The 243,793-nt window shown below is 34.9% G+C and overlaps 6 protein-coding genes and 2 long non-coding RNA genes across 30 annotated transcripts; 4 read left to right on the top strand and 4 right to left on the bottom strand.

Moving 5' to 3' along the window:
* The first annotated feature begins 54,904 nt into the window (after window positions 1–54,904).
* Window positions 54,905–65,710, top strand: Fs(2)Ket (Importin subunit beta Fs(2)Ket). Of its 3 annotated transcripts, none has more exons than XM_066285468.1 (16): window positions 54,905–55,192; window positions 57,147–57,580; window positions 57,637–57,861; window positions 57,915–58,046; window positions 58,105–58,196; window positions 58,251–58,441; window positions 58,504–58,655; window positions 58,955–59,111; window positions 59,322–59,433; window positions 59,487–59,640; window positions 59,692–59,829; window positions 59,888–60,061; window positions 60,115–60,357; window positions 60,482–60,701; window positions 60,764–60,956; window positions 61,757–61,812. In XM_066285468.1, the coding sequence occupies exons 1-16, from the start codon at window positions 55,138–55,140 to the stop codon at window positions 61,788–61,790; spliced, it is 2,706 nt and encodes a 901-aa protein (XP_066141565.1). In that variant the 5' UTR covers window positions 54,905–55,137; the 3' UTR covers window positions 61,791–61,812. The 3 variants fall into 3 exon arrangements, with proteins under 3 accessions (XP_066141565.1, XP_066141566.1, XP_066141567.1); XM_066285470.1 differs by lacking the exon at window positions 61,757–61,812 and adding an exon at window positions 61,989–65,710 and having other exon boundaries at window positions 54,913–55,192; XM_066285469.1 differs by lacking the exon at window positions 61,757–61,812 and having other exon boundaries at window positions 54,907–55,192; window positions 60,764–60,960.
* Window positions 65,711–70,308: 4,598 nt separating this feature from the next.
* Window positions 70,309–83,239, top strand: byn (brachyenteron). The gene is made up of 6 exons (XM_066286004.1): window positions 70,309–70,670; window positions 79,925–80,094; window positions 81,662–81,915; window positions 81,965–82,240; window positions 82,289–82,447; window positions 82,500–83,239. The coding sequence occupies exons 2-6, from the start codon at window positions 79,934–79,936 to the stop codon at window positions 83,042–83,044; spliced, it is 1,395 nt and encodes a 464-aa protein (XP_066142101.1). The 5' UTR covers window positions 70,309–70,670; window positions 79,925–79,933; the 3' UTR covers window positions 83,045–83,239.
* On the bottom strand, window positions 72,295–116,012 carry LOC136341243 (uncharacterized). 2 transcript variants are annotated; one of them, XR_010732470.1, is made up of 3 exons: window positions 115,866–116,012; window positions 79,585–79,632; window positions 72,295–72,545 (listed from the first exon to the last, which is right to left on the bottom strand). It is a non-coding gene; the product is annotated as an uncharacterized lncRNA (long non-coding RNA). The 2 variants fall into 2 exon arrangements; XR_010732469.1 differs by lacking the exon at window positions 72,295–72,545 and adding an exon at window positions 74,274–74,366.
* Nhe2 (Na[+]/H[+] hydrogen exchanger 2) lies at window positions 85,956–115,864 on the top strand. Of its 6 annotated transcripts, none has more exons than XM_066285998.1 (17): window positions 85,956–86,860; window positions 92,710–92,976; window positions 93,050–93,503; window positions 96,583–96,800; window positions 98,480–98,682; window positions 98,763–98,852; window positions 101,299–101,369; window positions 101,424–101,666; window positions 103,253–103,391; window positions 103,836–103,985; window positions 104,201–104,270; window positions 106,085–106,183; window positions 106,539–106,667; window positions 108,859–108,918; window positions 109,072–109,236; window positions 111,523–111,863; window positions 113,896–114,026. In XM_066285998.1, exons 1-16 carry the CDS (start codon window positions 86,353–86,355, stop codon window positions 111,855–111,857), a joined length of 3,201 nt encoding a protein of 1,066 aa, XP_066142095.1. In that variant the 5' UTR covers window positions 85,956–86,352; the 3' UTR covers window positions 111,858–111,863; window positions 113,896–114,026. The 6 variants fall into 6 exon arrangements, with proteins under 6 accessions (XP_066142095.1, XP_066142090.1, XP_066142092.1 ...); XM_066285993.1 differs by having other exon boundaries at window positions 85,957–86,860; window positions 111,523–111,826; window positions 113,896–115,864; XM_066285995.1 differs by having other exon boundaries at window positions 85,957–86,860; window positions 101,424–101,642; window positions 111,523–111,826; window positions 113,896–115,864.
* Window positions 116,013–116,363: 351 nt separating the features above from the next.
* Zip48C (Zinc/iron regulated transporter-related protein 48C) lies at window positions 116,364–206,193 on the top strand. Of its 2 annotated transcripts, none has more exons than XM_066286006.1 (7): window positions 116,364–116,752; window positions 117,324–117,558; window positions 117,809–117,929; window positions 118,333–118,500; window positions 173,899–173,997; window positions 179,776–179,934; window positions 204,470–206,193. In XM_066286006.1, the coding sequence occupies exons 1-7, from the start codon at window positions 116,645–116,647 to the stop codon at window positions 204,546–204,548; spliced, it is 969 nt and encodes a 322-aa protein (XP_066142103.1). In that variant the 5' UTR covers window positions 116,364–116,644; the 3' UTR covers window positions 204,549–206,193. The 2 variants fall into 2 exon arrangements, with proteins under 2 accessions (XP_066142103.1, XP_066142102.1); XM_066286005.1 differs by having other exon boundaries at window positions 116,365–116,752; window positions 117,809–117,931; window positions 118,275–118,500.
* On the bottom strand, window positions 137,143–151,885 carry LOC136341238 (excitatory amino acid transporter 3-like). 4 transcript variants are annotated; one of them, XM_066286002.1, is made up of 10 exons: window positions 148,944–149,172; window positions 144,812–144,888; window positions 140,225–140,534; window positions 139,902–140,118; window positions 139,802–139,844; window positions 139,301–139,340; window positions 138,999–139,241; window positions 138,556–138,727; window positions 137,498–137,827; window positions 137,143–137,439 (listed from the first exon to the last, which is right to left on the bottom strand). In XM_066286002.1, the coding sequence occupies exons 3-10, from the start codon at window positions 140,475–140,477 to the stop codon at window positions 137,244–137,246; spliced, it is 1,494 nt and encodes a 497-aa protein (XP_066142099.1). In that variant the 5' UTR covers window positions 140,478–140,534; window positions 144,812–144,888; window positions 148,944–149,172; the 3' UTR covers window positions 137,143–137,243. The 4 variants fall into 4 exon arrangements, with proteins under 4 accessions (XP_066142099.1, XP_066142100.1, XP_066142098.1 ...); XM_066286003.1 differs by lacking the exons at window positions 144,812–144,888; window positions 148,944–149,172 and adding an exon at window positions 151,865–151,885; XM_066286001.1 differs by lacking the exon at window positions 144,812–144,888.
* On the bottom strand, window positions 163,985–242,319 carry LOC136341242 (uncharacterized). 11 transcript variants are annotated; one of them, XM_066286011.1, is made up of 6 exons: window positions 242,149–242,319; window positions 228,445–228,510; window positions 165,041–165,109; window positions 164,787–164,941; window positions 164,319–164,455; window positions 163,985–164,166 (listed from the first exon to the last, which is right to left on the bottom strand). In XM_066286011.1, the coding sequence occupies exons 3-6, from the start codon at window positions 165,099–165,101 to the stop codon at window positions 164,103–164,105; spliced, it is 417 nt and encodes a 138-aa protein (XP_066142108.1). In that variant the 5' UTR covers window positions 165,102–165,109; window positions 228,445–228,510; window positions 242,149–242,319; the 3' UTR covers window positions 163,985–164,102. The 11 variants fall into 11 exon arrangements, 6 of the variants coding, with proteins under 6 accessions (XP_066142108.1, XP_066142107.1, XP_066142110.1 ...); XM_066286010.1 differs by lacking the exons at window positions 228,445–228,510; window positions 242,149–242,319 and adding exons at window positions 187,320–187,507; window positions 194,474–194,662; XR_010732467.1 differs by adding an exon at window positions 164,532–164,683 and having other exon boundaries at window positions 163,985–164,462; window positions 164,787–165,109.
* LOC136341244 (uncharacterized) lies at window positions 178,070–183,216 on the bottom strand. Its single transcript, XR_010732471.1, has 2 exons — window positions 182,959–183,216; window positions 178,070–179,987 (listed from the first exon to the last, which is right to left on the bottom strand). It is a non-coding gene; the product is annotated as an uncharacterized lncRNA (long non-coding RNA).
* Window positions 242,320–243,793: the final 1,474 nt, after the last annotated feature.

Genomic DNA, 243,793 nt, shown 5'->3' on the forward strand with positions numbered 1-243,793 from the left:
CTGCTGACTCAGGAATATCAGACAAGCGTCCAAAGAATTTTGAAGGTGAATAAATACCATTTTTACCACATTTCTTTACAGTAGGAACGCCATGGAACTGATTTTAAAAACTGAGCAAATTTTCGTAATTAGTCAAGGCAGCAATTAAATCAAAATGTAAATTTCTTTTCCGATGTTTTATTTCCAGACGAATCCACATTCACAAATCATGGTGCAGTAAATAGCCATAATCTGCATTTTTGGAGTGCTGTAAAACAATATTGGCTTAGAGAAGTTGAACATTAAAGACCATGGTCAATGAATGTATGGTGCGGTATTATTGGGGAACACTTAATTGGACCTTTCTTCATTGAAGGGAACTTGAATGAACAAATGTACCGCAATTTCTTACGTAACAATTTTCCAGAATTGTTAAAAAACGTTCCACTTGCGATTAGACGTGTGATGTGTAGTATCAGCATGACGACTGTCCAGTCCATTTTTCTAGAATGTCTCGTGAGGTTCTGGATGAAATGTATTCACATCGATGGACTGGACGAAGCGGTCTACTGAATTGGCCTCCTAAGTCGGCTGATCAGACCTCGCCAGATTTTTCATTTGTCCCTCTGGAATTTTTTTTAAGGACAACGTTTATGTAGAAGTACCGATAACTGCAAACGACATGAAAAGGAGAATTGAAAATGCGTGTCAATTGATCAATGGGGAAATGTTGCACAGAGTAAACAATTCTTTTCGAATAAGAGTTGAGACGTGTTTGAAGCAGGTTTTTTTATAGAAACAATTTTTTTTTAATTAGATAGATAACTTGTTATGAGTTTTAAACAGAATATGCATTTCAAAACGTTTCTATTTAAAAAAAATACAACAATTTCAACTATCACAAAAATTGGATAAAAATCAAGGATAACTCTGCGCCAAAACGACTAACAAATAAAAATCTTCAAATAAAAGATATTCATTTTTTGAAGATCTACAAGGATCTGTAAAAAGAAATACGGGGTTGCCATTAAAAAAAAAATTAACCTTGAAATTACCTTAAAATGGCGTTTTCGATTAAAGTCACTATCTTCATGACATGTCCCCCTTTTTAGCGGACAACTTTTATTTGAAACGTTTTTTCATACAACGTACCGTTTTTGAGTAATCTTCAATCACAGCTTTAAATATTGTAGTACACCCTGCATAACTGCTTATACCAAAAAAAAATTAAAACTGCTTCTAAAAGACACTTTAAAAAGGGATATTCAATAATCTTTCTATGGGAGGTTTCAGACCATTACTGTCCAGCAATAGCTTCAACCAACCGAATTTCACATTAACGTTCTTTATTGGCCCATTCTTCCCGTAATTACCAAAGGAAAAGTGAAGAAAAACGTCAAAGCCATTTCACTGCTGCCGTACCCCCCGAACCAAATGTAACCCAGCGTTGTTTTCAATAGCCGCCTTTGTTGGATCTGTCATCAATATCTCTTACCTTAAACAGTCAATAGAATCGAAGATCTTTCGGAAGAGATATTCGTTTATGGTAACAACGTCGAACCGATTAAAGAAGAAAAGACATGCAACCTCGCATTGGCATTTGAGATAAAATCGACTAAAACTGCTGATAGATCTTGTTGATTTGCGACCGTACGTGGGGGTTAAATACCCGGCTACATGATCTTGGAACTAATAGAGATATTGCACAGGAAGATGGCGCATGTTGATTGGTATCTTTACTGCCCATTCATGATCGCTTCCTATTGGTTTTTAATATAAATTCTTCACCACGTAGAATGATGATTCTATTAAGGTGCTCGATATCCGAGGAATGCGTCCAGAATTCAGCTTCATTCGCTGGACAACAAGCGGTTTTCAATGAGTGGTTGTTGCTGAATCATCACTACTATCGCAAGTTCACGAACGTTTACCTGTCAATCATTGTTTAAGTTAACGTTACCACGACGCCGTTTGATTGCCCTCAATAGAGTGATTAATAATTTAGTTTCTTGAGTCATTAATTTGATGATGATTGAATGAAAACCACGAAGACAATTAGAATCTGACGTCGGACTAAAGGGTGCATTCATAATTATTCTGTCTCATTGACTGCTATTGCAGGTAAAAAATATTTACCTTCGGACAAGGCAAATCACCATTCATGTATAATAGCGTAAACTAGTACACATTTTGTGGAATTATGTAAATTATATTTTAATGTGGGCTTTTTTATTCATAAACTGCGATACCTTCAAAAGGAAATTTCCATTGATGACCAAAAACGGTAACGGTTCATTAAGATTTAGTCGCCATCGAATTAAGCCAAAAGGCTCTTAAAGGAACAAGAAAGTCCACTTATTGATTCCAGTTTCACCTATGACAAGCGCATTATTTATTATCTGTTGTGGTCACCTATCGATACACTTATGGGTATAAAAGGATTTATAGATTTTGCACAATCGTGCTGTATTAGTTTAATAATATTATGTAAGTTTACAATAAGAATGAGTTTACATTGGGAATTAATTTGGTCGATTTCGTATCATTGAAATTTCACTCAACTAGTCGTATTGCGAAAACCACAAACAAGTTATAAGCAAATTAAGTTGAAGTGAAAAAGGGTCACAGTTCAAAGGATCAAACAGCGCCGATCTACATAGATCTAGATAGATCTTATCGGTTATCAAAGTACGATGTATCGAACTCTCAATTTTGATTTGTGTGAGCTCAAAACAATAGAATTATCGGTTGTTTACAAGGAAATACTGTAGAGCCGTGATTGTCTGACCTCATGGTATTGTTTCCATCCGGAAAAATGTTTCTAATGAAAAATGGTAGAAGTCGGTCCCTTGTTGCTGTCTTTTAAGTTATAAATTTTACCGTCTTTCTTGAACTTGTTTGGTGACAAATTGAGAATGCAACAGTATTGAAGAGAAATTTCATATTTTCCCACGAGATTAATAAAGGTTGATCATTAAAAAAAATCTCAGGTAGGCGTTCAATCATCAGACGCATGTCTGAGATCAATTCTTCTATTAATCAGATGTTTGATGGTAAATAATTAATTGCCTAATCAACGCCCTACGTTTACGATTGTGGCCTACTGCCATGGTGTTTTAGTGCTCACCCGTTATAAATCCGCTTGTGCAATAATTACGATATTTTTGCAAGTGTAATAAATAATAATTGCTTCTGGCATGTCGATGGTTTTTTTCCCGTAATTATTCGAGTAATTAGATAATAACGTGCTAGAGCTATTAACTCTTTAGTAAATTGATTTTCTTTACCTTAACAGACACTCTTTCGTAAGAAAAAAATGCAGTATGTTTTGTTTGAAGATTAAAGTAGAACACCACATAACTTTTTCCCACATAAATTATTCATCAAAATCTTTACGGAATCGCCTTATTAGCAATTAGGCGCCCAAATTAAAACATTGCTAATCCCCTAACCATGATATACATAACGTTTTAGATTATCTGATAAGGAACATTCGTTAATCTCAAGGCAGCAATAAAACACTCACCTAATTTGTGATATCTGAAAAAGTAGATCACATTGGAATTTCGTCTTTTTCGTCGCGTCTAGACTAGAAATATCTCACATCTACAATTTTTTAACAATAGTACATTTAAACTAGAACGAAACATTGTTGCTTATGTCGTCAGTATGTATTGTCTCCTGAAACTGATTTCTATTAATAGCATATGAAGTTTGTAAGATAGGATCGAGTAAGGCTGCTTTTTAATTTGCTACACCCAATCACAATCAGTTGTTAGTTTGTATAATTTTTTATCTGTCTGGTAGATACAGGATATTTAAATAATAAATGTTGTGAAGCTTTGAATGTCACCGTAAGTGACTATAAATATCTGTAAATATCTGTAATCAAATAAAAATCAACGAGGCTATTTATGTCGCAGACGATGGTGGAGTAGATGGTAATCACAACCGAGGAGGTTGAACACTTATGTTTCAAATGTGGACGTTAAAAACCGCTATTTCACCAGGAAAAGTTCCAGTGAACATTTTTTTTTTCATTATACAACTCTGAATGTTAAGCACTTTATAGTCAGTAAAGTGCACTTATAAGAGACCTTTCCCGTAAGTGCACGATGAAACGGTGTAAACGGTCGGGAAAACGCTGTACGCAATTTTAATTACGAACTAATTTCCATGGAAACGTTAAATACATCGATAGTATCTGTCAGATTGTGTGTGCTCATGAAAACTAGCTTAAGGTAATTGTTAATAATGCGTTAAACAATGTAACCCTAAAATGGACTCGAATCACAATTAGACAATTAATGGTCGAGAAAAACTTGATATATTAGTGTCCCTATGTCATTCCTTATGTCGAATATGGTAATTTATTAACAACTAATTGATGGATTGCTCCGTAGGTTTATTTTGCGTGTTTCAATAAAAAAATTTACTAGACACAGGAATTCTTCTCAAAATCTGATATGATATAGTTTGTAGTTTAGATCTTTGCATGCACAATTTAAGGTGAACATAACATTTGCCCATTGGCGACTCAAAAATTTTATATTTTTCGAATGAAATAAACTAAAGCTGATATAACAAAGGCAGATAAAGAATGAGGAAATGAAGAATTACAACTTTACGAAATATACACCAGAAAAATAAAATTAATATCACGAAAACTGTTTATAGTTATACGCAACACAATAAAATCATTAACATATATTATCACACCTCCGATCGTGATAAATAACCAACTTAAAGACGTAAGTTCATACCACCATGTTTATTCAACCCCCATACACCCATTATCAATTTGCACCCGTTAGTCTAATTTATGGAAGCCACGTATATTATATCTTTGTCTTGGTTATTTGAATATTACGTTCCCCCCACACACCCTAGACACGTTCATGCTACCTAATTCGATACACACGCAAAGATACAAACTACAAACTATACTTTAGTCGCTCACTCTATTTAAGGCTCGAGAAAAAACGATAGCAATTTTGTTGAAAAATTTTATTAACCTTTAAGATATGGTAATAATAAAAACGAAAAAATTCTTTTAGTATCCTGTGTATGCTCCTTTCTCTTCCAATGCAGCCATCATCCGATCTGGTAGGGAGCCGCAAAGCCAACGAACATATTCTTGTGATGATTTATCTCACTCTTCTTGGAAAACTTTCATTTTTCTGTATTTTAAAACTGTCGACAATCTTTATAAACCGCCCTGGCAAGTTGCCCCTAGCCGTTTCCGATAATGTTGAAATCCAGCGACCTCGCCGGCCATTGCGGAACTTTATAATTTTTGTCTTTGAAAATTTTTTTTACCACTTTCGCGGTATGTATAGGGGAATGTCCTGCTGGAAAACAAAGTTTTTATGTGTTAGTGGTTCGGAATACTTTTTTAGCTGAGTATTTATTAATTCTTAATAATGTCTGCCCTTGATTTTGCCAGAAACAAAAATATATCCGTTTTCTTGATATATCCAACGCCTTCCTATACCACGACCCTTCCTTCACGAACCTGCCTTTTCAAAAACACATTTCCTTCTTTTCGTTGGTCGTGATAATAGAATGCCCAACGATCAGGACCATCGGGGTTGAATTTTATTTCATTTAAAAATAATATTTTTCTCCATTCCGCTTTCTAGTGAATATGGTCACGAGCTAACTGTTATCTATGTTCCTTATGACTATCACTAAACAGTGGAATCCATTTCATTTTCTTTCTCTTAACATGTGTGGCACCATTAATAACTCTCCTTACACTTTTTATATTGGTTTGGATCCCAACTTTTTGTGCAATTTCACGAGCTGTTAGATTTAAATTTGAAGCAACTCTCAAAATTATACGTTTTTACCTGCAGGTCAAGACCGACGGCCTACTTGGTATTTCTTTGTTTCTATAGTCTTCCAGATTTTTAAGAAAGTTAAAAATAACTTTTCAACTCCTTCCTGTATTTTTGGAAATTTCAGAAATGGATAACTGGCGATGTTTCATTCTTAAAATTACAGCACCTTCGAAAAGTGTTAAATAACTTGCACGACCCATTGGAGATTTTCAGTTTTACAACAGTAACAAAACTGAATACACTTATTTATTTACGTCACTGAATTTTGGTAATAGTTATTTATAATATATACAATAAACGTGCTGTTTTTTGTCCCAAAATACAAATCCAATTTTAAACATCAGTTCTTCAACAAAAATAATGCTTAAATCAACACATCAACAATTGACAAAATAAAATAAAATAAAACGATAAAATCAACAAAATACCTTGGCATTTCAGTAAAGGAAAGGGTACATGTAAATATATAAATACAAGCAATTAAAAACAGTACCATGGGCTACCTTTTTTCTCCGACCTTATCGTGATGTGTAATTATACTAGGTATAATAACTTTGGGGATGTTTTTTCAGAACTAAAAAATATTGGCCAAACATCAAAAGCAAACTATCGCAAGGAAAAAATATCTGACAATGCATCGTACCACCTCCTAAAGTACCGTTTTTCTTGTCTATTTGGTTATTGAGATCTGGTAGATATCAACAGGCGAGTAGACAAGAAACTTTAATACTTCGGAAATATTATTGAAGGTGCACGCGAAATAGCAACTGACCTGAAATTTGCTATTGTTGCGCCATTCGGTTTGGAACCGGATGGATTTCTCATAGCAAACCATTTAATGGATCTGAGCAAAATTATTCCTTTGCTTTTGCACTTACTTGTCTACTTCTTCTACTTCATTGATTGAGAGAAATAGTTCGTTGAAAAACTCCTCAGATATGATCGCCCCACGGGTTTGACATTTTAATCCCGCAAGCCGATTGCTTGCTTTAATTAATTGGATTCAGGATCGCAAGCTCTATAAATTACAAAAAGCATTTTGGTGTTGAGTTCTCGGATTTTACAACAATATAATTATATTACATGTAATAAGTTTTTCTTTCTAATCAGATTTTATATTATCTCGGGGCACTTCTCTTCTCAATGCACGACTGTTATTACGATTTGTCACGAAATTATTGTTTCCGTAACAGATTTAGTTTGAAGCTGCAAAAAGATTTAAATCGAGATTTGGCAATGACTTCGAACGAATTCGAAGGTATTTTAATTCCGACTTAAACGAAATATGTTTTATTAGCAAATAACATAAAATCAGATATAAAACGGTGTATGTAATGCATACGTAATGCGATTTTATTTGACTCATCCAATTACCTACTCTCTCGGCCATAAACTAAATCGTATCAGAAATTCTTACATTACGTACCTATTACATAAATAACTATCATATCATGTCAAAAATATCCTTTTCTCTGCCTTACTTTGACCCGCACTGACCTGAAAGCATTTTTTCGCACTAGCAGCGATTCGGTGGAGAATTTTTCGCATGGAAAAGTAAAATGAAGTAACAATCAGTCCAGCTTTTTGAAAAATGGTATGAATAACCGGTTCATTCGTTTAGTAACCAGAGTAAACGATTTATTTATTCTTGACAGAAATTAGTCTTTTCCTGCTTGTACTTTTTACAAGACGTGAGCAGCTACAACTTCTTATTTTACGATGCCCACTACCCAATTTAAATTATTGGACCGCCTTAACGGATCTCTCTGACCCGACATCGAATATAATCATACGATTTTTTTTAACTTGACTTAATTTTTTTTCCAAATACCGATTGAAAAAAAAAATCAATACATATGTCATTCAAAATTAAATACTTTTGGCCGAGGAAAACATTTTCACTAAAGTCATCGAGAAGCTTAACGTGTTAATTACACATATGGGTTTCAATTATGTTCTTACTCCACGTTTAATACTTACCAAAATTGACTTCCCCACTGATTTATTTCTGCTGGAGTTACCGCCTTAACTGCAAAAGAGTGAAAATTAATTAATAGTATCAGTTACCAAACTTGTATTTATCACTAAAGCCATGAACGATCTTCGTCAAGGTGCAGTTAGGGTTAATGTAGCATATATCCACGGAATACCTCTTGAGAAATTTATCGATGTCTGGTAGCAATTAAGAAAATGAATTGGGCATTATAATTAACAGCAGGATATAATAAAATGCGATCCAATACGGATATTAATTTCTTGAGTAATAATTAGACTACAATAAATCGCCTGCACGATACTCTCGAAATACGGATTACGGCTCTGCCAGTTTCCTTGAGGTTTGAGTTATTGCCTGCCAAATTTATTGAATATAATCATGAATATAATAGGCATAAAGATGCAAAATAGTGCATCGAATTACGAGAAACTTGATAACCTTATCCGACATTTTAAAGGAAATTGTTGTAGTATAAAGAATAGAGGCAAACAGGTGATTTGGTTGTGAAATGTAATAAATTCGCAGATATGCCGCATATAAATCGATAGACCTATGAAATAACTATGATTAATAGTCAAATTTGTGGGTTCTATGACATAGCGAGACCAATCTAAAGAATTTTTAATCCTATTTTTGCATTATAGAAAAATTAATCAGAATATGAAGGTGACAGTTGAAATGTTATAAAGTTTGTCAACAGTAGGTTTGTGCGACATGCAGTCTTTGTTGTTGTTCCATAAATCTTGAAATAAGGAAATAATTAAATAATTTTTAAGGCAATAAAACAGAAGTGCGAAAAATAAAGATGGTAGAAATATATTTTGACGATTTATGGGGTGTTATTTAAGAAATAGTAAAAAATGCTAAAGAGTAAAGTGTGAAGTACATTTGTTTCCCGCAAGTTCATTCAATTGTTAAATCTTAAAATCTCATTTTGATTCTTCCTATCTACACACAGTATAGACCGATTAAATTCTACTGTCAATTGCTTGCATTAGATACTTTTTTCAGATTGTTCTATTCGCACTTTCCAATAATAACAATAATTAAGTCTAGTATTTTTGGTAAAATAATGCTTCATAATAGAATATCAAATCACCAGAGTTTCAGATTTTTTTTCTATCAACAGACTACCAAATAGCATTTTTCAACAGGGTGATGCAAGGTCGTATACTGCGGACATTACTCGAAGGTACCTGGAACCAGCACAATTGGAAATGCCGCTTGGCCGGCACGGTCACCGGACCTATCACTTTTCGAACATTTTTGGGACATGACGGCCATCTACGAAGTTTACAGAGGTCTCCAAACAATTTGGTTGACCTACGAAATCACCTTGTGATAGCAATTGTACAAGGCGATGTCACTCATTATTAACTTTTTAATTTCAAATGATGTTTTTCTTTACTGAAATTGATCATTTGATCTTCTATTATGAAGTATTATTTGGTTGAAATTGCAAGACTTAAGATCGTTACTTGTTATTATTGTGCATTTCATATGAAAGTGATTGTACATTTATTCGAATTCGAAGAAAATCACCATGTATCACATCAAGGCAAACAACCCAAGAGCATGCGGCTCTTATGAAATAGATCTACTGCAGTCATGATTGAAATGGAAAAAGTAATGACATCCAGATCACTCAAACAATTCATTTTCCCTCTTCTACCTATTTAAAAAAATATATTATCTTCATCTGACTCCAGACAGAATCCTGATATCCTCAGAAAATCACCGGTGGTCTTTTGTGATTGCTATAAGATACCAATTGAGTCTAAGAAATATCTCAAATTAATTGGTATTGTCAAACACGGTTTATAACAATTCATATCGCCTGACCGACGATATACCGAGAGTTAATTAAATAAAGGCATACGTTTCTATTCAAACACCGCAGGTGAATTTAAATCAAAGCTCGGACTTAATAATTATAAATATTCATGGGTGGCCTTGCTGACCCCCTGTATAACTATTTTAATAAAAACCATAAAAAAGACATCCAGAAAACATTCACTTCTACGAGTATTTGTTTTGAGTTATGGTTATTACTCTGATAGGAATCCGTGATTCGTATTTTGCCTTTTATTGAAAAATATGGTTGATGATTGTAAATTATTATTAACATTACGCTCAAGTATTTATATGTTGTAAAACGCATCCGCGACTTTAATATCAAACAGTTAAAGAGCAGCATTTTTATCACTGAGCTAAAGAGATGTTTTCTACATTTTCTGCTGAGAAGAAAGTTAAGTCGAGCTAAATGAAGGCGAAGAGATCATCAACACCCACTGGATTAAAAGCAGTTCCTTAGATAAATAGGTAAGATATACCTTCACCATTCCAAACTGAATTTAGAGATGAAATCTGGTTATTGTATAAAATTGTTTACACGGTTTCCAGTAGTTATCTCCTCATACTAATCAGTTTTAGTTATACATAGAAATATGGTCAACTTTTGCTTCTGGTCACTTCGGCGTGAGGACATATTAGTACATTATATATTTCAGCAACTACCATTTCATGATATGATTCAGAACAAATGCAGGATATAAATCTTCTATTCTACTGAGATTATTTTTGGCATAGTCAAAAGAATTAACATTGTGCTTTAAGTTTTTGATCCGTAATATGATCAAGAATCCAGGAATGCATTATCGCCCAAAGGTTAGCATACCATATTTATATCGTAGCTCGTCTGATATGGTAATTTTCAAGCTTCGAGAGCTTTCTTTGGCTTATCAGAAATCTGTTCATTTTTAATTTTACCATAAATCCTTAAGAATCCCTAGCTATGTCCTCACGTGCATATTTACCTTCGCTATGAGTTTTCTGGTGAAGGTTACATTATGTGCCAGTAAAGAACTGTTTCTTGATAAAATAATAAATGGAGAAATTATTTCATTTGGATGATAAATAGCATGAAATTTTTGAGAATGATCAGTTTGCTGATCCTCCTCGCTACGCCTCTCCTTGAATATTGAGAATATAAGTAATTTCTCACATTTCTACCAAAATTATCTTCAGCTAAATCCGTGGTGTTAGATAGACATTAAATTACCAGAACTGAAGAACTTTACTTTGGATAAATAATTTAGCACATGTGGTACGGTATGTCTTCTAATTTTGAAGAAATCTGATGCTTCAAACAATGCTTTTATATACTTAGAAATTTTTTAACCTTTTCTTCATGAACTTTCAATGGAGTTTTATTTGTGTGACTTATTTTCTTAACCGGCTAATTTATTGAATTTGATAAATATTCTCGTTATTAGTGAACCAATAGTTGAAATCATTCCACGATAATTCACATTTAATTCACATTAGCATAATCGCAAACCTCACACTGTAGCCTCGAAATTATCTTTAGGAAGTAATAACTAGAACCATATAAATACGAGATTCTAGTTATCTTTTAAATTAATATTAAGATTACCCTGTGGTGTTTTTTAGTATGATGCTGTCCTCTAATATACCTCATTAACAGCCTACCTACCGAGTTAAATATCTGCGCAATTAACGTGTTTCCTGATATACAGGGTGTTTCCTAAACATGCCACGCAACTTTAAAAGGGTATTCCTTTGTTCAATAGGAGAAAAAAATTCTTATTTGCATAAAACGGGAATTTATAACTATTGCGAATAGGGTAATTCTAAAAATGCCGCTTTTGTGTGCTTTGATTTTTTTCGATTTGTCTTCGTTTTGGGGATTGAAGTTAAATTATAAATTGTCGCACAATGACTAATTAAAATGAAATAAGTGAGTTGGCAGTTGCCATGTTTTTTAGGACACCCGGTATATTTGCGGATGCTTAGACCTCAGAGTTTATAAGATATAATGTTATTCGCTATTTTCGTAATAACCGACAATTTCATACACATCTTCGACCCTGTATAATATAAGATTTTAATGCATTCAAACGGGTACTTGCTAAAACTACATCGGTGCTATTGCTCAAAATTCGTGCTATAGTAACGGAAATTCTTCAATGCAAATCTTCCAGGAAAGTACTGGACCCATCCTTTAATCAAATGATGCCACGAGCATTTAAACAATGCAATTTTTTTTTATTTAAAGAGCTAATGCAAGCATCTTATTGTGTTGAATAATAATTGTTACAAAACTTGACCAAGGGCAACCTGAAATTTTAACAGTGAATTATCGTTTTCTTTTTTCATCTATATTATCGTATTTTGCCCGCAATGAGTATTGTTTGGATTTCATTGTGGGGTAGCTCTTAGATAACTGCCAAAATATTAGATCAGTAAACCACAAGATATTTTATAATAACGTTTAACGCTGGTGCAACTAAAAATTTTGATCAAGAATTGCCTCAAATGCAAAGTTTCTTTATACATTTAATGTTTATACAGAGTTTGAGGAAAGTTTGGACTAACTGGGGAAAGACTAGCTCCCTATACCATATTAGACTAAAATCTAAATCACATAACATACTTTCATTGTTAAATTTCGCTCGTCTTCTTCACCTATAAAGGACAAATAGTTGCGAAATCTTGTTTCTTGCTTGTTAGGCTTTGTAACACAATTAGCAATGGATTTGACAGGACAGGCGAGGTTCCATAGATCACGGCTGGTACCTATATGTTTGAGAGCACCAAACTGCATTTCAAGCACTTTTAAGGCCCTGAGGGACAAAGTTTAATGAGACCACGTGTTAGGTAACTAAATATCGTCCTACTATTGTATGTCGAAAGGCAGGTATCTGATTTCCTCCTTTATACTGTCTTCCTTGACTTATCGTGCCACGGAATCTAATTAAGTGCCTTTCAGGCTGATTTAAACAGTGGGCCAAATAACCGGAATTTCTGTGTTTAAAAAAATACAAGTCGCTTTGCCTAAGCCCTATTAGCACATAGTTCAAATATACAACTGACCCCAATGCCAGTCAACTTATATTAATTTAATACACTTCCGCCGATTTAATGTTCATAAGCGTCCTAGCGGCAAGTTATGTACCCCTGCATAATTGCGGTACTACCTGCTACCGTGCGATGCCTATCCAGTACACCTGTGGGTACTTAATTCCGCGTTTTTCCTGATTTATGCTTATTCCACAGCTCACGGATGGGACTCGAGCAAAAAGGGGCTTAATTGATGGTTCTGTCAGCAGCTGGATGATATGGTGATACGTTAGAGAAGATGTGATTGCGTAAGAGATGACTGCTTTTAGCGAGAGGTCGTACCGGGCAAAAGGGGCTGATTTATTTAGTCAAGAGAGAAGAGAGGCGGAGGAATGTGAGTTTTTGTGATAGTTGCATAGAGTAGTTTATTGTGTGGAAATGGGAATTGTAAGTGGTTTCCTGCTATTTACTATTCAGACTTATAATTCCATTCTCTGAAAGCATACCTGCAAGGTGCTAACGGTTACTTTTAAACTATTACTGAGAACCATATCACCAAAACTCGGAAAAACATGTTGACCCGTCTTAAAACTTTCTAATTCAATTTGCTATGCCTGTGCAATCCATATTTTTTTCTTAAAGTGTGAGGCGAAGCCAGTCTCTTATCAAAAAATTCTAGACCCAGTTCTATGAAGATTGATACAACTGAACCAGAATTGTTATTTGAACCATCCAAGTAGACTAGAATTGCTATTAAATTAATTTCCTTTGTGACACTTAGCGAGAGCCATGCTATTCTTATTTAACGATTCAAGAATCAGTTCTAATTCAGCTGTACAGACCTTTCAGAGAACTGGGCCTTAATCTTCCCTTCTAGGAGAGGAAACATAAAATTAAATATACATTGTATACAGGGCGTCCTGTAAATCAACGATATCTCTTGAAGGTTGGATAGGCCAACGCCAAAATAAGTCGATTTAACTGGACCTGTCTTAGTTCAAAAGTTGATAATAACCGAGAAACAAGGTGTGAAAGGTGAAAAAATAAATCACATTTTCTCTAAGATGTCTCCATCACTTCCAACTAATTTCACAAAATATGATATTCGAGAATTTCTTGAGATTATAAATTCAAGTTTATTGACGATTTCACTGTATTTTCTAGAGGGCGCTACAGGCGGCCATTAAAACTCATTTAAACTTCCCAATTTTTTTGTACCACGGTGTATGTCATTTTGAACATGATTGATAAATCTTTTCTTTCACCTTTCTTGCTTAAAAAAGGTACATCTTATTTAAGTCGCTAAAAGAAACGGTTTCCGAGAAAAAAAAATTAACGCTGATGATGCATGCAAATTTATTGTTTATTAATTTTTAAATAATTACTGTTATTTCACTTTTGAGTAAATGTATTGCCAATTTACTGCAGAAGACCCTGTATCTCGGCTATTATCAACTTTTGGACCAAGGTACGTTTAGTTAAATCGAGTTATTTTGAGTTAGCCTATCCACCCTTCAAGGGATATTGTTGATTTACGGGATATCTTGTATAATAAAATAAAACAAAAAGATTTAACAAAATATCCTAATCTAGAGCTAGATTTAAAAACTCAAAATTCTAGATGGATTTGTCATGGTTCTGATACCAACGGTCTTTAAAATTCCTACTTCCTATGCTAGTTCGCGTCTCAAGAATCAAATCATTTTTTTTAATGTGCATAAAAATCTGCATTTAAGATACAGAAGTAAAGTACAAAAATTATGTTTTTAAATATCCTCAACATTAAAACTTATTATACCTTATAAATATGGGGCTATCAGAAACTATAGGAGATACAAAATCAGCTAAATTAGGGCAAGGTTATGTCTTTATGAGAGGAGTATTTTGACTTTTTAAATTATTAAAAAAATACCCATTGCTTGCGGAAATATCCAGAAAGAATTGAAAAAACTGAAAATTTCTATTTTCTTTTTTTTCTGCCTAATTTTTTGGTCTGTAAAAAATATCATAAGTTATCAAGTTTTGGTTAAATAATCTGAAATAGGTTCTGTGTGGTTGCAAATGTTCTGAGTAGTCTTAAAAATATTGCCGAAACTATTTCTATTTGAAGTGTTAAGGGGTTCCTTCGATAAATGAAACCACGAAAACGCCAATTTGGTTTACATAAAATTGACTGTATTTAACTTGCCCTTATATCAAATTATGAAAGAGTTTTGGTCTAAGTAGGAAGAGGGAGAATGCTCAATTGGGCTGGTGACACACTATAATTTCGATCACATCCCGACACAACGCAGCTTCCACACAAAGAGAAGATAAAAGAAAAGAGAAAAAATCACTTCGATTATCCCTTAAGTACTAAACCCGAAGAATTCCAACCAAGGGCGCACCACCACCAAGAACTCTTACGGGCAATGACTATGCCGGATCCCATAAATCGCGGCAATCTGGGGAATATCTATACTAATCGCTTTTCTGGGAATATTGCAGTCCCAACAAATTGCTCATCATGGCAAAGTCCCGACCGGGAAAGCTTCCTTTGACTAGAAGCATATTTCCCAGCCAAAACGTACCCTTAATTTTGGCCTGATGGGCCATGTGGTCTGGCACCCAGATGGTATTCTCAGAATAAGTATCGCCGTACAAAGGCATAACTTAAGGGATAAAATACAAATACATAACCAAAACCAAAATTGACAAGAACAAACAAAAAACCAATAACTTAAAGTCCCTAACATGAAGGGTAATAGATTTTAACCATATCACGTTTTGCTTTGACAAAATATTTTATTTACCGACAACACGTATTAACACATTAACTATTGGTGCATGATTTTTCATTAATAAAAGATTTTACAAATAGACAAGTCGGCCGCGTCTGCGACACCAATCGTAACGCATCTATGCCTGTCATGTGATCAATATCTGACATTTATTGAGCTATTTATTTTGACCTAGGGGTTTTCAATTTCTACTATGAAAGTGGAGTACTTAGGATGCACTAACGTAGAATGTGTAAATCTTGAGGTATCGTTTGATGTAACAATAAAGGTTTTTGATTTAAACGTCGTAAATCGGCAAGTGTGGCACTTGGTTGTTTTTTTCAATTATCAATGACTAGAAGAATTCGTAAAAAAACGGTCAGATTCGTCTTTGAAAGAAAAAGTAGATCACAGTATTGAAAAACCGCAATGGGGTATCTTAGAAAAACTACATTTATGTTGTAGCGGGAGAAAAAATCGTTTTAAAAAATTTTCTCCATTTTCATGATTCTTTGTGATTTAAGGCAGAAAAAAATAAAAATAAAATAGCAATTTTCGGTTCTTTCCACATATTTCTGGATGATTCATTTTTTTTTATTGGAGAGGCAAAGTACCACTCCCATGAAACACAATTTTGCCTTCATTTAACCGGCTCTGTATCTCGTACGCATTTCGAGGTCCCCATGTTGAGAGTCGAATATGAAACACCCTGTACATACACCTGAAAGACACATAGGACTTAATCTCGTGGAAAATTGAATTCATTAAATGTCATATTATTAATACAATGTTACATAACGCTGAAACATAATCTAATGGAGTAAAACACAGAGCAATTCCCATAGCATCAATGCCTCCAATTTTATTACCGTAATTTAACTATGCTGTATCTATACGTATTCGTGATAAGTTATTTGAAATATTATCCGAGTATTTCCAATATTTTGTCGCTTTCTAGACTTAATTTATCGTTATACTTCAACCCGCACGACTTCAATATTATTCGAGATTACATTCTTCGTGCCACTACATCCTATTATTTACCAGTTTCTGACTACGTTATTTATTTACTTCTTTTCCAGCAACAAAGCTCTCACATATTTCTCCTTCGTAACCGACGAAATAGCCAAAAATATACACTTCCTACTTAGCTTAATTAGCGCTAATTGAAGGCGTCGAATTCGTGGGAAATCAAATAACTCCATTTGAGCTACGGCCAACAAGCAGCAAATCCCTCCTATCTGAATAATTACCACTGAATATCTAAATACCTTTAATTACTTCCCGTATTTATCGGTTCGAGCAAACGCAGTATGGCTAATAATCTCGTACCAAAAGATCTTAGAATGTGGTACTACGTCGACGCATCTGTAATTCCTGTCACGGGTTGTGTTGCCTTCTTGGGCCCTAACAGCAGTACCTGCCATTGTCTAATTGGTAAACCGAACTCCGTTCCTGGAAATGTTGTGTGCTCAATTACGGGATCGGCAAATTAATTAATTTGCGTTAATTAATGAGCCCAGTTGAAGTATGCGACGTCCAGGACAATTGTCGCAAGCCGGCCGAGCCCGCATCGGAGCTCCTAAAACGGCCATAGAAGATGCGTAGAAGATGTGTCTTTAATTGCCTTGTTGCGTATTAATTGCTTGTAGTATAAGGCCTTGCCCTGGGAATGCGAGATTGCAGGAAGAAGGAAAAAACGCTTTTGAAGAAAATTGGTTTTCTCTTTGTGCTGTAATTGTGGTTCTAAACGCGCAGAAGCTTTAAAGACTGAGAAACCAATGAATTGTTGATTTGTTTCTCACGAATTACTGTATTCGCATTTAACAGGAAAAGTACTTTTAGTCTAGGAGGATCGATGCAACACGTGATAAAACTATTATCAATGACGCGTCTAGTTTTTCTAAAACCAAGGATGCAAACTAAGTTTTTTTGAACACAGCAAAATTTATGGATGGGATGAAAATTCAGAAGCGTGACATAAAATCAAAAGGATAAAACTCAGATAAAAACCTATCCGTTCAAGGCAATAATTGATATAAAAAAATTGAATCTCCTATAAAAATACAAAAAATTTAGAAAATATTTAATGGAAATTTTGAGTTGCAACACAAGCAAATTTAAAGGAATTGCAAAAACGTTGGAGACAATTGAATATCTTTTTGATACACAAGCTCTTGCAATTCAACTACGTAAGTATTCTTAAATATATATATAGGGTGTTGCATCGATGGACCGACCATAGGAAAACTCATGTAAATTGCAATACCATCTAATATTACCTTTCCTCTTCGTTTAAGGGCAAAATTATATAAGATTTTTTTGAAGGTCGTTTTATGAGAGAATTGCATCTAAAATATGAAAAATACCTTTCTCTCCATTTGAAAGATACTTTGGAAAAAGCTTTTCTAAAATCTGTAAATTTATAATTCTGTCCTAATATTTTCCTCAATTCAACCACCAGCAACCGTCACCTTATTATCTATTGCGATATTATATAAATGAGTTTTGTCAAAACGATTCTATCTTTTTTTAAGTTTCTTACAAAATGTCCCGCACAGTAGTAGAAAAAGTAAACGTGATTAAATGGTACTGTACTGAGAACAGTTGGGATTATTCGAACATTTACGAACTTAGATATTGAATTAGGAATATTTGTATATTGTTTACTAATACTATTAAACAATACATTATTTTTTTTCTGATGGTTTAATTGAAGAAAATACCAGAGCAGCATTATAAATTGGCAGATTTTAGAAAAGTTTTTTTCAAAATATGTCGTAAATGGTGCGAAGAACATCTCTGATATTTTACATGCGATCCCCTTATAAAAGGATATTCAAAATAGACTAATGCAGTTTCGTCTTTAAACGAACAAGGAAGATAGTATTAGATGGCATTGAACTTTACATGGGTTTTAGTAAGGTCGGTCTGACACCCTATATATATATGTATAAACAATCATTATTTCCTCGAGAAAAGGCTATGGACCAAACTAGTGTTCCTGCCTATGGTACATATTCTTAACTTAGAAGAAATATTATTACAAACCAAATTTATGATCTAGCTCTGGAAATGTATCAACAAGGTGGTCGACGGAAAGAGGAAGCAGATTGCCTTGTCTATCTTGTTGAGCAGAGGGGTTTTAGAATAGTCGAGTTGTGCGGATTGTTGTTCTAACTCTTCCGCAGTTCTGGTAGTCTTTCGGTACTTGAAAATATATCTGTTAAAAAATTCTTTTTGCAACAAATTGTATTCGTTATCTTCTTCTGCGCATCACCTTGAGGTAAAACTACATTTGCGATTTTCTTCCGCTTAGATCCCACAATCGTTGCAAGTCTACGCACAAAACAATGCGAGTCCAAACCAACAATGAGAGTCCAAACCAACAATGAGAGTCCAAACCAACAATGAGAGACATTCAGGAACCGTTTACCGCATTATTCAATCTGTCAATAATTACTCAAGTACAAGTAGATAATGCATATTAAAACGACAGGTGTTTACGGTTGCGGAAAATACGCCTTCGATGAAAAACCTTTTATTGAGATCTACAGAAAAATCATTAATGGCCGCTACCGCGCTACGTAACGTGGGATAATGTGTTGATCCCATTATAAAAGTCTACACCTTTAATACCTATGTCGGACAAATGCCAGAAGCATTAAATCGGAGGCATCTAGAAAATTTTCCAAGCGAGAACGAGACAGTAGATGGGACGTTGATTAAATTAATGCTAATGAATTGATTAATAATTATGTGCATAAATGCGAGGCTTGCGACATGAAAGAAATGACGTTCTAATGGCAATTATATAATTGCAAATTTCTTCGGGCGTGAACCGATAAATCAATCCATTCAGGTTTCATCGCCCGCGAGGGTGTCACGTTGATTTTATGAAACACCGATAAATCTTTCCATTTTTCTATTGGCCAATAATGCTAATTCCTTACTACATTGTTTGAATTAAAATTAGATAAAACTCAGCACTGACAAACAGATTATTTCAAAACTAGTGGCTGACTGTAATTATCATTAAAAATGATTTTCTCTCAGTTTTTTCCTTGGAACCTAAGAAAGAATTTAAATGGACAATATAAATAAGACTCATTTGGAAGCGGGCCTGACAGAAATAAAAAAAGGTAACAAGCCCGACACGTTGGACAATGTGTTGAATTGAATTTTATCTGTTTTTCGGCAATGAATTAAAGTAAATTATTGTTGAAACCGTTTTTTGATTATCGCGGGATATTATTTGTCTTTTCTTGGGCAGTTGCCTTGAAACACATAAGTATGTGGAGAATGAACGAACAAGGAAATAAACTTGATGGTATTTTTGCATCTCAAAGTTAAGCAAGTTATGAAGTAATGTCAAAGTAATTAAATATTATACTCATTAAGAATTATTAAGGAGACTTTGAGAAATGCGTGACGAAGGAATTTTCTCCAGAGTGAACTCAAAAATGGCTTTTTGAGCCAAATTAACTGATAACTTTCCCAGAACCAAAATTCACATCGGAAATTCGGGCAATGCGCAGCTTTTGTTTCCACATTTCTGCGTAAATTACATTCACGATAAAGATACCAGAACACCAAAAATTTAAGCTCAAAAGGTGTCTCGAGGTGCGTTAATTTTTCAAACTGACAGGCCATAAGTAATTGCCCATTCTTTTGCCAATGTTATTTGCCCACTGGCTGTAATTCCCAGTTATTTGCACTTTTCAAAAACAGTTTTTTCGCACATACACACATACAATCAATAGGTTAAATCAATCAATCAACTTGCAGTAAGATAACGATCAATCAGGAACCATTGTTCTAATCCCATTTGCACTATTTTTAAGACTTACATAATTGCTTTACCTAAACCCTGCAGCGCGAAGAAACTTATTTAATTTCAGAGTTTCACAGTGGGCGTAAAAAAGTTTAATTGTTATCGGTGCTAATAATCGAAAGTGCAATCAATATGGACAAATTTATTATGTATATGGTGTTGTTAGTGCACGCCTCGCAAGTGTATATCCTTCGATAATAATGGGCTTCTTGTGGCTGCCAACAATATTGGCCGATTCGCTACTTGCTGCAAACTGTGTATTAATTATTACGAAACAGCTTTTGTGTTTGCTTAAAAGTTGTTAACCGATAATATCTCGCTTACGAAAGATCCGAAAATTAGCTATTCGAATCTAATTGAAGCTGGTGAATCTAAAGAATGAGTGAAAAGTGAGGCTCGAAATTTAACGGAGCTTGTGTGAAAATCATAAGTTAGCAATCACAGATCGTGGTCGAAACGTAATAGTACTGAACAGTACCGACACTATATCAGGTCTCGACCGTTCGAAATCGGGCACAATTCGTGTTTAAAGGGTCGACCAGGAAACAGCCGGGGTCGTGACATGATCTGCTTGTCTGATATGGTACTGTCTAATCGGCACTCCTTGAATTCACTTTTTTCGATCCATAAGCTTCCAATAACATATTTACCTGTCCCATAAATATGATTAATCCTCTAAGTTCAATTAGTATCAAAATAAGTACATTTTTTACGGAACATTTTATCATGTTTTTGAAGCAGACTAATCCCAGTGTTAATTGATTGTCGTATGTTCTACGTATAAGTGCGATGCGTATTTTTTTTTAAAGGCTTAATAGTCTTGAAAATTTAATTTTGGAAATAATTGACATTTAATTTATAACCTACGAATCGTAGATATCTTTACGATCGCTAAGAGAAATGTCATACCTTCATTCACTTAGATAAAAAAAATACCGTGGAGACTGTTAATTCCAAGAAAATTCAGTAGACAAAAATTAGGTTTTTCTATCATCTTTTGTTTCCAAATAAGATAATTAGTTACCTGTAGAGGGTTGTTAGTAGAAGATTACGCTTGCAGCCGAAGGTTGATCAAGGGCAAGGACGTAATCTTTCTTTCAACAGATACGTATAACGTTTAATGCACAAATGACATTTGTTTAATCTTCTACATATAATTGAAACAATAGTATAACTAGTTTTTGGCTAAAAATCATTAAATAATTAACAGGCGTATTTTTTTCTTTTAAGTCCCCTTCGCTTATTGATTGGCCTAAATGTAGCATAAGTAATATTTCTTTTATCTTTTGCGTGCAAATAGAATTATAGTAAACCTAGTTATTTGATTAAAATCAGTTTTAAAAAATAATTGGCGTTATTTTTGCTTTACGGTCTGTTGTGTGATGAGGCTGAAAAACATAATAATCGCCCGGTAGTCGAAAACTTATCGTTTCTGTCCTGGAAACTAAAACGTAAACAAACAGTTTTTCCAAACTTATCGCAAAACTGCCAAATGACGGTTTAAATCCGATTACTCTATGTTTTTCAGGTCAAAATTCTTCAATCTTCATATGTAAATACTGAAATATATTATTTCTCTATAGCAAATAATTACACAATTGTGGCATTTAAATTAAATTGAAGAAATTCGTTTGTTTCCCAATAGTCCACCATTGTCTTAAAAAACTTAACATTTCTTAAACTCGGCTCTTAAAATTACAGTTATTTGTTCATTTAAATAACATTACAACTTTGAACATTTTCGTGATTCATTCCATTATAAATATGATTTATATAAAAAAATCTTGATAGTGGGTTTTTAAGTAAAGTTATAACTTCAATATGTAAGGTGTCGTGTTAGTAGGCTAATGCGCTAATCGAAGATTCCTTATGCGAAAATAATTAGTCTTTCCTTATGGCAGTTTTTCCTTTGACGCTTTATACTGATTACACAAGCTGTGGAAATTAGTAAAAATAATAACTTTTGTTAATACCTTGGCTGTTTCAAAATTTCGTTAAAATATGTCCAGAAACACCCAAGTTATAAAAAAAAAATTACCAGCTTCACCACCCTGCGTAATCAGTATAAAGTGCCAAAGAAAAAAAGGCTATAAGGAGAGTCTAACGATTTTCGCATTAGGAATCTCCTGTTAGTATATTGGCCTACCAATAGGAAACCCTGTATAATGTTGTATGGCGTATGCAAGCTTCGCATCTGCTTTGGGAGAGATGAAAATTAATCTGATTAAAAAAAAACTCATTTGCATGCGATCCCATAAATCTGATTTTTACAAATTAACGTCATGTCCTCAATAATTGTCTCAATCAAACTCGTTTAAAATTCTAATTGATAGCCATCGGACGTTTTATAATGTGGTAATTTTTCCATCCTGGCAGTGTAAACGAATAATTAATTTTTTTTCAAACTTATCTTGCATCCATCTAATAAGGCCCGAACCACAACAACAAGAATGTGAAGTTGGGAAACTTGACATTCTTTTGTAGGCCGAAATCGGGCCATAAAATCAAAAGATTTATTACGCATTTTGTCATCCGGCCTATTCAAAAATAATATTATTCAATGCTGATAGGATAGATAATGTACGCATAGAACAGTGACGTCTCGTCGTTATTTTACCGGAAGCGATAGGAGTACACCCACATAGTATTCCAGATTTTGAGTCGGGGATTTCTGAGTTTTTCACAGGAACTAATGCTGCACTATAACTGAGCAAACATTAATTTAATTAGCATATTTTAGTATTTATTTTTACATGCGCCACTGACTTACTGATATAAACGCACATACAGTAAATTGAAGCCATTCATTTTTATGTCAGATTCATCAATCATACTTTCCCAGAGTTATCTACTGCTAATGCGACTTATTAGAGACCGAAGTAGTCAAAACATTTGTAATGCCATTGTTACGCATGTCTTTGTCTGCCTACCTACAAAAACTGCCAAATATATAATTGATTAAAGGATATTGATGGTTTTTTCTTAAGAGACATTATACCAAGTACCTCAATCTTGGCCTGACTGGGATCTGAATTGTGACGATTGTTGTAATGGTGGTGCTAAGTGCACGGTCATGACTTGGATGAAAAAAATTTGCTTGTCTTAAAAAGGAAGTCACGATACCAAGATTTAAACACTAGAGAATTTACTTTTTAGGTAGTCAAAGGAAAAACTGGTTTAGAACTTAGAAAGGTATAATTGTTTCGAGCCTTTAAGAGGGATAAAAAGCAAAAGCTGTATTAATTTGATTTAAATTGACATTCATAATTTAAAGGATTTCTCCCCGCAAATTCAGGAGAATTAAACCGTAAACTGTATTGGGCAAGTATATAAAATATCATAAAGAAGTAGTCGGCCTTAATTGTGCACTAAGCGGCAAGATCAGACAAAGTTACAGCAGCATATTGAAGAACCGTCTTCGTGCATTCACAGCTGTAGACCATTTTTCAAACCCATATCTGAACAAAATACTGCATTACATAATATTCATATAGTGCAGTTATCTGCAGCTTTAACGTGTTAAAAAATATAAATACATTATTAATTTTTAGTGTCGCAAATTGTGTACATATCACTGCGATGTTTGGCTTCTATGGTCTTTCATGGCTTAAGACACTCTTCCTCCTCATTCTTCCAAGGCATATAAGTAGGTACACGGTATATTATTATTGACTCCTGAAAAAAGGCCGCAATATAGTTTTATAGGTGCTAAATTGATCCAAATTAGTTTACCTAGATAGTAACTGGAATCATTAGCGGTAATTCTATTAAGGAACTCTCCATTAAAGAAAGATTCACCGTAATATGCTAATGGATAAGTCGATATCGGCTCATTCCATAATGTTACTACAGAGTTTGCAAATTCTTGCAGGATCTTCATTGTTATTCAACAATACGATTATGTGTATATTTTAAGTATAACCTGAAAAATGACGAGGGGGGTACAATGGGATGCCCCGTAGATAGGTAAAGTCAGTACGCTTCAGCTATATTATTGAAGCATTTTCGAATAACTTTCAATAAAAACTTTCTAGATAACAAATAAGGGAAATTACAATATTAAAAGTTATTAAGAATGTAGAAAATCGACGATTTGTCGAAAAATTTATATTAACCATAATTTGCGTATTGCATACATAGATCTTCACAAATTATATGTTCCTATATCATGCCTTTATCACGTCAAAGAATAATATTTCTCAACCATTAAAATCCTGTTTTGACATCCTAATAATAAGATTTTATATGCGGGCTCTCCTCTACGCAAAAAAGTTTGCGAACAGTGGGTTAACCAAAAGGCGCAAGGCAGTCAAAGATCGAATATGATGATGTAAATTGAGAGATTCTGCTAGTGATATTTCAGAAATTGTGATTTCTAAACTGATTGAGACACGCAACTGCACTGAGCAGCATTCAATAGAAGGATTTTCTCTGTTTGAAAAGCGAATTCTGTAGGCAATGGGTTGACTCAGAATTACCGGAGCTCAAAAAATTAGGATAGCGATAAAGTTACATAAACTCAATAAGTAAGAAGATAGAAAAAATTCTGTAACTTCTAAAGTAATTCAATTGATTTGCAGGTGTGAGATTTTGCAAATTGAATATGGAGATTTTTCGCTGTTGGTAATAAAATATTGGAGACAATGGGTTGACTCATATAATGAGGAAAATATAAAGAAGTGACGACTTGCAAAAATTAAACGAAAAAGTATTATATGGGAAATTGTAACTACCAAACTGCTTGAAATACAAAACTAAGAATGTACGTAAGTACATATCGATGATTTCTAGAAACTACCTTTAAACCTTATCTAATTATTCACGAATTTAAACGCTAATTAACTGCATATGGGCTAACTCTAAAGGGATAACCTGTTTGACCCAACTTCCGTTATATTTCCCATAATTAAAACCGCTATCTGATTGACATTCACTCCCGAACAGGCCTTCCTGAACTCTAAAGTGCATATACGTATAACGAACATTTTTTGAATGAGCATTGGAAAGGAAACAAACCCCTTGTAGATGTAGCTAAAGCATTACACATCACAATCACGTAATTAATTGAAGTTACCCAATCAAGGCTTTTTCCACAGGCGCAACGGTTTGCTCAAAGATCGTAAAGAAAAGGCCAAAAAAATTGCAAAAATAGTATCTGAAATCTCTTCAAGCATAATTGGTTGTAATTTGCAGATGCGTGCTGTAAATTGACAGGATTTAATCAGTTTAACACTGGCATGCAGCTAATTATTTCGTTAAACTTTATTATGAAATCGCATGTGGTGAAATTAGCGACGGGCGGGTTGCTAACGTTTCTTCCCTTTAATCCAAGATCCGACAGTTAAACTACCAAGAAGACTTCTTCGACTGACTACAAAGAGGAGCGGCCGATTCGAAATAAATTTCTTACAGTTTTCTTCAAAGCAAAATCCTTCATGTTTTTTACTCTTTTCCTATTTATATTAGGCTTAGCGCAATCGATTGGCCATAATACATCCTGATTAATTTCTGCCCATTTGAACATGTCATGTGTACCATTTAAGTTTAAATACTCGTAACATGAGGTGTAATTTCTCATTTGCAACCTGCACAATAAACACTTGATACGGGTAGGTGCGACTCGTATTATTAACAAGTCCTTCTTGTTTGATAAGCCCCACTTGGAAATAACTCTCGGTATTTATTATGGTAGCGCACTTTCGCCTGTGTAGTGGGTTCGCACTATATTATGAGTGGGAATAGTTCTTTCGTTATGAGTTTCAGATGACGTGTTTCTCCTGGGTATTTTAACAAACACAGAGATCAACTGGAAGGGAAAACGCAAGATTTTCATAAACTTGCAGCAGTGAAATTTGGGATTTACTTGTCAAGTAAGAGATGATATTGTTGACACGTCAAAAACATCAATTCAAACTTAATAAAAAAGTAGCCGGGATTATCTGGAATATTTTGTCTAATAGTCGTCGAACAAATTTAGCTCCATGAATACCACAGATTCTTCAAATTATTAAATATTTCTAAAAAATGCTTGAATATCTCTTAATCCCCGCTGTGAAAAATATTATCATTTTCTTGGAACTAACGAAAAATTATATACATACAAATCCCAAATTGATGCGGCCCTAAAATAAAGAAAATGTACCCCCTATTCTAAATGAAAATTTTCCGAGATATGTAGAAAATTGCGCCAAAGTGAAAAATTAACGTAGGTTCATGAGATCCCATTTTGTGGCAACCAAAATTTAGGACAATTTTGGAAATATTGTTGACGAGTATCTAGAAATGTCAGTTTGGCCACCACCTTGAAAAATTAACCCACTTTCACATTTTGATAGCACAAATTAAACGAAATTTTGCCCTCTTACCCGTAAGAGCATTTATAAATATCTATCTAGGAAATTCTCTACCATCTCAAAGGAATATAGAGACACAAGAAAACGAAAAACAGAAGAACGTGTAAGCTTGAAACCTTCGTTGATTCACGTGAAATTTTTGTTAACTTAAAAATAAACAAAAACTTAAAGATAATGACATATTTTCTCAGGCAACCTTTTCTCAAACACTGTATACTTTAAATCATCCGTGAATTCTCTGAATGCCTTTATAGGTCGATGTGTTAGTTTTTCTTGTAAACGCTTGGTATGCATGAGAAAATATTTGCATTTCTTGCTCCCGCTCTATGACAAATTGTCCCTTGTCATGAACGGACAGAAAAAGCTGTTTTTTAGCATATTAGAAGAAAAAGGTTGCGCATATTTACAGCCAATAAAATAGCAAGATTTATTATGTTAATCATGATTTAACATGCCGTTCGCGATTGGCATTAATCAAATTTATTACTGGGGAGAAAATTTTTTAATGTCTAATTGCGTAATCACATCTTTGGCAACAACTTGTGGTAATTAAATCATTCGAGAATTATCCAAGAGAAGATTGAAAAGTTATTTGCTCTTTATAGCAAACTCATAAAGCTATTGAACTCTATCGTGTAAAAATTTTTCAATTATATTAAGCAACGTGAAGAAGGATTGGCGAAGATTTTGTTAACATTACTGTAATCTATAATGAATTCTTCCCGGCCTATTGTTCTGTGGCATCTCACTAAACCACAAGACAGTTTGTATCAATTAAGATTGGAAATTGTTTCGTAATATTTGCTTTTACAGCTCTATATAATACCCGAGCACTCTAAATCTTCCGCCTATCTTCACAATTATTTCAATTTAGCCGTCTACGAAGTTGTTTTAAATATAATACTAAATTCCTGGTCGCCATAGTCAAAAGTGCTCTTTAATTAAAATGTTGTGTAAAAAACATTCTTGTCTTATAGATTAAAAACCAAACTTCTGGTTGAAATGTTGATTGGTTTACGCCTAATTAAACGCGAGATTATTTCAACCCAATAATTTTGGTATTAAACTGTTTTCTCTTCATTCGGTTAATTGATAAATTTGCATTTTTTCCTCCTGAATATTATGATTAGTTAGTTAACCAACCAAAAGTGGGAAACTAATTATTTTGTCGCTTTTGACACTCCAATTTGTGATGAATTTTAATTGATTTTAATTGTATCTTTAATCCAAAATTTCATAAGTGCGAAATATACAGTACTTGTAAAGAGTATCGCAACACGTTTGCGCCTGTCATAAACCTTATATTAAAAAAAAACGCTTAAAGATTTATCAATTCATTTGCAAAAAGGCATTTGATGCTTTAATTTGAATATTCAAATTTTTCACCCCTAACCAGCTACCTCTACCAACTTTTTATTTTCAAATGAAAAGCTATCTATTGCAATATAACAAGTGAAGGGTAAAACAGTATACTTAAAATTAAAATTGAATCTACAATTATCTTTAAAAATAAAATAAAGTAACTCACTATTACGTCAAACAAAATTGAGATTCCTACAATAAACGCTCAAATCGGGCTCTAATAACAATTTGGTAGTGACTCAGTTGTAGCTGGACAGCAGTGAAAAATTTAAACATCGATAATAATATATTAAATTCCTTTTTTTCAATAAAATTATACGTGTTTAAACATTTGTAAAATTATATCTGGTTCATCAAAGTTATGAACATGTCGGAATACTTTTTATAAGCGCTGTTGGAAATTAAAAATCGAGTTTGACAAGCTCTAGAATTTGTCACTTCTAAAAACTAATTGGGTCATTATTAGAGTCAAAAAAAGAAATTATTCTAAAATCTCATTGGCTAGGGGGTTTTTGCCAGTAAAACAGAACCTGGCTCCATTATTAACACCATCAGAAGATTCTATTAGAGCAAAAATAATCTTCCAGTTGCTTGTCAACATTTAACCAGTTTAACCAGTTTTAAAAGCATTGGAAACAGCTTAGGTATTTCGCATTGGATTTATTTGATTTCATGTATTTCTGTTTGAGTTCAGATTCAGTTCATTATTTACCATTGGGTGTGTGTGTCTCAAAAGTTTTCACCTAGTTTCTTGCATAACTTTACATAGTTCACATTCTTGATTCATTTAATCTCATTTTTAGAATAATTTTGGCTTTGTTTACTTCATGTCTCCCACTAATATGATGTTATTTTCCTCCTTTTTAACAGTTGCTCCAGGTTTCTCAAGAGTAATGAAAGACTGTGTTTAAAGTCATTTTCTTTCCAATTTGACCAGAAATAGCACTAACACATGAAACTTTCTTCTCTAAGGTAATTTATCAAATCACCAGATATGCTGTTATTTACATAAACAAACTTATCACAGTTATCATTACAAAACGTATTATTTAATAAAGGATTTGTTAGATTCTTTGCTAATTATTACTAATCTGCTCCCTTCTTCATTATTTTTTTTTAGAGAGAAAGTCGTCATTAGTCAACTGAACTTATAAAATAGCTGTTAGATTGTCTATTAATGTTAACAGCCTTAAACTAAAACTATCTACAATAATTTTAGATTAACTAGATAGATTAAATTGATAGATTGAATCTACACTTGTAAATTTAACATACAATTGTACATTAACTCTAGGATATCTGAAATATATCGAAATATCTAAAATTCCAACAATCAAAACGAAAAATTGTGAGAATTATTGTTGCCTTTCCATGTGTTTGTAATGCTTAAAATAACATTATTTTTATAAGAGAAAGAGTTCTACATTCTAATTTGTTGGATGTGATGGGATTGTGAAAGATGGATTTTATGAATACAAATGAGATGAGAAAATTTAACAAATGATAATCTTAAAAAAGCCGAAAACCCAGGATTCAAGCATAATAACATGGTTCTTATTTATTCCATGCCTCTTTACTAATTTATAACTCATTAGACTAATGCGGAATAGCAGTCTGCGACCATATTTCTACTAATACAATAAAATTCTTTGTTATTGGTAAATTACATCCACAAACGCAATCGTGAATAATTGAAATATCTCAATAAAGGGTTCGGTTTAAATCGAATTTAATACATGCACAAGCTGTGTCTTTTGCCATTGTTGCTCTGTCGTTACGAAACTAGAAGATTAACGTATTTTTACGTCCACGACTTTAAAGGAATATTTTGCGTGCCAGGGTTTCAATTTCATTGTGTTCGATAATGTAATTTTGCCATGTTGTGCGTTTGTTACGAAATTGAGATTTGTATAATAATCGTATTACCTAAGCATCAAATGTAACTTAAAGAAGCTGCTGGGCGGATTGGTGGTCAACAGCTAATGAAACATTGTGATAGTTCGATATTTCAGATTGTTATTGACGACAGACACGCACGCAGCGTACTTAATTTTATAATAATAATGCAGCCGTTCGATAATTAAAATTTATAAATTCAGCTTCACAAAAACTGGATAAGCATCTTAATTACAGGTTTTGAGACTCTCAAATCCGTGTCGTAAATTTAGCATGCGTAACGATTCGGTAAAACGATATCACGTCTCAAAGGCAGTTTAAATTAATAATGGCCGATATTAACTAAGTACAGTTTATTTTTTCCGCAAAATCTCGTCATAACCGGGTATCATAAATTGCTTACTTAAAAGAAGCAAAATAAAAAAATCCCGAGGCATACAATCGCAGTTTTTGACGCGCTTTCCCTTATTGAACATGACAGTTTTAATCGTGGCGAATGAGTTTACCTTGCGCCTTGTAATTACCAACATGCATGGTCAAAACGAGCAGGTAAAGATGGTTACAATTCAGTGATTTTGCTATCTGACAAACAGTTAGAGATGCCATCAGGACTTCCACTTCTTGGTTCGGCAGCTGAGACTTTTGCAGTGGCAAATCAGTTCGATAAAATACTTATGCTGTGTATGTATGTAGCAATTTCTACGTAATCTGTTTCAAGGAATCTGAAATATTTCTTAAGCCTCATCTTAAGGACGGATTTAATGCTGAGTGGATAATGGCAACACTAACAATGTATTATAAATGGTTTACGCTTTTCGGATACAATTTCATAATTTTCTCAAGGTTTCTTTTATTTCTAAAGGACTGTCATGAAATAATTGGATTTCTGGAAGATGAATAGCCCTAGTTAAACTTTATAATCATTATCAAATGAGCACTGCACATGAGTTATAAACCATCATCGAGAAATTTATATCTAAGCACAGAGCTATCAAAGAGTACTAAATATTGATGCTAAGTTATCATCGAAAGTATAAATATTTGACTGAAAATTGAAGTTTACATTTTGTAGCCAAAAGAGTAGCTCAGTTCTATACTTATGAAGAGGTTCAAATCTAACTATGGTTCAAATCATGTAACTTTTTATGCAAATCACAGGCTTCATATCGGCAGTGACGCCACATGTTTCCAAAATTAATATGTAGCAGGAATTTGTCAGGTATTGATGCAAAACTATCAGTATTTAGCAGTATTTTTAACTAAAAGCGTACAAAGAGTTTCTTAAAAAGTCCCTAAAACTAGATTCAATTAATCATTTTTTGTACAATTAGTTTAAATTAAAAGGGTAAACGAGATGAGAAACAAAAACGAAACTCTTTTTTTTTGCTTAAAGTTTAGAAAATGTATGGATGTGAGTGGCCAACATTTTGAAAATTTACTTTAATGTGATTGTACTTTTCTTCTTATTATTTAAATATTGAGGTTGAGTTCGGTAAGTTTCCAAATAATTTAAATTAATTGAAACAAAAAAATGTAAAAATAAATGAACAAATAATACTTTTATGATGAGTATTTCGCATATCATAAAAATATATTTTTTATAGCTCTTTAAGAATGGTGCCGCTTTAATATTTTGCTGTCAGCGCACTCATGGCATGTGCGTCATCAGAAAGAATACTTGTACGTACATATCTCGAGAGAACCGTAAGAGATATGCACTTTTCTTAACTATAACTTTTCTTTGTAAAAGGTTATAGTCTTTCCATGTTTACACAAAAAATTAAACTATGAGGTTTACTCAAAAAGTAATGGCTTTTCTCAATACGTCTACGCGTAGGTCGCGCCACCTATATGTTAGTTAAAAATATATTTTAGATAGATTTGTAGAACCCAAAAACCATCTTGTGGAAAATTTCATCTCAAAACCTTACAAATGGAAAATTTATAGTTCTTACAATTTTTGTTTTCTTTTAATACACTGTATATCGCAAAGAAACACCTTTTATGTAAGACATGTTCAGCTTAGTAGCATTATTTTTCAATGCCGTTTCACGCCGTGCCACATTGTACTAACGTTTCTGGGACACCCCATATAAAGTAGGATTCTGTGAGGCAAAATATCATCATTGCCATGGACGAAAGATGATTATACTAATTCTCATTTAGAGACTCATTCACCAAATCATGAGACTTAACGGTAGACAGTGCTATTTTTGTTTTAAATTTTTGCCTCCGAGTTATAAAAATTTTCTCAAGAAAACCTAATGGTATTTAACAGCATAATTTTTCATGCAATGAAGTATCAAATCGTGATTGGGTCAGCTAAGCGTGTATGAAATAATAGCAATTACTGACCTGCAAATAAGTTGATGCTCAGGTTATGCTTTATAGTAATTACACGGAAAACTGAACTGTTAAATTTAGACCGTGCAAGAAAAGTCCTTGAAAAGACTTGAAAGACCTATCGGGGATTTACTTGAAAGTATAATAGTAGTAATAAACAATTTTTTTTAAATACTTTGAAGGGTTCAATAATCGCCATAACGAATTTTTGCATATTACTAAAGACAAAGGTTTCGAACAACTAATGAGTCATGTCAAAGTCTTATAACAAAACCCGAAGACTAATCCCCGTTTTTGTAACGTCATTCCCATATGACTGTCGCGACTTGGTGGCAATTAAGAGCAGGATTATTGCCAGTTGTCCACACTGGTTACTTTCAGTGCGGGTTCCTCTCGAACGATAAAAGGTACTTTTTAGAACGTTTCAATGTTTAATTCGTGAACATCAAAGCTCCATTTCTAGAAGAGTTCGGATACGGTCGAACCTCTAGCGACAATGCTGCAATGCCGGCAGTGCCGTAGAGTCTTAATTAAATTGCCACCCATTAAGAAACAATTAAAGAAACCATGATCTGATAATCTCGTTTAATTCCACTTAGCATCGGGCTAGATAAGGATCGCGAATCTCGCCGGAATCGTGTCGTAGGCCGTTCATCAAACCTCCCAACTTTCCGCCCGTTTGTTCCAGTTATGCGCCATCTATTGTTGTAATTTTTTTAATCGACTACAATCGAATCTATAGAGAGATAAATAATGCATAGCGGCCGGCGCTATTTATAGGTTAGTCACAATAGCTGGCGTGGTGCATACTTCATTGTATCGGTACCGTCTAGAAAAAGTACCTCGACATGATCAGAGTGGTGCGGCGTCGTTTATTGCATCGCCAATTACTAAATTGCGAGTCGTTGTTATGAAATTTCTCCCTTTTGGGTGTTACAATTTAAGGTTGGTTCCATTTTTCAGCCCCCTTTACCATTCGAATGCATTTGCCTGTTGTTGCGCCGGAGAGTTAAGCATTGGAAAAATTCACTTTTCAATATGTTTTGTCCCGTACAAGGTGTGCGGGTTTGGAGGGTTTTAACAGGAAAATCCCACTTTCCGCGTAGATAGGGAAAAAGTAATGTACAGGTCAAAAGCTCGATTTATGAGAGAATGTCAATGGCGAAAACTGTTTTTTGATATTACAGACTACGACGCTAGAGGGCGCTATTCAAATTTCGGCAATTTCCAAAATTCCCCATAACTTTTTTGTTTAGGGCAATATTGAAGTAAAACAAAAACATTCTTAAGACACTTTTTCGATGTGATTGCAGTGGCGCGCTTAGTTTTTTGCTACAGCATAACGTTTTGTCAAAAACCGACATAACTTTTTTATTTTAAATGAAAATCACAGTCCGCTATGACTTCAAGAAAATGTCCCTTTTAAACCAGTTTTAACTATGTAAGTATGTCTATAGTTATCTTCAAAAATAACTAAAATATTAAACTTTTTGTCTTTATATTCAAGTTGATTTTGGTATCAGCTGTCCAAGTAACATTATTTATTTTCTTTGTTTTAATTTTTCCTTCAAAATTTTTAACGTTTAGCATTAATTTGGTGCCGATTTTTCAAGTAAAAATGATAGATAACTATAAAAAATATGACATGACAAAGTGTTTTATATTGTCAAACGAAAACTCACGAGCAGCCTGTGGGTTATACTTCCGTACCTATCCCGAGCGACATCAGCCAGACAGAAAACTGTTTAAGCAATTGAAAAATAATTTACAGAATTATGGAAGCATCAAAAAGTGTGAACCACAACATTACAATTGAAATGAATATAACGAAATTGAAGACCTAAGTGTAATTGGAAAAGTTTTAGAATATCCAAACATTTCGCCAATTTTTGAAAATAACTTTAGATATACTTATGTAGTTGAAAATGATATACAATGGACATTATTTTGAAGTCACAATCGACTGTGATTTTCATTTAAAATAAAAATATTTTTCTGGTTTTTGACAATACGGTATGCTGCAGCAAAAAATTAAACACGCCACAGGAATCACATCCAAAAAGTGCCTTAAGAATGTTTTTGTTTTACTTCAATATTATCCTAAACAAAATAGTTATAAAAATTTTTTAAAATGGCCGAAATTCGAAAAACGCCCTCCAGTGCCGTGGACTGCACAGATATCGAAATACGATTTTTGATTATTAATATTTTCTCAAAAATCGAGCTCTTGACATGTATGTTAATTTTTCCGTATATAGTCGGGAAATAGGATTTTCCTATCAAAAAACTTCAAATCCGAACACCCTGTAAGTCACCTGTTTTCTCTGTGTCGTATGTGAGATATTTCCTCGTCTTTTTAGTTTTGTTTCAACTTTGATCCTGGTCCACTCTACGTGCACTTGAGAGGCGCTAAATCTCCCTGTTGATACGTCTTTGGTTTTCCACTTGAATGGGAAAATTAGACAAGCCAGGCCGCGATTTTGTGACTAAAATGAGAACCCGGGGCTATTATTCATTTGCTTTGCCGACTACAAGATCTTTCCCTTCGCGAAATCGAGGATAATCGCTCCAAAAGAGGTATCTTAAGAATTCTCATGATACCTCGTTCACCGTGTTTAACAATATGTTTCCAGTCCTTCACTTCACTTTTATCGTCACTCACTTCATCCTGACTATTGCCCACTAACCGATCCAAATCCTTCGAACCAACCTAATCGACTCATCATCATAAGTTATCAGTAGAACTTTTGCGAAAGACGTCTTATCACTACACTTCTGCGGCATAGGGTCTATTTTATCTTTATAGTTCCTAAAATTACACCCTAAACTAATCAAAGATCAACAGAAATAACGTCTTATTCACATTAGGTTCTTTGATAATAACGCAATGATATTTCTTTTATAAAAAAGGATTTTTGTTTTATGTAATCTTGAACTAACCAGTTGATTTTGTAGCCGAAGAGAAGATCATGTAGGCTTCACACAAAAATACGAATTTCTCTCTTAAAAAAACATTCATAAGTCTCAATTAAATGGACTATCATAGCGATAGGATACAAAGCCGTACTTATTCTAATGGAGGCACATTATAATAATTTAGCATTATTTCGCACAGCTTGATGCTCAGCCCTCGCAGGTGCGGTCGTGTTTTCAATTTCTCATTTCTGATGTCTTTCGCAACTGCCGCCTAGAAATAGCCGTTCTCATGACTGCATTTTACGCCACCCTTGAAGATTTTCTTCTTGCAAACTGGATTAAAACATGAACAAACTCAGGCGATTATTAAAGGTTGTGCAACGTACCTTTTTCCTGAGGAATTTGAAGTGTCGTAGATTACTTTTCGGGTTTACCCTTGATGTACCTATATCCGTAATTGAATGCACGACTCATATTATCATTAATCATTCCAATTACTCCGGACTATCCTCAGACATGTTGGCCTTGCTTCACCCTAAATTCACCAGAAATGAAGCCATCCGAAACCGCAAGTCAAAAGTATAATTTAATTATTTATAACCCAAATACTATTGACGTTCCTGCACTATTTTAAGTCAATGTAATTTCTTGCAACATCTCTGCACCCAACCTTCCTATTAACAATAACTATGACAAAACCCAGATAAATTGTTAATGTTTATTGTTACTTTTGAATAATACGGTTGAAAATTTATCGAAATCACATTTCATGTTATCGAAATTGCTAAAGCTGAAGTTATTAATTGTTAATGTCGTGCTAAAAAATAAACACGGAAAGATTTAGAAGAAACTGATGGTAATAATTCATAAAGATTACTGGCATGATTAACCAAGATGTTAATCAATTAGTCCCTTAACATTGACGGTCAATTTTTCACTAAAGGCGGCGCTGACCATTACGGGCAGCTGATTTTAACCGAGAAAGATCAATTACAAACAGAACAGAGTATCGAAGAAAGTTGAATTTTGATGCAGATGTTCAGATGAATTGAATTTCTAGTAAAAGTTTTGCATTTAACTGAGACAAATGTCAAATTTAATAGCTGCTAAAGAACCTCTTATTTGCATAATGTTGAAGCATCGTTCAGAGGCTTGAACGGCCAACTTAAGCAGGCCTTCAAACCGGACTTCGTGTATGTCAATTATCACCAAAAAGCATGAAAGGGGAGCCGGTAATCTGAGGAAATTTGTACAAGTTAATCATGTCTCATGGCTGTATAAACTGAGTATATTATGTGTCCCAAATTTGAATATTTTACTTGCTGACACATTGGCCAACCGTCTACAAATATTTCTGTACTTTATTGATGATGTCCAACAATAAATTGGTTGCATATTTTTCTGTTACTACTCGCACTGATTATAAAACGGCTGACACGAATTGAATTTTAGTACCGATATTTGAACAAATTTTGTTTTTTTTCCTTTTTTGTTTCAGAAGAAGAGCGTTTTCTTTTAATTTCAATTTTCATTAGTTCCTTTATACTCTTTAATGGCCTAAAGTCCGAAAAAAAGAAATAAATATTTATGTTAAATTGTTTTTCGACGTTTTTAATACATTTTACCTTCACATGGCCTTTCTTAATTCCCTTACCATCGATTACAGCTGTTTGTGATTTATTTTGACCAAAAATATTTAATGTACGCAAAAAATTAACAAACATAATTTTTTAAAAATTATATAAATATCTCCCTGCTGCTCAATTAATTCTATTGCTTTTTTACTACAAATTACCTATCAACTACCTATTTGTTTTACCCATATGTAGAGCAAGACACATTTAAAAAGTCGACTTTATTTCATTCCTTTTTAAATATGTTAGATCAGCTTATTCCGAGAACATTAATAGACTTATTGCCTTTTAAACTCAAAAAAGAACATACATTTTTGCTTAAATTTTCAACTGCATATTGGCTTTTTACAACCTCAATTGACACTCGAAATGTTGGATTTTTGTTAAACATTTCGAATTTTTAATTTTGCGTGCTCTGAATTAGAATCAGAGGACAAATATACAATTTTTCTACTATAAACATTCTGTATCACGAACTAAAAACGAATAGATGTTGTGATGTTACATATTATCATTAATTCACGCATCATCGTTAATAAAACCTTTCAAGCAATAATTCAAAAATCAACAAGTTGAATCTATCATTAATCAATTCGTAACATCATGTATAATTCTTGATAAATTCACAAGTTTAAAAAAAAATGAATAACTAATAACTTTTAAAAAAACATTAACCTTTCGAACATGAAGTGAGTGTTATTACATAATTAAAATATTATTATTCACTTAACTTATTCTGCTAATAGAACAAGATTTTTCTAAACTCCCTGCCGAAACATAGCTTCAAGGATACTCCATTCTCATCTCAAAGCCTCCAATACTGCCCGTGAAATAACCTTTTTACCATGTTAAAGAAAGCTATTACAAAACACAACATGTAACTTGTCCCCAAGAGCAATATCACTTACCAAGCCGTTATTAGTAGACACTTATCTACGATTGGTTCTAGGCTACCTGTATTATGGCTTTCTTGAAACACATGGGGGGACAAATGGGCGTACTTTAATTATGTATGCCACTGTTGTTTAACACTTCTTATTATGTAGATTTAAGTGTGTCACAATGCTACCTTGATATTAATTTACATGTAACTTAAGGTTTTTCTATAATAATATTTCAAGTAATGAAAAAATATTTCACTACAAGATTAAAATTCCAATGATACCAGAAATGGTGAGAATATCGAGTTTGATGAGTGTAGCTTCTATATAAAGTGGTTGATTTGAGCAAATCCCCTCACATCCAACGTTCATATTACGACAGTGGTTTATTTACTTGAGTGAGAAACAGCAAATTGCAGGACAGGAGTGAGCAAAAACAGCCCAATTACCTTATACTACAACACTTTGTAGTAATGAGCTCCAAAGCCACTCTTAAATTATTGCACATATTTTGCAAACGGCTTTTTTACTGAATTTATCGGTCTTGTTTGGTAACATGGTTGGATGACTGAAGATGTATATTTAGTCTGAGAATGCAGTAAAACCTTTTTGCTGTAGATACATGTTTAATGGTGTTAATCTCGATATTTAGATAAGGCGCAACCAAAGTAGGGAAGTTTCGTTTATGGTTATTTTAAAAATCGGTTGTTAGACAATAATTGTTAATTAACAAACTGCATATAAAAAGAATATTATTAAATTTGACTAAATTAAAACCCAATTTATCTTTATTACGCCTACTTGCATTCGAACGCCTCCAGAATTTTTACGCACGAGTTTCCACCAACCAAGGCGAAAGCGGTACCGTAAACGCGGTACTATTTTTCCTCTGTATCTAGCTAGAGAGAAATAAAGAGGTTCTATGCAGTCGTAAATGCCCCTGGGTCTTGGACCACCATGGTAGAAATCTATTGAGGAAATCGATAGGAATTTAAGCAATGTTACTAGAATTATCTCGTAATATGTGCAGTTTAGCGTATATGACAAGTTTAGGAGGAATTTTTATTTTTCATTGTTCCCATTTCAGCTTGCTAGAAGGTTTCTAAATAAAAACAAAGTACTTGCTTTTAATGTCTTTCCTTCCATTTTCGGAAAATTTACTTAGAAATAACTCACAGTAAAAACACTTTTAAAATGAGAAATATAGCAATAAAAGGTAAAATATCTTTCTTACGTGTCTCAGATGAAATAAAATATAGTTCTATCGTGAACATTTATTATCGTAATTTGCATTTACCACAAATTAATTGAAAATAGTAATAAGAATCAATGTTTTAGTACTCGTATCTTAGCGTGCCATCATTCGGCTTCTTAAATTAGCATAAACAATTCACTCTGCGGAAATTTATTGCCAATATTATAAACGTTTGTTGTATATTAAAATCTTTTATATTATTAAGATAAGTAGCGGTTTCGATGTAAAACATAAGTGCAAGTCAATTCTGGTCACTTCGAAATTCTGACAGAAAAAATCGGAGAGTTTCTGTTCAAAGTCAGATTAGTGTGTTCGATTAAGTGTTTATGTTACTATCAAAACTTAAACAAAAATTAAATAATTATAATAAAAGATTACTCATTTCAAAATTTGTCTTAAAAACCTCGAAAGATTTAGAAAAAATTACATGAATATAGGTTACAAAAAATCGGAATAACTTAGGTTGTTTGCTTGAAAGGTTTTTGAAAAAATCAGGTATGCTGAGGTTATTTGAGAATTTGAGGAGAAATCAGAGAAGATCAGAGTGCAAGAAACCCCTATAGCTATTAAGGTTACTTACTTACTTTAGTAGACAGAAAAATAAATCAGTTGAAGTTGAAGAAATTATCAAACAATTTAACAAACCGGGTGTCCATTTTTTAATTGAACTTGTCTGCTTTTTTCCAAGCAATCAGCATTTTTGGTGTGACATACCGAATACGTCCATAAATTCATCGTCTGCTGGATCTGATCATCTATCAACAATTTGAATATGGAAACGTAACAAAAGTATTAATTTATTGTGAGCCTGTTTTGATCGGATGTTACGTGAAACTGATATTTTTTTTGCGTTTACCATTAGGGTAGGTCAATGAAAATCCTTAATAAAAATTGAATACGTTTTGAAATTTTATTATTGTATCCTCAGTGCGGTTGTTTCACCAGATTTTCAGGATAAACTTTACTTTTTAGCATAATAGTAGAAATAGAATACTCAGTTATTTCAATTTTTATTAAAAGGAGTAGAGGGTCATTTACGATGATAAATATTGTATATACATACATACATTAAAAATTATATTACATTTAGATACCGTTTTTTTTTATGACTGTCATTCAGTTTCGAAAAATTTAAACAACTAGATACGTAGCAAAATTGTAAGGTCGTAAACCCATAATCCCTTTACGGTATGACACCCACTTGCGATTTCTTGTAGTGAGCGTTTTAAGTCGCAATAAAATTGTCTTAAAATAACCTGACCTACATAAATATAACTGACATAATAACCTGACATCTCCAAAGCATTCTTAACCCAACCTTAAGCACGAGAAAGGAGTACGCAATTGAGGCCTCTTAATGAGTAAACCAATTTGTGAATATAAGTACATAAAACATGAAAACCGAAAATAAAAGACTATCAACATCGATGCATTAAGACCGGAATTACGCCACGAAGTCGGAATCCTGCATAACTTAACGTCTTGAATTATTGCAAATATGTTGTATTGATCGAGAGATCCTGAAACACATTACAAAGTGTGTAATCCAGCATTGAAAGAAGACCAGAATTTCCTTAATCTTATCTAGATCTCACGGTGGCTAGAAAGCAAGCAAGATCATAGATTTATCAGGACGGTGGCTTGGGGACCGGAGAGACATTTACGAAATGAATTGCCATTGAAATCAATAGAAATAAACACATTTAATACTACTAAACATTAATCTTGATTCAATTTATTACCGTCAAAACAGGTACTGCCGAGTATGTATATTAAATGAAGACGTTTATCAGAGAAAAGAAGGACGGATTCAGGAAATTTTAAGGAGGAACACCTCTAGTTATGAACAAAAATTAGAGTAAAACAACATATTCTGAAGGGTTGTGCTTGCCAAATAAACCATTTGAAGATGCGTTATGAAGTAAGATATCTTTTTAGCCCTCATTTCATTACTCAAAATGAAGTTTAAATGGTTTACCTACGTCTCTATTATGGCAAAAGCTATGGCACTACAACAACTAAAGAAATACATTTAAATTGACTGAACCTACTTTTTAGATGGAGAGTCGTGTTATGTGGATATCTTCATGCACCCACCACAGCGGGAAGTCCATTCGTGGAATTCATTTGGCCGATCGTGAGCGCATCCTTGTGTCTGTCTCATTTCCTACATGTTTATTTCTAAGGAGTCGGTAATTGGACAAGGAACTCGAAAATAATGGAAAAACAAGACTGGGACAAGGTGCATCTAGCTGGTAATAAGGGTGGAAGTGTATCCCACAGGGCGTGAATAACAAAAATTTTCCAGTTCTAGCTAGTTCAAAACTTAAAAATATATCATTTAACGCATTGGCATCAAGACTAAAATTGACGTTAATTTAGCCTCGTTGCAAAAATCATTTTACAACAATGCCATATATGGACTCAAAAAAATTGAAGTGTAACGGTGTGGATGAATGAAATGCACGAAAACAATCAATTCCCAAGAAATTGTCAAGTGATGCGTTTAAGATTGTTACATCAAGATGAGTTAATTAGGCCTTATACAAGAGCATTTGTGCTTTTGCGCGTGTGGAGGTCTTCTAAGATGCGATCTCTGCTATTGAACATTTCCCCTTTTAAAGTGGAACACAATGAAAAGAACGCGCACCAATCAACATTTTTTTTATTGGTGTAGTTGTACCTGTGAACGAAAGATTTCAAGTGTTAACACACTTGTGGAGTAATTCAGAAGTCGACTGTAGCAAAAGAGAAAGCAAAAATTAATAGCGAAACGTGGGGTTGGACTATACACAGCACCGCCTCAGCACCGTGTATGGCGCAACTCATTCCTCCGTAAGTGACATAAATTTACGGTAATTTTGCATTTCACTTTTGTTAGACGACAATCGGAATGTAAATTTGTTCGTTTCAGGAAACCGCGAACAAGAAACTCGAATCACCATTAACAAAGGAACGTAGGGTTGGTATCCGTGTGATAAATTCCATGCCACATTCATCTTTGTTATATATGCTTTTCAAACGTGAAGGCTTTCAACAATTCAACCCGTATTTAATTGTTGTTACAATGGTTTTTAATCTGATTTCCTGCCACATGAGCTTGTAATAAAAGATTTAGCGGCTAAGATATGTTACACTATCGAAGTGGACATCTTTGCGAATAAAGTGGATCAGCCACTGAAGAGGTAATCCCTGAGAGTTTTACACTAATTAGTGTATTTACCTATCAGCTTAATTGGATATCTAGTATCTATCTTGAGTCAAGAGAGCAAATTGCGTAACGAAAGTAACCCTGAGCGCAGGACTCAGTGAACGGAATAAATGCGATTAGACAAGGAATAATTGTGGAAGAGAAGAGGGAAAAGTGCAGATATGCGTAGGTAGCAAGGTAGCAACTCAAGAATATTAATTAATGTGATAAAGTTTAGCGAACGGATTACGTTTAAAAAAAAAAATGCTGAGTTTTCTTGTTGAGCAATCGGGGACGTGTTCAAAAGAAAAAAAAATCTATAAAACAATTTAAAAAAATACTTTTAATAAACGGGTCGGTATCGTGTTTCCCACCGAAAATGTATAATAAAACTTCTAAGTTACGATCACAAGTTCTTATTTAATTGCTGCAATAAAATGTGACTAACAATATTTTTTTAATCAATGCTAAACGTGTTGTTAGAGGCATTGATATTTTTCAATGTTTTACAGTATAATTTCATAAACAAAAAGATTGGAAAAACTAGTTAACTTAGATGGAAAAACAGTTTTGCCAATCCTTTACCTCAACTTCAGAGCCTTATACTCTTTTAGTCTTGGTCGACAAGATTATTTTTAGGTAGAAAAATTGAAAAAAAAAGACTTTCTGACCGGTCACATGAAAAGCTTTTCCACACTGCTCTCGAACATTACTTGAGTTATCCGATAACACTACTGGTGGCTAATCGTTCGAAAAGGTGAAAAACAGCTCAAGAAAAAAGAATTTTTTTTCTAAAAAATCTCCAATGCTAAATTGATTTTAAAATGGTTGTCATGACTCCAAACACTCCATTCCTTTTATTCGTGCCTTCTTGCAATTCTTGATGGCTTTTTAGATAATTTAACCATTGCAATCAATTGCGTGTTGGAGTAACGTGAACAACAGTCTTTTGCTGGCACATTCCTGTAAGACTTCATACCCAATAAATTACACACATCCTTACGTAAATCTTCAATATACTTGCTGGTGACAGGTTCCTCCAAACTTACTGGAAAGCTCTATTGTTTAAAACAATAATTTATTAATATAAACTTTATATAATTGCAATATTTGCAAATAGTTATGGAAAGACCGAAAACGTGCACTTGTTAGCACTGGTTTATCATATAATCAACTAATTACCATCCTGTTGTTTGGTCCTTGAAGTATGTAACGAAATTGTTTGTAATAAATTAGTATGATAGATATCGGTTTATGTGGTATTTGAGTTATCTGTTAAATTAAATGAAGTTGTATTGTACAAATAAATTTAGGGCCAGGTATTACGACCCTAAAGAAGCTGACAAGGGGATTCTGCGCTTAAATTACCAGGATGTTGTTAATTTGCCCCTTAAAGCGTTTTTTATATAGTTGCATAATAGTTGCAGCTATTGGTGTCTAAAGTGAAAAATCCATAAAATAGCAATATCACAGTTATACGAGCTGGTATATGAAGATGTAAGTACGTATTTTATTAAACGTACGCATATAAAATAATATCTAATAATACACTGCCAGGCAATAAGTTTTTCACAATTTTTGTTTATAGTTCTCACGTTCCACATAAATAATTGTACATTAGTTCCTTCTTTATCGATTATTTAGCATCGCACAAGATGTTCTTGCCTTCGAGCTTCAAATTATAGTTTGCATCTCGCACTTGTAACGATTTCGTACTGCCTGATGGGATGTTAGAAATTTGTCACGATCTTGCAAGTTACCTGTAGAATCTTATATCGGTTTCACGATTATATAGGAGAAGTTACAACTATCTCCCTCCACTTAAAATCGGATTGTTAACCAAACAAACAAAATATTTTCCAAATGGGACGGTAGCACTGATACGCGAACCATCATTATCATAGACAAAAACAAACACAAAAAAGCTTCTTTTTATAATCCAAATCTCATGTTCACGATTTGACTAAAACCCTAAAACACTTTCTCGTCTCACGACTTTAATTATGGTGATCGGCGGTGGTTCTTTATCGGAATCCGCTGGGCGATCCAAAAAAAACTCTCACGCCCCTGCTGAGCGTACCTGTCAACGGTACGTACCAATTGAACAGATTAAGAAAGAGGCTTTAAAAATCGTGAAATTGAACGCCGATGTTACGACGATTCGTTGAAATATTGTGACACCTTAATTAATCGCAAAATAAGCAAATATAGACTAGTTTTCGGGGATTAGAAGGTGAATAGTAATATTCTATTATATTGACATCAAACGTTATGGCACAATATTTCGTCATCAGAATTATATTTCAAAGGTATAATGAAGACCTAATTTAAAAGATAGCTCCAAGGGAAATTATTTCGTTCACTGATCGATCATATAGGCGTTTACTATATACATACATATATAGACGGTAGCCGCGGAATTTAAAGGAAGTTGTAAATCTTGACCGGTTTGTTAGCGATTGAAATGCTAGAGATAAAAATATACCAATTTATTTATCGATATAATCTTATTTAAATTAGCTTATACAATGAAGCAATTAAGGAAAATGAATTGCGTCCTTCCTTCATATCAGAGTACAAAAATGCAAACCAGTGTTATAAATACAAGCTTGAACTCAAATTTTAATATAGACACAGCTTTTGTATGTAATTTCTTGTTAACAGTGTGAAAAATACTAATTGAAAGATATCAAGAATGTGTAAAATTCCTGTTCGAAAAGATAAATAATTTCTGTCATTAGTTTTTGATAGCAATCCATCAACCTATTTGGAATATACCTACTATCCTTTAATTTCAAAGATAAAGATATTAAGAAAGTCCTATTTAATACTTCATTTTTTTACTATACCAATTAACTTTTCATGAATTTTCTTATAATTATTTTAAATTATGTCTTAATTCCTGATTTAAAAATAAACACCTGGACAAAATTTGTATAAAAGTAATAGCACGTTAAGAGAGTCTTCAAGCTTGACAACAAATATTTTTTAAGTTTTACATTTAACCTAAAAGGAAATATATATGTTACACAATTCATTTTTGTTTAATTTTGGTTAGAACCTTCTGATATGCTAAGGCAATTCCTACCTTCTGTGCAAGTGGAATTGTTTACATCTGATTATTCTTTGAAAGCCTTTCTGTGCAACGATATATGTAGCTACTTTAGCGGATCTATTCGAAAATTGATGTCATATTTTGTGATTTATAAACAAATTTTACAAAGGTTTTACAGCGAATGGCTTCAAAAACTATAATTTAAAAACGCTTTAGTCCAAAACTGTAAATTTTCCAATTTCGACCATATACATTAATAAATTTTCAAAGTTTTATGCAGTATTATTATTATTTTATTCAATTTCACAACGTTCCAGTACCATCTTCGGTAAAAATGTCAAAATAATTCAATGTGTTGAGCTGTACATAAAACTGCATTTGAGAGTGAAATATGACGATTTAAGTATAAGAACATGATCTATCGTGTTAAAGAAAACTTATTCGATTTTTTGTGGATTTTGCTAATGTATAGAATCTTCGTTTAAAAGACTTACTCTAAACAGATTTAGTGTTTAACTATAAAAGGATTTGTCGATTTCTTTGTATTCAATTCAGTCAAGTTCTGTTTGCGTTTTTATATACATTCATATAAACGATGCGCGAAACGAAATAATATAGTGTATCCAATATAACAATATGCCAGATATCGAAGGTTTCTCAAGAATGATGAAAATAATGTAAAATTCTTCTAAATAGACCAAATCTATTCAACTGGGCTTATATACAGTACGCGTAAGGCTAAGTGGTGCAATTTCATGAAAAGGACGCACATAGAAACCTCTCTCCCCCCCCCCTCTCTCTCTCTCTCTCTCTCGCTCTCTCTCTCACACACACACACACACACACACACACACACACACATCTTGTGAAGCGAAATGCGGAGATGCTTTAACTGGCGAGATAAGTCCTACTTAGTACTTAGATATCAATCTGTAGGGGAAGTTTTACAGATTCACTGAATAATTCGCATATAATCTCGTAAAATTAATACAAACTGTTTTTTTTTGTTAGAGCAATTTGGTTTTCGAAGTAAAAATAAATTATTACTATTTGTCATTTCGCATCATATGATGTGAGAGAGATATCTCTCTGCGCGTCCTTTTTGTCGAAATTGGCGCAGTCAGCCTTACACGCACTGTATATATGTATAAGTTGAAACGTGAAAAATTACATTTAAAAATATCTATCAAATAGAATACTTTATGACAGTATTAAAGCCGTTATAAGTGTGCTTGGAAATGGCTAAAAATAATTGAAACCTTGTAAAATACTTCATTGCCCATTTTTACAACCTTCTTCCACAGTAGAAAAAATTAAGAGAAAAATATCTTGCTACGGGGGAATAAACTATGTAATAGAAATTTGAAATAGAGGAGGTCAGTCTAGATTAGTAAGACATTTAGCTTTAATAGGTTCTAACTTGAGAAATTTCATTTGAAACTTTCAAATTAAACCAGTTTTTTTAACTATTGTTCTTTCTACTGCGAAACTATTTTAATGACAAAAAACAAAGTGGACACTGAATATTAAAAAAACTTAGAACCCGATTTTCAACGGTTTACGAAATATTAAGTTTACATGTCTAATGTAAACCTAAAAAAAAAGAAATCAAATCAGGTAAACAATAATAACTTACGAGGTATGCTGCCCGGCGATCGTACGGCTTCGGAGACCCGACTGCAAACGACCCAATATTCCCGATATTGTCAATAAAATTGAATTTAGAGAATGCGATTTTCACCCGTTTTCAAGCGGACACAAACCCGTCCGAACACTTATTACATTTCTATTTAAGTAACCATCAATGTCGCATAAACTTTTCTTTTTTTTTCCACATTTTCAGTTGAAATTGAATAATTTTCACGAACGAAACAGGAGAAAACGCGAAGACGCCACTAACACTGACAACCGAAACGTTATTGTTTTGTTTCCAAAGCCTTCTTAACCAAAAGCATCGCTCCCGGGTGACGTATTATTGTAAAACCACGTGTCGATTTGTTTGTACTCAATTGGGAGTTATTATTATAAATGTGCTCAAAATTGAACCGATTTATGATAAAGAAAAATGAAAATTAACTTATTACAGAACGGTTTACACCACACGTAGCAGATATGTATGTATAGCAAACGAAATGAATATCAAGAGATTATTTCGAACCTTAATTAATATTTAGGACTAAGGACGTTGATTGGTATTTCGAAAATCGTTAATGATAGGTATAGGAATTATTAAGTATGATCAAGAGGAAATAGAGAGCCTTAAAGTTAAATCCATTTAATATTTATATCAGAGTAACTACTACTTTTTTATACAGCCTATTCCTGAAACAATAGTATACAGAAGTATTGGTTGCTAGAGAATTTGTTTCCTTATTAGATTATTCAGATGTGTCTTATTTCATTGTTTTAGTGCAAAATTCTCTAAAAAAATATTATATTTTGTCCAACAAACAGCCTTGCCAAAGGCGCATAGTTAACAACATTTAAAGCCCTCAAGTAAAACCCTGATAACTATTCTCCGCAAGACAACAAGCATGAATTACGGTATGCCCTAATCGAGTAACAAATAGGCAAATGACGGATCTGCAAGAATTTTAATTCAAAAGAGGAATTCGCAATTCAGGTAATTGACAGTTCAAATCGGTTTTACCACAAATGGGAGGTTTTTGATTTTATCGGACGCAAAGCACTGCGTATGGTTACCATTATGTGTAATTAGTAAATACGTGGTACGCCTAAAAGCTCGGGGCACTAATAACTTTCGTTCCTGGAAAATGGGTTTTGATTATCAAGCCTCTAAGGCGCAGCTGTTATTGATAATTTTATGGTACAAATTCGAAAACTGACTCGCAGTATTGTCGAAAAATTATCTACATTCAAATGAGACCTTAATAACCATTCCCTTGTTTTATGTTATCAGCACTAAAAATCTATTTTTCCCTAATGAAGATGTAAGCTCGTAGAATTATACTATGATGAGGCATCAAAGTAGTTAATGGTTAGACTGATCACGATTTTTTCTAGCCGACAAAGTAATTTATTACTTCTCATATTTTGATTCATGATCTACATTGTTTTCAGGCTGTGAAAAATGCGCTAGCAGTTAAAATTCTGTCTGCCGAATTGCGTAATATTGTCTTCTCTGACAATCATTAGTCGCAGCCATCTGGCATCCCATTTAAGCCGTGGATGTGATACAATGTTACAGCGTCATTTCTACAGTGCGGACTCGCATAATGCCTTAATGGTGACGCTATTCTGATAGCGATTAGCAACTGTCGCAACCCTATAAAAGTGCAATTGGTGAATAAAAATGAGGAAAGCAGTTTCAAATTTATTCACGTTCCACCAATTACCAAGCCAAGAATCTCTTTGATGAATCGGCGGTATTTCAAACAAAAACTCACCTTATTTGCGCGTTCTGGCTGCCTTTTTAGTCACCTGATCGGAACATCTTCAAACAGTTCAAACGAGGTGTGGAATTACATTATTACGGCCATTTTGTCCTTAGAATTAGCTGCTAATTGCAGGAGGTTGTAAACGTCCTAGCTAAAAATCTATTATAAAGGATCACTGAAGCCGAGCAATCAGGAATCATAAATAACTGTTACTGTCTTGAACCTGAAGACCAGGATAGAACTTAGCATATTCATGGCTGTTGCATGTAGAGCGACACCCTTCAATTAGCAAACATTTCTATAAATTAGTTTATCCTTGACGAGTAAACGAGGGTAATCGGCAAGTATAATTCATAGTCAGATAATCGACGTTGCTGTCAAAGAACACACATTTAACGCCTTAATCTGATGGTTCGTGCTGACATGGTTGCCCACCAGCTGGCTGAACTTTTACCATGTAGATTCAGGATCTAGTCCGCTATCGCAAACGTTGTTGGATTGGACCTTAGGTAACAACTTATTGACATGCGAATTATTGCTGAAATCGTCGACACGCAATGGTAATCTCTTTATTACCGCACTTTATTTTTATTTGTATGCTACGGATTGCGAGTTACATGGGGAAGGGTCAATTATTCCTGGTGCAAGCGAGAATGCCGTCCTACGCCAGTTGCACACATTGTAATCCTCTTGAGATCACAATGGTTTCGTCCTATTCTTCTAAAAGTTCGAATATTGAGAAAAATTTCTTTTCAGGAAATAATTGTATCTCTTTCAAATGTATTATGTACGTCCTTCACCATTCTCGTGCACGCACCCATCGTAATCCTCCTAGCATTACCATGACTTCTGTTTGAAATTTACTAATAAGGAAAAGTGTTTTTTCAAGGGAAATTCATATTTATTTCAAATTTGTTTTATACGTCCTATGCCATTCTCGTTTACACACGTCATCATCTTCCTAAGATTACGGTAATTCCTGTTTGAAATGTGCTAATAAGGAAAAATGCCTTTTCAAGGGAAAATCATATTTATTTCAACCATCGTATACCATTTTCACTTATGCACATCGTAATGCTCCTAAGATTGCCACGATCTCCTTTTAATATTTGCGGGTAAGGAATTTTTTTTACGAGAAAATGATATGGCGTTCACGTCTATTATACAGGGTTATTCACGCTATACGGCTCGGAATATTGTGGCCAAAATACGAGGTTTTCTAAAAATTTTTCTTTTGGGTTATATGGGGATCTATTATGGCTACTTTTTAAAATTATTTTCATATTATACAGGGTGTCCCAAAAGTGCTAAAAGTATCAAAGTTGTGTTTTTTTTAATGGAACCCCTTGTATATTGTTGCATTTTTGGATTCTACGATCAAAATAAATGTGTGTTTTAATAAGGTTTACAATACCTAGCACTTACGGTTTTTGAAATAATTTAAATTTTGTAAAAATTTGGCCTAATTTTCATGTTTTAACCACTTAAGCAGTATTTAAGTTATGTAAGCGTAATTTACAGTGTAGTGTAATAATGGATCATACTTTATATCCCAATCATGAAAAACTTGCCAGCTTATACAGGGTGTGCAAAAATTAAAACTATTCAAATGAGGACTTTAAGTGGCTATAACTGGATTAATTTAAATGCAATGCCATATTTTTTAACTTACCAGGATATGTAGTTTTTAAATACCCATCGAATGGTACTAGGATGTTCATAGCTAAGTCTTCGCGTTTTTGCAGAATGCACTAAATAATGGCTCCTTGCGCCATTTGGCGTCTTTTAGTTCAAAGTTCCAATGTATCTAGTTGCCTATGATATTTCAAAATATCAGATAGTTAATTTAGTTTATTTTTTAGTTTAGTCTGCAAAGGTACTTTTTTTCTAGAGTGTGTAATGTACCCTCAGGCTACGCCTATGCCTATGCAATCCGTCCGATCATGTCCGTGATGACCATATGTTGGGAACCCATTTTCTTCCTGTAAGGGTTGCCCTGCATAAAGGAACTTTCACTCTTTTATCCTTATCAAGACAAAGGTCTAAATTCATCCATATTTGGTCAAAATCTTTACAGCTGCAATTCCCCGTAAATTCTCAATTTTTGCCTTTGTCTCAAAATACGGTTTAAGGATTTAAAAAGTTACCAACTGTGGATTGACCCTGTTAATGGGTACCGATCCCCTGATTGGGTATTTAAGCTACCCCGAATCCCATAAACTCTCTATTACTCTAAAAATCCTCTCTAATGTCAAGATCATTTTAGTTTTTACCGATTAATACATAAAAGGAATTGTCTACAATACGCCTCCAACAACTCCACAGGATATGAAAACACGTATAAGAGACGCGTTTGAAACTGTTACTCCGCAAATGTTGTCCAGAATTAGCGGTGGTTTTGAAAAAAGAATTTGTAAGTGTTTGGAAATGGACGGTCGACATTTCGAACATCTGTAATAAATATTTTGTTTCCGTTTTATGTTATACTTGATATGTGATTTAGAACATTGAACTAAAAGACGCCAAATGGCGCAAGGAGCCATTATTTAGTGCATTCTGCAAAAACGCGAAGACTTAGCTATGAACATCCTAGTACCATTCGATGGGTATTTAAAAACTACATATCCTGGTAAGTTAAAAAATATGGCATTGCATTTAAATTAATCCAGTTATAGCCACTTAAAGTCCTCATTTGAATAGTTTTAATTTTTGCACACCCTGTATAAGCTGGCAAGTTTTTCATGATTGGGATATAAAGTATGATCCATTATTACACTACACTGTAAATTACGCTTACATAACTTAAATACTGCTTAAGTGGTTAAAACATGAAAATTAGGCCAAATTTTTACAAAATTTAAATTATTTCAAAAACCGTAAGTGCTAGGTATTGTAAACCTTATTAAAACACACATTTATTTTGATCGTAGAATCCAAAAATGCAACAATATACAAGGGGTTCCATTAAAAAAAACACAACTTTGATACTTTTAGCACTTTTGGGACACCCTGTATAATATGAAAATAATTTTAAAAAGTAGCCATAATAGATCCCCATATAACCCAAAAGAAAAATTTTTAGAAAACCTCGTATTTTGGCCACAATATTCCGAGCCGTATAGCGTGAATAACCCTGTATACAAAATTTTCAATTTTTTTCAGTTAAAAAATATTTTAATATTAACTTATGATACATCATTAAATTCATAAAAATATTTTTTATAAAAAAATGTAAAAAAATATGGAGTTCAATTTGTAATTCTGAAATTGATATCTAAAGCAGAAGTTAATTTTTAAAAAAATCAACTTTGACGTTACATAGTAGTCTGAAAAATATAATTTTATTTAGTATTTAGTTCATCAAAATCAGTTCTTAAATAACTCAATTATAGTTTCGCCCGTTTTTTAAGACACACTGTATTTATGAACTACTACTTTCGTATCCATTTCAGAAGTGAGTTCAAATGTTTTGGTTCTCAAATACTTATTTCTGGTCGGCAGATATCAAAGAGAAATACAGTACCTATCTTACAGAAACGGTAGCGGAATAAGACAAGAAATCCAATTACTATCGTATCCCATAAAGAACACAATCTCATATCGATAAATTCCAGTACCGTATCGATTCTTATCTCATTCTAACAACTGCGCCTGTTAAAGCTGAATAGCTACTCAATTTTTTTTCTATGCAGGACAATAGAAGTTTCTAATTTTCTATCGGATTTCTACATGTAAGCACCAACCGAAATACGCACAAGTTTTGGTTTATTTTGAATATTGTACTGACTTGCCAGAATAATACGGATTCTTCGTAATAAACGAGTGACATCTGTTTACTTCGTGTATTACACGCGTTTCTTCCTGAGTTTTTCGTAGACTAATCGCATTCCTGTTTCACACGTCTGCGAAATAGAAAAGCTCTTTTCTTAACAAACTAAAGGACCGAAACATCTGTGTCCAGGCTATTTCGGGCGATAAGCTAATTAATTCCGTAATTTCGGACAGAAATAACGCCACTAACCTAGGACAAACCAGACACAATTACGACTTTTGTCCCGAAACCTGGAAATAAGAGAGACAAATGTATTGCTGGATTCTGGATCTTTACAGCGAATGTATCGTGTCTTTTTAGTTTTGCTTGAAAAGTTAGCTACTTTTAGGACCGGCCAGGGATGGTTTGAGAAATTTTTCTCGTTAGGTAATAGAAGAAACCTTGAATTTGAGGAAAAAAGTGTGCAATTTTCCATACTTAAAGCTATCCTGAATCTAAGCATTATCATAAATCAATAATAAGAGAGTCCAAATCACGAATAAATTTTTTTTCAAAGCGGACCTAGAAATAGAGCCCATAAATTATCTTATTAATGTTCACCTTGCGAATTTCTTTATTAGAAAAAACTTCCTTCTTTTTTCAAAAATTCTACAACGTCGATATATCATAATTAGCGTCATCTAAAACATCTCGACTCGTAATTTCATATTTTTGTTCAAATTTGCATCTAAAAAAATTAAGACAATTTCGAAGGGTAGGAAGAATTTGCTAAGGGACAACTTATAATGATCTACATTTCTACTGCCCATTTTTTCTTTACTAAAAAAAAAGAGAAGAGCTAAAGGTAGTAGTTTAGTAGTTAAAAATTTAAACAGAAAATTTATAATTCCACCTTTGTAAACTCGTGTAAAACCCGTATTAAAAAAAAATGAAAAAACCCTTATTGCATTTTTGAGAAAGGATGTAGCTAACGCCATATACTTAACAAAACATAATCACGTCTTTATAGCCAATTATCTTATTTTCACCTCCTCGTTATTTATGTCAATGCGAGGTGTTAACTTGCCCATCCGTTTCAAAATTAGTGCTTTGTAATTAGCAATCAGGCATTGTTAAAAGTTAACACACACCCAGATGCATCTGGATGTTGTACAGCCAATCAGCAGACAACCATGGAAAATAAACTAGTGGTATTTACAAGAACGTATAAGAAAATAATACGTCTGAGCCATCACTCTGGAGGTTGGTACTGGGTAATTACAGAAATGCGTGTAAAAATTTCTAATAAAGAGGTGTAAAATTTTTTTGGTTGTGAATGTGTGCCATATTGTATTAAGAAGTTGGTTAAATGTCATATTTACGTAGATGCATCATGTAAAACCATGCTGTAAAGAAATAAAAATAGTAAGTACAGCAGCCATATTATACTCGAACAAATTTTTGAAATTGGCGAATTTGTAAAAAATTTGCAATTTGTTTTGATCTGTTGCTCTTACATTTTTGAGATCTTAAAGTGAGATGTTAAAACTCAAATTCTTAATCATCCATGTTTTAAATACATTTATTATTTATTTTCATTGTTTCCCTACTACATTTTTTCTAGTTTTTAATCTTTTTTGCCTGAAGGATTAATATAATGATAACACTTTTTCATTAGATCAACCTTAAATCTGAACAAAATCGTATATAATACTCGTATATCGTTTATGAGCTCTTCGTCTTAAACCACCACTTTTAATTTAATTTCTTATTGCTTCACTATCGTTTTATAGCTTCCGTCTTTGGTCGAAAATAGCTTTCATGTCTATTAAGAGACAAAATCAAATAATAGACCAGGCATCAAGTCTTGAGAACAACAAGAAGAAAAGCCATTAAAATAACTGGCTGGTTTGATGACTGCTTAGTTAGCCAGGAATAGAGTTAGAATTTGAAAAATCGGGAAAAATTAAGATTTTCAAGATTCTACAACGTCTACGTATATTTGACTGCTCTTATTTGTTTGTATATGAGTGGTTACAGACGATTGCCTTAATACAAATTTTTATAATTCATTAATTTGCAATAACAAGTTTATAACAATAAATGCATTTCTTATAACTTGTAAAATAACAAAGTGATTTATTTATTAGATGCAATAAATAGCTTCTCTTTATAGAGACAATTTTTTTTTATTTAAATTTTTCATGTATGAATTACATTAGGGGAATTTTTTTAATAAATTAATCAATAACTTGTCTTTCTTAGTAATAATTATTATTTCATACATTATATACATACAATATAATTTATTATTTAAAGAAATGAACAATTATTGACATTGTCTACACACCGTAACTCCAACTGGCGTCCTCTAGTGGTAAAGTTGCTACAATTGCTTCTAAAGTCGGTAAAACAGGCAGTTTAATTGATTAATTATGAGATATACGACATATATGACATTAGCGGTAAAGTTTACTGCGCAGTAAAAAATAGTGCTACTGATTTATTAAAATTAATTTCGTTTTACTCCTGTCATTTAGATAATTCAACAACCTAAAAAAAAACTCAAACAAATTATCAGACTGTGCTTTGTGCTCCTCATCAACGAGAAAATGCTCTGATTTAAAACTGCAAATATTCAAATTCAACACGTAACGATTGCAACGACATCATCGGTCAAGTTTTGCGTAGGAATATCTTGCTAATTCCTTCCCGCACAAGAACTGCCAGTTGAATCGTTTTACATGTGGTGTTCACCGGTATTTTAATAAAAAATTCGTAGTTAAAAGCACATAAAACGCAAAACAAGACGAGCCATTCAGTAAAGCAATGCATCAAGAAACGATAAACCTCATACAAGTCCTAGAGAAAACAGTCTCTTCCGGTGAGTACATCCATCAAAAGTGTGGTCGTCCTTCTAGTTCTAATCATTCGTATTAATCATTATGGTCCATTATTATTTTACCCTTGTTTATCAGTAATTTATTTTATGGTATTTAACTGAAAGAGAGCATTGACTATGCACAGGTTTTGTTTCGAATGTGATAACCTTCAAAGCAATTAAGGTCACTGTCCTATTTATTCCAATATGTCTATATCCTCTCACAGGACATAATAACGTATTACAAAAGTAACATCGATATTTTTATAGTTTAAACGTTATGTAGTAGCTGTGGGGTATGAGAGAAAGTTGTTTACAAGATTATGTTAAAAGTTATTAAAAGTCTGCAGGGAATTGTTGTATTTTATTCGTTAACCCAACCACTAAGTAGAGATCAAAAACCTGCAATATCTGTTACATGTTGGGGAAAAGAACAATTAATTATCATTATGCTTAAAAAGACACCAAGAAGCACATCCCAGAAAGAAAATGCAGATTTTCAAGGAGATATTTTTTTATCATTCTCAAGTCTGTATGATAAGAAAGCATTTGTCAGCCTTTGCACACACAATAAGCATGAATGGGTTTTCACATGATGACAGTTTAGAATGTATACCTCCTGCTTTCTGAATTCTGATTCATTCTTCTTTCATCCCCAAAAACTAAACAAAAATCTTTATATGCCACTGCGGAGTTTCCTCAGTAGGATTAAGAAAACCTTCAGGAGCAACAGGCTCTCTATTTATCTATGTTTATCTTATTAATTGACTTTATTAGTCATCTTAGTTTGCCTTATCAATTAAACAGTTTCTAATTTTAAATTATAAAGAAGTGGTTATATGTAAAATGATAATGAGAAACGAGGAAGAAAAACCAATTTGTTTTTGTTTTTTTTGTTAACCAACTCCTAAAGTTCCACCTAATAAATACATATCTTTGCAAATTTCATACTTTATTTCCAATTTGTAAGCCCTAATACAAAAAATACATATGAATTCAGTTGAAATAAAGTTTCTTCCATTTTTTTTGTAAACAAGGAATTGAATTAGTATTTCTAGAGCAATATAACATTATCATTACAGACTTTATTCTTTGAAGTATCTCATGCTTCTGAAAGTTTTATGAAACTGCTTCTCGTTAGTGTTGGGGAAAATATATAACCCTATTTAGAGGCCGATTTCTAATAAAATTTACATTTTGAAAATAACAATGACTGTTATAGTAAGATTTTAGCAAAATACATTGTATTTTGACAATTTGATGTTTTGATTGACTTTTTTGTTATCTTGTATAGTGAATTCCTTACAAGGCAAATATCTTATATATATATGCAGGAAATCATTATAATAATTAGAAAATTTAGTAAATGTTTGAGTAACATTTTTATTTTCAGACAAACAAAACACTCAAGAATTCAATTGTAAAAAAAGACAAATTAAAAATGATTATATTGCATAAATGTTATATATAAATGATAGAAATTAAAGACAAAAAAGGAATGTTAAAAGCATGGAATTAAAACCTTGTACACCTCTGTACATATGGAATATTTCCTATAAGCATGTTAAAGACATGTAAAATTGTGCTTTAATATAAGAGCATTATAGTGTAAGAATCTGCATTAGTTCAATAAGCATTACACCAAGCAAAATTTTACTTTAATGTTTTCCTCCAATGAAATTGCTGAAACATTATAAAATTATATTTTAAATGGTCATAAAATATTAAATATGATTATTACTACAAGTGATCATTGTAAAATAAACAAAAGCTAACTTTTTTATGTACAAAAAGGTTTGTCTATAAAGCAGACACAAAAATCATAATCTTTTTGTTAACCTATTTAATGCACACTTTAATGGCATAAAAGCACCCCTAATTAAAACTTCCCAAGGACATCTTATCAAGTTAGTAGCACTGCAATAATTTGGAGCTCACATACAATTTTCTATTCTAGACAAAAATGACCAAGATCAGGCCTCATCTTTTCTTGAGCAGGCCGCGACCACAAACCTCTTGGGCTTTATCAAAACTTTGTCGGATATCTTAAGACATGGGGGAAACAGTCATGTGGCTCGAATGGCCGCTGGTCTGCAGCTGAAAAATCAGTTAACATCCAAAGATCAAGCTGTTCAGGCGCAGTATCAGCAGCGCTGGTTAGAATTTCCCGAAGACATTAGAAGCTACATTAAAAAGAATGTTGTTGGAGCGCTTGGGACCGAAACGAGTCGACCTTCTTCTGCGGCTCAATGTGTGGCATATATTGCCGTGACTGAATTGCCAAAAAACCAATGGCCTGATCTTATTGCCACTTTGGTTAATAACGTGGTCAATGCCACTTCGGAAATGCAGAAGGAGGCAACCTTAGAAACGATAGGATATATTTGTTCTGTTAGTATTTTTTATTGTATGTTTTTTTTTACAATATATTTTTTTCTCTTTCTTAGGAAATTGATTCAGATGTTCTTAATAATCAGTCTAATGATATTTTAACTGCCATTGTTCACGGCATGAGGGTAACAGAGCAGAATAATCATGTAAGACTAGCAGCTACTCGAGCATTACTCAACTCTTTGGAGTTTACAAAAGCAAATTTTGGCCAACCTTCAGAAAGAAACTACATCATGGAAGTTGTATGTGAGGCAACACAATCTCCAGATCCTCAAATTAAGGTTTTGACAGTTATATAATATTTTAAATTGGAAGTAATTTGTTTCGTATATAGGTTACAGCATTGGAATGTTTGGTGAAAATTATGTCCCTTTACTATCAGCATATGGAACCATATATGGGCCCTGCCCTCTTTCCTATCACTTTAGAGGCTATGAAATCTGATAATGATGCAGTTGCCTTACAGGTATGATTTTGTGTTTGTCCTAAGATGGACCTGTAGAACTAGTTCTTGGTGTCTTTAGGGCATAGAATTTTGGTCTAATGTAAGTGATGAGGAAGTGGATTTGGCCATTGAGGACACAGAAGCTCAAGAAGCTGGCAGGCCGCCTTCAAGGTAAAATTTTGTTATATTTTTCAGAAAGTTTCAAGGTTAATTAAGTCCTTGCAGAGTTTCCCGTCATTATGCCAAAGGAGCCCTGCAGTTCATTGTTCCAATTCTTCTGCAGAAACTCACAAAACAGGAAGAAGTGGACGACGAAGATGATTGGAATCCCAGCAAAGCCGCCGGCGTGTGTTTGATGCTCTTATCTACTTGTTGTGAAGATGAGATTGTGTCCCATGTGTTACCTTTCATTAAAGGTTTGCTACTTTTATATTATTATATATGTCATTAATAATCATGACTTTTTGTCTTATTTCAGATAACATCAAATCTGATAACTGGCGGTTTAGGGATGCGTCTCTCATGGCTTTCGGCTCGATTCTAGGAGGGTTAGAAAATGCTACATTGAAACCTTTAGTAGAACAGGCTATGCCGACGCTTATAGAACTCATGTATGACAGTAGTGTAATGGTGAGTGTTTCGTTAATAAATGCTGAAAAATAGTTATCTGCCGAAACATTCGGTAAATTTTTGTTAGGCGAATATTTTTCGTATGATTTGCAGATTATGAAGGATTGTGTGTCGTCTATAGAAAGTAGTTATAAGAGAATTAAGATTAATAGTTTAATACTGTATACACAATAGATTGATTTGCAAAATATATTTTTACATTTTATATTCTTTGGATAGTACAGATATTTTTTGCGTCATTTCGCGAAAATAAATTGATGTTGTATTTTGAAAAAAATTAATATATTGGCTTGTCCCAGGTGAGAGACACAGCAGCCTGGACGTTCGGAAGAATTTGTGAAATTATTCCCGAAGCAGCCATAAATGAGAACTTCTTGAAGCCGTTACTGGAAAGTTTGATAACAGGATTGAAGGCGGAACCTCGGGTGGCGGCTAATGTGTGTTGGGCATTTTCAGGTAACAATTTCTTCAACGTAAACAAATTCTCTAATTATTGGCCATTATGCATAATTGTAATAATATAACTATAAACATGCATATAAATTTGCTATCAGTTTATATTAAAGTGGTTACAACTGTTACTTAACGAAGAAAAGGTGATAAAAAGTTAATTATGAGAATAAAATTTTCATAATCAAAATTTTTATCTCAATTTTTAAATTTTAGGGTTGGCTGAAGCATCGTTCGAAGCAGCTGCCATTGAAATCGCCGGTGGTGACGACGATAATACCCCGGAAACCTATTGTTTGTCACAGTATTTCGAATTTATAGTACAAAGGTAAAAGCTTATTCGGCAACCAAATCCACTAGTACCAAAATATATTTCTTCAGGTTATTGGAAACCACTGACAGACCCGACGGTGCACAAGCAAATCTCCGACCAGCTGCCTATGAAGCTCTCATGGAAATGGTTAAAAACTCTCCTAGAGACTGTTATGTTACTGTACAAAAGACTACAATGGTCATTTTGGAGCGATTACAACAAGTAATAATTTCACGAATATTTGTGACTTTACATTTTTTCTTGTCAATTTAGGTTCTTCAAATGGAATCTCACATCAACAGCCACAATGATCGATCTCAGTTTAATGATTTGCAATCTCTTCTTTGTGGAACCCTACAGTCTGTTTTACGAAAAGTTACCCCAGATGATGCTCCGCAAATATCAGATGCCGTGAGTAATCTACATTTATTTTCAAATCAATTACAAAGATTAATTAAATATTGCTTAGGTGATGACAGCTCTGCTGACTATGTTTAACTCCAACAAAACTGGTGGAGTACAAGAGGATGCCCTTATGGCCGTGTCTACTCTCGTAGAGGTTTTAGGCGAAGGTTTCTTGAAGTACATGGATGCGTTCAAGCCGTTCTTGTATTTGGGATTAAAGAATCATCAAGAATATCAAGTTAGTGTAATCCCAGTGACAATTGCTAATAATAAGTTTATAATTTGTCTTAGGTTTGCGGTACTGCAGTAGGTCTCACAGGAGACATCTTCAGAGCGCTGAAATTGAAGATGCTGCCATACTGTGATGAAATTATGACCCTTTTACTTGAGAATTTAGGGGAACATTCGGTGCACCGCAGCGTGAAACCACAGATTTTGTCGGTGTTTGGAGATATCGTTCTGAGCATTGGACCAGAATTCAAGAAATATTTGGAGGTCGTTTTGGCTACGTTGGCTCAAGCATCACAAGCACAGGTAAGACATCTACTTAAGATTATTTTTACTCTGTATTCTCTTGGACTTTAAGATTTTTACGTTCTTGTTATCTTAAGGTATATTGAAGTATAAATTGTACGCATATTTTGTATTTGATTCTCAGGTTGATCGTTCAGATTTTGACATGGTCGATTACTTGAATGAATTGCGCGAAGGGGTGCTGGACGCTTACACAGGAATAATTCAAGGACTGAAGGGAGACGGGCCATCACCTTCTCCCGATGTAGCCCTTTTGGAATCCCATATTCCGTTTATAGTTCAATTTATCACCATTGTAGCCCAGGATACGGAACATTCTGATGGAACGGTAGCCGTTGCAGCTGGTAAGTTACGACATTAGATATGTGATTTTTTAATTCATATTTGGTTTTTTATTTATTTTCAGGGATCGTGGGTGACTTGTGCACGGCTTTCGGACCTCCAATGGTTCAGCTATTGGACATGGGCCCTATCAACGATATGCTGGCGCAAGGAAGGAGATCGAGAGTGTCTCGTACCAAAACTTTAGCTACGTGGGCGAGCAAGGAACTCAGGAAGTTGAAACAAACGCAGCAGGCTACAGCACCTGCAGCCAGTTGGTAAGCTAATTAAATCTCTGAGCCACAAACATTTCCATTATTTTGATTATTTTTTTTTCGATAATTTTGTTGTCTCCTTTTTCGGTAGGAAAGATTCACGACTGATTTTAAGTGAATGTGTGAATATGTTAGGATCATCGTAAAAATAACTTCGTAGTCTTCCCCTTTGATTACACTGGTCAACATGAATTTTGTGTCTAGATTTTGGTAATGTAATTCTCATTTTTTTCCACCTAACTGATTAAAGGACAAAATTATTGTAACTCAAAAAGATTGGTTTTGTGTGTAGCTAGTATTCAATTAAATACTCATTTTACAAATGTCTTTTTTTTCTTTTCACTATTATTATATTCAAAAATTGAAGAAATTTATTAAATATACAGGCTAAATTAATATTTACTAAAATAAACTAAACGTTTTAAGAAGTCAAATTGTGAGAAAAGTTATATTAGAAACGATAATTTTTTTAAATCATTTGATAAAATATTTTTCCAACCATATTGCATTGCAAGAACTTGCGCGAAATAATAATGTAGGTATCAAAAAACGGTAAGGATAGTTATTTTTCTGTCGGTCGTTGTAAATGAAACGAGAGCAAACTCTTTTTATTACAAACAAGGACATAAAGACACAAAAACTAAAGTTTCTTTTGTTGGCCTGTGATCCTGGATTGACGAATAATTTTCAGTTATTTTGGATCTCATGATTTCAAAATATGTAGCTCTTGGTAAACTAAGAATGTATTAAGGAAATCTCTTATGTTAAAAATTGAATTAAAATTATAAGACTCCATTTTACAGGAAGCTTGTTGAAGTTCAACAAAAATTCTACTGACAGCTACACGCAGTAAGTCTTTTGTGTGGTAAACTCGATCAGTAAAATAATTGTGTTGCTTATATGAATTAACAAAGACAGATTTTCTTAATTCTTTCTATTATACAGTTGTTAGTATAAGTGTGACTGTCCTTTGCTTGATTTTCGTTTTTCCGTGGCAAATTTATAAAAATCTTAGCAGCTAATAATTTTTTCCAGATTTCATAGGAGACGAGCCCAATATCCACAGACCAACGCTGGCACTTCAGAAACAGCTGTCGAAGCAGAATTGTATTCCAGCTTGGTACTCCATCTCAGTTTAGTGTGCCGCGAGTTATTACAAAATTATAAAAATACAAAAAAAGAACTTTTTTCAAGTCATTTATCACTTCGGTTACGTGCTGTTTAATTAGTAAGTTTTTTAATTTCTGGGAAACGTCGCACGTTTCCGTAACTCTTCGGCTCCAATGGCCAGGACGTGTCTCGGTGGTTACGGAAACGTACGAGTTTTATGTTATGGTTTTATCGTTTTGAATTGAACAAAATTGTAAGTTGCCATTCCTCCGCGATAATATTTGGCTATTTTTACAGATTGATCTATTTATACTTTTAAAATTTTTATCGAAAAAGCTGAATAGTGAAACGTCTCATTTGTAAGGATAGTCGAAGATTTAGCCAGATTACTTGTTCAGTTACCTTATACTTTACGCTATATTATTAAAACAATAATATTAGCGAATCTTTTTTTTTTACTTTTCAACGTAACTGTACGGGATTTCGAGTTGTTCAAGCCATAACGAATGCTGAAGTTATGTTCCACTTTCTAGTCCTCACAGATCAAAATCTGTAGTAAAGTTATTTTGTTTAAGTCCTGAAGTAACAACTATGGCGTCTATGGGGACTGACTTTATATGGGCACTAAACCATGCAATAATTTCACAATAGCAAACAAAAAATAAATCAAAATACTTTGTGGTTCAGTGTCCCAAGACGTTTAAAGGTTTCTTTGCCGGTACGATTTGAATCGAATTCCATATTCGTTGAATAAAAGCTCAGGTACATGTGGGAAGTGAGAGGAGGTGAGGAGTTTGTGCTCGGGGTGTGATGACTTATTGGTAAGTCGACGGTAAGTTTTGATGAAAGGTTTTGTTTCAAGGCTCGATTGTGCCTTTTTGGGTGGGTGGGTGTTTGCTTGTCTGATTATGAAGAATTGCACAGAATGGTTGTATTTGTCATTAAGTTAATTCGATAATTAAAAGACAAGTTCTGTATTCTTCATAATTTCGACAAGGTGTATGAAACAATAAAAAAACTGTCGCTTTCGTCGGGTAAAGGGGCAGTTTGGGGAGGGTTAGTCCTTAAGAATTAAAGAATCTGTGATTTGGAAGGGTTTCTAAACGTTGCCAAAAATACCTGAATTCCATTAGTTTTGTAAATTAATTGTTACGTAAATAATGTTATTGTAAGTAGAAAGAAACCTTTCCAATGTAAACGTAATTATAATTGAAGCGAATTATAATTATCGATTCCTCGTATGTATGTGATATTTTGCTGTGGGTCGCCGATTGACGGAACCTCACGTGAAGATTTAGAGACATTCCATACGCGATTACGAATACATATCGGGCTTAATAATTTTCTTTTGAGTGAATCACCCGGTAATAACAAAGGTTCTCGGTCAAACCCACAGTGTATTAAAGGCTGTATGAACCATAGTATGTAAGTCGTATGCTCGTTATTTTGTATGTAAGCTCGTAAGTAAGTATATTTTTTAACATTTTTAAGTCAACTATGATAGGAATTTTTCAATTGAACGTTATTGAAATACGATCACTTAGGCCTATAACATTATGTATTTTTTCAAAAAAAAGCGGCTCATTTTTTTTTTAAATGCTTTAAAGATAATTTATCGGCAGTGTAAATTTGTATTATACAGGGTTGGAAATGTGCATGGAAACTGACAATTATCACAAAAGCTATATACAGTCGAGCAAAATATTGTCATCTTTTCCAAGAACTTGCTTTCTAAAAAATGTCCTAATTCTCTTCGATTCTAACCTCCTCAAAGCACATTTGGGCAATATTATTTTATTTACGTTTCGCTTACATCGCACCACTTTTTATTAGTAGGAAATTCTCATTAATCAGGTTATTAAGACAGTTTACACTTGATCTTTGCAAAAGAACGGTAGTCGCCGACAAACTCAACTTTCCGAAGCTGGTCCCAGTATGAGACACTTTACAATTTACGCTCACAACCCTTGACAATTAATCTTGAAAACACTGGTTTAAGAACCTATTTCTGGCCCTATAATGATCTATGAAAGAAAAAAATATTTGACTCGTGCTTCTGTCTGCAAATTTAAAATATTTCAGAGCTTTGAATATTATGGATAAAAAAAAACGTTTCCTACACCAATCGGTCAATAATTTTCGTCAACATGAGGAGCGTGGAGATAATTCTCCAAGTAATTTTACCCTCTTTTTACAGGGGTATCATTAATGCTGTTTTAAGAAATGCTGAGAAACCACCGACCTGTAAATAATGATTAAACGCCTTTGCCAATGTCGTCATTGCCACATCTGGCGGTCTGCCAAACATCCATACAGGTCTACATCTTTCCTATTAGATTTATCCCTTATTATTCTATAATTTCCGTGATGTCTGTTGCACAGAGAAAAAACTGTTACTCCGCATTCGTTTCCCACACAAAGTCGCCAGTATCGATCTATTTCTCGTGTTGTCTGGTACCAAGCGAGCAATAATATTCATTTAACTTTCCCGGCGACCGATTTCTTCGTTATGCAATGCTTTTTTTATTTCGAAAGTTTTTGTTAACATTTTGCTCCGCTTCGTATGGTTATTGTCATGGGCATTACATTTCCAAACTTGCATAAATTTTAATCAAAAGCGTTGAAAATATCTTTATATTTGGAATCAATTGAGTATAGTAACTTTGTTGATTAAACATTCTACGGCACATTGGATAAATTCTCTATTAGTTAGAAATGCAAACGACGTCATTTGGCATTTCTTGAACAACTTTTTGCTCAATTAATGCCGAATGTCGTCAACCAAATTTTTATTAACAAAAATTAACACCTCTTGTTTCTTTTTCAGATATAATTTCCTTCCAAAAAAAAATAAATAAATAAAACTGTGCGTATAGGAAAATGACCTGAGAACGAATCCAGAGATAGTGATTGTGGAAGGTTGCATTTTTTTGGTTGCGTGTTTAGTTTTGATTGTGCCATGATTGCTACCGCGCATTTGTGGGTTAACGGACTTCTCATGCCATGCAGAGTTTCTCCCGAAACTCTGGATGAATGGAAGAAACGTTCTCCCACGTGATTTCGAGCCGATGTTTGACAATAGTCGTTTTAGTGTGAAAATGAAGACTGATCCTTTATGATAGTGTATAAGTTAGCTCAAATGCCGTTTGCGAGTTGCTGCATCAGTGCTGCTGTCCGCGGCTGTATTCCAGACGTTCGTCCTTTATTTGTAGTTTTTTTTTTATGTAGACGATGTTCTGTTTTAGGCACATTCTTTGCTTTAACTATTGTACTAAGCTGGAGCTATTTTCTAGGCCTTATAACATGTCCAATACTTCATTTGTCACATTACTCCCAATAATTTAACGGAACATCTTGTGCATTTTCAATTAGGATAATTAAGTTATTGTCGAATGTCGGTAGTTTTTTTCGTGAACTTTCAAATTTAATTCTGTTGAATAAAATTAACTTTTTTTTAAACCGACAGATAAGTTACATGCATACGCACTTTACATTAACTCGCCACGAATGTTTTCTTTCTCTGAATTTATCTAGTATTTTATTTTTCCTCACTCGGTTTAGTTTGTTTCCCCTCCTCCTAAGAAGGAAGCATTAATTGATTTTTGTAGCCTGTCATATCAAAAACATTAATAAAGTATTTCATTTCATATGTTGTGTTTCTTTCCCGGTATTAAACATTAACAAAGAAGGGATGATACAGCGAGAAGCAAATGTATGAAACGTGGGCAATATCGTGCGAACTCTTTTCGAGTTTTATAAGATTTTGTACAATTCGATGAGAACTTATGTTGCAACGAGTTCCGCATTGTTGAAAAAATTCCGATATGCGACAATTAAAAACGTCAAAAGGGACAAAATATCAACTTTTCGTCCCTGTTTAAATTTCGCTCCTGCTTTAGCCACCTAATAGAGAAATGTCCTGAGTTGAGCAACAAATTAAAGCCGGCATTTCCTGTGTATCGCAAGTTACACTTATGTCGTGAAGTGTACATTTCGACTATTCAATGAATAATGTAGAATTATCAGCCTGCATGGCATCAATGTCGTCATAAATTTCGGGTAATGTCGACTAATTGGTGAGGGTTATAGGAAAATGAAGTTGAAACTTCGGCACATTTCCGGAAAAATCTTGATTGTGCCGGCGATTGAGAAGCAAGAAGAGCGTTTTTTCATGGCCTAAAAAGTTTGAAAGAAAATTCCCTATCAAAGTGGTTGAGATTAAATGAACAAATCTCTACCGCTGGGGTAGCGTAAATGAATGGGAAGTATACTCCACGAAATCATCGATGCGAGGTACGCTTTATGATGCAGTAAAGTATCAAGAAAATATAAAAAACGTATTTTCTGCACGTATACTTCAAATATTACACGTAGTACCTCCCAACACAACAATAATCAAAACCAGCAACACGCAGTCTGCTCTGATTCGGATGAGACATGCCTTATTTCACCCACCATTAAAATGATTCATATACCATTATGTTGCTATGAGATAAGAAGATAACCACAATTTCCTATTCTGGGAGGTCTAATCCCTTCCCTCACAAAAAATATCTTTGTTGTATTTGCCTGATTAAAAAATTGTTTTATTGAGTAGCTTTCCTCCTGTTAGACAGGAAATAAACAAAAAAGGGCCGTAAACCCTTGTAAATATATTTAAATAGAGCCCTTTAAGATTGCACAATTTGATGTCGGGCCGCCGGTTTGAGGTACCATAATCTGGGCAAGGCTATTGTGCAACGTTGGCGGCAAAGTTCCAATAAGAACCCATTGCGGAGTTGAACCCGGTGAAATCTAGTGCCGCTTTAAACTCACATAGACGGGTCGTTTAAGAAAGCATTGATTGATGATAACGGATTATTGGCAATAATTATGGTAACTTTATAACTCGTACACCAATGGTTTGTACAGCACACTGTGTGCATTGCTGCATGTGCTATTAGGACTTCGTGCTCCGGTATCTTTTCTAACCAAACATGATCAGAGCTGTGTCAGAAAAATTACAAAACAAATATCGGGCAACCGGTTTCCAGTTCACCAAAATTGTTATTTAATGTGAAAAGCATACATTCCTTGAGAATATCTTGGAGGTATAAAATATGCAGAGGCGTCGCATCTGGGTATGTTCCACTTATTCCCAACAAGCTTATGACGCTTCTTTCACAAAGTCTTGCTCGTTAAAAATAAAATTGAGTATCCAAACATTAAAGGATAGACTTGTTGAATATCTAGTTAAAGTTGAAAACTTATTCAGTGATCTACGCCTATGGAATATGGTGTTCTCTCTGCATAAGACTGTTTAGTGTGGAGCGCTAATTGGTAAAATAAACGATTTCAAATGTATTTCTCTGAGAGCTGCTGTACCTTAGGATAAAGGAGCAATAGAACAAATAATCTTCCAACAGTACTTGGAAGAATTTAGACCCGTTAAGACGTTTTGAAAATATTATAATGAACCTAAATATGGTCATTTCTGGTTCATGCAGGTACAGAATTGAAGTGGGTGAACTCGCTCTCTCTATATCATATTTTGTGATTTATGGAACATAGGTGCTAAACCACGAAATCATATTTTTAGGCTACCTAAAAAACTACTAAAAAATATTAAAACAACGCCGGTAAACTTTACTGCCTGAGGAGGAATCAAGATAAAGTTTGCGGCATCTCGACTTTATTACACCTTCAGTAAAATTTTGAAAAAAAACTATGGGCAGAAGCACTTTTGTATTTATGTCTTTATAACCCTTTAGAACGAGTAAAATAACAACGTGCCGGTTTCTTTGAAGTCTCTGAGCCTTTTATGGTCAGGCGTCTAAAGGCTTGGGCTTCATCTGAACATGTCCTTTTTTAATTCATCCGAGATCAAAAGGAGACAATAAATATGTTCAGGTTTTCTGTATGATGGTGTAGAACGACATAAAATTACCTAGATTTAATGGTAGCTTCTTGATTTCTTTACGGCGAGAATAAACTTGCATAAAACGACAGTTACTGGATTCCGAAAATCCTGGAAGCTGGACTTTTTTGTGGGAAAATTCAAGTATGATGTGCCTAAATTGGTCTCGTAGATTTAAAGTGAAATGCGGAATCACGAATTCTCAAGTTGCAGCAGCAAAAGGCATGAAAATGTGTGTTTCGTTCGTTTCCATATTAAATTTTACATTTATCTAAGTTCTTATAGGGGAATATTTCCAAACAAACCTACTTGAAGACAGTCATCATTTAGTGTTTGGTTCTTCGCCATTATTTAGGCCTCATCCATCACTTTAATTTGATTTTTCTAGCCATAACTCTTCACAATTGAATCAATTCTTCTATGTCCTCTTTGATTTTTTCAGCTTTACAAATTCTAAAGGAACTTTGAAATTTTAAATTTACTATGAATCACTAAAAATTGAATTATTCGTCAAATTAATTTTAGAGCGAAAATGATATTTTAAACCCAAGCTTGGTGCGTTACTGTTTATTAACAGCACTCCTTCGCCAATTTGACAAAAACGCTTAAGGAACTTTCCATTACTTATGATCAGGGAATTTTTCTAATTTGGATTACCTTTGACATGATTTTTTCAACAAATGCAAAAAATTAAAAAAATTGCTTAAATTAATCGTTTTGAACCGCTCTTAAAGTTAAATAAATAGTGTAATGCTGGCAGCTCTGAGGTCATTTTGATGCCCATAACTTGCGATTTTAAAAGAGTGGTTTAAAGTGAGTATGTCAAAAAATCTACCCAAAAACTACAAATGGGTTGTCCAGCGTCATTCTGGGTTTTCAAATCAGTAATTTATGAAATTTCTTCTCGAACACTAATCGAGGTCTAGTGTCCGAAATGCGGGAGTTTCAACAAAAATGTCACTTTGAACGTGGAGAAGTACGGTAAGAAGTACTAATTGAGCATTGCGTGAAAAAGGCACCTGCATTTCTGATAACTTCGGAGATAAACCAAAACTGTGCATGAAAATTGCAAAGAATCAACCAGAGGTGTAGAGCCAAAAATGGAATATAATAGTCTTGAGCGTAAAATTAGGGTCACCTCGTAATTTGCATTTAATTTAATGGTTTATAATTCACATTTTTTTCACCAACAACATAATATACTAACTTTATGTGATCATTTTGTCGTGATTGCTCGAAAGAACAGGAATGTTTGTTCTTGCTACAAAATGTATTAAAAATAATAAAATTAAAGAATATGCTTTTATACCGAACATGAAAAATTTCACGGCCCTTCAATACCGAGTATGTCCATAAACTTCGAGGAGTTTTTCAAGCGACCATAATTTTATGCTCGGAAGTGTATTTATTTTTATTTCCATATATAGGGTGTTTCAGGGATGTGGGATCAAATTTCTAGGGACTACTAGTAGAAAACATTTGAGCATAAGGACCCGTATTAGGAAACGTCCCTCCAAAGTGCTGCGGCCTTATGATGCTTCAAAACAGTTAAAGTGCAAAATAGCGTTTTATCGAGTTATTTTATTTATTTCCACGTGGAAACTTCCTGAAAATATCAAATTAAACGTTCGACAGCAGATATGACTGCAACATGATGGTCCGTCTGCACACTTTGCTGTTCAAGTCTGTCGGTATTTGGATCGTCAATGCGGACAACGTTGGATTCGACAAAGCTGGTGCGGTTCCGTGGTTCCCTAAATCATCCGATCTAATACTTTTAGATTTCTTCCCGTAGCGACATGTAAAGTTTCCAGTTTATGAAATGCCAGCGACAATAGAGCGAGATCTAATTGCACGCATCATTGCGACATTTCAAGTCGTTCAAAACGATTATCAAATTTCTAGCCAAGTCCATGTGCATCGATTAAACGGGTACTAAAGTTGCGCTTTTCTTGCACCGAACGATGCAGCACAACTTTAGACAATCGAATAAATGGAGTCCCTTCCTTCTTCAAATTAATTTCCAGTAGTTCTCCCCGAAGTGGACTCTAAAACTCCCATAAACGTACTCAAAAATCCCAACGTGATTAATGTTTTCACATGCACCCAAGAATTTTACACTTAATTTTCCCATGAAATGCTTTAGATTGCTATTGCAGTAAACTCTTCTGACCCATAATGAACAATATTTTGCATCCCCCATTAAAACTATTACCAGGAAATAAATTCCTTCCCAGCAGCTTGTTCTCCGAACTGGAAACTAAAATTCCCATAAACGCACTCAAAAATCTAAACACGTCTAATATTATGTTTGCCTCCATCATAAAATGGTCAATGTAGTCAGAACCATCGAGGTACCCAAACAAGAACCGCGGTACCTGTTCGCTACGTCCAATGAAAGCGTTAGATGGTCCCAATGGGAGGAGACTCATGGTAAAGAGTTAAGGAAATAAGTTATTTGTGTGATAATATGGCATCAGATATTTGAAATGCTGGCAGCATTTAACAAATCGGTGTGAAAAATTGACAAATAAGATACAATACGGTGTTTAATTGTGGATAATTTACACCGCGGTGCGTGGTACGTATTAGTGCCCTAGTGATTTTGATTCTTGTTCAAACAGTGATTTTATTACTGGTTAATTGAAGTGTATCGGGTTGACTAAAGCGTTTGTGAGGAATTAATAGTGCTGGTACCAAAATTTTATGAGGTAAGTCAAGACGAGAAGATATGCCAGAAAAGACCGACGATAAGAATTTCAATTTAGGGTAACAATTTTCTCCTCTCCATCGCAAAGAAACCCGCAAAAATTATGGATCTTCTCACATATCAACTTAAAATATAGCTCTAACTTCCTACTAAATCGATGTTTTTGTATTCGAAATAGGGCACACATTTTACGTTTTCTGCAACTAGATAAACTTTTTAGATCCTCAAGTACTCTCGATGTTGCTTTTAAAGTTTAAACTTCACATTCATTCAGGTTCCAGATGTAGGACTGAACGTAAACAGTTCAAGCAGCCATTTGATACTAGAATTAGATTAGGGCTATTAAAAATCAAAATTTTCTGTCCTTTATTCCGATAAATTCGCATTAACCCGCAGAAAATGACCATTTTATTATGCTCGAACCGAAGACTAACGCGAAACAGCTGGTAGGTGTTCAGCACTCATAAGCCGACGGCAAAGAATTATGATACTACACAACATACCAAAATTATCAAAAATTATCAATTATATAATATTTTCACCCAAATCCTATGATAATCGAAAACCACATCGTAACTACTATAGTATGGCATATTCTTAAAATACGCATTTGAAACAGACTATACAAGATGTTATTAAATGAGTGTCCGATATTTCTCAGGGTGATTTTTCAAGTAATTTTAAGCCGAAAAAGATTTATAAACATATGTCCCAACTCACTTAGTTTTCAAAGAACATTGTTGAAAAAACTAATGGCATACTGTTTGATACTTTTCGATTTCTTCCAGGAAATTTCATGTAATTTACTATCCGGGGGTTTTTGGACGAAACATTGAAATTAATCAACGATTTAGATGTATTTTCTAAAAGGCGTCACAAATGACCATCGCGACACTTTTAATCTCAGAAATAAATCAATAGAATCATGTCATACAATTTGAAATGCTCCTGGAATTTTTCAGAGAGTTCACAATTCCATGAGAACGAAATTGAATGCATTCCAAGTGCAAACAAAGGGCCATTTCTAACATTTATTGCAGTTATTATTATTTATCCGGACTTATTTTATATAATAATATTCTGAAAAGGAATAATTATTATCGTTGCACAAAATTTTATACTATCTTAACAAGAAACTAATAGTATTTAATTTTTGAAATTTATTACCTTGTTTCCGTGAATAAAAAATGAGTTGGTATGTCATTTTAGCACATTTGGATAATTAGCATGCATGATCAGCATTATATGCGTTTTTCTCAGAAACCGTTGCTTCTATCGATGGCAATAAGGTTTACTTTTTTTAACCAGACAAAGTAGAGAAGAAGATTTTTTTACTCGAAAGTGATTTAAAGTGTGGTATAATAGAGTTTCAGCGGTTAAAAAGTGTCTTAATGGTCGCTTGTGCGCCCTCTAGAAGATACAACTAAATCGTTGGTAAATTTGAATTTCTCATCCCAAAAACCATCTGATACAAAACTTCGTAAAATTTACTGGAAGGAATCGAAATATATGATTTATTTTTTCAACTTTGACATTGTATGTTGAAAACTACACGAAGTAGGATATATGTTTATAAGAACTTTCCATCTGAAACAACTTGAAAAATCACCCTGTGAAATATCGGACACTTATCCAGTAACATCCTGTATATGTGGGTAGTTGCTTACCTACCAGGGCCAGCCTTAGCAACTTTGGAACACTGCCGAAGTTTTTAACCACCTACTCTCCAGGAAAACCGCCGTCCTGGGCCGTCGCCCAACCTCTCCCCCGTAAGGACAAGACTGGTACCTGCATCCATACGTTTAACAGATCTTCAAATGTTGAAGCTTGCAATAGTTTGATCATCTTGCTTCACGTTGGACGAAGTGAAATCGCCCTAAAAAATTTAAGTAATCCCATAAACTAAATAAATAAATATGTTTATTACACCACAAATTAGAATACATTCAATATACAAGGTGTCCCATTGGGAAACGGTATTAGACATGTTGGAGAAACTATGAATGGCAAAATTACCAATACTTAATGGTTTGGTAACTGCCTTAGGATGACTGCATCTAAATATCTTCAATGGCGTCAAATTTCCGGTTGTATCGGAAGTTGATACTTACTTGCTTATTTGAAATGAAACGCTCTATATATCATTGAATTTTTGGATTCTATATTAAATTTTGACACTTGTGATGAAACCCTGTGTTATGGACAGGTTATGGAAAAAATTAAAATTAATTTTAAATAAATTTTTTCGGATATTTCAAATCTTTAAAAATGCATTTTGTCGAGTGTGTAATTGTGTAAATTTTCCCTGAAGCGATCCGGTCACTTACCAATTCGAACATTTCAATGACGAGCCTCGAATTTGGACCATCTTGTAAATCATGTTTAACCGAACGCACTATACATTGCCTACATAATATATCTAAAACACTGCTCAAGTTCTTAATAAGCAAATAGTAAATACTAAATATCGAGCGTAGTACTGAAACTCTCGTTCAGCTCAAACTCAAGACACCAAATTTGTTTCTTCATCTCTACCCCTCTCCTCAATTTTAACAAGATCTCAAAAGTGAATTTGCTTTGATTTCCTAAGCAGTGCATCTTCCTTGAAGACTCAAAATCGGTTCATTTGTTCCAAATCCAGGGTCCGGCTCAAAATCGTTAGCAAATTGCGAGAGGATCAGGAAAATTTGCTGGGAATTAATCTATGAATATGAAAATTATAACCCCCACAGGCCCACACAGAACTGTTCTCTGACGTACGCCTCTGTTGACTGAAAGGGCTCGTCAGTTCTTTACCTGATAAATCTTCCTTTGAAATCTGTACAAAAACTCTAAACAATATTAATTCCACTGAGCATTTTTTAACAACTTACATGTAATGTTTCATGTAACATGTAGTGTAAATAATTTATAATTGTGTAAGTTCCAAGTACCTCCTCCAATGTCGAATCAATAATGAATCGTTTTAAAAATCAAATCAAGGTTAATGGAAAATGCAAACATGTGCCCATTTGGGATGTGTTAATATTATAGAACAGCATCATTTTAAATTAGTTATTATTACATATACCGGGTGCTTCATTTTTGATGGTTTACGCAGGTATCATGGAAACTACTGTAGGTGGCGTAAAACGGCTTGCCCAATAGACTTTTTGGAAAACAAATGATGACGCTAGCAAAACTTTTATATCTAGCTGTGTTTTTAACCTACAGAGTGATTTGGGAAAAATGCCACTTTGAGATCCCCCTCGTATTTTCTTTACCTTCTGGCTTATTGAAATAGAGAAAATGGACCCCTAGGTAGAATTTTCCGTAGAATCTAGAGGCGTACTAAGTTTTTTTCTATATGTTATTGTTTTTTAGTTATTGAATAAAGTTTTTTTGGGTAAGGAAAATCCTGTATATTCTTTCATAATCAAATACTATTTGTAATTCTCCTATGGAAAATATATAATATCATAGTGCTGTATCTATATTCGGTTGGCGAAAATGATATTTGAAGTGTGTGGGAAAAAGACAAGGTATTTCCTCCATACAAGTTTTTGAGCTAGATAAAACACAAGCTAGGACAATTCTTGTTCTTTTTCCATCTTGCAATTTGAATTTGTAGTAGTAACTCAGCATATTCTTCCCCTTTTCCGTCGATAATTTTCACGCACATCAATTCGCTTGTTATCTACGAGATGGCGCTAATAGCCTGAAAATTAACAAAATGTGACAGTTCTTGTTTTTCCCCATGCCATTCATTTCTTAACTTCTAAATTATTTTTAGCAAGTGGGCAAAAATAAAAGATTTCTTACTTTGGTAGCGCATTACAAGTAGAAGTGAAAGTGGAGTTATGTTGTATGAAGTTTCTTACCATTTGATATGTTTTTTTTAAGTTCTGAACAATACGATGCTTTAATTTGTTGTATACAGTGCAATAATAACATTGAACAAACTTAAGAAGTGTATTTCTACTAGTAAGCGCATCTAGATCTATAGTATAAATTACGTTAGTTTTTATTTACGTTACAGACTTCGTATCAGCACTGATGCCACATCCTTTCAAAATTCTCAATTCCAAAATATTAAAATTAAATTTACCGCTCTAATAGAATTTAATGAAAACATTACTTCATTATTTTCCTATCCTCTTTAAAAATAGTTGATAAGGAACGCTACAGGCTTCTTGCACCGACTGTTTAAGAACTTGGGCGCTACTCCAACAATGACAATAACAGCGATAATAAATAATCAGGAACACTACTTTAGTCCTCAAAAAACAAATTTTAACTGCAAAAGTTAAAGAACAAAGAAAGAAAAGTTTGGAAACACCAAAAACAATAGAAGTTAAGGAAAATTTACGGTATAAGAATATCAGCTGTCAGGTCAACAAGGAAACGTCAACAAAAATAGTGTTGTGCTTAGACATTCAAATGTGTCTTTATCTTTTTTCAGCATATTAAATTTATATGGCTGGGCATTTTACTTAAGGCGGCTCTCAATTGTTACGTTTTGTGAAGAGAATAAAGTCATGTGATTTGCGTTACTCTTAATTTTATTCGTTACTGGTTGCCTAAACTGTGCTGAGTAATTTTGGATTCCCTGTACGAAGATAACCCGAAATAGGATTTTACTCTCGATTTAAGGGAAATTTAATAAATTTTGACTCGTTTTAATTTATAATAAAAAGAATAGGAAAATTCTAAAAATTAACACTCTAGCTAGTATGGCAAATAATCCGTCCAAGTAGAAAGATTGAAAGATATATGTGCATTGCAAGATCAAAAGTTTTATGAATATTACATAAGCATAAATCCCAACGATATAAATATAAAATTGTTCATATTTTTCCCGAAGGTGTAGTATGATGGTTAGAATTTTGCCATCGGTATCTGAAAAAAGTAAACATCGATAGGATTTTTTTTTAGGAAAATAATTTTATCCGTTAAAGTTTATATAGGTAGTCCAGATATATTAAATAGGCATAACAATCGATGTAGTTTGCAACTCAATCCAGATAAAATCTTTCCTCAACGACACGAGCGATTTAGTCCAAAAATTTCCCGCTGTATAATTGGTAGTGAAATATTTCGATTAAATGCTAAAAGGTATTTTGAAATTTTACAATTTCAGAAACTATGGATGAGGTTCAGTTAACACACAGAAACAAGATTTTTTCAATATGAAGCACCGATTCTCAACGCTCTTGTAACTGCTAAATTTTTAAATGCAACTTTTAGCAATAGACGGCACTCATGGTCCAATGAAATAGCCTGCACGATCCCCAGATCTTTTAACATTAGACTTTTTATTTTGGGGTTATCTTGAAAGTATATAATACCGCGCTCAATCCAGTAATGTTGATGAGTTAAAAGAGGCGATTCATAAAACTTTTGCTCAAATTTAAGGGCGACGAATTGCCGCATTAAATGCTTCAAAAAGAACAAACAAATTATGTCAAATTTGCACAACAGTCAATAATTTACAGTTTGAACAAATTGAATGACGGGGTGTATAACTTGATGGATTAAGTAAATTATCTATTAAGTTCTCATAATAATTAATTGCTCGTGTTTCCTTTTTATTGTAAGCATTATTACTTTTATGGTGCAACATATTATTGTTTGTTAATATAACGGTTTGTAAAAGTATTCAAAGGAACAGATGTTACAATGACGTTATAAATCACTATAATTTATAATAATTAACATTTTTTTGCTAAATACTTTCATTACCTACTTACTAAAAATAGTTTAAAAAATAATAATTATTCATTTCCCCAACCAAATATAGAAACAACCTTTCAATATTATATATTTTCTAGAAGAAAATTATAAGCAGGATTTTATTATGAAAAACATACAGAGCGTTTCATAATAAGAACCCAACTTTAGTCAATAAATCAAAAACATATAGAAAAAATTGAGTACGCCTCACGATTCTACAGAAAATTCTACCTAGGAATCCATTTCCTCCGGTTTAATAAGAAGGTAAAGAAAATACGAAGGAAGCCCCAAAATGGCTTTTTTTTAATCACCCTGTAGTTGAAAGACGCAGCTAGCTATGAAAGTTTTGTTAGCTTCATCCTTTGTTTCACAGAAAAGTAGCATTTTATGATGTAAACTGTTTCGCGCTATTTACAGCAGTTTCTAGAATACAAACCGTTAACTATGAACCACCCTGTTCGAGCAGAAAGCTATAGAAAGCTTATAAGTTTTGTGTCGAGAAATTGTAAGTTTGCGCTTATCCCTTGTGCTTCTGGTGAAGCTTCAATGGGCGATTTCCCATATGAAATTCTTTACGGTGTGTTCAGAAATACCCAGTATATTCCGGATTCCCAATCTCAAAGGAAAGTTTTTAGAGCCCTGAATCATTAGACAAAATTACCAAAATGTATCAAAATCTCATCATTTATCAACATCTTGGTAAGTAACCAAAGTAGTAGAACCGTGCGTGCCATCCACCATTTTCTTCAACTTATTTACCGTGTAACGTCCCATCTTTACATGATCGTTTAGCAAGATTAGAAAAACCGTTTTTATGCCAATAATTGAAAATATAATTAAATGTATTTTAATTCTGTGTACTCAAGCATTTAGACATTGTAATATTGGCAAGAAAAATATGTTTGAATATGTTTCGTCACAATATCAGTCGTGCAGGCGTTAAGTGGACGTCGCTATGACGTAGTCGTCTGACCAGCAGACTGAGTTAAAATATCGTATTTTCATGATTCAGAATATTATATTTAGCGTTTTTGAGTAGATAAGGAGATCTTTGTGCCGGGTACTCGTTATAAATTGAGTGCGTCATTTTTGGAAATGAATTTTCTAGCACGAAACTTGACTGTTAAGTTTAGAAGGTTGCGCAAAAATGGCCAAAAATCGGTAGGAACTACCTGGAACGAAATATCAAGCAGAAATTACAATTAATAAATTAAAAAAGTTCCTGCTCTAGATAATTTCCCGAGAATTACTTATTATTGCTAAGTTATTAAGTGGCACCTCAACCCTCCGATGGTGGCGCCACAGTGTGGCACCCCGGATCATGTGCTTTTGGCTAATAAAAACTGAGAGTGGGCAGACACATTAATGAGGGTCCAAAAAGACCGATTCGTATTTTGTGAGTCATGAAATTCTTCTCACGGGAGCAGTGGTAGATTCAGATTTTGTCAGAAGGGCGTGACCCACACTGCAATGCCCATCGTCAAATAAACGTATGGGCAGGTCGAGAATGTCAGTCAATGAAAGATTACAGGAGATAATAGGGTCATTTCTGTCTACTGCTAGTAGATGTCTCGTACTTGATGGTTAGAAATTTTCTGCAGCGCATGCGCAAGCCAGTGTGAAGTACTGTCGTAACAGAATCAATCCTTTCCAATAGGGGCCTCCGAACTTTTTAAAGATAGGGCTGCATGTAAATGTACAGGTTACCTCATTGATCCATCAAAGTGCAATATTTTCGTAAATATCAGTTTTAGAAGGAAACGTTTCATATCTAAATTTTTGATTATTAACAGGTGTGCATATTGAAATTATTCTCAAACATACAGGGTGCGTCATAAACATGTGACAGCACATTGTTACGTTTTATTTATTTTTTTTTTAATGGAAATTTCCAATTTTTTTGTCATTTTCAGACTTACCATCAAGTTTTAAAACCAGTTTATACAAAAAAGTCTTAAGCCAAATATTTACTATTTCCGAGTTATTCAAGAAAAATTCAATATTTCTATAGTGGCACTAATCGCTACGAATTTTGGAATCGGCCTTATGGAGCTCCAAGAGGACTTAATAAACAACCTTTTGAAGTATTTTAAGACAAAAAATGTTTTCCATAACTCCTGAAATAGGCCTCCAAAATTGCATGACAAAACTATGGGCGGGCTAAATATAAGGTTTTACATGAAAATAATATTGATAAAATTATTTATTGATTATTTTATTATTTATGTAGGTATACAAAATTATTAAACAGAAAATATAAATAGATACAAGTAAACACAAATATTTAATGTGATTGATAACTTTGTTTTGTAGGTCTTTCAATTATGTTACTTATATTGGGTGTCGATTTAGAAGCACTAATAGTAAAAAAATGTTTCAGATTACTATCCATCAATTTTTAACGGTTTTTTAATTCCATACCGTGCGGCTCCAAATTGTACACTCCCATTAACGTTTTAACAAATTACTATTTTTTTAGTTGAAAAGCAGCATTAAATAGAACAAAAGATTGTACCTTCGTTTATTTTTTAAATGCTGCTTACGTTACCGGTAATACAAAATGGCCGATTTAAAAAAAATTAAATATGGGTCAAGTAACACCTCAAATTAAAGGTCTTTTAAAACTACATTCATATTCTGTGTTCAATGGAGTGTTGCAATTCAAAATCTATCTGTTAGTTTTCGAGAAAAACAGATATACATTTGGTAAAAAAGTGCAATATAAACACAGTTAAATAGTACTTAAACAATGAAAAAACTAGTTTGTTGATAGGCAATTGGTTTGTTTTGTATTTCGTGCGCACAAACAGTTTTTCGTTAAAAAAAAGATAATAAAAAGATAAATAAAAATAACCATAGACACAATAACGACAATCATAGACAAAATAACAATAAACTTCATGTGCAGTAAATTAAGCATTTTTCACATAAAATCTGTTGATTGAAAATTTTTGATGCGCTTTTATATGGCCTTAATATATAATGTAGGAAATAAGTATGTTTTTTTATTCATGCCGCCCCTGGCAGCCAGAGCCCTCATAGACAAGTGCCAAAAGCCGAATTTAGCCTGCGGGCTATAGTTTAATGACCCTTGCTCTACAGGATGGAAAAAAATGTTTGACAGTTTGACACTGTAGAATTATTACGTAGGCGCACATATCCTGCACGCATCATTTGATCCGTTCCCTATAAATATGACTTACCTTAACCAGGGGTGAACTCAAACCAGTTCCGCTGTCTTCAGCCAGTTTCTGCAACCAAAGAACTGAGTTTAATTAAGTTTGAACGCAGACTTTCACTCGATTCAGATCTTTAAAATGATTTTGAACTCCTTAAAAAAAATCGCATGCTTAATCAGAAGATCTAAATTCGCAACAATGTGGTGTTCCAGTGAATTGTTAGGAGCTTTGGAGTTCCAACGTTGCCTTGTGTATATTTGCGTTAGAACCCACTTGAAAGCACATATGTACAAAGAACATGGTCGAACAACTACCTCAAGGACCATGACGTTAATGTTGATAAAACAAAAATAAATTTTTCTAGGTTTAACAAATGGCCCAACACATATTAGCAGCAGTAGAGTCCGACATAAATGCTATAAAAGACAGAGGAGATCCTCAAGAACGCGACATATCCGTGTCTTTAGATGATAGAGACCTTTGGGTCAGATTTCAATGTTTCACGAATGAAATGATCGTGACGAAGAGTGGCAGGTAAGTTAGTCATTTATTAAGACACATCACGTGAAATCGACACACCAAATTTTGTGAGCGACCCGTGACAAAATATATTTTTATTACTGTTTGCGCAAATAATAATGAATTTTATGTTCCTTTGGGTGCCCAAATTGAGTTTCGGTTGAAAATTTTTCCATTGACCTGCCTGTCCTCTACCAATATTTGCTTGAGAGGAGTCTTTAAACACTTTTTATTCTTTCTGAGAATACAAAAGCACTGTTGTTCAAAAATTAGTAGGAGGTATTTCTGCATCGAACATTCGCTATGGTTAACAGATATAAGCTATAGGGTGTCCTATTAAGACAGAAGGCATTTTTATGTTGACAGTGCAGACAGCTGTCAACATAAAAATTTAGGTTTAGCTATGGGAAATTACACACACGTGAGTCATGAAGAATTGCAACGCACAGAAATGATAAAAATCCACTACCAAAATTGTGAGGGTTTTTTCTAAAAAATGTCGTGAGTATTTCGGTCAGCATAAAACACTTTCACCCAATACAATGGTCTGATCAATTGAAAAAATTAAAGCAACTGGATTAATCCAAGTCCGGAAGAGAACTGTCCGCGATCGTACAGTGTGGTCTAATGTAAAGATTGGAGTAGTTTGCAAGAGTGTTGTCCACACTCCTTCCACCTCGATTCGCCACCGTTCTCAGCAATTGAGAATTTCCCGAAGCAGTTTCCAGCTTATTTTAACTAAAGATTTACATTTGCAAACTTACAAGATTCAGTTGAATTAACATTTAAACTCAGCAACCTACCCCACAATGTAAACGAAATTATGGAATTGTTGAAAAAGACATTTCAGGGAAAAGTTATTTCACGCCGCGGCGATGTGATGTGGCCACCACGATAATCTGATTTGACGTCGTTGGATTTTTTATTTGGGGTTTTTCCAAAGGGAAGGTGTCTACCAACAACCTAACAACAAATCGTGAATATAAAGACGAGATTTGCGGCGTTGTTGATGGAAATGAGCCGTCAAAATATCATTGAAATTAAAAAAAAAAATCAACGAGTGCCGTCAAGCCATTTATCGGATATTTTGTTCAATCTATAATTTCCATATCTTTTTCTTCGTTACAATAAACTCTTCTGAATTTTTTCAAATTAACACTGTGTTTTTTTTTCAATTTTTAAAATAATCGTTTTTAATGGAGCACCTTATACAATCGATATTGCTTTATTTAATTCCAAATGTTGAAGACCAATGGTAATGTGACTCATTTGGCATGAAAGTTATTTGCATTGAAATTGCCATCAATTAATATTTTGGTTGTAATTTAATAATCTTAAAATAATCCTTTGCTATTATGATTTTATTAGCGAGTAAGTAACAACGAACGTAGTAACTATGTGTTAATTCTGGTGTTAATTCCCAACATCCACCATAAAAGTTTAGCAAGCTGTAAGAAAAGATCATTTTTCACTTGTTTAATGAACGTTGATAATGAATTTAATAAAATATGTCGCTTCAGGATGAGTTACTGAGTTACCAGAAAATAACTAGAAAATTAATTAAAGCAAAATATATTTTCAGGAGAATGTTTCCAGTAGTAAAAGTAACAGCTAATGGCCTTGACCCAAAAGCCATGTATACAGTCCTATTGGAGTTTGTCCAGATCGATCCACATAGATGGAAATACGTAAACGGCGAATGGGTGCCTGGAGGCAAAGCCGAGGTTCCGCCACCAAATCCTGTCTACATGCACCCAGAAAGTCCAAATTTTGGCGCCCATTGGATGAAAGAGTCGATTTCGTTTGCCAAAGTTAAACTTACAAATAAAACAAACGGTAAATAACTTTAATTTTTACTGGTAAACGAACTGTACATCTTTTCCAGGAAACGGCCAGATAATGTTAAATTCCCTCCACAAATACGAACCTCGTGTCCATCTATTCAGAGTGGGAACCGAATCTGGAAGAGCAATCACTTTCCCGTTTCCAGAGACACAATTTATTGCAGTGACTGCGTATCAGAACGAGGAAGTTACTTCACTGAAAATAAAATACAACCCCTTTGCCAAAGCATTCTTAGACACCAAGGAAAGATCTGATGGAATGTACCAAAGAGAAGACTATTCTCCTACCTGCAGCCAGCAGCAGGGCCAATATCAATGTAAGCCCTGCAAGGTTTTAAATATTTAGTTTGACTCTAAATTTCCAGATGGCTCATGGTTTATTCCACATCAGTCTATCTATTCAGCCCCGATTCAAATGCCTCAACGTAAATGCCGACCAAGTCCAAATTTAATAAGACAAAAATCAGCTCCTTATTTACTTAACCGGCAAAAATCAGCCTCTCCCTCTTCACCTCCACCAAATGGTAGTAGTGTTTAGTTATTAATACTAAATCATACTAAACCAACTTTCTTTAGTATATAACCCTCCAGACCACATCCAGCAGCAGGCAATCTACAACTCTCCAGGAGCCACTTATTCCAGCTGGTCATCAATGCCCACAATGCCCACGATGCAGACTCCAACTACCATAATATCGCCCATCAACTGCTGGTCCGCTACGTCCAGTCCACCACCTCTGCATCAAATATCAGCCCAAACTTCCCCCAATCAGTCTCCTACTCATCAAATGTATTCCCAACATTCACCTCCGGCAGTGAGCAGCATTACCAACTTGTCATACCCTAGTTACTATCCCCAGGATATACCCACCTATCAAAGTCCCGAATATCTGGTGAACCCCGTTGTGAACCAGGAAGTTACATACACTCAGTTGGGGGCTGATAGGCACAACCCTGTAACTTATAAAGATCATTTACATAGCATGGAAAATGTCTCTGGTGTTGAATATGGTGGGGTCAAATCAGAAGGTTCGAGATTGGAACAGGAGAGTTCGGCGTCAACCCCAGGCACTCCCAGGAGCGATTGGGGGGTGCCTCAGCAGAATCATTTACAGAATTAATTTTGGTTGGTTTTTTTAATTGAGATTTTTAAAGGAAGTTAAGATTACGTTGGAGCGGCAAAACCAACAGAGTTTTATATTCATTGCATTGATAATTTTGTTATGCGAAATACGAGTAAGTTTAATAGGCAAAAAAGTGGAATGAAAACGTTTTATATATGTGCGCAAATAATATATTGATACAATTAAAATTTATTCCAATTTGCCTTGTTCCTTCCATTTCATTCGTCGAAACGCTTATACCGCGGATATATAGAATGTTCGTTTCCATAGCTCAACCAAGATGATCGTCACAACCATAAAATATACTAGGTCGGTGGCAAAGATAAACAATTTTCTAAATTTTATAAATTCGAAGGTCGAAATGTAAACGTTGTCTTTCAGCAGCAGTTAAGTTAATTTTTTTTTAATCGATGCTTAAGAATACGATATATTTGAAACAACGATGTGTCGCTCGCCTCCTTTCCAAACTATGACTACAAAAGTAGAAAATAACCACCTCTGAGAGGCCACGCGAGGAACCCTAATTTAAATCGTGATTTGCCTGTAACTTAACGTGGTGCTATCTACACGGCATTACACTAAGTATGCCTTTATAGTTTCCTGTGACACCATGTAGGGGCGAGTAGTCAAACTGAATATTGTGGAATAGAAGGAATCTGCATCCGTCGCCACCCAGTAGTAACTCAGCATGATGCTTATGGCTATTGTTCATAAAAGAAAGACATTTATTTTTAATCATTTTTGTGTCTCAGACTGAAGCAACTAATGGTACTTGGGGAGTCGAAGAATCAATAATAATGTACTCTAAAGAAACTTTTAGACGTTATTTTCCAAAAAATAATCGAGAACTAATGAATTAAATACATCTAAATCAATGTTCTTATATTTGCAAATGATTATTTTAATTCAGAAAATTTTATTTCTTCTCTTTCTGCATACAATATTTTATGATTCAATGAGGTTATAGAAATTTCCAGGTTTTATTGATTTATCTGCTATATTATTGTGGCTCCATCTATAAGTAGTTCAACATGCAGCATGTTAATGTTGCATGCGCACGCAAGTCGCTTACCCCCCTAAATTCTTACTTTTAACTACTCACGTCCAAATGACGCAATACAAAATGCATGGATATCTCTAATTGCCTTGGAACTTGAATTAAATTGAAGTGCTGGAGCGTTAGGAAGCATTTTTCGCAACCGCCAATTTCACCACCTTGAAAATCGCAAAAAACATGTATCAAAGTCAAGTATCTCAAAAACCAAAAGAAATTTTGCCAAGAGATTTGCGTACGGTCATAAAACGCATCGAGGCGATTAATGTGTCCGAGATAATGAATTTTGAATAGTGTCAAAAAAATAGGTATTCGCCCCGTTCGGAAATTTTCAGAAAAATCTCGAAATTCTCAATGTGTCGTATTACGCACTGTGAGGTATGCCACGAAAAGAATAAAATATCACACGGACGATATTTTTTCTGACTTTTACAACATCGATAATTAGTCAAATCTACACTAATGAATACCAAAAGCAACGAACTCTTGTGTGTGCGAAGTTGAGCTGGATTATATAAATATTCATAAAAAAAAGTTACCGTGTTTTTTTTTGAAAAAAATTAAAATAGTTTTAATGTCGTCTACAAATATATAGTGTTTCATTTAAAAAAGTACTTTTTTAATTACCTTAACAACATTTTTCTAGTGCCACCATAGCAATCGGCCCAGGAAAATACAAATCCTTGCAATTAAGGTTAGAATTTAAAAATTGTGCGCATTTAATTTGGGACACCCAGTGTATAACCACTACACCGATTTTGAAATAACATTGAAATATTCTGAGAGGTGATTCTAAAGATTAAAATAATAAAAAAAGCTTTTATAAACATACCTTAGTAATTGTTTCTTAAAGCGACTAGAACCGCTTAAAGGTGGAACTCTGAGGATGATTGTTCGCAATATCTTCGAAACAGTTTGCGCTAAAATGATGAAATTCGGTATACCGTCATAAGTTGGAATTGAAAAACGTTTTTGTGTTAAAAAATTCAGATTTTATAGGCGCGTCCCATAGAGAGGGTCTGCTACGTAAATGTTATGCTAACTTTTTTGTTTGTTATATATCTTAATTTTTAAAATGAAATTACAGAACGCAAATATTTTTAAATAAAAAGGTTCCTTTTATTTGATCTCATTCGGATAGACTAATTTCAAGAAAATGGGTTTTTATGAAACGACGCACGATTACATGGACACCAGAATCTATGCAGGAAAGAATTCGCGCAAGCGAGTGCAAAGGCGGACAAGTTGTACAAATTGCATTTTAACTTAAAATCATAACTTAGTCTTAGGTTTATATATTATAACTTAACTTAGGCTTAACTTAGTTGTTGAAGTTAATTTTTGAAATCCCAGAAAAGACATAATTTTCAACAATTCTCATGCGGTTTATGAACCAAAAATACCCATTTTGCGGCTTGAGCCCGTCAGGGGATGCATTGAAATGAATAGAGCCCATTTTCAACATTTGTATTAAGTCAGTGGTGAATCCCCAATAATATTAGTCTTGTTGCTGGTTAATAAAAAAAACGGGTTTATTGCAGGCATGTCTGCTAGATTGATTAAAATGCATGTGGAAAAAGGGGATTCACCAAATTTTAATGAGAATTTATGTGTTTAGCTCGTTTTATTACTAGGAAATTCTGCTTTTGATGTAAATACAGCTTTCCAACTGTTTTTCCGCGTGTTAGCCCCTCATTTAATCACCAACAACGTAGACGGACGTCACGTGTTCGTCGAAACACGTGCTGCGGCTATTTCCATTAAATTCTACTGTCCTGGGACCTACACCTAAACGAAAGGTATTAATTTTCAGTCACGTGTTCTTTTCGGTATATTGATATATGAATTTAAAGCTGTATTGTCGCATTTGACTAATTAACTTCAAGGAGACTGCTTCGAACAGGGCTCATTTGTTATAGGAAACATTAATATTTTTTCTCACAAAGCCCATTGTTGCTCCGTCTACTAGGATTGTAATTTGTATTAATTAGTTGCTGTGGCAACAATTCCTTAACAGTACATTTCCAGTCAAAATAATGTTTTAATGATTTGTTTGTAAAATTATGAAAGTTTACGAACTCAGGGTCATCTTCCGAAATCCAGTCAAAACCTCCCACCTGTGCCGAGAAAGAGAAGTTGTCGAAAATGCTGGAAAGGCTGAACCCTACGTGTTCTAAACATCACCCTTTACCTATCCAGGGCACCCCCTATCGTCGACGCTTGCGCGTCCAGCGTTGCGACGCCGCGTCAGATGGTTAGCCGCCCAGTATGCCAGGCGTCGCGACGCCGATTCAGACGCCTCGAGACGCTGCTTGACTGCCATGGCGGTCACTGTGCGTTCAATGTGATGTATTCGTTGCAGCACTGCGTGAACCTCTCCAGACGGGCCTGCAGGTTTTACGTTATCGCTTTCTTCGTGGTGCTGGTCAGTGGTCATGCGGTACCACCAGACCATGCCTCCGAGGATTCCGATGTACGACCCCCACTCGGGGGGTACGACGCCCGCGCCTACGACCGGGCCTTTGATATAAGTTCGTTGGCGAAAGGTAATTTAATACCTACGTCTTCGGTAAAGCATGCTGAAGGACGGGAAGAGCCCACGGAGGTGTCGGTGGAGTTGGGGCAGGTGGGTGCAACTGAGGCGCCTCCGAAAAAGAAGCCGGTGGAGAGGTACAAGGTGATAACCGTTTCGTTTCCCAGGGTTGAAACACCGTTTATCATAGCGTTATGGATTTTCTGTGCCAGTTTAGCCAAAATTGGTAAGTAACACTTCAGCACAGTTTACCTATTAAAGGAAAACCAATATTTGCACCAGACATATGTTTGCTGGGAGCTCAAATCAGCGCCGCAATTAGCCACAGTTTTTCCCTTTCTGTTCTCATTTATTTGTCTGAACTAAATATTCTGGACCACATCAAATTCATATGTTTCTCTTCGGAAAAACATTTCTGAGTAACAGATTGCCAGTATGTTCCAAGTAGCCAATATACAGCGTGATTCACGGAAGTATTTTTTCAATTGATCTTTCAGTCTTGGATTTAGTCTAACCGCTAGTTTCACAAATAAATTGGGAACGCTAATAGTTCTTAAAACTTTTCCAAAGCTAATTTTGCAGGTAATTAGCCTTTTTTAAGCACATATTTCTCCGCTTTCTTAAGAACAGAAGTGTAAACTAGAACAACAGACATTTAATATTGATACGATGCTCTATCAACATCAAAAATGATTATTTGTATGATTAAAATGACAAAAAAAAAACTGGAATCTATATGCATCATTTAAAAGCAAGAAAGTTAACTGTTACCTCAGTTTCGATCAGCATTATTAAATAATTTAAATATCCATTCTTGGTAAAGAGTAACTGCCGGAATCATAAATCTTTGGGAGACTTCGAAAATTATTAGCCCTTCAAATTAATGTAAGGGAGGCCGAGTTGAACCTCTTCACAAAATCGGAGGAATCTTAAGAAATGGAGGATGTTTAAAAATCCTTCGGGAGCAAGCCATTTTTTGGTTTAACCTTACAAAATCACCGTTTGTTTTCCAGCAAGACAACGATCCTAAACACCCTTCATAACTCTGCACGTGTTATTTAGAAAAACTTAAAAAGGCAAAAACCATCTAAATCATCAAATCGCCATCCCAGTCTCCAGATCTGTCACCAATCGAGGAGACATTGGATGAGTTGGACTGAAGAGTTAAAAATCGTTCTCCATCTCGTTTTAATCAACTTTGGGCCTTTCTAGAAGATGAATGGGCACAGTTGCCAAATTAATATTTCACAAAATGATTAAAAAGGATGCTCAAAATTTGCGAAGCAGTAATGAAAATCAAAGGTCATTTTGATGAATCTAAGGCATAACTTTAATTTTGTAAGTTTGTCTTGTTTTTTTTTTGAAAATTCATATTAAAATTCCATTCAATTTCTGTTAAACAGTTTATTGTATTATTATTCTGTGCAATGTTTAACTAAAAATAATATGTTATTTCAAAATCGTCAAATGCAAATTTTTGAACGGTAGCGTATAATGACTTATATATTTTTTTCAACATTCCAAGATGGCGATTGGTCGCTATTTTCGAATGAGAGAGGGAGAGAAACAGAGAGAGAAAATAGAGAGCAAGGAGAGAGAGAGAGAGAGAGAGAGAAAGAGAGGGAGAGAGATACCAGTTTAATGTTAAAAGTAGCATTTTATGCCCTGTGATACAGCCCTAAATTTCAAACCGATGTCAATTCATTTCGAAGGAAGAAAAGGGGAAAGGGATTTTAGACGCGCACGGTAAAATCTATATTATATAACTGCGATGGCATAGCTGACCATGGAAATGTGGCATATTACCACAAGTATGAGATGAGATAAAAAAATAGTCGTTTTAGATTTACCTTGTGGCGGTTATAATTTTTGTTCTACCATTTAATCCATCACATTAGTCAAAAAATGATACTCTGAATATATGTAAGATTGAGAGGTACGAATAGAGCTAACTCCGCCGAAAACTTACATCGTTGACATAAATTTTTCATAAAAAGTCCGGTCGTGACTTAGAAAAACGTCGAAAGATGCAATCGGGAGATATAACTGAATTGAGGACGATCCTGAATCCCCGACAAAGCAAAACAAAAATCGGATACATTTTTAAAATCATGAAGTTAGGGGCGATATATTAGAAACTAAACAGTAAAAAGAAAATGTATTAAGATGAGAGGTCTCAAAACACAAAAAAAAATTTTTTTTTCAAAAATTATTTTTGAAGGATTGTTTTTTCAATATTTACCCACGCGAAGTTTCGCGAACCTTCGCTGTGAGATACGCTTACTAAATAAATGCGGACAAATGGACTTTGTCTACTGAGTCACATTAAGGTGCGAGGATTTTTCCCAAAAGACAAAAATGCCGAGCACGTGGAGCCAAAAGACCCTACAGCTGCCGTTACATAACTGTTACAACGGCGAGACACAGTTTCGTGCCGCAGAGTTTGAGGTCAGGGAAAATCGATTTTCCGAAGCAAAGCTCCGCATTTTCCTTCTGCATGTCAGTCCTCATACTAAAACTTTTCAACTGCTTTTAAGCAGTTTCAGTAGGATGTTCAATTAAATGCTCCAAAAAATGAGCTCTCTATCTATCTATTTCCTAGCTAAACTATTTCCTCAAGCTATTAAAGCTCGACGTGATTATCAATATCCTAGATGTAATCATAAGACTATTAGAGTAATTTCCTGGCCCATTAAATCAACGGTGTGATAGGTCAGATACTAATACCGTAATGTTAATAACATCTATTAAGCACTTGAAATATCCCTACTTTCTGGCATAGTTAATATTACCTATTGTATAGTGGCTGTCCTAACAGATTAAAATGTATTTTTCTATTCATGAGTAAAACGATATACAGAGTGTTCCAAAAATATAGCGCCAAGTCGGTTTATTTATTTAACTTTCTAGGTTTTTTTAACGTGCGGTGGGGAACATAGGTACAAACTTTTTTCTTTAATAAATAGATGAGTGCAAAAAAATACGTTCATTTGTCATTTGAAGAATTTACCGATACGCACCAGTGAAGTAAAAGAGGAAGTCCTGTAGCCTGGCCCGTGCGTTCTCCTGATCTCAACATCCTAGATTTTTCCTTTGGAGTTGTCTTAAATCTCTGGTCAACGAAATGCCTATTCGCAATGAAGAAGAACTGTTAGCATGAATAATGGCCAGTTCACACATTTAGAAGCTATTCCCGGAATATTCCATAGGGTCCGCGAATCAACGAACTGGTAGGACAACCTTTGTATTGAAGCAAATGGTCTACATTTTGAACAATTACTGAAAGTCGTCGTTTATTTATCAATAAAAAAATTTCTAAAACAAACAAAAAATGATTATAATGGTCGAGACCATATTGTCTTTTTTCCGCTCAAACTGCTCATGTGCGGACATATGTTTCTAAATTTCAGCAAAAATTTAATTAAATGGAACTCACAACACTATAAGGCTTTGCTTTGAAGTTGCGACACTTTGAAAATAACTTAAAAAATACATTGTCTCATTTGGGATTACGAGCAGTTTATAAACCGCTCCCTTTAAAATTACCTTTATTTTGTATTTTTAATTGAGGCAACTTTCTGTTTTGGAAATTTAGTCAACACAAAGTCGACACGTTGTTTTACATTAACACGTCAAACGGGATTATTTCTCAGTAAAGTGAACAAATCAACTAAAAGTACCACGTGAGGCAGAGCAACTTGCTTATTTAGAAATTTAATTTGGAAAAAGTAATGCAAATATACAGGGTGTTTCAGAAACATGTTGCCAAATTTTGTCAGGTTATAAATGGCGATAACTTAAGTCATGTTAGCTCCGGAAATATCTGGAAATGAGTCGCTAAGGCACTAGACGAAAAAATTGTTAAAAACGTTAAAGAATGCACATATTTTCTTATTTGTGACTTTTTGTATTGTTATCTTCTAAGGTATTTATTTGAAAAGAAAAACAATAAACGATTACAACAGTTGTTCAAAATTGCGGTCATCGACTTGCTGATATGCGGTCGTACGCAGAACCTTTGATTGACTAACTCGACAAAGAACATGTAGATCTTTCTGAACAAATTGACTAACAGCCGTCACTCTTCCAAGTAATTCTTCTTGTGTAATTACAGGTATTTCATAAACTAGTGATTTGAGGTAACCCCAAAAAAAGAAATCGAGAGGTGTTAGATCTGGACTACGAGCTGGCCAGTTAACAAGCCCACCCCGTCCAATCCACCTTTCAGGAAATTGTAAGTTTAAGTGGTCCAACACGTCGTGAGTGAAAAGTGCCGGAACCTCGTCATGTTGATACTACATCTTTTGGCGGATATTCAACGGAAGCAATTTAGGAAGAACTTCTTGTAAGAATGTTAAATAGATGTGACCATTTAAGCATGGGGGTAGAAGGTATGGTCCAATAACTTGATCTCCTATTATGCCAGCTCAAACGTTAATAGAGAACTGATATTGGTTAAACTTCTTAAACGTTCTCTGAAGATTTTAGTCGCTTCAAATGTGACTATTAAGGTCATTGAAGTAACCTTCTCGAGTATAGCAAGTTTCATTGGTAAAATTAATAACTGAACTAAAGTCGAACTGTTGATCACATCTTCCCAAAACCCAGCGGCAAAAGTTTATTCGCGGACCGTAATCCTGCTGTATCAAATTGTAAACTTTTTGTAAGTGATAAAGTTGTAGTAATTGTTCATGAAGTACACCCCGTACTGATGTCACTGCATTTTCCCATTCGATTTTTTATTGCTCGCACGCTATTGGAGAGTGTTTCTTCCACTTGATTCAATATTTCTTCCATCTCTACTGAAGGAAGCATCCTAGGTTGGCTCGTACTGCCATTTCGTTTAAAATTAAAAAATTTTTTTCTCTCTTGAACGAAGCTGTATGGAAGCAAATAATCTAAGGGATGCATGATGACGATTAGGAAAGCGTTAAACATGGAGCCGGACAGCTTCCCTACTATTGTATCCTGCTTCTCCATAAATCAGATGCATATCTCCTCAAAATTAAAATATAGCAAAACAACTCTTATCTTTAAGTATAAATTATTGACACTTCCACAAGAATGTGTCAAATTATATTATAAATAAACAAATAAATTAATTACAAAAATATGTGCACTTTTTAATAATTTTTTGTGTAGTACCTTAACGACTCATTTCTGGATATATGTTCGTAAGGCAAAATGACTTAACTTATCGCTCTTTATAACCGCCTGAAGTTTGGAAACACCCTGTATATTTCAATCTTTGGGCAGCATCAAGTACAATATTAAAATATTATGTTCACACGGTTTTATGAATGATATTAGGCATGGGTCGTCCATGATTCTCAACATACTGCCTTAATCGAACTAGGAAATTTCGTTCAACTCTCTCTAACATACTGACGGGTATATGGGCGACAATCTGACCAATGTTGTTCTTCAGTTCCACCAGGGTCCTAGGACGACAGTTGTAAACAAGTGATTTTTGATAGTCCCATAAAAAATAGTCACAAGGGGCTAGATCCGGCGACCGTGCTGGCCAGTGCAGATCGCCCTTCCAAGTGTTGCCTAAAAACAGTTTGGCACACGTGTTGCGTGAATCATGGCACCGTCATGCCGGAACCATACATATCCCACATTCATTTCACTGAATGTTGGCAGAAAAAACTCCTGAGTTACTTGGATATAACGTTCTCAATGTTTGATGTAACTGATGTCTTTCAAGAGCCTTCATTTACGTGAAAACAAATCCACGCCTCTGCATCCATTCAGCGCCTTACAGGATGCAAAATTTATTCGAATGATGATTAACACTACATAACGCAAATCGCAGCTATTAGCTCGTTCGTCTGGACAAACTTTCTCAGTGCAGGAAAGTTTTCGTCTAGACTAAACGAGTGCGAGACCATGATAGTAACCTTCAGGTTATTGCCATGATACATCAACAACTACAGCGACGTGGATTCAGAGTTTCTGAATTCTAATAAGAAGGCAGTTCATATATTTGGTGGAAAGTTTCCGTTTCTGTTAAAGTTTCGTGGCAAAACTTGCCAATACCACATTGGATACGAAGTTTTGATTTCGTTTCAGGTTTCCATATGGCTCCTAAGTTGAGTGCCGTATTCCCAGAGTCATGTCTGCTGATATTCGTGGGCGTGGTCATCGGGGTAGTACTAGTGCACTTGACCGATTCCATGCACATGTCCCCGTTAACTCCCGATGCGTTCTTCTTGTACATGTTGCCACCCATTATATTGGATGCTGGCTACTTCATGCCCAACAGGCTGTTTTTTGATAATTTGGGCACGATTTTACTGTTTGCTGTCATAGGGACTATTTCAAATACATTACTTATTGGTAAGTTATTTTTGTCCTCTCCATGCTAGCGTGAGTATAGACTTCTAACTATAAATATCGAAATTAATTTTAGGTGCTTCCCTATGGGCAGTAGGACTGACAGGTCTGTACTCCCATGAAACTCCGCTGCTCGACATGTTCCTGTTCGGGTCCTTAATCTCTGCAGTGGACCCGGTGGCAGTCTTAGCTGTATTCGAAGAAATTCAGGTCAATGAAATCCTGTACATAGTGGTGTTCGGAGAATCCCTCCTCAACGACGCCGTCACTGTTGTTCTCTATCATCTCTTCGAGGCATACACGGAGATGGGCCTCACGAACGTCGTAGCTACAGACATTTTATCGGGGTTTTTGAACTTTTTAGTCGTAGCCTTCGGAGGTACAGTGATCGGTGTGATCTGGGGCTTCGCTACTGCCTTAGTGATTAGGTATACGAATGAAGTGCGCGTAATCGAACCCATTTTTATATTTGTGATGTCTTATTTGGCCTATCTCAGTGCAGAGCTGTTTCATATGTCTGGCATTCTAGCGTAAGTATCTTTAGCACTGCTTCCATACTGCGTGGATGAAGGTTTTGTGACTGTTGCATTTTATTGATAAAATATCTGGTCGTACCAACGAGCAATGACTCTGCAAAGGCCACGTTTCACGAACAAAATTTTTAGCAATGGTAGTAAAAAATTACTTTAATTTCCGGAAACCAAACGCGAATACATACACAGGTACTAGAATACATATAAAGGGTGTCCCAAATCCTACGAGCTATCATTGCTATATCTTAAACGGTAAGAGATACAGGGTTGGTTAAGATAGGAAAAATGTGCCAAATTTAATACTCTTTCAAGAATTGAAAACAATGTTGATAATTGACTTTTAGTTTCCAAGTTATTACGGAAAAACAAAAATTTGGCCAAATATAATTTCCTAAATAAATCTAAAACTAAAGGTGTTTCAGTAAAATGTTTGATATAAACATTTTATGGTTCTTTTAGGTCTACAAACCAATAAATTTCTAAATTTTAAATATTACTTAATTTTTGAAATTATAACAACTATAACAATATTTTTTAAGAAATTTTTAAAGTCCTAAGTAACCCTTTTAAAATAAAGTATCACATGATAGAATTTATTGACGATTTAGTTTAAAAAAAAAGTATCTCCCTAAGCTAGGCCGGTCCTGAACATCTAAAGAAAAATATAACTATTATGTTTCCCGAAAATGTTATGTTGGCAAATAAATTATCAATCAAGCCACAAGTTAATTAAATTTTCCACGGTAACAAAAGTAATATTTCGACTCTTAGTTTTAAATGAAACTGAACATCCTTTAATGAACAAACGCAGAACTACGTAACGATAATAGAATCAACAATTATTATTATTATTATTATTATTATTATTATTAATATTATTATTATTATTAATATTATTATTATTATTAATATTATTATTATTATTATTATTATTATTATTATTATTATTATTATTATTATTATTTCGCCTAATTATAAGCTTTCAGCGACTTCCGTTATTGTAAATAAAGAATGTAGAGGTCCGTATCTAAAAAAATCAAGTTATTGTCATTATCTCAAAATCTAAACAATATTTAAAATTTAAAAATTAACTTATTTGTAGACGTAAGAAAACAATAAAATATTTATATGAAACACTTTATTGAAAAACTTCTAATTTTGAATTTATTTAGAAAATTATATTCGGCCAAATTTTAGTTTTTTCATACCTTGGAAACTCAAAATTATTTAGCAACATTTTATTTAATTCTCCAAAAAGTATTCATTTCAAAACATTTTTTTCTAATTTAACTGATCCCGTAACTCTTATCGTTTAGGGACAGCAATGATATCAATAACTTTTATTGCTTTTGTGCCTTTTAGTCCTTTTGTAATTCTATGAGTTTGCTTACACTCTTGCTCAATGCAGGTTAAAAGAAAAGCTCGAATAAATTTATCTTAAACTTGCTTTCTCCTGAAATAAAAGAAAAGCCCATAAATTTTCCTGAAAAGATTTAGCAATTTATATCGATACATGCTATCCGTTATTTTCAAGATTGCTTTGTGGTTAGAAACGAATGATTAAAACTAAATTATTAGCTAATTTCGAAATCCTTTAAAATAAGCTTTCATTGACCGGAAAGGTAAATCAATTTTATTAAATTTTATTACTTACGTAAATTATTGGAACTCCTGACCATAATCACTCTAAATTATTATACGAGAAAATGAATTGTTTAAATAGATTATTTTGAATAATTGGAAAACTATAACTATCATTAGAGCACTCGATAGTTATAAATTGTATATCTTGGGAAATCTTAGGATAACGAATTATACAATTTTGAAACGTTGTTTAGTAATGGCGATTCCTCTGCATGAAGTCATTGTTATTTAACTTTTAATTCCAAATCTCGGAGCGTAAACATGACTCAATTAAACAAAATTTTCTTACTTTTCCAAGGGATATCTTATCTCTTGGATTAATTGTATTAGTTACATATAAGTAATTTTTAGTGAAATTTTGAACCAATTAGAATTTAAATCACTAAATGATTAGCAACAAAAGCTGTAATATTTGACGTTTCAAAATTGCTGCCGCATCATCCCATTGTCGCATGCAAAATTCAAATTAAAGGCCTACTAAAATTTGGCATTTATGGCCTATTAAATACTATGGCGGCCATTATGCATATGGATATTTTATTAAGCCTATTCGGGAGAGAGACAAGGATTTGGGATATTTCGTGTTATCATATTTGTGACTAACAGGGTGTGTTCAAAGAAAAGAGTCCTACTGAATGTGAATGATGAACTCATCATTCACACTTGATAGCACTGCTTGCAGTATAGGGATTAATAGATGTTGTCATGATAGTAAATATAAAATTGCCTAATTTTTATAGAGAATGGTTCTGGACTTGATTCTACGACTAACAATTATATAAAAGTATTCAAGGCTCGACAAATGCTTCGTTAACTAAATACGGTGTGTTAAAATTTAGGTCTTTATTGGTTATTTTCTCATATTTTCTAGTTTTAGACAAATTTAATCGAAATATTGAGTATATATTGAGATTTGTGTCATTAATAATTGCACTTCTCAAATTATTGTTAAAGAATACAGAACATTTGATTTTCTCCGATTAAGCTGTCTTTTCCCATTCTTAAATGATATGGAATACGCTACTAACCGTTTTTTTTCCTTATTTTTAACTTCCCTGAAAACTGTCATTCTATTTGCTAAAATTAAAAAAAAAAGTTACAAATTTGAGATATATATTTTTTTCTCTTTAAGGTCGTATAGGTACGTAATCTATATACATATCCTAAACGAATAACATCAATCTTAAAATAGATCCTTCAGGCACTCTATTATTAAAGAGGAGGAGACTCTTTACCAATATGGAAATAGATACTTTATTGATATATCCTTTAGGCTTAATAAAAGCTTGAGATGCATGACAATATGTTTCTTTAATTATTGTATAATTTTTTATTTGACTTTTAATACTTAAAAACAAAACGCAATTTCAGAAATATTTGTTATCTCTTTGCTCATATTGAATAAAAAATTTGGATGTTTTTTTTGTTTTAGGATAACCTTTTGTGGTATAACAATGAAGAACTACGTGGAGGCAAACATCTCCCACAAATCCCATACAACCACTAAATATACCATGAAAATGTTAAGCAGCTCCTCGGAGACCATCATATTCATGTTATTAGGAGTGGCTACTGTTCACGAGGGCCATGATTGGAATACGTGGTTTGTGATACTGACCATTCTCTTCTGCTCTGTGTACCGAGTGATAGGTACGTAGAAAAGTCTTTTAACAAGTTTTTCAAAAGAAGATCTAATTCGATTTTATTAATGGGCAAAATCAGATCTCATAAAATTCTCCGTATTCCGAGATCAAGACAACTAAAACCGTGTTGCCCGAGTGAAGCATTAAATTCTTACGCGCGCATCTGAATATAATATATCATGGGGCGAATTTGATACACCCTACTGGAAAACCCATAGCGGATATCGTGCCAAACTTTTAAATTCTTGACCTTTGTTAGATCAATACTCAGCCTTCACGCTTAACTGGCAAGTCAAACGTTACGTAATATAATACACTATGTCCGAGATTAGGAGGGTCACTATGAGGATTTTGGAAACGGTAAAAGATACAGATTTGTTTAAATAGAAAAAAAGTTGCGTAATCAAAAGCCTAAGAAAATGACGTTTAGAGATCATCCCAAAATTTTTTGGTTTGTAAATTATTTTGAAAAAATGGAATGATTTCAATTTTTTTTTCTGGCGTTAATATTGGATCTAGATTTAAAACGATGACACTCTTTAATGTGGTATGATCAGTTTTCTGATCCGACGTTTGATCTCTACGGAACCGTTATCGACTTCAGTTTCTGAAATACGGACGGATGTTTTAATATCAAATTCTGAAAGCTCTTTTTATCGTGAATATAACGATTTATAACAGTTTATGATTTAATTGCGATTTAATCTTTTTTAGCCTCGATCAAGAAAATTCCTATTACGAACCTGTACAAAGTTTCTAATTAATTAAGAATAAACAATTAGCTATCACAATTAACAATTTATGTCATTTAGCCGTTTAATAATAAATTTATATATAAATTAATGCACTGATTTAATAGAATATATAACAAACAAATAAATTAAATTAATAGACCTAAAAGTTAAAAAAATAACAACACAGGCATACACCTAAACGAAATAAATTGGTCATTTGATTTTATTGCTATAGCTAACTGCTTTTTCTAAATTAAAAAACTACTTTCAGAGCCGTAAGAATTTTATTATTTAAGGCCGAAAAAATGCCTAAAATGCAATTAAACCATAAAATGTTGTACACCGTTGATTTCGGAATAAAAAGAGCTTTCAGAATCTGATACCAGAATATCCGGATTGTTTTTAAAAAAATGAGGTTGGTGACGATTCCTCAAAGACGAAACGTTGGATGACTGGCAATGTCACGTTACAGAGCATTAAATGTTGCTGTGCCATAGTGCCGTCGGTTTTGATATAGTTACAATATTAGTACCAGAAAAAAATTATATGTAAAATAGAATAATCCAATTTTTTCAAAATATCTTAAAATCTAAAATTTTTGCGGCGATTTTCAAACGCCATTTTCTTAGGTCTTAGATTACGCAACTTTTCTTCCATGTAACCAAATCTGTATCCCTTACCGTCTCTAAGATCCCCATAATGGCCCTCCTTATCTCGGACTCGATCTATTCGAATGCTATTAGGGCAAATATTGTTCTTAGTTCCTTACAACAATTAAAAGTTGTACGTACAGTTGAAGTCATGAATAATACATACAGAGCCAATTTTTAACAGAAATACTCACTAATTTTTAACACACCCTTTACATGTTTTACTCCTGCTCATTGTTCTTTTAGTATTCTTTAAATAACTTAAATGAGTACGACATTATTAAAAACATTTTTTTTTCTAGGAGTCATAGTTCTGACAGCAATAGCCAACCGTTTCCGGATTCACCAGTTAAGCAAAGTAGAGAAGTTCGTAATGTCTTATGGAGGCCTAAGAGGAGCAGTTGCTTTCGCCTTGGTATTATTGATAAATCCTAAAATTGTACCTCTACAACCCATGTTCATGACCACAACTATCGCCGTTGTGTATTTTACTGTGTTCTTTCAGGTTAGCACCAAAATTTACAGATTTACATCAAGCCCCGACTGATGGAAAGTCTCGAAGAGTAATGTGTCTGTGTGTTACAGGGCATTACAATAAAACCCCTCGTTAAAATCCTGAATGTCAAGACATCAGAAAAAAGAAAACCGACAATGAACGAAAGGATACATGAAAGAGTAAGTAAACTAAAGATGGGTATTCACCAAAAAAGCGAGCAAAAGCGAACAACCAAAAAACATCGAAAGGAAAGCGGTACCTCGAAGAAAATACTTATTTTTGCTCCTTCGATGTGAACGAGATTCCAACAGTTTTTATTATTTTCTGGCCCTTTCTTTTATCGCTAAGCGCGGGCTGCAACGGGAATAAAGATTATTTTTGCACTTGTAAATTAATTAGTATTATCTCACCGATGTAAGATCGGCAAACATGGACATTAACAAAGCGTTTAACAGCGTCTGACATAGAAGACTTCTTCATAAACTACACGAACTTCAAATGCCCAAATACCTGCTCTACAAAATCAAAAATCTACTTGAAAATGGACAACTACTCAACAAGGACTGCCCCAGGGGTCGTCACTATCACCGTTGTTACACAATTTGTCTTGTTACAGCATATACAGCTTACAGGAGGACCAACAAATAGACAAGACAGCATACATATTATAATACGCCTACGGCACAGCACTCGTAGTGCATGGCACATATACAGACAAGACTGTGACAAGACTTCAGGAACTAATGGACAAAACAATGACATGGTTGTACAAATGGGGATTAACGACTAATACTAATGAAAACCAATTTTCATTTTCAAACCACAAATTTAAAGCGAATTCTCCTATAGCAAGAGCTAAGGGCCACGTTACCAAACCAAAGAACCAACATCAAATATTTAGAAATAACCACCGATTCTGAACTAAATTTTAAGACATTTAAGAATTACCAGAACAGAAATCGCTATAAGAGTAAAACATTTTCGAACAATGACATATAAAGACAAGGATATTAACACAAAAACGACAACTAAAATATGCAGAGCAATCTACACACCCCTGTTGGACTGCGGATATATACTGAGAACAAACGCAAAAGAAAAGACAAAATACTATGAACAAACTACAGAGCAAATCGCATTAAGACTAAGTACAGAGGTTAGACATCCAACAAACCCGTTCCGCAATCCCTTCCAATCCAATGTTTTACGAACCTTCAAGCATGACAAAGATAATAGAAAGACTGATACAAAAATAGAAAAAATGAAAAAAAAATCTCACAAAACATTCGCGCTCCCAATACCCCAATACAACCCTATTCACACATTTTCATCAATAAACTATATAATCCAATTTATTGTATATAAATTTACTTATAAATACCTTCAAGGGCAGAAACACGTGAAGGTCGATTGCACGCTTCTATTGGTAGAAGCAAGGATTTAAATAAATAAATAATGATATTGTTATCGGTTTCAAGGCCCGTTTCCAAAATTGAATGGGCTAATAATAGTGAAATAATGGGAAATTCTAAATAGTAGATCAACTACGAGCCTGCATGTAACCGCTGTGGTATAAACGAAATGTCGGTATTGCGAGCAAACGCGAGCAAACATTCGCGAACAAAAACAAACGTTCGCTTTTGCTCGCTTTTTGGATATACGCCCACCTTACTGCAACTAAAAAGCGCCTTTTCATTGTTGCATTTTTGCCATTTTTGCCTGACTTTTTAGTGTATAATTAAAAGATGTACATCTTTGCTTCTGCCGTTTTCTTATAGAAACCTTTAACGGTAAGTAATGGTCGAAATTAATAGATCATAGACGTCGTGCAATAAACTTGGGCATCCCACAACATAACCCCATAGAACCATTAGTCGATTGGTTTCTGCATCGTAAAACTAGTCGCGATTGAAAATGTAAGTTTATGAGCCAAATTCTCGTCATTTGCAGAAGGTTTTAATTTTCTGCTTCAATATGAAAAAATTTGCAGCTGAGACTCATCGAACGCTCTCAAATACTTCTGATGAGGCCACTATTACTGAAAGAAAATGTCGTGAGTGGTTTCGACGTTTCAAGAACGGCGATTTTCACATCAAAGACGGGCATAGCGGTGGTTGGTTCGAAGATGCAGAATACGGGGAATTACTTCATAAAAATTCGTGTCAAAATCAAGAGCAACACGATCATTTGAGTTTCATCCGAGCACTGAAAGACCAACGGCCGCAATATATAGCGAGACACATTAAAGTGATTTTTCAACGTGATGATCATCGATCCCACGTTGCGAAAGTGGTTAACCTGGAAACGTTAAAATGTAAAGTCCTACTCCGGCCGCCGTATTTTCCAGAGTTTGCCCCCTTGGATTATCGCTTGCTTCGATCAACGGCACATGGCGTGACTGACCAGCATTTCTGATTTTATGATGAAGTAAAAAACTGGATCGATTCGTAGATTGCTTCAAACGATGGGAGAAAGCAGCGGCCAGCGATGGACAATATTTGAATCATAAATGTACATATAACTCGTTTTTTACGATAAAGTCTCGAATTTCGGGAAAAAACGTCGGAAGCAAAGTTGTACGTCATTTAGTTTCGCGGCTAATTTCTAAAAGTTCAACCTTTCCAGCTGATGGACCATGCCATGGCTGCCATAGAAGATATACTGGGTCAGCATGGTAACTACCATATCCGTGATAGGTATTCTCTTCTTCTACCCTTTCCATTCTGATTAGTAAAACTGTAACTTCTCAGATTTAAGCGCTTTGACAACAAATTCATCCGACCGTATCTGCTGCGAAATCACCAAGGCGCCGAACCAAAAATCCTGGAAACTTACTCTAAATTGGCGATGAGGGATGCAATGGAGTACATGCGTCGCAATGCTTCCACTATAGGCAACATCTCTAACACCGAAAGTATGTCGGCCATCTTTAAAAACTGCACCTCCTCAACTGGTAACCTCAACGGAAGGTGCGCTCCTAAATTATCAACCTGGTAAACAAGAAGCAACCCTTTAGCAAAACTTTCAATTTTGGTGAAGGGCTGCTTCATTGGAATGTTAGAGGGTGGCTTTAAAGATAGATTAAATAATAAATATAAATTTTAATGAAAAAAAGGTATAGCATTTCCTTTCAAAATCATCTATCTCAAAATAGGTATATACGGGGTGAACCTTAAATAAGGGCTTTCCTTTTAACATGACATAAACCTCAAAAAAACGAAGTAAAAACAATATTTAACATTTTTTCGAAATCTAAAAAACAAACGAAATGTGCGCATGTGAGAGTTTGAATATTTAACAAAATCTTTAGTTATTATTCACTCTAAGATTAACTACGGAAGATGTTTGAAATTCTCGCCATTGGTTTCATTTACACAAATTGTCGCTCGCCTTATGCACATATTCACTTATGGCATTTTCCACCTATTCACGCAGGTCTGCCAGCATCTAAAATTTAATTGTGACCACCAAACTTTTGATTTAAACTCACAGATAAAAATCACATGGACTTAGGTCTGGCGATCTCGCCGTCTTATTGATCCATTGCAACATATCAACTTGCTAAAAAATTTATTATTTAAAACATTTTGTATTTTCTCTTTAGTTTTCTTCATACTTGGATAATTCGATTGTTTTTGAGATTTGGAAAAAATGATACCAAGTAGTGGTTAAACGTTCCGGTGACGTTGATTCAATGTAGGATATTGCTTTATACCAAGGATTGCAACTTGCTCATTTATTATGATCTCTGTTTCTCATTTATTAATATTTACGTCTACAATAGACCAAGAAGTAACGAGCTTCATTGGAGTACGGCAATGCATAGAAAAAAGACTAAGACGCGTTTAGATGTTTAACATATCAATCACCAAGTAAAAAGGCACCAATTAGGCATAAACGCTCAATGAACGAATTTTATATTCTATTTAATGTTCAATAACATAGATTCAACGATATTGATTAATGAAATTGACTAATTTTAACTCGCCTTTGCCAATTTTGACGTAGAAAATTACACTGCATATTTGACAGACTTCAACGAATTGAAATTTAATGTCAATAATGACACACGCGAACGTAAAATAATTGAAAGGCCTTAAATATCATAAGAGTTCGACGTTAGCGCGACCAAAAAATGGATTCCCCATTTAGGTGCAGAAGAAAATCGGTATATCATCGCGCCAACGTTATTTTCCGACGTTGAGTTGGTTAAAGCGACATCGATTCAACGTCGAAGAGTTATTTGAATTAGAATTTTCCTCTCCTATTTTCACGATGCTGCTTTGTAATTGGTCAACAATTATAGCATTGAGGCAATAATAATAGTAACTCCTGTTCTAAATTTACAACGTTCAACAGGTGGGTCTGACTTTCGTCGAGAACAGAGCATTAATGTTACCAATAAATAATTTCTTTATCAAATGCTCAAAAGGATTATCGCCTAATTTAATGAAAATTGGTACGCTACTTACTAGTGAAAAAGGACTTCGTTTTTTGATTAAATTAAATTATAATTTGTATAACTACACTTAAACTCCTTTCCAACATTCCAATCTCCATTGTGACTTTTAATTTTCAGCTCCAGCTTAAGCCAAATCGACACTAGTTCGTGGAACATCGACATGCAAGAGTTGGAATATAATCCGTCCAAGAAGGATCTCACTGATGCCAAAATTCATCATTTGCTTGCTGAAGAATTAGTTAAACCCTGTCGCCGAGTAGGTGTCTCAGTGTGGTTCTTATGAATAAACATCATAATTTTTTTTTTCAAAGTCAATTCTCGTTTCAACCTTGGCATTGAAACGGACATCCTTAAATCAACATTTTTTCAGCCACATGTAATACCCGTATTACGAAGGCTTCCACCTTACCTCGATTAACAAGTTTAGAAGTATTCTGATCATTACTAATTATTTATCAGGCGGATTTTAAATGTACAAGAAAGATCATAGTTCACGAAAACTATTCAATAATGAATAGTTGGTCTGCAAATATAGAAATTAGTTAATTTTTGGAGTTTACGTGGAAGTAAGAAGTTAAAAAGAAATTAGACTTGGCTTCGGAGTGTGGGTTATCGACTCAACGCTTCTTTTTTCGTTTACTCACTATTAACGAAGTTCTTACTTTATGTGTGTATTTTTAATTAATAACTTCTCCTTTAGCATCGTCGTTTAAGCTATAGTAGACACGCTGTAAACGATCGAGATTTATCGACACAAGTAAACTATAGGATGCACGTTAACATGAGGAGACTAGTAGCCGATAAAAAGCACCACCATAGTCATAAGAGGCATAGCAAGAAGATGAATAAGGTGAGTGTGCGCTTTAACAAAACGCATAGGATTTCACGTCTTCCCAACTTTTCACTTCCATGTTAAGGCCCCTTCAGGGAAAGGGGTCCAAAATAGTAGCGATATATCGGAAACTTGATGCTTATAAAGCTAACATTTTGTTAAATCGTATTATAATAATAATAGTGAAATTAAGTTACTCTATAACATAATGCTTAAGTCCAATGACTTTGTAGGGAGGGAAAGAAAATCACGTAAGCTTTCCAGAATTCCAGCAAAACGGGACGGCTAAGCAGTTTTCTCACGGTAAGTAACGTCCTAATATAAAATATACCGAGCGTCACCAAAATCCCTTTCAGGCTGCCATTATTTTATTTTTTTTATCGTTTTTAATCAAATTTGGTATATTCAGTATTCCAAATTCCAATTTTATCGAAGTTAATGGTGGATACTTATGATATTTAAACAGAATGCTAACGAGATTTCCTAGATAAAGTGGAAAAACCTAATAAAATCCTGTAACGCAAAAATTTCACCTTTAAATTCCCTCTGCGTGACAATTGCGGCATCCAAATTTTTAAATTGAAAATTGAGGTTTGTGATACCTCCTTTTAAAAATCTTATTATTGACTATTTGAAATGGCTATAGTAGTAAACTTTATTTTAAACAACAATAGAAAGAAAAATTATATAATTGATGGAATTTTCGGCAACAAACTTAAAACTTATTAACTAATATCACGTCGTTATTAATAATGTAATAAAATAACAAAACAAATCATTCTCATCGTACAGAGCGACTATGCGAAAAGTGCTACCCCGCCCTTCTAACTTTTTTCATATATTGATGTAAGAAAAAAAATGTAATAAAAAGTACTTACTAGTACTTGAAAGGTCAAGTAGTTTTTCAAGATAGTCAGCAGTTTTATACAGGATGTTTAATAAAGACTTGCCAACCCAACATTGCATTATTTGAATAATTAAGCATTACTTTTCACATATTTAAATTCTGCATTTTATTACGAATTAAACGATATATATATATGCTTTTTTTTCTATTTCAATATATTAAAAAGTTAGAGGGGGGTGGAACTTTTCGCGTGGACACTCTATAGCTCGACTTACCGTTTCCAAAACGGTAAATAAGGAAGCGAGGATCGCTGGAATAGCCAGTACAATCACGTGATCTTACTCTATTAAAGTTCTTCTCATGGAAATATGTGAAAAGTTTGGTGTACATTACTAAACCATGCGAAATAACCGACATCAAATCGCTTGCGATTAGATCGGTCACGCCTCAGGTGTTGATGAATGTCAGAAGGCATTTTTATTTACGGATAGAATAGTGCCAAAAGGTTCAGGACATGCATTTTGACGATCTCGTAGAAGATTGAGATTGATTTGTTTTACTATTTGAGAGAATGTAGTGAATAACGTAGATCAATTTTGGTTCATTATTCTTTGTAAAAAAGTTTAAAATCGTAGCAGTTTTGAATAAAGAATGAAAACACCATTCAATTGAGATATCACAAAACCACGCATTCGTATAATTTCCATATAAAAATTTTGGGAGTTGCACCTGTCGCGCAAGAAAAATGAAATTTTTACATTACAGGATGTAATTTTAAAATCCAAAATTAACATATTTCGGTATGTTTTTCACATATGTCGAAATATTCAGAAACTGAATTTACTCCATTTGGCTGTTCCACTCTATACGCTCTGGTTTCACATTTGCATAAAATTATACCTTACGAAACAAATCAAACGAAGTATTACATGCTATAGGTTTTGATAAGAACTTATCATGTAAATCAGAGAAAATGCAAAAATATTCATATTGGATTGTGCGGAAATTCCCCCAGTAGAGATTAAATTCTTACATGTCATTTAAGGAGTTTTTATATTATTGGTATGTTCACGATTAAGTTAAATATGGTAACATTCATTTTTTATTGTTAACTCACATTACTAAAGAAATATTTAATATGACTGCGTTCAAAACGTGATATGACATGATATGAATGTTCGCTCAGTCCACACAGGACACAAATCAAACTTCATTAAAAAATTTGAAAATATCATCCTGAAAGTGATACCGTTTATACGCTCTGTGTCAGATTACATAAGCGAAGTATTGATGGAGGACGGCGATCCAGAAGCAAAACTGAATAAGGACGAACGGGACAGTCCTATTACCTTTACGGCTAAATCGTCTCGTAAGTTAAATATCGAAAAGCATGTATTTGGTAGTTCTCGAATTATCAGATCTTTTTTAAGTTCTTTTAACAGCTACTGTGACTTAATGCGGTTTCATTTAAGTAAATTCTGTTGGTAAATTTAGTGTGAGCAAACATCTTATCTACCTGTTTAATTGACCACATTAAGTTGACTAATGCTGTTGAAGCAATATGGCTGTTTGTTGCATTATTTGTTTCCCCTCGTTAACTAAGTTTTGGTTATGTGAGATGTTGAATGTATTAATTTATATTTCGGTATTTGATTCTCCCAAATAATCCACTATTTATACAGCACTTTAGTTATTCTTTATATTTGATATCCTTGGATCTACAGCGAGCACCGGAACTGATGAAAACAGCTGCAGTATCTCTAGCCAAACTGTTCCTCTAATGACTCCCACGGTCAGACATAAAAAGCCCTCAATTTTGGAGAGAAGTCTCCCTTGGAGAGCCGACAGGAATGGTATAGTCGTTAGTGCCTTTTCCTCCACTATAGGCATACCTGTATCTAAAGAGCAACTATTATTTCCCCTAAATTTTTCACCTTTATTTACTTATAGCGAACACTAGATTGTAACCGTCCAAAAATCACGCTTTGTGGAATTTTAGTTTCAATAACATTTTTCAAATTTGGCAGAAAGAATATCACTTAAATTAGGTTTAATCATGTAGATACTGATTCAACATTATTATTCTTTAAGTTTGGTGCAATAAAATACGTAGTCGAACAAGAATACATTTACGCGTAAATGTTTGCAATTATTTTTGCAGTTAAAGCTCACATTAATATTATGTATTTTATTTATCTACGTATTGCGTAGAAAATGGCTTATGCTTTATAAAAGTATATAATATGAGATATTTTCATGTTATTTACTGCTAATACTCTTTTAAATGCATTTTTTTAATTTCCCCTTTACAGTGTGGCACACATTATGAAACAAATAGAACATAATACAAGATGTCCGGAAATAAAATTAAAATATTTTGGAAAGTGATTCTAGAAATTAAAACAATAAAAAAAAGTTCTTATAAACATATCCCAAAAATAGTTTTTTAAAGGAGCCAGAATCCCTTAAATGGGAACTGTGAAAATAGTCTTTTCGCAATAGTTGCGAAACGGTTTGCGCTAAAAGTATGAAATTCGGCATACTGTAATAATTTAGATTAAATGTTAAAAACGACCTCTATTCATCTCAACGCACTCTTTAATTTTTTGCTTCATAGATTTCTATGTCCACGTAATTATGCTTTGGTCTAATATATAATAACAATTTTTTTTGAGAAAACAGTATATCATAACCTCATGAAATAAGAGATAATTTTTTACTTTAAAATATTTGAGGTTTCATAATTTTATCTCAAAAATTAAGAAATGCCAGAAACAAAAAAGTCACGGCAACATTTATGTACGAGACATCCTGTATGTGACGCCCCTGACTAAAATCTACAATTATTAACAAAAAAAAGTTTTCGCTTTCTAACTTAATACAGTATATCGAATTTAATAATTTTAGTACAAACTGTTTCGAAAACATTGCGAAAAAATCATCTTCAATGTTCCCCCTTCATAGGGTATAGCCCCTTTAAGAAACAATTTTTGGATTATGTTTATAAAAATTTTATTTATTATTTCCATCTCTAAAATCACCTTTCAAAATATTTCAACATTATTTTCAGGACGCCCTGTATATTAATTTAGTTAATTAGTAGTAGAAAGCTAATTTGCACAAGTTTTCACCATTTAATGAAAAAGTTATTTTTCCTAAAACTATTCCATCCGCAGTTGAAAGATGATCAAAAATCACATGAAAATTAAAAAAAAAGGTTTTGCGCCAAAATTTAAAAAATATAGTGAAATTTTTGGTGCTTTTAACGCCTTAGCGCGTTAAGGTCTCATTTTATCCCTGCAAATGGCGGCGTTTGTTAGGGTTATTGTACACCAAAATTGTAATATAGATTATTATAACTCGAACGTCCAATTTAAATCTAAGACGTGAGGATCATAAATATGTACTTCACAACCACAATATTTGATTGATATGAGATTCTTTCCACTACTAGATTTATTTAGATTGCAAAAAATAGAAATGAACTGATCTAAATTAAGCATACAGTAAGCCCGAGACACATAAAACACTTGAATCATAACATCAACGGTAACGTTTCACATGAAATTAATTTACAGAAAGCATAAATAAAACAAAAAATGAGATTGTGACGACATTATGACTTACGAGTGTCCTAGGTAAATAATTAACCGAATACATGTTGGTATTATGATATCAATAATGATGCCTTTTAAAGCTAGTAGTAGACAATACAGTATGTCCCAATTAAAATTTACACCTCACAAAATCTCCCATTTCATCCAAATGCGGGAAAAATGCTAAAATATGTCAATTTTAATTTGAAGGGAGACCAAATTTTATCTTGTTTTCGAAGTAATTTTTGCAACCCACTAGCGCCCAGAGTTGCTCTTCAAAAATTTTAAGCGGCAAGTTAAAATTGACATATTTTATCATTTTCCCAGATTTCATGGATGTAAATTTTAGTTGAGATACCCTATATATACTTTTGATCGAAAATTAACTTTCAAAGCGAGCATCCAACTCTTTTTCTATTCTCCTTTCTGCATCGTGTTTTTACTTCAGTTTCAGATGACAGTAGTTACACTGATACTGGAAAACGCATGTCCAGAGGCTCCATTGACGGTAAGTTAATGCTGTTTTGATTTAGTGTTGCATCTACTTTATTACCTACACATCTAATATCGTTTAAATCATTTATCATCTCCTCGAAATTTATAACTAGGATTTTTAATAAATCAAAAAATATCGTATTATTTGGATTCAATGCGTTTTTAGGTGGTGATCTGATGAGGGTGACAACTCCAACAGCAACAGAAACCATGTTGCCTTGGAAACGAGAAGAAGATGATGGATGCGGGCCACTGCCCCAAGCAGAATTTCCTTCTTGGGCTTCAAATAAAGAATATTTGGCCTATAATTCTCCCTCAGCTACCTTTTTAGGTTAGTTAAAGGTATTTGATCATTGTATATTAGGTCCAGGGGAGAAAGGAGAAAATTTCTTATTTTTAATTATCGGAAAAAAATGTATTCTTCAAGAAGATTTTTGCTTGTTCCAAAACAGTTGAATTAGTTCTCACCGTTTCAAGTTTCCTTTTCGCTACAGAGAAACATAAAAAAATAGGTCCAAAAACTAATTCGCGTATTCATAACAACCGTAAATAAGAGTTAAATTAAATGACAGTCTTGTCGGGAAAACAACGAAATTGAGTAATACTTTGGTATGACAAAGGTGATAAAGCACTTCGTAGAGTTATCGAGATATTTAATCAAAAGTTTTCGCATGTTTAATATATATATATCTCAAATTGTAGTGCACAAAAATTTATCTAGAAATTCTTACCTACTGGTTCCATATTAAGTGTAAAGAAAATGAATATAGCTCCAGATGAAGATGGTTCTGCGACTTGAATTGCAACGGATTCGATTCAACAATTGATCTAACAAATTTATCGCTTTAAACCGACTTTTAATCACGCTTTAGAGCCAAGAGATCAAATAAACGATTGAATTTCTGTTTGTGGATGGGCACTTAATTCATAACTAACATTTTTATCGAGACGTTGGGTTTTCTGAAAAAGCCACTTTTCCACCAATGGTACCGTTTCACCTCAACATGTAAAGTACTGGAGCAATCACAATGCCTATTTCTGAATCGCTCGTAATCGGCAATATTCAGGTAAAGTAAACGTATGGTGTACAATTCCTTACCATGGTATAATACGACCATATATATATATATATATATATATACATACATATATATATATATATATATATATACATACATATATATATATATATATATATATATATATATATATATATATATATATATATATATACATACATATATATATATATATATATTTTTTTTTTAATTCAGTTAATTAGCACACATATTTAAATTTGTTACAAAACTTCCTAAACGAAAGGTTAGACGATTTACCAATTAATTATTGCACGAGCTGATACTTTCAACAAAATAATTGTCCTGTCGATTATGCTTAAATAGTTGTGGAATTGTTAAATAAGCAATTAAGAAAGAGTTTGATCCGTCGAAATGGTCCTGTTTTATGACCATCGAGTAGCTCTGATTTGACTATCGCAAATTTTTACCTTTGAGGCTGTTTAAATCGAATAGTTCATACGAATGATATTCATTCCAAAACAGAACATTTAAAGGGGAAGCGTGGAGATGCTATGGTATCTTTACCCTTTGTACAGGTTCTAAGAAGTTGTAGTGAGCTATGTCGCAGACTTAACCTATCCGTTGAAGACGGTGATCAATGGATCCAGTGAAATTTATATTTTTTTGTGTTGAATTATTGAAATAAACACTTATGAAACAAGAACCTTGATTACGATTGCTAGGAAAACGAGAATACATTTTTGGTGCTTAAAAAATTTTCCGACTAAATGGACCTATTTTTCAATATTTCTCTGTAATGAAAGGGAAAATTCGAAACGGTAAGAACTGGTTGAACCATTTTGAAATAAACAAGAACTTTCATAAACAATATATTTTCTCGTAAAATAAAAAAATAGTAAATTTTCTCCTCCGGACAACCCCATCTGGGGACATACTGTATATTTGCACTTCAACTTATTCCCACATTTCTCCGTAAAAAATGAATTTAGGTTTGTTATATTAGTTTTTCCATTATCTAGGCTGCGCACAATTCAGTCTATGAAATATCCTGCACTATGCAGTTTTGTGTCTTTCATAATCTTCACCTCGTCAACGATTTGTAATGTAGCAATTCGATTTTTTATGCCTTACAGCGTTTTTTTGTTGTAATACTAGTGCTGTACTTATACAAAATTAGTGTTCTACTGGGAGTTCTTAAGAAGTTTGTTGTGTTCTCTTGGTATGAGGTTGAAACACTGGAGCGTCATTGTTAAGGTTCCACATTAAATATCATTACACCTAAAATGGTCCGTTTAACAGAGACGAATATTTGAAAAAACTCTCAATTTCATAAACTAAAAATTATTTTATGCCTCAAACGCTATTTTTCAACTTAGAATATCAATGAAAATAATAAGGCATAATTACTGAAATGAAAGATTTCGAATTTAATGGCCTAACTATGAAAAATTAAATGTTGGAGAGTTCTCGATCAGTGACATACTCCTGGGTGGTGTTCCAGACGTATATCTAAGTGTACAAAACATGGGACAAACTGCTTCAATCATTTTTATTTAGGAACTTTCTCAATTTTTTAGGTGGGCTTGAAAATCCAAACAAAAACACCATTTTCGGCCTATTCCGTCGCGAAAGCCTTGGATCAGACCCCACTAACAGTAGCGAGTCAACGCCACTCAAAGAGCGCAGAGGATCGACTAGTAGAGCTTCTGTTGTCATAGTCGAAGAAGGAGAATCCGATCCATTAGGGGCTATCTCAAGGGAACCGGCCACCCTCACCAAGCAACTTTCTCTAGGGGCAGGGACTCCCCAAATCCCTCCCCCTCCTCAGACTCCCGGACAGAGGCGACAAGCTCGACGAGGCTCCATGCTCGAGCTAAGCGGGTGTGTTTCTGACTACACTAATCATATTTAGGGCCATGTAAGCGAAAAGCATCATGTATGTTTGTTGGATGGGTGTTGTAACATGCAAGAAATATCCTGCACGAGCGATGTCTTCTACTTTTTCAGGAGATTGAAGAAAATAGTCTTAGAAACATATCGGACCATTATACTGATAAATATCTCTACTATCAAATTTATTCTGTGAACGATTATGTTTCGTTTGTGTCTTTGAAATTTTTGATGACATGATAATAAATATATTTGATAAATAATGTTAAAAATTTTGATTCATAAATTAGGTAATATAGAGGATGGCAGTGTTGAACGAAGGACCTTCCATCGAGACCAATAAAAAAAGACGGTCTTTTGGGCTATTTTCCTTAGTCTTTATTATCAATTCTTCACTTTCGCACCCTCTATGTGTAACTAACTGTTTGAATGTGGTGAACTGTTCATTCTTCATTTTCGAACTCAATTTTTGTATTATGGCATATTATGTGCACAGAATGCATTTAGTCCTCTATTTGACCGACTCTGTATCTATCTGTAACTTGCTGAAACCACAGCATGCTATCTCTCAGTGTTTTATTGACGTCTTAACACTTATGTTATGTATATTGTAATGAAATAGTACGTTTACTGTCGTTCGAACCTTACTCTCCATTCAAAGTTGATACCTACCGCCGAAAATATTAAACTCTAATTGAAAAACTATTCAAACCTCGTTTTTGTAAAACAAATTAGTCAACGGATAATATTCGTGAAATTTAACTGCTGGGTATTTCATACCTCATTAATAATATCAGCTTTCAAGGATATTCACGTTCAAATATTTTATTGTCACATTTTCGTTCCAATAATTAATAGCGTTATTATTAACAGCAATTAATGTCGATAAATATCTTACCTTATCTAGATACTGAAAAATGATGCATGAAAGAGAAACAAAAGTAACGCGAAGACAGTTATGCGGGAGTGTCCGGTCGCCTAAGTGTCTCTGTCCTATGTGCGCAGCCATTTAAAACAAGTTAACTTATTTTAATAATAAACTAATCGCTCTAAATTTTAATTTTGCAATGAAAATCTAAATTTACAAACCTACAGACACTTGCCATCATCTCGAAAACGTTAGCAATTGTAAATTCACGGAACTTTTCAAAAAATCAGTCGGATATATAGATATTCATTTAGTGTTTTTTGCATTTAACTTCAAGCATTGAAAATATTTACTAAATTCATTTCAATTATTAATAACGACTATCTCAACTTATTAAAAAAAATCTTCAGCAATTTAAGATCACGGACGTGAAATTTTATGTTACACTTCGGTGGTTCCCTACACTTCCTTCCGAATTTACATAAAAAGAAATGAACTTGAGAAACTTGTAAATAAAACAATTCCCTGAAAATACCCACGGGCAGTTTAAGGTTTTTTCTTTATCGTCAGACTAAATTACAATAAAGATGCTAGTAGAACCGTAATTGATAAGTCATACACTTGCAAGTTTTATTGTTGTCCATTAAGCAACAACTAGCAGAGTTGCTCACATACCCAGATAAGGCAAACCGCTGTGATTCCTTTCAAACAAACAAAATGATCATTTTTGGTTAATCCTTGGAATAGTAAATACTACACTTTGTGTATGGGGTAATAAACTTGCACACGTTAGAATAAACCCAAGATTTCATAAACGGTGTTTAGTTTTTTTGCACACCGTGCAATAAAATAAATCCATTGAATCCCTATATTTTAAAACCTGTTTACAGTAGCGGAATTCGGTAGGATTTTCAAGAATTGTTTCTATGAATTTCAAGGGTTCCTTTAAGCTCCAAATCCAGCACTTTTAACTACCCGCTATAAATTAAAACCGCACTACAGGAGCATAGTGCGTCAGTGGAACTGAGACGTGATCTGGAAGGCGTATGGTGATAATGGCTGTCAGCAATGGAAAGTTAAGATCAAGTTTTACTTGATATCTACTTAGAATATTGTGAACGAATATCATCCTTCTAATTTTAGAACGGTGTTTTAATAAAAAAACATTATATTTATAAACTCTTTTCTGCAGACTGACAAGAAACTCGATCCCCGAAGAACAAAACCCTAACCCTCCACATCAGACATCATCCCTCAAGCGCCCGACCTGGCTTGTTCAGCAACAAGGAAGCCTTACCAGAAAAGCCAGCACCTCTAGACCAAATACACTTGGGGCTGCTTTGATGGGCACCGTTTCCAGTCCTTCCACAACAGAATCGTCCTCAGACGAGGATGGAGATCTACTCAAGAAGGCCGGTTTCTGATCTACAAGTTCTCCCCTGCAGAAGGGGCCAATTTCCAAATCGCTTAGTCCAATATTGACTCATATTCACAAGAAGTACCAGGTTTTCACGCGAAAATTTAGTCGTGACATAGTTTAGATTTCTATTAGGAAGAGTTTAGTTTAGTTAGGAAATTAAAGGGTTTTAACGGCTAAGATAAGAAATTTTTGAGGTGTAAAAGTGAGTATTTCTCAACAGTACTGAGGAGTGTGATTGAATATAGCTGCGGAGTTTTGATAATGCAAGGTGACAGAAAAAGAAAAATGTTATGAAACCTTAAAGATATGAGAAATGGAAACTTAAAACTAAAACATTTCTAATTAGACGTTAATTATCTACTGTCTTCACATAAACCCATTAAATTACCATATCTTATAAGTCAACCCAGATATGTTAACAAAACATATACTTATTTAAGATAATATTTAAATGTAGATAGCATTTAATCTAATATTTTTTATTAGAATAAAAGGGCTGTACCCTGCAAACATCCCCTGACGTTAGTAACTACTTGAACAACTTTATAATTATAAATCTAATTTACGGCGTTCTTTTTTGTTACCATGATTAGTATCAAATAATATTACATATAACAATGCAGCAACTACCATGAAAACGTATGTAGCAATCATCACAATGTAAATAAAAACTGTAAGATTGTGCCTCATACTAGTTTGTAGCATTTTATAGTTGTAAGTCAGAATTGTTCATTATCATTTATTATGTACAAAGATTTAGCGTTGTGCAATTATTGTTGTTGTTGTTCATCGTTTCTTACCATTTACCAAATAGCATTAGAATAGGCAATATTATAATTTATTGGTAAGTACTAAGGTAGTTCAATATACATGTATCTCACATTATTACCAATAATCTGCATTTACATAGACTTGCTTCTTGTTTTCACCACGCGGTATAATCAGTATTTATAAAGTACCTAAATATTGTCTAGGTAGATATTTCATTAGTACATAGATAAGTAAAAGTAATCATAAGTGTGTTCAAGTAAACATATTAATTATAGTGATCACTACTTCTCCACTAGCAGTAACCAGCTATCTAAAGATAAATTGTGGATTGGGTTGCTAATTTTAGTTACAATTATATGCACTTGATAGGGAGTAGCTCAATTTTTAACTACATGTTAACTTTTTACTTCTTTGCTAAACTCGCGATAAGGTGAACTGGGCGATTTGAGATTAAGGCAGCAAAGAATTGGAGACTTGGGTCAATTGAAACGACCTTTTTTTCTGAAAAATTAAGTGTATCGTTGACTGAATGTCTGGATTGGTGCAATTCCTTGTGTGTGTGCGTGTATCTACGGAGATGTTATTAGAGCCTGATGTGACTTGAGTTATTTCTCAATGTTTATCAGTATAAGAAATATAATAAGTACTATATCTCTTAAGTAGGTATAGTTAACGAATATCAATTTAGATTTACTTACTAAAAAATCTCTGTTGACTAAGTTAGAAATGTTAAGCAAAAAACACTTTGAATAATAGGGATTTGACCTTTTAGTGAATATGGTATCAGTTGGAAGATGGATTTATGATTATGCAATTATTTGAAAGAAGGTTCAATTCGATGATCTGTAAATATAATTGTACCATTCGTAGAAAGATATTTTTACATTCGGACAATACCAACTTGTGCAAAGGGCGATTATCAATTTGCAATTGTTAACGATGAATTCTTAATAAATTACTCTTGAACTTACCAGCGACAGTTTAATTTCGCAGTTTTGCGGATCCCCTTACCAAAACTCTTACGACGTTACTGATGGCTCCAGGATTGAGACGAAACTTGAAAAATGTTGCGAAACCGAGAAAAATACTTAAGTACAAAAAGCGAATTTAATTTCTGGTTAGACGTCACGATTACTTTTTGAAATTGACAGGTATTAAATGTCAATAAACTGACATTTTAATCAACTAAAAATAATTGATAAGTTATTCTTTTTTTGCTGTGTGAATTCACCTTTGGTAGACATGGACCATCTAAATCTAATCAGTTTCTTATAAATTAACTATTATTGTTCAATTTTCAATTAAGATATGATCTCCGGGCGACTTGATAGCGATGCCCTCGTATACGCACTCACTTGTAACGCAACAACGCAACGCGCAAGTTCAAGAACGGCTTCATACTATATGGCCGTAAATTCCCATCAATCCGTACAGATGCACCTATGCATCGTAGGCAAATCCCCAAATATGTTATTTAATAAACAACTGTAATTATCAAATCTGATTGAAGAAACTATAAAAACATAGTAGATACTAACCAAACAGCAGCCAGATTACCAAAAATGTGATTTGCCAGTATTTAAAAATAGTTTATCGTAAAAGAGCGATTTCCGCGATTTCGTTGCGCAAGTCGTCTGCGTACCCCGACACGTTTCATAAATTGAAGTGGGAGCGCTGGGATGGCAGTTTGTGCGGGTACGCGGTTTTAAGTCGATTTCTTCCACGCAGAAAGTGTTGAATCAAATTCAACATGTTGCAAGGATATTCGCCGGTTATGCAGGCCTTCTTGGGCACCCTTTTCACTTGGGGATTAACTGCCTGTGGTGCTTCTTTGGTCATCGTAATTCGGGGCTCTCAGGTTAGTGTTGCAACAACATAACCTCATTTGTCAAACGGCTTGCTGTATGTAAACAAAACAAAATACAAGAAATGGATTGCAATAACAACAAAAAGACTATCTGTTTTTTTAGGTGCCCCTAAAATACAACTTTGACCTATCAAGTCTAACACAACATTGTCTGATTTTTTTCAAAGTTGGCAGTCATTTTCACAGTTCTTATATACCTTTTTTTTTAATCAAAATTTCTCAAAAAAAAAATTAAAATATCCAAAAATATATATATTATACCTATTTACTAAACCTCTGCATTTGCCATGGAATTTAAAGCTGGCTCTCATGTAAAACTCAAAGACAATGAGTGGTGCTGAATTTCACAAATGTAAGCCTAAAAATTCCAACAATAACAAATCTTCAGTCTTACTCAATCATTAAAAAGATTAATTAAAATTGACTAGCCAGAACATAAAGTCATCTAAAAAAAATTACAATCTTAATTGCTAATATTATTTAAATCAATGTTTAACAATTGACAATTGTTTTTTTTTTTTTAATTTATTTAACAATATTCTTACATTGTTATTTATTACAGAGGAAAGTTCTGGATGCAAGTTTAGGCTTTGCAGCCGGCGTAATGGTTGCAGCTTCATTTTGGTCGCTGTTATCCCCAGCAATAGAACTAGCTGCAACTTCCAAATACTATGGAGAAAATGGGGAATATGCATGGGCCCCCGTTGCTTTGGGTTTTCTCTTAGGATCACTATTTGTTTACGGTGCTGATGTTCTTATAACTACGCTGGGGTTACATTCACCAAATATGATGCTAGGTATGTGTGATATTGATATTACTCACATGTTTAAGAAAGGAAATATATTTTCTCTACTACTATGATTAATGGCACTTTACTACATGTATTTGTATGCAAAAACCAATACATAATTTAGATTTCTTTCCCACAATTCTGCTGTATTTCTTGTAAGTGTATGTAAGTAAATGTTTCAATTTATTCATAGTAGTAGAAAAAATATTGTAACATTTTTTGTAACAACTGAATGCATAAATGTTCTACTTTACAGCGCTCCATGCCTCCAACAAAGGCAAAAGTAGAGATGGTTCCCGAAGGGATTCCACACATGTACCGCTACCTGACACGGCTGTCATAGACGACATTGGTGGAACTCACGTTCATCGCAGAAGGGGTAAGATAAAGATCGTTATTATTTTTTAATTGTGTTAGAAAGTAAATAAACATGACAGGAAAAGAGTAATTTAAAAATATCAAGGTTTTTATCCAAGTTTTCTTACCAAAATCAACAGATTTATTCCTAGATTAACTTATTAATGTATGCATCAATGTTTAATATGTATATAGACATTTGTTGATAAACATTTTTTGGTGAAATTGCATAAAACTTCATGAAGAATTTGTCAGTGTAATATGCCTTGTACCTGCGACATATCTAAATGAATTATAAAATTGATTTTAATACTTAAGTTAAAATTTCCGTTCACCACACTAAAACCTTTCATTTTGATCAACAGTAGGTAAACTATATGAAACGAGCAAAGGCCAAGTAGCTGACCCGAATGTTATGCCGCAGAGCTTCGATGACGAATGTGACATCGAAGAGATTGAACGAGGGCACTGGAAGAGGATCATGCTCTTGGTGGTAGCTATTACTGTCCATAACATTCCAGAAGGTCTGGCTGTAGGTGTAGGATTCGCCGCAACCGGAAGTTCCAGTGGAGCCAACTTTGAAACCGCAAGGTAAGACATCCTTGATGGCGTTAACAGAAATGTTTTTTTGCACGGTTTTTAACATCAATTCCGTTATATTTTCTCAACTCGTGTTTTGTTTAAAGGAACAGTAATCGGGCAAAAATAAGTTAAATAACCCGGCAAGGCTATCGAACTGATTTGTTTTTTTTTAAATTTTAATCTTGACACGGATTCAATGCTGAAATGCATCAATAAGTTTCAATTAGCATTGATGTGGTGGCAAATTATTATTGGGCCAACAAGGAGCTATTATTAATTTACACGAAACAATAAGTAGTTGAGTAAGCATTTATATAGATGTGTGCGAACATCAACTTGTTCAATAAGTTATCTTTAACTGGAACAGGAAGTTAACCTATTTCTACTGGGTAATGCTTATTTTGCTATTGTGTGGTGCTTCTCTTTACTAGCATCCAGTATAATCCATTAAGGGTTTTATTTGAATTGGAACTTTCCTATTATTTGCTACTTAAGAAGACGATTACTAAAGGAAAATGTTATCATATGTTAATAAATATGAAAAAACGTAAATGCGCGTAGTGAACGAATGTTTTGCTTTTGATTCAGATTGCGTGAAAGCATTTTGGCCCAAGAGCCGAAGGTGGCATATTCGATGTCATCTTGGATTGTTATATTGGATGGAAACATGTAAATTCATTTTTAATTACACCTCTAACTACAGGTGTTAGAACCACTTAAAAATATTAAAATGTACATATTTTTTTAAATAGGTGATACGTTTCTTAAAATTAAATCTTATAAAGAACCTTTGATGCAAAAAATTAAAATTATACAGCGTGTTCCTGTCTTAATGAGTTAAAATGCATCCACAGAATCTTTCTGCAAATATTATGATTTAACTAAATTGGTCGTATACGAAAATCCACAGTTTGCGTTACCTAGGAGATCAGAATTAAATTCATTTAGATTTATTTGAAATATATCTATGTAAACAAAAATTATGAATATTGAAACACTTAAATAGATACCCATCGGCTTTAATGCTAAATCGATTCTTGAGTGTTCATGATAGTAAATATTGGCTTTACCTATCAATAATGCAGCGGTGAACGGCAAACATAACATTGGACTTGAGCAGCTTGTTTACATTTCTTCTGGTCATTAAGAAGTTCACATCCTCGACCTAGACCAATAAAATTACGATGTGGTTGGCATTGAGCCGATTGAAAGTCAAGAACCGCATTGTAATGCTTGTGTAGAATTCGAATAAAAGTCTCTAATTGATTGCAAAAACTCCAAATTTGGCAACCAAAACAAGCTTAGTAAGGTGTGGATGGTTACCATGATTAGACACGAAGTACTTTCACTCACGTTTTCGCGTTGCAAGGACGAACGAAAGTTAATATATTTCAATAGTTGAAAGCCCGAACAAGATGAGGTGATGAAAAGGAGAACGCTAGTTTCTACGTCTGTTGCAAAACACTGATACAAAGGTGGTATACTTGATGCTTTTAAAGGTAATTTTCACGAATTCAACTTAGTTTCATTTTTATAAATTTACAATTTTAATTCTATTCAAACAGAACGCAGAGTGGTTCTTTACTATAAAAATTGAGCTTTGCTTGAGCCTTTCGCGTTGTACCATGTGTTAAGTTCTCGAAGCTAAAAAGTAGAATTGATAGTAGGACACAAGTAGTCACATTAACTGTTAATTGGTTCTAATTCCAATGAAATGCATTCAACAAAATTAGAAAAAAGAATATTATCCTGGACACATCGTATAAATATTTTCTGTTTCACAATGATGCAAACGATGTATATTTCTTAATACCATCTGCTATATTCGGATTAATATTCACCTTGATCAACAATGTTATCTGAAGGTTTTTCGATTTTCCTGTTTTTTTTTTATACCATATTGTTACACGAGATGGAAAATACTAAGACAGGAATTATTTTTATACTAAACATAAATACAAATTTTACATAAAGTTTAAACCTTGAAATTAATTACAATCGAAACGCTGTTTGAGATTATTTTTGTTCATTTTGTTTCAAACAACTTGACTTTGATATGAGTAAAGCTTATATTAATTACTAATTTTTCCATAGCTATTTTGTTAAAATCAGTTGAATTTGAGCTCGAAGTATAACTTTTCTCAAACAATATTGTTTAAGTTAACATAAATTTCTAGATTTTATAATTTCTTCGACCATAGTTACAATAGAAGATCATATAACAATATATCGTATCTACAGTCTAAAACCGTAATAAGCATACATATCCCTACAAGTGCGACCAAAATCTTCAAATCGATTTACAACCTCTAGAAAATTTACGGTTATCTTGGCAATGTTTCACTAAAAATCGTTGGTCATTTTAGGTTGTGGTTTTCATTGCTTTTGCAATTATTTTTTTATCAAGATTTATATCCGGTTTCTGGCTAGCCATCACACTATTTCTTACTCCTTGTTCTCAACACGAGATACTTTAAGGGCAGATCTGAAGGTAAAAAGCGCAATTGGCAACGTTGTAGTAATATTACAGATTTCTGCACATTTACAAGCACTCTCTATTCTAGGCACCAGCAAACGGTTTGTTTGAGCTTCTTTCATTAGGTGTCGCTCGAGTTGTTTGAAAAGAAACTATGACCTAGCCAATAAAATCTTTGTAGATTTCTATAATCTGTGTTTGGAAGATTGCCAATAGGTGCCGCAAGATGGCCAATGAGTGGATTTTAAGCGTGATGTACATTTCGGGAAATAACACTTTGATTTTTCGACATAGTTCTCATCGGCTCAATATTGACGTCGAATTACTAAATAATTTTTTTTCCGCGAGGTGTGATTGATATTTTAATGCCGGCATATGTTTCAGCACAAGGGCACACCATTAAGATGAAATGATATGGTCGTGACTCACCGAAATAAGTTTAATTATATTATTTGGTTTAAGAATAATGAATCTTTTGTGTACATTTCTTGATCCCCTCGTAGAACTGAGAGCCACCGATAATTAAATGGCACCAAAGGAATTTCGATCTGGCTGGTGGAGCAGAGGTCGCCGACCGTTCTCGTTCAGTACCACGACCTTTCCGAAATTCCTTATAACTTTAAATTTTGACTTCATACCTGTGAATATTGGGCCATGAGGATTCAGCGGAATCACCTGCAAACAACATATAAGTTTCCATTCATTGTTAATTTAAGCCATCATATTCGTTATTCCACATTGTTTTTGACGTTAGTGGCAGATTGCGGCAGCTTGTAATTTTACCTAGACCCGATATTTCTTGTCAATTTGGCAACGTGGCCGATGTACTAGATCGAAGACTTCTTCACAGCTGAGCAAACGGTGCGCAAGGAAGGGGGTGGCCAGGCAGACGTCTTATGCGCAGGAATGTGCGGCGCCTCAGGCGTTCTGTCGAATTCCTCAAGTTCCCCCTTGCCGTGCCGTCCCCCGCGCCACTGCCTTTGCCTTGCCGCCGTTCATTCATTCACAACGTACGACCTCCTACCATGATACCTACATGATAGTGCGTCGAGGTTGCCGCTTGTTGTCTTCGGTCCGAGTGAAGGAAACATTCGAATGCAAAATAGAGTATTCCAGTTTTTATTCTTATTAGAATTTAAATATTCTCCATCGTAAATGAATGGATACGATTTAGCAAGGAAATAAATCTAAACGAAAGATAGAAAAGTGAACAAAAAATTCAACGCAAAAATCTTAGGCGCTAAAATTCCCTATATACTGTAGTACGTACATCTTACGTCTACTTAGACCCAGTGTAATGAATTCTCATTGTTGGCTGGTCTCTCACAACACAATTCTCTATTCATAACCCGCGAATCTATTGCTGGTATTCGGATATAAACGTTTGAATGCCAATTCGAATTCATAACATACATATCGAAAACATACTTATGTAGTGAATAAGTAGGTAGGCTTTCCAATGCAAATTTGTATTTAGAACCGTTTTCAACATCATACATATGTCACGTGCATGCCTACCGTATTCCCGTATGAAATTTTGACACCGTGTCAAGAAAAATTGACGTTTCTTGTTATTCAATGAAGGTAACGGAAAAAAAAATCTCCGACAACAACGAAGATAAAATTATATGACATTTACATTAAAAAAAAATTGTGGGTTACTAATAAGCTGTAGTGGGGTGATAATAAAAATGAAAACCTTATTTATACATTGAAGTGCCGAATTGCTATTCGCCTGTCAAAAATTGCTCACGTGAATTGCTCCTCAAGTCATTTTCATTTACTATAACTAAAATTAGTAGAATACTTTCAAGACTTCAGATCAACTTCAATGCGGAAATGAATCTGTTCCGGACACTCAGGAAAATCCAAGAGTCCTGATCGGTATATTGAGCATATTTTTCATTATTTCAAGAGGTTTGGAGTTAGCTTACTTTTCTGTTAACCTGTGTTAACCTAACACCTTTCAATGGAGGGTATTTCATAGTTCTCACAGTGATGTTTCCTACACGTACAAAATTTAATTTGATTCATGAAAAGATGGTACTGAATCGATTTCGATCTTTTTTTTTTAGTCTTCCGTCAATTTTTAAACTTTTCCCATTAACTGCATAAATAATAGGTAATCCGACTTCCATTAATATGAAGCGAATAATTTTCTACTTTCCCATTTATCTTAGGCAATTATGTTTTTATCTGTACCCCCGGTACCACTCATCATTGCCCATGTCACGATCCCCTCATTATAGCGGCATGTTTTCAGAACAAACACCTTTCTTTCAGACACCGATTTCCGTTAGTACTTAGTTAAATCAGTGATACAATAACCTGATAATAAAAACATAAGGAGGAAATCTTACACTCGACATCTTCTAATACTTCCGTATGGCCAGCTCACAATTAAGCGGGCATTCAGATGGTATTCAGGTCATCCATTTCTTCGGCACATCCTGCTAGACAGCCTGGCTTCGTTTAGCAAATTATCGAAATTATCGTTAAGAAGAATTTGAAAGTATAAACATAGCAATGACATTATTCTCGGGTATTGATTTTACCAATGGTTCGGTTCTAAGAAAAGAGTGATTGGAGAAGGGGAGAATGTTTCAATGGAGAGAAGAGACTGTTAAAAAGGAATTTACGGCCGTATCGAATTAAAATTGCCTAATTAATTAGAATATCAATAGCCAACTGTCTTAGATGAGGACATAGAAATTCAAATTTGAATGAATATTGATTTAATTGAAAAATGCAGGAACACATTGTAACAAGAAATTTATGTTGTTGCGGCACTTTTGAAAAATATTATTTATTTACCTTTCAGAAAGGCCGAGCCTAAAATTGCCTCGTAAAAGAACACCTATGAACATGTTCAATGACAAAGACATAACTTTCCCATGAAAAAAGCCGAGAATGTAAATGAGAATTTTTTAAATTAGCCGTAAAGTAATGCACTGCTGCCTGAAGTATGTCGTCTGTTAATGAAAAAATAAGGTTGTTTAATGTCTTAGTAACTAGCGAAATTCCTGTAAGCGAGTTCCCACATCGATTTAGAAGAAAAAATGTAGCCGTTACGTAATGGTCACTAACCGAAATTGAAATAGTTTAAGATTTAAAAAACTCTTAGGTGTATTACAATAGGTGTAATGGAGTCCTGAATTCATTGGCGTAGCCCTGTCTGACCAACATTTGTTCCTAAACGAAGATCTATTTCAGAGCTTCTAGACAACAAATCAACTTTTAGCAGCACTTATTGTTCAAGCGCAAACGTCTTCTTTAGGCCGGAAGAAATCCGGGTAAGACTTAGCATTAGTTACGCCACTGATTTTGAAAGATGATTGTTAATGGATGCACATTCTGTTCTCTAATAAAGTGAGAGTACCTACCAAACGTGAAGTCTGGCATTAAATAAATTTTCGGCAAGTACGGGTTTTGAATGGAATTTGAAAGCTTTGCAGTACCTGCCGTCATTGGTGCAAAAACTGCGAAGGAATGAAATCCTGGGAAGTCGTATTTCATGGTGTAAATTGGTTTTTAATATGGTAACAAAGGGTGTAATCGGACATAATTTGAATGGCCCCAATAATTTTTCGGATTATCTCTTAATATGCTTCAAGTAGTTCTTAAAGTGTAGACAGGAAATCAAATTTACTGAAGATTTATGCATTTTTTTCACTACTAACTTTAAGAAGTACAATTATTAAGTGTGTCGAATTAACGTTTTCTCACGTTTTTCTTTTTAGCAGTTAAACAACACGCTAATAATGACAGATATACATGTATAACTCATTATTGGCTTGGAGAGTTAACGGTCATCATCTCAATTGTTAATGTAGTTTTGACTGCCATGGAAATGAATGTCAAATGGACCGTCATCGGTCATGTCATGATTCAAAATGCGTTGTATTTCTGTGGTATAGATCTAATTTTTGCTTAATTTAGGCAAGTAGTGGAAGAGCCTTATACTGTGCTCTTTTTTACCGTGAAACATAGAAGTTCACATGTTAAATATTTAACCACACGTTAAACTTTGATCTACCAACATTAAAACTAGACAAAATCTTAAATGTTATTTGGGCACTATCAAACTCACGATAATAAATGAAATCAGTCAAAACAATTTGCAAAAAGTTGTAATAAATGCAGTTATGCACAGGGCGTTTCATAACAGTGTGTAAAAAATTCAGGGAGTGAATCGGTCGATGATTTTAAGAAAAAAAGTTCACATGAAAATAGGATCGTTTTCATTTCTTGTTTCAAATATAGAGTGAAATATAAGTTATTATTTAGTTTTTTCCCATTAAGTCCGTCCCTGCATTAAATATTTTTATGAAGATTAGGGGAGTGTTAAATAGGCGTAGAGACATATGTAATATGTTCTTATGCTATGCCTATGAGTAAGACACTTGACATGGCTAAATTCTGATGGCCGTTATTCTCAGATAGGGTTTGTTTTGTAAAATGGAAAATCGACCACCTTTCTTCACTGGCATTAGAATTTGGGTATGACTACGTTTTGTTAAATTAGCATAATTAGAATACTCCGCTAATAAATCAATATTTGTATTTATGTAATCGCTAAGTTTTTACAACGTGGGCAGTAATTTAGCCCATAATACCTTTTTAGCTGTAGTGCCCCTACGGTCGTTAAGCTTTAGTTTTAATATTCAACAACTCTGCAACTTGTAATGACTCTCTTAGGTCTAAGATCTCTCTTAGCTTCTTCTTCACACACTTCTGCTCGAATTGTCACGTTGACTTCGTCAACCCAGTTCCTCTCTTTTGTAAACCTGATTAAGGTGGCACTATTTAACGGTGCAATAAATTACTTCGTGAGTTTGCTGTTCTGAGATCCGTTACACATATCTCTTAAGGGAGAAACAACGTTTTTAATTTCACCAATACCCATTAATGCGACCCCGTACATTTTGAACGAAAAATATGATACGCCACTGGTTTTTTTTTGTAAATTAAAATAATTTTCTGAATGCTCCATACTTCTACGAAAAAAATTCTGTTGAAGATTATTCATAACGTTAATCGTTTTTTTGAAAACATCTATAACGGGAAACATTACTATCTGACAAATGTTAGAACTACAATAATAAACAATTTGTTGACAACATTCTCCACCTGCCAGAATGGATGCTTCGGCTCTTTTTGCCTTTATAATTACGCAACCTTCGACAACTGCCTTGTTTATTTTTTATTGCTTTAAACAAATAAGTTATGCGATTTCTTAGTACTTCCGCAATAACAACGGGAGTACTGTAAACCAGGGTTTTAATATGGCCCCATAAAATGGTCGCACATGAACCATATTTAATTTCTACTTAAAACCGGTACTTCTTGCAATAAAGGCAACTCCCCTTCGAGAAATTGCCTATAAATGTTGCCATTTAATCTGGCTGGCAGAAGACATGGCCCAATTAAATAATCTTCAATAATTCCAACCGAGGCATTTAGAGAATATTGCTCTTGATATTGATATTGATACCCTTCAGTGCGTGTGGGATTTTCTCCGGCCTAATAGTGATCACTACGAAAATATATTATCGAGTTTTGAGTCCATGAGAAATATTTAGCAATCAAAGGTGGGATTTAGACCAGCCTTCTGTAACAACTATCGGCAAATATTATTTTGCACAAGAAAATCTTTGGGTAATAGAGCTTAGACAGGTTGAATTTGATAGGGGTAGTCGTGGAGAATCCACCAAACAACAATGTGGAATATATTCAAATGGCCCCCAATATTCCTGATGCTCAGTTCAGGATCCCCATCAATTGGATTTGCAACGTGGTCTTCCATTTTTGGAGTTCTCGTAGTTCTAGTAGCACTTCTTGATTAATTCCTATGGTTGAATGTACCACCTCTCCTCAGTTTTCTGTTGACTCTTTAAAATGTTGTGTACCAGGATTCTTCAGTTCATGTGAAACACAACGCAAGATTTTGCATCTTATCTATGAAATCGCAGAGAACCATCGCCAACAAGGTCGGTACTCAGTCCGCTAATTGTGCAGATCCTGCTAGACTGCTGGGCACCTGAGCAAGAAACTCACAGCTGCAGAACACATATTAAAAAGAGACAGCAGCAATTAAAGGTTCTTCGTGGGGCAAGGCGAAAGGCAACGGCATTGTTGCCGTACAGCCAAGGTGATTGTTATCTAATGCTGTACAGTAATAACTCTTCATCTAATAATTAGCCGTTTAAAACTGAGTTTATTTCGTAATTCAGTATATAGAAACAGGAGGAAAGGTGGAGGGGGGCTGCTGACGTCCAACTGAAACTGTAAATTTTTAGAAAAAGAACGATACGCACGTGGCAACACCGTAAATATTTGTGATATCATCTGAATGCGGGGTGGCCTCGGTATTTTAAAACAGTCAATATTGAAGCCCCCCTATCACCCATCATTAATTAAAATTGAAAAGCTTGTTTTGGAGCGGCTTAGGTGGCCCCCAAATTTCACATTTTTAGGTTATGGGCAGCGTATTCGCAGCTCGATTAAAACGTTGGTTTGATTGCTTAATCAAACTGTTGGCATTTCCGATGATTAATCACATAACATATGGACCTGATTTGCGTTTATTAGTACTGTTAGAGTCGGCGTTGTTGCGACTCGGCGGGCTTTTTGATAAAGCCAGACCTAAAAATACCTCGACAAAACATACAATTAAACAGTTAAGGTATAAAAATATGTTAACGAGCTCTAAATTATACCGTAAAAACTTTAAAATAGAATAATTTACCCAGATTAACAGGCTCCATTTTATTTCATTCGGCACGTCTTCGTCATTATATCAGAATTTTAAGTAATTCGTGCTACCTTGCTCAAGTCACATTCTGCACGTAATGTCCTTTGAGATTTTCAAACCAACTGAAAAAAGTCCAGTACCAAAATTTTAGCGTTTTCTAAAAGTTCTCTCTAATTTGGACAAATGAAATGACGTTTTTTAAAATCAAAACTGATTACTGCACGGGTTTCATTTCGCAATTAGCTACGTAATGAAACACGGTACCTTTATCTCATGACTCAGTTAACAAACGGGGTCAACAACGGCCATGGTTGCTGGTCTAGAGATAGAGAGCTTGGCATAGATTTGAATATGTCTAAGCCTGTGGGACTTTCTTAGTATTTCACTATTGTGTAACAATATTTAAAAAATCCTCTGTGAAAACTATTAGGAAATGCTATTTAATGTAACTCTTGTCAGATTATTACGTGGTTTCCTTACATCATAAAATTCCACCTCCTGACAAAAAAATTGTCACTTCCTTTCTGGTTGCATAAACAGCTATTAAAACAAAATTCGTGGTAAAAAACAAAATATAAAAATGATATGTGTAAGTGTATCTGTCCATTACGGAAGTGTTCCATGTATCAGTCCTTACTTCAATCACTTGGTTAAGCCAACTTTAATTTGAAAAACATTTTATCTGCCAATTAGTTGTTAACTAACATATGCCGCTCCTTAACTGGACATTAAAGAATCAGTCGTTAGTAAATAAACACGCATTATAAAATGTAAAGATAATAAATCCTCACCACTTAGAAAGTTCTTTTATCATAATTTTTGGGTCAACAGCATTTGGACATTCATTAATCACTGGTTACTGAACAGATATCGGACAAATAGGAGTTTTGCCCTTAAAACAGGCGATACAATGATTATTAAACAACATGATTAAGGACCGGTTCTTCAATGTCCGGATGGGGCGCGACAGCTGTCAGTTAATGCCTAGCTCTCAGATAAAGTGATTCTCAAATTGAAGTTAACCTTAATTAACAGTTAAAGTAAGGCTGAAATACATCCGCAATGAAAAGAGACAAATTGAGCACTTACTTTCCACCCGCGTGGAAAGTGATTGCCAGAAATCGAACAGTTTCCATAAGAACAAAACGTAAGGAACAATATAATTTCATGCATGTTTGTAAATAAAATAGTGTACATACCACCTGGGAAGATATTCTTTGCCAATTTCTTGCAATAGCTATGCCCTCGACAGAAAAGAGACACTTTCCACCTGAAAGTGCTACCTACAATTTCCAAGATATTACGATTAGGTTCTCTTATGCCATTATGAACTTATTAGAAAAAAAAACTAAGAACGCTAAAAACGATGTATGGACCGCTTTAGACGTCCTTCTCTCGGACGCCTTGTATATAAAAACAGAAGTATCTTGTCGGTCGGTAACCACCAAATTACTCGCTGGTTGGAGGCGCCCATGGACCGTTGCGATGGGTCGTGGCCGAGCGGGGGGCTCGTGTAGAGCCGCTTTAGGCGGCGCTTTTAACGCCTTCCGAGAATCGGCCGCCGATCGGGAGCGGGCTTGACCGCATTCTTTCCCGAAATTCTCACATTTATGGACCCGTCGTGAACCACACCACCCGAATAAATAAACTGGGCCCAATGGCCAGGAACGGACTAAGATTGATAGGTGCCTTTGTTTTTCACAAAATAAGTTATTGAGTGAAAAAGTGACTAATGATAAAACAGGCCGTAAAATTTCACTTCACAGCCTGTTCAGCTTTATCGACGATTACTTTTTTACAGTGTCACTTTTTTCAATCGGAAAAAAAGGATTGGAGATTTATATTAAATGTATTTTTTGTTAAATTTGTAATATTTTTTTGCGTTTTCCAGTGTTTAGTTAGTCTTGTATCGTGTGGTATGTGTCGCGTTGATTACTGAGAAATTAAATAAAGACTTTCCATGGGATTTACTCGCATAAGTTATCTATGGTGCGAGATTAGTGCTAGAACAAATTAATTGTTCGTGCTCTCCATTACATTTACTGGATTTCCAATTTTGTGTGCACCATCTGGGCTGGTCCATTTCGTTTTAATGGACGTGTGAACCTTGCAATCTTCAGAAGTTTTTGTTTGCTGGAAGAAAGAAAGGAGACATAAGAGACACCGGGCATGACTGAGAGCCTTCAAGCATCAGCAGAAATAAAAACTAAGTACTAATTCCATTTTGCGTTTTGCTCTGAGGGGTCGTGCTAGAGAGTTAAAATACAGGGTGTTTCCTAAGTGCATGCACTTACTTCAGGAGATGATTTTAAAGCAAAAAACAAAACTTCCCTATACATGTATGGTCCAATTGCACCCGCACCCCGCCTTCAAGGCCACCGGAGTTAAACCCAATAGATCTCTTCGTTTGGGGATGTCTAAAATCTTCGTACAACCTTAGGAACTGAAGATGAACTTGTAAATCGTATAGTGCATAAATGCGAAACAATTAAGAATAAACCGGGTACTTTTGCAAAAATTAGCAGATCGTTACTCAGGCGAAGCCACGCCTGTATTGGTGCACTTCCTGCACATTTTCAACATTTAGTTTAGGCGCGAAAATTTATTTATTTTTTCGAAAACTATCAGTCAGAGTAAAAAAAACAAGAGGTAAGAAAGTTTAAAAAAAAAACAGGCTTTTCATTGAATATTTTTTTATAATAAGAAAATAAAAAAATGTTATTATTTGGACGAAAAATGTCTTCGTGGCCATTTATTTAATTGCTTCTAGGCTAAAATGGAAATCTAATAAAATGTGGAAAAGAGTCGTCCCTGAGTGACAATAAATCGTAGCAAGTTTAGCTTTCGTGGTACTTTTCCATTTTGAGAAAAAATGAAACTAAATTTTTCCCCTTACGTTTGAGTGAACATTGCGGAGTGGGGAGAGAATTTAGACCATACATGTATAGGAAAGTCTTGTTTTTTGCCTTAAAATCACTCGCTGAACTAAGTGCATGCACTTAGAAAACACCGCGATTTAATTAAACTTGGTTAATACAAAAATCATTTGTGTTCATTCTACAAGATGCCAAAATAATTTTTTTTTATGTTCTCTAAATTGGGAATAAAACTTGAAAATTCTGCTAGTCGGGTTCCGTGGGTACGATAAATGAATTTAAAATGTCTGTTTCAAACTGACTTATCGGTAACGTCATCTGCGTCTTGTCGAAGTATAAAAAGTACTTGAAAGGATTTTGTCTGTCACACATATTACCAACTTAGAGGCTGAACTAGGGACTAACTCAATTCTCCCTGATATTAAATGAATAGAACGGAGAAAATTAGCAGATGCCGTAGGCATTCGCAAACGGAACGATTCTCAGCCGTTTGTGCTGCGAATTTATTTAAATTTCCAGTATTAAGTTTACCAGAAAATTTACAAGTAAATTAGGGGAAAATAAATCTAGAAACCGAAGTCGACCAAGATTGGAGTAGCTATATATATGTATATATATATATATATATATATATATATATATATATATCGGGTGGCCCTGGAAAAGTTGTGCTGGAAGAAAGAAAATAGAATCGAAACTAAACTAAACTTTCCAAATATTGGCAGTCTACATCAATAGAGTCATCGGAGCCTTGAACCAAAAAATTTTGTCTGTTGTTATTGTTATTATATTATTATTTAATATTTGTCCGAGCGTTTAGTACAACATTAACTTCAACCGAGGACAGTGTGCAATTCCAGCCCTACTGGTGTGTGAGGCCTTGTTCTCAAATAAATCGACGGTAAAAAAGCAGATTGTTACATGACGATGTTAAATATCGCATTTCTTTTACAACGTTACAAAATCTAATTTGTTACGTGCGGCACTGCACTGAACTTAAGCCACTGTCCATTTAATGTTCAAACCGGAAATTGCTGGATTGGACCTTCGGCAAAAATGCCAAAATAATCTTCAAAATTTTAAGACGGTTTTCAAAACAAAAGTTATTTTGTTAAATACGACGGTTTAAGTATGGGAACAAATTGAATTGCCTTTAAGCGCATTTGCTAATGTACAGGGTGATCTTTTGCGTTTTTTGCAATATAAATAAATTTTGCTTTTAATTTTTGCGTGAAAAAATCAAATCTAGTGGCACCAATTCGACAAGTTAATTTAATTCTTTTTTCAACGTTTGTCTGAAGTGATGCACTTAATATGTTCAATAGCAATCGATGATAATTAATTAGCATATGGCATATCAAACTAAATATCTTTGCAAATACGCGGGTTTTGCGAAAAAACCTTTAAATACGTAATGATCCGCATGCATTTCCAACTTGTGCATCGACCGGATCCTCCCACAACATTATGCAAGAAAGACACGCATTGAAATCGTAGCGGAAAATGTTTTTACAACTATCACTGGGTTAATTATAGATTTATCATGCTAATGATGTTTGCTTTTGCGACTTTTTAAGGAGGTTTAAGTTTCGCGCATGCGTCACTAATTATTCGTAGCGGAACAAGATATTTTACGCTCACTTTGCTGAACCAAATTTGGGATAGGTCTATACAGAGTGTCATTATTGACATTTTTTATGACGTTGATAGTATCGCTAATTAGCCATCACCATTCATTAGTGTGAAAACTGAATTGTATAATTCGCGAATGTCTGGACATAATGAATTCATTAATATTGGGATGAGGAACATGGTTTGTGTTTATGCGCAACCAAACTTTGGAAGTCTGAAACTTTTTACTGGTATTTCAGCCTCTTAGGAAACGGCTTATACTTTCAGTTTGGAAAGAGATTTCTCTAGTCTTGAGCCAATATTTTTAGTTATTCAAGATCGTACTGCCTTTCATTACCTTATACGTGTAAGAGAGTTTGTGAATGTCAGTTTTCCACATGGATGGATTGGTTGGGGTAGTGAATCTCTGTGGCCTTCTGCAAGTCCCGCCTTAAACCCATTAGATTTGTTAATTTCTATCAGTCCGAGTGTCGGAACTCCTAGAAGCATTTAAGTCATTGGTACTGAAAATAACAGTCATGTCGATTTTTTAATACTTCGGTACACCTCTCAGCTCGCTTGCAACATATAGGGTATTTGGTAGGCATTGCAGGATACTGTATGGGATATTAGAGGAGGACATTCTGAATTGATTCAATCAAAGATACCTATTTTTAAAATTAGACCAATGAATCTGAAAAATTTTAATTATCCGTCAAGCGCATTTGCCAAAATTTAAGCTAAATATTCAAGGTTTTTGTGCTTTTATAATTTTTAATACGGTCTGCATGTTCGCATTAAATAACACTTATTACTATAAAATAATATTTAATTTTCGAATGTAAATAAAAAAAAGGATTCGGATGTTTCTTAGTTAATTTTGAAAAAACAAAAAAAATCACAGATAATGGTAATTAAACAATTAATAATTTATATATTATGTTCAAAACGAGAACCATCACTGAATACAACTACATAATTTATTTCTCATTGGTGATGTCCTACCGAGTTGCATTTCTCGTTGAAGTTGTTGGTTAGCTTGATTAATTCTAGCGATGAAAAGGTCTCTATTTTGCATCTTTTGTTCATACATCAGCAATTTCACGCGAATATTCCGACTGTATTAAAAATGATAAAAACCAAAAACTGCGAATATCTGGAAATCCATCTTAAGATAATAAACGGCTATCTTAAGTTTTGGAGCATGCGCTTGTTGCATACTTAAAATTTTTAAGATTAATTGGTTTACTTTTTAAAATATTTCTTAAAAAACTTTCCACAAGAACTGAGTGGCCATTTTTTACGGTTATTTTTAAGAAATTTGAATAAGTTCACATCGAAGCGTGCAAATAAAATCCAGTTTTTGAATTTTTTGAATTTGAATATAACTTTTTGCTCTACTACAAACTAGGAAAATCGTGTTTATACAGTGCTAGGAAAGTAACAAAGCCATTTTAGATTTTATGGCTTAAATAATTTAAACAATCTATTTATGCATAATAAAGAAGTTTAGTGCGTTTTTATGATAAAAGTGCTTATCGTACTTCTGCCCTTCAATAATTGTAGAAAAGGACGGTCAAATAAAATATTAAAACCTTAATTATCAGGAGAACTGTAACATTTAGTATATAGTGTGATTAAATTGATTCAGAACGACCTCTACTAGTACCTTATTCAGTATCCTGCACTACCAACCAAGTATCCTGTATAGATTGAAGGAGTTTATCATATTAAAGCATTGTAATCTGTGTATTCTGTAAATGCATAGGCATATACGTAATTGAAGGAATTACGTTGACACCCTGTAGAATGAAGGCAAGCAACTTTTCTTTAATGCAAGTTTATCTGAATTGTTCTAAGTTTTATCCCTCTACCACCAAATAGTAATTTGCGACATTGTTTATGAGACTCTCCGTATAAGTAATTCGTTATCGTTTATTTATATGTATGAGCATTTAAAGTTCTAATGATGTCTTGCCTTCTGTTTCAGTTAAATTGTCATTGTCATTTGAAACGAATAGGGAACTGCCTGCCACTAAATTTTGGATGTCAGAGTTGTGACTACTCGAAGATTAATGCACCTCGAGTATTTGCATTACCGACACAAAGTAACACACCTACCTTGAAGTCCTTCGTAACTGTTACAGTGACTGCTTTCTCGTGGCAATTCCTTCTGAACATCAAAGATAATGTTTCAATAAAAACTACACTCAATGCTCCAATCTCACGAAATCCTGCGCTGCCCATAAAAAGCAGATGACGAGGATTGTGAGACACGCTCTGCAAATACCTTTTAGGATTTCCGATTTTAGTTCTTCCAAGGGCCCAATTTTAACACCTCTTAATCACTGTAGGCCCGAAAAGGCCTCAGGCCGGTTCTCAGTATGCATACGCGCACGGAGTGCTACGTATGTAGAGGGCAGATTTATTATGGTACACATTATCCCATTGGTGAGGCGTATAATTTATCCTTTCAAAATTAATACTGGTGGTTTATGAAAGATGGTATCAGGGATCACCAATTTAAAAGCGGCATACAAAGAATGCCGGTTATAAGGTGATAGGCGATCTGATAAGGTTAATTGACAAGCGCGGCACTCATGGCGCCAATTGCCAAAGCGGCCAGCAGGCAGCAAAGCAGAAGAAAAAAGAGGGACCGGGTTTCGGGCAAGGCCCGTCTGGGGACTTCTTTGAATTTTTAATCGAAATCCGATACCGAACGCGTTGAATGTTTTGTGTATTTTAGATTATTGCCTAATTAGCCAAACGATGATTGAGTCGCGTTGAGAGTTTTGATAAGGCAACCGTCAATGGCCCACACTTTGTCGTTCCCGCAACTGTTAAATAAGATATTTTTTTTATTACGCATGCATCGCAATCGACGTTTTACGCACGTCGCAACGTGCCGCTCCCACCCTATTACTCACAGCAAATTATTTCATCAATTATCTCACGTCGACCCCGGAAACCGGAGTTTCTCTACAATTTCTCCAGCGGAATCCGGCTTCTCTCCTGTTCTCCTAATAGAGTTTCCGCCAAACCGGAAGTTTCTTCGTTATTTCACGCCCCTTGATAATTTTCAACGCATTTCCATTCGACTGTTTTATAACTTTTTCCGGGAATTTTTCGGGAGTTTCCTGTCATCAAAAACACAATTTTCTTCTCTAAGTCATTACCGACGTCACAGCTCACGTACGTACGATCTTTTCTACAAAGCGGTAACGCCTGAAACGTGCAACGTCGGTGCAATGCAACGGGAACGGGTTTAATTGGCGCAATGCTGAAAACTCTGATGTATTTCCACCCCTGTCTATGTTCTCTTGATACCGCTCTCCCAAAAACTGGAACTTTTCTTCCATTTTCCAGGTTTCTCCACTGATTTCCCAGGAAACAGAAACTTTCGCCTTTCCTTGGCAAATGTTATTCCCAAATTTCCCCAAATTGACTTTTCGTAGGTGAAAAACTTCCGTGGAAACACCTTTATGTTCCCTTGTTTTCAATTCTGTGCCACATTTTAGGTGCATATCCCGCCGCCCTCTGATCCGTTCTAGTTTATGTCCAAACACGTGGATGTCGAGCGGAAAACTTCAGGTATTATCAAAAGAATTTCCTTTGGGGAGCACGTTACCTTGGCCGATACAGGAAGTGGTGTACCAGGAGAACAGAAACCCCAACGGACGTCGATTCACCTTGCTAGATTTTCCGCTTTCCCGGAAGTTCGAAACGGTCGATAACAGGGGGTCGGCGCAAAGATGGAAATGTCAGCAGGTGCAAAACGATGTAAATTTTTGAACAGGGGTCAATAGCTCACAATGTTTATTAGTCTCAAAGTTTTTCCATTTTTCACTTCTCAAATAAATTAATTATAAACAAACTACCTAATTAAAAAACAAATTTTGGGTTAGGCTTTATTGGGGCACATCTTCGAGACGTTACCGATTTAGACCTCAGGAATGCTGGATTGACGTTTTAATTAGGTAAAATAAATACATTTTAACGTTTTTACTTTACGGGACTGCTAAATATGTTGAAGGTGGCTGCTTATGATTTTTGCTGCTTGTTCATAACTTTGAGTATCGACAAATGAAGGCACTATCTGTCTTATCCCGATTTTTTCCTATTTCCCTGTTACAAAAATTTCTCCCGAGTTTCCGCGGAGTTATACAAATGTCGCAATTCGATCGGGGAAATTGCACAGTTTTCGCGTTACAGAAGGGCGAGGTTAAAGGAACTCTCTGTAGGTCCAGACACGTCGCAATCGTTGCAGTTCTTATGAGTCATTTATTATTATTTATCGGGGAGCTGACTGGTTACTTCTGGGAGGTTACCGGTTGGTTGCTTCACTATCCTGTTTCTAATTCCGAACAACAATCCTTTTCGACAGAAAAAGTACTTTTGCTAAACCACAAGGAGAGGAAAACAAACCAACGGCGCCACTGGATTCTACGGCAAATTTTTATCAGAATTCTTTTCTACTTTCTCGACAACTTGTTGGATAAACGAAGAATGAAGTGTATTATAGTTTTTTCAACACACCCTGTATCTTTCAAACCAAGGTGCCGCCGTCTTTTTGCCACTGCGAACGTGTCTTTCGTAAGAGTCGAGCACAGAATTGGAAAACCATATATCTCTGGCTTCAATAACAACTGAAATACCCAGCAAAAATTGTCAGAGTTGAGACATCCTGTACGCTAATATTTATGTGTCTAAAATCACGAATAACGTAAACGACCCGCAAGATTGAACAAATCTAAACAAGACCATACTCGTCATACGTAATCGGTTGTGCAATGCAGATAATAAAACAATCAATATTCAAGTTGTACTCTGTACAGGATAATCGGGCTGGCACGGTTTTTAATAGCGTTTTTTCAGTCAGTATGACATCAACTTTCACAGTTGCTACTAAATTACCATACAAAGAAATGAAACAGTTTGCTGAAGCGGATTTGGAATTTTTATTAACATAATAAAAAATGAACGTTCGTGTAAATACTTTTTAGCTAAGTAATTAATATTGATGTGATAAATGTTATCAAACGTTTTGTTCGGACTGGATGTTGTTTTCGTTGGAACTATTCAAGTTGTCTTTGTCTTTATCACCAGCTACACTTTGGCGCGGAGTCATTGGTGAAGACTTTATTTGCAGCAGTTCCTTTTGACTTCTATAATGTACAACACCGGATCCGAAAGCGTCGCCCATGACGTTTATGGCAGTCCTAAATCTGTCTCTGGAACACCAATACTCAAATAAATATCTGGTGATATTAATTTAGAGAGCGACCTTACAAGAGCCAGTCCACAGCCAAAATAAGAGTGACATCCTCAGCAGGTAGGCCAACAGTGTCCAGGACCATCACCATAGTGACGAGACCAGCCTGGGGTATTCCCGCGGCTCCAATACTGGCAGCTGTGGCGGTGATGCTGATAGCGATGATTCTACCAATATCCAGAGAAACACCTCGTACCTGTGCAATAAAAATAGCTGCCACCGCTTCGTAGAGGGCAGTACCGTCCATGTTGATCGTAGCACCGATCGGCAGTGTGAACCTAGCTATCCTCGGATCGATCCCGAGCTTTTCTTCCAGACATTTTATCGTTATCGGCAATGTGGCTGTGCTGCAAACCATCGTGGAAATGTAGTTGTTATTGACACGGTTAATTGGAACGGAAATGGCTCCGGCACGAGAACCTGAAGTCCAAGCATTTATACGAATTAATCCGACGATACTAATGGCTTTGATGAATCGTGAAGACCAGAGAGTATCTACAAATGTGACAATGGTTCCTCGTTTGAAGATACTTTCGTCGTAATAAATCATTTCCATCATTGTCATTATCCTAGGAAATGTGTTAAGGAGCGAAAAAATGTGACAAGATGACATGGTCATTAAAATTGTTGGACATTTATGAAAATTTTTCATAATATGAGCGAAGGTTTCATGATCTGTAGGACGAAGCTTTTTTAACGCTTTCAAAAATGATTCGCCTCGACTGAATTGTCTCATTAGACCAAGAGGACTTCAATGGAACCTGCAGGAACTCTTGAGACAGAACGTGCGAACATGAAGACAGTTAGCTGCCTGAGCTAAGACCGACGCACTTGCAATAATTTTAAAGTTGCTATAGTAAAAAAGAGGCCCACGGATGTAAATTAGCCACCTCCTGTCTCATCTGGAGCGATAACATGAAATAATCAAGAATATTTAACATAAACAAGAGCAGCCGCCTTAAACATCACTTTCGTCCGATCCTGACGACGGAAACATCGTTTTCATTCAACTAGAGGTCGACAATGTGACATTTTTCACCCTGTAAACAGACTAAATGTTGATCCGTGTTCTTACCTGGACGCTGTTCCAAAAGCCGTGGCTATGGCTGATGCAAGATTTTTTATGAACCGGAACGGGTTTTGCCTGGTCAAACCAAAGTAGAGAAGAGGTAGAATTATGAACCCTTGGATGAAAAGCCCTACCATTACCGTCAGGAAATACATTCCTAACCCGCTCATCACCGAAGCTGGAACAATGAGTGCAATTTAGTCCCTTATCTGACTAATGTCCTTTGATTAGAACCATTGAGTGTCTTCATCTTTATTCTTTACAAACTGGTTGCAGTTCAAGTAATATTAAAATGTTATAAGCTCGACAATGAATAAATAATGATGGAAATTTTTAATCGACCCAAGTATAGTGTGATTTAAAATATTGAATGGTTTGTTGGCAATTTTTCAAGGTAAAATGCCATCCAGGACTATTCAGTATCTACAAAAAAAACAATACCCACTTACACATATCGCTCATCTTCAAGATTTCTGAGCAAACCAAAAACAGAATACCGACAGGAGAGAGAGTAATCACCCATGAGGTGATTTTCATCATCATCGTTAGGAGGTTGTGGAAGAAATTTGCCATTGTCCTGGTTTCCTCGCCTAGCTGAGCTAGAGCTATCCCCATCGCTGCGGCGGCTACCACCAAGCCAAGAATGTTGGTGCTCTGGGTACTTTCATATTTAATATTGAAGCTGTACGGATCTGGATGTAGAAAAATTTTTATGACTCTTGCAGCATAAGCACATCAAATTACGATTTACCATTATCCTTGTCATTGTTTGGAACCAGAGAGGTGTGATACTGGAAGAGGAAATTATGGTTTTTAGTATCTAAGCAATACGAAGAGGACAAGAATTTGATCGAAAATTCTAATGAGAAAATACATTAAGATGTCTATGTTCTGTAATTTACAATTGAAGGTCAAGTAGTAGAAAATGCGCACTTGACAGGTTTAAGTGGTTTTTTAATTTTCGAACATAATAAATGTGCAAGCTTTATGAAGGGAATTGGATGAAGTAAAAGAGAAGTCAAACTTAAAAAATTTCCAAAGCCTCAGTAACTGATTTTAGCCCTTTATATACATTTTTACATACATACCGTATGGTTTAGAAACGTGTCTACACATTTAACAGTCTACTAACGAAAACTGAAAGAAGTTGGATCGGCTCAGGGAAATGTAACAGAGATATGGAGGCACCATAGATCTGGAGATCACAGTGCAAGAACTAACAAAAGGACTCGAACCAAGTCAAAAAACATACCTGAAATATGGTAGCTTCAACTAAGTTGGACGGAAACATGCTCCTGTAAATCGTCCATCGGCGTCAGTACCAATAATGCCGAACAACAACATGATCTTACCGAACAAGATCCAATAAGGTGTCTGTGGTGGTGGTATTCCTTTCGGGCAAAGCTTCGGATCCAGTACCGCTCACATTCCTACCCACCCCCGGCTGAATCGAAACCACCACAATAATGCCCAATACCACCGAGGCAAAGGTCGTTGTCAGATAATAGGCTATTGCTCTAACTGCTACTTTTTTAGATAGAGTCAAGTCCAAGCTAGCTATAGCTGACACTGTAATGCAAAAAGGCCTTTTGTGCCTAAAGTTAGAGATTCACGAGGAATGTGGAGGGTGATGTGTGGAGTAGAAACGATATTGCCGAATCTAACAAGTGCTCACCTAAACAAGAAATAATCAAAGGAATGATCAACGACTTGAGCATCCTCAAAAAGATCTGTCCGATAAATCCCACATACATAATTTCGCGTTCACTCCAGTCATCCTTGGCGACCTTCAGTATAAACCCTAAAGCACCACCCACCAGCACACCCCCTATGGTCAGGAATGTTAGGGCGTTATTTCTTAAGAATCTGATGAATTTGTTGCCCCTTGGAGGCGATTTGTCCTCCTCTACCTCGAATGTGTGGTGCATTGCTGCCACCGGAGATCTACCGGAGTCTGGGTGGGTGTGTAGTGGTTCAAGTTCTGTCTGTAAGTTATTAAAAATGGGTTTAGCTGGAGTCGTGCGTCCTTGTGTAAGTAACTAAGACTGCTAATGAGCGAGTGAATGAGCCTGTTAAAGTATGTGTTAATTGGATCATTTTACATAAATTTTTCATTTTTGCGACTGCATGAATGAAGCAATCAAAATATCTGAAGGAACATCTAAATTTAAATTCTCAAGGACTTCTGTGAAGCGATTTTGGCAGATTCGGAACAGGTTTGCGTTTCCCCTTAACACGAAGTTTAATTCGCATGGTCGCTCGAGATCGACATTATTTATCTAAGGACCCATGAAATTATTTGCATAATTTATAACTATTTACTCCTAACGAGCTGCAAACTTCATTCAGCATTTTTCAAACCTGTTTTAGTGTGCAGATTTTATTCATTACAAGACGGCGATTAGTCACCGCTGGAGCCCTGACATAACGAAATCACCTTAAGCGAGTATATGCTTACCTGTTTATCCAACATCTTATTCACACTTAATTGTTAAACCACTACAGCTGCAAGACTACACCGAACTGAAGCTGGTACTCTAGCAGTTTAGTTGTTTCATTCTAAATTTTGTTTAATTAATACAGCGTTGTTCAAATAAATTCATATTTATTCGGAATGCGTTATTACATCCTAATTAATTCACAACAATAATTAATATGTGGGACACAGTAAACGCGTAAATGGTTTTGTGTTGAGATGGGTTTTGTTTCAATGTCACCATATCCTCGGCGGGAGTTAATTTAAATTTAAGTGATGGGTATCTAGCGGGTTGCTAACAACCAATTAGTGGTATAGCGATAGATGATATAATAATGTGAGCATTATCGGGAGTATCAAAATCCATTGGAAACTGGAAATCAAGCGAAGAGAAAAATTTAGAGGCTTAATCCCATTATTGACGATTCGGATTGTCAGCCCTGTACAATATTTATTAACCATTATACGACTGAGCAGTTTGTTTACTTACAAGGTGTATATCTGCAAAAACCCGACAGTCGTCCAAACATTGTGATGTATTTTGGGAAACTTTCGAAATAAATCATTTGCGCTGTTAAGATTCAAACATTTACCTAACTTGCGTTTTTCTTTGTTTCAGGTAAGCTATTAAATATATCCAGCATAATGATGCGGTAAGTAACCAGCTTAGGTTGTAAATTTCCTCTCGACTAATAGTAAGTAATTAAGGTTATCAAATACCGAGTCAAATACTTGACTAAAAATATCCTTCATCATCAGAAAACATGCGAAGGTTTAATTTAATCCAAAAGAACAATTCTGGCTGGATCAGAGGTATGACTTTTATTTTTAATGATTTTCTGAGGTGCAAATTTTCCCTTCACGTATCCAGGAATGGCAAACTATTTCTGGGTTAAACGCATTATGACAAATTCGAGGGAAATACCTGTTTGAGGCACATCCTAAAACTTCTTAAGAAATCCTGCAAAATTAAAAAAGTGCAAGGGGATGTGTGGTTCATTCAAGCTTTAGTCCCGCCCCCAAAATTTTATATAATTTTTAGAAGGGTTGTAAAGGGAATCACGTGAAATGGTGCTTTGAGCAGTGATATCGTAAAATTATTATTTTTTGTTATTCAAAAGCAGCATTAAATGGGACAAAAAAAACTTTCTTTTGATGTTTGTTCACTTTTCCAAATGCTACTTACAACATTAGTGAGGTGAAATAGCCGACATTTAAAATTCAAACATGGGTCAAGTGGCACCTCACATTAAAGATATTTCAAAACTACATTTAATGGCGTAAAGCAATTTAAAATCGGTCGACGACTTTTTGAAAAGAGGAGCTATAAATAGAAGAGAATAAATGTCGCAAAAATGTAATACAAATCAGTTTTTGAGTTATTTTTATAAAATGTCAGAATTTATATACCCATCTTTATCGCCGTGGGGCCATCTGCGTTATTCTATGATCATCTGCATTTCATCTCATCTTATCCCATTTTATTATCCCATACAATGACGCCTCGTGCCATGAATAAGTGGAGTCCGTCAGAACCACAAGATAAAACTACCCGCATCCATGGAAACCACGTCATCCTTCCTCGTAATTTTCTGTGATAAGTCGCAATTCTGATGAATGCAAATTAGTTTTTTGAATGCAATAAAAATAGCTTTTTAAACCTATTTCATAAAATAAAGAAACTTATCTCAAGTCGTGTTCAAAAGTGCAAATAACTTGTTAGTTTTACGTGCGTCGCAAGATCAGATTTGACACCCTTGGACCTTTTTTTATCGAAAGTAGATAAAATAAAAGTTTTTTGTCGCACTGTTAGAGAATTTGGTAGAATTGTGATGAACAATTACAGAAGTTTGCAGATGTATTAGCTAAGAAATCTCCGTTAATGTAAGGCAGGGATTTGTTGACAGGTTATGTTTTTGTCAGGAGCACAACGGCGCCTCTTTCGAACATTTAATTTAATTAATTTCCTATCAAAAAATAAATTCTTTCAATTGTTTATATCCTATGAAAATGAGTTTGTATTGCATTTCTTACGTTTTTGTTTTTCTATTTATAGCTTTTCTCTAAACATTAATCGATCAATTTTAAATCGCATTGAACAATTAAATGTAGTTTTAAAACACCTATAATTTGAGGTGTCACTTGACCTGTGTTTGAATTTTAAAAATCGGCCATTTTACCCTACTGAGAACGTAAGCAACATTTGGAAAAATAAAGAAACTTCCAAATCAAGTATTTTTTGTGCCATTTAATGCTATTTTTGAATGTACAAAAATTGTCAATTAGTTGGGGGATTAATTTTAAAAGTGAATATTGCATTAAGACGAGAAGTTTTCATTAATTTTTACAAAAATGCTGTATATATTAAAAGCTTTTGTTACATGATCGTTTTCTGCTAAATAGATTTTCAAAATGAGCACCTATAATACGGTTATTTAGTCCTGTACGGATAGGTCTATTTATTCGGTACTGCACTGTGCTGATTTGTGGCCGGTAAATTGAAAATTATATACCGGGTACAGTAATGTTGTTAAGCGACCTTACCGTATTCTTATTAGTGGTCTATCGTACGAAACAGTCTACTCGTTTCTAGAATTAGTCTATAATTTAATTTACATATTTTTCTCTAACTGCGAACATAGCCGACACTAGTTTTAACTCAAAAAATGATTTTATCACGAACTGCAGAAAAAATAGTATGAGCATTTCGTTGTAAAATCATATCCTCGGTTTCTAATGCTTGTTAGTTCTCGCACATCAGGTATCAATTTACATACGGAATCAAGAATATATTGCTTTTACTACTAGATACTCAAAATAAACCTTTGCAAATTAGGCGATAGTTTGAAATAAAATAACTTAACATAAATGTCTATTAGGTGTTATTCGTTACAGTACTCGTTAACACTTTCTAGACTTGCCTCCTAACGTAGCCTAGTCCGTAAAAAACTCCTACTGTAACCAGTCTTGCCTAACCATTTGCTAATAAGCGAGTATTAACTCGTTTTCTGAGACTTTTCCACACTATTTCGTGCATAATTCATTACTTGAAAATATTTTTTCTCATATTCGTTTTCATTTTTTTTCCTTTGAGTTCTGTGTTCGAGTCAATATAGGCTTCGAAAAAATAAATATGAGTGAGTGTTCTATGAATATTTTGCAGTTAATAAATAACGATCGTTATCAGTAGCTATTTGGGAAAAAGAAAATAAGACAAACAGAGAATCTCTAGTTAAGTGGGGGCATTTCCCTCTTAAGCACAGCATACTCAGTAACACGAACATAATGTGTTAAAATACTTGTTGCTTTAAATGGTTGTGTTCTACTGTAAGATCCGTGTAATATTAAAGTCATGCATTCTTGTGGTCTGAGTAACTTGGTAATGATCATGATTTAAGAAATGTGATGATCATTACTGATCTTTGAGTATGCCGCTTTAAAAAATGAATATTAGCGTAGAAACATTTAGTACAATTGGCTTGAAGCCATAATTTCGAAAATATTAGTTGTAAAAATTTAATACAAACAATGCAATCTATACTTTATTACGACTAATTATTAAACGACAACGTACTGCTCGTGTTGTCCTTTAAAATTGGTTTATGGCCTTCCCATGATTACTATATTGTGAAATCACTGAATTGAAAAAAAATATTTCTGAGGTTTTCCTGGAAGAAGAAATATTGCATCAATTCGTCGTAAATTTTGGCTTTATTGTTTTATAGTACATGTTTAATAAACAACAATGTTATTCGATAAATGGTAATAAATTACAGATGTCCTCACCTCACTCCTAACGCGAAACGACTTATTTCCAGTCACCTATAGCTATGGTGACTAATGACTCGAACGATTTACGCAGCCTGAAAACAATTCTTATTTATTAAAATTAAATCAACATTAATTGCTCAACATACAAATGATGATTCGAAATATACAATTTATTCTTCGAATCTAATAAATATATGTAAGATTCGCGGTTCAAGGGTGGAGAGAAACGACACAATTCTCAGAGCACTGGAGCAATGGAATATCCCGATGCAACCCGGTATCCACACACAGAACACATCCCCTCTTCGTGAGAGAACCGATAAGACGGAAGGGCTGTCCACCCTTTTTCCCACGGGTACCGAACCCCTAAACGTCATTCTCACCTACTCTAAAGAAATTTATAAACAACCCTCTCTTCTCACGCTAATCTGGGGAAGAGCTTGGTACCAAAAGCCCGTACCACTTTCAGATAATGCCAATTAATGATCTTAACATAAACAAGAAATGCGAGAGGATTCATGACAGCCCTTTCACCATTTTCTCGCACTTATCTTGGGAGGAATTTAGACCCAGAACCCCGTGATATTTTCAGATAATTGATTAATAGTTTCAACATGGACAAAGAATGCTCACATACAGTGGGCAGCAAAAGTATTCATACACCTGTAACGCTGTTAAACAAAATGAAATAACAATATGACTAGTACATTGTAACATTATTTAATTAATTTTGTATTAAACGGCAACATGTAAACAACTAATCTATAATAATTTTTTTACTAAATCATATTATTCATAAGTACTATAACAAAATGTTTACAAACATGTCATAAAATTAGACCGCAAAAGTATTCATACATAATGTAATTAATTAGAAATAATATTATGATATTTAATATTAATATTTTGTGACATGGCCTTTAGATTCAATAATAGCTGCTAAGCGTCGAGGAATCGATTCGACCAAGTTTCGTGTTACAGAAGGATCAATCTTTAACCATTCTTCTTGCAAAATTCTTTCTAAGTCACTTTTGTTACTTATTTCACGTTTTCTGATTCGTTTCTCTAATTCATACCATAAATTTTCTATGGGATTGATGTCTGGCGATTGGGGTGGAGGCTTAACAATTTTTGGTATGTTGTATACTAACCATTCCTGAACAATTTTCGCCGAGTGTTTAGGATCATTGTCTTGGTAGAATGAATAAATTCGAGGCATATTTAGTTTTTCAGCACTTTGTTTCAGATTGTTTTTTAAAACATTCAAATAAATCATTTTATCCATGATCCCTGGAATGATCACTAAGTTTCCCACTCCATTGGTTGACATACAGCCCCATACCATGCAGGAACCACCTCCATGCTTTACTGATGCTCGCAGATTCTTGGGGTTTAAAGCTTCTCCTCTTTTTCGCCATACCAACTGTCGACCATCTGAACCAAATATATTGAATTTGCTTTCATCACAAAATAAGACACTATTCCAAAAATCTAGTGGGCTATTTATATATTGTTTTGCGAACTGTAAACGTTTCTGTTTATTTTTTTCATTAATAAAAGGTTTCTTTCTAGCTACTCTTGAACAGTATCCACCTTTTTTTATTATCCTTCGTACAGTATCGGGGCTTACTTTTTTTGTAAACATTTCTTCAACCCTTGCAGCTAAATGTGTAGCACTTATTCTTGGATTCTTTTGGACCTCTCGTACAATTTTCCTCTCTTCTCTAACAGTCATCTTTCTTGGTCGTCCGGTTCGTTTGCGATTAACAACGAAGTTTTCATTTTAAAACTTTTTGACAATGCTTTGAATAGTTGCAAAACTTCTATTAACTGTTTTTCCTATTTCTCGATATGATTTATTTTGTTTATGTAACCTGATTATTATTTCTCTCTCAGCAATTGTCGTTTCTCCCAATTTTCGACCCATTACGTCTTGAAACAATTATTTTTTAGTTTAATTTCTGATTTACTACTCACATTCACTTGTTATTACTAGCTGATATAATTTAAAAATGAATATCCGTAGATACGACCGACTTCCTTGCAGGTTTAGACCTGTATTTGTGTGCCGACACAAATGTATGAATACTTTTGCGGTCTAATTTTATGACATGTTTGTAAACATTTTGTTATAGTACTTATGAATAATATGATTTAGTAAAAAAATTATTATAGATTAGTTGTTTACATGTTGCCGTTTAATACAAAATTAATTAAATAATGTTACAATGTACTAGTCATATTGTTATTTCATTTTGTTTAACAGCGTTACAGGTGTATGAATACTTTTGCTGGCCACTGTATACATAAATTATTAAAGACAATATTTTTTCCAGTAAGCATAAACTTAAATTATAGTTTATCTACTGTGATTATTGGGAGGATATTAATAGATGGGATGGCAAGAAAGAGATCATAAATAAAATTTCTAAGTCAAAACAATTATTGCATTGTGAAATGTTCGAATATTTAGAGAATAGATTAACTGTCTAACACAAGCTTCAGCTTTTGCACGTTTGCACTTGTCTTAAAGTAGGCCTGTAGATGCATATTCAAAACCTAATTTTTCTAATTCAGTATTTGCCATAGGTGGGTCGGATGTTAAACCCGATTTTGTAATGTACAAGTTTATCTGCTTAGAAATTACATCAAGTCAGCGAAAAAATTATCCTCGGTATGTTTAGTTTTATTGTCTTAAAATTTTCAAATCATATTATCAAGACATGGATTTATTGTGCTTTTAATCACGAGATTAGTTTCCAAGCTATAAAACGATTTATTTTGTGTAAATTAACGTAAGTAATCTACTCTCGTATAACCGTTTCACAAATGTGAAGTGACTGTGAAGTATTGATGAAAATATTGGTTATTAATTCAGGGTAGTCTAAATGGGCGTTATTGGGATTGGTATGTGTACATCATTGGTTGTCCTCATGGTTTAGGCGTTCCGCCACGTATCATGCTCTACGAGGGATAGGAAAAATACACCCCATTAACATACTTAATCTCGGGTCATTTAGCCTACAAATTTTAACAAACTTGTTACTAATTTACCAAAAAAAAAAGTTGTTTACTTGCCTTTAGAGAACCACCTTACGATATATGCTATATACATAAATTTAAACTTTGCAAGCCAACCAAACAATAAAATGATAATAATATGCGCAAGTAGACTCACCAGCCGATCAGCTATCGGTATGGAGATTCTACTTGAAACTATTAGTTTGCAATGCAAATTATTTTCAACTTCAAATCAAGGTGTTGTAACAACATTGTGTCACGTTTATAACAACATTGAAATGCTTTTTTTTTTTGTTTTCGACGTTTAAGGTTTATCACAATTATTCGAACGTGGAAGGTTATTCATCTGTGCATTTACGTTTAATTATGGTCAAGAAAATCTCATTAAAAATGGTGTTTATTGCAGTTTGGCGTGTGAGTCCGAACAAAAGGGATGGAATTCACGTGAAAACCGAAACACCCTTAATGCTGTAAGGGGGGATGTCTTTCATCTTTGGCCGGAACGCAAGTCGGCTATTACAAAATTGCAAAATTTTCAAAAGTCTGAAATTTTCTGTCTTTATTCATAATAAAATTTCCTAATCGTGCTGTAAAATGTCAGCAGCCAGCGCGTAATTACAGAACACCTTGCATAGACCGTCAGAAAAACGCATAAGGCCGCAGTAGTCAATGCTGCTTAACCTAAAGTGATTCACTTGCCCAAGTTTTAGACGGCACTTCCAATCACATCCTCGCACTATGCCAGAAATCGTAAAGATGACACGCATGGACTAATTTTTACTTTTTATTAATAAATTTAATATGTGTGACGTCTGAATGACGAAAATTTGAATTAGAAGCTAAAATGACTTTCCTATCACCGCAATCGAATAGCAAATCTGCTCCGCGGTTTGAATCGGAAATTTTAGTTTAAATCTCTTGAAGATGTATAAATGCAATTTGTGGTTTGCCTGGCTATAAGTTATTTCTCTCTTTTTGTCAATATTACGTTTTTCTTCTCATTAGCGCATGAACGGCCTTAACCTTCCGTCTAATAACTAGCGAGCGTATCTACCAATCAGGTGAAACCGGTAGTGATAGGTGGGGACTTGCGGAAAGGTACTTAAATATCACTACATCTACTTACGCTTTAGCACTGATCGTGACACTAAACAACACTTCTTAGATCTTCCCAAGATTTTGCACCAATCTGTGTGGCTTTAATTTTTCAAATGGTAGATTGCTATACTAATCTCGCTTTTATCGCAAATAGTACCATAAAAGAGATTTTATAGTACAAATCGAGGAATTCCGCGCAAGATACCGCTCGTTTGGATGTACTTTCCCGGGTGGGTTATGAGACAAGAGTGTGTTTTCTGCAGCCGCTCAAGTACCACATGCCATATAATACCAGTTCAAACGAGATCGTTTATTGCAAAACTTTATTTTGGTACCACACGATATGGCGAGTAATTAAAAGGACGGGTTTTGGTTCGGTAATTTCGGTATTTTGCTACAAAGAGTCTATGATTATCTGTTTTCGAGATATTCTGAGTTTACCCTACTGAATTCTAACCGAGAATTAGGTTCATTTTCAGCGATTTGCCTTTTCCATAATGTGGCGCACTTAATTTGTTCAACATTTTCCTCTACGTTGATAACATTCTTCATGCTACCTGCCAAAGACAACGAATAATAATAACTAGACTTCGGGTGGCGAACGATTGTTATTCAACTTTAAAAGGGTAACTCATAATGGTTGAATTTCGGACTATTTGAAAAACTAAGTCGTCATAACCTGTGAGAAACAGTTTTGGCAGGTATTCTCACAATACTTTGATTTATTGTTTCTATTCTAAAATTAATTTTAAAAAATGCACCGACAGCAATACCTATGGTATTCCTGCCTGACATTGACATTTTGTAAATTTTTTATTAAACATACTGACACGAAGCCCTCGTAATTAAATTAGAGAAAAATCAAGTATTGGCGGAAAAATTGATATTTCCGAAAGAATAAGCACCATCAATCAATGCCCCAAACCTGTTAATTGACCTACCTACACAACTAACTAATAACTATTTTTTAATAACAACTACTAAATTTTTATTGCCTATTGAATTCACTTTTTGCATTGAATTTGCATGGGAAGCATAGAAACTGAGATTGATGCGAGTCGAGTTTCACGATCGTTACGGATTCTTTGGTCATTCAATTGGAATTTAAATTAAGTAGGCTCAATTTCACATCTCATGAAAACATAAAACTATACCGGACTCTTAATGACTTCAATATTCCATTGAAATCGAGTAATTATGTTTGTTGATACTCATATGCCGATATAGTGCTTGGTTGCGTCATCTTTAAAAATGAACTGGAGGCTCGAGAGATAACCTCAAGACCACATTGATCTCTTGTTTTTCGATCTATTTAGCTGTAGTCTTCGGCTGTCGTCTTCGATGATTTCGACTATGTTTTGTGTCGATATCTTCCATTAGCTTCGTTCCGTTCGATGAGGTCTTATTTTCATTTTGTTCTTCATGACAAATCGAAGTTAGAGCTAATGTTTTTTTACTATAAAAAAAAGGGTCCAACAATAGCCCAAATCCCGCAGTGACAAATGGGAAAAATTGATTTACTACTGACGCCGGGTCCGTACGGCCCGGAAATCTCGGGATGGACATCCGAAACTTTAGATTCAAGCCACGCTGAGCGAATACAATTTTAAGGAATATTTCTTAAACACATTCGGATAGTTATCATGCCTCAAGAAAGTAAATAACTTTATTCACAATTACGGTGATTATACAGATGCCCTTTGGCAGTAGATGCGTGAGATTAGTTTTTTTCCGATGTTTGGTAAGGAGAAGTCGGATATTGTAGAATTTCAAAGTCGGGTAAATGAAGAAAGAATCACAGCTTTATCTAACACACGCTTGAGATAGATACAACAATGTTGTTAGATAATTTTCAGAACAGCCTGAATAGTATCAAAAATGAATAGTACCATGAGGATCTCGATTTAAATAAAAGATTTTTCGTATCCCGAATCCCTGAACTGAAAAATAAAATAAAAATAATTGCAACTTGCTTCAACAATTTTCATCATTAATATATCCTCCACCAAAGTGTCAACAATAAAAATGTTCACACACAAAACGTATCTCGAAATTAGGTCATAGTTAAATAGTGAAATATTTATTAAAAACAAATACTGCTTTGCAATATAAACTGCGTTCCAAAATTCTTTGTTACCTAAATAGAGAGTGTCAAAATTTAAGGTGTTTTTAAATTTTAATTCACACAACTTAGGCAGAGATCGGGCTCGGAAAAAAGCACTAATCCACAATGTGCAGTCGGGCAATTTCATCTCAAATTCCATTGCAATGTTTCTAATAGGACGTTCCTGAAGTTTTATTGCTATTCAAAACTGGTAATTAAATAATAGTTACTTATGTGCACTGTATTATTATTGGCCCAAATGCAGCTAGTTCTGACAGTTTTAGACTAATTTATGGTTTTTTACAGTTGGACAAATACCAAAATATCTGGTTAATCTTAATATCACTAATTTATCGTGTCACGTGAATGGCGAATTGTTCTATCCGTATATCAATATTAATGACTCTGGCAATTATCGTGGGAATTACATGTGGATCAGCTTACAGTGATGCTGAAAGCGTATCTCCCCACCCCAGTCCCACCCCCCAACAAGCAAAACCATATAGTAAAAAAATTATTACTATGCTAATTTGTATTTACCCGAACATTCTCTAAGATTGATTAACATAACCATGATTAACCGACCGAAAAAACTTCCTTCTGGGTAGTAATTTCAGTTCACTGTTTTCCTATTGCATCGTAAATGTCAAAAATGACCGAAAATATTGCTCAGAAGTTTTTTTTAATGTTTAACTGCAAACACAAAGAGTACTTTATGCAGCAGTCTATAAATTACGACTTTCTTCATTATGGCTGGTGATAGTTATAAACATTTCTGGGTGCCTTCAGGAAGGACATAAATACATGATAAATAAGATATGAAACAAACGTTTTCTATTACTTACAGTTGCTGAATTTCTGCCGTTGTTTGAAGAATAGTTATGCTTATCAATGGCTGTCAGCAAAACATTTATAGTAACTCCACACCCATCCTAAGCGAGAAAGACTCACTTTTGCGTGTTATGTTAAAACAGAATTGTAATTAAATTGGACGAGAACTAGAATTCAGGACTACAGAGTGATAATACAATAATTTAACAGCAAGAGCAAAGAACTTTTAGGAGGTTGAATAGATATTTTTATGATATTCTGTAGCTATGCTTACATACTCAATTATAGTTATAAAAGTCGTTTTTTGAATTTGAGGCTAATTGGCCGTTTCCTTTTGCTCAATAAAGTGGCTTCCACTCTATAATACAGTGGTGTCACGTCGCAGAGCCGTAAAGCTTGAATCCAAAGTTGACAGAAAATTTTGGGTGGGGCAATGGACCCCAAGAGGCTTTAGATGCGATAATCTAATGACAAAAATTTATGTATCGGTAAAATGTATAATACAAGATACAATTTTTTTAAATATTGGTCCATCACGACTCTCATACGGGGTGATTTACGTAGCCTCTTCGTTGAGAAACTTCACTTATGAAAATACGAGAAGTCAACGTGATCTTTCTTTTTTTTTATCTATTAAGTTATCAATCCAGGATGTCCAATGATCAGTAAATATTCATTATGGTTCCTGACATACAGAGCATGTGTTTTTAATGAGTAGTATAGGACTCTCATGTGGTAATGCTTGAATAATTTCCTACTTAATTGACAAATTATACTGCGTAACAGAGAAAAGATAACACCCCGTAAAATGGTTTTATTTAAATAAGTTTTGGTATGTATGTTTCTTACTCTAACACAAATACTTCACAAATGTCATGTCTCTGTTAGCGGTATTTGATTCCACCCTTATGCAATATCCATTTTAATTGATCTCTGTTATTTATGTCGTGTGATCTTATTCTACGCTCCGATTCCTGCCGTAGACGCTCTGTGGGGTTTAAATCCGGTGATTGGGACGGGTGCGGTAATGTACTTTTAATATTATTGAACAGTCACAGCCTTGTCAAAAGACCAGTGTGTTTTGGATCGCTGTCGTGCATTGAAGTAAACGATCTGTTGGGGTCGATTTTTCGGAAATGTTCAGGAGATTGGACTTTAAAATCTTCAAATATACCTTATTGTCCATTATTCTATCGACAAATGCCAAATTTATAAATCCCGAGGCCGACATACATCGCCACACCGTAACGCTTTCGCCTTCGTGTTTAACAGTTGCAGATAAATTTTCAGTTTTCAGCTCTGAATTTGGTTTTCTGTCTGTCATCTGACCCATGTAGATTGAACTTACTTACGTCACTAAATATGATGTGATCCCAAAAATTCTGATCTTTGATTTAATATTCCTGAGCATACTTCAACCTCTTGGCTTTATTAACTTTTGATGTAAACGGCTTTTTGTGGATAATTCGAGCATTATAATTGTGTTTTTTTGTTGAAACAGTTCGAATGCATTCAACGCTGCATTTCAGATGCAAATATTTGTCTAGATCTTTAGCGATTTGCTTTGCAGTAATTTTTGAATTTTTTCTTATTTTTTGGGAGTGAAAACCGTTCAAGATGCTTTTTGATAATCTTTGGACGACCAGTTCGTGCTGTTGCATGAATGCTGCCACATTTTTCGTAATGTTCATGGTATATTGCACCGTTGTCTTCGATCTTGTAAAATTATGCCAACTTTATTCATTGAGCGACCTTCCTAAAAACAATTTAATTATTAATTATCGAAGATCACTTGACGATCGATCATTCACAATTCCTTGTAAACATATCAAATTATTTTACTAGTAACACGCCAAAACTAAACTAAAATCGACGAATTTCGCCATGAATTTTGTAAATAATCTTTACCGCACGAAAAACAAAATTAAAACAGTTTTTGCTAGCATTTTCAAAATTATACGAGGGCTTTTTTACGATAAAATTCCTCGTGATTTGATATATTTTGATACCTGCAAATAAACTAAATTTGGTGTGTAGTATTTAGAACAATGCTGATTTACCTATGCTGTAAAAAATAACTAAAAACACTCGTCGTTATTTGCAATTTCAAATGTAACGTTTTGATTTTATACCGTTGCACGGACACTTTTTTCTACCACTGTATATCAGAAAAAAAAAGAACACTCATAACAATATGTTGCGTTAAAAATTTCAAAACGTGCAATTTGTAAGATGGCAACTGCCCGCATGTTCGATGCCAGGAATGAATGTAAAATCGAATTCCAGGTTCACCTTTGGGCTTTGTCAGATTTACACTGTGATCCCTGTGTCGTACCGAGGGTGTTGGGCGCCCATTCCGAACACGCCCTGTATCATATGCTAATTGGGGTGAGTTAGGCTTCGATCGAAATTGTATTGAAAATTGAGTTCCAGTGCATTGTCGATAATACCGTTCGATGCAATAATGCATGTCGACATGTCGTTAGAGCGAATACTCCCACAACGTAATGTTACCGGTAATAGGTGTGTGAATATCTGCAAGACAAACTTCTCAGTGACGGAATCCTAGTTTTAGGTCGTTAGATTGTAGCAATTAAAATTAAAGCGGGGTCAGGAACTTTATGGTCAGTAAGGCCGAGGTTCTAGAGTCAATCCTAACCGTGGGCTAGCTTAGTTTCCTTTTAATGTAATAATCTTACAGTTTTTTACCTTACTAAGGAGAGGAAAAATTACTTTCCTCCACGTATCTGTTTATTTTCTACGACTTTAAAAAATAGAATTTTCGAATTGGCTTTCAATAATATACAGCTGTCACTCAGGGTTCATTCATGTCAAAGTTGTTAGCGGGAATGTTTTGTTCTTTCCATTTCTCGACGTGTTGGTAAATGCGGTGAAAAACGATTAAATTTCCTTTAAGGCAGTGCATCATCTGTCCATACCTAAATTGTCATATTTCGCAAGTAAACGCAATTCCATTTATCGATTTGACACATTGGATCATTTTGACATGTTTGACGAAGATGGGTCTGGACCGCCGGCATGGTTGTAAACAATTCGATCGTTCCAGCAATAGTTAATGTTCGTTTTTCGTCGTTATGAAGGTCCTGCGCTATACTGAAAATGATCGAGACGAGATTTCCAAATTGAGGTTGAACTTACTTATTTCGAAGTTAACATAAAGCTTGCTCACAAAATTGAAGAGCTGATTTTTTTCGATATGATTTTATTCTTAACTGCTCTTTTTCTAAAATTATAAATAAACTGTTGCTCTCAGGCTACGATTTAGAACTATAGTGACCCCTGGACAAAAAATTATGGCGGCCTCTGTACCCTACGCTAACATTTGTTACGTATCATGATGTAAGATTTTTTTTGCCTTTATGATAAGTGTTCTTTTAGAACATTAGAAATTTTCATTCGGGCATATTTGGATAATTTGACAAATTTGTAACACTTCTTAACGCTTAAAGGCGTCAATTAGTTGTAATGTTCGTGTATAAAACACTTCGTTACCAGTCGTATTCTGTAATATACAGGGTGTTATTCAAGTACGTGACCAAGTTTCAACGGTAGATTTTTATGGATTCGGCTCAACATTAAATCTTTCATTTCTTACAAGTAGAAATTTATGAGCCTTCTTAGAACACCGGTGTCAAAACCGCCAATAATCGATTTAGGTTTCTTTCATTCTCGCTTTTTGGGACTCAAAAATATGGAAGATTTTTCATTTTCCATGCATCGCATTTCTCGGGAAATCATCTGAACTGTTCTAACACTCGCACCGGTGGCTATAGCACCTCGTTGTCGAACTTTATGAAATGATTTCAGTGGTCTATTCTGCTCAGCTTCGCGTCTCATAAAATGCTACAAATTTGCAAGAATATTGCGAACTTGTCCATGCAATAATTTATATTGAACTTTGGATTTAAAAATCTCAATATTACTCATTTTTCTGCTAGTTGAGAGCTCTATAAATCGTCACACACACACGCACTAAATTAAGGAAAAATGTGTTAAAACAATTTCGGAATGCACCTCACCCTTTGAGCCGCCCCTACCTAGTTACTGAACATCCAATGTTTTATTGCTTCCACCGCAAAGCTAACTTGGGCGAATTGTACGCCAATCTGTTCCTAGAGCCAAATAAGTCATTGAACATCTACTATTGTAAACTACAGAGCTACTGCTAACTGACACCATCTGGAAATTATGAGTCGCAAATCAAACTTATCAAGAAAGGCGAAAGGAGAAATGCAGTCAAATGATATAGTGTAGATAGAGTCGTTCTTCTCTTCACTCTTTAATAGGGAAAGAACTAGTTCTTTCTGCCGTAGGGACTAATATATGGTATTATTTGGGTATGTGACGAAACTTCAAATGGTGATTCTCTGAGTGATTCTAAGACGAAAAAATTGATATAAACGTAGGTTCAGTAATGCTTCATTTTCAAGATACAGGGTGTTAAATATTTTTTTAATCGTTACCTATTTTAAAATCCTAAATAATATGAAGACGCAAACTAATGTGATGTTGACCTTTGGCAACAATTTTTAATGTAATACAAAGGAATATTTTAAGCTGGAAATTGTCCCCTTTTGCTAGTGGCAACGCACAGGGGGAACGCCGGAAATTGAAAAAAAGCCAACAAGAAAAACGTTTTATTAAAACTGCATTTAAACAAATGGTACGCATTTTTTTAATAAAAAAAACATTTAACAATATGTAACATGAAACTTGCAATAGTGGCTGAAAATTACCTCTTTCAACTTGCAAGCATTAGCTCATCTTAATATTGGTTGTCGGACGCGTTGAAATATTGCCGGTGTATGTCTTATCTGATTCCATGAATCCCGGATCCGTTGGACTAGTTCTTCAGAGTTGACCGGGGTTCTATAACCGAAAGGACTCCACATGTCCCCTAAAAAAAAATCTAACGGATTTAATTCCGGTGATCTGGGTGGTCATGCTGTGCTTAATACGCGTAATTAACAATAATAACCATACATAACTGCTAAGTTTAAATAATATCAGCTAAAGGACTAATAAGGTTTTTACGAAAAGACTATAAAAAAAAAGTTTAACACTCTGTATCGGGAAAACGAAGCATTACCGGATCTACGTTTATATAAACTTTTCGTCTTAGAGTCACCCAAAGAGTCCACCCTTGAAGTTGGGCCGCGTACTTACAGTGTTGGACAAAAGTATGAAATATTTTAAATCCATCGTGGTTTTATATCAAAATAGTTGATTATCAAAAAATAAAAATATTATACAAAAAGCCAAGTATATATTTAACAATATTATAAACAAAAATAAATAAGTTTATTTATACAAATATAAAAAAAAATAAAAACAATAAATCATGCTTAACAAAAAAAATGGAATACTTCGTGAAAGCCATTTTTATCAATACAAAACTTTAAATAAACTATTACTTTGTTGCACATCCTTTCGAGTCGACAACAGTCTTACATCAACGTGCACAGAATCGATTAAATATTCACAAATGGAAATAGGAATCTTCACTCATTCTTCCTGCAGGACTTTCCACAACTCATCCCGATTGGACACGTTCCTGTGTCGAATTTTTCGTTTTAAGTGCTCCCAGAGATGCTCAATCGGATAGAGATTCGGCGATCGAGATGGCCTCTCTAACAGGGGGATGTTATTATCATTCAGCCGATTTTTTACTAATCCGGATGAACGTTTAGGGCCGTTGTCCTTCCTGCTGGAAACGCCAAAGTAAAGGCTTATCTTCATAAGCATATGGCGGCATACGGATCTCAAGGATGGCTTTATTTTTTGAAACCGATCCATAATTTCCTCAATTTTGATCAATGGTCAAACGCCGGATCGAGAAAAACATCCCCATACCGTTATGCTGCCATCCCCAATATTTCACTGTTGATTTTTGATAGTCGGAATCAAACCTGGTCCCCACAGGTTGATGAACATAACTATGTTCGTCAGAATTAAAAATATTAACTTTAGTTTCATCACGGAAAAGAACACTACTTCACTTTGAAGATGGCCAAATCAAATGTTCCTGAATAAATCTAGTTCTGACTCTTCCATTCTTAGAAATTAAGGACTTCTTCTCTGCAATCCCTCTTACTAATTCCATTTCGCACAACCGACGACGTACAGGATGATCGCTTATATTGATGTCACTATTGTATGTAATTTCTTACTTTACAATGCTGAAAGACTTGCGAGGATCTGCAGATGATATTTTCTTAATCCATCGTTCGTTAGTGGCATTCGCCTTTCTTCCACGTCCAGGTTTTACAGCATCTTTTACATCCCCATAAGTGCCAAATTTTCTTAAAATTTTGGAGACGGCTCCTTGGCTGATTCATAACGTCTTTGCAGGTCTTTTTGGTTGCAGCTATTACGTGACATTTGAATTCTTGATTTTCGAAATTCTTCCGCAAAATGCCTTTTCTTTGGCATATTTAGGATAAAATGCACCATGCAATCGGACTGAATAACCGATAATGCCCCCATAAACAACAACTTATTTTAAAACAACATTCCTAAGTCAAATATTGTACGGTGAATTTAGGAACATACAATCAGTGAAAGTGAAACTCGTATACATGAATTAGTTTCATTCGTTTTCTTTTATGTTAAAGAAATAAAACAAAATAATTGGCTATTTAATCTTCATATTGAATGGACCTGGTAGATAAACAAGAATTAAAAAATGGTACATTTTTAAAAATATTTTGAAAAAATCAATTCTTGATACCAACATTAAACTCGTACACCCAAGATATTTAGTAGTAAATTCATATTAAAAACAGTTTAGAGTTAAATTTTTGCATTTTTTATATACTATTGTCGTCGTTTATTTATATTTATATTTCAATTTAATTGTTGTTTGCAATGAGCCGGTAAAGGGGCCAAACCATCGTCACTGAAAGAAACCTAATCATCCACCATTATGAAAACTTAAAAATTTACCGTCAAATAGATAAAAAGATCAATAGGAGTCGTACAACCGTACAGAATATTATAAATCGTTATATTAACAAAAAAAGGATCAAAAACAACGTGCGAATTGGCGCTAGAAAAATTCTTATCAAATATGATGAAAAATGGATTTTAAGAAAGGTTGCAGAATATCAAAAAATGTCTGCTCCTAAATTGGCAAACATTCTAGAAACATTTCTAATTAAGGTCGTTAATCCGCAAACCATTCCAAACTTATTACGTAAGCATAATCTAAATGATATAGTAGCCTTAATGCAACCATAAATCAGTAAGACTAATAAAGTCAAATGCTGCTTAAGATTTGCGAAAGAATGTCAAGAAAGGATTTTAACTTCTGGAAAGATGTAATTTTTGCAGATGGGAGCAAATGCCACATTTTCGACTCGGATGGATAACTAGTTTGGAGAAAATCCAATGAGTCATTAAAAGAAAAAAAAATTACGGCTGCAATGAAGGACGGTGGAGGTTCCGCCGCGATTTGGGGTGCATGTCGGCAAAAGGTTCTGGGAATCTTCATTTCGTTGAAAGTACCATGGACGAAAATATGTATTCGGATACTTTAAAGCTAAATTTAAAGCAGAGAGCGCAGAAATTGGAAATTGAACGATCATTTAAATATTACCAGGAGAATGACTCAAACCACAAGGCATTAAAAGTTAGACAATGGCTACTTTATAATTATTGTAAAGTAATAGAAACATCTACTCGGGGTCTAGACCTAAACGTAATTGAAAATTTATGTGAGCAGTTAAAAATTGCAACACGAAAACATGAAATTTCTAATAGAGGACAAGTAAAAACTGTTTTAAGGAAAGAATGGACAAAGATACCAATAGAATATAGTGAGAAATTGGTCAAATTTATACGCGACCGTCCAAAAGACGGAATTAGCAATAAAGGACCTTCAACTAAGTATTAAATTAAAATTGATTATGGTTTAGAGCTGAAATTTGAATTGTGTACCAGTTCCATTTTGAGATGGAAAATTGATTTTCATTTTGTGTTAGGCGCGTGCGCGGAACTTTTATTTTTTATTTTATTCAATATACAATTTCATTTTGACCATATGTTCGTTGTCAGTTTCTGGCTACTTTGTTACTTACACCAAACAAACTTACTGTACGAGTTTCACTTCGACTGACTGTATCTTCACCTTATCAAAAAACTTTGAAGATGAAAACGACAATAATATCACCAAGAAAAAGTTGTTTCAAAAAACATTCCCTGCTTTTGTCCACAACTGTAAATGATACGCCGTATTACGCATGCGTCGAACGTGTTCTTACTTAGTTATGTTATAAAACACTATTATAATTTGATACAATGTATTCATGGCAGGTCAAGTTAGTGCCATCAGTTCTGTCTCACTCGACTCGAGCCCAGTTAAGGCAGTCCAGCACTCGCGAGCTTGCAAGAGTTTCCCCTTAAACGCTGAACCCTGCAATTAATTATTAATTTTAGAAGGGGAATCCAACCCTGTGGTCAATGAGGGGTGTTAGAATTATATGTGTGAGGCGAATATCCGATTTGCGATGAGATGCGGGGGTCGGTCGACGACCGTGGCGCGAATGTCATTCTATTATAACTGTCCGCGATCTGGCTGCTTCTGGGAAGCCGCGACCGCATTCTTAGCATACCGAAGCGATGGAGTCGCTGGCTTAGTTGCCTACCGACTTAGGGATGGGCTATCGGACTAATCGTCGCAACACATTTTACGACCCATCAACGACCACCATCGATTAGATCCCCCTTGAGTCGGCGATGCGCAGAACTTCCCGCGCACCATCGACTCGGCCCTTGGTGGTGGTGGTTTTTATTGTCGAAAAATAAATGCCCGAAAAGAGTGAAGGCTTTCTTCGGTTTTTTGGGACCACCAAACACGGCCAGGCAGCATCAGACAAGAAAGAACGCGAGAAAAACGCGCCTCGAGCCCAAAGAAAACCGACATCCAATTACAATTCAAAAATTATAACGGAAGTGATCGTCTTTAAGCTGAAACGTGCAAGAATGCTGCGAGCAAACACTGAGAACGACGTGGAGGTTTACGGGTGCCAGTGGCGGTACCTGATCTCGAAGGAACGCTGGGTTTGCTGGATTGCGACGGTGCAGACCAGTTGTTATCAAAATTGGGCCTTCTGTTGTGGTATGCGAGGGAAACCCTCATTGCCTGAATGGGTTTTGCCTCAGAGCCTGAATGGGTTTTGCCTTAACGGCGAGTCTTAAGACGATACTCACGAGTTTAAACCGAGAAAAAATCTTAAAAGTGCTCTTAGGGTTGTGTTGTGGTCTACATTTGCACTTCTCGTATTATAGAGGATATATACATATTTTCCAACACGACTGAAAGATTTTTCCCGGGATTTCTATCCATTTGCGACACGACATTTTCCATTTCCAAACCTCTACCTATGTCAGGTATTCTGGTTTTGTATATTCAAAACATTTCCACTGACTATTTATTATTACATTGAAAATGCAATAAATCTGGTATAGAGTAAAGGTTAATTTATGCTTCCCACTAAGTTAATCATTGAATTGCCATCAAGACAAGAGTTATTTACGTAATTAAGTACGTAATGTAAGGCTTTATGAGACGAATCAGTTTATGGCCGAGCAAACTTGCAAGTAACTCCATAAATGGATGAGTTGAATGAAATCTTACTTGTAGGTAATGCATATAACGTTTTATATTCGATTTCCTATTAATTTTCAGATAATTTAAGTTTTAAGTGAAAATACCTCCGAAATTCCTTGATTATCTGATAAGAGAAATTTATTGACTGATCATTGTCAGTTCCAAAGTACGCATATTTATTGCCTGCTTTATTCTACTAAAACATAGCTTTATTGCACCAGAACCATAATGAATCGCTTTATAGTCGCAAAGCGGTACCATAAAGAGGCCATTATAATCAAATCAGACATTAATGAAATTAAAGGACTAACTTTCATACGTATTCTTCTAGGGCTTCTTTAGTTTTATTGATGGCAGATTTCAATTTATGCCGTGAGGTAATGCATGTGTTTACTAGGTCAACTTACCCGAAGGATCAGTATTTTAATACAATTGGGGAAATACATTGAGATAAGCGTGGTTTATTTAATATTATCAGTAAAACCTCTAAATACCTAAACAACCTTAGAACTATTAACGATCATAATAGCTGTAAGAAGGTTTTTCGAGTTTTATTTTAAAAAATAGTTAAAACAATTATCAGTTGCCGACGAAGATTGATTGGAGGAACTTGAGTTAAATTAAAATTAATTTTTAAGTGTTCAGGATGTGATCGACAACATATAAAATGCAATTAAAATTGCGTAAATAAGTGTTTTTCACCCTTTTTGTCTTTCCTAAAAATGTAAATATTACTCTGAATAAAATAAATAAGTTTCTGATAAAAACTTAAACCATAGAACCTTTATTGCTATAAATATTTCGAAAAGTACTCCATCTCTATCCATAACCAAATCGTTATCTATCGATTAATATTTGGTTTTCAACACTGAAGATTTCTGGAAATTCCTGGGAACTTAAGGAACCATGGAGTCTAGCGAATCTTTTTCGCAATTAACAATAAAATGCACTTGAAGCGACATTTTTATTTGAAAAACAAATCTTGCGACACTAAGTGCAAAAGTGATTTCCTGATAATACCCAGCCCTCCGAACACCACAGGAAACTGCAAACCCTCACTTCTGCCCTTAAGGAGGAAGGAGTCACGTGGCCGTTCGCGTTATCTTGTGGTCATCTGCATTTCATCCCATTTTTCTCTTATCCCAGATATTTTTTTATACAGGGTGTTTCCTAACTACGTGTAAAAAATTTAAAGGCGTAATCCTCGACTGATTTGGAGTCAAAAATGTCTAGTAAACATATGTCCGCAAATGCCTTGTTTCCAAGATACAGGGTGTTGACTGAAAGACGTTGAAAAAGGTTTTAAAGGTTTCTAAAGGTTTGGTGGTATTATTATAATTAATAAAAAGCAATTCTTATAATTAATCATTAAAGTATTCCCCCAAAAAATTGTCTTTTCTAAAATTCAAACACCCAAATTGAGTCATTTTGGAAATAAAATCTCTTTTTCTTGTCACATTTCAACACCCTGTATCTTGGAAACAAGGCATTTGCGGACATATGTTTATTAGACATTTTTGACTCAAAATCAGTCAAGGATTACGCGTTTAAATTTTTTACACGTAGTTAGGAAACGCTCTGTATATGAACACCTGACGTCATGGACAAGTGGAGATGATATAAGTTTGTTATGTCCCAGTGAGAAGGGACGACATAAAACCTTCCTTGACCAGTTAAAACGCATAATTTTTCTCCATAATTTTCTACGTGCCCGTGTTCAAGTTTGACCGTTGCATATTAACTCTTTAGTGCAATAAATTATTTTCTTTAAGCAAATACAAAAACCTAATTCGTGTTGTGAAACTGGCAACTTTAAATTTACGTTTCAGTGTAAAATTAAGTTAGTTTTTCGATGGAAGGAGGAAAGAGTGATGGTGAAAAAACTCAATATCATAGACATGTCTTGACTGAGTTTATTTGTTGTCGATTAGATGTTTAATTATGAATAGTAAATGACTTAGTCAACGCGCTACGTTCACGATTTACCGATTATTGCGATATATTTTTTAAGATCGATTTAATAATACAATGTGAATAACTTGCTTCATTTCAGTATATTTGTTTTACTAATTTTAAATCACGTAATGGTTTTATGTGTGTATTAAAAATTAAACACTGTCTTTATGTTAACTCGTAATTGAAGTATTAGCCGTAGTGAAAGTTTTACTTTTGGCTGTATGCCATAATTCCTCGGTGTACTCAAACGAAAGAAAAAAGTGTACCCACGGGCTTTTCAATATGGTGTTTAGATTGACGAACTGTTTTGACTTTAAAAAATTATATATTTAAAGTTTAAAAGTCAATCAACTACGTTTTTTTATCATTTTTAACGAGTTTGTCAATGTTTACTTAAACCCTCAAAACCTAGGTCAAATGCACGCAAGACATTAATTGGATATTTTTTCAATTTTTAACGTAAACGTATTCGAACTCTTCGAATAAAAACACCCCAATAATTAATAGTGTTTCGACTTCGTGGTTCGAATGATTCCAGCATACTAGCTTCCAACGTAAACACTATTTATTAATCCAACAAATAAACACAACTAACTACTATTCGCCAACTAATAGATCATTAATAAATCACTATTTCATGACAAAACACACAACTGCTTCGTTCCTTATTCTGTATCAGTCTTGGACTCACTCTTTCTTAGTAAAGGCCTCCACATGTAGCTAAACATTCTATAGTTAGAATATACCACAATTTTCTTATAAGTCTGTAAATATTCACATAAATGAACATATCAGGACATGCGACTTACCTAAAAAGATACAATAAATTACTGGATCGAGCGCGCCACCACAACAAATCCTTTTTTGCCCCTGTCTCTTACCTGCGGGGATTCCCACGCCAGTCGTAACACTGCGCTCCTCTCAGGGCTGTTCGCTCCAAACTGATAGATCTCCGTGATATCTCGTTGACCGATCCAGATGAACGACTTTCAAGTTTGCTCTGCGAGTTAGCTGGATCCTGTAGACTATGTCATATATGTATTTTTGAACGATTTTGAAATGTACACTTATGTTACGCCCATGTATGTACGTACATCATCATTTTTTGCCAACATACTCGACAAGACTAAATTTTTGGAACTATTATTCTCAACCACGTGTTGCCCTGTATAATAAATCTCTTTTACTCCGTTCTTCACAGGAACTAGAGATCAAGAACAGGATGCGGCATGGGAATCGAGTGTTTCTGAAACAATCATCGAATCGTTAGTTTTCGCTATATGATTTTTTATTCATTACAACAGCATGGTTGAAAGCATAGCAATTTATAATCGTGAAGAGAAAATTACATTTGGCAAGTGTCCGAAGTTGATGCAATGCTGAAGACGTTCGAAAAAATTGGCTTCCACCCCTTCGGGCAGGTCTCCATCGATTTCGGTGATTTGATGTGGCATTGCTTCTTTCTGTTCCTCTAACGTACGAGGTTTAGCCTCATGGACACGTGCTTTCATATAACCCCATAAAAAGAAATCACGTGAGTAGAGGTCTGGCACCGAGGAGGCCATAAAATGACACTAAATCTGAACTGCATTCGCAGACTTACCACTCCTAACAAAACAATCATCAAGGAATATTCGATATTCTAACGTCCAGGACGACTCCATGGTGGCAACTGAAAGATAATAATTAAATGTTATGAGCCAAAGAATGAAATGCCTGTTGAAGCACAACCCTCCCATTGTAAACGGTCGAGTACTACTCGTTCTAAAAACGCTTGGTACCCGCGCCGCACCCCAAAACCACGTTTCGTTAACTCGGTATAAATGCAACACCCCAATGAAAGATCAATCTCGCTATTCAGCTAAGTGTCACGCCTTAAACAGATAAATAATAAATTAGCCGACAACTGCCTCTTAGCGGTAGTGCGCCCATGTGTTTTAGCCGTCAGTTTTAGTACCTAAAAACTTTGTAAAACTTGCAAACTTCTCTTTGTGACACATGATAATATGAATCATGATAACTCTGCGGCGTCGCTTGTTTTACGCAGGCTTGCGGAAACTCCAAAGTTCGAACTGTAATAATAACCGAGATATCCTGCAAAAGTGTCGAAAACTGGACACCCTGTACATATTCTGCAACCATCGAACCATTTGAGGAACACACCAAAACCCAAATCCAAAATCCAATATCTGAGGAAATCGATTTTTAAATAATCACATTCATTCGGGTCTAAAGTTCCTAAACGAGAGGAAGTCTCGTTAAAGTCGACATACGAAAAATGTAGTAAAAACTCTTGTCATTATACCACACTAGTGACATTAGAACTTCTTCAGTAGCAAGTAATTTGCCTTTAATGTTCTATGCTTTCTAGTTATAATCATATACGTGCGATAACATGCCATTAGGTACCTACATTAAAAATGTATTTCAATTCCCATGAACCCCTTACAGTGTCAGCGGTGCAAATATCTCTTAAACTATTGTTCTTAATAAAAAACCTGAAGAGGCAAAAAAGTTAATAAAAGACATAGGGGATTAAACAAAAGTAATTAATAAAATCTAAAAAGTGTTTTAGGGGGAAAAAATATTTAAAACTTTGAAAGCGACCACGAAAAAAGTAACCCCCTGTACAGTATTTTAAGTAGTTGTTATTCCAGTTTGCTCGTAATGCTAAAATGATTGTTACTACCGATTTTAAGTTCATTATCTTTACAAATAACAGAGAAATTAATGAAAAATAAAAAAAAAGAAACTTTCACGATCTGTATATCAAAATGCAAGCAATTTGGGCCATGACTCAATATGAAGTTTTTATCTTAAAATAAGCTCGTGATTCGCTCATTTCATTCTTTACCATCCATTAAGAGACACCCTGCATGCGAGGCTAATGAAGATGTTTTAAAATTAGTGACGACCCTACAAGGTGTCCTAAAAGGCTCAAACGTTCTAAAGTGTAATTTTTTTTTAATGGTACCAACCGCTTTTTGTCACGTGATGGAATCCTCTCTTGGGTCTGTGTTAGTTCTTGGATTTTTTAAAATCCGGGATGTAGTGTTCCGGAGCTACGACGTTTTAAAAGGAACTCAACACACTTGCAGCGCCTCACAAATAAATTTACATTGCGGTTAGCTTAAGTTCGATTTTGATGATTTTAGGATGGATCATCATGTAAGATCACCTAAGCAGGTACGAATGCTAATTTAACCAAAAATACATACAAGATGTTCACAATGACAACTTTAATTTTCACCGTTTCAATGTAAATTTTCTTCATTTTTCCAAATAGGACGGTGCGTTTTTCATGACGCAGAACGAGAGAAAATTCGTTTATCTTCATTTTGGTATAAAATAATGTCACATTAACCTAAAATGTTAATGGAATTATTAATTATTTAAGGAAAGCCTGCACTCATGGTTAAGTGCCTGAGAGTTTAGCGTGCATTGCTATGGATTCTATGTTGTTTGTTTTAAATTTTGAGACCTCATTGACCTCCTGACTGAATTCTCTTAGGCTGACGCTGGGTTTTCCCATTACCTGAGTGTTGTCCACTTTATTTTCTTCTCCTTCCGTGCCGATAATATTGCAAAAAAAACATCTTCAGAGTTCCCCCTTTAAGGGGTGCTAGAACCCCCCCCCCCTAACCCGAACCCTTTAAGAATGAATTTTCGGCGGCCTTTTTATAAGAACTTCTTTTACTATTTTAATCTCTAAAATGACCTACCAACACATTTCCACGTTATTTTCGGACGTCCCTGCTCGTTTTCTTGAAGTCGAACTATGTATTTTCAGGTATGACCCGTCCATAGCTGTACTCGTATCGGACACAACTCCACATTTTTTTTTAAATGTTTTTTTAATCAAACCTATAATTTATACGACCATCCTTTGAGAATTCTAATGTTCCCAAACTCAATAGAGATCCGGAATAGAAAAGAGTACATTGGTCGAGATGGGAATGTAGTTTCAGCAGTTCCGAGGTGATTGAGTGCAACGCCCATATACTTACGTACCGGTATTGATAATTATAGTCAAGTTCTACCGAACGGAATGATCACCGGGTTCCTAAAGAACCTACACGGCGGAGAAACAGATCTAGCTTCAATATCAGGTTCATGCTTAGTTTTATCCCCACCAAACTAAGGATAGATATAATTGCTCCGCCATGCACCAAATAAGATAAACGATTTTAGATAAACGTGAGCTATCCGCATGACGAACACGATACAATAATTCTTCTTCCCATTCAATATCAGGACTAGAGAACGCAATTAAATTCCATAGTACCATGGTTTCAGAAAGCGTTGGGATTTCTACTTTCTCCCGATTTTCTGCACTTATCTATACTTTTACTTACACCTGTCTCTAACCGATCTCATCTTGATTTCGTGCCAAATAATCGACGCTCAAAATGTTAATTTAGTGGCAATCAAATACTACCGCATGATGTTAATGCCGGTCGTGTTCTATTACTTCATGATAACTGCAGTCTTCACCTCGAAATTTATGATGGTGTTGACGGTTCCAAGAGGTAAACCGCAGCTCTCCGCAATCAAAGAAGTGTCACTGGGACCGTTTAAAGGCGCCACGAAGTCCCTGTGCGAACGGACGTCGAGTGGTTTTCACGCGGAATACGTGGACAACGATGCAATGGACACAATCCTCTTTCGGAACTCTTACTGTCCGTCCTCAGAATTTTCAGAGAAACTTGCTACGTGGTCTACAGGCACTGCGTTCGTTGGGCTGGCAAAGCTGGCTTACCATTACGCGGGTAAACTCAAAGGTAAGGATGGCTACAAAAATAAATGCTACTACACCGCGAAATGACGCATTATACCAGTACGGGATGCATTTACTTTCCCCAATGGAACTCCTATATTTCAGGAAGAGTGAATCACACTGTCGGAACAATCACCGAATCGGGCTAATTTGTCCTTTGAGAAAAGGTTGGACGGCCAATTTATGAAGTGAAGAAGACATTTCCTCCGAAAAAATTTAATTGGGACGCATTACACACCAAGGAAAAAAATCAAGAGGTGTTAGGTCGTGTGATCGTGTAGGCCACGTCTTGTCGCCATGACGGGAGATGACCCGACCGGGCAAACTCTCGTGTTAGATCATCAATGTTTGACGAGCGATAGGGCAAGTGACGCAGCCTTGCTGAAACCACATGTTTCAAGAGCTGCATCTCGCAATTCAGACACAAACCACTGGGGGTTGTGATGTTGCTATCACGTTTGACAGTTCTCGTTAGTGCATTACCTAACTCATTTTCAAAGAACAACGGTCCGCTGATTCCTGCCAACCAAAATGCACACCAAACAGTGACATGTCTGGGATACGTACGTTTCTCACGAATCGTTCCTGGATTGTCTGGGCCGGAAAAGCGGCAATTTTGCCCACACACGAAGCCATCAAGGTGAAAATGAGCCTGTAAGATTATTTTGTCCATCAAGACGGCATTCATTTCCTGCTGTTCAACGATACACAATAGGTGAACTCTCTTCGCTGTGCATGGCAAAAGTCGTTGAGCCAGTCGGATTTTGTGAGAATGAAGATGGGAATCTTTCGTGGGAATACGATGAAGAGTGGTCGTTGAAACGTTCAATTCTCGCGGCACGTCGACGAATCCAGGTCCCTGGATTTTCGCCCACATTCCGGCGAGCTGCCGTGAGGTCGTTCTGTTTTGTATCTCTCACATCGACAACTGAACCAGCTCTTTCAACTTCATCGATGATTCATTTCACAGTTGATGTAGTGAGAAGAGTGTGCCCACCGAAGGTAGTGTATCCTCAATTTTTCCCAACTCCCATCTGGTCTCTTTCGGCCCGGCACGCGTATTCGCTCATTAAGAGTTGCGGCCGAAATGGCGCGCAATTCAAATCTGGCGTTCTCATTGTGACGCCCAAGGTCTGCGGAACTTTTCTCTTCAATTGATGTAAGATTTGTCCACTGTCAACTGGGTGTGGCCTTTTTCTGTGCGTTGATCTTGTTTATCACCGAAAACGTAGAACTTCATAATGAGACCTGGAGATACTGCAACAAAGCAGTAATCGAGATTTCAAATGACCTATAAGTATGAAAGTTCATTCGGTCTACGTAACACGCACATATCCACCCAAACACACACACACACACACACACACACACACACACACACACAACATAAAGAGATCTCGTAAGTGGGTACTTAACTGCACATTAAAAATAATAGTACCTAGTTCCAATTTTCCCTTTTAATAGACGAGATTATTAGAGGTCAAGTCCACGACGTAGGTATTTAAATAACGTAATTTACTTCTAATGGGCAAAGTCTACAACAAAATGCTTCTTCCTCTTGATAACCCCTCTCTTAAATTCCGTCCCATTACACTACATCAAGATTTATGCCCGTGGCTTAAACGATAATGGCTTCCGAGATCACACGATTGAGATGTCTTCCTCAACAGTCCGGAGGTTTTCGAAAGAAAAAAAAATGGGACATTCGAAAAAGTTTTCCTAGCTCGCAGCGTTCGGACATAGCAGAGATTATTTATAAATATATCTTTCTTGGAACTATGTCGAAGAACAATTCCCTTATGCAAACGACACGGCCGCGTTAACATCCTGTTGCATATTTTCACACAGTTATTCCCGTTCTCCCAGCAGACCTAAATTTCTTGCCATTGACGTCCTTGATTAATTTTTCGAGCCTCTGAAGCCCGATTCCCATTATTAAAGACCCAAAAAGCGTCCAACTGTAGTATTTGAGGGGCACCGCGCTGCTGTCCATTAAGCGGTCACGTTATTTTTTCCTATTTCGAGCATTTGTTACACCCTAAACAAGGAATTTGTATGTGCGACGCTGCCTTTGGTGCTATAAAACGATAGTATATGTGTGTGTACTCGTCTATGAAACCGTAGTTTAATGTACGTAAAGTGAAGTTTTTCCCAGAACAGCCATTTTACGGAAATTTGATAATTGAACATAGTTGCACGTATGGTGCTGGGCGTCGTCGTTGGCTCACGTTACTCGAAACGCCATAAAAATTATTTATATGCCTTTGGTAGTTATGCGATAGTGTTTGTTTGGGTGATACTTGGAGTGAAACTTGCTATATTCCACAATGAGACGTAAAAACAAGGTGCTCACGTTTGAAGAAATCTACTCTGCGATTTTTTTCCAAATTTTAACTCATTTTTTCGAAATTAAGTAAACCGGAACAGATAATTGGTTACATGGAAGAAAAGGACCATCATGACGCAAACAGATCCGTAAAAGTATTTTCGATTAACGGTTTGGGTGAACAACCCTGTATACAGGGTGTACCAAGTCTGAGTCTACGCATGGGAAACTGCAAGAGATACACAGTCGGTTAAAGGGAAGTTGCGTGTTTTGGCGCTCAACAATAATCTATTTGCACATTAAGGAAACACGAATTATTTCGGAAATGTCCGATAAAAACCGAAAATTCGATTTTCGTTTTTCTTAAAAAACTCGAAAACCATTGTGCGGAACAAACTAGTAACGGCACATTATTAAAGCACTTTATGACTGACTTTCTACTGGAGTGACCGGTACTTTCACTCGACGATTGGTACTTTGGATTTTGTTGTGGGCGCCATCTTGGATTTTTGCAAATTGAATTCTTAGTGGATTTTTTGTGAATAAAAGTAAAACAATCTTTTCCATTTAAAGAGCGTTGAGTTGCGCTGCCGCGCCAAATAGCGAACGTCAGGTACTACTTTGTTAATTTATTTATTACTCACTCCACTAATTGCGTTAAACAATCAAGTTTTATTCAGTAGTCTTCAACGGTTTCTCCTGCGAAGGCAACCACATATTTGAGGCTCGAGGTAAGCAGACAACTTTTTGAACATTTGCTTCATTAAACTAGGAATTTTTAATAAAATTAGTGGACTGTGTAATAAATAAATTAATATCCAAACTAAGTTAAAAAAAATATCTGAGAAATACCAAGACAGAAAACTCCGAGAGAGTAGGACAATTTCGATCGCTGACATATAAAAACAAGGATATTAGCACTAAAAGGGGAACTAAAATATATAAAGCAACCTGCGGACCACAATTAAATTATGGACATATACTGAGAATAAACGTAAAAAAGAACACAAAACAATACGTATAAACTACACAACAAATCACAGTGAGACTAATTACATATAGTGAATACTCAAACAACCCGCTACACAATCCTACTAACAGACAAACATGACACAGATAACAGAGAGACTAATGAAATTAGGGGAGAAATGGAAGAATAGCCCTAACAACTTTTATCGTACTGGACGCTCTCTGCATAACCAGACTTGCAGAACAGTTCAATTTATTGAACATAAAGGTACTTATGAAAGATATCCAAGGGCAGAAGGACACGAAGGTCGATAGCCCGTCTTTACTTGGAGAAGCAAAGATTCAAATAAATATAAATAAATGAATGAATGAATGAGCACAATGATATTGGTTGACTTGACGTGGCCATTCAAGGCTCCTCTGATGGAAAAGGTCTTTTTACTTTTTTTTAATATAAAGGCCATTGAGATACTGAAACGTAATGCATCGCTGAAAAGAGAACTTCGGTTAGATTCCAATTTTATATAAATCCAAGATGGCGGCAATAATATACCCAAAGTAGCTCGTGATATTTCGAGAATCAATCGTCAGGTAAAAATGCCGACTAATACAGTAAGGATCCAGTTGAAAAGTGCTCTAATAATGTTTCACCATCAGCTTTCTCTGACTTGTGATTTTCGAGTTTTTGAAAAAAAAAGGAAAATAAAAATGTTTAAGTTTTTATCGGATATTTCCGGAAGAATTAGGATTTTTTTAATTCACAAACAGATTATTGTCGAGTTCCAAAATACGCAACTTGTTACACCCTGTATAAAATTGAACTTTGACACATAATCAGCACGCTTCCGGTAAGGAAGGAACCTGCAGTTTCAAGATTTCGTATCGCACAAAGTTCGGCACCTAGGAGATCACCAAACAAAAGCTCCATCATAATTTCGGTGTCTTCTTATTGGTAAACATCATTTGCATTTTCTTCCAACTGATCCCATATTTTAGCAAGTGTCCTCATTATTAAATACCGTTATCGGCGGTTTAATTCAATATATTATCAGCGTTAGACGCAAACATAATAAACCCATATAACATTCACGTACGGCCATTTATTATATTTTATTTCCATTGCTACGCGATCCCATTCTTTGTGAAAGCCCTCTGTCACCTAGTTACGCAAATTTAATTCAATAATAATTACGGTTACCATTTAAACGTACATCATTATTTCCCGCCATTTAAACCCATTAATACTTTTATTCGTTTTTGTTATTTTTTTTTCACTCGACTCCCGGTTTCTTCCCGAAGCGTACCACCAGGTGATTCCGTGTTTTGAGAGTACTTTGAGTAGTAAGTGAGCGTGGTAATCCAAGTCATCAACGAGCCCCGACGAGTGTGATTAGTGGAGCCACCTCTTTCTTTCAACCCACTTGCAGTTTGGTTCAAAAGTTGGAAGTAACCGCGTTGCATAGTTCCATCCGTGGTATGCGACTATTCGATTTAAAACGACCGGATAGAAATTCGACAAGAAATTTTTTCCATGTTGTTTTTTTAATGGAAAAATGGAACACCGAACCCCTCACAGACGGATGCATTCCATTATGGGCCCCTCGGTATTTTGTAATTTAATTGCGGCTCCTAAATAAATTAAATCTTTATTGCGTGCGTAAAAAACTTTAAAGGTACATTAAAGTGCACGCGGTGCGTGAGCGACCGAACGGGATTCATTACGAAACTTTTTACAAACACTGTGCGTGCGTTAAAAAATTTGCTCAGGAATGTTTATATTTGTTTTAGAACCGCACTGCCGACGTATTAGCTCAAGTGTGATGGCATAGGATTAGTAATTATATTCCAATTATGTTTAAAAATAAATAGTATATTCCGTGTCTTTTGAGGTATTATTTGTGAGGTCACATGCGGCCACTTCCCTCCACGCAGGTTGTTGTCATATCTTTGTCGATAATTGTTAAAAGCGTCAAATTTTATTCTGAATAATAAGTAACCATTTATTCCCACATTCTCGCAATATAGTTCCTTTCCCATCATCCAACCTGTTCGAGGCTTTTTATCAAAAAATAAAATAGTTTAATGGCACCGACCGATGCGAGGATGTTGTGGTTAAATTTGCTTCCTGAGGAAGTGTCCTTCCTCATTGCACGGGCCCCACGCAACTTCCCTTCCACCGCTAAAAATTCGTGGACCATTAGAATTAACCAATATGTATATAAAATAATAATATTTTGCGTGTAAATCTCAAGAATCAATCAGAAGCACGAGTAGAATCAGTAGAAAACCATAAGGTTTGACTGCTGCTTGATGAGCAAGAGTAACGTTTAAATATTATCATTTTTTTTTATGGTAAGACGCATTTTAAGTCACGTTTTTCTTCTTTCAGAAACCTTGCATTGGGGATTGGAATTCAAAACTTTCCAGAAGGCTTAGCAGTAAGTTTGCCTCTGCATGCCGCCGGGTTCTCAATCTGGAAAAGTTTATGGTAAGGAGATTTTAATATCTTAAATTATTTCCAAAATTGACGAAGCCCATCAAACCCTACATCGGGGTGTATATGCAGGGTGTCTGGCTTTTTGCAGCAGGATTTTAACCATGTATCACGCACAAAAACCATATTAGTTTGTCATATAAACTATTTTCGAGAAGTGCTTTGTTAAGGCAGTCCAGAGTGGTGAAGTTTTATATTTTTTCCAATTTACCTTTTACAGCTCCCAAAGTTTTTGCGATATTTAGCACAAATTTTGAGCCTAAGTTAATAGCATAATTAGACGGACGGTCTTCACATTATTCTCTGGTGGTCGAGAACCGGCTAAATGCAAACTACACACCGAGATGAGTGGGTCGTGGAAGACCAATTGCTTGGCCTGCTCGATCACCCGATCTAACACGTCTAGATTTTTACGTTTGAAGATTTATGGGGAAAAATGCGTAGTTCTGTAAACTCACAAGACGAACTTAGAAGGCGAATAAGCAATTCTGCTCTTAGAATAACTGCTCAGAATTTGAGAGATGTTGAGCGGGCCTTATGGCAACGTTGTAATCTATATGGACAATGTAATGGAAATCATTTCGTACAATTTCTGTAGTCGTTATTATTTGTTAATGATTTAAATTATTTTTTCATTCACTAAATTATCGCGGTACAATTTATTCTGTATTTGCAGTTACTGCTCCCTTCTTGTCTACATTTTTTTGTTTCTCTTCTGTTAAAAATCAGCTTAACTCTTGGGTCGTCAATAAATAAATCCTTCGTCCAATTTACACTGCATCAGAGTGTCAGAAACTGTTATGTGAACGGAATGTCAGAAACCAACTAAATCGTCCACATGAAAAAAGCAACATGTACTACTTCACCATTTTGAAAAGAACTTAAAAATGGTGACGGATACTAAAAGGGTCAAAACACATGAAAGTTTCTAAATTCAACGGGCAATTTAAATTTCTAAAAATAAATACTCTGCGGTGCATCATAAGAAAAATTTTTAACGATAGAATGTAATTTTTACGCGTAGGATACGTAACGAAAATCTTGCTACAAAACACTCGGGCACCCTGTAGAAGAATATGAATTGCTCTTAATCCGGTTGAAATCCATAAAAAAATTAACACCTTCGGAGATTATGCCCCCTGAATACCAATAATGCGAGAGAGGAGAAACTTGCGGCGTAGGGGCATCATATCCTGAAGCTTATAGTACGTACTCGAAGCTAATGAGATATTGGTCAAGCTTTCTCTCTTTGTGCCATTTCAAGACATTTTCACATTCTTAGATTCTCTCATGTCCGAATTCAGATTCTCAGTTTTCACGATTCATGATACGCCCTTACTTAACAACGAAGTTTTTCCTATTAGAATTGTGGATCGTGCAACGACAAACACTTCGCACGTTTTGGAAGCGATTCGGGAGCGACTCACGTTGTCCCTAATCGATACGTAGATTTCAATGTCCAGTTTGAAGGCGCTGGACTTGTTTCGATGAGTGGCGTCGAAATTAATCGATATTTGCGACCTGCAGGGTTCAAATATTCGAATTAAATTTACACTCTTCGAATTTCTTACGTCACACTGTTGCGGCCCCTATTTTCAGAGCAACCTCGTGCGAATATCTCGAGAAAGCCCAATAATCTTTCATTCGCATGAGCCCCCGCGATATTTTGCAGTCGAGTCATGTCAGTTTTGCTGACTTTGCCCAGTCAAGGTCGAACAACGGTGGTTTATACCAACCGTATTGTTGGTAAAAAGCATGGAAGAACTTAGGCCAAGTGGGGTGGATCAATATTTTTGAACATATGGGCAACCTGGTCTAGTTGACACATGGACACCAGGGTGAACGGGGCAGGACACGCAAAAAGGCTCTGGGGGAAAACCGCGTCTGGAAAAGGAGAGACTGTTTCCGCACGTTGTGTCAAATTGTCATCTATCGCTCTTCAATAATTGAAATATTCCCATAGAAGCCCATGGACTGATCAATACTTCCATTTTCTGCTGCCCAGCAACAGTAAGATTACCGGCATATGACCATCTTAATGGAAGCGGCAATTAAATCAATTAAATTGTAATTATTATTATTTAAATAGCGTTTCACAGGACCTTTAATGGAGTAGTAATATGCGCTTGTTACGGCCTAATTAGGTCGGCCAATTTTCTGGCCTATAACTGTATACATATTATAGGCTTTAGGTCATACCTTCTATATAGTAAATTATTAATTTATGTTCTAATTTGATAAGAAGAGTAGCGCCCGTTAAGCATTTTAAGGATGCCTGAAAGACTCGTAAACAATCATTAATCGAAAAAGTGAGGCTAGTTATGCCTTCTGTTATGTTATTATGTTACGTTGTTGACTGTGAGTTTATCATTCCATTCATAAATCATTGATAAGTTTAAATGCCCAGAAACATTACAATTTTAAATGGGGGACGAGTGTATTTACTGTAGGCCAGGCGGTTATAGAAAGGTCCAGGGCCGTATTTCGGTCGAGTTTTCGGGGGAGGAAGTCCCGCATCGAATATTCTCCCCCATTGTCGATAAGTGACGTTTCTAGCATGACCCAAAGGGTTTGGGACAGCTTATTTTCTTCTTTAAGCCTTTGTGGCGTCGGCCGGGAAACTTTATCCGGTCCTGGTTATAAGGCATTGACCTAGGAATTTTAGGTCACATACCATTGAAGCTTGTCGCGTTTATCAACGGCAGTGGTGATAACACACGTGTTTTGTTTGTTTCTATCAAACGCGCGTACACGTTTTAATTGGCTTATGTTGTAATTTAAAAATTAAAAGGCATGTTCCGGGATGGGTTAAATTATATCCTGCACTACTTGGAATGTCGATAATGAATATAATTTGTAATGGAAAAAGTTCTTTTTTAGCCAAGCACCGATAATACTTTTGAGGACGAGGGCAAAGAGGAAAAACCTCTACTTTTACTACTTTGTCGTTAACGCAATCAGATTATATTAGACGCAGACAGCAAGCTCAAAAGGTTGCATTCTATCATAATTAAAGAAATAACTTCCCAGTTAACATTCCTGACATTTTGTTGAACTTGCGACTGGCTCTGATAGTTCCTGTTGCGCCTTGCCATTCCTACTTTTACTGTTTAAATGTTTCGCATTCCAACACCTGATAATTTGATTGTTATTCGATATCCCATTGTGTTTCTGTTGGTTTTATCGACGGCCGCTCTGAACTTTACGGGTTTCCGTTGTGCCTCACTAGTCAAAACTGATTTTGCTGTGAGGGCAACCCGGTTCGACGACGTTCCCATTTGCCGATGGACGTCGGAAAAACTCAAATCAAAAGACTTGATTTGCAAAAATTCAGATATACGGGGTGTTACTTGATGGCGGGCGGTAGTTCCAAAGGCGCATTCTTGAACTAAGTTCAAATAGAAAAGTTCACATGGACATGTGTCCTAGAGGGTCTGGTTTTCAAGACCTGTCAAAGCTAAAAAAAAAAATTAGAGTTCGTCGCTCGGTGAGAAAAACGGCAGAGGCCTGCGCAGAAGCGGGAGGTAGCCATTACCAATATTTTTTGCGAACATCCTGATAAATCGTTATTACTTTTTGTTTGTTAGGTTGTAAAAATTGATTATAAATGTATACGAAATAATAACAAGAGACGATGATAAAATTGTACCTTTAGCTGCTTAATCCAAAACAAAAATGCAAAACTAAAAATAAAAGTAGGTGGCGTACTTTTTTTTCGTCAATATTATTCGAAAGCCGGCACGCCACTGGAACACACAATTAGCACCTAGTTAGTGCTAATTTCGCATCTCATTACAATGAACAAGAGGGCCAAATTTCGACAAAATCGGCAAAAGGGTCTTTGGAATATTAATAAAAAAAAACAAATATTTTTTTAGTTTTGACACCCTGTATCTTGAAAACCAGACTTTCTAGGACATGTTAATATGAGCTTTTCTATTCGAATTTAGTGCAGGAATGCACGCTCGAAACTACGGCCTGTCATTAACAACCACCCCGTATATGAAGAAGGTGTTTGTCTCCTTTTGCTTGTGGGATGCACGGGGGTTACGCCGTAAATTTAAGATAAATCAAACAAGAAATACCTTTTATTAAAACTTCACTTAAATGGTACGCAAATTTTTTTAGTAAAAAACATTTAACAATAACTAACACGATTCTCACAGTAGTTGCGGAAAATTTCCTCCTTCAACTTCACAGCAATTATTAACGCGTCTTAATATCGATTGTCGAACACACTGAAGTAGTCCCGGCGTATACTTTATCTAGTCACATGATTTTTTATTTTTGCTCTATATTGATCAAAAGTCTATAAACGAAAGACTTTACATGTCCCCGAGGGAAAAAAATCCAACGGATTTAAATCCGGCGATCTGGGTAGCCATGACAATACTTAATGCGGAAAAATATTAAAAGTTTTAAAAAAGTAAGTGGAGCATAATTAACAATAATAACCATGAATAACACTACCAAATTTCATAAAAATCGCCTGAAGATTATTAAGATTTTTACAAAAAAAACTATTTAAAATTTTTTTTGTGCCCAGTATCTTGAAAATGGGACATTATCGGACCCATGTTTATGTAAACTTTTCGTCTTGAATTTATTCAAAGAATCACCTCTTAAAGTTTGGTCACGTATGTAATAACGCTTATATACTACTTAGCAATAGTACTTAGCTGCGACATTTAATTAGACACACGTATTTGAAAAACTGTCATATGTGGTAATTCCCTTATTTTTATATTTTATATAAATAGTACATCTAAATTTAAACGAACAATTCACTCTATACATATGTCTTAAAACCTTTCGACGCTATACATCCATTCCAGAATTAATTCTATTTTTCCTTAATTTTCCAAGGGCCTTCTTGTCTCATGGGTTACTGCTAGGACTTCACTGATTTACAAATAGTTGATTTTGGAGAAATTCCTATCGATTGGATTTCAAATCACCAAGTAATCGACCCGTAAACTCACGATGCATATATTAACTTTTCACGCATTCTGTCGCACCATTGCATCTCCGCCTCGAAACTTCAAATTCAAGGAACATGGCAACTTGAGATTTAAGGCCTACTAAATCCTCTGGCAGCCATGTTGCATATGGGAGTTTCATTAAATTTATTTCGGAGAGAAGCATAGTTACGGGTATTTCGTTTTTCTTATTAACGCAGCGCATTCAAAGAAGCAAATGGTATTGAGCGTGAATGATAAACTCGTCATTCACGCTCGATAGCATGTGTAACACTATAAGAGTTAATGTGGTCATATGTTTACAAACAAATGTTGAATTACTAAATATCTACAGAGTTGCGACAAAAAGATATATAGCTTTGAAAAATTATTATAACGCACTTATTTTCCGTTTTATCTTGTTAATTACCACCTAATGAATCCGCAACTGCTATTCTCGACACACTTTTGCTAAGCGGAAATTCCATTGGATTTTTGAAATTCCTCTTGTATTGCTCGCTCGCTCCGAACAACATATATTTTTTATCCTATATATTCAATATTCTAATAGGCTTAAGCGATAGAAATAATTATTACTAATTATGCACCTGCTCACGACCCTGCAAGGCCATTTTCATTCCTGTTCTGTCTGTGCCTTTCGATATATTACGTCAGCTAAGCAGTTGCAATTGAAATCACGTTTATGATTGATATTGCAATAATTTTATTACTTCTTTATGTGGGTGTAATGGCTTCATCGTAGATAACAAAATATTTATTAACAAAAAATATTAGAGTCTTAACCTTTTTGTAGGTATGGGCAACTTAGTGGTATGGTTGAACCCGTTTTCGGGGTTCTGGGAGCTGTGGCTGTGAGTTTGGCCGAACCAGCGCTGCCTTATGCCTTATCGTTTGCTGCTGGAGCCATGATTTATGTTGTTATGGATGACATTATTCCTGAGGCCAATACCAGGTAAGGCTAATAATTAAGGAAACCGGTAGGACCATTATTTACTCACTCCTCACCTGTAAATTATGATTATAGGCTTGCTGAGCCAAATTTCTTTGTTTCCATATAAATTATTTTCTAGGTTAGGGGTCACCAAATTACGGATATGGCCCGAGGCCGCATCCGGCCCTTTTTCCATGGCCGCATGAACAAAAAAAAATTACAAATACTCCCTATAGCAAAAGTATTAATGCCATGTGAAACCGCATAGAAAAATTTTAAGTAATGTATTCATGTTTCGTTAATTGGTAAAATGTGCTATTATAGGGGGGTTCCTAGAAGTTATCAACATTCGGAGACTTACTAAGTTGCTATTAAGGCTATCGATATCTATGCATTGAAACAGTTAACTCATGTCATTAACGATATATACAGGTATGTGTGTGTGTGCCTGTCAGTTTTACACATATAGAGTGTTAATTTGAAAATTTCTCACCCCTATTATCTCGGAACGGGATGGATTTGAAAACCAATTGCCGGAACACGTTGATTTTGTTATCAAGAGGGAACAATTTTTGTGTAGAATTCACCGCGCCTCTGTCGACCTTCTACCCCCCAGGGACACACTCTCAAATATCTTAAATATTGGGTTGTTCGATAATTAATGTCGTTTTATTCTCATAAATGGCTTAATTTATACATATCGTGTAATGGTGATCTCATCGCTTATATTATTATATGCCATTTCAAAGGTTATGTTTCAGACTTTTTTCGATCGAAAATTGAACGTGATTAGTAAACAAGAAGTTGTTTAAAATTTAAGTTGAAGATGGACAATCAAAGTGAGCGTTATCGATACATTTTATTATTTTACTTTCGAAAGGGCAAAATTGCAGTACAAGCTCAGAAGAAATTGTGTGAAGTTTATGGTGAGAACTGCCTTACTGAACGCCACTGCCAGCGTTGGTTTTCTTGCTTTCGTACCGGAAATTTTAATGTCCGAGATGCACCACACACTGGACACCCAATCACCATTGATAACGATAAACCAAAGGCCTTAATCGAAGCTAATCGGCGTATGACAACTCGAGAGATAGCAGAAAAGTTGAACATATCAAATTCAACCGTTTCTCTGCATTTAAAAAAGCTTGGGTACGTTAGCACATTGGATGTTTGGGTTCCTCACGAATTGAAGGAAATTCACCTCACCCAACGCATTAACATATGCGATTCATTGCTGAATCATAACCAAAATGACCCACTTCTACGAAGAGTCATAACGGGTGATGAAAAGTGGATTGTCTACGATAACGTAGTCTGATAACGATCATGGACCAAACAAGATAAACCTGCGCAATCGACGTCCAAAACCAATATTCATCAAAAGAAGATTTTGCTATGTGTGTGGTGGGACTACAAAAGTATTCTTTATTTTGAACTGCTTTCCAGAAATCAAACTATTGATTCGAATGTTTACTGTCGTCAGCTATCGAAATTGAACGTAGAAATCAAAACAAAACGTCCTGAACTCGCCAATCGCAAAGGGATACTGTCCCGTCATGATAACGCTAGACCCCATACGTCTTTAATAACGCGTCAAAAATTATTGGAACTAAATTGGGAACTGATACCTCATCCACCATATAGCCCTGACTTGGCGCCATCAAATTATTGTTTGTTTCGTTCTCTTCAAAATCATTTGAATGGTAAAAATTTCGATTCTGATCAAGCCGTTAAAAATGAGATAAATCAATTTTTTACTTCTAAAAATCAAGGCTTTTTCGAACGCGGAATTTTCCAACTTACCGAAAGATGGCACAAGGTCATCCACCAAGATGGACACTACATCATTGATTAATATTTATTATTAATATAAGTATATTCACTTTGAAAAAACATAAAAAAATACGACATTAATTATCGAACAACCCAATAGTATGAAGAGTTAAGTGATACATTATTTTAAAGGGTTTTTACTCTCTCCATTTTGGTACCTAATTTGTTACATTTGATGGTTCCGGTCTGAAGTTAGGCGTTTTCGATTATTCTAAATTCATTTTCCCTATTAATGTTTTGATAGCTTTGAAACTACGACTTTTTTAGTCAAATAAGTCTCACGATTAAGAAATTGTTGTGATAAACTTCTGCATAACCGTTTTAAAATATAAAACAAATAAGTTTTCCTATTACTGGTCATTAAAAAAACAAAACACGTTCAAAATGGGAATTTTTATTTTTAACACTCGATGTATTGGGTGTTCGAAATGATCCCCATTATTTTCAAACAATAATAAAGCCTATTTTGAAACTCTTTCCTGACATTTTCAAATCGTCAACATTATCAAGCTGGATTTTGTAAACAATCGATTTTTTATGGCCCCATAAAAAATAATCTAACGACGTTAAATCTGGTGATATTGGGGGCCATTCGATCGATCCCCTCCTACCAATCGATTTCTCGGAAAATCGGTTATCCGACCATTCTCGCGCAAAACGAAAATAATGTGGTGGAGTTCCATCTTACTAAAAATGTACTTGTTCTTTTTGCAAGATGTTCTCACCAAGTTCATCTTTCAAATGAGCTGTTACTAAAGGATCATTTATGTTTCATGGAAGTTCCAAACACAAAAACAACGGCTCTCCAGTTGAGTTTTCCACGATAAACAAAGGTCCTATAACGGTATTTCTGAGAATACCAGCCCGGATATTAATTTTTTTCTTGCCACTGTGTAGCACCCTCTCTAAAAACGTGGGGATTTTCGACACTCCAATATCGGCAGTTCTGTTTATTGACCCGATCATTAAGAAAAAGATGCACTCATCTCTGAAGGAAATGATGTTAAAAAAACTGGTTATTATTAATTAAGTTGGTCATGGTTTCGCGAAACTCGTTCCTTCCATCAAAATCATTGTCATAAAGTTCCTGTAGAATTTGCATTTTGTAGGGTTCAGTTAAAACACGCTGAACAGCCCTCTTTTTTTTTGTTTGCAATAGAACCTGTTTAAGTTTTTTTTTTTTTGTTAAGTCTAAAACTATCTGTAACTCACATTTGAATTAGATTTTGCAGCGTGAAAAACTTCCGCTGTTTTTCTTGCGCATCTTCCCTGCTTCCCATAAATAAAAACAATATCAATTATTTACTGAATTCTGCATACATATTAAAATAACTCACAATAACACACGAATCTTCGCAATAAATTTTAATTGCTTTGAATATCTAGTAACATCGACCAGTACCACAAGTAAGTGAATAATATTTTCCATGGAAGATAATATCAAAATTTATCGAAACGGCATTCCATTGCAAACAAAAATAAACAATAAAAAACTTCTTATTCTACGTAGATGTTTCTTTTCGAGAAGCGAAGGAATTGATTAGATTTGATAAACATTTGCTTCAGTGATTAATGTATCTTTTCTTTTTATGGTCGTCCCAACAAACAATAAGTAAGTAGATTAGTAAATAGATTTATTACAACAATTTCCTAATCGTAAATTTCAACGCTATTAAAACATTAATAGAAAAAGTGAATTTAGAACGATCGAAGACGCCTAATTTGAGAACGCAACCGTCAAATTTAACAAATCGGGCACTAAAACGTAGAGAATAAAATACCCTGTAAAATTACGTGGCACCTAACCCATTTGTGCCCAAAACATTTTGTTTTTAGGTAATTGTCATTTAATTGGTATTTATAATGCACAATACAAGCAGGGGATTTACCAAATATCTGCAGAGCCATCTTTTATCATGTGTCGTATTGGCACATTTAAGGCACTAGATGTTGCCACTGATCACTTTTGTAAGCCGTACTCAAATGAGTACATTGGGATCATATGGGTTAATCCCCTTTGCCATTTAAGATATTCGAGAAGATGGCGCTGAGAGGTAAAGGGCTAAAAGAGGCACAGCGAATCCCACACGAAAATTGACCCCCTTGAACGTACCCGCCAAACAAAATCAGCGCATTTCGACGATTTTTAAAAAATCTAGCCCGTTTTGAGATCATAGGGGTGGGAAGTTTTCAAACTGACACGCTGTATATATGAAATTTCTTTATCCCCTGTTTTTATTTGCATTTATAGATGTTTTCAAATAACAGAAAAGTGGGGAAAGAATGCCGAATTTTTAATCAACAACGGACAATGAAATATTTTTTTCATTCGGTGCAAAGACGAGAGCCTGCGTCTGACTCGCAGCGAAACTGGCAATTTTCGTTCCTTCTAACTTCCGATTCCATTAATCGATTTCTCCATCACTCGATGAGGTGGCCATTTGAAATATCAAAGTGAAGGTGGCTGGAGGTGAGGGGGTGGCTGATTCAATTCTCGCTAATATCAAATGAAACTTCCCCCTAGATATCTGAACAGACGTTTTTTTTATTATTTTAAATTTTCCCCTCAACCAAGGTATATTTTGGGTGGTTCGTCTCGGAATGAACACATTGTATATTCACATGCGACCCTATTTCTAAAAAGTTTTAGGACTCCTCTTCTAGGTAAAGGTATGAGTACTTTGATCTCTTAGGCTTTTTGAAAAGTTAAACATGTTAAATCATGAATATTGAGATACAATATATTTTTCTTCAATCGCAATAGAGAGGGAGAGGCAGTTTATTCAGTCCTACTCATGAAAAATCGATTTTAATATGTTAAGGCTGATCTGCCGCACTCGGTGCTAAAATCAATTTGACCAATAATAATTGTTGAAAATATTATAAAATTCGATTCTGAAAAAGAAAATTTTATTGAATGAAAAAATAATATAAAATTTTTTCTTCATTATACTACTAGCACCTAGTATTAAGCCGGGAAACTGTTAAAAAAGAACCGCTCACATCAAGGTATTTTAAGCTTTCTTGGAAATACCGGGAGATCATTTAAATTTCATGCCTAGTTAGTTGTGAAGTTTGTTGAAGAAAAGAACGTATCTCGATCATCATTTGTGTATATTTGGTTACCTGAGTAACCCACATCATTCGCTCATTTTTCGTGTGAAAACGCTTCTTCCTGAGACCCTTAGCCGATCATTATTAATTATTTTGATCATTTACCATTCGCCCTTTGTATTTTTTCGTTTCCCTCTCTCTGTTATTTTATTAACTTTATCCGTTTTAAAGGAAAAAAGTATTTTTTAAGACCACAGTATCGTTTCTGTTTAAATACGGTTTCCTGTACCTACCGCAACACGGTGTTCACGGACGAGCGCAAAACATTCATGATTAAAGCCTATTTTCGTGGTGGAGATCAGATTAACGTTGAATGGATTTTGAAACTCAACCCTGTTTCCGACGATTCCGTAAAAAACTCCTTGAAGTTATAGCAGATGAACTGAACTTCGCGAACACCCTGAAGCATGTTGTAAATTTGTTCCGTGAAACCGGTAGAATTTTGAAAAAATCAGGCAGCGGAAGACCAAAGACACGAACTCTGGACACTGTAGAAAATGTAAGAGAGATAATACATGAAAACCAAAATACTTTTTTAAGGGGATTGTCACAGCAGACCAACTTATCTTATGGTTCATGTTACAAAATTCTCAAAAAAGACCTAAATTTGTTTCCTTGAAAAATGCAAGGGTTCCAAGAACCTCAATCTTTAGATTATGAAACGAGAATAACTTATTACACCTGGTTCAACGAGATCATAAATAATAACCTTCTGGAACTATCATTCTTTAGTGATAGTCTGGTTTCATTTGTCGGGATGTGTGAACTCTCAAAATATGCGAATGTGAAGTACAAATAATCCTCACATATTTCAAGAATCTCCGTTACATCCGTAAAAAATTAGAGTTTGGGTTGCTCTCTTCTGAACACGTTTAATTGGACCAATTTTCGTTAACGACAGTGATTTTTATTCCACCCTTGGAAAGGGAAACCCTTCATAGGTACCCGGTCTGATAGCCGGCCGGTCGGAATATGTGGAATTCGTCTTTGAGAGAGACGCCTGTCCACTAAAAAACATCCCCTGTCCACGCTGGACCCCTCCAGAACCGCCGTTCGACATTACTTGGGAATGTTTCATTCTTTTACAATTTTCCTTACGTCCCGTTTACCTTCTATCAATGTTAATTTCTTTCATCTCTCACGTTCTCCGTCAGTATTTCAGCTATATAATTTGCAACCAATTCAAAATTTTGTTCTTTTTCAACCATCTTTTTGGCAATATTTACAGGTGTTAGTTCTTATCCTATTTTTCCATTGAGTGTTTTTCTTTTATTTTACCAGTTTGTGCATTAAAAAAGGTATGCTCTGCATAATTTTTTTCCTCGTTACGATATTTTTCGTTCTCTATTTTCACAATTCTTCTCAGATATGTCTGATAGGATCTATGCCCCGTTAGGGACTGTGTTAAATAAAAAATGTTTTTCGCACATCTCTTTTCTGTCCATCTTCATTACCATTTCGCCCTTGTTTTCTCTCTTTCCATCTGTTTTTCCTTTTTACCCTTTTACCGTCTATAACATCTCTCTATAATCATCAGATATAGAGGTATTTTCCCACATACCGCTTGAATCGACGACATTGAGAGAGAGGCCCCCCTCCCCCGTAATCTTGGCAGATTGCAAACGCCATTTTGCATTAAAGCAACACCAATTTTTTTCTTTCCCTTTCGTATTTTAGAACATTTCTCCAAATTAGACCTGCGTATAGCACAATCGATTCCGCTACTACAGCCAAACTCGCCTATTTACGTTGTTTCCTCCCCAAAAATTTAGCATTACTCCCTTCAAAGCTGCAACCGATTCCTCCGCCTTTCCCATCGCTGTATCCAGGTGCGAATTAAACGTCAATTTCTGATCCAAGATTACTCCTAAATGCTTTAGTTTCTGCTTAAGTTCTATTGTGTGCGTCCTTCGTATGTTATGTTAAAATTTTTCACTTTTATTTTCTCAAATCAATAATATCGCATTCGTTTTCGTAGGTTCTAACTCTAATTTATTTCCAGTCATCCATCTTTTTGTAGGCCGCAAAGCTTTTTCCGTGTTCTCTTTCATTTCTATTTCGTTTCTCGCTATTGTAATCACGACAAGATCGTCAGCATAGACACCAACCCCTGCACCCCACATGGTAAAGTTGGTCTTCACGCCCCGTCATAAAGGAAGTTCCTTAAATGTGGTCCCAGTACTGAGCCCTTTTCCTGTTGCCTTCACCCCCGTCTACTATGCTTCTATTTGTTAGAAAGGCTTTAATCAGATTCGTCAGGTATTCAGATTACACACGCCTTCTTCAACGAGAGTGTTACAGCACAGCGTTATCAAAACGAGTTGGGCAAATTCATTAATCAACTACACCCTAACGAATTACAACATTAATTCTAACACGATGGAGCAACAGCTCATACAGCTCGTACAACCTTAGATTATCTAAGAGAATATTACGTCAATCGTTTGATAAGTACTCACCCAGAGCATTTCTACCAGCCTCGGCCCCCAAATCTCACGCCACTGAATTGCTCCTTGTTCTCAAACTTTTTCAGACGATCAGTACATACAGTCGAAGACCTTAAAGCACGGATTAGAGCAGAGTGTGCAAAGGTCGCCCCAGAAGTTCGCGGCGAAGTCTTCAAGAGTACCAAGCGTCGGGCAAATTTCTGCGTTGAAGTGAATGGACAACATTTTCAGCAATTATTGTGAATTTTTCAAACAATTAGACTTTCTCCATTAAAATTTGCCGTTAACAAATGGCCGTAATGTTCAATTGAAATGTTGAAAATTAAGTAAGTACGTAAAGCAACATAACCTCACTCGGCACCTTCAATTAATTTCAACGTCATTTTGCGGCATATGATCAAGCTGCGACCTAGTTTTGATCTTCTTTCTCTCTTGCGTAAAATCCGACAGCTGACTAGATATGAGATTTAAGTGATCGCCCTGTATTTCTTGACCGTGTAAATTCGGTAATGTGCAATTGAATGTTTTCCATGGAGAAACTGTCCTGGCATCTGTAGATCGGTTTTACGTGGTTGTCCCGAGACTTTCACCGGTTGTTTCTCTAATTCCAAAATTCGTTTACCGACAAATAGCGCAGTCTTTGTTACCAATCTCGACTCCGATGTTTGTCTCTCGCTTTAACACTTACGCAACTTACCAGAAATCGAAATGACCTACGCTTACTCCTAAGAGGATCTAAGTGCGAGTGCAGCCCACTATTTGCTTATTCCTCTCCATTCTTCAGCACGTGTTAAAAAGTATTGGGTGGTCCGTTGCATTCTTGATAATTTACCGAAACCGTCCGCGTCCGTTATTTTTGGCATCGGCTCAGCAAACATTCCGGAGGGATTTCGACAGAAGTGTGCCGGACACTCGACTTTTGAAGTTTTGATTAAATGTTTACAAATTGTTTTTTAATCGCCCTTTAGCCTGTTAGCGATTAATATTAAACAATCAAATGGCTGCTAGTAATACGAGCGGAGGAAGTTACTTGTCGGAGCCAATATTTTCTAATTATGCGATAATATCTTTAGCACAATGTTGACTAGCCGTTATGTTATAAATATCGTTAAACAGTTTTTGTTACTAGTTCAGCTTCCCATGAGAAACACGTTTCCGGAAAATTAATAGAAATAAAAATTGTTCGCCAGTGGGTGAATCATATCACAGCTATGCCAGTATAATAATATTCACTTGAAATAAATGATTCAAAGAACATAGTTATAATATGCAATAAAATTATTATTAATCATCACTTTCCTGAGATTCCGTATAATAAAGTTAGTAACAGTATTATGTCGTCAGGTTATTATTCAGAACACGAAATTTTCGTGATAAAATCGCGTTCGAAAAGGGATTCCGAGATATTAATGGAAGTACAGGGTGTCCCATTTTTGATGGGACTATTAATAAACCTCGCTTATACATAACGATACTTATAAATGGTTTACCCAATACCGTGCCACATTTTCGAGAAAAAATGATGGTGTAACCAGTTTTTTCGTAGGTCTTTTTGTTTCTGTAGTACAGAGCAAAACTGAAGTTGTTGCATTTTGAACTTCTTATGTAACTTTTTTTGTTTAAAAGCATTTTTCTTATACATCTAATCGTTTTTGCGTTATAGACCAAAGTTATCCGTATTTGTTAATGGACCGCTCTGTATTGGTTTAATCTTCCGCGTTCCCCTTTTGAACCGTTTTTCAGCAGTGTATGGCACCATTGAGAAGCATCCAGAAATGCACGCAAAATTATAAATTAAATATCAAGACAGACATAATTTTTTAATGTATCGTCACGAAATACACCTTAGCCATCTGCAGTCAAAAGGTATTTTAAACTAAGTACTGTAAAAAGAATAGAAAAGTACTGTAAACTCTGTTTAGAAGCAAATGATGGAGTGTCCGAACAACTGAGACAAAATTGAACTTTTTATTACAATTTTCGTTTGTATGTTATCTATTTACAAAGAAGCATTATTAGTAATTTATAGTTTTTTCTGTGTTTTACGTGCATTTCTGAATGATCCCAACAGCGTCATATATTGCTGAAAAGAGCCTCAAACCAGGAACGAGACAGATTAAACCAAAATACAAGGCGTTCCATCAAAGAAGAAAATAAGTTTGTCCTATATTTCAATGGTTGGGTGAATAAGAACTCTTACGTTATCACAGAACTCCACGCAAAAAAGACTATGTGAGTCCGTTTTCAAAATTACCGAGTTCTTTTAAACAAAAAAGTTATAGAGAGTCCCAAAATGCGACAACTTCAATTTCATTCTGATTTACAGAAACAAAGCGACCTATAAAAAAACTATTTACTCCACGAATTATTTATCGAAAAAGAAGCAGAGTACTGCGTAAACCAGTTTTGAGTATCTTTATTGCTAAGCAAGGTTTTTTCAATAATCCCATCAAAACTGGGACACCCTTTACATCTGCTGTTCGGTACGGGTATTTTGCCTTCTAAGTGTAAGCTACAGCTCGGTAAATATTAAGGGAACGTCGTAGAGTTGTCATTGCCATCGAAATAGCAAAATATTCCAGTTATTCATCATTAATCGAATGTTATTTTCGTCATTAAGAAAAGTTACGTGTCATCGCGCAATTTAATTTCTTGGAACAAAATGACTGAATATGTCCGATTTTATCAGTTCAAGTTAATCCAAGTTAGATTTGCATGAAGAAATAAAAATATTGCAACAATGTAAGCACATATTAGCGTAAACACGGAATATCCATTCAAGTTCGTAAGCATACGAGTTTGTTCCTTTGTAAGTACCACCAAATATTGAAAGAGACGCCGGGCACATTCCTTCGGAAACTTGAATGACAACAAGAAGACAAATATTTGGTTACAGCCTAAACTGAGAAATTCCACTGCCGGCACATACGGCTTTGTCTTTAAACAGTAAACGAGAATATTCTTAAATCATTAAAGAGTTTCGTAATCTCCGCATTAGTCCACTAAACGTTTATTTGTATAATAAAAGGTACCGTCAGGTGCATAACTTATACTAGGCGTAGCTCGGAACGCGTTGCCTGATAGAATGCTTGTTTTTTAGTATATTTCTATCGGTTTTTCTTAGATCTTCATGGCCTTGTTTTCATACAGGGTCTCCCTGATACAACTTGACCAAAAATTCCTTAGCCAAAAATATGGCGTTTCAAGCAAACTTGACCTGCAATCAGCGCAGCAAGTATTCGTACCATAGGAGATATTACATATATTAAACGTTGTTTTGCAACGTTATTACAGGTGTTTTGCACATCACATTGATCATAAATACCCTTTAACCTTTTTAAAATATACTTTTTACCAGGAAAGAAAAAAACACTTTCAATCGGTACGAGAATAACAAGCTAAACAAAAAAAAATGAGCAAGAACTGACTTGCAGAAAGTATTCGTACAGTTTTATATTTTACACCTTAAAAGGTGATCTATCCCAATTGGTGAGTTAATAATTACAAAAGGTAGTTAATTAAGTTCGTTCGAAGTGATAACATGAAATTTTTTGTGATTATTGACATCGTGTGACGTAAAGGTGACTAAACACCAAAAGAATTGTGACGAATAACTCTTAAGCTGCATCATAGCTGCAAATCATTGGCATAAATTAGTCGAATGGTAAAAAGATCAAGGGTTACTGTCCGAAACATAACAGATTGCTCACGAAAAACTTTTAAAAAATCAACGACATTCAGGACACGTCCAAGAGCAATAAGTGATCACTTGGAACGTCTAATTACACAAAAGGTAGAAGAAAATCCAAGAATAAGTGCGGAAAAAATCGGTGCGAAACTGAAAACTTTCAACAGTAAGGAGATCTCAGACAGAACCATTTGCAATTATTTGAGAAATGGGGGGTACCATGGCAGAATAGCTCGTAAAAAATACTTTACAAACGAAATCAATTGAAAAGAAAACGATTAAAGCTGGCTAAAACTTATACACAGGGTATTTCATCAACATACCGATAAACTTTCAGGGGGAAGCACAGATCTGAAAAGTAAGTATTTAGAACGAGTAAAGTTAAGTCCGAAATCGCTTTGTTTCCAAGATACAAGGTGTTTAATTTTTCACATATACAGGGTGGTTCTAGATAAGTGGGACAAGCAAATACCTTGAAATCGGGAAGATTTACAAAAAAAATGTTTAAACAAAATCTTCTCTATTTTCGAGGCCTCAACTTTCTATGTCAATATTTTTTCAAGGTCACCTTCACCTGTCGGGATCAACTACATTTTTTCAAATGTAACACCCAATTTTTTTGGAGATTCGAATTTTTTGTCGGCAGTAAAAATGTTTTTACTTGAAACATTTTCTGCCGAAAGTAGTGAAATTCATAATAATACCAAACTCTTATCCCGCGAACGCTACAAGTCCAATTTTATTAAATTTTTGGTAAAACAGTTAAATTCCGTTGAAGATAGTTTACTATGGTTCTTCATTGATTGTGTTAAAACTTGTGTACTCCACAAATTCATCAATTAATCTTATGATTAATTTGTTTATGAATAAGCATAGATTTCGTCTCGTAATCCATACTCTTTAAGTGGGTATACGTAGTTAGCGCCAGTAAATTTTTAAAATTAATTTCTATTTATGTTCTGGAATAGTTTAGACTGAGACACACACCTTTATTTTTTTGTTATTTTTATGTTTATGTTTAGTTTTAAGACAAAAAGTCAAGCAGATTTCTTTAGGCGGATAGTTCGATTTAAGAGTCAAAGGCTCCCTAAAGCAGTTTTATTCGTTTTGTGAGTCATTGAAATTTAAAGTTTTTGAAATGGCAGTGCAGTTTAGTAAAGACGAAAAAATCGAAATGATTTTAATTTATGGCGAATCGAGAAGAAATGTTGACCAAGCAAGAGAACTTTATGCCAATCGTTTTCCGAACAAAAATGTTCCGGGGCGTAACAGTTTTTATCGTGTTGTGAGCCGGTTTTTAGAAACAGGCAATTTGGAGAGAAAAAAAACGTGAAAAGGCTCAACCACTTCATCTGAATGAGAATTATCAAATTGGGGTCTTAGGTGCAGTAGCTGCAAATTCTCACATTAGCACTCGTCAAATTTCTCGAGATGCAGGTCTTTCGCAGAGTACTGTCTGGCACATTTTACACGCACATAAATTTCATCCATACCACGTAGACTTGCATCAGGAATTACATAGTGATGATTTCTGAAATCGAGTAACTTTTTGTATTTGGGCACAAAGAAGACTCCATGAAAATGCAATTTTTTTTTAAATGTACTATTTTCTGACGAATCCAGCTTCACGAACCACGGTGAAGTGAATCGCCACAACATGCATTATTGGTTGGTTGAGAATCCGCGTTGGTTGCGTGAAGTGGAAAGACAACGACCGTGGACTTCGAATGTTTAGTGTGGTATTTTAGGTACATATCTGATTGGGCCATATTTCTTTAATGGAAACCTCAATGCAGAGAAATATCGTCAGTTTTTGTTAGAAAATTTGCCACCCTTTCTCGAAGAAGGTAATTTAGAGCAAAGGTTGACAATGAGATTTCAACATGACGGTTGCCCCGCTCATTATGCTAGGAATATCAGAGAAGTTTGAAATGAACATTTCCCACAAAGATGGATTGGGCGCGGTAGCGAAGTTAACTGGCCAGCCCGATCACCAGATTTGACTTCACTAGATTTTTTTTGTGGGGTCATTTAAAACAAGTAGTTTAAAGTCGAGTACCAAATATTTCCGAAGACATGAAAATTCGGATCAAAAACGCTTGTTGAAGAATTACAACTGAAATGCTGGAAAATACCAAACAATCATTTCAAAACAGAATTGTTAAGTGTCTCGAACGGCAGGGGAACCATTTCAAACATCTGTTGAAGTGATCTTTGTTATAATAAATTAAAATTTACTATAAAATTAATAAAAGTGTTAAAATAAATTAATAAAGTATAATGAAATGGTTTTTATTTTGTCTGTTATTATTATGGATTTCGTAACTTTTAGCGAAAAATGTTTCAAGTAAAAACATTTTTACTGCCAATAAAGAATTTGAATCTCCAAAAAAAATTGAGTGTTACATTTGAAAAAATGAATTTGACCCCAAAAGACAGGTGAAGGTGACCTTGAAAAAAAATGACATTATAAAAAGTTGAGGCCCCGAAAATAAAGAAGACTTTGTTTGACCATTTTTTTGTAGATCTTCCCGATTTCAAGGTATTTGCTTGTCTCACTTATCTAGAATCACCCTGTATATATTTTTTATTTTTCAAAAACGGTTTGGGACTGGGACATAAAATTGTTCGTCTTCGTGTCCACCACCTCCACTAAAATAAAATTAAATAAATTTCTCTTCAATAATTAAAAAATCGCACTTGGAAACCCATATCGGTTTTTGGTAGGTTCATGAATGAGAAATCATTTTTTTTTTTTTTTTTCGAAACCGGCTACGTGAGCAACAAAACACTAAGAGGCCTTTCTTATTAAAAATTTAACGGAATATTGTGAAAAAAATATTTGTATTAAAAAAAGGCAATGGTGTGCCATTTTTTCATCAAACACATCCCGTTGAACGGCCGCACAGCCGGCACTGGTGTAAATGAAAATATTCTGTCCACTCAGGAACGTGCACATTTATCCCGCCAGAGCGTGTCCCGAATTTTATGTCCGCGTCCCAAACCGTTTATGAAATATAGTAAAACAAAATTATGAAACATTAAACACCCTGTATCTTGACAACGAAGCGATTTTAGACCTAACTTTATTCGTTAGAAATAGTTGTTTTTGTGAGCTGAAATCCGCTGAAAGTGTGTCGGTATATTTATGAAACACCCTGTATACAGGGTGTCCCAGAAATAAGTGCCATAATTGGAATCAATAATAGAACTCGTAGAAAGCAACATTTTTTTGCGGAAGATATATAGTTTTCCAGTTCACTTCGTTAAAAGATTTATTACAATTCCGTTACCCGCCTATGGCATCTAAAATTGTTTATCCTATTTCGGATCCTTCGCATAGATACCGAAGGAATTTTTTGCCTGCTTTCTGATGTGCATGTCTTTTTTCATATAATCAATAAACGCGTAGGGCTAAGTAGGAGTTATTTAAGTTTTACGTACTTCACTGTTAAAATAATTAAAATTTTTTACTTACCTACAAAAGAGGTTACATTGAGTGTTCAAAATGTCTTCCATTATTGTTGGAAATTATGAGTATATTTAGTGGAAATTGGGATTAACAAAACAAGAATGCAGTAACCGACTTTACTTATAAATGGTAGAAACACTACTGCAGTACGAGCATCGTGAAAGATTACAAGAAATATTTCCCTTTTTATATACACATGAATCAGCTTGGTGCGTACACAATGTGAGTCAACCATGCCGAAATTATTATTTATCTATTACTATTCAGATTCGAGTTTTCTACCTTGATTTGTAATTTAACAAATCCAACAGTTATTTTCAAAGCATCATTGTATTCGGCGTTGAAAATTTTCTTCTACCTTCAGTAACGTTTCTCAGTTGTATCAACTGGAGTAAAATATAACTATCTGTTTCATATGACCCCATTTGTGACAGATTGTAACTCTACAAGTAATTAAATAATTTTTTTTTTTTTAAATATGACCCCGTAAATAAAAATCGCAAGGAGTTAAATCTGGGGATCGAGCGGTCCGCGGAACGGAAACATTTCGATCAATTCACCTATCGGGAAAGTGCTCATTTAACCATTCTCGTACAATTTGGGCGTTATGAAAAGGAGCACGCACCATCATGAGAATACCACATGTTTCCACGAATTTCCAGTGAAACATTTTGCAATAAATGATTTAGGTCGTCATTTAAAAACTGTAAATAACTCCTACCATCTAATCGATCTGGTAAAAAGCAAGGGTCGATGAGCCGACCGTTTATTATTCCAGCCCATGCATTTATTGAAAATCTCTCTTGAGAATTGCGAGGTCTTATACCATGGGGATTTTCATCTGTCCAAATGTGAGTGTTGTGCATATTAAATACTCTTTACCTGGTGAAATCAAATCATTCATCGGTGGCTAATACATGGCTAAGAAAGTTCGGAACCCGTCTTAGTTTTCTTAAAATCCAGTTGCAGAAACGCCGTCGACGATGATAACCCTGCGGTTGTAGACACTGAACTCTTCGTACATGGTATGGGTATAATTGTTGTTGTTTTGAAGTTCTCCAAACTGAACTTTTTGACACATTGTCCTCCATTGTCAGTCTACGAATGCTACTCCCAGGAATATTTTCGACACTTTTCAAAATTTCATTTTCAACATTTGCAAAACTATTGGACCGTTGTCTGTCGCGATCTTAATATGTATCTGCACAAGTTCCGCTATTTCGAAGTCCTTGAATAACACGAACAAACGTGCGCCTATGGGGTGTAGGACGGATTCGAGAAACGATGTGTATAAATCTTACGAGGCCGATTAGAATTTCCACGGGCTTCCCCATAAGCTAACACCATATCAGTGTATTCATTATTTGTAAAAAGCGGTATTTCACACGAAAATTTTTCAATACTATCGGTCGTAAACAATATAAGATTTGCGATGCATCGTGCTTGACTCTCGGTTAGTAAAAAAACTTTACGATAAGAAAACATCAACAAAATATCCAGTGTGTATTTGGATTTTTTTAAAATCCATAAGCGGTGCCTTAGAGCGGTTTTAATAGGTGCAAATACCGGAAGTAGATGTGACTTTAAAAAAAAACTTATTTGACAAAAGTTGTTACTATTGATGAGTTCTGTTACTTGTTAAAATTATGGCACTTATTTCCGGGACACCCTGTATAGTAAAGGCAATTTTGAAGTACGGAGGAAGAAATGCACTGAATTTAATAAAGGAAATTTGTGACCAAGAGTAAAACACAGCGGGGGTTCTGTAATGGTATGGGGTTGCATGAGCGCTTTAGGAGTACGATCGCTTCGTTTTATAGAGGAATAATGGACAAATATATATTTAGGGTGTCCCCTGGTAGCAATTTATAGCAAATGTCTCACGATCCTGTAGGAATTTAAAAAAAGTTTTCGATAGAAACATGTAAGGTTGTGTTGGGGCTGCAAATTGAAGTGATAATAAAATACAGTAGCGGTCAAAAGTAGAGAAACATTTAAAATTCATACTTTATTTGAAAAGAAATTAAGCAAATTAGTTCAGCCGTATACAGTGAAGGACAAAAGTATTGGCACACCAGAAGTTCCAATATAAAATGACTGATTCTGGTACATTAGCAAATAACAAATCCGATGAAAACTAATTTATTTCAAACCTCACATCTTAAGGTACTAATTACTCCTAGATTTAACGTTAAATTATTTTTCTAACAAATGGTTACATTGCAAATATATAAACTAAGCATGGAAATCCGTGGACAAAAGTATTGGCACACATAGGTAATATATCTAACTAACTAAATACTAACACTTTGTACGAAGACCTTTTCTTCTTATTACTTCAGCTAATCTTCTAGGCATCGACTGTACTAAATTTTGAGTAAAATTTGGTTCTAGATCTTCCCATTCTCTTTGTAAAATTTCTTTCAGCTCTAGTTTGCTTGAAATATGATGTTTCCTTATTCGTTTTTCTAATTCATTCCAAACATGCTCAATTGGATTGAGATCTGGTGACTGTGGAGGGGTATTTAAATGCGATCCATTGTTTCACGATATAACCGTATGCTTTGGATCATTGTCCTGTTGGAAATAGAATCCGCGATCCAATCGAAGTTTTTCAACACTCTGCTTTAAATTATTTTTAAGGATATTTAAATACACGGTCTTAACCATCACGTTATCAATAAAGATAAGTTTTCCAACACCACTCGAAGCCATACATCCTCATACCAACACACTACCACCTCCATGTTTGACTGTCTTATGTAGATCTTGTAGTTCAAGTTCTGTGTTGGGCTTTCTCCATACACACACTTTACCATCGGACTGAAAGATGTTGAATTTTGACTCGTCTGAAAATAATATGTTGTTCCAAAATTGGTTGTCCCGGTCAATGTACTCTTTGGCAAAATTTAGCCTTTTTTTCTTATTTGCTTTACTAATATAGGGCTTCTTTCTGGCTACTTTAGCCCTATATCCAGCACGATGACGGGTCCTGCAGACTGTTTTACTGCTAACATCTTTTCCATTCTCTACTCTTAAAATGGAAGCGATTTCAGATGCACTGGTTCTATGATTAAGGTTCATTTTGTTGACCACTTTTCTTTCTTCCCGCGCAGACAACTTCTTCGGGCGGCCACTTCTGGGTTTATTCAAAAAATCATTACTAGTTTCAAATCTTTTTAAAATATTTCTAACAGTGTAACGGCTTCTCTTTACTATAGTTGCTATATCTGAGTAAGATTTACCATCTCTTCGTAGGTTTACAATAATTTTTCTTTCACTGACAGTCGTTTCTTCACCTTTGCGTCCCATTATTAAGAAAAGTACTAACAAACTGGAAATATTTTTAACTTTGCTTGTCCCTACACGTAAAGAATTCATAGCAAATATAAAAAAAATAGTAAACAAGTTGTTTGTGAATCGGAAAAACTATTTAATTATTTATATTACCAAAGTGTGCCAATACTTTTGTCCACGAATTTCCATGCCTAGTTTATATATTTGCAATGTAACCATTTGTTAGAAAAATAATATAACGTTAAATCTAGGAGTAATTAGTACCTTAAGATGTGAGGTTTGAAATAAATTAGTTTTCATCGGATTTGTTATTTGCTAATGTACCAGAATCAGTCATTTTATATTGGAACTTCTGGTGTGCCAATACTTTTGTCCCTCACTGTATATTACCTTAACTTAGACCCAAACTCCTAAAGTTCTTATTATAAAAAAATAACAACATTCTTATCATGTTTGTTTTCAGACAAAAAAGTGTTATTGTAAAGCAAAAGTAGAGAAACATTCTTGAATATTTGCCTTATTATCATTTATAAAGGGTGTGCCCTTAACTGCCAAAGAAATTCATCTTCCATCAAGATCCTTAAATATGCCTCGAGATAAACATTTGTCTGTGGATGTGAAAAATTTAATAATTTCCAAATATCAATCTGGAATGAAGCAATCGCATATAGCGCATCAGTTAAATTTAAATCGATGTGTTGTCAATAAAACAATACGGTCGTTTAACATAAGGGGAACTGTTATGAGTCCTCCTAAATCTGAGAGACCTCGAAAAACAACAAGAGCCGACGACCGGAGGATGGTTGCAGCTTCGAGAGAAAATCCCAACAAAACAGCCGTTGATATCTGCAATGAAAATAGGGAGCTTGGGGTGTCAACTAGCACTATTCAACGTCGTCTTAGGGAGAAGAATCTTTTTGGACGAAGACCAGCGAAAAAGCCCTTTATATCAGCAAAAAATCGACCAGCCCGATTACAGTTTGCAAGGGAACACTTGAACTGGTCGACTGATAAGTGGAAAACGGTACTCTTTTCCGATGAGAGTAAGTTTAATTTATTTTCTTCGGATGGGATTCGGTTCGTACGACGTCCTGTTAATGAAAGATATAACCCAAAGTACACCAAAGGTACAGTTAAGTTCGGGGGAGGCGGATTGATGGTGTGGGGGTAATTTTCCGGGTTTGGAATGGGACCGATCGTAAAAATAGAAGGCATAATGGATCGATTCCGTTATCTAGAGATCATTAGAGATGTGATGTTTCCATATGCCAAGGACAACATGTAACTAAGATGGATCTTTCAACATGACAATGATCCGAAGCATACCGCAAAAATAATTAAACATTTTTTTTTTAACAAATTACGTAAATGTTATGAAGTGGCCACCTCAGAGTCCCGATCTCAACCCTATAGAAAATCTTTGGGACGCGGTAGATAGGAAAATACGAGAGGAACATCCAGCCAAATTTAACAACAGGGAAGAACTGTTTATAGCGATTGAAAACGCTTGGCACTCTATTGAGCCAGAAACAATAAATAAATTATTGGATTCCATGAGAAGATGTAGTGATGTTTTAAGTAATAGAGGGTTTGCAACAAAACATTAATAAACAACACTATAATTTCGATTTAACTTATTTGTTTCTCTAATTTTGACCGCATCATTTCTAAAATCCTTTTTATGTCATCGAAAATATTTTATTATTTATTGATGTAATTAACCTAAAATTTAAATGAGTCACCTGTCTCTATAACAATAAAAACCTGGATTCAATTTATGCAGTATTTAAAAACTATAAGGTGAAAAATAAATGTTTCTCTACTTTTGACCGCCACTGTATATACGACGGCACATAAAGCTATGACAAAATAACTTGAAATTTTTTATAATGGCACCCTCTGTATATTTTTGCACATTTGAGTTCCTACTCAAAATCTAGACACATTTGATATCGCATATGCTATACTTGAAATCAAGAGGTCGTGAAACGCATTCCAGTTGACTCTTTAAAAAATCCTTTTTCACACTTGGAAAAAAATAAGGCCCAGTTAGAACATAAATATTTATTAACACATTAGGAAAGCGGTATTTAAAGAAGATGTTCAAATTGTCCTCTTTAAGATTCTAAAAATGCTTCAAATTGTCGAAGTAGATCCCCAGTACAAGCTTTTCGTATTATATCGGGCGTGACTGTGCGACAAGCCTCTCGAATGTGATCTTTCATGTCTTCTAAATTAATTCGGCAGGTTTGATAAACAATCCGTTTCAGATAACCTCACAAGAAGAAATCTAGTAGTAAAGTTAGGCTTGCCTAACCCATAAAATACCTAACCTTATCCAATAGGTGATTAAAACGACTTCTCCAAAGTTTTTTTTTTTTAAATTTTATTTTGTTACTACATATTTCAGGTCTGTACGAATACTTGTTGTGTTTTTCTAGTTCTTCTAGTTCCTTAAGTTGTTTATATTAATTATTTAGCAATCCATCTTATTAACTTGTTATCTGTCATTGAAAGTATGTTTTAAACATACTTATGAACATTTATGATTATTTTTGTTTTTTTTTTGTTAAAATTGCTTAATAACATCGAAATAGTACGTTTTATTTAATATTCTCTGCTGTACAAATAGTTTCTGCACTGACTATGTTTACATCGAATGTTGCGTCGTTTTGTCACTACACAAGGGGCCGAGTTCTCAAATTAATATCGCTTTTTCGCAATAATTCCTAAAAGTTTTTATCGATTTTCACTAATTTTAAAGACAAGAGTTGCTGTGTAAATTGGCTTATTTTGACGTAAACAGGACTTTTTCCAATACGTGAAAACAATAAAAACGATGAATCGTTCCTAAATAAAAGTTAGTATTTCTGTTACCCTCTGTAGGAACAACTTTCGGTTTTTCCCCGCCACTAGCTGGCTTTATTTCGAATTTTTTTTGTCTTATAAAATTTTCACTGCGCACACAGTTCCGTTACAAAAAAAATTGTTTAAGATATCGTGCCGTGCATCATTGTTGTTTAGTTGAAACAAACCCATAAAAAACTCTCAAAAAACTTCCAACGTAGTTTGATTCTTACAACAAATATTCAACATGTTGACCGGTTTTCTGAATACATAAATAAATTCGTTTCAAAAAATTAATGTATACTTCGGACATCATGTGAACCTTTTCTTAACATTGTTTGCGGAACAATGTTGAATTGCAAGGTAATGTAATACAATTTTTTCGCGGAGGAGCTGTGTGCCTGGCGAAAATTTTACAATAAAGCCAACCGGTGGCAAAGAAAAACTCAGTTAATCCTACAGGATGTTAAAAAAATCCAAACGTTTATTTACAAACAACGCGCCATTTTCAATATTTCGACGGGTTAAAAAAAGATCCCGCTTACGTCAAAGCACGCCAATTTATGCGGTAAGCCTTACTCCCAAAACCGGTGAAAAATCAACAAAAGCATTTATTTTATTATTAATTTATTATGATTTGATTTATGATATTATGATTATGAAATCCTATCTCTGAATCAATTCCATCCGCTGAGCGGCAAGACGCCTTGTTATGAATGGAGAATTTAAGGAGACCTAAAATTGTCGTAGTAGTTGTTATCTCAAGCCATGTTCAAGTTATTTAAACCCCGTCCTAGTTCATTCAGGAAATTCTATATGCACACGAGAGATTCGCCGGATATACTAAGAGCGAACAGGGTCATATCTATCCTGTGGTCAATCATCATTTTTTGCGGCCAAAAGTTGTTATTCTTCGGGTCTCTCCAACATATCGAGTAGGTGGAAATGAGGGTTTAATTAAAAGAAAAACAAAAAAATCTGATTGTACTGTGCGTTTGGGAATGTGCCAGATTTCGGTATTCCGAAGGATCGCTGTTAAAATTTGTCGTTTGACAACTCGAATGAGTACAGTTCGGACCTCAGGCCGCGGTGCCTTGTTTGTTTCATTCTTAAAGGCTTCTCGACCGATAACGAACTCGGATAGCGGTGGGTCACAGCAAGATTTTTAAGAAATTTCTTAGAAGGAATGCATTAACATAACGTAAACAAACAATTATAGTCAGTAGAGGATGATAAACTGCCTCCTGGCGGCCCCTGGAGCAAAACCGAGTGGACCAGAAGTCGGAGATTGTGAATGGTATGAAGAAAGGGGTTCGGCGGCCGACACAGTTACGTTTACGTTAAGGGAAAGTCCGGTCACGTGACATCAACAAAGCGATCAAAGCACCTTGGAATCGATTCTTTTCGCGTTTTCGGATTGATCCAAAGCACTTACTTTTGCACTGGATATAACCTGGACACGCCTCTTGATTGTCGTGGTCATTCCGGCCGATGCTCTTGCTTGTTAGTTCATGATTTGCTAATGTGGGTCAGCGGCTAAGTAACTGTACAATTGTTTAAACCATCGCATTGCCGTAACCGAAAAAAAGTGTACTGTGCGTGACGTAGAGACGAGAACACCCCGTGAAAATGGTTTTGTTTAAATAATTTTTGGTACGCGCGTTTCTTACGCTGAAACAAATACATACTTTATTAAAAAATTGAACAAATTTAATTGTTAAAGAACAAAAAAAAGTTAATTGTTTGTCGGTCCTCCGCGGTTTATTTACATTCCTGTACACGTCTAGGCATGGATCTAATGAGGTGATCGATGGACTCTTAGGAGATCTCATTTCAGGCCAACTGGACAACATGACATGACGCTGCTAAGGGCTGTGGGGGATGGGGTAAATTATGCAACCTTCTACCTGCAATGTCTGATATCTGTTCAAACGGTGAGAGGTCTGGAGACGGAGGTGCTCAAAGTAGTAAATTGATTGCATTTCGTTGAAAGAAGTCTATAGTGATTCTAGCCACATGTGGGCGTAAACTGTCTTGCTAGAAAACTAGATTAACAAAAGTTTCTAGATAAGACACGGGATGAGATTCCAGGACTTCTTGGATGTATAGTTTGGCTCTCATATTATCCCTGATGAAATGTAAAGATGACTTGCTACCACATGCACCTCAAATCATTACCCCAATGGTCTGATGGACATGGCTCTGCATTATGAACTGATGATCTCGTCCTTCACCCCTTCTTCTTCTTACCTTTGCCCGACCATCACGCATAACCAAACAGAATCTGGATTCGTCACTAAACACGATAGTATCCCATTCCAAATTCAAATGTACCAGTTCTTTGAACCACAGCAGCCGATTTTGACGATGATTTATGGTGAGGGTTAACATAAGATGGGAACGGTAGGAAATAAGTCCAAAACTTCTTATTCGGTGATAAATGGTTCGCATCCTAATGGGCCTTCCATACTCAGCAAACCACTGATTCGCCAGCGTCTTCGATGAGACGAACCTATCTTTTAGAGCCACAATTCGGCGTTATGTAATTTTTCGGGTTCGTCCAGTACCTCTCCTTCTGTCTGTTTGCCCTTCTTGGAATCGTGCCTGACAACATCTCACTATAGTGTGTACATTACGGTTGAATCTAGTGGCGATTTTCCTAAATGACCGGTCAGCCTCTTGTAGACCCACAAATTCGACCTCTCCAACTCACTCAATTGATGAAAATTTTGCTGCGTTCTGCGTCTAGGCATATTTGATCAATCTAAAAGCACTTTCTAAGCACACTATACACCAATAAATGACATTTTGCAGTCATATTGTTGATATTTTATTGCAATTTTTATAGTAAAGAAACAACTAAAGCTCCTGACAACTCGTAAATACACTGATAAACATGGCTGAAAATTAAATAATAAAATAAAAAAAAAAAAATAGTTTTTCGTGTTCCCAAATACAAACTTGCGCGCCAAAAATTATTTAAATAAAGCATTTTTTACGGGGTGTTTCCTTTCCTATGTCACACAGTATATTCTACCAGTAAACTCCAATTGGCATTCTAATTCGAATTCTCAATTACATGCATGAAACAGCCATTTGTTCAACACGGTCATTTATCAAGTATTTTTACACTTACAGTAGTGTTATTAAATCATAGCCATTTTTAAATCACCACCGGGATTATATCACTGACATCATTTGAGCAATTCGCCTGAATTTATTACTCTCCATCGGTTTCAGCACTCTTGTATTAGCGACATTCTTTGTGTTCGTCATGAAATATTACCGGACTATCCTAGATGACGTAATCGCGTCGCATCCAGAGCAGAAGTCTGCAGTTTTTCAATTAGAAGTTATTGAACTTTGTTCTCTTGCGCACAGAATTGCCTTGGTTCACTGATGCAAGCGATGCAAGGTTTAAATTAGTTTTAGAATTAGATTCTATTATGTCTGACACCAATTCCTATCAATACACTACATACTGTACATTTCGAATGGACTTGAGCTATTCCTGAGAATGCTTATAACTAAAAGATAATTAAAGCTATATCAACATCATCCGTTGTCATGTGCTGGGTGTTAAAATTAAATAAAACTATAGATTTGAGTTAACCTCCGGGTCAACCGGATTTAATATGTATTGATTTTTTAAATTTCAGTAATGGCGCTTTATAGGAGTGATTTATTGAGTTGACTCTGATCGGTTTTCCAATAGCAATATATCGTAAAGCGTATATCGTGGTTTTTCGACCGTTATTATTCGTTTATTATTATTGGAACTTTTGCAACTGCTCGTAATATAATCTTTGCGAGCCCCTTTCGTTTTCTTAACATTGACTTCAATTTCTTCTTTTCCAGTGAAAATGGAAAACTAGCAACATGGGGAGCCGTAATCGGATTCCTGGTAATGATGACCTTAGACGTAGGATTAGGCTAATTGGGCTGGCTCTAAACGTAGCTAAGCAGAAATCGTCAACTTAATTTTTTTTGTGTTCGTCCGTGATTGTTATGTCCTAAAGCGAATGCTTCATTCGTGCTTGTCCGGTAGTATATATGAAGCACCTGAACGATTCTGGGTGATATTCGAAATTCGTTAAGTTAGTATGTCCCAGAAGATAGATGTATTGTTGTAGGTAGTGATTTAAGACATAAAAAAGTCATTATTATATGGATTCTGCCCGTGTGAGTCACCATTAGAATGATCCATTAGATCAGAGAGATGATAGTATACATTAACATTTGGGGAAATGCGGTCATTGACTTAAGACCACAGGAGTATGATACTCATTTCAGTAACCTGATATGGATATATTGTTGTTTTATTTTACTCAAAAAGCCTAAAAACGGAGTGTGGAGAGCCATTAATGGTGACTTCCAACGATATAAATCAATTTTAGGTACCTATTAATTGCGAACAAACAGAAAATATTTTCTTTTTCCATTATTTTTAACGTTTGTTTTTCTTTCACCTCCAGCTTTATGCTGTAAATTATTATTGACTTGATAAAAGTCCAGACAGTGGAAATGACCATAGACTTTCGCGTACAATGCCATTGTTTCATTGTGTCTACAACGTATGTACAGACGATTGCGTACACCAAAAAATGTGCCTTCCTGATACACTGTAAAAAATCATTGCGTGAATTAAGTATTAATGTATCATATTGACTAATGTTAGGTTCCTATATCCGCAAGATGATTTTTTCCAATTGGGAATGTCCATTTCTTCCTTGTATAATTTTTAATAGGGCACCCTATATATTATTGAATATTTTTAATTGTCTAATTAGGAAGTTAGGAAAAGCGAAATATATTTGCTTTTTTGTGCTTTCTCCATTTGCCGTTGCTTTTTCAGTTTTCGTAAAAGTAAAATTGCCACGTGCACAATTCGGTGACGTAGAGGACAGTAACTTTACTTCCTTTTTCTCACACCCTATAGTGTGGTTTGACCGCAAAAAAATGAAAAAAAAAATTGAGAACACAGCAAAACAATTATTCCTACAAAAACAATGGTATAATAAAATCATTACACAACGGCAAACAAGTATAATGGTACTTAGAACATACTCTGTTCAAAACACTCTGCACTGTTATTCACACTGGTATTGCCAGTACTTGTTGGCCCAGAATTTTACGTAATAGTTTATAAATAGTCGAACGCAGTGGTTCCCATGCTGTGTCTCTGCGGTGAAAACACATTGGATACCACTTCTTTAGAAGTAACAACCTCATGTAGTTTATGTAATTCAAATATGTTCTTTTACCATATTTAGTTCGATGTTTAGTATAATCATGGATACAGCAGATGAACATAATCGTCACCAAACAGTGTAATCACCATCATTATACAGTTGAGTAGTTGTATTTATATTCCAGCACAGATGTTAGCTGATAAGCTTCTTATGAGCGGTCAGTGAGCACATTCCATCGCTCCGAACATCTCGGACATCTAGTTCATGAATTTGTGTTCATAATATAATTTAATGTGGCAATAGCATGATAATTAATCAGCCAATTGTTAGCAACTACTGCTGTGATATTAACAATCTAGTTTAAACAAAATAAAGTATATTTTTAAAGAAGTGTTTGCTTTTTCCTCGGGATGGTTCCTCGTTGTGCCGTTTCATCGGCTCATCATTAGAACACGAGCATTTTACGCTGATAATCGCAGTAATTATCTCATTATTAACCAAAAAAAAATCGATCTAAAAATAGCGCTATAAAATCCAGCTGCATAATTTCACATGCAGTGGAATTCGCTTCATTCATGGCAACAACAATAATCAATGCCGTCTGGTTTATTAAAATTATGAATGAAACGAAAGCACGCTGTGAAGGGGATTACACAACCTCCACAATTCGTAAAAAAGGCAAATTATTATTGTACAAGTGGGTTATTTAATGGATTTGTGCCGGTTTCGATGCTTGTGATATTGACAAGGTCGTACCACCGGTGCGGGGAAAAACATGCCCGGCCCTAGTCGGTACAGACTGACCTATCGATACGGACTAAAGTTATCTGGGTTATTTCTTTGTTCTTTGTCTCAATTGCTGTTATCCTCCCATTTTTTATGCGAAATTCTTGTCGCGCAAATGTTAATTAATTCCCTGTCATTAGTTTTAATTCGCGAATTCTCCTCAATACCTAACTGCAGGGTGTTTAGTTCATGGCGTACGTCGATTATATTCCATTGATTTTGCCATTAAATTGGTTACGGCTGAATTCGATATTTTGTAACACCAAAGGTAACGAAGCTCAACCTGTGAGATCGTTCTGACTAAACAGGAAATCGAAAATTTGCTGAGTAAAATACTGATGAAAGGCATCGTACAAGAATCATTTAGTCCATGGTCGCTTCCGAAGCCGCTGTTAAAAAGAAAGATAGATAAAAACACTTCTTTGTCGACTACAGTTAACTTGATGACGTAATCAAGGACAGCTACCCTTAGCCACGCATAGATGATACTTTAGCAAGTTTATCTATAAGTTATTCTATAATAACTACAGAACGTTTCTCCGTTTTGGATTTAAAAAACTATACTGTCGAGTGAAAATTAAATTTACACGATTCATGTACCGGGTGTTTAGTCGATCGATAGCTTGCAATAGGAGATGGGGTCATTTTGAATCCACATCATAAACATGCCGAAAACTTTCAGGAGGTATAGAGCCCGCAAAAACAAGTATTTAGATCGAATAAAATTGAGCACGAAATTGGTTCATTTCCAAGATACAAAATATATAATTTCTTATTTTGTTAAATAATTTTTTGAATATTTCAAAAAAGGTTTAAAATGAGGACATGGAATCAGAGACGCGCTATGGCGAGATAAATGTGCATGTTCTGGAGTAGGCAGAATATTTCCACCTACGTCAGTGGCTTCCCTGCGGCCATTCAATGGAATATTTTTAATTGAAAAAATGGTACGTTACTGTCTTTTTAATACAACTCTATTTTTTTTAAATATTCCACTAATTCTGGATTAAAAAAAAAAGGTTTCCTAGTGTTTTTTTGCTCAAGTAGCTGTTTTCAAGATAAAAAATAATTTCCCATTCCTATGCCTACAAAAAAACGGGTATATTATATTTATATTTATATTTAAAACAAAATTACATTGGGTGTTCATGAAAATGACAAAACAGGTCGCCTGACTATAGTCCATCATTGTCATGCATAAAAACGTTTCTACATGTGTAAAAGACTCAGAATTCAACTAAATCACACTCTGATAAAAAAGTATTACTTTGAGATGAGGTATGTCTTCATATATGTTTGCGTTCCTGTCCTCTGTTTTTATTAAAAGAAAATTAAATTCATTTCTCCTAAAAATTAAAAAAAAATCGCACTTGAAAACTTATACCGGTTTTTTCGTAGAAACAATAATTAGAAATTATTTTTCATTTTGAAAACGGCTACAAAACATTAAGAGGCCTTTTTTTTATTAAGAATGGATGACATGTGAAAAAATAAATTCGTATTAAAAAAAGTCACTAACGTACCATTTTTTCATTAGAAACATCCCATTGAACTGTCGCACGGACACCACTGATGCAAGTGAAAATATTCGACCTATTCCAAAACATGCACGTTTGTCCTGCCATAGCGAGCCCCTAATGTCATATCTTTATCCCAACGCGTTTTGGAAATACATATTAAAACAAAATTAAACAGTATCTTGGAAGCGAGGCCATTTTGGATCTAACTATTCGATCTAAATATTTGTTTTTATGAGCTCTGCATCGCTGGAAAGGTTGTCGGCATGTTCATGAACCTCCCTGTATATGACCATATTCATCATTATCCAAAGTCTTATCGTTTTTGAAATATCGGCGTTCTTAGATTTTTATACGAAATACTCGAGTTGATACAATTAAGTTAATTATTTTTTGAATTAAGTACTTCCCGCTTCCGGAAATATTTTCTTAAATATTCCTAACACGTATATTAACAATGCAAAACGAAAATTTATTAAAAATTATTATAACAAACAATTATATAAACAAAATAATGTGTTCAAATACAATTTGGTTTCAATTTATTCTTCCATTTTAAACAAAATTTTATCCAATACGGCGCTCAAGAACAAAACTGAAAACAAATATAAATACAGTGTAATCCGTTTATAATGAACTCGCGTGTAATGGAAACTCGCATGTAATGAACTGATTTTTAAGTCCCAGATTAACCATACATAAAATCATAAGTAAAATCCTCGGACAAGATGGACTCGTTTATAATAGACTCTCGCTTATAATGAACCAACTTTTTTGTTTGTCTATCATAAACGAGATTTCTCGGGAATTCCCCGGTACGATAGTTCCCGATGCAAGTGCAAACAAGATTTTATTCCAACTCGCCCTTTAGAATTGGTCTGTGTATGTTATCTGGTAGGCCCTATTTGTCTTTAAAACTTTACAAAAATTGACTAAAAAGGTAAAGCGGACATTTACGTTATGCGAAAAACTGGCAATAATAAATTATATTGAGGAAGAATTGTCTCAATCAGTTGTGTGTTCAAAACTGGGACTAAAAAAGTCCAAAGGGACAAATATTTGGAAGAATGGTGGGAGAATTAAACATGATTGGAAAAGTAATGAGCAAAGGAAAAAAGTGCCTTTATCCTTACACTCTCTGTTTTGTAAATTTGGAAAAATAATTGGTGATTACTTCAAATGCAGCTTCGGATGGCTTGGTCGTTTTAAAGAAAGGCCTAACGTTGTGTTTAGAAAAGTATGCAATGAAAAAAGAAGAAAACATATTTAACGCTGACGAAACAGGATTTTTTTAATAATATGTGGTCAGGTAAAATACACAAGTTAACAAGTGAAAGATGTATTAAAGGAAAAAAGTCTAAGAACGCATCACAGCCATGATTTATGCTAATTCTTCTGGAACCGAGATACGAAAATTACTCATTATAGATAAGTGAAAAATGTTAAAATTTTTATTTTAAGTATTAAGAATTTAATCTTCAGCATTTCAGTAAAATTTCAAAATTCTAGGTGTTTGAAAAACATTAAGTCTTCCTATTGACAATTTTTGGAACAATAAGGCATGAAGGACGTCGCCAATTTTTACAGGTTATTTTTAAAAATGGGACCAAGTGCTTCTTTACGAAAAAAGAAAAATATTATTGTTGGTTGATAACTGACCTATCCATCTGGACATTAAATTGCATAATATAAAGCTTAATTTTTTCCCTTCCATTGTGACGTCAGTTTTACAGTCCATGGACCAGGGTATAATTTGGAGTTTGAAGCAAATTTACAGGAAATAAACGTTGGTGAAACCGTTGGAAACTCAGGGTAATACTAACATCGAAAGTATTACTATTTTAGACGCTATAAATTTGTTAAGTCTAGCATGAGATGGGGTTTCTACACAAACTATCAGTAATTGCTTTCCCCATTTCGGCTTATCAAAAACAACATCTTCTAATATGGAATTTGACCCGGAGGATGATATTCCATTGGCTCAATTAATCAATTAATAAGAGAAAACAAATTAATGAATTTAGTGAATTTTGATGTTTCTGTAACTGTTTGATAACAATGCTGTTGCAAGAGAAGAATTGGCTAATACAAACTTAGTAAATTAAGGCTTTCAAGAAGAAGAAATTGAAGATATTGCTGATGATAGTACTTAAGAAGAAATTACTGTTACTGCAAGAAAAGGCTCTTAATTGTGTACACACTTTACAACAATATTTCCTTCAACAGGGGGGCCCCAATGAGTTTTTTTTTAAATTATATAAAATTAAACTGCGTCTGCAGAAGATTTACATAAAAAAATCTGTATTGAAAAGAAAATAAGCGATTTCTTTGTGAAATAATTATGAATAATGTAAATTTCTATGTGTTAAATGTTTTTATAAGATTATCTAGACAAACAAGTATTTTATTACTGTTTAATCAGGCATAAAAACGCGTTTTTCGAAAATTATGTATGTAAATTGTTTCATTCTTATAAGATGGACACGCGGGTATAATGAACTAAATCTCTCGGTCCCCCCAAGTCCATTAAAAACGGATTGCACTGTATTACTCTCCGCAGTGAATTAAGTTATTTTAAATTTAAATACGTATTAATAATTTTAAAAATTATAACGCCAGTTTTAACTTAAACAATACCGCCATTAATTGATTTCACTTCCAAAATGAAACCTTCCATTTCCAGTGCCTTCACTTGGCCCCTCCACTTGCCCCTCTCCCCTTCGTTGATATTTCAAAAACTTTCTATCGCCCACCCAAAGACCCTGTGTATTTTTCCGAAAATTTTATCATTATAAAATTACGTTAATTTTTTTGGTAAATGTAAGACCGACGTCACAGGCACCAGCACATTTTGGATACGCAGTTCGCGAGGTACGAGGAACGTTTGCAAGTCATTCAATTTACTCGCTATTGATTTAGAACATACGTTATCAACAAACGCTTAAGGAAATAAAAATGCTCATTAAAATTTCGTCCACATCTCAGGAGTAATTCAAGCAGTAAAACGGTGAAGGACTCGATAAGATCACTTCTCCGTAAAGGAAGATTAAAAAACTGAAGATCTAGCAAGTGGAGTGGGTTCAGTCTAGAAAATGCATGCGAATTCCATCACGTTCTGGCTGCGTCGACGACGATAGCCACGCTAAAATCGCTTTTATTTCGTCTTTGCCGAAAACATGATATCATCTATTTGTTTACTCGGAGACAAGTTCAAAGAAAAGGTAGGGCTGACGTTTGAGGTATGTAGGCCACTGACCCACAAGATATTTTGTTACGAGCTGACCCTGTATAAAAATATCTACATTTTATTGTTGGTGTTTCAGCGGCGTCGCAGCGATGCCCCTGCCGCGCGACTGAAGAAACGCGTCAACAAGATCAAGTAAAATAGACTAAAAAATGTGTTTATCGAGACAGATACCTATTCCCTAAAAATAAACTATTAATATCTTCATTGCCCATTCCTATCAGTAGGTTCATTAATCAGAAGTGTCAATTGCCGCTTAAAAGCTCATTAGTCAATGTGTGGCGCCATCCGAGAAATTCTTAAGCGGTGGCCTTATTGAATTCGAAAATGGCTGTCTAAAATTATAGTACATACGCCTGTAGTACACTAAGAAATTCTTATGCAAAGCGGATGCAGAGGGAGGCTGACGCTTGAATGGGGCCTCCGTAATTACGGGGATCCATTAAACCGTGCGGCTCCAGTTTTTGAGAAAAACAGGTGCAAATTAGGTCAAAAATGCAATACAACGTTGGATAGATAGTACGTGGATAATGAAAGAACTTGGTTGATAGCAAAACGGTTTGTTTCCGATTTTGCGCTCGCAATCAGTCTTCGGTTAAAAAAGTAAAATAAATAACAATAAAAAAAATTAACCAAAAACTGATTGCGAGCACAAAATCGACAGAAAAAAAAATTTCTATCAATAAACGAGTTTTTTCGTTGTTTACGTACTATTTAACTCGGTTTGCATTTCACTTTTTACCAAATTTAAACCCATTTTCCTCAGAAACGACAGATTTGTAATCGCAATACACCATCGAATGTAGTTTTCGAAGACCTTCAATTTAAGGTGTCACTTGGCCCCTGCTTTAATTTAAAAAAATCGGCCATTTTGTGCTATCGCTACCGCACGCGACGATTGGAAAAATTAACCAACGTTCAAAAATTGCATTTTTGTCGTATTTAATGCTGATTTTGAGTTTTGCAAAAACAATAATTTATTAAAAAGAGAGCGGAGGGAGCAGTTTAGAGCCGCACGATGGAGCGAACGTTCTACTTGCGAATTGAAGAGTTTTCTGGGTTAATCATTTTACGAGGAAAACTGGGGCAAACGTCTTGTCTAAAAAAAATCGACTTTGGAAGTGTTTGATATCTCTGTAACTTTAATAATCAAATTCTCAGCAAATTCCATTAAGTGGTGCTGGGACCGCTGAAATTTCTGTCTAAACCTAGATGTTAGCGGAAGACAACCATAAAGTGGTGCAACTACGTCTTGCGACGGATAATTAAAAATCGAGAACAATGCCATAAACTTCCAAAATGTTAGCCCACCTCTTCTGTATGTCAGAAAACATTAGAAGATATATCTTCAGAATCATGCAATGAGCTTGTCACACGAACAAACGCAATTCCTTAAGAGGAGGAGCGACAAAGCTTGTACCAAAGACGAGGCTGCAGGTCGACAATAAACAATGACTAATTTGGGAGACCACAGATGACGCGAACCCATTATTAAGACCATTACATGTCGTGTGTGAGGACAGATTGCTTGACCATACAAATTAGTGGGAACCGGCCTTAACTCTTACTGCTTGTATCAATCAGCGCTCGAAAGGTAATTGTATTATAATGCCTTTTGCGCTCTATTAAACATTAATGACTTAATTTAGTACATTAATACCAATTTAGTCTAGGGTTATGTAAATGCGCGAGTTGCGTACCCGTGTGCTCCACGAGAGGGCGTAAGCTCGACAAAATATCCAACGACACGTTAAAATTTCTCTATTTCCGAGACCACGTAGCCGGCGTCTATCTTCGAAACAAAACATTCCTCCGAACGCTGAGGATCTAAAGATAAGTGAGTATTTATTTTGAAGTCGACCGGAAGACCCTTCTGAGTAATCGAAAGTGTTCCCGAGACTATTTCAAGCAGTCGCCACTATAGGAAACACTGTGTACCGGAAGTTGAATGGGCGCGAGTTCGCAGGGGGCGCCCAGACGCAGAGCGCCGAAAATAGTCGCATTACAGACGGGAAATAGCGACGGACGTCTTGATGCTGCAATAAAATTTCAAGTATGCGTTCCGAAATAGACGAAGACAATACGGGGGACCCTTGAGAGTTGTGCTGAGAAGCAAAAACCTCTCTGTGCACAGAAAACTGGCTTAATAAATTTCGTCTTAATTTAAAGTCTAACTATGCTGCGTAACTTCGTTCCTGAATAAATTATTACATATAGAGGTCCAAAAGCCTTTTCTTATAGAACCCCTTTGTATATTATGACGTTCTTGAATTCTTCGAGAAATTCTGATCATATTTCATGCAACATACCCATCTAATAATAATAATAATCCAGTCGATGAATTGGATGAGGGGGGCAATTAAGAGTGCCTGCTAGATCGCCTCGCATCGCCCCTATGGACTTTTTTTATGGGGTCTTGTCACACATGGGGTGTATTAAAATAAAGCCAACAATATGGCATAGTTAAAAAATAAAATGACTCAAGAAGCTTCTCAAATTACGAGAACAGTTCTTGAGGAATTTAACTTACAACTTGCATATCATCAGGAAGTCAACCCGGCACAGTTTGAACATTTAATATATTAGATTTTAGTAGTGTATATTGGCATTTTTTAAGTATTAATAGTTTATAATCGTTTCTACTTTTTGCAATTTTTTTCGAAAACTTTTGATTTTAGATATGGGTATGTCACAAGAAATGTGTTGAGAATTTCTCAAAGAAGCCAAAAATAATCATATATATGTATATAACAAATCTTTATTTCCAGTGGAAAGGGGCCATCGACCCATATGGTCTTTCAGCCCATGGGTACAGTTTTGTTTTGCAACAATATTATGCTATTACCTAGCTACCTCTTTAACCTTTGAATATAATCGAAAAAAAAATTAAAAAAAAAACATAAATAATAATAATCATAATATACAGAGACCGGCGGAAAGTAGGCACCATATTGGATTTTACGTTACTTTAATTTACCAGAAAATTTTATTGTTAGTGAAAAGGCAGTTTACAAAATTTGTATATTTCATTTTATTTGGGGAAGATTTAAAAATTATGAAAGTGGCCCTTGCGTAAAATAGGTTTATTTTTAATTTTAAAGGAAACATGTATTATGAAAAATTGTTTAGAATCAAACGATACGCCCAATAGTGAAATTTCAAATTTCCATTTCATAATAAACTCTTTTTCGGTGTTTCTTGATTTACCTCGTATAGAACATAAATCAAATTTATTTAATATGCCATGATAATGTTGTTTGATTTTTTTAAACTCCTGTAAAACGAAACTGGCATATTAAATAAGTTTGAGTTGCTTCTTAAACAGAGTAAATAAAAAAAATCCGAAAAACTGTTTTATGGAATAGAAACTTCGGATTTCGCTGTTGGGCTTATCGTTTTAATTTCAACAAGTTTTCACAACAGCGTTTCCTCTAAAATTAAAAAAAAGGTATTTTATTTAATAGCCACTTGCATAATTTTCGAATGTCCTCCATGTGAAATGCGACATATGTACAAATTTTATGAACTGTGTTTTGAGTTTGCAGGAATGCATAAACTTTTACCAAAAATAAAATTTTCTGATAAATTGGAAAAAAAAATTTATTCCCATATGCTGCATGTTTTATGCCAATCAATGAATACGGGGTGCCATAAAAAAATTAAAAAGTACTTTTATCTATTATTTGCGTAACCCTGTATATGCATGTGTGTTACGTGAAAAAATGCGCGACTTAAAACAATTTTTGACATGATCCAACATTTCCATGAAAAATACTTCTCTCAATTTTTAAGGAATTGATGCGGGAGTTTTTGTCTTCTATGTGTGTCTACATGTCAGAGCTACAAGGATTTATCGGGTTTTTACAAAATTCCTGATCTCTCACTAACAAATTGAAATCTTAATCTGTCACATTTACGATGTTAATAATTATTATTATTACCAAAGTAAAGAAAATATTGATTTCAGCTTGTTTGCAACATCTCTTTGGTGAATGGCACGGAGGTTGTTCTGATTTGAAATAGCGAAGCAAGAAAATCAATCGAGAGTACTTCGGGTACTCGATGCAAAAATAACTAGAAAACGACCATCTTGAGTGTCGAGTACGAAGGATTATGATGTGGCCATAAGTAATTTCATAATAAGTTTTCGTAATATTCCAGGGTCGGGTTTAATACAACCGAACTTATGTTATGATTCAGCAATTCGGCTTCTATAGTACACACTTCTTATAGCAAATGCCAACTGAGCTCAGGGTGCAAAAAGAAACAAATCAACACAGTAATTATTTACGTTCCTTTCCAACAACGATTTATTACTTAATAAAGAGCGCATTCCTAAATAAACTGCAGCCAGCAGGTCGTACCATTCAGTTATTACCAGTGACTACACTGCAAACAATGTATGTAATAATAACACATTTGTAATTTCAGCCTTGAAAGTAATGGTATTACATGAGAGTATGAGAGGTGTACGAGTTGTTTTCGAACTAATGAATGAGCGCCTGTAATAGGTATAGCTAGTATGCACAGGTTGTTTATTTATGGGTACTTAGCGCAGCAGGGCTTACAACAATAACACTGAAGGAAAAATGATAATTGGAAACCTTTAAACTACGCTTAAAGAGAATGTAGTGTTGATAGTTGCAATACTGACATGTAATTGGGTATAACGAATCCATATAGATGTTAAGAATCTTTTAGCCTGGTACTCATGAGTCATGTCGCCAACTTTTAAATCGTAGTTTTCCAAGGTTATAAGAAAGGGTAAATGGAAACAAAAGTACAATAAAGCAAAAACGTTGTTTCATTTTTTTTTTAGTCATTCAGCTTTATTATGTCGGATTTTTTATGATAAGAGAGAGATATTTTAGAAAATCAGTATACAGCCAATTTCCAATAATCATATGAAAGTCGGTCTTTCAAGAGTTTAAGAAATATTTAGTTTTTATGCTTTTCTTCTTTTTTCCTTCATTTTCGATTCTCTTTTAACTCCAACAAAGATTATGTGTAGTTGTCATTTATTATACATTTCGAAATCAGAAGATCGACTTTTAACCGCAGAATTTGAAAATTTTAAATTATTTGCGCGCGAGTACTGGAAATGCGGATTTTGGTTTGTTACACACAGCGGCGGTCGTCAAAATAGGGTCACTTCAAAAATTTCTATTTTTTTAACGAAATATTTGATAATTATTTAAAAATGTTCCTACCAAAAAGACATTAAAAATTAGAACGCGTTTAATAATAAAGAAATCAATCAACAAAAACATAATTTAACGAAAAATGAGTAAATCTCGTCAATAGAAACAATGAAAACAAAATAAATATGTGATCATAATAATAAGACCGTTGAAAAATAAAAAAAGTAAAAAAAGAAACGAAACTAACAAATCGAATATTGCTTAACGCGTAATACTTAATTGCTTCTCCATTTTGAGCAATCACTGCGTTTAATCTTTTACGCATTGATCTTATTCAGCGTTGATAGAGCCCAACGTGAATTACTTCCGTTCCCATTGGACTGTAGCCCACAGTTTTCCTTGGTTTTTGATTCGATCACACTTTACGACAACCTCAAGGTACACCCAAAGAATTTCGACAGGCTTCGGATCGGGCGATGGCGGAGATCATGGTACAACCCAGAATTAGCTCATCGTGAAAAAATTGTTAAATTCGCCTAGCCGAATGTTTTGGGTCACCATCCTGTTGATATTTCCAAATTATTATGGCATTTCTGCCAAAGCATGGGCAGCATAACATCTTTTATTACTTTAAGTTGGTTCGGGAACCCGTTTATCAAATAAACAAGACCATCGCCGAACTAGGAGAAGCAGGCTAACAATTTTATATTGCCACCTCCATGTTTAACGGTTTTTAAAGGATGTTTTGGAAGCAGTTTCTGTTTTGCTGACCGCCCCACATACCGTCGACAATCCGAACAATTTTTTTTTCCAAAAAAAGAACATTTTTCCATACTTTAATTTAATCATTTTTGTTTTCAAAGCAAACATGAGTTTTCATAAATTTGATTTTTTTTAATCTGATTACTTTTAATGGCAATGGTACCTTTGGAACCCCTCGATTATGTAAATGAACTCCCTGTAACCGTCTTCGGATAGGTTTGGAACTTATTTCCAATTTTTCAAAAGCCGTTTGGAGCTTACAAAAGGATTTTGTCAGATTCTCGCAGTATTGGGCGGTCAGTCAGAACCGTTCTTTTCCGTTTATTACCGTAACATTCCTGTCGTTCCTCCTATTTGAGGACATTTGTTACCGAGGATTTCGATCTTCCTACTTTCCGAGAAATTTCACGAAGGGAATTGTATTCATCTCCGAATATTCGTATTTTAATTTTTTCGGCGAAAGAACAATGGTTTTTACGCCCCATCTGTTAGTTTATTAATTATTAAAATGCAACAAAATGCTTCGAAATTATTAATTAGGCTTAAATTCAATTGTTATTCTATAGTAAATGGAGAATTAAAACATTTATAAAGAAATGGCGAAATTTTAATACACCGGTTCTATTGTTGTAGCTAGTTTAGCTTTGACTGTTTGAACGAAGTTGGAAAAGTACAATTCTAGTATAAGGTAATTCCCCTGGCTTCTGCTGACACAAGTAATTACCAACATTGTAGAAATTTGGGATCCTCGTTCAAATGAAATAGAAGTTTCAATAGATCTTTTCATATTTGAGATTGAACCACTAGTGGTCCTATATCCATGGCCACCATTGTAGCTCTATACATTAAGCGGAAGAAATTTAAATCCGTTTTCTATGTAATTTTCCGCTAAAATTCCTACCGTAATTTAAAATTATGAATAATTAACAAACTATAATCATTTGAAGGTCCTTGTACTAACTATTCAAGTTGGATCAGGTTTGGGCCTGAAGGTTCGACGTTAAAAAGCGGGCGGCATCATTTTCCTAAATCATTCAGTACATATATTTAAGTATTCTAACTTAATTGCTGATTTAAAATGCAAAAGCATGGGACATTGATCGAAGATATCCAGTATAATTTCCCGGAAAAGTCTCAATAACTTCAGAACAAAATCACTCAATAGCATTTATATTTAGCGATGAAAAAAGGTATTTTTTATACAGGATCGCTGATAAGTCTGGCAACAGTCCAAATCTCGGGAAAATACTATAAATGCTAGAATGCGTTTTTAAAAACCCATACAATAAAAAGAACCATATTACAGGGGGGGTAAGAGGGTTCGTCAAGAAGACGAGGTAAAAGAAATAACGATTTTCAGCAATATGAACGAGAATCGACGAAAGGGATCCTCAGTGTTTATTTATCGATCAACTGTCAAACGCAGTTCAGTTTGGCCCTGATTATTGAAAAATAGGTTTATATAAGATAATAATTTTATGAAGGTAACAGAAAATCTTTAGATTTGTTACTCTATAAAGTAAATTTCAATGGCGCGAGCAACCCAATTTTATAAAAGTACATTGTATGGTTACTTCAATATTTTCGAACGCTGCACGACACTGGCTGTCGCGAAATCGTTCTTTAACGCACGATAAGAAAGATACTTAACTGATATAAATATACCCACGAACCTACCAACGAAGTAGAACAATGGTAGAACAATTGTCTTACCTGGTCAAAGCCAGGGCATCCTAAAACTGAGTTCAATTCACCGATTCTGATACTGCCTACCCATTCCGCCTACTCGTGGTTCTTTCTATCACCTCAACAACTACGTACATAAAACAACGAGCTTCGATGTCGGTGCCACCTGACTTACACCCCATCCCTTTTCGTAAGAACCTAAGTACTGGACAGCATATGGTTGAACAGTAATTTATAGCACCTCACACTTGAACAAGATGTGGAAATACGGCCCCTAATTATTACACTTATTGCCCCTGAGGAAGAATACTCATACAGCCGATAAGTCCACTCCCTGTGCGTTTGAATTTTAACACCTTTGTGATACAAATAAAAAATGTGTTCTTTATGGCAATTAACATGTCTAATTAGCTTAAACAGAGGCCGCTACGAGAATGCCGTTTAGCCTGGTTATAACAAGACGTAACCCTTGCAGAATTCACGCACGGTCGGTTTATTATTAATTTTTTGTAGAGGTACAGACCGTAAAGATCGTTTCCGACATTCACGTTAAATTATGACTTTAAAAGGGGAATCTAATGTTATTTAGACATCACGCTGCTCCGCAAAATATTAAATTTACTTACTGGCCATCAGATAAGGATAAGTGGTCGCGATATGGGGGCATCTGCTCTTTTCCTTCTTGCGCCTTCGTTAAATTCGTGAAGAATACGCGCAAGAGTGTTAAGTAACAGATAATGCGCCAGGAGCCTTAAAAGGCTTGAGGGATAAGAATGTTAGTGCCGTATAAGCAAATAAGCTGCTGCGTAGAAAAAAAAACATCACGAGGATGGTCCCACAAGTACCCGACCTGACATGTAGATGGCGATTTTTTCGTTACAAATTTGCGTATATTACAAAGACCTAACCTTAAAAGGTCTATGTCGATACTTCGAGGGGCCTACGTTGATTTCTGTTTGTTTGAGAGCCGTTTTTAGTCAACGCTTTTAGCGATCTTCGGAACGTGGAAAAAATTGATCATCCATAAGCGTTTCAATACAGTGGATCTCGGCTATAGCGAACCTTCGAAGGATTTGGCCTCTCTTTCGTTACGTAAGCGACCAAGGAAAAAACCTTGTTGATTCACAATCTTTGTTTCAACCAAATGCCAAATTGTACAATTTTTCGTTGTAGTAAATACGTATAGATTAAATGAGAAGACAATCAAAAAATGAAAAAAACTCAAAAATCTTAAATAAAAACGAAGTTGACGTGGAATAGAAATCCGTAAGTTGATCTTGCACCTTGTGGCTTTTTAATACGTCGTCAGTTAATTTGTTTTGCAAAAGATCTCTTGCATTAAAAAAAAATTCATTTTCTGGATAAGTTATGCGTAAAAAGGGGCCTCTTGAGCTGTGGAAATTGAACCTTCAACGTGTCAACTTTCCCCTCATCACTCTAACCGTTTTCACATTGATCATTGGCAGTTATTTCAATGACGTTAGTGTCATTAGAAAATTTAGCAACTTCCACGTGTTCATCAATCATACTCATTTAAGTTAGTTTCCTCAAAAGCAGAAATGTGCTGGTTTTTGGTCCATTCGCATGAATCCTCAGCAGCTCGCTCACAGCAGCATCTCCCAACAGTTCGTTATAACCGAATTCAAAGCTCCAGAAAATGATAAATATGATTTGTTAAAACCGAATATTTGTTATATCCGAGTTTGTTATAACTGAATAGAAATACGTTAGCTTTATAGAAAGTTGAAGGGGACTTTTTGTTTGGTCGTTATAACCGAGATTTCGTTACAGTACGTGTTCGTTAAAGCCGAATTTTACTATATTTTCATTTCAAAAGACTTAATCCATCCAACATCAAAGCGGAGTTAGATTCTGCACTGGGGGAATTTGATTCTTTATTAACAATCGTAAAATATTTGATGGCAGAGATTAAACGCGATCGTGCTAACTACCAAGACGAAATCCGCAATGGACACTCCAGATCTGACCACTCCAGAATTTGTAGTGAAATTCCACAAAAATGTACAAACAGACAGGCATTTCAAAAAGTACTGTAAATCGCATTTTAACAAAATGATTAAATATGAGAAAACTGCGCACAAGATGGGTGCCGCGATTAGTCATAATGGAACAAAAACAGCGCCGTGAGGATGTTTCAAGGGAGTGTTTGGCAAAGTTTCGCGGCAACAAAGCCGAGTTTTTGCTTCGATTCATAACCATGGATGAAACATAGGTCCATAATTTCATACCCAAGATGAAAGAATAGTCAAAACAATGGACTCAGAGGGGAGAATCGGCTCCAAAGGAGGCGAAAATCGTTCCATCTGCAGGAAAGGTAATGGCGCAAGTTTTTTGGGATGCACCTGGGATCATTTTTATCGACTATCTACCTATAGAAAAAAACAATAAACGGAGAATATTATATAAATTTATCGCACTGTTTAAAGGGAAAGATTAGGAAAAAGCCAAGGTATTTGGCGAAAAAGAAAATCTTGTTTCAACGGGTAAAGGCACCAGTCCACACTTCCGTCATCGCGATGGCCAAAATCAATCAACTTTGTTTTGAGCTTTTCCTCACCCACCCTGTTCGCCAGCTTTAGCCCCCTCAGATTATTTCCTATTTCCAAACTTGAAAAACTTGCTCAGTAGAAAGAGATTTGCTAATAATGAAGAGGTGGAGTCCGAGGTTGATGCCTATTTTGAAACATTCGAAGTTTCTTACTGTAAACAGGGTGTATCGCTGGGAACGGTGTGTTAATCTCTGTGATGTGAAATAATTTAATATGTATTTTCCAATTTCTTTCTCTTTCAGTGTTAGGACGGGTATTGCCGGGACCATCCTCGTACGTTCAGACGATATTTGGCGTAAACACTCGTTATAAGGGCAAGCATTAATGTCTAGGTTAATTCTGGTTAGCTAATGCACAACATACAAAAACGGACATTAGACCATGTCACAAAAATGGCGACAAGGTACCGAGCGACTTTTTAATCATCAGAAGTAAAACTCAAAAAAAGACAAGAATCATAACTGTAGACTGACAGGAAATGTTGGGACTTTACAGTCTCTACTCTCATACGAACGTCTGTTGTGGAATTTTGTAGATGGCGTGTGGCGCCACACATCCTGTGGCGCCACACAAGTTCGGGACCTAACTTGAAAACCGTCACACATTTCAACTTTTGCACATTTTTTTTTCTAGCTTCCATCGCTCCGGCAATGCGTGAGGGTTCTGATGTGTGAGGCGTCATTACCAAAAAATAAAAGAAGGAATTAACAACCCATTTCAAACGTATCCAACATAGTTTCTTCGCAAGACTTAAAATTATGTTTCACTGGTACATGAAACAGACTTATTTTTAATCTTGTAACGTGAACTTTTTAGGACCGTGGCAACTCACCCGAAATCTGTTGGGTGTGATAAGACGAACACAACAGTGAAGCGGTAGATATCGTAAAAAAGATAAGTTACAATTTCTGTAGTCATGCCATCGAGCCCCATTGAATTGTCAATTGCTTACTCAAGACCAAAAAGGCAAACATACGTAGCGCCCAAATTCTTCCGCTGATAAGATAACCTAATTGACGAAGGAAAAAGCTCGTTACGTGAGAAGAGCCCAGGTAAAAAGGCGTTATTCTCGCCTAGGCAGCCGCTAAATTTGATATGAATGAGAAACGGCTCAAACAGTACAAGTTCTTCGGTCTTTCATTTCTCCTATACACGAAAGAGTAGGGCAGACCGAGTGCATTTTTCAATGGGTAATGAGCTGGCAGTCGCATTGGCTGCACGCATGTATTACTGTGCTGCCTGGCTAGAGCTTCCGATGCACTTTGGTTCAAAGCTCTGTTGCCCGAACTTTGGATTGTCGTAACAGCAAACGCGAACGTCGAAAACGAACTTGTGCGCGATCGTGAGATTTGACAGTCTATTATCGAATACTTTTTAAAGTGACAGGAGTGTTTTTTCGCCTTCGAGGAACTGCCATTACTCTCTCAGTTTCGGCTAAGGATTGATGAAACGTTCAGTTCGAGGTAAGTAGTCGTCTGCAAACTAAATATCGATATCATGATTCCATTTTTGACAAAATTTACTGCGACTTGTCCAAAGTCAAGATCAATTTCTATTTGCAGATCACAAGTTAGCTTTTTACCATGAAAGTTGTAACACGTCGAACTTCGTGTGTCAGCTGTGGAAAATGGAATTTTTGCAAAAGTCGATTTTAGTAAATAAATTAGAAGAGAGTGTGACTACAATACTCATTAAAATAATCAAGATTCCTCACAGCCTCGTTGAATGAAAAATGTGGCTGAAATATTGCAAAACGTGTTGCTTGCAAGCGCTAACCGCTTTCTTATTGACTATGGCCGAGTGCAGTTACTAGAAGATTTCGATTTACAAAAAAATCGAGAAATTGCCACATTTTACGACCATTTCTCGAAGGCTCGGTCAATATGCATTGGGCGACGCTAATTAAGTATGTAGGTGCTAGAAGAATACAAGAACGTGCAGTACTGTTTCAATTTTACAACTCTCCGATTCGTCGTTTATCCATATGAATTCAGTATTGCACAAAATGTCATCGTTACAAAATTATACACACTAACGCGGCATTCACACGTAATCAGCAAGGAGCCATGTTTCTAACCTTTCTCCGATGTGGGCATTTCCTCTCGAGCATTCCTTCGCTGGACTAAACATGTCAAACAAAAATTTCTACTGTATAGACACTCTGACAGACAGTTCGACAATTAAGGAAAACATACCGCACTCGGAGTATTGGAAAAGTAGGACCAGATTTTGAAATAACCGTCATAAAGAGACAACACAATTGTATAACAACGTGTCATTATCAATCTATCGACCTAAATGGAAAAAATTCTAAAACTTATAGCAAAACTTTCGTTTTACGAACAAAAAAATACGCACACATAAAACTTAAATTTTTCAAAAAGTAACAAAAAATAAAAACTAATATTGACCTTTGCTTTCTAATGCGACCTTTAGCCTACTGGGCATCGATATTACTTATTTCTTTTAATATTCTGTTGGTATTTTGTTCCACTCTTCCAACAAAATCCTCTTCAGGTCGCTCTTACTTGAAATTTTGTATTTTCTACCTCAATGATCTAAATAATCCCATAAATTCTCAATGGGGTTTGTGCGAGGTGATCGCGGTAGAGAATTAAGTTGGAGACGAACATGATACAGTGGTCATTCCCTAAAAATTCCACTAGTGCGTTTCGGGCCAGGATCTTGTTGAAAAATTCGTTGGTGTTCTAAAGTCATTTTGCGAATTGAGGAGATTAATTGTTTTTCAACATGTTGAACTAACCAAAACGGTCCTCGATGTTTTCAATAAAGACTAAATTTCCTATTCTAGATGCAAATATAAATTAAAAAAAAAACTGTACAATCCCATACTATCACTGAACTGCCACCTTGCTTCAATGTTGGAATAATATTATATTTTTCAATTTTATTTGGCATTTGTTTCTCCAAATTTTTTATTTGCCATAGTACAAAACTAATTAAATTCATTTTTGGTACTAAAAACTGCAGTGTTCCAAAACATTTAATATTTTTTTAAATGTTGTTTTCCAAACTGAACCTTTTTTTCCTGTTAATACCATTAATTAATGGTTTCTTTCGTGGAATTCTGTCGTTATACCCATTTTTTTTTGTAAAACAATTCCGAATGTTTCAGAATTAACATTTATTGCTAAGGTATCTGCAATTTTTTGAGCTACATCAATTGTTGTAGGTTTTTCTAGGACCATTTTTTTCACGCTTTGTTGTGTCCTTGTTGGAAATTAATTTCCCGAGAATTATTTTTAAGACAGATTTTTATTACTGTTGGCACTCTAGGTTTTGGTTCTGATACGATTTTACTAATTTCTTGAAGTAATTTTCCTCTCGTTTTATTTAAACTACTATTTCACGCAGTTGATGTGTAATTTATTTGGTTTTATTTCCCATCTTTACACTTTAGTTTCCTAACAAATGGTTAATTAACTAGTAAAACTTTTCATCTTCTCAACTGTTCGTAAACTAATAACATATTCCAAGCAGAATGTAAAAGCAAAACGAGTGAAGTATTTTTTTGTATATACTCTGTATATTTTTTTGTCCGTAAAATGAACGTTTTGTCATATTTTTCAAAGATTTGACCATTGAGCTCAATAGGCTAATATAGTACGTAGATATACAATTGTGTTAGTTATTTTTTTAGTGCTATTTTAAAACCTGACTCTAGTTTCTCATCGTATTTCATTTTTCGAGTGAAGTATGTATCTTTTATTATACAACTTTTTATTTTATTAACGATACGAAACATAATTGGAAAAAATCGACAATGAATTGTGCTTCTGTGTGGATGCAACTTAGTGTAGTAAAAGTCGGCTATGACGAACCCTCGGTTACAACGAACGAAGAAAAAATCTCGCCCAAGTTTCTATAAAGCTAATATATCTTCATTCGGTTATAACGAACCATATTGATCATTTTCTGTAGCTTTGAGTTTGGTTATAACGAACCTTTAAGAGATGCTGCTGTGAGCGAACTGCTGAAGATATAAGTGAATCAGCCAAAAACCGGCACATTTGTGATATTGTAAAAATTAACTTAAGTGACGATGACATGAGTGATGAACACATGGAAGCTGCTAAATTTCCTGATGATATTGACGAGGTTCAAACAACGGTCAATGATCAATATGAAAACGGTTCGAGTGATGAGGAGAAAGTTGACAGGAATGATGAAGTTTTAATCTTCACGGCTCAATAGATCCTTTCTGCTTCGAAGGTCGTAGCATATTATGTACGAATGACTTACCCAACAAATTAAAACCTTTTAAATGCGACAAATCTTTTGCAAAACAAAATAACTGAAGAGGTATTGGAGAACTCCAAGATACAAAGTCAAATTACGCATTTCTTTTCTACCTAAATTTCAATTTTATTTAGGATTTTTGTTGTTTTTTTTCACATTTAATATATTATATTTATTTATAAGCACCAAAAATTGTATAATTTGACATTTGGTTAAAACAGAAATTTTGAATCAACAAGCTTTTTTCCTCGGCCCACATAGCGAATGTCCGCATCTAAAGAACGACAGGCCAAGTCCCTTGGAAGGCTCGTTATAGACGAATTCTATTGTATTTGCAAAATATATTACTGTATTTGCGGCCAAATGATAATTACCTACTAATGAAAGCTGGCAAAGGGTGTTGGCACTGTCTGAGGCTGACAGGATTTTGGTCCAATGGGTATTTGCCTCAGTTTGGCTATTAAAATTATTTTTTCGCCTTTTCTCAATTTTTAATATACGTCCTGAGTGCGAAACTCAATTAGTACCCATCATTCATGTATGCATAGCTACGTATTATATAAGATAATTTTTCTACGATATACAGAGACGGGATTTCAGTAACTGGCAAAGCTAGAAAGTCGTTTAAATGGGTGAACATGCGCTATTTACGGGAACAATTTAAATCGCCCGTGTTTTTCTTTTATTGTGATATAATGACACCTTTACCCAATAAAGTTCATTTAACTGTGCTTATATAATAAAAGTTAACAGGCATCAGGTCTCTATAGACCTTAGGTAAAGGGTTCAGCAATCTAGGAGACCCTCGCTTGGTTAGCCATCCGTACCCGCCGTCTGCTACCGAACACGCTTTTCTGACCCTTGCTTGCAATAATTCTGGTTTAACTCAGTCTCTAATTAGGAACAAAACCGTAATCTAACGGTAAAGATTACCGATGCTTTAAGGGTTACAGCAAATTGCCTATTCAAAGAAAAAAGGCAAAACAGTTAACGAGTGTATTTGCCTTTGTGTCAAACTTCTGTCATAGTATGCAGAGAGCTGTATGTCAAACTGCAATGTACATAATTAAACAGGGAAGAACAGTAGTAGAGCAGTTGAACAAATCGGGAAAATATAAATACAGGGTGTTCCAGAATATGTGGGCCATCACTCGGAGTCACAGATAATGCATCAAAATAATATGACAACTTCCGAATCATGTTCTACAAAAATTGTTTGTGCCCGAAAATGGTACATTTTCGCATTAACGAGTAGGAACGCCTTTTTTAACCTAAGATAGAGGCTATCTGGAAAGTTATTTTCATGCCTTTATTGATACAGGGTGTGAAAAAAATATGATTTTTGTTTTAAAGCCAGTCCCTTCCTGGTAAAACAAATAAAGTCAAAGGTATTTAAATGGTATAATTTTAAGCGATCTCATCTAACTCTCATCATACTAAAAAATTGTTTAATTACACTAAGTACTTTAAAATTTATTCAAGAAAACCCGATTTCCAGGGGTTTCCTTTAGAAGTCGATATAATTTGCAGTTCGGATCTTTGCATGTGCGTCATACGTACGAATCGTATGCTTCAAATCAATTCAAGGTCAACATAAAATATGACCAGTGGCGTCTTAAAATTTTATATTTTTAGATTTAAATTTAAAAAAGCTAATATAACAAGGGCAGGTAAATAATGAACAGATGGAGAACTGTTAATTCATGAACGACACGCCAGGAACATCAGATTGAAATGTGGAGTTATATGAAACACGGTGAACTTATTAACATATACTGTCATGTCTCTGATCGTGCTAGAATTGCAACAAATAACCAACTCAAAGACATACGTTCATGCCGCCATATTCATTTAACCTATATAGACTTCCATTATTAATTCTGACCCGTTAGTCTAGTCGGTAAAAGGCATGCATATCATATCTCTGTCTTGCTTATTTAAATAGTGCGCCCCCACACACCTTAGATACGTACGTGCAACCTAAATCGATACGGATGCAAAGATCCGAACTACAAACTATATCTCCGCAGGGAAGGCCTGTAGAAAAAAACTTCTATAGGAATTCGTCACATTACTTTGATGCACTCGCCGTGAATCCGTGAGATTGCCTGCATATTTTGGGACACCCTGTATGTGTCAGCAAGCTTGTAAATTTCGAATACGCATTTTATCACTATCTCTCCACTCGAAGTTTCCGTTACTAAAAGGCGTTTCAAAACCTAAATACATCATGTAGTTATCACATTTTAATACAAAATCGAATATTTATGATTTCGTTAGCCTCGTAGCGGTCGGGATGTGTCTACTTTTCGTTAAACTGAACAAATATTGGAACGCGTTTTCGACGCCAGGTCATTTTCTGAATTTAGCTGACAGATGTACTGGTGAATTGAATTTTTCACTTGCTGTTGACGGCATTAAAACCTCTCTCAAAATCTCTTTCTTCGCTTCATTCAAACATGCGTAAATGCGGTATTTAACCTGCTCTAATGGAAGCTGAAAATCGGGGAAGATCTCATGTATGTCCAGTGTTTGTCTTGCAACGGGATAATAAAGTATGCAACGTCTTGTCCACGGTTCTCTCTACCATCGAGCGTATTTTAATCTTTCATTTGACAGTTTCGCCCGATCTTATGCCCTAGTCCGGTTTCACATAGAAATTATAAAACATTTACCTTTTGCTCAGGGCTCGGTCGGGGAGCCTTGTTAATGTTTCGGTGACAAATGACCGTCTTCAGGACCTAGAAAAAAAGAGCAGGAAAACGATAATGAACGGTAAACTAAGATGTATGAGAGATCAATATCTAAGTCTTGTAAAAAAATATCCGAAATTCGTCTTCTTAATCACTGAAGGGTGACAGCTTCTTTTCTCTTTCTTTTTGTTCCTTTACAAAAAGACACTGTCATACCTTGGCGGTTACGAATATGAATTTCAAAACGTTGCACGCAACTTCAGGCTCACCTCTCATCTGAAGTAAGAGACGAAATTGAAATTGCTGAAAAATCATTCACTCTTAAATTAATCAACATTTAGGATGGAAAATCATACCGACGCCAGTCAAAGTCACGGCTTGTTGAACTAGACGTGATTCTCAGCGAACTCATAATTTTTTGAAAAGATTAAGGACTATAACGACTTTATGCCTCATTCTAACTCTGCGTTTAATTAACTCGAGCACCCCGAAGACCGGTTTCGGGTTATTAGGTCTCGCCAGTTCGGTTCATCTCGAGTCAATTAACCGCAGGCAGAAATCGGCAATGTTAACGGCAAGTATGTTGGGCCTGCAGGAAAAAGTCCAACCAGCGCCATCTGCCGTGTCCTTTCGCCGATTTCTACCTGAATTTAATTGACTCGAGATGAAGCGACCTGACGAGACCTAATAGGGTCGAAACCGGTCTTCGAGATACGCAAGTTAAACGCAAAACTATAATGAGGCAAAAAGCCATAATAGGCCTTAATGTTTTCAGAATTTTCCTAGCACTATCGCATTTTCATCTTCGTTATCTTTTTTATGGAACCTCGCTAGAACTGCATATCTCTCGTAAGATGGATGTGAAATAACTTCGAGCAGACCCTCCTAACCCTTGCGTACTTCCCCAAATTTTGACTTCTTGTCATTTACAATTTGATGGAACTGTGGCACATCTATTTATTTCTTGGCACACTGTTCTTATTCCTCAAAACTATTCTGGCAGTTGATTACTCCTAATTTATTACATTACATAACCACCTTTAAAAGACCTATTAACATAATAACAAAGCTGGTAAAAGACACCTGTATATTATCAAATATGTTTTTAATAGGCAGTGCAAATACCTTATTGCTTAATACTTCATGTGGGCAAAATATAGGAGTGGCCAATAATTAACACCTAAAAAGCTGTTTTTTGTCATCACTTGATATGTTTCGTCAAGAAGAGCGCTTCAATTTATCAATCACTTTGAGCAACTGAATCCCGTTGTTCTTTAGTTTTGTTATAAAAACGATCTACTAGTTTAGCGATCGATTGAAAAACTGGTCCTAAGTGAAGCAAATTAAATGTGAGTAACCGATCAAAGGAAAAAGTTAAAACTAGTTTTATTGGTAATTTCCTTTACAATCCAAAGTACCACTTTTTGATGACAAGAAGTCGACAATTCCTTGTTGACACAGTTGAAGAAGAAAATAACAATTTCACATTAACATTCACGTTGAAACTCGTATTATTTATAATTTTGCGTACTTAGCTGAAAAACATGTAGCATATGATATACTAGCAAGTACAGAGCCGTGTTGGGGATAAAGCGACTGATGCGGAGTGCGAATCATCACGTTATGAAGACGGCAATATTTATCATGTTATGCAGGGGATGTTGTGTTCGATTTTAAACAAGGACAAAGTGAATTATATACGTAAATAGTGTACGTACGTGTTTGAACGTGTCTCAAAGCATAGTAGCCGTGACTGTTCCTAAAGCTTCAGATCTTTGATTGTTAACAGTACTACAAAGACAGTACCAGAAATACCCAACCTGACACAGATGGCGATTTTTTTGTTAAAAATTTGCATATATCACAATAACCTGCCCTTAAAACATTTATGTCTAAAGTTTGAAGATGCTACGTCGATTTATTTTTGTTTTGGTAGTTTTTAGTGATTTTGTTTACATGAAAAAAATGGGCAACGATGCATAATTCAACACTTTCGTTTGAAAGGTCTTAGTTCATTCAACATCAAAGGGGCAGTTACATTCCACTCTGAGGGAATCTGGTCTTTCGTTAACTACCGTAAACTATTGGTTGGTAGAACTTAAACGAGGTCGAACGAGTTGCCCAGGCGAACACCGCAGTGGTCGATCCGATGACGCTCCAGATCTGACCACTCCAGAAACCGTGACGAAAACCGACAAAATTGTACTGGAAGATTGACATTTCAAAAAATACTCTACATACCATTTTGATCGAACAATTGGACTTGAGAAAACTACGCAGTGAGCAATATTTCAAGGGAGTGTTTGGCAAAGTTTCGCAACAATGAAGCCGAGCTTTTGCGTCGATTTATAACCATGGATGAATCATTTCACAGCTGAGATGAAACAGCAGTCAAAACATTGAACTTAAAGGGGAGTATCGGCTCCAAAGAAGGCGAAAACTGTACCATCTGCAGAAAAGGTAATGGTGTCAGTTTTTTGGGACGCACGTGGGATAATCTTTATTAACTATTTCCTTAGAAGCAAAAAAAATGAACGGAGAATATTGCAATAGGTATTTGGGTTAATAATGTCGATTTTGCTAAGAGATTGTGTTACTGATTCTTTTGTTAATATAAACTAACGATATTGATAACGTCTTGAAAGGTAAAAATACCGTATTTAAAGCCGGTTCGCTATTAATTGCCACCGTGCAATAAACAAAGTCGTCATAGCTTTGAATATGACGATGTTCGTATCAGGAAAAGACGTTTTGCGGGGAAATTTACTAACTTTCTTTCGTTTGAAAAAAACGGATACCGAGTGTTTTGAATTGTCACTTAAAGCGTGTGGTGAACATGCTCTATGCCAAAAAAGTTGTGAACGATGGTTTAACCGTTTTAAAAGAAGCGACTTCGATATGAAAAACAAGGAACAACCAGGACAGTCTAAGAGATTGAAGACGCAGGTTTGCAAGAATTATTGAAGGAAGACTCCGCTCAAACATTGAAACAATTGGCAGAAACTTCTATTGCCGCCCAATCTGCCATTTCCGAGCGTCTACATGCTTTGGGAAAAATTCAGAGGGAAGAAAAATGGGTGATAATGGGGGATATAAATTAAAAGAACGAGACACTGAAAGGCGAACGACCATTTGTGCCACTTGTGAAGTTTTGCTTGCCAGGCAGAGACGAAAGGGTTTTTTATATCGAGTTATCGCAGGTGAGAAGTGGATTTATTTTGACAATGTAAAACGCAAAAAATCATGAATAGATCCAGGCCAACAATCAACATCATAACAAGTACGCAAAGACACAAAAAGGTATTTTTCAGCATGATAATGCTCGACCTCATGTTGAAAAATCGGCAATAAAATATTTGGAAAACATTAAATGGGACTCACTCCACCCGCCGTACTTTTCAGATTTAGCCCTTTCGGCCTGCCATATATTCCGATCAATACAATACGCACTTTGAGAACAACATTTCCATTCTTATGAAGAAGTAAAAATTTGGCTTGATAATTGGTTGAACGCAAAAAGGAAAAAAACATTTTTCGCACGGAATCCATTCTTTGACGGAACGATGCGAATAAGTAATTGCCAACGATGGCCAATATTTTGATTATTGACATAATTGAGTTGTAAAAATAAACATTTAAATTTTGAAAAAAAAACATCGACATTATTAACGGAAACGCTTATTACAAATTTGTTACGGCGTTTGAGCGAAGAAATTAGGGAAAAACGAATGCATTTGGCGAAGAAGAAAGTCTCGTTTCATCAAAGCAACCAGTCCACACTTCCGCTATCGCGACAGCCAAAATCAATCAATTTGATTTCGAACTTTTTCCTCGCTCACCCTATTTGCCAGATTTAGCCTCCTCGGACTATTTTCAATTTGAAAACTAAAAAAAATGGCTCGGCGGAAAGAGATTTGCCAAGAATGAAGAGGTGAAGTCCACAGTTGATGCCTATTTCGAAACATTCGAAGCTTCTTACTATAAATAGGGTATGGAACATCGCTGGGAAAAGTGTGTCAATCTCAAAGGAGAAAGTGAACGTAACACGTTGAGAAATAACGTAATATTTTCTTTTTTTTTTCTCGAAGTGTTAGGGCCGGTACTTCTGGGACTATCCTCGTATTTTACCTCTGCATTTAAGTCTCGAAGTGTGGAGCCCGCATTCACAGTTTTCATCGAAACAACAATACATAGTAAGTACAACATTATTGTACCTTTTATTGACGTGCTTCCCTCTTCTACCCTCCTACCTCTTGCCAAGCGTACAATGCCGGTGAGTGGTCCTCCCAGACGTGACGTCTGAAAAAGTGATCGACCGACACAGTCTAGACTACGAACGAACCAGCACCACCAAGATGTGGTCTATAAATATGACTTCGTTTTCCTCATTCCTGACCGATGACGCAGTAAAATGAGTAAAATCAGTATATTGTAAACCGACGAGACAGAAGTTTTATCCAGTAGGAATCCAACGGGAACTCTTGCGTCCAACTATAATACAATAATTTCCTAGTTAATTGCCGATATTTTAATAGCATTAACTGTGTAATTACGGGTTTGCTACAAGTGGCGTCCAGTAGACGCACTTTAGGTCAATCATTATTAATAAGTGCCATCGATTTATGGCTTAGCTAATTTTTAGCAACAATTATCGAAACAGTATGTAGGTACATTACACCGCCGATACATCACGTTCCATTAGAGTTTAAAGTGCACTCTCCCCGAAGTAGGTAATTTGCGATATTTGCTTATCGAATTTATGAGAGATACGGGAATTATGAGCGTCACAAATTCGCTATTTGAACACACATGTATTATGTATATCTGTTTGAACTAAACGAGGTCGTCGACCTGGCATAAAACTACAAGCCAAATTAAAAAATGACAGGTTTCGAGAGCCGGTCTTAAAGTCGTGAAAAATCCTACCTCTATTTAAGGTTACATTATATACATCGTGTTATATGGTATATTATCAGCTGACAATGTTATTAATTTTTTCGGTATTTACATCCAAGGGTGATAAGCCAAATCAATACACAACCTTCGCGTTCAAAGCTATCGCGAATAGAAAACAATCGCCTACGCTGCGGCATTTAATTTTTAAATGTATCAAAGTACTTTGACCTTGTTTTTTATTTTGAGGTTGGCATCGCCGCTTTAAAATCGTGATGATTTATTTTTGGTTTCGGAACTTTAAAACGCTTTAAATCTTTTTAATGCGAGTAAATTTCTTAGATGATGATGATTCGCGGGAGGGACCCAAATCCGTCTAGAAGCTACAAGGCTCGCAGAGGCGGGGCTCGAACGCGCAGTTCCAGTACGAAAATTGCAACGTAAATTTCGAACTTTAAATAAATATTTGCTCATGTGCATATTGGTGTAGGATTCTCTGCACGTGTATCTTTAACGAAAAAGCCGTTAAATATTCTTCTCCTGTTTAACTTTGGAATTTTTAGCGTTTCCGCAGAAGTAGGCACAATGAACATGAAGGAAATAATAAAACTACAAAATGGAAATTTGCAAGAAAATCTGCCTTGGCGCGACTCAGTTTGACGCGATTGATTGCCACGAAGGGCAAAAACTAACCTGAATTAACTTAAATTAAATCAGTATTGCCAAACTAAACTCGAGGAGAAGTGTTGGGTTGCTCGGTTGCCGATTTTTGATAAGCAGCGTTAGAACGGGCTTGAACATTCGGGGTGTCCCAAATGCCATGGACTGCATAGTCCGATACATAGTCGGTTACATTAGAGAAAATGTGCCAAACTTGGGGCTTAGTTGATATTCGAAACAGTATTTCTATTTTTTTCTTATTTTCCCAGACATTGGAAAAAGTCTAAAAAATATAACTAATGAACTTTCTTAATAAAGCAAAAAACAAATATTTTTCAAATAAATGCTTCATACAAAAGTTTGACACTTTTTGTGCTCTTAATGTGTGCGATTTTCTAAATTTTATAGTTGACCCAGTTTTCGAGACAATGACCCCTACTCTGTTTTTTTTTAATACGAATCTAGATCATTTTTGGCATATTTTGAAAATGCTCATTAAAGGCTGTTTAACGATGTATCACATGATAACGATTTCCAGCGGTTTGTTTTAAAAGAGACCATCATAACGGTTTTTTTTTTATCAATGTGAACAAATTTTTTTTTGGATATTAATGAGTAAATAACAAATTAAAAATTTTAAAATAATAAATTTCTATAATTTAAATGTTTGAAATTCCGTTTACATTTGGAAAATGCTTCGATCCAACTCTTTTAATGCAAAACACTAGAAAATGCTATGTGCCCTACTCCACTAAGTCCTTAATGAGCACTTTCAAAATATTCCAAAATTTATCTAGGTTCGAATTAAAAAAAAAAACAAGTTAGGGTCATTATCTCGAAAACTAGGCCAGCTATAAAATTTGGAAAATCACAGATGTCAAGGGTCCAAACAAGGGTAAATTTTTTTTATATGAAGCATTGTTTTGAAAAATCTTCAATCTTCTATTTATTGTGAAAACTCAATTTTGCCGTTTTTCAGATTTTTCCCAATGTCAGAAAATAAGAAAAACTTGGCAGCATTGTTTTCGAATATTAACTAAGCACCAAATTTGCCCAAGCGGTAACATATTCTTTAATTTAACAGACCTCATAGCTCTCTCCTGTTGGGAGATAGTAATAGTATTCCATGGTATTCGGGACACCCTGTTTCCGGACAATTTAAAACACAACATATGCGTACATATCATAAAAGATGATACTTGAGGCATATTTGCAAAAAAAAATTATTGCGATATGATAATTCTTCTCAGTTTTACACGCCTTTGAATATGGAAGAAAGGAAAGTGAATTTTAAGCATTTAATGCTCTTTTTTGCCAGAAAAGCAAAAATGCCACAGAAGCGGCAAATAAAAAAGGTAAAGCGGAATCAACCATCTTTAGCCACCCCAAGAATTGGATCTTCATTCAAGGAAGGTCATGCTATGTGTTTGGTGAGATTGAAATGAGATTCTGTATTATGAGCTCCTACAAAACAACGAAGCGAAAAATTCAAAGAAATATGGTTCCTCTTTTAGACGAATTTGACAGTTATTAAATAAAAACGTCCAGAAAAAGCGAATCGGAAGGACGTCGTGTTTCATTAAAACAATGAGCAGCCCCATATGTCTTTGATAACTCGACAGAGTTGTTGAAGCTTTGTTAGGATATTCTACCCCATTCTACTATAATCAGCAAACCTCGCGCCTTCTGATCTCCAATTTTTTCCATCATTGCGAAATTCCCTTAATAAAAAAACTTCAACTCTTTGGCGTAGATAAGAAATCATATAGGAAAGTTTTTCGCTGAAAAACCTCAGATTCTAGAAGGACGGAATATTGCCTGAAAAAGGGAGAAAAATTGTAGAACAGAATGGCACCTACATGTTATTTAAATAAATGTAGACTAAAATATAAATCTTTCACGTCTCGATTTTTCTTCAAAATCGACGCGGATTTTCCGGACAACCCAACATTTATCGATTTAATTTAAAAAATGAATCAAACTGGAAAAGCCGAAAAAAATATACTGTAAAATATCCTAATATGAGCAGCTTTCCAAGTTTTGTTGGTACCCCTTTTATCAAATTTCTCAATATAATCAAAATGATAATTTCAACCCTTTAGAAGGTGATAGCTTAGGCCTACTTTTGAACATACATAAGTTTATAACACTATTTTTTTGCTAAAGTTTCACCTTCTAAAATTTTTGCATGGAACCTAGCAAATTTGGAAATGTATCGATATCAACAATTATATAGGTTATATTGATCGGCAAATATTTTTTAACAATTTATCGCATGGAATATTTCTTTATCACATTCATTCACAATATCGTCCCTTTCCGATGCTTTTGATTATCAATTGACAGCCGCCAACAATTAGACTAAATAAAAAACCATCCAAGACACATCTAAACAGAAACTGTCATCCTTAACAAAGACACTAACAATTAAAATAGCGCCTGTTCAGGTAGAAAAACACCAAAGTCGACAAAATCACAACAGTAAATAAAAGCTTAGACCCTGATGGCAATTCCCAGAAACACTATAGGGCAGACTTGTATTTAGGCACTTTTGGGGGTTTTGTGTGTTTCAACACAGGTTTCATGTTTGAATTGAAACGAAGTCCATTCAGTTTATGTCGGGACGTTTGTTAGAAGTTTGGGACGGAAAATATTAATGGTGCACTTTCCTGTGACCAATTTAAATAGTAAATATGATATTCGAAATGAATTGAAGTGAAAATAACGGGAGAAGTGTTTTGGTGGACAAATTAGGAATTTAACCCTTTGGAATACATATAAAACTGAAGTAAGTCAAAGAATACCTCAGTAACTTTTTATACAAGATGGTTCCTACCTAACGGGCCAAAATCCAATCACATTGTCTTTCCGCAAAAATCTTTCAAATTAATTGTATAAATTTTTTTAAAAATTAATTTTAAGGGCGGCCCACCCCTAAGCCACCCCTTCTTAATCTGCTAGTCATTTAAAATTTTCATCAACTGAAAGTTTCAGTAAAAAATAATTTTTCAAAATTTACTCGTGTTCTTTTTCGAATTTCTTGTACCCAACTTCGTCAAATCCACAACCCTCTTCCCTAAGGGAGTTTGAAGTAAGAGTTTCAAGGGATTAGACGACCAAAAGCTCTTAGGAACACTGATGATTGTTTTCTAAAAAATATACCAACATAATTATTTATCCACATTCGTTAAAGTTTACTAAATACTTCAGAATTCCTGTGTAAAACATAGAAATTTTTCCCAAAAAAACGGCCGTATTTTTCGATTTACACCCACTCCATCGAATTTTCGTTAACTTTGATGACCATGCGCAATTCAGAAGGCTTTAAGAAATTTTCGTAAATTATAAAAAGTCATAAATTACTGTTTCCAACCCTTAAAGTTCTCACGGGGAAATCAGAGAAGGGGCAGGTGTTAACGGGTAGAGTAAAGTGAATTTACATGTACTAAAAAATTTTTATTAACTATGTAAACCATAATTTCAGTTTTAAAACTAAATTCTTGTAATGACCTATAATGTAAATGAGGGTGCGATATTGTTGATTTCCTATTGTTACTAGCATTTTTTAATAAGTTTCTGCGCAATTTTACCTAAAAAGTATCATAAAATTGTGATACGTTTTAATGAATTCTACTACATACAGGGTTGAATTAATTTTTTAAATTGTAAAAGACCATATTTAAGGTTTAGAACACCCTTAAACTAGGGTGCGCAAACCGCATGTTTGTTGCTTGTTAAAAATATTACTTTAAATGTGCAATATGTGTTGTAAGATAAAGGGTTGAAGTTTTATAATTAAATTACTAATTTGCGACTTAAGCTCTTCATTTAAAAACTTATCCAGGGTTGATAGTTTCATATGGGGATGATCGACAAACTAAAAAGAGTATAAAATTTGTTTCATAACCAAAGTTGAAAATATTTTGGTACATCGTATATCGATTCGATTAGATTAGAAGACTTACTGTAATTAGAAGTGGGAGAGGGGTGAAAATTAGAGGGATGGAACAAAAACAAAATTTTATAACTTCTATGTAACAAATTATTTTCAAATGTCAAGTTCATATTTCAATTCTTATCCGATAAGAATCGAAGTTACAACAGCGGAGGACTTCAAGCGCACTCTATATACATACATATATACATATGTAAATACATACCTATGTGTATACCTACATCATAGCTATGTTGCACTTTTTTGATTTTTTTGTGTTAAGAGTTGTGTACATTTGACGAAATCATAAATATTATTCTGGAAATAAATAGTCATACTTTGATCTCACAGTCAAGTTGACACATTAATAAGGTCTTCTTTAATGGCATACGAAAATCTCAGTGGTTATCTCCTTTACATAGCATTGATCAGTATCCGCAGGTTATGAATTTTAAGAGAATAAACTAGTACAGATAAGAATGTTAACGGCTTCATATACAACAATCTTTACAAAGAATTAGATTCACATTTTCAAAAGTTTAGTAAGAGTAATAGATTGATCAATTGTTGAAAAATCTAAACAAAGCTTACATCTAGTTTATTCATTACCTTATTATCGAATCCGTTTGACAGGTTATTTTCCCATCATGAGACTTCACAAAAATTGCTGATATACTCCAGGGACAATCAAAAAACCTTGTGAAATTAAATGGCAAATATTTTTAAAGAGAAAGAGAGGGCCAGTAATTGATAATATTAGGCATAAAACATGTTCTAGAATTTTAAAGAGAATATGAAAATACCACAACACCTTTGTCGCACAGCGACTTAATCGATACAATCAAGAAACTGAAAACTACATCAAGATTAATACAAAACAATACTAGTAGAAATAGCCTTCATGAAACAATTCTCCATGGCATCTCTAAAAGGCGTCATACGCAGAAAACTTGTCAGCAAAATGAAAAATTACTTTCTGAACTCTAGTCCAGAGACCTCTATCTTATAAAAAAAAAACAATAAGTGTCTTATTTACTAGCGAAGTTTAAAAACCAGAAAAATATTGTATATTTATCTACAGTATGTCCTCAGATATAGTTACCAAAAGAAGAAAGTTTCTTATTTTTCATTTTACGAGAAAAATGAAAAGGTTTTGCTTGTTCCAAAACTGTTGAACCAGTGCCCACCATTTCAATTCTCCTTTTCGTTATAAAGAAATATCGAAAAATAGGTCCAAAAATTAATTCGTCTTTTCACGACAACCGTAAACAAGATCTAAATTAAATGACAATATTGTCGACAGAACAATGAATATACCTGATACAGTGCTATGGCAAAGGTGATAAACCAATTCGTCGAGTTATCGAGGAATTTAATCAAAAGTTTCCGTATATTTACGTGTCAAAGTGTGATACACAAAAATTAATCAAGAAATCCTTAATCACTAGCTCCGTATTAGACGTAAAGGAACTAAGGCAGCTTGAGATGGAGATGACGATGCGATTCTTATTGAATTGGATTCGATTCGTAATAATCAAAAATTTTCTTTATGGCGAAAATCGCTTCAATTAGGAATAAGTAAAACGCATATTCAAAAAACATCAAAGCAATTGAAAATTAATCGTTTCAAATCAAGTTTTAATTATGCTTTAGTCAGGAGATCAAGCAAGATGGTTGGATTTCTGCTTTTGAACGGGCTCTCAAATCGTGGATAACCAATACTTTTATCAAAACCTTGCATTATCTAATGAGTCCTCATTTTCCACCAATGGTATCGTTTTATCTCAGCATGTTAGATACTCGAGCCATCACAATCTCTGTTTTTGAATCGCTCGTAATTGACAATATTCGGCTAAAATGAACGTATGGTGTACAATTTTTCACCATTATATAATTGGATCATATTTTCTTGAATATTCGGTAAATCAGCCTACGTATTTAAAAATGTTTCAAAATGTTCTAAATGCAAGGTTGGGCGATCTACCGATTCATTATAGTGTAAGATGTTATTTTCAACAAAATGATTGTCCTGCCCATTGTACGCAAATAGTTGTGGACAGGTTGAATCAGCGATTTGGAGACAATTGGATCGGTGGAACTGTCCCGTTTTATGGCCATCGAGAAGCGCTGATCTGACTATGCCAGATTTTTACCTTTGGGGCTGTTGTAAACAAATTATTCATGTAAATGATCTTCCTCTGAATGCAAAATATTTGAAGGACAGTATCAGAGATGTAACGTTTTTACTGTTCGAAGAAATCGGAAGAAATTATAGTTAACTTCATCGAAGAATTGAGGTGTGCGCTCACAGAAGATGGTGAATGGATCGAGACAAATTTTCATTTGTAGTTTTGTATTTATTGAATTGTTGTAATAAAAACCTAATAAACAAAAATCTTTGTGGCTATCACGAAAAAGAGAATTCATTTTTGAAACTTATTTTTTCGATATTTCTGTGTAACGAAAAAGGAAATCGAAAGGCCGACAACTGATTTAATCATTTTTGGAACAAGAAAAAACTTTCGTGATCAATACATTTTTCTCGTAAAATGGAAAATAAGAAATGGTCGCCTCTTGGCAACCTCATCTAGGAAAAAATGTTGTAATGTTAAAAATGGTATTTATTTGAATGAATATTAAGTTATATATTAATCAAACACATGTTTTAATAAAATATATTATCTCATATAATTTTAATTGTGACTTGAATAACATTGCGATGGTTGCAAAATGAAATATCGTGGTCTCCGAATATTAAAATTAGTCACTGTACATTATATAATTCCAATTTTTATTTCGGAAAATCCCCGGTGTGTTCTTCTACTGACAAAACATTTACCGCAATTTTATTAGCAAACTGTTTATGAATTACGTTTTTTAGAGCTCCAAAGTTTTATATAAAAACTGAAAACAACAAAATGCAACGTGAATTTCATGAAATGGTGTACTTAACGAAAAACCTCAACCGCATAAGTGCTAAGATTGGTTGTGATGGTTTAATTTTACTTCTATATACTACTAATAAATTTTCGCATTTTTCCATTTTTTGTTCCTCTTTTTGCCTCTAATTTTTTAATTTCGCTAATTTTACTTTTTCTAACAACGAAGTTTTCTGTAACCTTAAATCTCGTTCATGAATTGAATTATCAGCATTTTACAACAATAATAATTCAGCCTTGTGTCGATTTCACGCAATATGCCAGCTGAATAAACATAACATTGATAATAAACTTGCCAAGACTTATGAAAAACTCACATCTTTATAGAGCAGTTCTTCATCAGACAATTATATTACCTGAATTCATCAAAATAAATATTATAAAAAATATTTCAAACTTTAAACGCAAAAGGTGCAAAAAGAATGTCAAAATCGTATTATCTTCATATGTGTCAGAGCCATTACTATAATCCCACATATATACATATACAACGACTTTCTGTCAATTTTAGCCCACAGACTTTAAAAAAATCCCACTGGTTTTATTCTGAATTTATCCTCGATAATATAATTGGATACGCCATTGACAAAGTAAAATCAAATTTTAACTATAAAAAAATTAGTGGCTTATCATGTCAGAAAGCGTTGTTGAGATGTTTTCACCTGTAAATTATAGTTAGTGCATGCCACATACAATAAACCCCTGAAAGTATATTTTGCTGCTACATTTAACGTTTTCTCAATCAGTTTCGGATGCGTCAATGCAGATTATAGAGCGCCATATAGTTTGACATTTTGGGGGTAATAGCTCCAATGTTGATAGAGTGCCCGGACGACAAAAATGTCCAGGAGGTATTTTTCTAACGAACTACCAGGAAAATTTTAAACCTGTTTTTTGAGATCAAAGAATTCCATCTGCAATGGGTACGCAAGTATTAGATTCCTTTTTATTTGTTAGATATAATGATGGATTGTTTGAACATACAGGGACTATATTCAGAAATGCATTACTTGTTGCTTTACGAAAGTATACGACGGGTTTAGGGACTTGCCGAGAACCGTAATTTTTTCTTAGACGACAAAAGACTTATTTTATCTGTATGAGTTCGTGTTGTTATGTTATGAATGACGTTGTAAACTTAAATAATTCAATGTGAATAATTTGAAATTCCCGCAACCGACGTATTAGTTCGAAAAGCTTCCTGGACACGTCAATTTTACTTTCGAGGATAAGTTTTCTAACATATCTTCAACTTCTTACCTTGCAATACTCTAACCGAAGGGTGTTGAGCACTCAATAAATATTAATAATCTCTTCTTAAAAGCCGTAGAAACGCACAATGTTGTATGAATCGAAATTTTATAGTAGTGATACTTTAATCAATAATACTCTTCCCACATATCTACTAAGAACCGCGTTAACCAAATAAAAAAGTGAATCATCACATGACATCTTCATCCAATGACGCATGCCAGAGTTTATCTGGTGCTGTTACCTTCCTCACGAGATTCCTATTGAAGATGGCATATCGATATCGATGACGATACATCGATATCAATGGTGACATATCGATCATGAGTATAAAAATGGTTGGTTAATTTCTGTGTACATCCGGTATTAATATGAAAAATCGGTTATATTTGACGGAAGTAAAATAACGCGGGGAAAACAAAGAAAGGTTAACTGTACAGTGTCACTGGATCACCTCTTTATATCTAATTTATGCTGTTTTCTTCCCTCATAGTTCCTTGAAATAAAGGCCATTTATTCCGAACTCCAAGTATGGTGCTCACGGCTGTAAATATAAACAAGAAATGGAATACGTATGTATATAAACATTTCTCTTAATATGAGACAGTAACAATACTGTCAGATTAGCAATGGTAACCATAGTTATTACGTCGTTATTACATGGAGTATATGCTCCAGAAAATCCCGTATCGATGAAAATACCAATTTTTTTCAAGTTACTTTTGTGTTCATACTGCCCGTTAGGGGTATATGACTTTAAAGTAAGTTTAGGAATCATGGTTTTTAATTAAATTCAGTACATTAGTTTATGTTGACGAGAACTATAATTGTATATATATATACTATAGTATTGCTAAAATTTTCCGTCCATTGGTTATGTGGAAAATTATTTTAGTTTGGTTAACTTTAGTCGCACCTCTTTGACAATATTTTCTTCTTTATCTCTTTCTCTGTTAAAGCAACTTGATATTTTAATAAGTTACAGCAACATTCTCTCTTTTAGTATGAATTAACTGTTCTAAAAATGAAGCTAAACAAATATTAATTCTGGCGTGTATTTAATCTGATTTCAAAGCTTCCACCCAGCCTTTCATCAAAACAAAAAAAATCCTGCTAATACGAGTAACGTTATTTTCTAAAGTAAACAAAAGTAAATTTCTGGATCTAGAAACACTTTCTGTATAATGTGCTATTACAAAAGTAAGCATTAGGACATTTTTTTATGTTCTAGTAAAATTAGATTCGTTGAAAATCCATTGCTGTATTAGTAAAAATTTTTGCTTGATACCCGTTCTAATGGAAATTTCGGTTAAAAATTTTTACAGGTCCTTATTACATATATGTAGACAAGAAGAGCTGGAATATGTCTGAAAGTGATCAAACCAGACAATTTAGTACAAAATCTGATAAGTTAATGCAATTATGTCCATCAAAATAATGTTGAAAATACACGAAAATTCTAAATAATCACTTTCTATAATTTACAACCCCCCATGACTCCGTTTTTGGGGTCAATCTATTGAGTAGCTCTTCTCTTTGCTATTGAGAATTGAAATATGAACTTTTTAAACATATTCAGATTGTTGTGGATTAAAAAAAAAGTACAAACAAAAATTAGGAGACATTACTAAAGGAACGCCTTAATAAAAGGGTT

This window comes from Euwallacea fornicatus, chromosome 9 (genome assembly GCF_040115645.1).
Source record: "Euwallacea fornicatus isolate EFF26 chromosome 9, ASM4011564v1, whole genome shotgun sequence".
Lineage (NCBI taxonomy): Eukaryota > Metazoa > Arthropoda > Insecta > Coleoptera > Curculionidae > Euwallacea > Euwallacea fornicatus.

Bases quoted from the DNA above. Each gene is read 5' to 3' on its own strand.
- LOC136341238 (XM_066286000.1), bottom strand. The intron at 139,341-139,801 runs GTATGTTTTTTG...TTCCTCTTCCAG, and splicing joins TTGAAGCTACCATATTTCAG to TATCACACCTCTCTGGTTCC. The intron at 138,728-138,998 runs GTAAGTGGGTAT...TCATTGTTCCAG, and splicing joins CTTGAAGATGAGCGATATGT to CTTCGGTGATGAGCGGGTTA.
- LOC136341242 (XM_066286008.1), bottom strand. From the start codon at position 169,091: ATGTGGGCGAAAATCCAGGGACCTGGATTCGTCGACGTGCCGCGAGAA. The intron at 165,110-168,781 runs GTACGTATCCCA...ATTATCTTTCAG, and splicing joins AGGAACGATTCGTGAGAAAC to TTGCCACCATGGAGTCGTCC. The intron at 164,684-164,786 runs GTAATTTTCTCT...TGATTGTTTCAG, and splicing joins ACTTCGGACACTTGCCAAAT to AAACACTCGATTCCCATGCC.
- Nhe2 (XM_066285993.1), top strand. From the start codon at position 86,353: ATGGTTAGCCGCCCAGTATGCCAGGCGTCGCGACGCCGATTCAGACGC. The intron at 101,667-103,252 runs GTAAACAAGAAG...TTTAATTTTCAG, and splicing joins GCTCCTAAATTATCAACCTG to CTCCAGCTTAAGCCAAATCG. The intron at 104,271-106,084 runs GTAAGTAACGTC...GCTCTGTGTCAG, and splicing joins GGCTAAGCAGTTTTCTCACG to ATTACATAAGCGAAGTATTG.
- Zip48C (XM_066286005.1), top strand. From the start codon at position 116,645: ATGTTGCAAGGATATTCGCCGGTTATGCAGGCCTTCTTGGGCACCCTT. The intron at 116,753-117,323 runs GTTAGTGTTGCA...TATTTATTACAG, and splicing joins TCGTAATTCGGGGCTCTCAG to AGGAAAGTTCTGGATGCAAG. The intron at 179,935-204,469 runs GTAAGGCTAATA...CTTCTTTTCCAG, and splicing joins ATTCCTGAGGCCAATACCAG to TGAAAATGGAAAACTAGCAA.
- byn (XM_066286004.1), top strand. From the start codon at position 79,934: ATGGCCCAACACATATTAGCAGCAGTAGAGTCCGACATAAATGCTATA. The intron at 80,095-81,661 runs GTAAGTTAGTCA...ATATATTTTCAG, and splicing joins ATCGTGACGAAGAGTGGCAG to GAGAATGTTTCCAGTAGTAA. The intron at 82,241-82,288 runs GTAAGCCCTGCA...CTAAATTTCCAG, and splicing joins GCAGCAGGGCCAATATCAAT to ATGGCTCATGGTTTATTCCA.